The sequence below is a fragment of the Phodopus roborovskii genome, unplaced genomic scaffold, assembly GCF_943737965.1.
Source record: "Phodopus roborovskii unplaced genomic scaffold, PHOROB, whole genome shotgun sequence".
NCBI lineage: Eukaryota > Metazoa > Chordata > Mammalia > Rodentia > Cricetidae > Phodopus > Phodopus roborovskii.
The window spans coordinates 18,346,673-18,623,850 of record NW_026126409.1 but is presented as its reverse complement, the minus strand read 5'-3'; the positions used below and the strand labels follow the sequence as shown (position 1 = coordinate 18,623,850).

At 42.3% G+C, this 277,178-nt stretch overlaps 6 protein-coding genes across 10 annotated transcripts; 4 read left to right on the top strand and 2 right to left on the bottom strand.

Annotated features, from left to right (window-relative positions):
• The first annotated feature begins 35,070 nt into the window (after window positions 1-35,070).
• On the top strand, window positions 35,071-83,698 carry Ikbkb (inhibitor of nuclear factor kappa B kinase subunit beta). 2 transcript variants are annotated; one of them, XM_051182090.1, is made up of 22 exons: window positions 35,071-35,193; window positions 35,464-35,586; window positions 45,462-45,556; window positions 46,766-46,883; window positions 49,594-49,663; window positions 57,875-57,963; window positions 58,859-58,948; window positions 62,070-62,194; window positions 65,568-65,675; window positions 68,360-68,489; window positions 68,942-69,136; window positions 69,749-69,863; window positions 71,257-71,380; window positions 71,950-72,101; window positions 72,237-72,298; window positions 73,635-73,744; window positions 75,003-75,052; window positions 75,150-75,249; window positions 75,436-75,583; window positions 79,192-79,319; window positions 81,356-81,446; window positions 82,415-83,698. In XM_051182090.1, exons 2-22 carry the CDS (start codon window positions 35,482-35,484, stop codon window positions 82,481-82,483), a joined length of 2,274 nt encoding a protein of 757 aa, XP_051038047.1. In that variant the 5' UTR covers window positions 35,071-35,193; window positions 35,464-35,481; the 3' UTR covers window positions 82,484-83,698. The 2 variants fall into 2 exon arrangements, with proteins under 2 accessions (XP_051038047.1, XP_051038048.1); XM_051182091.1 differs by lacking the exon at window positions 82,415-83,698 and adding an exon at window positions 82,213-82,403.
• Window positions 83,699-90,449: 6,751 nt separating this feature from the next.
• Window positions 90,450-115,178, top strand: Polb (DNA polymerase beta). Its single transcript, XM_051182102.1, has 14 exons — window positions 90,450-90,576; window positions 90,759-90,816; window positions 93,990-94,056; window positions 96,829-96,903; window positions 98,005-98,063; window positions 100,142-100,191; window positions 102,678-102,729; window positions 104,129-104,183; window positions 104,265-104,337; window positions 104,738-104,808; window positions 107,056-107,142; window positions 112,247-112,311; window positions 113,226-113,365; window positions 114,851-115,178. Exons 1-14 carry the CDS (start codon window positions 90,516-90,518, stop codon window positions 114,943-114,945), a joined length of 1,008 nt encoding a protein of 335 aa, XP_051038059.1. The 5' UTR covers window positions 90,450-90,515; the 3' UTR covers window positions 114,946-115,178.
• Window positions 115,179-115,779: 601 nt separating this feature from the next.
• On the bottom strand, window positions 115,780-119,334 carry Dkk4 (dickkopf WNT signaling pathway inhibitor 4). The gene is made up of 4 exons (XM_051182106.1): window positions 119,152-119,334; window positions 118,081-118,231; window positions 117,504-117,659; window positions 115,780-116,514 (listed from the first exon to the last, which is right to left on the bottom strand). Exons 1-4 carry the CDS (start codon window positions 119,260-119,262, stop codon window positions 116,264-116,266), a joined length of 669 nt encoding a protein of 222 aa, XP_051038063.1. The 5' UTR covers window positions 119,263-119,334; the 3' UTR covers window positions 115,780-116,263.
• Window positions 119,335-132,765: 13,431 nt separating this feature from the next.
• Vdac3 (voltage dependent anion channel 3) lies at window positions 132,766-148,668 on the top strand. Of its 2 annotated transcripts, XM_051182104.1 has the most exons (9): window positions 132,766-132,931; window positions 137,386-137,454; window positions 138,569-138,618; window positions 141,918-142,070; window positions 143,649-143,701; window positions 145,073-145,300; window positions 146,527-146,677; window positions 147,472-147,529; window positions 148,156-148,668. In XM_051182104.1, the coding sequence occupies exons 2-9, from the start codon at window positions 137,388-137,390 to the stop codon at window positions 148,245-148,247; spliced, it is 852 nt and encodes a 283-aa protein (XP_051038061.1). In that variant the 5' UTR covers window positions 132,766-132,931; window positions 137,386-137,387; the 3' UTR covers window positions 148,248-148,668. The 2 variants fall into 2 exon arrangements, with proteins under 2 accessions (XP_051038061.1, XP_051038062.1); XM_051182105.1 differs by lacking the exons at window positions 132,766-132,931; window positions 137,386-137,454; window positions 138,569-138,618 and adding an exon at window positions 139,927-139,953.
• A 15,667-nt stretch (window positions 148,669-164,335) lies between these two features.
• Slc20a2 (solute carrier family 20 member 2) lies at window positions 164,336-257,531 on the bottom strand. Of its 2 annotated transcripts, none has more exons than XM_051182093.1 (11): window positions 257,321-257,531; window positions 192,033-192,580; window positions 188,353-188,493; window positions 186,872-186,957; window positions 182,077-182,173; window positions 174,960-175,076; window positions 172,534-172,734; window positions 171,726-172,317; window positions 169,226-169,411; window positions 167,469-167,553; window positions 164,336-165,188 (listed from the first exon to the last, which is right to left on the bottom strand). In XM_051182093.1, exons 2-11 carry the CDS (start codon window positions 192,319-192,321, stop codon window positions 165,030-165,032), a joined length of 1,953 nt encoding a protein of 650 aa, XP_051038050.1. In that variant the 5' UTR covers window positions 192,322-192,580; window positions 257,321-257,531; the 3' UTR covers window positions 164,336-165,029. The 2 variants fall into 2 exon arrangements, with proteins under 2 accessions (XP_051038050.1, XP_051038051.1); XM_051182094.1 differs by lacking the exon at window positions 257,321-257,531 and adding an exon at window positions 214,075-214,158.
• Window positions 257,532-257,652: 121 nt separating this feature from the next.
• Smim19 (small integral membrane protein 19) lies at window positions 257,653-269,423 on the top strand. Of its 2 annotated transcripts, none has more exons than XM_051182108.1 (4): window positions 257,653-257,702; window positions 260,576-260,714; window positions 263,206-263,330; window positions 268,630-269,423. In XM_051182108.1, the coding sequence occupies exons 2-4, from the start codon at window positions 260,581-260,583 to the stop codon at window positions 268,692-268,694; spliced, it is 324 nt and encodes a 107-aa protein (XP_051038065.1). In that variant the 5' UTR covers window positions 257,653-257,702; window positions 260,576-260,580; the 3' UTR covers window positions 268,695-269,423. The 2 variants fall into 2 exon arrangements, with proteins under 2 accessions (XP_051038065.1, XP_051038064.1); XM_051182107.1 differs by lacking the exon at window positions 257,653-257,702 and adding an exon at window positions 258,551-258,611.
• Window positions 269,424-277,178: the final 7,755 nt, after the last annotated feature.

Sequence of the window (277,178 nt, the reverse complement as noted above, 5' to 3'; positions counted from 1 at the left end):
TGGCAACAGAGACCTGCAATACTCCCCATCCTCCAACAGCACAAATTTGTACATTCCCCAGAAAGAACCTTCTGGGAGCCCTGGACCTACATCCCTGTTTCTCTAGGTGTCAGGTCCACCGGGTGTGGCTGATTTCTCAGAAGTGACTGCACAATTAGTTCTGCGATGCTGTGGGGCTCCTTTTTGAAGTATTGTGAAGGAGTTGGACTTGATTGATATGCTGGAGATGGAAGGTGCAGCATCCCCTATAGCAGAAGCATTGGCCCCAAGTAAACAGTGACCGCCTGCCTGAAGCAGACATTCGTTCTCTGCATGAGCTCCTCTCTCAGTCAGAGGGTGCTGACACTATTAACTTCAGGCTCAAATTTTACAGGCTGAGACTATTGACACATCCTCAGGATCTGCCTAGCCTGGGCTATGTGTCTACCACTATGGTTTGGTGAGCAGCATCTCTTACAACAAAATATCTGAAAGTCTCAACAAGCAAAGAGAAAAAGGTCATTTTGATTCAGTTTGCAAGTCCAGGAAAGGAGGAGCAAAAACTCCAAGGTCCTGAGCTGAGTAGCGAAGAAGATGATGAAGGGAGTGGGTACCACCTCATGGAGTGCTCAAACTACCTGGGAACCTCCCACTGGAACTCACCTGCCACAGGCCCACTGTCTCCCAATAGGTCTGCCTTAGGTACCAAGCTTTTAGCACATAAGCCCTTGGGGGTATTTCAGACTGAAGCTATAGCAAAGGGATCCAGGACCACAAATAACATGCACAGAATACTGCCTCGTGAAAACACTGCCCTTCCTCTCTGCTCCAAGATTCTCTGTCCTCAGGAATAGGAAGGCAATTCTGTATTCTCAAAGCAAATATGAAGCAAACCAGGTTTTCAAATTCACAGAACTGAAGAAAGGAAATCAAAAGTGTAACTGAGGCAAGATTCTCCAGTTCTCTTCCTAGCACTTTGTGAGATAAACATTATGGCTTAGTAAATCAAATCTGATGAAGTTGAACATCTTCACAAAGGCTTAAATACTGTGTGCTGAAGAAGGCTTAGCTGCTGACCCTCCACAAGGCAGGTATGAGACGCCGATGCCAGACAGTGCTGCTATCATTTCATAGCAAACTGACTGGTGTCTGCAAACCCTGCCAATGGACTGCTCCTCGGACAGAGGTCTGTTTCCTCAGCGCTTGTCAGCTTTCTGCTCCCACTGCCCAACCGTGTGCTTGTCCGGGGCATCATGGGCTCTCTCGGGAGCATTTTGTGAGCAGGTGAATCTCCTGGAAATAGTTGGGCGTTTCACGACCCTGATGAGCTCTACTTTGCCTTGTATGCTGATGCCCTTATTAGGAGAGGGATACCCTTGTCTGTATCAAGCAGCGTCTGTGCCTCAAGGCACGGTGGTCCCTCTCTCTGGTCACGGAGACAGCAGCTGGGTTTTCTGTGGAGTCCTTCCACCTTACTTGCTGAGAGAGAACTCGTGGGGTCCCGCAGCGAGTCAAACCCACTCCTGATGCTCGGTAGCCAGCTGTCTGCTGAGGGCAAAGGTGTGTGCATCGGAGCAGGTGGCCAACAAATTTCTGGCAAGGAGCTAGATGGTAAGCATCTCAGACACAGAGGCTGCGCAATCGCTGTCCTCGTTCTGCCTCTGCTATCTCGCATGGTGTGTATCTGGAATGTTCCCCTGCAGAGGCCTGAGTGCTAAAGGCCTGGTCCCTAGCCACTGGCACTATTGGATAGGGTGGAACTCTTCAGAGGAGGGTCTGTTCTTGAAGGATATATTGGGACCCTGACATCTCTCCTTTCCTCTATTTCTCTTTCTTGTCCTCCTTTTCCCTTCCTTCCTTATCTTCCCTCCTCTCCTCCCCTCTCCCCTTCCTCTCCTCTCTTCTCCTCTCCTTTTTTCCCCTACAATTCCTCTCTTCTTTGCCTTCCCCTCTTACTTCTCTCCTCTCCTCTTCCCTCTTATCCCCCTCCTTTCTATTCTCCTGTCTTCCTCCTTCTTTCCCCTACCCCCTCCTCTCCTCCTACCCTCCCTTCCCTTCTTTTTCTGGTTATGCTGCTTTGGGGCAAGTTGTTTCCATTGACACGTGATCCTACCATGACGTTCTGTGCTGCCACAGGCCCAAAGAACCTTGGTCAAGCAATGATAGGCTGAAACCATGAGCCCTAGTAAACCTGTCCTTGTGATAAATTGTGTATCTTAGGTATTCTTCGCTGAGAGAAAGCTGCTGATATGCCATTCTGGTAGGAAAGCAGCCTTCAACAAAAATGTAATCCAATGAGTGCTGCTGTGTTCAGATAAAAATTTAGTTTGGAAAATCAGGTGGTAAGCTGGGCATAGTGACACATACCTTTAATCCCAGTACTCGGGAGGCAGAGGCAGATGGATCTCTGTGAGTCTGAGGCCAGCCTGGTTTACATAGTGGCTTCCAGGACAGCCAGGGCTGCATAGTGAGACCTTGTCTCAAGCAAACAAAACTAACAAAACTCAGGGGGTGATTGGACTTGACCTTAGTGCCACACTAGGTGTTCAGGAGAGAAGTGAGTACAGAGTGACTCCAAGGAGGACAGGGCACCGCCCCTGAGGAGGGAGTTAGGATGAAGTGACTTTAAAATAAGTGTGGATTTACCAAGTGGGCTAAGCCAAAGGAGGAGCAGCACTGCCGGGCAGAGGCCGGGCAGAAACCAAGAAGGCAGAATGCACAGCGTGGGAGCTTAGGCAGCCACCTTGGACCAGGTAACTGGCAGTGGGGGAGAGTGGGAGCCTGATTGAGGTAGAGGAAAACAGGCATCTCAGGATGGAGCCCTGAGCTCTTTTGGGGACCACTGGACCTTCTTCTAAGGGTACAGCAAGGGAAAGAAGACATAAGGATACACCGCCATCTATCAGACAGTTATGTAAATAATCACACTTGGTTCTTACACTATAATGTTGTTGATGACACTTGCTTCAGTTTCCACAACGATCAGATCATGATCCACACTGTTGACCCCTGCTGGTCCCATGCCCAGGAGAGGGTTCTGGCCCACCAGCTGCAGGGGTTAGAGAAGACATAATGTCCAAGGGCTGGATTGGATATGGCTTCACTGGCCGAGAGAAAGGAAGCTGAATTCTGGGCAGTGTGTGAGATCTCTGTGTGTGGGGAGGGAGAATCCTGCTGATCTTCAGTCACCACTCACCAATCCATGTTAGGCAGAGGCTCTTTGGGCCCTTTACTATTACTAGGGAAAGCCAGAGTGCCCTTTCTCTTTTCCTGCAGACCAGGCCTGAGATCAGGCATGCAAAGAATTCCAGAATGTCTGCTGAGGGCTCAAGCCCAGCTCACCTCCTCCAGCAAACTTCTCCTCACCAAGACAACTCATCCCCCACCCTCAGCACCTTCCTACCCAACACACACACACACACACACACCATTTACTTGATTGCTCACTTGGAGACCACTCTAGTTCTCTTGTCTTTTACTCATGTGTTTGAGATGTCATCTTTATGCATATTGTTGTGCCACATGTATGTCTGGTACCCACAAAGGCCAGAGAGAGCATTGGATCCCCTGGGACTGGAGTTGATGAGCATCAAGTGGGTGCTGGGAATCGAACCAGGGTCTTTTGAAAGAGTAGCCAGTGCTTTTAACTGCTGAGTCATCTCTCTGACCCTAACACTTTAGTTCTTTAATTACAATATTCAAAAATTGGTGAGACCTGCAGGAGCAGGTTTCTGTTTCCTCTGCCATATCTGCCAGGCATGGGTAGGTCCTTAATAAACATTTGTTGAGTTTAACACTGGATGCTGGAGGACACCACCTGCACAGGTATTTCTCACTCCTTCACACTTGTTCCACACTGAGACCTGCCACAACTTTACAGAAATCCGGCATCTGCCGTACATAGCAGGACTTATAACAATACTTGTTCAAAAGAATTGCACTCTGGGCTGGTGTACGGCTCAGTGGCAGAGCCATGCTTGTGGGTCTGAGGCCTGGAATCCATTTCTCAGCACAAAGAAAGCAATGCTGAACCCCAGGCTCCTTCCAGAATGCAAACCTTGATCATGATCAGATCCCAGAGAAATCCATAGACACGTACGTTGAGGAACACTGGAGACTTGGTTTTACACTTACATGCAAGAAAAAAATCTAGAGTACCTTCTTTTTGGGTGTGGGGAGGGAACTTAGCCCAGGCTCTTCTCAAACTCACTGAATGATCTTGCAACCATTTCCTGAGAGCTGAGTTTCCTGGTCTATGTCACCATGTCTGGTGTATATGGTACTGGGGACTGAACCCAGGGCCTTGTGCATTCTGGGTAAGCACTCCCATCAACTGGGCCGCATTACCAGGCCTGCTCTCAGATATATGTGAAGTGTTATGATTTGTATATCTTAATCCAGCTCTATTCTAAGTCCAGAAAACATTGCCGCACCTCCCAATCACACTCCTATGAAAGTGTCTCTAGACCATCCTGTCCCTTCCTGGGGCTAACAGCAAGCCATTTGGACAGGTCCCCAGCAGTCGTAATGGTTGGGTTGGGTAGGTTAGAAGGAAGTGCAAATGGAAAAATGGTTAATGACACATGTGAGGTGCGAGCCAAGCAGCTTGCCTGTGGAATTCCCGTCTTACACGGCTATGCCCATTCTGAGCCCTGTTTCGTAAGTCCTTTGCCAAACCTTTTGAGGTTGAGAATAAGGTAAGGAGAACTTCCTGGGCCACGTAGTAAGTAAAATGACAAGCAATTGTGAGGAAATAGAAATACGTGAACCCAGGGATCTCTCCCTTGTGCCCCAGGAAGGAGTGCAGTCCCCACCACCAAGTCTCCCCCCCACCCCACCTCCAGTAGGCAGGGACTCTATACTTCCAGCCATGGTAGGCCAGCTTCAGAGGCAAACCCTTCTGCTCAGGTCTGCAGCTACAAGGCAGGGTGGTTGGTGCCAGGGCGGCCTGCAGTGAGACGCATGCTGTGGAACAGGTTTCCTGTTAGTGAAATAGTATCCACATGCACTTTGCAGAATGGCTTTGAGGACTATAGGAGGAATATGTATTAAGCCTGCTTCCAGTCTGCCATGCACATACAGGGGGCTCAAAGGTCAGTTGTTATCAAGCAGGATGTGATGGTACACACCAGTAGTCCTGGCACCTGAGAGGGTGAGACAGGAAGAGTTCAAGGCCGATGGGGCTACCCGGTGATGCTCTGTGTGTGTGCGTGTGCAAATGTGCACATATATTTAAATAGCTTCATTCCTCAGAGAGTTGCTCAGGGTTGGGGTGTCTTAGAGCACTTATATAACATGTTCTGGGCCCTGGAATTTGAGGTGTCAATTCCCTTTGTTGTCTGGTGTCTTGAGAGTGTTGGGATTGTAGATGTGCATTGCCACACATATGGCCAAGGCCCTGGGTTTGATGATAACTCTCAACAAGAAGGGAGGGAAGAGGAGAGAAGGAAGAGAAAGAAGAGAAATGAAGAGAGGGGAGAAGGAAGTGGGGAGGAGAGGAGGGAGAAGGGAGACAAAGAAGGGAGCTGTCTCCAATCTCGCCTTTCTCACTTTGCTCCTTGACTTCAAAGCCTTGTGACTCTCAGCTCCCCAGCACAGAATGGGCAAACTGGTTAGAACTCAATTCCTATCACCCTCTGAATTCTCTTCTGGTTTTCCTCCTCCTTTTTCTGATCTTTCTGGTGTGAGGATGGAACCCCAGGGCCTTATACTTGCTTGGCAAACACTACCTCCAGATCTCCAATTCTCTTCTGGATATTTTGAGAAATTCTAAGGATTTTACTTTTTTATTTTTAATTTACATTAGTATTATTCTACAAACATATAAGTAAGTCTGTGTCTTTAGAGTATTAGTTAATTGTAAGTTAAGATGCTTAACTTTTGTATTTTAGTCATTGACAAAGAATATTTCATGTATTATAAAAGCTAGTTTTGCCTTTTATTAAAGTAACCTCAAGGAGGCTCAGTGGTAGGTATATACTTAGCACACACAAGGTTCTGGGCTCAAACCCCAAAACACTATAAACTAACCTATAAACTAACATCCTGATGTATCTTAGTTAAGGTTTCCATTGATGTGATTAAACACCATGATGGGAAAGCAAGTTGGAGAGGAGAGGGTTATTTGGCTTATGCCTCTATATTATATTAATCATCAAAGGAAGTCAGGACAGGTTTTTAAACAGGGCAGAAACCTAGAGGCAGGAGCTAATGCAGAGGCCATGAAGGGTACTCCTTACTGGCTTGCCCCTCATGACTTGTTCTGTCTGTTTTCTTAGAGAACCCAGGACCACCAGCCCAGGGGCAGCACCACCCATAGTGGGCTGGACCCTCCCCTATCAATCACCACTAAGAAAACGCACCTCCAAGCTTGCCCACAGCTTAGTTTTATGGAGGCATCTTTTCAATAGAGGTTTCCTCCTCTCAGATGGCTTTAGCTTGTATCAAGTTGCCAAAAAAAAAAAAAAAAACTAGCCAGGATGAGGTACCACTGGTACAGGTTGTTGCTTCTGTGGTTTAACTGAAATCCCATTTACACCAGCATCCCCAGGCAAAGGCCACTTCTTCCTTTCTAACAAATCCTCTTGCAATTTTGCAACATAGATGACTTTATCCCATTAATTGCTCATGAACTATTCATTGATTCCTGGGATTACAAACTAATAAGACATTAGATAGTTCTAGTTAACTTTTTATGTAAGATATGTATTTTTTATTTTTAGTAACATCTATGACTATTTTGATTATCATTTATTGATATTGATTTTGCTGCCTTCCCAATGTCTTCACACTGATGGTTAAATATAAACATTTTGAGAAATGCTAAACAGCTTAATCAAACGGGGGCTCTGCCTCAGCTGTCACAATCATGCATGAATTACAACTCTTCTCTGACGTGGGTGAGAGAACACTGTTTTAGTCAGATCTTCCTTCACTACTTTGACCTCAGGTACCCTCATAGCCAGTGTACTTGGGTTTCACTCTAAATCCTGTGCCTGTTCATTCGTTGTCCTGGTGTTTGCTCTTCAGGTTAAGCTCAGTGTGTAAATACTCCATGCTTTATAGGACAATATTGATTATAAAACAGACACTCAGGATTATCAGCAGAAGCATTATTGCTTATAACCCATCACTAGCAATTATTTTCTATTAAGATGTATGAATATGCAAATTAATGAAAGTCATTATATTTCTATATATGAACATGACACATATTAACCAAATCCCACATCCTGGCTAAGAGTGATGGTATACACTTAAAATCCCAATGTTCAGGAGAGCGAGTAAAAGATCACTCCAATTGGAAGTCCAGCCTGGGCTACATGAGCCCTTGTCTCAGCAAACAAATAATAAAAACAATCAAAACACCATCAACAGATCCAACCTCTCCTTTTACACTTGTCTTTCTGTGGCTGGTTTAGTTCACTTATTGCATTCCTAGTTACATCTGTTTTACCTTAAATGTTAGAATTCCATCCTTATTTATGACTGAATAATATTCCATTGTGCATAAACCCATATTTTTTCATTTAGCTGCTGATGGTAACCATTAATAACAAATCTGTGACAAGAAAGATGTTTTGTGTTCAGATTAAACACGAAAATGACTTAGTTCTTTTCAGAGTTTAAATTTATGAGTTTTCTTTTTAAAATTTATTTATTTTCATGTGCATTGGTGTTTTGCTTGCATGTATTGTGAGAGGGTATTGGATCCCCTGGAACTGGATTTATAGACAGTTGTGAACCATCATGGAGATACTAGGAATTGAACCCTGAGCCTCTTAAAGAGCAGCTGGTGTTCTTAACTGCTGTGCCATCTCTCCAGTCCCACTATGACATTAAAGTCATATTCTCAAAGTCAGCAGTTTACAATCCTCAAATGTGATGATTAATTCATCAAGGATGATCTATAGATGCTATAGACAGTAAATGAGAGGTATAGGAAACAGAATCTTTATGGTACCAAAGAATCATCTGTAGATTGTAAATTATAAAGAGAAAACTTACCTTAATGGAGTGATCTGATGGTCACTACTTTGGTCAAGTGATCAAAATAAACCTCATGAGTGGGAGACACCACATTATGTCTTCCTCATGAGACACATAAAGTGCTCTTTGTCTAGAATATATAGCCAGAGACTACTCAAGGCTATAAACTTACCTTCCGGTTTCTTAGGTGTGTTAGTCATGGTTCTCTAGAGTAAAAGAACTTATAGAATGAATTTATCTTTATATGTAGAAAGTGAATTACAGACTGTGGTCCAGGTAATCCAACAATGGCTGACTTTGAATGGAAAGTCCAAGAATCCAGTAGTTGCTCAATCCACAAAGCTGATGTCTTCGCTGGTTTTCAGTATATGTTGGAATCCCAAAAAAGTAGGCTGTAAAGGCAGTGAAGAAATGAACTTGCTAGTGAGATGAGAGCAAGTATGCAAAGAGCAAAAGCTTCCTTCCTCTGTGTTCTTATATAGGCTTCCAGCAGAAGGATGTGGCCCAGATTAGAAGTGGGTTTCCCAGATTAGAGGTGGGTTTTCAAAAGGTCTGGATTAAAATTGTGTCTCCCTACCTCAAAGATCTGGATTAGACGTAGATCTTTCAAATTAAGCAAAAATCCCTCACAGGGATTTAGTTAATTCCAGATGTAGTCAAGTTGACAACCAAGAATAGGCATCACAATAGGAGTTCTGAGGTGAGACAAAAGTTAAGTGGTGTCAAGAGACCACAAATCTAAGCAGTCTGAACTGTAGATCACTCCCCAAGACTGTCAAGGTCACCGAGAGAAGAAAGGCAGGGCAAAGTACTGCTAGACTGCATGCGCTGAAGAGCACTGAACAGTTTCAGGCAGTGAAGACAGTGAAAGGGGCACCTGAGGGAGTTTGTGGGTTTTGGACATGGACTGAGCACCGTTGGTCAACTTCACATCAGTGTCACTAACACCTGTGATTATCAATGAAGGCAGGAAAGGTATATGACCACCATGATTTAGAAGTTTAGTGCAGCTTCCTTGGGACAGAGAAGGGGGCATGCAGATTGCAAAGCTGCTTTCCTCATGACCAGAACACCAGAGAAGAGAGGAAGAGGCCAAGGTCCCACAATTCCTTTCAAGGGACCTGAAGACCTCCCACTAGGCCCACCTCTGAAAGGTTTCCATCACATCCCAGTGGTGCCACACAAGGTTTAACCAGTGCATGTGTTTTTCAGGGACTTTCTGGAACGAAAGGGAAAGTCACTATGGGATTGTGACTCGACCTTCTAAGTCTGGGAATACCACCAATAGTGTATAGAAGAGTGTTCCTGTTCTTATAAAACTCACATGCCTCTGTCATGTGAATCACATAGCAAAATATAGGAGTATCTACTATCTATCTATCTATCTGTCATCTATCTATCATCTATCTATCTATCCATCCATCCATCATCCATATGAGAGAAAGCCAAAGGAAGAAAGGATGTAGACATGGGAAATGCCAGGAAGCACCCCTTATCTGGGAAAAAAAATTTCAGCTTCACTGTATGTTTGAAATGACCTTCATTCATTACCAGAAAGAGTAGCTAACATACTTCTTGTTTTTTATTTTTTTGTTTCAGTTGGAGTTAGCCAGTTGAAATTTTCCATTTTTTAAAATTAATTGAATATTTTTTTTTTACCCACTTTACTTTTTAAGTCTTACATATACTTGATGGTGGGAGTAAGTTTAGGTTAATTACATGAGCTTAGTTCCCAGGGTGAAATTTGCCATTCTGAGGACAGCATATACAAACCTCCATTTACACCTGTAAGCCCAGTACAGACTGAGGCAGGAGAGTGGTCTGAAGCCAGCCTGCACTGCACAGTGAGATCCTCCCTCAAAGAAAAATTAAACAAAATGAACAACAAGAAGAGTAATGGCAGCAAAAATCCACTTGTATGACTTTTAAAGATCATTGCTGATCCCATGAGAGCATGGTGAGATAAGACTTACTGAGTTGCCTTCTGTTGCTGTCTTAGTCATTGTTATTGCTGTAACCAAGGTGACTCTTACAAAGGAAAGGATTTAGTTTGCAGTTTCAGAGGGTTAGACTATGGTCATCATGGTGGGAAGCAGACAGGCATGGTGCTGGGGCAATAGTGAGAGGTTTACCTCCTGATCTGAAGGCAGAAGTTAGAGACACCAAGCCTGGCTTGATCTTTTGAAACCCCAAAGGCCCAGTGACACGCTTCCTCCAACAAGGCCAACTCTCTTCCTAGTCCTTCTCAACTATTTCCACTAACTGAGGAACGATCATTCAAACATGAGTCCATGTGGGCCACTCTCTTTTAAACCTCACAGGTGGGCTTGGGTTACTGCCACTCAGTTCTCTATGGCCCAAAGGGCGTCCTCAACAGAGAATGGAGGCCACACACATAACTTGAAGACAGTAACAGCAGAGCCAGGCCCACTCTCTAGGTTCCTGGTTCTATAATAGCCCAACTTGGATATAACCCAAGTTAAATCAGGAAGTTTTATATGCTGTATGTTTATTAAAGTATAAAACAATATAATTTATATACATTTAAATACAAGCTTAAGCTTTTATAGCATACTTTCTGACTTTAGTGTTGTTTAGTGATTAGCCTTTGAATAGAGGATAGCTGGTTGCTATTGTAGATACTGTAGAAATTGAAGAAGATAATAGAAAGAATGGAGCCACATTTTTTATTTAAAGTGTTGGGAGAGATTTACTAAACTAATGGAATTGGTTTTATTTCACATTTATTTATAGTTTATACCTAACACATGCATATCCTGTGCATATTGTAATGGGTAATCTTGGTTGTCAACTTGACTAGACCTTAGAATTAAGAGACAAGCCTTACTATAAAAGGTTAGCTCTTGGAAGGATTAACTGTGGGGGGGCATCCCCATTAGGTTTGTTGTTGTTGTTTGTCAATTTGATACAGGCTAGGGTCATCTGGGAAGAGGGAAACACAACTGAGAAATTTTTCTTGATTAATGATTGGTATGGAAGGGCCCAGATCACAGTAGTTAATATGACCCCCCCCAAGGCAAGTGATCCTCAGTTGTATAATAAATCAAGCTGTGCCAGCCAATGTGGAGTGAGCCAGTAAGCAATGTTCCTCCGTGGACTCAGCTTCAATTTCTCACCTCAGGTTCCTGGCTTTAGTTCTTTTCTGAATTCCCTCAGGGTGACCTGGTGTTATAGCATAAAATAAAGCCTTTTCTCCCTGAGATGCTCTTTCAGGGTGGGTGGACCTAGATATAAGGAGGCAAGAAAGAAAAGCTTGGGCCTTGTCTAGTTTTCAGATACTAAAATAGCTATACCTGCTCGTTTCTTGTTTCCATTAGCTTGAAATAGCTTTTCCTTTTGTTTTCCTCTTTCTCTAAAGTGCTCTCTCTCTCTCTTTGAGGATAAGGTATGTTTCTTTTTCAGATGCAGCAGAAAGGTAGATAGATTCTGTTGTCTAACATTATCTGTTAGCCTTATGTCATGGCTGGGGGATTGGTGTCATTAATATTGACAGTGATCAGTGTTATTAATTCCTGTTATTTTGTTGTGGTAGTTATGAACATAGAAAAATTTTCAATATAATACTTGCAAACCAAATTCAAGAACAAATGGAGGGGCTGGGGAGATGCTGGTCAGGTAGAGTGTGCTCTGGAGCTGGGGAGATGCTGGTCAGGTAGAGTGTGCTCTGGGGCTGGGGAGATGCTGGTCAGGTAGAGTGTGCTCTGGAGCTGGGGAGATGCTGGTCAGGTAGAGTGTGCTCTGGGGCTGGGGAGATGCTGGTCAGGTAGAGTGTGCTCTGGGGCTGGGGAGATGCTGGTCAGGTAGAGTGTGTTCTGGGGCTGGGGAGATGCTGGCCAGGTAGAGTGTGTTCTGGGGCTGGGGAGATGCTGGTCAGGTAGAGTGTGCTCTGGGGCTGGGGAGATGCTGGTCAGGTAGAGTGTGCTCTGGGGCTGGGGAGATGCTGGTCAGGTAGAGTGTGTTCTCAGGCTGGGGAGATGCTAGTCAGGTAGAGTGTGCTCTGGGGCTGGGGAGATGCTCATCTGTTAAGAGTGTGCTCTGCTCTTCCAGAGGATCCAGGTTCTATTTCAGCATGTATGATGGATCACTGCCACCTGTTACTCAGTACCAGGGGATCTGTTGCTGTCTTCTGGTCCCTGTGGTCATCAGTCATGCATAAGGTGTGTCTTGGTCAGGGTTACTATGTGCTGTGATGAAACACCATGACCAAAAGCAACTCAGGAGGGAGGGGTTTATTTGGCTTATACTTCCACATCACTGTTCATCATCAGAGGAAGTCAGGATAGCAACTCAAAGGGCATGAACTTGGAGGCAGGAGCTGATGCAGAGGGCATGGAGGAGTGCTGCTAACTGGCTTGCTTATCATGGCTTCTTATAGAACCCATGGACCACTTATAGAACCTGCATTCTTATAGAACCCAGGACCACTAGCCCAGGAATGGCCCCACCCACAAGGGGCTGGCCCTCCTCCATAAGTCACTAATTTAAAAAATGTCTTATAGGCTTTCATATAGTCCCATCTTACAGAGGCATTTTCTCACTTGAGGTTCTCTCCTCCCAGAGGACTTTCGTTTGTGTCAAGTGAACAAAACTATCCAGCACATGGTGCATAGACATACATTCAGGCAAAATAATACCATATACAGAAATAATAAAACAATTTTGAAAGAAGAGATAAAAATATTATCAACTAAAGATGCAGGAATGTCTCAACATACATAAATCAATAAATGTAATCTACTACTACTACTAAAAGACAAATACCACTTGATTATCTCATCGGATATAGAAAAAGCCTTTGACAAAATCCAACATTTCTTCATGATAAAAAGTCCTGGAAAGACTATGGATACAGGGGACATACTTCAACATAATAAAGGTAATTTACAGCAAACTACCAGCAACATCGCCTTAAACAGAAACACAAAGGAAATTCCACTAAAATCAAGAAGAGGGAGCCCACTCTCAATATAACTACTTAATAGAGTACTTGAAATATTAGGTTGCATAACAAGACAACTGAAGGAGAGCAGGGGGGTACAAATAGGAAAGGAAAAAGTCAAATTATCCATATTTGCAGATGATATGATTTTATACAGAAAAGACCCTAAAGACACTACCAGGAAACTTCAACTACTAATAGATATTTTCATAAAAATTGCTGCATATAAAATTAAGACAAAGAATAAGTAGCCTTCCTATGTACAAATGCCAAACATACTGAGAAAGAAATCAGGAAAACATTATTTTTTATAGTAGCCTCAAAAAATATCTCTGAATAACTCTAACCAAGCCAGTGAAAGGCTGGTATAATAAAAAGTTTAAGACATTGAAGAAGACATCAGAAGATGAAAGTAGGATTAATATTATGAAACTGGCCATTTGTCAAAAACAATCTACAGGTTCAATGCAATTCCCATCTAAATCCCTACACACTTCTTTTTTGTTGTTGTTATTAGTGATTGTTATTCTACTTTTTTCATTGAAAATAAAGGTTTTTCTCATACAATATATTCTGATCATGGTTTCTTCTCCCTTATTTCCTCTTGGATCCTTACCAACTTCCCACCCTTCCAAGTCCATGTCTTCTTTCTCTCTCTCCTAAGAGAAACACACAGCCTACTAAAAAAGACCAGAGAGAGAGAGAATAAAACAAAAGGAACAAATAAACAAAGAAAGAGCAAACAAAATGTATACACACACAGCATAAAAATACAAAATTGGAAACCATAATATAGAAGCAAAAGGCCAGTAAACCACAACAACAACAACAACAAAAAGCTCAGACAAAGCACTATGAGATAAAACAAAATAAAAGTACCTTTGAGTTTGTGTTGACCATTCATAGCTGGGCACAGAACCTGCCTTAAGTGTTATTTGTATACCCAGTGAGACTCCATTGAAGAAATTAATTTTCCTCATATATGTTGAGAGTTGCTTTGTGTAAAAGTGTATGATCAATTTTCAAGAAAGTTCCAGGAGCTGCTGAGAAGAAGGTATATTCTTTTGCATTTGGGTAGAAGTTCTGTAAATACCTGCTAGGTCCTTTTGATTTATGACATCATTTAACTCCAGTGTCTCTGTTTACTTTTTGTCTGGATACCTTGTCAATTTGGGGGAGTGAGGTACTGAAGTCACTCACTATCATTGTGTTAGGGCCAACATGAGATTTTAGCTGTAGTGTTTCTTTTATGAACTTGTGTTTCATGCATAAATGTTTAAAGTTGCAATATCCTATTGGTGGGGTTTTCTTTGACAAGCATGTAGCATCCTTTCCTATCTCTTCTGATTAGTTTTGTTTTTAAGTCTGTTTTGTCAGATATTAAAACTGCAACACGTGTTTGCTTCTTAGGCCCTTTTGCCTGAAATATCTTTTCCCATTCTTTTAAACCTTTTGAGGTGATACCTATCCTTGATGATGAGATGTGTTGAAAGATGGATCTTGCTTTCTAATCCAATCTGTTAGTCTATGTCTTTTTATTGGTGATTTGGGCCATTAATATTGAGAGTTATCAATGAGCAGTGTTTATTGATTCCTGTTTTTTATTGTTATAAAAGGAGGGCTCTCCCCCATCTTTTGATTTGCTGGTCTGGAGTTATTTATTTCTTGGGTGTGGTTATTCTCTTCAGAATGAACTTTTCCTTCTACTGCCTTTAGAACTGGATAGGTAGATAGATACTGCCTAAATTTGGTTTTATTGTAGAATAGTTTTTTTTCCTCTACGTGATTGATAGTTTTTATGGGTATAATAGTCTGGGCTGACATATGTGGTTTCTGAGATGGCATAACATCTGTCCAGGTCCTTCTGGCTTTTAGTCTCCATTGAGAAGTTGGGTGCTATTACAATTGGTCTGCCATAGGTTGCTTTGGTATTTCTCCCTTATGGCTTTTAATATTCTTTCTTTGTTCTGTATATTTAATGTTCTGATTAGTATATTGGGGAGATTTATTTTCTGGTTCTGTTCATTTAGTATTCTATATGCTTGTTGTACTTTGATAAGTTCTTTCTGTAGGTTAGGAAATTTTTCTTCTATGATTTTGTTGAAAATATTTTCTGTGCCTTTGACCTGGGTTTCTCCTCCTAACTTTAGATATCTTTATAGTGTGGTCTCCTTATAATGTCCCAGATTTCCTGAGAATTCTGTTTTGGGTTTTGTTTTGCTTCTTTTAGATTTGGTATTTTCTTTGACTGGGTGATACATTCTATCCTCTTTGTCTTCAAGACCTGATACCATCTTTCCCACTTCATCCAGTCTATTGGTGAGGCTTTATTATGAATTTTAGTTTAAATTCCTAAATTTTTCACTTCAAGTTTTATTTGACTTTGGGCTTTCTTTAGAGAATTTTTTTATTGAATTCTATTTTTTTGTATTTTTAATTGTTTTCATCATTCCATTCAACTGTGTTTTCTCCATCACTATGTTATCTATTCATATCCTCCTTGAGTTCCTTATGCTTGTTTATTGTTGCTATTTTGAATTAATCATCATGCCTGAGTTATTTTTCTTGGGGATATTATTATGGGAGGACTAGTTTTGGGTAGAGGCTTATTGCTTTGGTTATTCATGTTCGTATGTTTGTGATGGGATCTAGATATCTAGAGTTAAGTTTTTGGTAGTGTTTCTTTGTACAGAAATATTGTCTCTGATGTGCTGAGTAGGTATTTGAGATGCTGTTTCCTGTTATACTATGTTACCAGGTGCTTGGCCTCTCTTAGAGTTCATCAGTCTTTGAACAATTAGGTTTTGATGTTTAAACGGGGCATCAGAAGTAGTCCTGGCTCATCTTGAGCTAAGTGAGGCTTCTGAGCCCAGGAGTAGCCCTTCTGTAAAGCTAGAAGATTCTTACAGCCAATCTTGGGCACTGGATGTTTGTGGAGTTGGTGACATGAGTCTAGGATACCTACCAGAAGAGGAATGTAGACAGTGATTCCCAGAAGTCAGGGATAGGATATGTGGTCCCCAAGCATGTTGTAGAGGTGGATGGAATGGGTCTAGTGTGTATCCCAGGAGAAGAGAAATCCTAGATGACTATGGTTAGAGTTGACAGAACAAGTCTAGTGTTTCTCAAGTGCACATGAGGGATGTGTGGAATTAGGGGGGGGATGGATATAGTTAGTAGTAGGAATCTAGGCTCCTTGCCTAAAGATGGGAGACAACGCCTCACAACATGGATGGATGGGGCTAACTGGGGCTGCTGGAGTCAGCAGCAAGAGTTTGGGAGCACTAACTAAAGGAATAATCTAGAAAAGGTATAGGAAGGGAGGTGTGGTGGGACTGCATCCAGATTTTTATGTGGGTTCTGGGGATCAAAGTCAGCATGTCAGTCTTTCACAGTGAACATGAGCACTTCTATCATGCCCTACTACCCTCTCCTTCCTTCCTTCCTTCCTTCCTTCCTTCCTTCCTTCCTTCTTTCCTTCCTTCCTTCCTTTTATCCTTTCTTTCTTGAAGACAGGATCTCTTTTGTAGTCCTGGAACTTGCTATGTTAACCAGGCTGGTCTAGAACTTGCAGAGGTCTGCCTGCCTGTGACTCCTCCCTCTCTTGGCATAATATGTTATTTATTCTTTGACATTTCATGCATATAAGCATTGTGTTTTTTTTATCATATTCACCACTAACTACAAACTCCAACTCCCTCAGGCACCCCCATGTTCCCCACCCACTTTCATGCCCTCTCTTTTTAAGGGGTCACTGAGTGCAATTAGTGCTGCTTGTGAGGATGTTGATTGATCATGTTGGCTTAGTCTTGTACACAGGTATCCATAGCTAATATCCTGGATGCAACGGCCTTTCCATATCCAGAAGACAACATTTCACAATACTCTCCCCATTCTGTGGGTTTTATATTCTTTCTTTCCCCGTTTTCGTGACAGTATTCCTGGGAAGACATTAACAATGTCTTAGATATGGAACTACTGAGAAATCAAAGTTAGGGTACCACCAAACTCCAACTTGGTCCATCAATGTGTTTTATTAGTATTACTAACTTAAGTAAGGGTGAGAGGTCACTTACAAGAGTAGGAGTGACTCAAAGCCCACCCAGCATGGGTAATGACTCACAAAAGTTGGAAATTTCAAGTGCACCATACATCATGCAGCTCAGCAAGTTGGAGACTGTGTCTTCCAGGCAGCACAGTTGGTCTGGGCCATTCCAGGAAGCTCTGCCTGTCTCCACTCTGAGACCATCTCTCAGTGTCTCTTATAGCTTGTATATGTTTAAGGTGGAGAAAACTAATGAATCTTCTCAACTTTAGGAACTTCTTGAAGTTGCTAAGTTGTATGTATACTTCTCACATCTTAACAAGTTTGCGTACACAATGAGATGTTTCTTTTCTTTTCTTTTCTTTTTTTTTTTTTTACACATTCTGTATCTTAATGCGTTTCCTCCAAGAGTAAAAGTTTTATTTCAGATGAAATTACTACAGAATGCCTCTTTTTATGCACTGTTCCTTGAACCTTAGGTATGTGTGTATTATTTGTTTATATATATATATATATATATACATATGTAATATACATATATATGTTGAGATACACATACATACATATGTGTATATATATGTCCCATTTAGGGCTGAATTCTCAGCACTTTCACCAGTTATAAGTCTCTGAATTAACTGATGACCACTTCAGAGAAAAACTTCTGCAGCCAAGGGTGAGGGCTATATGTATAATTACAAATATTCAAAATGTTTTAAAGATTTATTTTTAATTGTGTGTCTGTATCGATGTTTGCATGTGAGTGTGGGAGGGAGCAGAGGACAGAAGAAGGTGTGATTTCCTCTGGAGCTGTAGTTAAAGGTGTGAGCTACCTGACAGATTCTCAGAACCTCCAGTCATATGTAAAAGCAGCCAAAGTTATTAATCATTAAGACATGTTTTCAGATCTCATATTATTTAGAAGGCAGCTTGACAATACTTCCACTTAATGGGGCAACACTAGTATGTTCTCCCCCCATTGGGCCTATGACCTTCTTAGCCATGAAATTTTGGTTAGGTTTACAGGACTAGGCATGAGCTATTTTCTGTGGATCAGGTCTCAAATCCAATCCCCAAACAAGTGGTTACTCCCATAACCACAGTGGTAATAGTGAGCACATCTTGCCTGGCAAGTCAGGATCATAGTATAAAGGACTTACCACTGGGTAATGCCATTGACAGACTTTTCTCCTCCGGTGGTCTGAAGAGCAACTTCTGCCATTATGAAATCAAACCAGTAGGGGAGGAGGTTTTAGGTCAGCTCCAGTTTGATTTCTCTACGTTCTGAAACCAAAGTGTTGTGTCTTTAGCAATAGGGTCTTACCATCTAGTTCTAGTCGGAAAGCAAGAACAATGGCGATACTCCGTGTTGTTTGGGAAGCCCTAAGACCTTCCGGACCAGTAACTTATAGGGAAGTATCCAACATTGCACACTGAGATTAATAACTCCACGTCTTGGGCTGGAAAGACAGCTCAGCAGTTAAGAGCACTGGCTGCACTTCCAGAGGTCTTGAGTTCAATTCCCAGCAACCACATGGTGGCTCACCATTGTCTCTAATGGGATCTGATGCCCTCTTCTGGCAAGCAAGAGAGGGAGGAAAAGGGAGAAAGAGGGAGGAAGGGTAGGAGGGAGAGGGAGGGAGAGGTAGGTAGAGAGAGGGGGGGGAGGATGGGAGGTGGGGCAGGGTCCTTTAAAAGGGAACACAGTGAATGTGCACAGGTGGTGCTCTTAGTGGCTGCAGCTGAGGGCGTATCCTGTCAGAACCCCCAAGTTCAGGCCAGCACAGATGCCTGAATGCTAACATGGGTCACCTCACTTAGTGTAATATTTTCCAGTCCCATCAATGTTCCTGAAATTTTCACAATTTTATTTTTCTTCCATAGGCTGCTGAGAAAAAAAAAATGTGTGCTCTTTAGTGTTTGGATGGAATAGTTTATAGATATCTGTTAAGTCTGTTTGATCTATGGTGTAATTTAATTCAGGTATTTCTTGTCTATCTTTGTCAGGATGGCCTGTCAGTGATAACCAGGTCTAATTTCTGGGATTAATCTGTTGCTTTGACTGTAGCTGCACTTGTCTTATGGAATTGGATGTGACTGCATTTGGGCATATATGTTTGTCACAGTAAAGTCCTCTTAGTGGATTGCTTGTTAGTCAGTATGAAATGACCACCTGTTTCTTGTCTCACTAGTTTTGGTTTGAAGCCAACTTCAACAGATATACCTGCTTGTTTTCTAGGTTCATTTTCTTAGAATTCCAACCCTTTTCTTCCTTTCACTCTTAGGTAACATTTATCTTTTCCAGAGAGGGCATTTCATGAGGGCAACAAGTATGTGGTTGTTGCTTTTTGTTTCCATCTACTAAAATGTGTCTTTCAATTGGGTCATTGAGACCATTAATATTCAAGTTATTATTAAGTTTTATATTGGTTACTGACATTGTTGATTTTGTGGTGTTTGAGGGTATTTTTTTTCCTTCTTCTTTTGCTTAACTATTACTCTAAGCAAGGTTTATTATTTCCTGTGGGTAGATTTGTTTTTCTCCTCAGGCTGGAAGATTCCTTTAGTATTTTCTGTAGAGCTGGCTTAGAGGTCATAAATTCCTTTAGTTTATTTTTATCATGGAAAGTTTTTGTTTTTCCTTCAATTATGACACATGGTTTTGCTGGGTATAGTAGCTGAGGTTGGCAGCTGTCTCTTAGAACTTGAAATACATCATTCCAAATGCTTCTGGACTTACCGTTTCAGTTGAATGAAAAATACAGTGTTATTCCAATGGGCCTGCCTTGGTATGTGAAGAAGTGTTTTGCCTTTGCTGCTTTCAACATATTTTATTCTATATATCTTAGCATTTTAATTGTGAGATGGTGAGGTCTTGTCTGTTTCATGTCTTCTGCATGCAGATTGGTGCCTTTTCCTAGCTCTTGGAAATTTTCTGTTGTTAATTTTTTTTTGAAAATGTTTATGTCTTTAGAACAAGATTCTTCTTCTATTCCTATAACACAGTGGCATGTACATATTGGATTCACCGCCACCCCACACACACACAATTGCTTATTGTTTTGTCTTTGTCTTGTTTTATTTCTACATGTTTTCAGGCTCAAATATTCTATCTTCTTGAGACTTCCCACAGGACTTTTTATTTCACTTGCTATATTTTTATTTCCAACATTTTGGGTTAGTTTTTCTTCAGTATTTCTCTTTGTTGAGTTCTTCTTTCATATTACCCATTTCTTTACTTTGTTCAGCTGTTCCTTTGTGCATTTGACCATACGATGATTTTGAATACTTTCTCTAGGGTTTCATCTGACACACCCACAGTACATGCCATTGCTGTAGGGTTAATAACTTTTGGAGGAGTTATGTTGATTTGCTTTATTTTTTTAATGTTACTGTATGGGGATCTATGTGTCTGGTATTATTTTTTCTTGGTTTACTTTTTAATCACTTATGTTCTTTCATTTGAAGTGTTTGTTCAGGGTTTGGATATAGTAGAGTTGAATGTGTAGTTCAGAAAACATCTCAGTCCAGGAGCTCAGTTGCCTGATAAAAACTCTATGTATTCCTACAGTAGGTTATTAACTGGGAGAGCAACAACAGTTGTTAGATTCTGTCACTATTCAATTGTTGTTCTTGACGATTAATAATAGTGGCTTCTATAACTTCAACAACTGTAAGAGGATAAGCAACCAAACAGTTTACTCAGACTTTATAGTAAGATTAAGAGTGGTATTAGTAGGGTGGATATAGAAAAGGATTAAATATTAGATCAACTGTGAAAAGAAAAAAATTAAAGTGGGTTAATTAAAGGAGCCATGACCCACAGCTTGAGAACCATTGCTTTAAGAGTTTCCACACTGTGCTGTGTGGTGGAGGGGAGCGTGGGAGCCATCTGTCAGATGGTTTCTTCAGCCTTGGCCTTCTTGGGATTCTGCCATGTAAGTCCTTCTCTAGCAGTTCCCTGATGTTGCTACCTACCCTCCTTTTCCTGACCCTGAAGTTCTGCTGTATGAGAGCCACACAGCTTTCCTAGCCAGTTCTCACTTTCTGACGATCTTTCTCTATCAATTCTTTCTACTTTTATGAATAAAGAATTTCTGTGTCTGCCACCTCATGTTCTGTATAATACTTTGTTCAGGGACACAAGAACTTGAAAACTAGCAGGTGTTCTTTGGACTCAGATTCAAGTCTGTAATTCTGGAGTTCTAACAATACCTTTCCTGAATCTCCTTTCGTAGATGCAGTTGCAAGGTGATTCATGAGGCGCAGTGTTTGAGTGTATGGAGGGGAAGGAGTGAAAATGTGCCTAAGCTCAAAGGTCACAAAGTGCCTGGCTCTAACTAAGCACAGCTCGTTGTTTTAATAACTTTTGGAAAACGAGTATTGATCCTGTAGCCAATTTTAATTCCATCACTTGCATTAAGTGTCTGGCTATCAGGCACCAGGATGAGGGGTTTTCTTTGGTTTCTTTGTCTTCCCAGGTCCTTAGTTTTCTGTCTGTCCATGCTGCCTCATTCTGGCAGTTTCAAGCCCTTTAGCAAAAGATCCCCTGATTATCTATAGACTGGAAATGCCTTTAAGCCAAGTCCAAGACCAATTTTTGTAACATGTCCCCAGACCTTAGCACAACTGACTCCATGATAGAAATATCATTCAGACCATGAAACTCAGCATGTAGGCAGTATCACCAGCCTAAATAAAAACAAAGGCCTGATCCATCAAAGTCCATACTTCTGGGGAAGTCTAAATGTAGTAACTTGATTTTTGGCTTCTGTAATTCCACTTCTGGCCAATTGTTCTTGCTAACTAATATGTCAACCTAGGATGTGGTTTCTATGATTATGTCACCCTGAGATAGGCTTGGTACTACACTGGGACCCTGAACACACAGTGTAGTCACTGCCTGGCTTATAAAGACTTTCTATTGACTTAAACTAGTGTTTACGTAGTCTTTTCTGATGGTTACCCCACAAATTTCTGAGAGATTTTCTTCACTTCATAAAGTCAAAATGATTTCCTTAAGACTGTCTGGTTGGGCCAGGCAGGGGTGGCACATGCTTTTAATCCAGCACTCGGGAGACAGAGGCAGGAGGATCTCTGTGAGTTTGAGGTCAGCCTGAACTACAGAGCTAGTTTCAAGACTGCTAGATCTGTTATACAGAGAAACTTTGTCTCAAAAAACCAAACCAAACCAAACCAACCAAACAAACAAACAAAAAACCCATCTGGTTAATGTATACCAGTCTCACAGCGACTATCTGTCTGCCTGCCTGCCTTAGTAACACAATGTTTCCAGTTATTTCCATTTACAATGAACCCATTGAACCCATGCATGTAACTACATTGCCACCAAATATGACTTAAGAAATCCCTGAGTTTCAAAAGAGGTTGAGTGCAAAATGTAGACTGTTTTCCAATTCCATTTATAAAGGTATACTTTACTAGTGTTGCCAGAAAAATAGGGGTTCCCTCTTTTGGGGTTTTAGTCACATTCATAAAACAATGTAGAAATGGACTCCGAAGGAAGACTGAGAGGAGGGAGATGGAGAAGGAAAGCCATGCGTTTTGCAGTGGAGAACAGCAACAAGGTGCGTGGCAGAAGTGAGTGGGAAACTTCAGTGAAGGAGTGAGAAGTCCCACGCGCCTACAAATGTTTTGGTTAGTGTCAGAAAGAAAGAGATAGAAGGAAGGAAAAGGGAAGTTACAGAAAAGAGGGGAGATCACATGGCAGAGGTTCATGAATAGCCTCTGGGAGGATAAATACATTTTCTCAATAAGGGGATAATTATTGTTCCCATCTTCTTAGCTTGTCGTTAGTTAAATTAGCCTCCCTAAGGGGTGATTCCCTGACCAGGTAGCACTTGGGAGAATGGACCCTGCACCTTGTCTGGTCAGCATAGTAGAATTGACTCTGGAGGCAGAGTGTGTGAGGGGCAAACCTGGCACCGCCTCCCTGTATGTGATGTGGTCGGGGGAGATGCCCTCCCCCTGGCCCTTACTACCTACATCTGGTGAGAGAGATGACCCTTCTCCTTACCAGCTCCAACACTTGGGAAAGCGGGCCCTGAACCTCATCTGGACAGCACAGCAGAGCTGACCCTGTTGAAGGGCGTAGGTGAGCCAAAAGTGAGTGTAGCAGCATGAGCCACAGGAGAGATGTCCTCCTGCTCCAGTGCCTGACTCAGGTGGGAGAACTGGCCTTGAAGTCACAAGAGCAGGAGAGCTGTCTCTGCCCCTCACCAGCTGCACTCAGAAGGGCAGGTCCTGCACCTCACCTGGGCAGCACGAGAGACAGGCAAGCCAGCCCCAAAGCTGTGAGTGTGAGAGAGCTGCCTGCACTACTCATCTCTCATTTGGCTGTGTAGGTGGGGGAGAGATGTCCTCCTTACTCCTTGCCCCTCACCACCTTTGACAAATGAGGGAGCTGACCCTCCCCCTTTTGAGCTGTAGCACTTGGAAGAGTGGCCCCAATACTTCACCTGGGCAACACTGTAGAATGTTGTGGAATATTAGTTTAAGGTATGTTACATTTGTTTATGCTGTGGAATATTTGTTTAATGATGCAAAGATGTGTCACATTCTTTTATGTTGTGTTTGTTTAACTCTGTGGAGCTGTGTTACTTTGCCTGCCTAAAACACCTGATTGGTCTAATGAAGAGCTGAATGGCCATTAGCTAGGCAGGATAGAGAAATAGGTGGGACTGGTGGTCAGAGAATAAATAGGAGGAGCAAACCTAAGGAGAAGAGTGAGGAAGAGAGAAAAGGAGAGGAGGGTGCCAGGGGCGGCCACCCATCCACACAGCCAGCCACAGGAAAGAGGGAAAGGGAGATATATAAAAGAAAGGTAAAACATAGTTAAAGAAAAACTGGATGATTTAAGAAAAGCTGGCTCAAAACAAGCTAAGCGAAGGCCGGTCATTCATAAGAAAGAAGAAATTTCTGTGTATTTATTTGGGACTGGGTGGTGTGCCCCAGGAATAACAAACAAACAAACTGGCTCTGAAAGTGTAGGTGTGGGAGAGCCCACCCTGAGGATGTGAAAGCAGGCGAACTGGCCCCACCCTCTTGCTCACTACTGCAAAGGATGAACTAGCTGGGGCAATGCTGGAGAGCTCACCCTGGTGGTGAAGACAGGGAAGGACAGCTGGTGGGCTGACAAACTACCCAGGCCAAGAACTAGGGTTCATGAAGTTGGCCCATCCCAACATCACCTTATCTATGATGCTAATGCACATGAAGGGGCCAGTCCAGCAAACCCAAAGCTGCAGGATCTCCATGACACAGGGCAACAAGATGTTCAAAGGAACCCCAGTATTGATAGAAACCAGAGGCTTTGAAACAGACCAATGACTCTGCAGTGAACACTTGCAAGTTAAGATACAAAAGGGTTTACTGGGTGATTCACTATGTCATACTACAGCTTTCATTATGAAATTTTCATGTCTTTCTTCTTCTTTCTTTCCTTCTTTCTTTCATGTTCTTAAATATTGTTTTATTTTGGGGGGAGGTTGCAAGGACAGAGGGTGGATACGAAGGGATGAGAAATGAATGGGATTGAGATGCATGATGTGAAAAACACAGAGAATAAAAAGAGAGTTTAAACGATTTAATGAGGCATTTATATAAATGATCTTTGTCCTACTAGTTTTATCAGAGAAGAGGGAGCTCAATTAGCACCTTTATAAGATAGGCTGTAGGTAAGTCTGTGAGGCATTTCCTCGGTTAGTGATTAATGGGGAGAACCCATTGGGTGGTGCTATACATGGGCTGGTAATCTTGAGTTCTATAGGAAAGCAGGCTGAGCAAGCCATGAGGAACGAGACAGTAAGCAGCATTCCTTCATGACCTCTGCATCAGCTCCTGCCTCTGGGTTCCTGCCTTGCTTGGGTTCCTATCCTGACTTCCTTCAGTGATGAACTACAATGTGGAAGCTTATGTTAAATAAACCCCTTTCCTCCTCAAGTTGCTTTGTCCATAGTATTCTTGACATAGCAGTGGTAACCCTAACAAAGACAACATTGTTATAATTAAAGATTATTTTTTCCTAAGGTCAGATATCATTATGTGCTTATGTTATCAGCCATCCCACTCCAGGCATTAAGAGAAAACTCCAAAAGAAGATAATAAGACCCACAGACTCAGTTAACTCATAAATCTGCTTTTGTTGTCAACAACATGGATCAAGACAGTCCAGAAGGCACAAGGGGAAATATTTATAGACACAGGAACAAACCCAATTAACAGTGTTGACCCTGAGAATAATATTTTCTGGGCAGATAATAACCTCAGAGAACACTACAAGGCTGACTCCACATACAAACTTAAAAAGAGGCTAAAAGACACAAAAATTCAGCTGGGTGTGGTGATTAAGTTTAAGGTTAGTGCTCAGGAGTTAGAGGCAGTTCGATCGCTGGGTTCAAGGCCAGCCTCATCTACAGAGTGAGTTCCAGGACAGTCAGCAAAAACTATGTACAGGTAAGGAAAGAGAATGTTAATAACTTCTTAAATTCAAAAATAAGCTTCATGTATAAATCTACCAGTAATTTTAGTCTTCTTCATGTATTAGTTTTCTTCATTAAATTTTCATTTCTTTATTTTTTATTTTTCAGTGTGGGTATGTGTGTGTATGCATGCATAAGTGCATTCTTCACCATTTTTCTTTTGGTACTGTTGGTACTCAGTGTTTTTAATCTCATAATATCTCCATTTTAATATGCTTCACAATTGTACCCATTCTTCATTTTTTGTATTTAACCTTGGGTATTATTATCATTAATCATTATTAATATTAGCATTAATATAGGGATCACATCATCAGAAGCAAGCTATACAAGGATGGATTCCTGGGACTAGCACAAACTAGTTTGTCCTGGCTCTCGACATTTCTGAGACAACTGATTGATATTTTTAATGTTGTGAAATTAGTGTGTCCTGGGGTATAGAAGAGTCTCAAACTACATCCCTATGATACAGGGACTCCAATCAACTTCCACTTCAGTGAGTCCAATTTCCTCCCTCTAAAGATGGATGAATTAGAGAGCCTGACTCATTTTGGACAAGGATTTCACCTCTTGTCAGTGTGAAAAAAGGTACAGAAAAATGGTCATCATCCTTCATCTCCCCAGGAAGACTTCTGGGACCACAGCTCTCAGGAGAGTCAGGTGTGGAAAAGATTATCAAGTTTAACATATGAAATAAACCAATGTCAGAGGGAGACTGGAACTTGTAACTACCCAACAGGCAGCAAAATAGAGCGGGTCCAAAAATGCCTGCACTCCCCAGACACCAGAAAAAAACAGGTGCTGTGTGAATGACCTGAGGTCATGATACAAGAGCTTTCAGTGTCGGACCAGTTCCAGCTCTCTAGCTCTTCTCATTGATGCGTTCTTCCTCCTCTTCCAAAAACTGTCTCTACTATTACTCTACTAGTGTCCTTACATTCCTGGTCCAATTCTAAAAAAACAAAACAAAAAAAAACAAAAACAAAAAAACAAAAACAAAATCAAAAAACACATTGTTTTATGCATATGATGCTTTGCCTGTTTGCATGCGCACCATGTGTGTGCAGAGCTCAGAGTCCAGAAGAGGGCATCAGATGCTCTGAAACTGGATTTACATGGTTGTTAGCAGCCAGGTAGTTGCTGGGAAGCAAACTAATTCCTCAGGAAGAGCAGCGGGTGCTCTTAATTGCCGAGAGGTGGGGCCACCTTACCCCATGCCCAGCCCAGTTCTGGGAACTGCTGCTTTGGGGTCTCTGCCCTACCTGGCCCACTTCTCCCCTGTTGTCATCATTTGAAGTTCTAATTAGTTAAACAGACTTGCAGAAAGTTCAATAGGAGGTGCTGTTATGCCCAGGGATTTTTTTTTTTTTAATCATCATCATTCCTTGGATGCCTGCTTATTTCTAAGGAGAGGCAGAAGGATATGGATCTGGATGGGAGGGGAGATGAGGAGAGGATGAGGTTGGGAGAGAAAGAGGAGGTAGAGAGAGAGAGAGGAGACCGCAATCTCGGTATGTTGTATAAAAACCTATTTTTAAAAAAAGTATTTTCAGTAAGAGAAAACAAAGACCAGAACACAAAAACAAATTGCAGAAGTGGGTAGTTAGACTCAAGGGCAAATACAAGCCATCCCAACTACCTCATACCACATAAGCCATCTTCTGTTGCACCAAGCCCCTGGATGGAAGAAGGGTAAGTAAGACCTTGATGACTTTGAATTTTCAAAAAGGATGGGGTTTTCAATGGATGGATGCTGAGACTCTAATCACAAAAATACAGGCCCAACCATGAGAATGGTTTTGTTTGTTTTGCCTAATTTTTATGTGTGTAGGTGTTTCACCTGCATGTTTGTCTGTATACCATATGAGTGCCTTGTGCCTGAGGAGGCTACAAGAGAGCATTAGATCCCTGCAGCTGGAGTTACAGTTGATTGTGATCCACCATGTGCAGGCTGGTATGAGGACTAAAGTTGTGTTTTATGTTTAAAAGAGATCCATAAAACAAAATGCCTCTAACCTGTAAGCCCCACTTGCCCAAGGACAGGTAATAAGATAACAAGCCACCTGTTTTCACTTCCATAACCGAGCTTGATTGCCCCAACTGCACAGGATGCACTTGATCACATGTAACAGCACGTATGTCAGGATGTGTATACTTACCCCTGATTGCACAAAGGTGGGAGGTACATACCCTTATGGGATTTGCCTTTATAAGCCTCTGACTAATGTAATTTGGCGCCTTACTCCAGGAGTCCCAGGTATGGACCTTGCCAGTAACCATTGCCCTGGCCAGTATTTAATAAAGCTTGCCTCAAATTTCACTCAAAAATTGTTGTAGTGATCTTATTCTCTCCCAGTGTGGTTGACACTGGGAATTTAACCCAGGTCATCTGAAAGAGAAGCCAGTGCTCTTAACTGCTAAGTCATCTCCAGCCTGCCAGTAAAATTTTTATTGAGCACTGGTGGTGTACCAAAGATGTTTCAGTAAGTAAGCAAAGTCTTGGATCCTACAGGGTAAAAACAGGCACTCGGAGGTCAGCCAGGAATGCATCCTTCATATGCAGTGTTTCTGCCACCACAGCCCACAGACAGGTCTTTTGTGACTTCTTCCATTTGAAGCATAGGTGGGTACAGTCAAGAGTGCTTACTGAATTTCCTTCTATGACACTGTTTTTCAGAGATGGGAGCTCACTAGGGACTTCAGCTTCAGTACTTCCCCTGAAAGCCTGTGCCCTGTGTGGTCTGACTCCTTGGGAACGTAGCCATTTCTCAAGTATACTCATAGAATCTGGCCAATTCCCTCCCCGCTGCCCATTCTGTAGACCGCTGGCTGGCTACTGGGTCACAACATCCTGGCCAAGGCTCATTCATCCTTTCCATCAGTTCACTCCCTTCTACCAAGGAAAGACAGATTTCTTCATGTGCTCAACTCAATGAGTTTTCCCCCTTCTTGTCTGGCAGAGGGCTATTTGTTGACAGGGAAAGACCTGGCTTACATGGCCCTCTCTCTAAAGGCTGGCCTTAAACAAATGTTGACAGATAAGGAAGGAGTAGCTGAATCCCTGAGCCTGCACTGCCTCTGCATCCTAAGAGCTCCATTTTGTTGCTTTCTTATCTTTGAGACCAGCTTCTCCTGATGGTGCAAACATGTGTTTTTCTCACTCAGAAGAGTTTAAGGTTGCTTCGCCTACTGTTATCAGTTTAATAAGCAGGGTTTAGTTTGTTGTGGCAAAAAACGACCAAGAATAGTTATCTGTGACTTTTCTCTGAGAACATTATTTTTATATTAAAATCAACAGATATTGGGATTCAAGCTTCAAGTTGAAGACCAGAAAAAAAAAGAAAAGAAAAGAAAAAAGCAGGTGGCCACTAGTTCTCACTGTACATCAGACTGAAAGGCAATTCTGGCTCCACCAAATCTCAGACTGCTGTCTCTCCTCAGTATGACTGGAGAATACTGAGATCTCAGTGTCTTCCTATCCTCAATGTGGCTGGAGAATGAATGCCTGATACTGATTACTGAAGACCTTGCTTCCATCTTTTATACCTCTTTAATGCTGGGATTAAAGGCATGTGATCCCAAGTGCTGAGATCATCTTTGTGTGAACTGTTTCTGTTTATGACTGGATCAATCTTGTGTAAATCTGGGTGGCCTTGGACTCAGAGATCCATCTACCTCTTAATCCTGAGTCCTAGGATTAAAGGTGTGTACCACTATCTCCTAGCTTCTGGCTGCTGGGATTAAAGGTGTGTATCACCACTCTGTAGCTTGAAGCTGACTTTGCTTTCTGAATCTCCAGGCAAGATTTAATAAATCATAAATAATATATCACCATAGTCCACTGGTCCACAACCTATTAGATTAGGGTAGAAGACAACATATACTTATGTCATCAAACATGGAGAAGCTGAATTGATGCTCAACTAGATGCTTCATAGCTACTAATTAACACTGATACCGCACACTACCAGAGAAGAAAGGTGATCATCACTATCACCCAGCTATAAGCTGCAACCCACAACAAGGATCTTCCTGGCACAATGTGGCACAAAATCTATGGAAGTAACCAATCAACCATCTTTCCATTTGGAATTAATGCTCACTTCTATTGATGTGTGGTTAGAGATTATAATAACATAGGTTATTATAATTTTATCTGGAGAGAAGTCACACAAGAAAGCAGATGACTGCCACAAGTTCCCACTCCAGGGATCCACACAGGCTGCTCTCTGCAACCCGACCAGAAGCAAGAGAGATAGCTGTGGTGGGAGACCCCAGACCTAGTCCTATCCTCCCTCAGGTCTGCATCTGTGACCACACCCATGCAGGGGGTGTGTGGATATCTCACTAGAGATGGAACTCATACCCAACACTGTTAATGAGGCAAAGAACCTGAGGCTAAATAGGTCATGGGCCTGGGGGGGGGGGAAACCTACTATAATTATTCTGATAAATTAGTATAACAATACAAGGTCTCCTAGTGCCATTTTAATATATCCATATGTCAGTTCATGGCTGCATCCTCACAGAGAGGCCTCTTCTTGCAGTGTATGGGAATTAACACAGAGATTCACAACTGGACAAGATACAGAGGGTGAAAGACATTGAAGCACTCATCTCTGAGTGGGGATGTCTGTATTACACTCCTCCTCAGGGATCTATGTGGAAGAGGAGAAAGAAAGATTGTCAGAGCCAGAGGTGATGGATGACTCCAAGGAAACAGCATTTTCTAGATACAGCAGGACCAGTGCACATATGAACTCACAGAGACTGTGTATGGTCGCATGAACGAGGCCTACAGAAGTTCAAGCCAGGCAGAAATCCCAGCATGGAGAAGGGACGTGTGCATGATCCTACTCCTAGCCGAGAAGCTATGGAATGCTCAGGAATAGTGAGTCAACATAAACTAGACTTGATATTTGTTTGTCTTTCATTTGGTTTGTGTGTGTGCACACATGTGCCTCTGTTTATTAATGAGAGAGGAAGAATATAATGTAGAGTAAATGGAAAGAGGGGGTCTAGGAAGAGTTGGTAAAAGGAAAAGAATATGACAAAAATATATTGTATGAAAACTTTTAAGAATAAATAAAGAAGAAAAAAATTAAACTTCATTTATTTGGTACGTGTGTGCATGCGTGTCTCAAAGCATACTTGTGGAGGTCAGAGGACATATTGGAGTTGGTTCTGTCCTTCTACTATATGGGGTCTTGGGATCTAACCCAGGTTGTCAGTTTTGGGGGGCAAGTACCTTTGTCTACTGGAGCCCTCCTGCTGGTTCCTGAACATATTTTAAAGATATTTTTCATCAATTCTTTGACACTTTCACAGAGTATATCTTGATCATATACATTTCCAAGTCACCCCTCTCTCTAGCCTCAAGTTCTCTTCCCTTCAAAAATGTTTTTGTAAACTACTAAGTCCAATTAGTGCTGCCTGTTGAGATGTTGACTGATTTTGTTGGCTTGACCTGTGTCAGTGACCACAGCTGCATGGATTTTATGAGCAAGACAATTTTGACATACCTAGAAATCAGACCGTTGAAGCATTGCTTCCCATTTTCTTACTCTTACATTCTTTCTGCTCCCTCTTCCATGATGTTCTCTGCGCCTTGTGGTTGAGGAGATGCTGTATATATGTCCCATTAAGGGCTGACACTCAAGAGTCATTTACTGAATAGCGTTCTTAAACTGCTAGGACATCATCCACAGGACAAATGGTATTAAAGTCCAAGAACAACTCTTCTGTCACCCTTAGTTGTTTAAACTTTACCATACAGGTCCAATTAACTTAACATCTGCTTCTCTGCTCCCCTCCCCCACCACAGGATCAGCTCTGATGGGGGCATCTCATTCCAGTCATGAGGTACAGTGGAGACCAAACCACCAGATGGTTAATCAGTGGTGCCTTCAGGGAATATCCTTCAGAGGCAAGGGAAGGAGTTTTCAGAATCAAAAGGCAACTCCTCAGGAGTGGTAGCCTCTGTGTAATTCCAGCTCTTGCGAGGCTGAAACGAAGCAGGAGGATTCCAAGTTTCAGACCAAACTGGGCTGCACAGCTAGGCTCTGCCTCATTGCCAAAGGCAGAATGGAGTTGCTTGTGCCACACCTTTCAAAAATAATTCAAGCCAAGAGGTTATGGAGAGATGGTTCTTGTGCATGGATGCCTGTCACACCACCTCTTGGACATCCACTCATTACTCACTCCTGTGTCAGAACTAACACTCTGTGACTAATAGATTAAAAAAAAAAAAACTTTTGAAATCTATTCACTGGTATCTTCCACCAGCCCAAAAAGCTAAGAATGTTGTCAAATAACATCTGATGATTCGTAGAAAATCTTCCTCCATCTTGCTGTAATCACCCCTCTGATGTGTGCACTGATGCATTTCAAACTTGCCTTGGTTAATTACTTTCTTGGTTCTATAAAACTATAAAACTTCTTACAATTGCCTCCATGCGGGACATGACATTTGGGGAGACCTAAATGTATATTCCTGAGCCTTGATCACTCATACTTGCTTCAGAATAAACCATGCTTTTTATTCCCTTGGGGTAAGAGCTGTTTCTTTTGATGACATAGACCACCCTTGATTTGTACTTCTGTTTATATTTGTCTTGGACACGGAAATCTTTTTGTTTTTTATTTTTTATGTTACATGTCCATCCCAGTTCCCTCTCCTTCCCTCCCTCCCTCCCTTTTACCCTCTTGCCCCCTCACACGCATTCTGAACTCCCTCCCCTCCCATCCCCCCACCCAATTCCATGTGTAGGGCAATGCCATCCAGGTGGGGTCTTGTAGATCTGTCAGGTCATTTGAAGTAGGGACTAGGACTTCTCTCCTGCCTCTAGATTAAGGCAGTATCCCTCCATGGGGGGTGTGTTCGCAAGGTCCTTTTGTGCACCAGGGATACATCCTGGTTCCATTGTCGGAGGTCCCTTAGACTGCCCAGTCCTTCTGGCTGAGACCCATATTCTATCGTAAATATTCAACCATAAATGCCCTTCCTAGATAGTGAGATCAACAATTAACTTATCCATGGAGCCCTCATATAGTACCTGTTGGAAACAGAAGCAAACACCCATACCTAAACACTGAGTCGAACTAGAATCCAAATGCAGACAGAGAGGACAAGATCAGGTTGCAGAAACACATAGAGACAGCTGACCTGAACAAGGAGGAGCTAATGGGCCCCCAGACTGATAGCTGGGAATCCATCATGGGACTGACTCAGGCCCCCGTGGACACAGGAATCTTTTATCTCAAGACGGAAGTGAAGAAGAGAGAGAGAGAGAGAGAGAGAGAGAGAGAGAGAGAGAGAGAGAGAGAGAGAGAGAGAGGGAAAGCAGTTGTCCTGGCAGGAATGAAGATATTCTAATAAGACACGTGAAGCCCTCTTTTTGGCTCTTAAACTATAGAAATAACAGGCCCCCAAGAAATTGGAATTGCCCCAGGAATGTCATGCCCTGTGGGAGCCTGTGTAAGAAAGCTGTGGTCTCACTTTATGGTATAGACCGGGCAGAGTATAGAAGGTTCTTGCCACAAGGTGGCCTTCTAGAAAGAATTGCATAAATTATGATAAGTGGATGCACTGTGTTGTAGAATACTATTTTAAGGTGTGTTGCTTTTGTTTGTGCTCTGGAACATTTGTTTAATGATGCAAAGATGTGTTTGATTAAATAAAATTCACCTGTGGTCCAGAGGCTGGGTCAGCAACTAGCTGACAGGAAGTTGTAGGGAGGAACCAGGTGGAGAAGGGCTTACAAGAAGGGGAAATCATGAGAACTTCTTGGGAGATGAGAAGAGGTGAGTTAGATGAGTTGCTTGTTACTCAGCCTCTCTGGGAAGCAGAGTTCTACCTTAGCCTTTGAATCTTGAGTTCTTCAGTGGGACAGATTTAAGTAAGTTTCCTTAGCAGCTTTGAAAGAGTCCATACCTGAGGGAACAAGATTTCCTCAGGCTTAGGCTCTTGGGGTGTAACCTCTGTTGGTATCAGAGGATGGCAGTTGCTGAATGGGATAGCCCTAGCTTAAAAGGCAGCATCTATTAAGTAGAAAAACAACACCATGGACATGAAGGGAATGCCCTGGAATGACCATATTGTCTTTGTTGGGAAAGGCAAAGGCCTGGGTGGAACATTCTTGTATCTCTTCATATGACCAAAGATAAGACATATTACCAAATGTATTCCCCTGTACTGGGATTTTTTAATTTATTTTATTTTTACGTTTCATTTTACATTCCCACCTCAGTTCTCCCTCCCACCCCTCCTCCCACTCACTGTCACCTTCCTCCTTGCTCTCCCAGCTACTCCTCCCTAGTAAGGGCTCCCATGAGGAGTCAACACATTAAGTCTGGCACATTAAGTTGGGGCAGGACCAAGCCCCACTCTCATGCATTAAGGCTAGACATGGCATCCCACCTTAGGGAATGGCTCCAACAAGCTAGCTCATGTACCAGGTATGTATCCTGGTGCCAGGGGCCCCCTCTGATAGTTCAGGCTTCACAACTGTCCCACAAACAGGGGGCCTAGTTTGGTCCCCTGGAGTCTCTACAGATGTGGGTCTAGAACTCATTGGTTTCCACTAGCTTGTTTCAGCTGTCTCTGGATTTCTCCATGATCTTGGCCTCCCTTGCTCATGCATTCCCTCCTCCCTCTCTTTGACTGGGTTCTGGAAGCTTGGCCTGGTGCTTTGTTGTGTATCTCTGCACTTGTATTTGCTTAAGCTCACTGCTTTGCTTGCTTTAATAATAAAAGAGTGAGAAGTACTTTATTTGCATTACTCTTGAGTTCAAATGCTTGGAGTCCCCTGGATATCCAAGACCTTTGACATATCCTTCAATCCACTGAGTGCTGGTCTCTGTCCATGCTAGTATAAAGGGCTAGTAAGTCAGAAGCCTGGTGCCAGACAGACATCAGAGAACTTGTCTGACAACGATGGTAGACCAGAACACACCTTGAGCAGGAATGCTTAGTTGTGCATGTCTCTTGCCTTCCATTTAAACCCAAACCTCATGTTAGGGCCCTAATACTGAACCTGGGTTGGCAGAGGTATGGATGGGAGTGATTGGGCCTCTTTCTGTCTTTTCCCTATATAGCCACATCGAATAAGCCTCCCTTTCTGCTTTTCATGGTTAGTTGTATCACGAAATAGGCCATGGAGGAACCTGACCTGTTGGGGGTTGGGGGAGGCAGGTAGGGAACAGTGTCCAGATTCTTGACCCAATACTGCAAATACTGCAACTCCAGCTTAGATATTGCTTTGTTTTTATACTCTTTCCCCTCTTTTTGGGAGTGGGGGCGGTGGGGTGGCGTGGGATAGTGGTGTGTTACTTTCTGACGAGGTCAATGTCGTTCATCATTCTTAGCACTGAACCAGGAGCATTCAGACTCGAGTGGTGGTGGGAGATCAGGAAGGCAACTCTTATTACAGCCCTAGTGGGAGCTCAGCATGTTCTCTCGATCATTGTTAACCGCCTAGCTTGTCCACAAACTCAGCCCGAAGAGCGCGGGAGTAAAACAGTCTCCAAGTCCATAACCCACCTGCAGGCTGTTGCTCGATCTCAGCCAGTGGAGCTCGCACGTCTCCTTTAAGAGCCTCCAAATTCCCGTGACGTCAGGGCAGGAAGTGTTTGAGGAAGTGGCTCTGGGCTGGCTGCGTGGGGACCCTAAGTTTTCATGCTCTCTGTGGGTGTCGCTGGCGGCCCCGCGGCCCCTGGGGCAGGTGAGTCCCACGCGAGGGCGGCTCGTGGCGCGTGGAAGGCTCGCGTGGACGCGTGCCCCGCCTCTTCCCGGGGTCTGCTGCTGTGGCTGCGAGCCCTGAGGACCGAGACCTGCCAACCGGCCGGCCTAGCCGCAGCAACTTTTATTTATGAACTAAACCCGAGTCTGCTTCCCTCACCTTGAAGGGCAGCAGCCACTGCTGCCTTCCCCTGCTTCTCGAGCTCCATCGTTTCGTTCCTCTGAACTTGTCTTCTCTTCCTCTTGCTTCTAGAGTTAGCAGGGCATCGATATGAGCTGGTCACCGTCACTCCCAACCCAGACATGTGGGGCCTGGGAAATGAAAGAACGACTCGGGACCGGGGGATTTGGAAATGTCATCCGATGGCACAACCAGGTAGGGCTCTGGCCCCGGGGGCGAGTAGGTGGGCTTTCTAAGTGCTGCTTCTGTCCTAGTCTTGGCATGGTCTAATGGGACAGTAAGAAAGGGACTGCAAAGGGGGTGTGTGAATGCTGCTAAACTGTCTCTTAAGTGAAAGAAAGAAAGCTGTCATTGTAAGTGTTAGACTACGATTAGACTAGCATGTGATGCATTGCATACCGGTGAATACAGACAGTGTTAAAAGATGAGAGCAATAAAAATATTTTAAATAACTTTAAAAATAGTTTTAAGTAGTTGATAATTCCGTGGTCCTTTGTAATACTGTGCTGCACAAAAAGTTAAGGATAATGAATTAGAAAAAAAAAGTGCAGCGCATAGCGTGCTGAGTGATTTGGATTGATTTCTTTTTTGATCTGATATTCTCATTATTTTGGTCCTCATGTGTCTGACTCGAGTTTCTCCTGTTAAAAGGTTTTGTTTTTCCAGATGTTTTGGTTTGGGCTGGTGGCTTAAGAACACCGAATTCTTTTTGGGACTCCCTTAAGTACCGTTTACTGTGTGAGAGTTATTTTACGCAATTTGGATAATTAGTTCATAGTAATGCCTAGAATGTTCGTGTCACCTGTGATATTTCTGTAGCTCCATCCCATCCACCTGCTGTAGATCACTTACTTATCTTAGGGTTCCTGAGTACCAGATATGATGTACAACTGTCTAACTGGGGTCACAGCCTCAACCCAAAGCCAGGTGCTCCCACCTATCCTCAATAAGCCAATTAAAGAGTAAATTTAATAGTGGAGAACAGGAGATTGGGTCAAAGTAGTCACATTGGGAGGAGGGGCCGAGAGACCCAGCAAACCTCCCAAGCCAATCTTCAGGATCCTAAATTGGATTAGGGTTTAAATAGAAGGCTATGGATATGTGCATCAAAGCAGTCCAGTGGTCCAGCCTACCACTGACCCATTTTTGTCACCCTATAAGCTTTTCTGAGAATTTGTTAACAAATCTTTCTCCAGAAGACAAATTCCCCTTCTGGGTGGTGGCTTCTCCTTTCCCACCATGAAATTCCTGGGAAATCCCCATCTTTGGGGTGCAATGTTTAAAAGTATCTCTTTCATTTGTATCTTCATTTCTGCTTGGCCAGTTAGAGGACCTTCTGATAGACCTGGGAGGCACATTCTTACTTTATTTTATTTTTTAGAATTCCAGTATTGGGTATCACTTGAGAAACATAACCAAAATTGGAAACCACCCTTCTAGAGAATCAATCCTTCCTAAATAGCTGTAATTAGGGTCTTGAGTGGTTCAGGTGAGAGACTAGCCTGGCTGTCAGTGGTGATGATAGGGAGAAGTGGGCAGATTTAAGAGCTGTTTAGGAGTAAAATGAATAGGACTTGGATGGAATAGAGAGAACACGGGTTGGAGTTGGGGAGGAGTCTGGCTGAAGTGCTGACTGAAGAACCTGTCTGCTGCTTAGTCTGAAGTCCTCTGTGCTTTTCATGGGCTGATCCTTGGGGAAAGCCAGGGGGCTGCTCTGGATGTGCAGACACAATCTTTAATACCTGTTTGAGACCAGAAGGTGCAGCGTGTTTTTCCAGTGGATATGCCTCTGTCCCAGGCAAGCCTCTCGGAGAATGAAGCTGGATGTGATAGTAGTACGTGGGTCAGGCATCTTCTTGCTGCTTCCTGTACTTTCTCCTGTCTATAAGCAAGAGAATGTATGTAGCTATCACAGAAGAGCTGCCTAAGAACCAGGGTCATTGCTGCAAACCTATTGCACACCAGCATCAGGCTTAGATGTCTCCTCTGTGGGTTTTGTTTTGCATTACCCTGAGCTGTGTACCACCTTTATCTTACATGCATTACTTCTGGGGTTGACAACTATTAATTTCTGTTTTGTAGCCCAAGAAACAAGCAACGAGGAGTTAGGTAATGTTCAGAAAGAGGTTATACTGTCAACATGTACATCTGTTTAGATCCAGACTATATACTCCATGGTGACTTCTCCAGGTTGGAGTTTAGAACACGCCTAGCACATTTCCAGTTATTTCAGAGCTACAATTTGGTTCTTTACGGTCAACCCAAGCCATTTTCAGGCACTAAGGAGAAATGAAGGGATACCCAAATCTCTATTCCCTGGAGAAAAAGCAGTGTAGCAGTAACCCTGCTCCAATTCCCTTGGCACCCCTAAATCTCCAGCTCAGGGCCCATCACAAACTATTTGTGGTTCAGGTAGGCTAAAGTTTTCATGTAAGAGAGAGAGGGGTGGGGGAAAAGATCCAACTTGAGGAACCTCAGCCTGCAGCTCCTCTTGAGGGTAGGCAGAGGAAGGAGTTATATATTCTCACACAACTTGGGTTAGGATTCTGACTGTCACCTGTTACATTCTTAGATATGTGCATTATGCATCCTCACCCTGGCTGAAAAGACACGGGGCAGATGCCCTATGGAAATGTCTCTGGATCCTTTGCAAATATTGCATTGTCAATATGCTCTAAGTTGGGGGGAGAAGAGGCTATATATAGCAAGCCTGGGGGGACCCATGTGAGGATGACAGGAAGTAGTGACTATGATGTCTGTTAGAAGGCTAGGTGTTAACCAGATTTCCTACAAAGCAGTGCTAACCTCTACTGATAAGGCTAAGATCACTTCTGTTTGCCTGTGTGTTTTAATGTGTGGTCTTGGAACTCAGACCCATAAGGACCTAATGCAAATAAAGAGAAGACACTGTCCTTAATTTGTCTTTACTTACATTGAATGAATTCTTAGAAATATGAATAAGTCTAGATTTAAGTGTTCACGTGTGAAAATAATGATCCCTGCTTATCAAGAATAATGTAAATGGGGAGTGATGGTTCACACCTTTAGTCCTAGCACTCTGGAGGCAGAGGCAGGAGGTTCTCTGAGTTCAAGACCAGCCTGGTCTACAAAGCTACATAGAGAAACTCTGTCTTGAAAAACAAAACAAAAAATAGTCATGTGTCAGCCAGGCATCGTGGCACACACCTTTAGCCCCACTTGAAATGCAAGAGGCAGAGGTGGGTGGATCTTTGTGAGTTTCAGACCGGCCTGACTTACATAGTTCAGGACAGCCAGAGAGCTACAGAGACGGTGTCTCACAACAAAAATAGAAATAAAACAAGTCACGCTAGATTTGCCAGTTGCTCTGTCCATATTCTCTTGCTTGCTCAGTACCAAGGGAAGACTTTGAGGAAATGGAACTCCATCAGGTTCTTGAGAGGAAGTGGACATTAGGTGGCCTGTCAGGAAAAGAGACCATTACATGGGTAGAGCATCATCTAAGGAAATGAGAATTTCATATGCTGCCCAAGGCTCCCCGTGGGTCAGAACCCGCCTTTCATTTATTTGGCATCACTGGAAGAGTCAAGTTTTTTCTCCATCTGTAGGATAAAAAAGCCAGAGATCTAATGGACTCAGTGCTGCATATTTAGTTGCTCAAGGAGGCAGCAACACATTTGTCCCTTGAGTCTGTCCTGTCTGTGGGAGAGAGTGGAGGCCACTGTGTTTTGTGTCTGCATTGCAGGAAGACTGAAGGAGTTGCAGCTTTTTGCCATAGGGAAAGGTTGTCTACACCACTAGTTATGTCAGGGATAAAGATGCATCTAGACCTTTTTTTAAAAGAAATTATTTTATTTTTAGAGATTATAATATAATTACATGATCTCCCCCTTTCCCTTTCCTTTCTCCTTCCAAACCCTCCCATATACCCCTCTTGTTCTCTTTCAAATTCATAGCCTCCTTTTTCATTATTGTTACATTCCTATATGTATATTGATATACTTATATGTTCATAAATACAACCTGATCAGTCTGTATAATGTTATTTATATATGTTTTCAGGGATGACCATTGGTATTGGATTAACCAACTAGTGTGCTTTTCCCTGGGGAAGACTATTTTTCCTACTGAGCATTCCTTAGTTGCTTGTGGTTGTGTAGGTTTGAGGCCTCCTAGGCTTCCCCTTACCTCCCTTATCATGCCTATTGTCTTGGCTCTTGATCAGCTCATGTGTAGGCAGTCTTGTTGGTAAGACTTGATCAGTGTAACTTGCGACATTCCTAGGAGATATAATCTCATAGCAAAGCCCCCTGTCCCTCTGCCTCTTCCAATCTTTCATTCTTCTGCATTGTTTCCTTAGCTTAAGCTGCAGGAGTTGTATGTAGTTGTATGTAAGTACCCCAGGCCTTTACTTTTAAGTTCTTTCTTGAGAATTTGGCACAAGGTATTTTGATCATAATTCAAATCCTCTCTCCCCACTCCTCCCATCTCCCTTCCCACATCCCTTCCCATCCAGCTTTACATCTGGTTTTTTTTTTTTTTAATTAAACCTTCTAGTCTAATTTGTGCTCCCCCCCTCCCCCAAGGTGTGGTTGACTCCACCACAGAACATACCCTTAGAGAGAAATGATTCTCCCTCTCCCAGAGTCTGTAAACTGCCAATAGCTGCCTAGCTAGGGACGGAACTTCCTGCCTACCTCCCTCTCCATGCTTGGATTTTCCCTGGCTTGAGCCTGTGCGTGCTGTCATAAGTTCTGTGAGTTCATATATGAAAAACTACCCTTCCTGGTTCAGAAAACACTGGTCTGTCGTCGTAGCCCACAACCTCTGGCTCTTAGAGTCTTTCCAGGATGATCCCCAAGGTTAGGGAGAAAGGGTGTGATACAGATGTCTAATTTGGGGCTGAGCATTCCAGTCCCTTTACTTTGACCAGCTGTGGACTGCACATAGACACTTCTCTAAGGGTTGAACAGTGCACCACCTTGGGTCTCCAGGACAAGTGCCTCCTTACCTTTTGACTTCCCAGCCTGGATCCTATCCATTCACTGTTTCTGGGCCCAGTTTCACACTCCCCCCCCACCCCTAAAACATTGTTCTTGTGGGACAGGGTCTGAGAAAGGGCTTGATAGCTTGCTGTCTGCCTATCACACTGTTGCTGCTTGGATGGTTGTGATTTTGGGCTCTCTGGAATGAAGTTCTAAGGGGTGTTCTGAGCATTTTGTGTGTTTCCCCTGGATTCTTAGGAGTCTAGCTACAGGGTGACCCTCCTGTTTTCTTTATAGACGAGCCTTCTAGAACCCTTTGTGCAGTCGCCTTTTGGGGGCTGCCAGAATTTTGAACATGTCTCTCATGCCCACCTTTTTTAGGCTTTGTGATACAGACTTACACAAGGTTTGTGTTCTTGTATAAAAGACAAAGAACTGCAAACTCTAAGGACCTCAAAAAATCAGCTGTATTCAATATATACAATACAATTGTACCTTTCCCTTTTATTGAGAATATAGACCATTTTTAAATTCTACTTACTAGCAAGTTGGAGGTATCCCTGGTTTGATTTCTGTTGCTGTGATAGCCACTATGACCAAAACTAACTTGGGGAGAAAAGGGTTTATTTTGCTTACAGGTCCTTCATGAAACGAAGCCAAAGCAGGAATCTGGAGGCAGGAAATAAAGCAGAGACAATGGAAAAACACTGCTTACTGTCTTGCTTTCTGTAGCTTGCTCAACCTTACTTGTGAAGTCCAGGACCACCTGTCCAGGGACAGCACCATCCACAGTAGGCTGGGCCCTCCCACATCAATCATTAGTCAAGAAAATGTCTTGACAGGCTTCCCCGTAGGCCATTAGATGAGGACAGTTCTTTGGTTAAGGTTCCCAAATGACTCTACCGTATGTCAAATTGACAAAAAAAAAAAAAAAAAAAAATTTAATCAGCGTAGAAATAGAATTCAGGCCAGGTTTGGCTTTTTGAACTAGGAGTTTTGATCTATTTTTTTGAGGTATTTTTCCTGCCAAAGAGCAAATTCCCAATGCTCATAGTTTCAGAACAAAAATAATAGACAACTGTGTAAGGGAAGGTTTGTTTCTATCTTAGACATTCCTAGGCCTCAGAAGTTAGGATTCCCCTGCAACCCTAGGGCTGACCTGAGCTGACACAAGCAGTTCTGGTCTCCATTAGTTAACTGTTTTCATTAAGTTTGGAGATTAAAGGCCATCCTCACATCTTTTTTCTTCAGTATCAGTCTTCATTATGTAAGTTATCTTGGCTTTTGGGTTGAGCTAGCTGACAACTGTGTGTTACTGCCAGTGTTTGCATTGGGCAAGAGATTACAGTCACCCGGTGAGTAACCAGACAAGCTTACTGCATCACAGTGAATCCGATCATTTGTCATGTTGTTTGTACAGAGTGTCCTCCTCCCCCAAAGGTATCCATACCTTAGTCTCCTGAATCTTTGAGATTGCATGATGAGAGAGAATCCAGGTTGTTAATCAGCTGGCCTAAGATTGGCAGATTGTCCTAGTTTATGTGGGTGGGCCCAGTATCATCACAAGGGCCCTGAAAATTGGAAAAGGAGAGGTTGTGTCAGACTGGATCTAGGTGAGCAAGATGAAATTGGCTGTTAGTGGGTTTGAGGATGGGGTATATGCCCAAGGTTGGGCTGCAAGATCACGAATTGACCTCTTGTTGCCAGTAGAAGAGGACACAGCTGTGTTGACATCTTGATTATTGACTAGGAAAACTCGCTGTAGGCTTGTGATATACAGCGCAGATTGTGAGGTTTTTTGTTTTTGTTTTTTTTAAATGTATGGTTTTGTTATTTTTGAGACCAGTTTTTCTGTAGCTTTGGAGCCTGTCCTGGGACTTGATTTGTAGACCAGGCTGGCCTTGAACTCACAGAGATCCGCCTGCCTCTGCCTTCCAGGTACTGGAATTAAAGGCATGAACCACCACCCCATGTTGTTTTAAGCAACTAGGTTTATGATTAATTCATGTCAATAACCAAAGGAAAAAAAACACACTGCTCTATGTGTTAAAGCTAGATGGGTGCACACTTTTTGGTCTCCAAACCTAGACTCTCATCCTCAGGTGGCATACTATGGGTTATAGCATCTTCATATGATATATATATATATATATCATATATATATGTATATATATGCTATATATGCTCTCTCTCTCTCTCTCACTTGAATCTAAACACTAATGGGAAGTGAAACTGAAAACTAAGTTCCAGTAAGTTTGAGAAGAGGCACACAAACTCATGACCTTGAAGTACAGCATTGTCCAAGTATCGACTAAAGAGATGCTTTTCTAATATGGCCTCACTCTTGAAGAGCATAGATGACTTCTTCCTGGGTCCGATTGTAGCCATGGTGATTTGTTCAGCATCAGTAGGAGCTATAATATTAAAAGGAAGTCAGCTCTTCAGAGAGAGCCTTGGAATCCCTGCTAAAAATAAGAATTCTAACAGACAAAGAAAAGGGCAATGTATGGATAGAACCCATTCCACAAAAGTAGACGCATAGCAACAACATGAATGACCTATGGAAGTATGTCTAAGTGAGGTGGTCTGTTTAGATTACACATGTGTGACTCCATTTACACGAAATGTCCAAATCATGAAATCCATACAGGCAGGACGTAGATGGGTGTTGCCTAGGGGCTGGAGGTTCTCTAGGCAAGATAGAGCATGGGGTTTGTGGGTGGGGACCCTGCTCCAGTGCTAGTTGTGATTTTGGTTGTATACTTAAAACATACCAGAAAACTAGGCATGGAGATTGCTGCATTTTGGATAACTTAAGCATTAGTTTGGGATTAAAAACAGATCTGAGAATATTTTAGAGGTTTTGTAATACTTGTGCTCTGGCCTTTAGAGTGGTAATAGTCACTCCCATTTCTGAAGTTTTCCATCTTAACCACAGTTTTAGGGTTGATTTATTGGTCGGTGATCACATTAGATAACTGTCCTCTGTGTCTAGAGGTTTCCATTTTCCTTGTCTTACCATCTGGTCCCAAGCCCTTGCAGGAGTTTTGGCCATTTGGGTAGTATGATGCTAGTTGGAGCCTAAGGACAGCCACCTGCACACTGGGAAGTCTTGCCAGAGTCCTCTGCATGCCATTCATTCCTGGGTGATTTGCACACTTGCAAGATACAGGATCCTTTTCAAAAAGTGTACACGTGATGAGTAGATTGGCCTTTGGGGCCTCTAGGTCATCCTTCACAGGGACCAGAAGTATCATCTGTGTTGACCATGGTTGATTTTGAAGGTCTCTAGCAGTTTCAGTCCTTTGCCTTTTATATATGGAAGTACTGATGGGAGATGTCATTCTGTAAATATGTTTCTCATACTGGTTAATAATAAAGCACTGTTGGCCAATAGGAAAGGAAGATAGGAGGGACTAGGAGACAAGGAGGAAAGAGGAAGGAGTAAGGAGGAGCCAGCATGGAAAGAAGGGAGAAAACAGAACCACCAGTATGGAAAATAACACCGTCAGTTTTGAGTGAATGAGGTTGTTTTTTTTTTTTTGTTTTGTTTTGTTTTGTTTTTGTTTTTTTTTTTAAGTATGTAGTAAGCAAAAATGAAAGAACAAAAAGAGATAACATACCGGTAGACAGCAGAGCATCATCAGATTCTGGATGCTTAGAACATTCAGAGAGAACATTCTGGAGTAGTCCAGTTGGCAGAACATACTAAATTATCATCAGGTAGGTGCTTATATCATCCCACAGAAATCCTCTGGGGAAGCCCCTGCTTGAAACGGTCATGCTAGAGTTCCCAGATGAGAGATTTCCAGGCAGAATAGAACATTCTTTCCATGGAAAAACTTATACTTTCCTGTCCCCACTACAGGCATTTTTAGTAATCTCTGTCGGAAAGGATTTCTCTTTCTAGCTGTTCTCAGTGAACTGGCTGGTGTCACTGGACAGGGATACTGATAAGTACTGTCCTTCGGCCTTCCTCGAGGCTGCCACAATTGACTCTAGAATACCTCACACCAGGGCTTCTCTCTGCTGCTGCTGCTGCCAAAACCACAGGCTCAGAACCCTCCCATCCTTCATGTTCCCTTGGGCTCCTTTGTGTACCAGCAAAGAGATATCTGTTAACCTCAGGAACTAGTCACCCAGCTCATTAGTCACAAAATATTGATTTTTCCATTACAGGAACCACAGTAGGGTTGATGTAGTTCAGTTGGTAGTGTGCTTGCTCGGTATTCACAGAGCCCAGATTTGATCCCCAGCACCATATAAACTGGGCACAGTGGTTCATGCACACCCATAATCCTAGCATTTGGGAGGAGAAATCAGGATCAGAAGTTCAGTGTCATCCTTGTAGCCATAGTGACTATCAGTCCAGCCTTGGATTCATCAAAGCATTCTAAAGTAAAAATGTATGTAAATTAATAATGAAGCCAAGCTTCCGAAGAGTATATGCATCATGCTTAGGACTACCCTCTTGGAAAGCTGTCAGATACCCACTATGGTCTATCTACCTATGCCATATTGCTGCGTCCTCATCTTCATTTAGGCCTTCAACAGAGGCAGGTCAGTGTTCCTGTTTCATAAACAAAGACACAGTCTCTACGTGGGTTTTACTGAAGGTTACATAGCTGGTGAAAGAAAGTGGAGTTTGAGCTGTTCTGTGTCTCATTGTCTACCCTGTACTTGTCTTATCTCTGAGGAGAAAAAGCCCTTACCTGAAACAGCAGAGACACCCACTGTGCCCATGTTAAGTTGGGTTGCATGCAAGTGTCATTTTTATGTGTGAAACTGGCCAATCACCAACAATATCTTATGGTTTAACGTAATATGGCAATGGTTGGAATGTGGAGAGAGAAGTCCCTGGACAGGACAGGAATTTGCTACAGAGGTTTTGTGGAGGACAACGGGGACAGAGAAAGGCTTTTGAAGGATTTATGTTCCCTTAGAAGAGTAGAGGAAGCAGGAAATGAGCAAGCTGTGATGTGGGGATGGTGAAGAGAGCAGCCAGACTGTTCAGATGTTCTTTAGGATACCTGCGTGGCCAGCAGAGCTCTGTGGTATGTGTTTAGTGGTTTAGTTGCTCTGATGACTAGTGTGCCCTCTTTGTAGGCGACAGGTGAACAGATTGCCATCAAGCAGTGCCGACAGGAGCTCAGCCCGAAGAACAGAGATCGCTGGTGCCTAGAGATTCAGATCATGAGAAGGTGAGGATCTATGTTGAGTTTGTGGTCAGTTCTGTTACATTAAATTTAAAATAACCATCATAGCTAGGCATGGTGGTATGCTACCTGGGAGGCTTGAGACAGGAGGAATAGTTGAGCCCAGGAATTTGAGACCAGCATAGGCAGCAGAAGACCCTGTCAAAAATTACTTAATTAAAATAGTCATGATAAGTTTTTATTTTTCAGCAAAAATGTTTCTAATTCTGGAGTGGCACGTGACCCTCTGTTGCTATTTGCCTTCTGTGGATATTCACACAGTGTGGGAATAGGATGTTTTCTGTCCTGGGTAGATGCTCTCTCCTAGCTGCTGAGACCTGTAGATGAGCACTGTAAGAGTTAGCTTGAAATAATCGAGCAGATGTTTCCTCTGCTCACTTCTTTCGTTTATTTAAAATGATTTAACTTTTACATGTACCAGTTTTGCCTGCATCTGAGTCTGCTTGGTGCCTGAGGAGGCTGGAGGGAGAGTTGGATCTGCTGGGCCTGGTTTTCCAGGACAGTTATTTGTACTCCAGAATGCAGGTGCTGGGACTCTGGGACTCAAACCCAGGTCCTCTAGAAGAGTCCAGTGGTACTAAGTGCTGAGTCGTCTCTCCAGTCCTCTGCTCACTCACTCACTTTTTTTTTTTTTTTTTTTTTTTTTTTTTTTGGTTTTTCAAGACTGGGTTTCTCTGTGTAACTTTGGAGCCTATCCTGGCACTCACTCTGTAGCACAGGCTGGCCTTGAACTCACAGCGATCTGCCTGCCTCTGCCTCCCTATTGCTGGGACTAAAGGTGTGTACCACCAATGCCCAGCCCTCTGCTCACTTAAAAAGTGGAGAGAACAATTGTCTCCTTCATTGAATGTCCACATGCATGCTTTGAATCATCCCTCCCCTCCCCCCTTAAGTAGCAAAAGGTCTCTGTTGTCACCTATTGGAAGCAGTCTTGCAGTACAATGAAAACTTTGATCAGACATTTCAAGAACAATTAAATTATACATGATATGCTTGTAGGGTGTTTGAGACCCAAGGGCTGAGGAAGGCTGAGTAAATACATGTTAACTTACTAGAGTACCAGGTAAGTCTCCCATTCCTGGACCTCCACTGAGGGGACTGGTTATTCTTGCAAGGTGAGAGCAGCTGAGATATGGAACAAGGGGGTAGATTTTAGTTGAATCTTGAATGCTTATTGGTTTATCCTCTTTCTAGGCTGAACCATCCCAATGTGGTGGCTGCCCGAGATGTCCCCGAGGGGATGCAGAACTTGGCACCCAATGATTTGCCTCTTCTGGCCATGGAGTACTGCCAAGGAGGAGATCTCCGAAGAGTGAGTCTTCCAGGGTTGTGGGGTGTGGGTTCATCTAGGTTGGGATGCTGGGAGGGGAGAAATGAAGACTGTTCACCATCATCCAGCAAGCTCACGGTGTCAGTGAACTAACTTCACCTGCACAAAATCCTTCTTTACACCTTCTTTGGGATGGTTTCTGTAAGTGTAAATCAGAAGACTGAGTCAGAAGTGCCTGCAAGAAAGCCGAAGATGGGTTATATCACATGATCACTAAGGGGCCTAGGAAAGTCACTGTCAGGCCTGGACCACAGGGAAGAAACAGGATGAGTCTCAACACAAACTCTTCTCCCTTTGGCATGTTAGGGCCTCTGCAAGCTTTTGGGGTCAGCATTCCTGGTGTCCAATGGGGAGACCCAGCTTAGTCATCAGAACAGGGCTGCAGCTCCAGATCCTCCTGACTCACCTGTGGACTGCCTTTCCCTCTCTCTGTCCTACCTTCTCTGCTCCAAACCCACACTGGACAGAGGGCGACAGCAATTCTCCCTCATCTTGGGGACAGTTCTGTGTGCCACCCAGAGATACTCTTTATGCTTTTATAGGGTACCTGGTTTATGGTTTCAGCATATTGGTACCCAGATAGAACTGCAAGTAGATGTCATGGCCCAGAGGCATTAATTAGATGAATCACTAGCTACTAGCTGCATACAGCAGCTGTAGTGGAGCTTGGATCACAGACCATCCCAGGGGTAGGCATCTCCCATCTGTGAACCTGGGCCATGTCATTTAGCGTTTGGGAAAATAAAAGCTCCAAGTGAGTTGTTTTTTAATCCACTCCTACTATAGCTCCGTTCAGCTCTTTAAAGGAGTCACAGTGTGGGGCCTGAGCGCTATTCAAGTCTCTTTACAAAGCAGTTTCCCAGACTTACACGTCATGTGCTGTGCTCTTTGTTCTTCAGGGCCTTTCCCCCTATTTTATAAAAGGAAAGTTTCCGTGAGTGATTCTCACTGTGTAGGGGTAGGAAGTCCTGATAGTGGTGCCACTTGGGAACAGGATGTGACTGGTAGCGTTAAGTCAGATGATGACAGAAGCGAAATGGAAGCTTGACAACATGCTGTGATTTCTCCTATTTTCTGAACTTTGACAATTGTCCAGTTGTTAACTGAGGTTAGGTGGGCATGCAGCCATGCTGCTGTAAGCTGTTAGAATCAAGTGGCAAGTTGGTCAGGCTGGAGTGATAAGTGGGTGGGTGTGACAAGGTGACAGGGTACTCAGAAAAGCAGTGGAGAAACACATTTGCCCTTTTAGGTGGCGAAGAACCCGTAAGCCAAGGGAAAAGATGACGGGAATTTGAGCCTGACTCTTGGCATGGGCTTCTGGGTATGATTGCATAAAAGGACCTCTGTCCTTGCTGTCACTTGAAGTGACACTGGGGAGAGGGTCCTACTGCCCAGAGCTCTTAAGATCTTGTTCTCATTTTTTCCTAAATAAGGTAGCCTATCTTTTCCTTTGCTTCAAAGTTCAAGATCTATATTAATGGCCAAAATCTATTATCCTCTCTTAGAGCAGTGGTTCTCAAGCTTCCTAACCCTGTGACCTTTAATACAGTTCCTCATGTTGTGGCAACCCCCAACCATAACATTATTTTTGTTGCTACTTTATAACTGTAATTTTTCTACAGTTGTGAATCATAATACACATATCTGTTTTCTGATAGTCTTAGGTGACCCCCATAAAAAGGGTGGTTTGACACCCTACAAAGGGGTCATGATCCACATGTTGAGAACCACTGTCTTAGATAAACTTGACCAACAGATAGTAAATTTCAGAATCAGAGTTAATTTCAACACTTAAGTCTACCATGCTTTGTTTGTACCTGTAGTCCAGTTATGGGGGAAGTTAAGATGGGAGACTTTTTCAAGAGTTTAAGATAAACTTAGAAAGTATGGTGAGACTCTGTCCAAAAAAAAAAAAAAAAAAAAATACATACACACACTCAAACAAGCCTAACCATGAAAAACTTGAAATGTATGGTGCAAAGGGAAACAAACCTTGGTTTGTTCATGAATTTGAATGTTAATGACCACAAACTGACTTGAGCAGCATGTCCAGCCCCTTGATAAACTGGAGAGCCAGAAACCAAAGGATTCAAATTCCAGCTTCAGGGAGTATAGCTTTGCTTTACAGCTCTGCCCCTTGGCTGTGTGTACCGGCTGATATTAGACTCCCAGTCTGTTTAACTCTGACCATCAGCTCCTCCTTCAGAGGGTTCTGTGGGACTCGGGGCAGTGATGCTGCCTGGAGCAGGTAGAGGGCCGAATTCATCCCTGCCCAACTGGGCAAAGCAGCAAGTGCACATTCCCCACATTAAATTGTCCCAGGAAGACCCTGTTAGAGTGTCCAGAGGGTGGCTTTTGGCGAGTCCTTCATTACCACCCCTTTCTGCAGGATCTTGAGCACACTCAGTTGCTCTTGACATTAGACCCTGGCCACTCTCTTCAGACTTAGAGAAGTAGTGATGCTGACTCAACTACTTCCTGCCAGGGCCAGGGAGGTGAATACATGGATACCTACAGACTGCTGCCTCACTGTGACCCTGGAGCAAGTTCTACTGCCCCAGCTGCCTCCAGCCAGCTCCCCTGAACCCTGGTATATACCAGCACTCAGCTGTCTGATGGGCAGAACACTCTGGTGGGCTTTTCAGGGGTATGTGACCACCTACACTGACCCTGACTTTCATGTTCTCTGTAGTACTTGAACCAGTTTGAAAACTGCTGTGGCCTGCGGGAAGGAGCCATCCTTACCCTGCTGAGTGACATTGGTAAGTTCCACCCTAGAAACAATGCCAGGCCCTGCAGGGTAGATGGGAATCCAGTCAAGCACCCAGGGGATTGTCTACAGAAGGTGTGGTGAGAACCTAGTGTGGAGTAAGAAGTTCTGCCAGGGCTTAACTAGAGTTCCTTCATCCCTAAGTCATGGTGCGAATGATTGGGTTCACAGGAAAAATTTCCCTTCCCACTAAAGAGCCGCACTCCCTAATTTCCTGGAACAGGTCATCTGAACAGCTTCATCCTATGATAGTGAAACTTTCTACTCTCAGAACAGCAGTTATTTGCCCACTCTTTGATACACTGGTACTGGGTGTGTCCTTAGATGCAGGTGCTTATGGTACTCTGAGAAGGCTGGCATCAGGGAGCAGAGTCTCAAGGGCCTGCAGAGCCATTCGGTGTCTCTTACATCCTGGGGCTCCAATGGGAAACAAAAGTGGGTCTTTGATGGTTAGCTCTGCCTCTCACCTGGAGAAGCAGATACAAGAAGTGTCACAGAGCTTGCTTGGGGCTTTAAAGATGGTGGTGGTGGTGGTGATGTAATCATCCAAGGTCAGTGCAAACTGATAGTTTGGGTTCTAGAGTTACCTAGAATTTACCCTTGAATATATGTCCCATTTGGGAGAATAACTCCATTTCATCCCTCCCATCCTTCATCCTTTGAACCTATACATATGTTCCTAGAATTTAGTTTTTCCAGTTGTCACACAGAAGGTTTGAAGTAATGTGATGAAGTCACACATCTTTCCTTAGGTTCTCCAGGCATTAACATTTACCCCATTTATGCAGCTGTGTTCTCTAACCTCAAAGTCCAAGGACCTCTTATCTTTCAGAAATTTTGCCAGCATGGGTCTGTTGCTTCTTGCTCTGCTTCTTAGGGTAGGGGGAGGAAGAGGGGTGCTGGAGGGGAGTGGGGGGGGATCAAGCTTCCATGAACTTAAGGCTGAGATCCAAGCAGTCTGACATATACACCTCCACCTTCCTGTGCATCCTGCTGTTTCCTTTTGAATGGAGCCCTATGGAGGGCTAGGTGATGTTACTACAGTCTTCCTCATGGGTAAGGGCAGCCACCTCTTGAGCTCTCATTTTCCCATGTGTCTGTGGGAAGGGTCCTGTCTGAATACCTGCAGGATCTAGCCCAGAGGTCTAGAATTCACTTGTTTTCATGATACCATGCTTCACCCACCCATGTTTTGCTTATATGTTTACCTGATTCTGTCTTTTTAAACCAGCAGCCAAATTACTGATTTGCTCAAGTTGGATTGAGTTGAAGGCAGGTTGCTAGGGAGGGGTGGGGATGAGGTTCTTTTTTGTATGACATTTTATTTCCTTGGGTGTGGTAAATTATGAACCGTGGCCTTGAACATGTTCAGAGAGCACTCTATCACTTAGCTTTATCCAATTCTTGAACCAAACTTCTTAAAATCAGAACCTTTGGTCACTGCCTTTGTCTTTAGCATCTAGAAAAGTGGTAGCTGGTATATACTGCCTCATCTGTAGATATTTATAAGATCAAATATTCCAAAAGGAATTAAAAACACATAAGTACTCGCTTTTTAAAAATCTAGACTTCCCTGTATTAGTACCCAGGTATCACCTACTAGCCATGTGACCTGAAGCATGTTACTTCATTTTTCAGAATGTTGTTTCATTAGCTGTGAGAGCATTGCTTACCTTGTTATAATTGTTGAACATAAAATGAGATGCTATACATAAGCTTTTGGCACAGTGCTATTCTAGAAAGATATATGGTAGGTCAGTATGATCCCCTTTCCCCTTCTGTCCCTGCTGGATCCTGAAAACCCCCAGTCCCTACTGTGGATTATTACTGAGGTTGGAGCCAACAAATGCAATAGGCGGAGTCTCACGAGATATGCTTCCCGGAGATGCCTGATCTTTTCTAACCATTTCTAACACAGCCATTGCGGGGATGTGTTCCTATCCTTTGACTCCAGTTGAAGTTGCTGATAGATTTACATTTTACTTGTATACCCAGCCCCCATTTCTGATTTGTATATGAGAGACCATCGATTTGGTCTAACTACTAAGCCAGTTCAAAAGCTCTACTTAGAGTGGCTCAGCTGACATAACCATTTTGCATTCTGAAACACTCCTGAGCATATTTGGTTCCAAGTGCCAACCCCACATTCTCTTTGCTGGAGTCACCACTGCTGTTCCCTGCCTGGTTGATTTCAGTTAGTTAGCCAAGCTACCCACCTGGTTGCAGGGTCCATTTGGGTTAAATTTATTTTCCCCTAACATCTGGGCCCTAAATTTGTGGGGCACCCACACAGACAGGATTCTTCCAGTGAATTTTAAGTTACCAAGTACAACTCCAGCAACTTGTAAGTAGAGTATGCATGAAAAAGCAGGTAGATGTCTGGCAAACCCAGATGAACCCTGCCTCCAATCATTGACTTATACTGGCAAGAGATCCTGGGATAGACATGTGGAGGCAGTTTGGCCCCCGAAATAGCTCACAGTAGTCAGTTACACTAAATGATCATTGTCCTTTCGAAAATATCAGTATTTTTCCTTGCTGCTAATGAAGCAGCAAATTCCCAAGCAGTCAAAACTAAGGGGCAGGTGGCAGCCCTTTGTCCCATCACAGGGCCTTGGTCAGTGACCCCAGGCTGTCACAACTCATGGTCCTCTTGCCTTGGCTTCATGAATATTAGAATTGCAGGATAGCGCACATGCCCAGACCATACCTCATCGTCCACATTGCCTTCTCCTTCTCTTCATTCTTCCCTCATCCTTTTTACTTTCCTCTATACCTGGATCAGCTGCACTCTTCTTCACTGTATTGCTGGTTGCCTTCCTGGTGTCTTGTATCTCTGCCAACTGTCTGTGTCTGTAGAACCCTAGACTTCTTTTTACTTGATTCCTCTGTGATACTTTTTTCTCTGCACCTGTCTTCCTGCCTACCCAGACATGAGTGTCAAGTTTAAATCTCATCTTTTAGGTTAGTAATTAACAGTGCTGCTACTCTTTCAAGGGACCCAGAATTGGCCCCCAGTCCCCATATAGTGGCTCACAATCCAAGAGATCTAAAAACCTCTTCTGGCCTCCATGGGCACCAGGCATGCACATAGTACACATGCATGCAGACAAAACACTCATACACATAAAATAAAAAGAAACAAATCTTTAAATCTCCCCTACAACAATCTTCCCCTGGTTGCTGCTTTCTTACGATGCCTGGCTGAAAGGGACACTAAAGGACATAAAAACACTCTCCAAATTGAGCTGGGGTGCAGCTCAGTTGATGGAATGCTTGCCTAGCATGCATGATGCCCAGTGATTCATAAAGTAGACCTGGTGGCACATGTTTCAGGGGTGAGGGTCGGGGTAGTAGGAGCAGCGGGATCTGGAATTTAAAATCATTTTTAACTACATAGTAAGTTTGATGCCAGCCTGGGCTAGAAACCAAAGGCCATACCTCAGAGCAGGCAAACAAAAAGAATAAGAATACAAAGTCACTAAATCCAGTATGTCTTTCCTATTATATCCTGTTCTCTGACTATTCCCACTGCCTCCAGTAAGACATTCTCATAGCAAGTCCTTGTCATGACTTCATACTGGCCACCTCATTGGGCTCCCCCACCCCCACCCCAGAAGGGTGCTTTCTCTAGTATTTTTTGAGACAGATCTATGTACCTCAGGCTTGCCCTGAGTCCACTGTATAGCCCAGACTGGCCTCAAACTCACAGCAGCGCTCATGCTGTCCCCTCAGCTTCTGAGTCCTGAAGTTGCAGCTGTGCATCGCCATGTCTGACTGAAATGATGCTTTATCACTGTCTGCTCCAGACCTCCTCACCTGTCTTTCTTTCCAACTTGGGTAGCTAGCCTACTGTGCACAGGATCCCAGTGGCCTACTTCCTGTGCCCCTGCTCGCTGCGCACTTGCTTCCCCTTGGGGTGCTATTCCTGTACCTCACCAGGGACCCTTCAGTCTTCCCATTTCTTCATGGACTTTGCTGGTCACTCTTGATTTCCCTCCCAGGATTCTTCCACTCTACGTGGTCACTGAGCAAGCGAAAACCTGATTCTGCTTTCATCTTAACATTCGCTCTGCCACCTTCTGCTTATTAGTCAGTCACAGAGCCTGTTTCAGCCAGACTGTTTTGCCTGGAAAGTCCAGCAACAAACTGGGCAGCTCATGGTAAGCTCAGCATTTTAATTAAGAACACAGACATCCTCTTTTATTACTCAGTGGCAACTTGGGCCACTCATTGGTTGCCCCCATCCCTCCCTCTCTTCTTCCTGTGCCCCTTACCCCGCACAGTCTACCACCAAGATACACCCCAGCCCCTACCTCTTGCTTTTCACCTTTTCTTTTCCTTCTGATTTCTAGCCTCCCCTCTCCCCCCAAACCAGAATCTTCTGATCTATTTGTCTTCCCATTTCTTACCAGCCAGTGGAACATGTCTCAAGCATCCTGGAAAAAGCTTACCAGACTCTTAGACGTGTATAAAAATCAGGATGTCACAGGCACACCCCTTCCAAACCACTTTTCTGCCTGAAAGCCTGGCTGCTCTTGTCTGTTTTCTAACTAGTAGTCTATCATCTGAACACTATGGCTTGGAATTCTGGTCCTATTCTTCCTGTGTAAGCCCAAGGAGGTCCTGGGTGTAGATGTGGATCCCACCTTGACAGGATTCACAGTGATGTTCTCTGCCTGCTACCAATGCTGCACCTAGAACCCTGTCTAAAGGGCCACCACTTTAGTCTGTGGTCAGCTACTGGGGAGTGAGTATAATGTGCTATGTGGACTTGAGCAAGTACATGTAACTAAACCAAAACAAGGACCCTGCGGTTGGAAGTATAGCGTCTTAGGGAAAACATGCATGAGCTGGCATGAGTCTCAAGAACCCCATCAAGGAGGAAGCACATATGGATGGCAGAGAACATAGCCACTTTTAGGCTGCCCTGACTAAGGCTGTCACCAGGCCTGTGGAGAGGAGGGACAGCGGGCGGTAATCAACCTTCTTATCATGTATTAACAGCTACTGATTTTGACACGTAAGCAATGATGCTAACAAACTCAAAGCTCCATTCTGTGCAGTTATCTATTCTCAAGTATTTTCCCTGACTTAACAATGTCTAGAACTAAGAAACCAGACATGTAGAATTGCAGGTGCTTTCTTGGAATAAGTAGACCCTAGATAGTGAAAACAGCAAGCATTCTGACAAGCACAGGCTTCTAAATGGCCTCTCTTACAAATCAGGTCCTGAGGAATGGTGTTGGAAAGCTGACTAAAATGATCTCAATCCCAGAGAACCTAAACTGGCTTAAACTGGATGAAACATGCAATGTAGAAACTAAGAGAAGTAATGCAGTGTCTACACCCTTGGATGCAGTGATAGACTATACCCCTAAAAAACTAAAAACTACAACACACAAATATTTAATCTCTCATGTTTCAATTAGAGAAATGAGCTGTTAATGCATACTCCTTTTTAGAGTATGGCTTAGCAAGCATAAGTACCTGGGTTCATTCCCAGCACTGAAACTATCAGTTCTCTGGACACATCTTGGCCTGTTGTATGGATTCTGTAGAAGGATCTAGGGTTGAATGGAGAAATATAATCAGTGTGGGTAGAGTGTGACTTAATGTTCTGAGTGTGACCTGTCTTCGCTCAGTGGTGTTAGTGTGACTTAATGTTCTGAGTGTGAGCTCTGTTCGCTATTTGACTACCACATACAGTTTTAGGAAACACCATCTGAAAGTCTTCAGTCAACCTGCTGGCTTGATGTTTGTAGAGGGCTTGTCCTCTGCTCTCTGTTGGTGGGGACCCCTCACCCCCTGCTTGCTGGGATGAGCACCCCTTCAGTTTGCCAGAGATTCCAAATGACTCAGTCCATCCTTAATAGGCGGTATCTCAGTGTCATATGTTTATGTGTAGGTATAGGTTAGTATGTATGTAGATGTGCATGTGTGTACATTTGTGATGTCACAGGGTTTGGTATTAAATCTCAGTGTTAATTGGCTTTATCCCTTGCCCCCTTTGAGACAGGGTCTCTATGTAGATAAGGTTGGCTTTGAACTCAATATTTAGATTAGGGTAACCTCTACCTCATGATAATCTTCATGTTAAAATTTTAGGCATGTGCCAACTTTTACTTAAAAAAAAAGTTGTGGGGGTCTGCTACTATCTCCTTGGCAGTACATCAACATCCTTTTAAGTCAAAAGCTGAACACCTAAATTGTTTTAGAGAAGTTGCCTATTATAGTAACTAGAGTACTGTCTGTGTGTCTTAGGCTTCTATCACTATGATCAAAAGCAATGGGGAGGAAAGTGTTTGCTTCATCTTACACTTTGATATCACAGCCCGTCATCCAGGGAGTCAGGATAGGAACCTGGAAGCAGGAACTGAAACAGAGGACATGCTGCATTACTGGTTTGCTTCTCATGGCTTGCTGAACCTGCTTTCTTAAAGCACTCAGGGCCACCAGCCAAGGGACGGCACCACTTGAGTCAACCATCAATCAAGAAAATATCTTACAGGTTTGCCCACAGGCCAGTCTGCTAGGGGCATTTTCTCAGTTGAAGTCCCCTCTTACACAATTCTAGCTTGCTTCAAGGTGATGTAAAACTAACCAGCACACTGCAAGAGAAAAGTGTTAAGTGTGCACCTGTAATCCCATCCCCGGGAGGCAAAAGTAGGATTGTGGGGCTGCTGGGGAACCAGTCTAGATGAATTGCCCAGCTCCCAGATTCAGAAACCCCTGGGGGTGGGGGGAAACAAGATCAAAAATGCTGAGTCTTAGGCTATCACATGCATGTGCATCACATAGTCAACACATGAAATACACATGGGCAATACACATGGGGAGCACACACATGCTCAGAGAATTGCGTAGAATAATGTGGTAGTCCTGGATTATTAACCAAACTTCAGCTTATTTCTAGCTGTCATTCTATTATGCAGTGCCCTTTTTGGGGAGAAGGATCTTTGGAGTCAGATTCCTCATATATAACCCCGTGCTTACCCTGAGCTCTGTAGTTACAGCTCCACCGTGTCCAGATATTTCCTTCCCTCTCCTTCCTTTCCTCCTTTCAAAATGCTGGGGGTCACACCCAGGTCCTCGTGCATGGCAGGCAAGCACTCTGCCCCTGAGTTGCGGTCCTAACTCCCAGTCCCTTTGTGAGGTGAGGAAGGATTGAACTCGGCTCTGTACCCACTAAGCAGTGATGTTTACAGTTTTATAAGCTAGTTTTCCAGAGGTGGAAACTGTAGTTCAAGCCAGATATATAATGTCTATACTTTGTATATTTCTAAGAATATGTATCTTCCAGAAATACTACTTTGCCATGTTACTTTCCAAAAATAAGTATTTGTATTCTTTCCTGCAATGTGGTAGAGCTCCCCTTACTCTGAGATTTTTGATACAAGTACAAGTAACTGTTCACTAACTTATTTGCCATTTATATTTCTTTTATAAATCACTACTTTCTTTGCCTTTGTTTTTTGTTTCCTGTTGGTTCTTCCCCCATTACTGGGTATTGAACCTAAGCCTTCAGTCTTATTAGGCAAGTGCTCTAACACTAAGCTACATCCCAAGCCCTTTACTTTATTTTTATTTCACCTAGTTGCCCAGGCTCCCTGTGATTTTTGCCACCCTGGATCCTGAGTGGCTGGGATAATAGGCCTGCTATACCTGGCTCTTGCTTTTGCTGATTTTAAAGGCTGTACGTGGGACACGTATTGCAAACACTCTTTGTGGTCCCTGGCTTGAGCTTTGTTTATGATGTCTTTGATCATGAGTTTTTGAAAAAAAAAATTTTTTTTTGGTCCTACTTCCCTTGTTAATGAGGGCCTTCTGTAGGCTACCCTTGATACTCCTGGAGGATGACCTCAAACTGCTGATCTTACCTCCACTTCCCAAGGACTCCCATACACCACCATGGCTTGTCTTTTTATGCAGTACTTCAAGGATGCTGGACAAACACTGTACTGACTGAGCTACACCATCAGTGGATAAGCCAAATTCTCATAGTTAAAATTCTGCTCTCTTGACCTGGTCCCCTTCACCAGGCCTGAGGAGTATCAGCTCCCAGCTGCTTCTGTCCACTGGGAGTTTGTGCAACAAAGTCAATGTGTCAAGACATCATTCCGTCTTACAGGAGAGTCAATTCTGAAGGAGGAAAGCATTTTCTAGACTTAATAAGATCTCATTCCTCATTGCACTCCCTTAGCTTCAGCACTTAGATACCTTCATGAGAACAGGATCATCCATCGGGATCTGAAGCCAGAGAACATCGTTCTGCAGCAAGGAGAGCAGCGAGTGAGTGACCTTCCTGGGGCTTCTAGGGGGCAGAACCGCGGGGGAGGGCCCTGCTTTGTAAGTTGTTTCTGTATTTCCTGGAGTCACACTCTGGTTCTCTTGGGAATTTCTTTCCGTTTTTGAAACAACAGTATGAACTGTTCTTGCTGGCACATCGTTTTGTTCTTTGTCCTCCAGCTCTGCATGTATCACATTGTTAATTGCCCAAGTCGAGGAATCTGATAATGAAAATCTTATTATTCCACTTCTGCCCTCAACCTCTAGGAGACAGACTTTATCTTTTTCACTTGTTTTGCTTGCAAGCCTTGTCTTTTGGTGTTAAAACGAGCCAAAGTTGTTTGTGGATGCGGTAGAGAAAAGACAGGCAGAGCTGGCATCAGGCCATCATGGCCGTGGTCCAGTTTGCCGTCACACACGAGCTATTTGTGGCCCTTCTCAATGGCTGCTCTGCTTAGAGTGTGGCTTCAATACTGTAGTCTTTCCAGCTTTATTCTTCAACCAGGGGTCATCCATCCCTTGCAATACCACTTCCTCACAATGACAGGCTCACCCAACACTCATTGTCCCAGAAAGTCTGGGTATTTCCCGAGCAGGGTCTGGCCTGGCCTCTCACATTACAGATCCAGGCTTAGTGATCCTGAGGTCCGCTATGTAGCTCTTCATTGATTGGTGGCAAACCAAGAAAAACATCTGCCCAACATTTTTATAGTGCCCCAAATGTCACCTGTTGAGGGCATTCTTCTGTGAATTTAGTGGCTCTAAGATATTTAGGAACCAACATTCTTTGGGAATTCAGAAATGTCTTTGTTCTAATGGCAAACCGACTAGTGTTGTGAAAGGAGACTGACTGTCTTCTTACAGCCTTCAGATTTCTTCTCCCCTCCCTTTTTTTCAGTTAATACACAAAATTATTGATCTAGGATACGCCAAGGAACTCGATCAGGGCAGCCTGTGTACTTCCTTTGTGGGGACCCTGCAATACCTGGTAAGAAATGGGCCCAAGTGTTTGCTTCCCAATCTCTCTGATGTTTGTGTTTGTGGGTCTGTCTGTCTGTCCTTCCTATCTACATCTCGGGCTTGCTGGCTCCGTGGACATTTAGAATTGTTTTGTGTGAGTCCAGCATTGTTAATTCACTCATGTGAGTATTTTTATGCCCTCTGGAAAGATTTAGTCTCTGCTCTGATGTGAAGAAGGGCTGTGCTGTGTGCCTTGACCCAAATCCTGGAACTTCTCTGTGCCACGGTGTTCTGTCTGGTTGTCTGTAGAGGCAGACTTGCAGGGGCAGTGATGGAGAGGTGGGGCTGTGAGTCCTCTTGTGTGTGTTGTGGTCTCAATACTGGAGTATTATCTGGTCAACTCATTCTTCAGCAATGTTGTATGCCAGACATTGTGCTCAGAGCTGGCAGTATGATAAAAGAGATAAGCTTTTTTTTTTTTTTCTTTCTGCTCATTGAAAGCTTAACATTCAAGAAGAAAGCAGGCATTAGTCACCATAATATACAGATAACTCAGAAGCCACCATTGTTGTGAATGCCACTGAGAAAAGCATAGAGTTAATGTCTGTATGTGAGGAGGGCCTCGCAAAGTCCGGACCAGAGTGGGAGAAGGCAGTGGAAGAATGGGGAAGAGGAAATACTGGCAAAAGCATAGCACATCAGAAGATACAGTAGTGTGACTCAGGCTTTAGAGATTAAAAGGGAGGAGGTCTGAAGTTAAAACTGGGAAGAAAAAGGAAGAAAGGAAGAAATTACCCCTTTTTACTGGCTTTAAAGGTTTTAAACCATATCATAAAATCTCTGGAGCAGCATTGAAGGGCATCACACGGAAGGAGCTGTCTTTGAATGGTGTTGAAGAGTGAGTTGTACCAGGCAAGGGTGATGGATTGTAACATGGATGCTGGAATGGACACAAGGAAAGGGGAGGCACAGAATGATCAAATTCAGTACCTGCTTATTAGGCTGGGACATTCTTTTTGCATACCTGTAATCTCAGCACTTGCCTATGATCTAAGTACTTGGATGGTGGAGTCCAAAAAAAAAAAAAAAGCATGAGTTTGGGCCAGCCTGGACTACATAGTGAGAGCCTATCTTAAATGAAGTTGGGGGTAGGATAGGTAAGACACTAAGGAGGACTGGTAATAACAGCCATCAGTGATTGAATAATGGAATCTGAGTTCAATAAACAAAAGGTTGAAGGTCTCAGGGCTAAAAGAGCTTAAGTATCCTATTAAGAAAGAAATCATATCATGTTTTTCTGAAGTCATTAATGTTTTCTATATAGTATACAAATCAGAGTCATAGGATCCCTCTGTTTCACTTTTGCTGTATGGAATACACCTTTCCCTGCGGTGACAGTAGGACATAATTCAGGCAGTGTATCCATATGATATTGTAATTATATACATCCTGCTGAGTACCCTCTGGAGTCCTCAATAGCTCAGCAACAATTAAGTGAAGTGAACCCATGCTCTGACCATGATTGGCAAATCCTTGTATGGCTCCAGGAACTTGACCTGCCTAGAGGTAGCAAGGGACTGGAGCAAATGGCTGACAGACAGAAATGGCTGCAACTGGGTGGACTGAGCACATTGTGTTATAACAGAGACAAGGTTGGGAGCCCATTCCACATAGAGGAAAACTCCCTCAGCCTAGACACATGGGGGAGGGCCTAGGCCCTGCTCTAAATGGTACAACAGACTTGAAGACTCTCCGTGGAAGGCCTCATCCTCCTTGGGGAGCAGAAAGAGGATGGGATGAGGGTTGGTGGGGGAAACGGGAGGAACTGGGATTGATACGTAAAACAAGCTTGTTTCAAATTTAAATGAAAAAAAAAGTTATAGTTGAATATGGAGGGTGGGGTCAAGGAGGTGGGTTTGGGTAAGAACAATCTTCAAGCTGTGAATGTTATTGGGGGTGGGGTTGGGAGAGCTATGGTAGACATTTTCTGCACACACTGTCATCATTCATACGTGGACCCCCCCCCTAGGAAATCTTTGCATTGCCATCTCTCTGAGCCTCACCCCAGCAGAGAAGGCTTTGCTGTTTTCCCCTGGGTCTGAGGCCATGGTCTTTGCCATATCAACAGCACACATTTACTTGGGTCTGTCTACTCAGGGTTCCCTTCACTTCCCACTCAAGATGCTAACAAGTGAATTAGTGTCCATCCATAGCCACATCTGGAGACTGAGCTAATCATGAAATCTTAGCTCAGATTTCTCCTGGTGTCAACTCCCTGGCTCTTCTATGACTCTCATGTATCCACATAGATTATGTATGGTCCTGACTTTGAGCCTCTGCTGGTGGTAGTCCTTCCTGGGATGTTTCTCTGTGTTTCCTTCAAGCCTTCTGAGCCTGTGTAGGCTCCCTCGCCCTCCTGGGCCTCTAGCTCTCTTAGCTTGGGCAGCAGTCATGCATCTTGGCTCTTTCCTGCTTGGTTGTAAATATCCCATCTCATTATATGGCTGTATGTTACATGGTTCAGGGTTACTTGGTTTAATATATGCTCTTGGCATTTGGTGTCTACAAGCTGATGTCTTTTTGTTTGTTGGGCATATATTTTCTTTCCATCTCCTATGGACTGGGTCTTGCATGTAACTAAACTTCCTGGCATACTACAACTCTCACTTTTAAATTGGGAAAAATGAAATAACTGTGAAATGCAAAATACATTTACTCTGGTCTACCTAGAAGTGATTCCTCAGGATTCTGACTCCTTAGCTCCCCCTGTCAACACTTCTCCTTAACACTGTCTGGTTAAGTATTTAAACTACAGAGCTGGGCGCTGGTGGCACACTCCTTTAATCCCAGCACTCGGGAGGCAAAGGCAGGCTGATTTCTGAGTTAGGAGGCCAGCCTGTTCTACAGAGTGAGTTCTAGGACAGCCAGGGCTACATACACAAAGAAACCCTATATTGAAAGACAAAAAGAAAGAGAAAAAACAAAACCTTCGGTTCTGTACCCACAACTGGGCCTGTTCTGTTCGGGTGCTATCTTCTTACTCTTTGAGTGGACATACTCTCCCCTGGTTCTATGAGCTGGTTCTATGAGCTGGCAGCTCTTCCAGCCAGAAAGAGGGCAGCACAGGCAACCCCACCTGTGTGTTTCAGGCTCCGGAGCTGTTGGAGCAGCAGAAGTACACTGTGACTGTAGACTACTGGAGCTTTGGCACCCTGGCCTTTGAGTGCATCACTGGCTTCCGGCCCTTTCTTCCTAACTGGCAGCCTGTGCAGTGGTGAGTTAACCTGGTACTGGTGGGAGGGCTGTCTTGAGGGGAGAATGAGCCCCTGGCTCCATGTCTTGTCTCCTGGTCCTTTTCTGGCCTCCAAATGGTCTGTTCTCCCTTAGGAACCAGCAGTGGCAGTTCATGCTTCTTAACCTTTAACAGAAGAACAGTAGCTAGCAACATCTGTAAATAGAGCACTGGCCCTAACAAGGTCAGGCTCAGTGAGATGGTCCACCCCAGACCATTGCATCACTGTGCGTTGACCCCGAAATGTTAGCAAATTATTAGTAAAGAGAACAGGTGGGCACCCATGACGGGTAATGCATGTAGTAAAATTTGACCACAGTAAGTCTTTATGTAGGAAGTCTTTACTTAAAGTGGTTTTTGTAGTAATAAGTTTACATATTTTAAACTCAAAAAGTACAGTATAAAAGATTGTCTCATGGACATTTCCGTACCACCTAGTCTCCCTCCCAAAGGCATAAGAGCCACTAGTTTTGGTGTAGTTTCTGCTCCTGCCCTTCCTGCCATCCTCTTTGTACTCCAGTGGTATCATGATTGAGCTCTGTTCTGTGTGTGCCTTGAAAGCATTTTACACCGCAACTTCTTAAGGGCCATTTACTTAACGCACGCACACACAAATCCTCTTTTGGAGCCTTAAAGAGCTGTACAGTTTGCCTCACAGATTAATTTTGTACTTTTGGAAGATATAGAAATAATTAAAAGTCCTAACTTTGGTAGCACATATACTAAAATTAGAAATGTTTAACTTTGGGAAAGAATCAGCTATAAGCCGATGACCTGGAAACAGCCACTAACCATTTATCTGTCTTAAAAGAGAATAGCTCCTTATACACCCTTTGCTAGACACTGCTTTCTTACTCATGCTGAGCATGCTGTATGTCTTCCTGGGTTCTGGCAAGTCTCTTTGGTGTTAGACAATGGAGTGGTTTATAATTTATGCTTCTTAAAATAATACCACAAATAAGATCCTTGTAGGTAAGCTGTTGCTCACACACAGCTACTTATCTGGCTATTTATACATTACTATGAATAGAATTAACAGATTTAAATAAGAGCACACACATTTTAAAGGCTTTGAGGTGTCTTATGCCACCTGCCAGAAAAGGCTGTACAAGAACACACTCCTGCAGGGGTACACCAATCTCAACTTTTCCCTGTGCGCTCTTAACACTGAGGTCTTCATTTTCCTAAGTACCTTGTTAGATTAGTAAAAACCCTAACTTGTCAAAGGGCAACTATTTGCACCAAGAAAAACTACATAGCAGTAGTAGAATGCTGGAATTATAGGCATGTGCTACCACACTGCTTTATTCAGTGCTGGGGATGGAACCCAGGGTTTTCTTGCCTGCTAAGGCAAACACTTGACCAACTCAGCCATATCTCCATGAAAATATTTCCTGATTTAAAAAAAAAAAATAAACCATGGCCTTTGAAGTCAGTTCTAGAAGAAAGGTTTGAGTGGTGGTATCAGAAATCGATTCTACAGTTAGAGCCACATGCTGGTACAGAGGCAGAAAACACGTCCTAGAAAGCCCACTGTCCTATGACGGCCATGGGATCTGGATATGGGAGAATTAGGGACTTAGTTCATAGTCACACAATGTTGAAACCATAAAGTAAAATAGCTTTAAATTATTTGTACTATATTGGTTTTTGTTAACCAAGGATTAGTTGTTTTATTTTCTATTCATATGTTAACTTTTCTTTGCTTATAGCAAGATAAGTTAGACCCTATAGAACTGAAAGAAAAATACAATTTGGAAACACCCTTAATGGCTCAGCATCTTTGCAGTATGGCTGTTGTCTACAAAATCTTTTCCCTAGACCCACCCTTATTGTTGGTGTCTTAGAAGTCAATTTCATGGAAACTCCATTTTGTGAGACCTTGCTGCCTGTGCTTTTAGTATCATCTACTCTCAAATGACAAGACGTGCAACCCAAACAGCACATGCTTTACTTATGCTTGTTTGTAGTTTCTTAACTAGAAGATTCTACTTCCTGTTTGCGTTTGCGTTAGAAGTCCCAGAGCCCTGACTTTACCTACCAGTTTCTGCTAGAGCCGTACACTAGCAGCCTTTGCCATGCATATTCTACCTTTCCATACTTTCCATTTGGCCTAGATGGGCCAACTTACTGTTTGCCAATGATAACTGTTTAAGGCTGAAGTGTTTTCTTTTAATTTGAATCACCCTATTTAAGGGAAAGATGTATTTGGACTTTTATACACTAGAAATTATACCAGCGTTTGAGCCCTTTGTCCTTCTCTAGTCGTCTGATATTGAACACTACCTACTCATTTCCTTACCACTAAGTGGCAGACTAAAAATAATGTCACCACATGGGGTTAGCGCTGAAACCAAAGGAACTCTGGCAGAACATTTGATTGTTTACAAAGCATTATTCCAATTTAAGTTGTCCTTGTTACCAAGAAGGTTGGAAGGCACTTGGATTTAATTTTTCTCTTTCCAATACTCCCTCAAATACCTTTGGAAATTCTCTATGTTGGGAAATAAAAAAGCTCATTTATTCTAGAAAAAAAATGCTTAGCCATATACTTGTAAAGGAAAGTATGGACTTCCCTTACCTTACTTGGTAGCTAAGTGGTAGCACATGTCACCCACCAAGCTTGACAACCTGAATTCTGTCTCTGGAGCCCGAGTGGCAGGAGGAGGGAACCAATTCCCTGAAGTTGTCCTCTGACACCCCATGCATTCATGCAGTGAAGAGCAGTGTATGCATGCATGTGCATGAGCACGCATACATGCCCACAAATAAACAGATGAATTTTAAAATTTATCAGTGTACATATGTGTACATTTCACATTTCAAATAAATGGGATGTGTACACAATGACTGTGGTTCAGAAACCTGGTTTTATCCTTTACTAAAACATGAGAGGTGGGCTGCAGAGATGGCTCAGCGGTTAAGAGCACTGGCTGCTCTTCCAGAACGACCTGGGTTTGATTATCAGCACCCACATCAGGAAGCTCACAAAAGTCACATGTCCACACACGTATGTATAGTTGAAAAATCTTTAAAAATGAGGGCTCGTGTTTGGTAAATGAAGGGTAGATGAAACTTAAAGCAATAATCAAGGTGAGACAGGGGTCAACAGTGCTGCCTGTAGAACTCAGGGCCTCTATTTAGGCAGCACTAGCCACAAATTGTGTTTTATTTCATGCTAAAGGATAGGACTTATTGCCACTGAGCTGAACCCCTAATCACAATACAGACCGTTCATAAACCTGTCAGCATTCCCACCATTATTTCAACAAGTATGCAGTTGTAAATTGAGGTTACAAATGTAAACTGGGTATCTGACACTGACATAAAAGACATCTTAAAATGTCATTTATAGGCATTCCAAAGTCCGGCAGAAGAGCGAAGTGGACATTGTTGTCAGTGAAGATTTGAATGGGACAGTGAAATTCTCCAGCTCTTTACCCTTCCCCAATAATCTTAACAGGTATGGCCATTGGTATTTCTCTTCTCTTTAGAAATCAGGTTTGAGGTGACATCTGATACATATGTTTGTTTTAATTGTATATGCTTGAGTGACTGGTACCTGTGGAAGCCAGAAGAGAGATTGGATCCCCTGAAACTGGAGTTGCAGACTATTATGAGCTGCCATGTGGATCAAACCTAGGTCTAGGCAAGAGCAGCCAGTACTCTTAATTAATCACTGAGTCATCTCCAGCCCCTTTGATAACTTTTGAATGGAAAACAGAATACCATCCTATGACTGAGAACTTGACTAATCCCACTCAACGTTAGACATAGGATGAATTCTTGTATCTGGTCTCCCTAGAATCTTTTTGTTGCTGTTGTTATTAATTGATTGGTTGGTTTTCACCATAGAGATGAGACCTATGTCTTTGTGCAATGCAAGCGCTCTACCAGTGAGCTATATTCCCAAACCATCTCTTTGCTAAATTCACATAACAATTTACTAGTGTATCTTATTTTCAAAGGAAGCTAAGACAAGAACTTAAAGCAGGAACCTAGAGTAGAAATTTAAACAGCCATGGAAGATGCTGCTATTCTCTTGTTCCCTCTGGCTTGCTCAGCATTCTCTCTCTCTCTCTCTCTCTCTCTCTCTCTCTCTCTCTCTCTCTCTCTCTCTCTCTCTCTCCCCCTCTCTCTCCCCCTCCCTCCCTCTCGGGTTTCTCTCTCTCTCTCTCTCTCTCTCTCTCCCTCCCCCTCCCTCCCTCTCAGGTTTCTGTGTGTAGCCCTAGCTGTCCTGGAACTCAACTTTGTAGACCAGGCTGCCCTTAAACTCAAAGATCCACCTGCCTCTGCCTCCTGAGTGCTTGAATTAAAGGTGTGTGCCACCACCACCCAGCTTGGCCTGATTTCTTATACAGCCCAGGTCCCGTGCCTAGGGAATGGCACTGCCCACAGTAGGCTAGGCACACCCCCCCATATCAATTAACAAGTAAGAAAATGCCTCATAGACATGGCCACCAGCCAGCCTTTTCAAGGTAATTCATTTGAGGTTCCCTTTTCCCAGGTGACTCTGGGTTTGACATTGACAGCTGAAGCTCTGACGTATCTCTATTTGGAGTTTAGCATAAGGTTTGTCTTACTCCACAGAAAGTCATTTAAGGGTAGGGATTATACCTTATTCTTCTTTGTGTTCCTTGTCTGGCCCAAACAAACCTTTGAAGTTTGACTGGGCCTGTGGTCTAGTCTTAGAGCTAGAATATAAGCAGTTAATTAGTGAATCAGAATTGGGTCATAATACCAAAAAAAAAAAAAAAAAAAAAAAGCTCCAGGTTGTCCAGGTTGATGAATACTCACATATTTGGGAACAGGGGAAGAAGTCACATGGATTGGATTACAGCAGTGTGGAGTAATATTGGGTATGTTATAGTTGTGGGAGGGGTGGGGAGTTAGAGAAGACATGGACAGGTGAAGAAAAGAGAGGAAGTTATAGAGGCACATGGGATTTGCCCTAAGGGGGCAGTGTGGGGGCAACAGGGAGCCTAAGGGGACAGTGTGGGACAGCAGGAATACTTTGAACAGTGACATGTACATCCATTAGGTGCTCTCAAATCAGCAGCTCAGGGTCTAGACCAGGACTACTTAAAACTTAAACTCGGAGCCAAGCGTGGTGGCACACACCTTTAACCCCAGCACTGGGGAGGCAGAGACAGGTAGATCTCTGAGCTACAGGCCAGCCTAGTCAACATAGTGAGTATTCAGGACAGCCAGTATCCAGAACTATATAGTAAGACCTTGTCTCAAAAAACACAAACAAAATCTTCCATTTGGGATCCCTTTGTGCCCAAGAAACTTTCACCAGATATGTAAATTTAGAGTTATAAAGTATATAAACATATAAAAGTATGTAAAGTATATATAAGCATAAAGTACATAAATAAAACATCTGATTATAAAAATGTATTCATTCTTAGTTTCTTTGGAGTATATAGTTTTACCATTTATTAAAGACAAATATTAAGTACATAGATATTAAATTTTATACTAATATGATTAATGAAATATGTGTGCTTCTATCTTTACAGAGTTAAATCTTGGCAAAATAATTTTTTATATTCTCTTTTTGTGTGTGTGTTTACACATGTGTATAAACACGGAGACATACTGCTTATCTTGAATCTACGGAGCCAGTCAAGCATGTTACCACTGAGCTACAACCCAGCTCTAGAATGCATTATCAAAGCTTTGAGGTCACCCCTAAGGCTTAGGGGATAGGAGAAGGATAGGAGAAGCACCCAAGTTGTTATGCTATTGGGAAGTGTTTGTGTGTTCTGTCAGGTCACTCAGTTTCAGTTTTGATAGTCATTTGGTTGCCAACATTGTTTTGAAACATGCTCAAGGCTGTGCTTTTTTTTTTTTTTTTTTTTTTAAAAATGTGTTTATGTATGTGTTTGTGTGTGTCTGTGCTCTGGAGGCTAGAAGACAACTTTGAGTTTCAGCCTGACCTCCTTTTGGCTGGAATTCAACAGAAAAGAGGCTAAGCTGGCTCACTTTCCAAGGATCTGCTTGTCTGATAGATGCAGTTTTTTTTATATGGGATCTGGGATCAAATGCCTCACTCGGTCTGAGCTGTCAGTCAAAGCTGCGCCTTGGAATCTGCACACCCAGGCAGCTGGCTCAGGCCCCTCTCACCTTTGCTCCCTGTAGTGTCCTGGCTGAACGTCTAGAGAAGTGGCTGCAACTGATGCTCATGTGGCATCCTCGACAAAGGGGCACAGATCCTCAGTATGGCCCCAATGGCTGTTTTCGAGCCCTGGATGACATCCTGAACTTGAAGGTGAGAGCAGGGTCCAGGCAGCAGCTGTGGCTCCCAGTGGGACACAGAAGTTGTTATGAGGAAGGGGACAACATGGGACATTGGCTTTGGGGGAGGTGGGATTCAGGCTCCTATGAGTCTTGAGGCTAAAATAAGAGTACAGGAAGCCTGAGATGTGTGACACTGCTACCAGCTCGCTGTTGAGGAAAGTGGAAGATAGCAGAGAATCTTGACAAACACATAGCCTTTTGGTAAAGAAATCTGCTTTCTGGGTTAGTGAGATGGCTATCAGGTAAAGATGTTTGCAGACAAGCCTGGCAAACCCAAGTCCAACCCCTGCAACCTATATAACGGAGAGGAGAACAATGTGTGGCACGCACGTGTGCTCCCCTCCCCAGTGTACCCACAAACACAGAAGGCAAATAAGTGCTAAGAGAATTTTTTTTGCCAGTAACATCTGGGTTGTGTTGCAGCTGGTTCATATCTTGAACATGGTCACAGGCACCGTTCACACATACCCTGTAACAGAGGATGAGAGTCTGCAGAGCTTAAAAACCAGAATCCGGGAAGATACGGGAATCCCGGAGAACGACCAGGAGCTGCTGCAAGAGGCAGGGCTGGTGCTGCTCCCGGACAAGCCTGCTACTCAGTGCATCTCAGACAGCAAGGCGAGTCCCTTCACCCTGCCCTGTTTCCCTCCGACTTGGTCACCTAGGGAGACCATCAGCATAACAAGCAGTTAATGACACGGTGTACAAGTGTACAACTTGTGTGGTGGGTCAGAAATCCCATGTGGCTTGCTAAAAAGACCTATCATTCCATATTCAGCTTGTCACTTCTAGACCTCTAATGCTCTTTTTTGTGCCTCTATTGCCAAAATCGTGTTCTGTCCTTCTGGTCAACCAAAGCTATTTGTGACCACACAACTGTGCTGGGCACCTGTGCTAACCTCATCAATGTGTGACACCGTGCCTGCCCCAAAGTGCTAATGCAATAACAAATGGGAAGTCATGTTAACACATGAGAAAGTCTTCATGGGGAAGTGTGTGTACAGGAGACTTCAGCACAGGAGAAGCAGTCAGAATAAATAGAACCTGATGTAAGTGAGGGGCAGGGGCAGGTTCAAATAGAAAGATCAGGAAGGAGAGCAGGCCGAGTCACATGTGCTTCATATGCTGAGGTGACACCCTCCGTCAGTGGTTGGTCTTCTAACTGATCTTGTGTAGCTGGGAATGAAGGATGGAATCCACAGGACTCACTCTGTTCTTGTCCCTTTGCAGCCAAATGAGGGCCTCACATTGGACATGGATCTTGTTTTTCTCTTTGACAATAGTAAAATCACCTACGAGACTCAGATCACCCCCCGACCCCAACCTGAAAGCGTCAGCTGTATCCGTGAGTACATCGTTTATTAAAACTGACCAGTCGAGATATCTGGGGCAAAGTTGGAGGGGGGATACATAAAGGAAACGTCTTTCTGGTTCTGGGGTGCAGAACCCTTCTTTATCTGAGATGTACAGAGAATAATCCAGACACTTACCAGAGTACTACACGGACGATAAGAAATGCCACCTACTTCTGTGTTCATTTTTTGAAGTTGCACTGATATTTTAATAACAAATATGTGTAAGAATTGGAGGGTAAAAGCAAGAGGATTGGGAGTTTAGCTTTAGGGCAAGTTCAAGACATCCTTGGTTAAATGCGACTGTTTTCCCCCCACCCAAAATTAATGTATGTACATGATACAAAAACAGAACACAAAACCTCAAAAGATACCTCTAAAAAGGATATACAATGAAAAGAAAGCAGTTTGGCTCTAGTCTCTAGCCAGTAAGTTCCCCTTCTAGCAAAACTACTGTTATTAAATGCTTAGGTATGCCCCTCAAAGGAAAAAAAAAAAAAGAATAACATTAATATGTACTGTTCGTATCTCCCTTTTCACTTAGTATGTTCATCTCCCTCGTATTGGAACATGCAGAACCATTTTGTTTTGAATGGCTGCTGTATAATACTCCATTGCATGATTATTTGGACATTGTGAGAATCCACCTACTCCCATTTTTGAGGCCTCTGTCTCACAGATACATACTTAGAGTAAAAAGATCAATGATCTAATGTCTCAAAGATCTCCTAGGCTTATTAGTTATTTAAACATTTTTAGTACATCTGGCTAATGCTACGTTTATTTCTTTATTATTGGGGGGTGCATATGTGCCACAGCACACGTGTAGAGATTAGACAACTTTGTGGAATCAGTCCTCTCCTTTACCTTTATTTGGGTCCTAAAGACAGCACTTGGGTCACTAGGCTTGTGTGACAAGAGCAGTTACCCACTGATCCATTCCATCCGATGGTGTATTTTCATGTTTCATGAAAATATCACACAGCCTTAAATGTGGTAACAATAAGAGCATCTATTGAAAATACACAGGCATGAATACTTGTAACTATGTCTCCAAGTGGTTCATAGCACAGGCTGACCTTAGACTAACTCTGTAACCTAAGCCTGTCTCAGACTCCCAGCAGAGGCCCTGCCTCGGCCACCTAAGTACTGGGATTGCAGGTGTGTATCACCGTGCTTGACTCCTTGGATTTCTTCAAATCAAATTGGTAGTAGTATTTTGCTGTCTGTGTGTACTATTAATGGAACACTGACATGTGTAAACTATAGCGAACTATAATACCTGCAAAATTATGTAACCAAACAGTGATGATATAACTCTAAAAATACTAGTGATGCTGTGGGGCAGGATGTGGCTCCCTGGATCTGACAACTATTTGTTTCCAGTTCAGGAGCCCAAACGGAACCTCCCCTTCTTCCAGCTGAGGAAAGTGTGGGGCCAAGTCTGGCACAGCATCCAAACGCTAAAGGAAGACTGCAACCGACTACAGCAAGGACAACGAGCTGCCATGTACGGCGCTGGTTTAACTTGATGCATTTAAAATTGCTTGTTGGCTTTGGCTCTAGAGAGGCAGCTTAGGCAGGGATCCAGAAACAACTCTTAGGAGGGACAAGAGGAGACGCTGGTTTGGATGAAAGGGAGAGTGGTTGGGTGTGCTGGCTGGAGGGAGGCCCTTGGGCTTGCTAAGGTCAGCGGGATTGGCACATGGGGCAAGAGTGTAGAACCTGGGCCTGGGCAGCTCATCTGTGTGGAATCTGGAGCTTGGAGGAGTGTGGTGAGCCTTGGATGAAGGGCACTGCCCTAACTGGTGTATGGAGGACTTGCCGATGGATCCTCCAATTAGAATGAATGTATTGGGCTGAGTGTAGTATTTTACCTAATTTCAACTTTGATGTAGACCTTGATGTGTTGGTGCAGCTAGGAAAGTTGTCCTTATGATTCTAAGAAGCTGTTTTGGTAAGTGGTGACTGTGAGGGATTACAGCTGAGCCTCTCTTGGCAGAGGTCTCTGTTGCTATACAGCAAGTGTGCTTAGATGCCAAGTGTGTCCCAAGGTTCTGTTTCTTACCATCGCTGCAGGATGAATCTCCTTCGTAACAACAGCTGCCTTTCCAAGATGAAGAACGCCATGGCCTCCATGGCGCAACAGCTCAAGGCCAAGCTGGATTTCTTTAAAACCAGCATCCAGATTGACCTAGAGAAGTACAGAGAACAGACTGAGTTTGGGATCAGTGAGTATGCTCTGCAGTGAGCTCCAAACACTTCTCCCTGCTCCTTTCTTCTTCCTGAAGTTTCTTTGCCTCTTATAATTCAGTTTTTAACTTCTGGTTTGGTTTTATGTTTTTGTTTTTCATTTTTTTTTCCAGCATCAGAAAAGCTGCTGCTGGCCTGGAAGGAGATGGAGCAGGCTGTGGAGCAGTGTGGGCGGGTAGGAGACCCATCCAGCCCTGTTCTGTGGTGTGCCTGGAGCTTTGTCCTACCATTTTCCACTTTCTTATCCAACACTGGTTTGAGCTGCTTCATCAAAACTGCAGGTTTCCTAGCCACATCCTTTGGCCTTAAGCAGACTTGCTGGGAGGGGGCAGGGAGCTCAGCTGTGACCAGACTTGAGAGCTGGGCAGAGTTTGTCTGGATTTAGGGAAAAAGGCAAAATGTCGGATGCCCTTGGGAAAACCAAGGCCACCTGCTATTAAAATGGGCTTTGGATGGGGAGAGCAACACTCCTTCTTCACAACATGAAATCTGTAAGGAAGAAAGGGTTTAAGTAGAAAATCTCAGGAGAGTATACATTAGATGCCATTGAAAACCCCTCTTCACGGGGTCAGAGAAGTAAGTGTAGCTTGGTGCATCATGGCACAGATCCAAGTCTGTGCGTGCCAAGCTTTTCTCATCTTCATTCTCTGTGTACCGGATGGGGACTTTGCCTCTGAGACTTTAGTGTCTAACTTTATAAGTGAGACCTAATAGGTTAATACGTACTTAAGGTATATGGGCATGAAGCCAGCATAGTGGCTCAGTGGGTATAGGTGCCTACTGACTTGAGTTGGATGTTCAGAACCCACTTTTTTTAAAGCTTGTTATAATGATGATGATGATGATAATAATAATAATAATAATAGTAATAAAAAACCACTGGTACTAGCACACATCTCTAATCTCTGTGCTCCCACAGCAAACTGAGAGGCAGAGACCAGAGAACTGCCTGGAGGCTTACAGACCAACAGTTGTTAGCCTGAGTACACAAAATGTGTCAGAACCAACAAGAACATAGAATGAGAGAATCCACTCCTGAAAGTGTCCTCTAACCCCTACACATAGGCACCATGGTACACACATGCCAACGTGCGCACACACAGAAACCAATAAATCCCTTGTCTGATCCTGAAGTGTGTATATTCCTCACTGATTTGATATTCAACCCTGTCACCTATTTTTGGGTAGACAAAGTAACAGCATTGGGCATCTTCTCTGCCGGATACTGCACTTGCTCTTGTTTTTAGCCGTGCAGTTGAACTGTATTGGAGGTTGTTTTATGGAAGGAAACTGACTTCACAGTTAAGTGACTACTGAGGGTCTCTCAGCTGGAAAGTGGTAGACACGAGATCCAACTTGAGACCATCTTACTCCTAAAGCCACATTCCTTCTAGCCAATCAACTGAAAGTCTCCTGTAAGTTAGGAGGGTCTCCCCGGCTGGCCCCAGCAAATCTCTCCTCTCAGGATGCCCTTTTTACATCAGTTGGCATGAGCACAGCTTTTCCATCAGGAGGACGACGTGAAGCGTCTAGTGGAGCGGATGATGGCCCTACAGACTGATATTGTGGACTTACAGAGGAGCCCGATGGGTCGGAAGCAGGGAGGCACTCTGGATGACCTGTGAGTACAACCCAGGAAAGGACCGCACTGTGCCTCTGAACACACTGTAGAGTTTCTGATATATAAGGATTGCCTCAGGAGGTTCCTTCAGTGGGATGTGTCTCCTGGTGTATCAACTTGGCACATTCCCTGGAATCAGCCAAGACAAATGGCTGTCACTCTACGCCTTGCCATTCAGACTGTCAAATGACAACTCTGTCAAATGACAGAGTGTAAGGAGACATTCAAACTACATGTTTCAGAAACAACCAATAACCTTTAAAGGCTGTGAACCATACATGAATGCGCGCACACACGTACAGACATCCCTGCTCATCCAGCGCCCCTTGTCTAGAGGGAGGAGCCTGATTAGTCCAGGAGTTGGGCATTGTGTCTAAGAGGGGTCAAGGTGTTCTCACTGATCCATGCTACCTGGAGAACCTAGCATGCAGCCCTGTGTGCTGACATAAGAGTCCAGGCAGGTGGGAGGGGGGTCAGCCTGTCAAGCGCTCTGTCACTGGAGTGATCAGTATCCCCTGATGCTCTTACTAGAATTCTTAGGGTGAGAAATCTGAAAACAATTATTTATTCTCCATTGTATTATTTTTTAACCCTTCAATCTCTTTAAGTTTCCAAGTAAGAATGCATATGTTTCAAAACAGGGTATCACTACATAGTATTCGCTGTTCTGGTACTTGCTAGATAGCCAAGACTTGCCTCAAATTCACCGAAATCCTGTTTCAGCTTCCTGAGTGCTAGGATTGTGTCTGTGCAGCCAGAGTCCGTTGGTCTTGAGGCAATGGGAGTTTATATCTAGCCTTGGACTTAGAGGGTTTGGTTTTGTTTGTTTTGGTTTGAGTTTTCGAAACAGGGTTTCTCTGTGTAACAGCGCTAGCTATCCTGGAACTCACTCTGTGGACAAGGCCAGCCTCAAACTCAGAGATCCACCTGCTTCTGCCTCCCGAGTGCTGGGATTAAAGGTGTGAGCCACCACTGCCTGACTGGACTCATGTTCTCGGAGGGCAAGTACTTTCTTAGTCAGATCTAGAAATGGCACCTTGAATCTCTCTTGTAGCCAAGCAGAAAAGAGTATAACCCTTAAGTTGGCTCTTGTTTGGGGCATTTTTGTTTTATAAATAGTACCAAAACTGGCAGGTTTTTTTCATATTGAGAATGTGTGTCCAGTTTGTCTAAAAAATAGCGATTCAGCTGACAAGAATTAGACTAGTGTTTTAAATGTCATCAGTGGGCCTTGAGTCTAGCCTTTTCTGTCTTCCAGAGAAGAACAAGCAAGAGAGCTATATAGAAGACTAAGGGAGAAGCCGAGAGGTAGGTGACTTTGGCCCTGGCCCTTTTTTATCTTGTCTTTGAGACACTGGTCTCCCCAGGAGGCCAGGAGGAAGAACTGTGCCACTCTCCTCTGCAGACCAGAGGACAGACGGGGACAGTCAGGAAATGGTCCGGCTGCTACTTCAGGCAATTCAATGCTTTGAGAAGAAAGTGCGAGTGATTTATACACAGCTCAGGTAAGTGCTCCTGCTCTAGGACAGGGTGAGGAATTACAGCAAAGCCCATCCAGGGTCAGATGGGTGCTCTTGCTCTGACTTGCCTACACAGTGAAGAAACAATATGCTGATAGGATCCAGAACAGGCGAAAGCAACGCTGTGCCAGCCTGGAGCTCACAGGAGTGTGGCTCATTTGTCCTTTTCAGTAAAACTGTGGTCTGTAAGCAGAAGGCACTAGAGTTGCTACCCAAGGTAGAAGAGGTGGTGAGCCTTATGAATGAGGATGAGAAGACTGTGGCCCGCCTTCAGGAGAAGCGGCAGAAGGAGCTCTGGAACCTCCTGAAGATTGCCTGTGTGAGTGACCTTTGTTCCAGCCTCTCGGGTCCCTGGGTTGGTGTCACGTATGTTGCGTGTTGTCCCTTCCATTCATCCCCCTTCCCTGACCCATGCTCCTCAGCTCTGCTAGACTGGCACTTATTTGTAATGTGGAGTGGGCGGGGAGATTCCTGAAGGGAATCTCACCATGAGTGTGAGGTGTTATTATATACCCATGTGGGTGAGGTGTTGTTATATACCCATGTGTGTGAGGTGTTATAATCCCATGTGTGTGAGGTTATATACCCATGTGTGTGAGGTGTTATAATCCCGTGTGTGTGAGGTGTAGTTATATACCCATGTGTGTGAGGTGTTATAATCCCGTGTGTGAGAGGTGTTGTTACATACCCATGAGTGTGAGGTGTTATTATATACCCATGTGGGTGAGGTGTTATAATCCCGTGTGTGTGAGGTGTTGTTATATACCCATGTGTGTGAGGTGGTGGTGTTATATTCCCATGTGGCTACTGTAATTGCCGCAAGTGGCGGGCTCCAAACAGCAGACATTGTTCTGTTAGAGCTTCAGAGGCTAGAAGTTAAGAATCCAGCTGGCTCCAGACAGTGGTGGCACCTGCCTAAATCCCAGCACTCGGGAGGCAGAGGCAGGAAGATCTCTGAGTTCAAGGACAGCCAGGACTACACAGAGAAACTTTGTCTCAAAAAAAAAAAAAAAGCTGAGACCCCTCCCCCAGCATTGGTGGCTCAATCCTTGTCATCTACATCTGTGTCTTCAGGTGGCATGTTTCTCATCCGAAGTTCTCTTGCAAGAACTTTTAGAGTTAGGGCTGAAGCTCAGCATGAAGCCATGTTTATCTCATGCATAAGGCCCCTGGTTCAGACCCTAACAACGTGCACACAAATGCACATACACAGACGCATGCATGCACACACCCACACACAAAGGAATGCACACATACATGGAGATCTAAGGGCCAGTCTTATTTTTTGCATTCAAAACCCTGGTTCTCCCACCACCATTTGTTGGAGAGACTGCCTTTCCTCCCCTGACTATTTTTGGCGTCTTTGTCAAAACTGCGATGTCTGTCTGTACATGGGTGGGTTCTGCCTGGGTGCTCTGTCTGTCTGGTCTGCGGGCCTGCTTTGGTGCCGAGCCCCTCTTCTTACTATGCTGTTTCTCCTGTATGACGTGAGATGAAGGTGGTGGTAATTCCAGCATTGGTTGTTTTGCTTGGGATTTTTCCTGCTGATTGAGAGTTCTTTGTTTCTGTATGCAGTTTGAGATTTTTTAGTTTGTTTCTCTTTTTGGAAGTTTGAGGGATTGCATTTAATATGTAGTTGATTTGGGTAATATAGCTATTTTCAAAATTGTCTTCCAAACAAGGAGGGGTCTTTACCATTTCCTTAAGTTCAATTTATTTAAAATTTTTCACTGCCTGGGTTAGGTTTATTCCAAAATGAAAACTTGCTTGTTCTCTCTCTCCCTCTCCCTCTCCCTCTCCCTCTCCCTCTCTCTCTCTCTCTCTCTCTCTCTCTCTGTCTCTGTCTCTCTTTCTCAAAATCACACCTACCTGTGAACATGTACACTGTTGTAACACAGCTTTAGTGTACTACTCAGGGAGAAAAAGTAAAACAAAGCAAAATCTAGCAAAAGGGGAGGAGCCAAGTAATAGCATGCCTTAGAATACAGGTACCTGTTGTTGAAAAGATGCCAAGAAGGAAGAGAAGGCGGCAGAAGAAACGTTGTCATTAGTAGCTTCAAGAGCAAAGAGAGAACCTAGTGTAGAGGCACACACCTGGGAGTGTGGAGTAGGAAGTTCAAGGCTAGTTTGGACAACATAGTAAGAACCTGCCTCAGATAACAAAACAACCCAAAAGGGCAAAGAAGAGGAGGTGGCTTATTTTTAAAGCAAGATATAAAATGGTGCTTTATAAAGGTTAATTTTTATTTTATGTTCATTAGTGCTTTATGTGCATGTATGTCTGCATGAGGGTGTCAGAAGCCCTGTAACTGGACTTTGACAGTTGTGAGCAGCCATGCGGATGCTGAGAGTTGAATCCAGGGCCTTTGGAAGAGCAGCTGCTGAGCTATCTCTCCAGCCCCCTTATAAAAGTTCTTGACTCCAGTGTCTCTCTAGGCCAAGGAAGGAGATAGTGTCCTGGGAGATCACAGAGGCAGGACATGTTCATGGTCACTCCTGACAACTGAGGGAGTCAGAATGAGGAGTGTCACTGGCTGATTTGCCTGGGGATGGGAGCTGGGGGACATAGCCTCCTGTAAGAAAGGAGGGAAAGGGGGAAATCTGAGATAATACATGCTTCCCTGATCTGCCACCTGCATTCATGGAGTTTCCAGCGTAGTGTAAAAGGGGAGGTACATGGGGAACTGAGGGTGGCGTCCACTGTAATCTGGTGAGGGTTGCAGATGAGGGTTGCAGATGAGGGTTGAAAGAGAACACTAGACTGACTGAAGAAGTGTAAAACCCTGAACTACGCAAGATAGTCATGTGAATTCAGGGCAGGAACCCCCAGCTCTCTTGGAAGTGATGGAGAGCAACCAGAAAAGGCTCCTTGGAGAGAATGTGTGGTGAGTACATTTCAGAAGAGTGTGTGCTGTTGGGATGGTAAAAGTGGCTTAGAGTAGTGGCTGTAGGGTTCCATCAAGGGTAAGACTGCACAGGGCTAAAACTGGTTTATGTGGGACACCCCTTATTCTGAGAGCATAAGAGAAAACACTAGAGGGTTCATTCTTCCCCTTCCTAAAGAAGACATTTCAGGAGAAATCACTCAAGTGGTAGCTAGTGACAGAATGCAGCACTCTTTCAAATCTGAGCTCTAAGAGACCAAGGTATTTTGCAGATGAGTTGAGTTCCCGTGGGGGAGTAGGTTACCCCAGCTGTGGGAGCCGGTCAGCATAGAGTCATCCTCCATGATTGCATGCCTAGGGTAGAAATGGAGGAAGAGGTGTCCCTGTCCCCATAGGTGTTGCAGCAGATGGGTGAAGAGCAGTACAAAGCTGCTTATGTAAAAGTCTTTTTGAAAGTGAACCTCGGTGGTTAGCCAGAGGGGAGGGTCTGGAGCCAGAAGGAACCCCAGCCTGTAGGCTGAAGATAGATAGGGTCGGGGCCATTCAGCTTCTGTCAACAGTGAAGGAAAGAGCAGGGTCAACAGAGTATATGAGGCAACCCAGCCAAGGAGAGGCCAGATGCTTAACTGGAACTCACTCTGTAGACCAGGCTGGCCTCGAACCTGCCTGTGCCTCCCAAATGCTGGGATTAAAGGTATGCGCCACCACTTCCCGGCTCCTTCCTCTTCTTTTTGAGATATTTTATTTTTAATTGTGTGCATGTGTGTGTGTGCGTGCCTGTGTGCATGTGTGTACACGTGTGTGTCTGCACGTGGATGTGGGTGTGTGTGGAGGGGAGGTATATGCATCTGAGTGCAGATGCCTGAGGATCCAGAGGCACTGATTTCCCTGGGACTGGAGTCAGAGGCATTTGTGAGCTACCCAATGTGAGTGCTAGGAAGCAAACTCAGGTTTTCTACAAGGGACTGAGCCACCCCTGAACCCTCTCCCCAGCCCACTGACTATATAAATCTGTTGACTATCTTTTTGTATTGTCATTCAGAGCAAAGTCAGAGGTCCAGTCAGTGGAAGCCCAGATAGCATGAATGTGTCTCGGCTCAGTCACCCTGGTCAGCTAATGTCCCAGCCATCCAGTGCCTGTGACAGCTTACCTGACTCAGCCAAGAAAAGGTAAGATATGCTTGACAGTGCCAAGTGTAATGTTCAAGGGGACGTGGAGACTGGGAGTGGATGAGTGTGCTTTTTCGTGTATACCAGATCCTGCGGGCACAGGCATTGTTTCCCTGTCCAAGAGTTGGATTACAATCGTTTAATGAGAATATTGAAATTGTTAGTCATGCTGTCCACCAATGTTAATTATTCTTTAAAACCCAATTCAGGTCACAGCTGGATCCCTGGCCTTTCTCCCAGGCACATCCATCTAGAGTGACTGGGTTGCTGTTCCCACCCAGTGCCTCCCTTCGCCCTCCCCTCAGCCCTTCTTTTTCTTTTTCTTTTCTTTTTTTTTTTATTATTAAAGTACTAAACTTTATTGACAAACTGCTGCAGACATTTTGATTTCTTTCCTTTTTTAAAAAATATTTTTTATTTCTGTGTGTGGGAGGTTATGCCCTCTGCCAGGGTCAGAGGGCAATTTGTGCAAGCAGCCTCTCTTCTTCCCCCATGTGAACCCTGGGGATTGAACTCAAGTCGCCAGGCTTGGCCACAAGTGCCTTTGCCTGCTGAGCCATCTCACAGACCTCTTCTCTTTCCCGGCAGACACTATAGATAGCCCATCCCTGGCAAGGATTTTGGCTTCTGTTTTGCTTCCTACCGCTTGTAGCCAAGCCTTCTGTTTACCTGGAATGACATTTGTTTGGTCAGTAACCATCAGTGGGTTTCTTCTCCATTCTAGATCATGTTTAAACTATTTAAAACTCTTGTGACCACCTCAAGTGCTGTTCTCTGGTTAGTCTATTGTCTCTTACAAATGGCTCACATTAGTCTAGTGCAGTGCTGAAGTCATGGGGTTATTACACTGAAAGGCAAACTTTATAACATAAATTACATAACAAAGATGTTTTGAAAACTCCTATTCTTGATCCTAGGGAGTGTATCGTCATTGGTATTTACTTATATGTTACTCTGGAGTCTTAGTTACCTTTCCCATCTCTTGTCAGCTTCTGGAGGTCAGGCACTGGGTCACGGACTCTCAGTGGTCTCTGGAGCTGGCATGAACCTTTAGCCTAGCTAGGAGCCCTGTGGGTGCACTCTTGTTTCTTTCCCACACAGAATGTCACATTGAAGAAGGGTAGTCTGGGGCTCTGCGTCTCTTGGTTCTTTTCCTCCAGTCATATCCCATGCTCAGAAAGGTTAGCCCTGAGTGTGAGCAGGGGTGGGGGTGACTGTCTTATGTCTCTTGTTACAAGGCCGTGGTTGGCAAAGGACAGACACATAGTTGTTTGGCTTGCCCCCATGTCATGAAGACAATCCATGATAGAAAATCAGTTATTCAGTCTAGATGTAGTATCTTCTCAGAACTTTGCACTGAAGAAACTCATTACCCATTTCAAAAACTGTGAGTTGGGGCTGTAGCTCAGTGATTTGACCCTAGTATGTCAATTCCTAGCACTGCCCTCTCCTCTCCCCTCAAAAGAAAAAAACCTTCAGAACACAAGTAATGGGAAATAGTTTTAGATTTTGGTACTTTGGGGAGAAATTCTCAGTTATGTGTAAATCAAGAAATCTTGGGCCAGCATGACAGTTAAGAGTATTGGCTGCTGTTGGAGAGGACCTGAGTTCAGTTCCCAGCAGTCACATGGCAGCTCACAACCATTTGTAACCCCAGTTCCAGGGGGCCCAATGGCCTCTTTTGGCCTCCATGGGCACTGCATTTACATTGTGCAAAACCACACATGCAGGCAAACACCTATGCACATAAAATATATCCTCTTAAAAAAGTCTTTTGCTTTTTTGTTATTTAGGATCTGTTTACTGTTGCATATTTTCAGCCATATTATGTCTCATGGGATTTAAGTGTCTGTAACGTGTTTAACTATACACATGAAATCACCCTGCAGTCAATGACAAGGTGCATTAAGACACTCAAAATTCCTATATCATTTTTTAGAACAGGATAAAAGTTCTTTAGCATATTTTTAAAGCAGGAAATTAGCTCTGGTAACACCCTGATGACCTTGTTCTGGTGACATGTTTCTTATCTTCAGTGAAGAATTGGTGGCTGAAGCTCACGCCCTCTGCACCCGGCTAGAAAGTATGCTGCAGGACACCGTGAAGGAGCAAGACCACAGCTTCACGGTAACAGCTCCCGGGGACCCCTGCTTGTCCGCTCCCTCCCTTTCTGCAACAAAAGAGGAAACCTGGTGTCAGCCTTGGCTCAGCAGAGACTCACGACTATTCACACATTTTAAGTCTTTTGTAATTATTTCATGCTGAGAAATGTCGTGTGCATCTATTATGTTAGCCCTTATGAGACTTAATCTCCATAAGGTGGCATCGCAGAAGCCCCTTCCCTACCTTTGGAACTGTTACAGAACATCTGTACGTGTTGTGCACTGAGCTGGACTGCAGGATGAAAGGGGAACGTGTCATATAGCCTTGTGGCTCAGGGACCCATGCTTTAGCCACAGGCAGTATTAGAGTTAGGGGAACTGACCTGAAGAAAATCTAGCCCCACAGTTGAGGTGTTTTCAGACAAAGTATAAATGATGGTGGGTATCTAAATGGCCCTATTCCACTAGTGGAATCGTCTACTAACTGTTTTCACGTCTCACTTTCGGGGGAATGGGAAGAAATCCTGCCAGGTGCCATCATCTCTGCATCTCTAATCTGCTCACGTGGCTTTCAGTGGTGAACATCCCTAACTCCTGCTGTTTTCCGCCTCCTGGTACTACTCTCTTCCATCTCACTGCTTGCTTGCACTTTAAGCAGAGAAAAGGGAAGGTTCATCCAGTTGGCATGGAAACAGATAGCTGAGATGAATGCCACCCACCTGCAGTGAGTGTGTAAGTGAGCTCTCTACGCTATGGGCCACACACACTGAAATGACCTCCGTGTCCTACAGGCACAGAGTTCCAGGAACTTCAGCTAGTCCAAAGGCAGTCTGCTGCACCTTTGGATGTATAGCTCATTTTCTCAGAGGTGCTGTGGAGTACCAGGACTGATGCTGATGAAGTCTAAACGTACTTCTAGATTGGGTTGCTTGCCTCCTGAAGAGGAAAGATGGCCATGGCCACTGAGTATTTAATGTGCCTCTTATCTTTCAGACTCTAGACTGGAGCTGGTTACAAATGGAGGATGAAGAAAAGGGTAGCCTGCAGCAGGCCTGTGACTGAGGTTTCCAGGGATTGGCCCCATGGCTCTGGATGTGATGATGGTCTGGTGTCTGCAGCACCCACTTGGATATCTCACTCTCCCAGCAGTTGTGATGTTTGCCTCAGCAGCCTGCCGCTGGCCCCATCTACACACTGGACATCCCTACCACAGAAGCACAAGAAGTACCAGTTATGGGCATTCACAGCAACAGCTCTTCCTAGCTGCTTCCTCTGCCATAAGAAGAAAGCACTGAGTAGTTTGCCACACAGAGAATATGGCAAATGTCTACCTTGAGTGTTTCGAGACAGCAGCCAGCTGTCCCCCTTTGGACCACTGCGGGGAGGGAGACCTGCCCTGCCCATCCTTTCTCATCTTACAGCTCGGGCATCACTGGATCCAGCCTCTCTTGGATTTCTAATCATAAGTTTGATGGTCCTGACTTTCTTCCTCTTTTCACTTCACTTCTGGTAAATATTTTTGCTTCCTGTGCTGGTCATTGTGGCAAATGACCTTTAAGTAAGCCAAGCTCCCTGCTGTCTCAGGTCCTTTAAGCTACTTCCAGAGCTGGGCAGAATGGAAATGCAGCCTACCTTCTCTTCAGTCCCAGAGGTTACCTGGAATCAGTTGTCTTGGAGAAGAAAGAAAGACAAAGGCCTTGTGCCATCTCCTACCCTACAGAACACTCTTACCATGCCTCTGTACCTGTCAGGTGTGTGTGCATGAGTGTGTGTGCTTGTGTGTAGGATGGGATGTTTCTGCCTCTTACCTTAGCTAAAAGCATTTTAAACTTTTTTTAAATACATAGTTTCTATATTTTGTAATATTACTCAGATATATATTCTAGTCTCAAATGTATATTTCTTCAATATAGCATCACTAGTTCTCTTGAACTCAAAATTCAACACCACAGAATTTTGTAAAATTAGAGTATGTCTAGATTTGTGAGCCATTTCAACAAAACTGTGTTTGTTTCTGTGTGTGTGTTGTGTGTGTGTACACATGTGTATAAAAGCAAAACAGGCTCAGGTTATCATAAACAGGTATATTTGGTTAGAGAATAAACAAAGTTGAAACAGATATCAAAGTGGCCAACACAGAGACGGTATGAAGCATGAATGGCCAAGTGTTCAGAAAAGGCTTTGTGCTTTATTACTTCTTAGAGAGTCAAACTATACACTGGTAAACTATTTTTAAACTCATAATAAAGATGCTGGCTTAAGCTTAATGTAAACTCATCCATGAGTAATGTCATGTGGCTATTGAGCCTTGCCCCTCTGTGTGCTCAGTGTTTACTAACATCCAGAAGTACTGGAGTCAAAGCATGATTTTAGGAATCTGGAAAGGGCATAGTGGGAATAAGACCAGAAAGGATGAGACCAGATTGGGAAGGGAATGAATGTTGGGCTAAGAGTTGTGGTTTTAATAAGCAGATAGGAGTCTCCAGAAAACATGCAAGAAAATGACATTAACCCAAAGAACTAATTTGGAAAGTTTGTCACTAGGCCATGGTAATTTATGACAAAGTGAAATTCAAGGGCTATTTTTGTTTCCCCACAAGATGAATGTCTTAGTTTGTATTTCTACTGCTATGATGAAACACCATGACCAAAAAGCAAGTTGGGGAGGAGGGAGTTAATTTGGCTTATACTTCTTCATTGCAGTTCATTTATCAAAGGAAGTCTTGACAGGAGGCCATAATAGGGTGCTGCTTACTGGGCTGCTCCTCGAGGCTTGAGCAGCCTGCTTTCTTATAGAACTCAGGACAACCTGCCCAAGGGTGCCACCACCCGTAAAGGGCTGGTTCCTCTCTCATCAGTCACTAAGAGAATGTTCTACAGCCTGATGTTATGGAGGTGTTTTCTCAATTGAGGTTCCCTGTGTTCAGATAACTAGCTTGAGTTAAGATGACATAAAACTAGCCAGCACAATAAAATACATTTTATTTTCCTTTGAGTACAGGTAAAACCCTGAAACATTGTGTAGAAATCAAAGAAAAACTATGCAGGTATCTGAGGCTTTGACAGTTGATGAATTCCCTGGGGGCCTGTTCTAAGCCAACTAGAGGACTCTCTCTCTCTCTCTCTCTCTCTCTCTCTCACACACACACACACACACACACACACACACACACACACACACAAAAACCACTAAGAAAATAATTTTCTCTATAACAAATGGCACAGCTAAAAAGACATTTATTAACATGTAAGGCAAGAGATTGAAATCTAGATATCAGCAAGACTGTACTTCCCCTAAAGATTTGAGAAGGGAGTCTTTGCTGGCCTCATTCCATTTCAGTAGCTCCAGATAATCTTCAGCTTGGATAGCATCTCTTCTCAAGGGTCAATGGATCACTTTTCTTGTAGCTAAAGGTATGTACTGTCATAACAAAGGACTGGCCTCTGACTGAGGCAAAGAGAGGTGAGGGCAGGAAGTGAAGATGACCTCTGACCCTCAAAGCCCTTTCCTATGGCCCTAACCTGGGCACCCTGCCCCAAATTTTCCACTACCTCCCCATATTCAAATAGGAGCTGTGGAAGACCATTTCACACTCAACCCATAATAATCGTTCCTGAAGTCTCCCCATCTCAGCCATTAGAACACTGGCTAGTCCAGCACCCACATGGCAGCTCAGAACCATCTGTGACTCCAGTTCTGAAGGATCAGATGCCCACTTGTGGCCTCTGCCTCTGCTGGCATCAGGCACGCATGTGATACAGACATACATGCAGGCAAAACACTCATACACAAAATAAATGCAAGTACTTAAAAAAAAAAAAAAAGATTTCCTGTCTTTGGACTAGAACACAAATCACCTGATCAAGACACTATGATAAAGGCATGTGATGGATGTTTCCTTTCCAAAGTTCCAATAGGTGTCAAGTTCTGTACATAATTACCTGGCTTGGGGCTCCTGTCTACTATACCCATGGCTATCCATTGGACTTTTGCATCAGCTCTAAGCAAACCATGGTCCTCTGCCTATACTAGCTGCTTAGGCTATGACTCCATTCATAGGCATGAGGCAGAGATGCATAAAAGATAGCTTGGTTACCCCAATTTGGTTTGTGGGTTATACATACTCTTCTAATAATGTAATTGTCCATAGCTATGTATAGAGATCCCATCTTAAAAAAGTAGTACACTTTGCAGCCTAGTCTTCACCTGCATGTGCTTTGTGAACCCCTCTCCTAAGAGTACACCTAGCTTCAAAACCCCTACTTCCCAGCATCAGGCTGTGTTCTCCCTTCTCTGAAAAATAGTATGAGTTTCTCTGCCCCAGTAACAAATATACATGTTATGATAAGCATACTATTCAAGTATGTTCCCAGTGTGTCCAGAACATGTATGAAGAATAGAAGGTCAATCCAGGCTGACCTAGTTTTGAGTGCCTGTGCAGTTAAGGTAAAACTTTGCCTTCCAGTAACCTTTTAGGGAGAATCTTGCATTTACTATCTGTTATTTTTCAATTGCTTTGATAAAACAATAACAGTAACTTCAATGTTTAATATGCTCCAGAGGGCTAAAGTCCATAATGGCAGGGAGGCATGGCCTGCTGGCAAGAGCAGGAGGCTGGGTGATTGCATTTTCCTTCCACAGACAGGAAGCATAGTCAAGGAGATCCAGAAGGAAATGGGCAAGAGTGTAAACCTTCAAACGTCACCTCTGTGGCAAGGCTGCACCTCCTAAAGGTTATACACATGTGCATACACACCCAGCTGCACCACCAACTGGGACCAAGTGTTGAAATAGATAGGTCTGTGGGGAACATATCTCATTCAAACCACCATATTCAGGTTCCTCACCCTCAAAGTTCATGGCCAACTCATGGTGCAGTTAGCCCAACTTCAAAATTTCCCATAGTCTTTAAAAGTCTCAACACTTCAAAATTCTAATCTCTTTGGTGGAACACAAAGCAATCTGTTAATTGTGACCCCCTGCCTCATAACATAAAACAGCAAATTACATACTTGAAAAACATAGCGGCACAGAATATACATTTCTATTACAGAAGGCAAAGAATAGGGGTGTAATGTGGTTCAAAGGTTGGTTCAAAACAAGACTGAACCCCAGTAGGGCAAATGTCAGATCCTTGTGGCTCCATGCCTGTTAATTTGGGACTTGGATTTCTAAGGGCTTAGATGGTTCAGCCCCTCCAACTTTGCTTTCCGTAAGAGACATTTCTCACATGGGTTGGTTTCACTCCATGTATGTATTCAGTTCCTCTTGGCAAGTATCTCATGGCTTTGGAATTTCTTAACATTTTGGGGTCTCCAACACACCCTAGACTTCTTTACAACTCCATGCAATGCCCCTGCAGACACTGACCCTGCTGCACATTGCCTGGCCTCAGTGGCTTTCTGAAACCATGGAGAAACAATCTGATACCCTCAATCTTGCATCTTTGTCTCCAGAACTATCAACACATGGATAACACCTCCAGATTTGGCTGCCAGTTTGGGATAAACTCTTGCCTCCTTGGACCATAATAGTAGCAGTTTTTGGATGTCCTTGCCTCCCAAGTGCCGGGATTAAAATTATGTGCCACCATGCCTGGCCTGAGGTTTTTGTGGGTTTTTGGTTTGGTTTTTTGTTTTTAAGAGTTTCTCTGTGAAGCTTTGTAGACCAGGCTGACCTCCAACTCACAGATCTGCCAGCCTCTGCCTCCCCAGTGCTGGGATTAAAGGTGTGTGCCACCACCACCTGGGTCAAGTTTTGTTTCTTTTTCAGAGACATTCAGTTGGAAAATGAGAAACTGTTGTACTCGAAGGAGAATGAAATCAGACTCTCATCTCTGATCTTGTACAGAAAAGAATTCAAGATGGATTAAAGATGTCAATTTAAACCTGAAATATTGGAACTACTGGGTGAAAAAAAAAACATAGGGAACACTCTTTAAGATACTGGGGTGGGCAAGAACTTTCTGAACAGAGCTTTAATTGCATAGGAACTAGACCCAGGTGTCAACAGATGGGACTACATGAAAACAAACTATTTTGGCACTGCAAGAGAAACTATCAGCAAAACCAACAGCTTACAAAAGAGAAAATCTTTACCAGTTATACTTCAGAAGAGGGGCTAATATACAAAATTTACAAAGAAACAAGGAAATTGGTATTCAACAAATGGTCTAGTAAACTGAATAAACAGTTTTTTTTTAACAAGTATAACCTTCCCCGCCCCCCCTTTTTTTGTTGGATTTTAGAGACAGGCTTTGTGTAACAGCTCTGGCTGTCCTGGAACTCAGTCTGTAGACAAATACACAGAGATAATCCCAGCCCTCTCTGTAAGCCTGGTCTACAGAGTGAGCAACAAGACAACCAAAGCTATGCAGAGAAACTGTCTTGAAAAACAAACAAAAAAGCCAATAAATATTAAAAGTGTTCAATGTCCCTATTCAGGAAAATGCAAACTAAAACTACTTTAAGATACCACCTCACCCCAGTCAGAATGGTTATCATCAAGAAATCTTATAACAAATGTTGGAGAGGATACAGTGAAAGAGGAAGCCCTATTCATGGCTAATAGAGGTGCAAACTAATACAGCCATTATGGAAATCAGAGGTTCCTCAGAAATTAAAAATAGAACTACTATATGATACAGCATTTCACTCCTGGGCTTATACTCAAAGACTTTCACACCCTACCCTAGAGATACTCACATACCCATTTTTGTTAACATACCTAGGTGTCTAACCAACAGATGAATGCATTAATAAAAATCTGGTACATATATAAAGTAGAGTATTATTCATCTCTAAAGTAAAATGAAATCACAAGCTTCAAGAAAATGGATGGACTTAGAATGTGTAAGTGAAGATACACAACCTTAAAAAGAAAATAGGCTGCATGTTGTGTATTCTGGCCTATAATGCATCAGTGTATACAAATATACACACAAGTATAGTGCAGCATTTAGAAAGGAGAACAAGAAAGATACTAAGCTGTAAGGAGTAAGGTTTTTCCGACCGTCGGCTGGTCTTGTCCCGCCACCGCTCCAGCCCCAAATAACACAGAGACTCTGTAATTGATAAAATGCTGTTGGCCAGGTACTAGTTTCTTATAGGCTAGCTCTGTCTTAATTATTAACCCATTTCTGTTAATCTAAGTATTTCCACGTGGTCTCATCTTACCGGAGAGCCGGCTGGCGTCCTGCTCTCTCCAGACTCTCCATGTTGACTCCTCTTTACTACTTCCTCTTTCCTCCTTGTCTCCTATTCCCTCCTATCTTCCTTTCCTATTGGCCAACAGTGCTTTATTCATTAGCCAGTATGAGAAACATATTTACAGAATGACATCTCCCATCACTAAGCAATGAGGATGTAATGCAGGAAAAGGATGAGTAAGTTAGTAGAGAGGATTTTAAAGCTACTTGTTCTAGCTTGAACACCCACCCTGTCTTCCCTGCTAGATTCTCAAATTTCTGTTCAGATGAACTTGTTGCAATTTGTGCAGAACTTTGTAGTTGAAGCTTTGGAGATGGGCTTTGCTGCTTCTACAGAGACCACTCCAATTGTTATCCTCATGCCCCCTTCATCTTCATTATGTCTACATGGGGACCTTTATGAGAGAGGTGTTTTTATAAGCATTCTCTCTATAGCAGTGATTCTCAACCTTCTGAAGGCTGAGAACCTTTAATATAGTCTCTCATGTTATGGTGATCCTCCAACCATAAAATTATTTTCGTTGCTACTTCATAATAATTTTGCTACTGTTATGAGTTACAATGTAAATGTCAGTGTTTTCTGGTTGTCTTAGTTGACCCTTGTGAAAGGGTTGTTTGACCCCCAAAGGAGTCAAGACCCACAGGTTGAGAACCACTGCTCTAACTAGCCTCTTTCTCACTTCCCAAGGGTTGTCCTATTCTCTTGCTTTGTTTGTTTATTCTGACTGTGTTGTGGGTGTACTGTATTGAGATCCTTGTTTCTGATAAGTATGCACTCTCACAGTGAAACATACTCATATTCTTGACCTGTCTTTAGGTCACTTTATCACTACCTGTCATGGAAATGTGCACAAGACTTGACTTGTCATTACTGCATATCCCACACTCAAAGTAAGTCATTTATCTAAAGCATTTCTTTATTATTAAAATAATAACAATGCATTGATGGGCCTGGTGGTGCATACTTATACCAGCACTCAGGAGATTGAGGCAGGAGGACTTCTCTGAGTTTGAGGCCAGATACATAGTTCTAGGACAATATGGACTACATAGAAACATTCCATCTCAGAACATAAACAAAAATTAAAAACAAGCAACAACAACAATAATGGAAAAATTAAAAGATAGGAATAGAAAAATGTATGTTCCAAAATATTAAATGGCTAAGTTGCATGGCAAAACTATCATTGATTTTAATTTTTCTTTCTTTTTTTTCATACTTTCAGATTTACCTACAATAGTATATATCATAATAACAGTTTAACTTTCTGCTGAATCAGATGCTGCAGTTGCAGTTAATATGAACTCCATGAGGTACACTTATAAACAGGTGCTACAAATGGCCTGAATTGAAATATTCAAGCAAATCGTAAGGTTCTCACATATAAACCATATGGTATGAGGGCTCCATCGCCGATCAGCTAGGTCAAACACTCCTTTCATGTGGTCTTTTCATAACTTTAGTTTCTCCCACAAAAGGCATGGGTATTTAAAAGAACAAAACACATCGTTAGCTGTTGGTTGACAGGTGTGATTAAGTTTTGGTTGGCATATTTCATTCCCGGTTTTACTCTTGCATCCTGACAACTAGCCGACCTGGCTCTGGCAGGCCATGCGTTCCACAGCCATTGCCCACAGCGGCCAACGTCCACCGCCTGCTAAATCTCAGGGTCTAAATCAGACTCTCTCTGACCAGACGAGCAGATGCAACCTCAGGTTAACCCACTCTGATTAATCTCACGCCCGCATGCGGATTCCCTGCTACTGGCCGGGCGCCTAAGCCCCGCCCCGCCCCGCCCGGCGCCTAGCTGTGACGTCACCGCGCTGCGCGCTGTCAGGGCCGCCATTGTCCCGCCGGTAGCTTCCAGCTGCGGGTCCCCGGCGCCATGAGCAAACGCAAGGCGCCGCAGGAGACGCTCAACGGCGGCATCACCGACATGCTCATGGGTGAGTCCCGGGCCGCCCTCCGGTGCCTTTCCTCAGCCGGGCCTCGCTGCTGGCTCCCTGGTGGCAGCCGCAGCATCCGTGCCGACCGCGTCCATCCCGGCAGGAACCCACCCATACCCCTTCCCGGGACCGCAGTTCCCCGCTGCGAGCTTGTTCACTAGAGCTCTTTGTTGTCCTTTCAGAACTCGCCAACTTTGAGAAGAACGTGAGCCAGGCAATCCACAAGTACAACGCGTACAGGTACGTTGTTGGCTCGCATTCCAGGACATCCTGGTTTGATGTAGTCATTTAGCAGGGACTGAGTGTGTGGGTGGAGCGTGGGGGGGGGGCGGGTGTTCAGACGATCTGAAAGAGGTTTTAAACAAGCGAAAAACCGAGTGGCACTTTATTTAACATATACAGATTTTTGGCTGAGACTTACAATTAATTCAAGAGTGTTTACAGTTCTGACTGAAAATAGATGTAGTCGATACACACCTTCCCACCATTATCTTGCATGACTGGAGATACAACATAATGAACATCAGTAGGTGAGATCTGTACGATGAAACAGATGTGGCCAGCACTCAGGAGGCAGAGGCAGGTGATCTCTCAGTTAGAGGCCATCTTGGTCTACAGAGAGAGGCCCAGGACAGCCAGGGCTACACAGAGAAGCACTCATTTCAAAACAAACAAAAAAAGAATAGATGTGGTTCTGTTTTGACTGTAGCTGATCCTGTCACCTTCCTGAAAACCCATTGGCCATCACCACAAACCTCAGCAGGCACCTTCTCCTAGCCATTATTCCCACGATCACCTGCTTCAGGTACTTAGCTTATAAACATGCCCAAAGCCCTCAGCTTTAAAAATAAGAGCAAACTGTCCTCATTTTCCCAAGCTAGCTCTTTCCTCCTTACAATAATTGCTCTTTGGTAGCCTGTTCCATGCCAGAATTTCCTCAACTGGAGTCATTATCATCATCATTATTTTTGAGATTATAATTACATCATTAACCTTTTTTCCCTCCAAATCCTTCCATATATTCCCTCATTGATCTCTTTCAAATTCATGGCCTCCTTTATTATTAATTGTTATATACATATTTGTATATGCATATATATTTTGAATATATAAATATAATCTGTTCAGTCTTTATAAGGTTACTTGTATGTATGTTTTCAGGGCTGATAATTTTGTATTGGCTAACCAATTAGTGTGCTCTTCTCTGGGGAAGACTATTTCTGTGCTTTCAGTATTCCTTAGCTTCCTGTGGGGTTGAGGTCTTCTGCCTTTCACAATCTTTCCATTTCCTCTCCCACAATGTTCCCTGAGCCTTAGGTTTAGGACATATTATGTAGAAGAATCCATTAGTACTGGGCTCCCCAATTATGCATTTTGATTGGTTGTGTTATAGGGTTTTTAAGGAAGATCGTTAATAATAGGATTCCTTCTGACACTTTCAGACATCCATACTGTTAATGCACCCTTCTTCCCATCACCACTTGCACCTCACTATTCCTCTCTCCACTGCTCCCCAAAGCCCCTCTCCCACTCGGTTTCTGCAGTTACTCTAAGGTAGGTACTCATGTCCAAAGCTGTGGAGCTAGGAGCCTCCAATGAGAAAAGACACCCGCCATTTCTCTTTCTGGACCTGGGTTACTTGATATGACCTTTTCTAGTTACATCCATTTATCTGCAGTTAGGGATTTCATTTTTATTTTGTTGTAGTTGTTGTTTTGTTGTTTTAGGCAGGGTCTCTCTATGTACCTCCGACTGTTGGAACTCATTATATAAACTATGCTGGCCTTGAACTCACAGAGATCCTCCTGCATCTGCCTCCCAAGTGCTGGGATTAAAGGTGTGGGCCATTATAGCCAGCATATATATATCTGAATAGTATCTACATTTTTATTATTCATTTGTTGACTGAAGGACAGTTAGCTTGTTTCCATTTCCTTGCTATTGTAAATAGAGCAGCAATGAACATGGCTGAGCATGTGTCTGTGGAGTAGGGTATCAGTCCTTCGGGCATATGCCAAAGAGTGGTATAGCTGGGTCATATGGTAAATTTCTTCTTAGCCTTTTGAGAAATTTCCAGACTAATTCCCTGAGTGGCTGCACCAGTTTGCAATTCCATCAACAGTGAATGAGGGTCCCCTTCTCTCCACACTCCCTCTAGCGTTTGTTGTTGGTTGTTTTGTTAACCTCTGCCATTCTGACTGGGTTAAAATGAAATTTCAAAGTTTTGATTTGCGTTTTCCTAATTGCTAGAGATGAAGAACATTTTTGAGATATTTCTTAACCATTTTTATCTTTTAAGCTCTTTAAATCTCTGGCCCATTTTTTGTTTGTTTAAATAACTCATTGGTTTGGTTTTGTTATTGTTCATTAGGTTGAGCTATATCATCATTATTATTTGCTTTTTGAGTTCTTCATGTAATCCTCAGATGTGCAGCTGGCAAAGATTCTCTCCCATTCTGTGGGCTTCCTCATCACCTGGTTGATTGTTTCTTTAGCTATGCAGAAGCTTTATAGTTTTATGAAGTCTTGCTTATCAGTTGTTGGCCTCATTTCTTGGTTTAGATTTAGATTGGTTTTAGGTTTAGATTTCAGGTTTCGGTCCTTGTTCCATTTGGAGTTGGTTTTTATTCTACTGCTTGTGGACATCTAGTTTTCCAGCAGCACTTGTTAAAGATGCTTTCTGAAACTGTACCATATGTTGGATGCCAATTCAAAGCATCTACCACCTTGTAGAGAACCTTGCCTCAGCCCTCCAGGCTGCTGCCATCTAACTGGTCCTGTCTTCCAAAGGCCATTGTATCTTTCTCTCAGGCCAACTGCTTCAGATCTATAGGGAACATGGTAAGACCAGTGAATTCCTTGTCAGAAGCAGTACTGTGTGGAATACTGTGATGATGGATAAGGCATTCTGTAAGCCCACGGATTGTGGTTTTAGCAGAAGCATTATACACAGGAAAGGCACATCGATAAACAATAAGTATCTACTTCAGTTTTCCTTTCCATGGAAGAAGTGGTTCAAGGTAGTCAACCTGCCACCAGTTCTCTGGCAGATCACAACAGGAAATGGTGCCACATCTGAGGCTCAGTGTTGGTCTCTGCTGTTGGCAGATTTGGCAGTCAGGAGCAGCTGTAGCCAGGTCAGTCTTGGTGAGTGTCAGTCCATGTTGTTGAGCCCATGAATAACCTCCAACTTCTTTCCCAGATCTCTTTTTCTCCAGTTTCCAGTCATACTCTTTCCAAGTCTCTGAACATCCAGTGATCAAGTTTTAAGTTTTTACATAGTAGAAACCCAGCTCTATATTTGTAAACAAGAATCAGTATGGGTATTTATATGTGTATTTCAGCTAAGATAGTGTTTGCTGGATTTTCATTTGCTTTTCTTTTTTTCTCCCTCTTCTCCCTTTTTTATATAGAAAAGCAGCATCTGTTATAGCAAAGTACCCACACAAAATCAAGAGTGGAGAAGAAGCTAAGAAACTGGTAAGCTTAATGAGCATGAAGTTGAAGAGTTCATAGTATAAACATTTGATATGTTTCCATAAAATGAACTCAGCTCCCTGAAGCACCTTTGACACCCAACAGACCAATTTCACTGCTCCTTAGAATCATATTAATACTTTCCAAGCTCAAATACTTTTATTTGGAAGAGAGAAATTATACAGTTTCCTTTCTGTACTTTGCTATATGTCCATGCACTCATTCTCAAACTGAAGCTGATATTGAATGTGAGTCCCTTAGAAGATCATAGTCACAGGGATGCTGTCAGTCTATTTAGAGTGGTCCCACAGCCTCCCTGTGATCGCCAGGTATAGGGATTCTCCAGAGAGCTCTTCCCAGCCAGTCAGCACATTATATTATAGTAGCACTGTTTCTGTGAAGCCCTCTGCCTGAAGTATCATGGTTTCTAGAGGGTCAAGTCTCTGTGATTTGTGAGCTCAGAGAGTTTCCTGGGCACCTGCCTATGGATGTTCTTTCTCATCCAAACTTCACTAAGTGAGCTGAATGAAGTTCCTCTCATTTAAGGACCATATCTGGCCTCTCTTTTGTTGAAGAGGCCAAGCTGACATGACCTTTAATTAGGTCCAAATACCAAGAGTGTTGTTTCTTCCCATCATTCCTATTTGTGTTTCACAAAAGTCCTCTAAACTTTAAATACCACTATTTGGCTGTCCTGACTTTCTCACAAGCAGAGCCTTGAGACTATGAACCATATCTTTCTTTATATTTCCATTGTTTAAAGTGGTAACATTACTATAAATCTGGTACTCACTCTTCCACAACTGAATGAGAAACTTAACATTATCACGTGTCACATCTTAACCTTGGGTTTGTTACTCAATAAAAATGCCCCAGTGTTTGGTTTTTAAATTCTGTGTGCTGTAAGCTGTGTTCAGTGTCAATAGATCTTTCCTAAATATGTAAGCCACCAAGTTATAAGTGAACTGGACTTTAATTCTTGTTCTAAATCTAAAAAGTCACATTTCTGTTTTGTCCTTTTATCACCACTGACAGCCTTTTTAGGTCATTGTTGCAAATAGCCCACTGATTTTTTTTTTTTTTAATGTCTTAAAAACTTGATATAGGTCATCCCAATCTGAATATGGCCTCCAAAGCAATAAAAAGAATCTAGAACTTTCATGACTGAACTTAACATTAAAAATATTATTCTTTTTTATGATTACTTAGGAATCTCAGACCTATCTGCTGTCTGGCTCCTTTGAATTCTTCTGAATAACTATAGAAATCTGAAATTTCCAAAGTGAGCTGTTTGCCTTTTATTGTTATCTTGGGTGTAGAAATAACCAGGGTCTGAATTGCTTGTGGCCAGCATGTTACTGAGTAAAACTATTGCATCATTGCCTATAAACATTTACCTTTTTATTGCCCAATCTAGAAAATGAGAAACCTAGGTAATTTCTTATATCTAATCTTCCTAAATCTTTTGTACATATTACTGTGCATATTGAAGGTTTAAACAGGGCAGGCCAGACAGGTCAGTAGTTAAAGGCACTTGCTGCCAAGCCTACTGAGCCTGAATTCAGTCCTGGGACTACACAGTAAAAGGAAAGAAATGAATAGGAGTTTGTCCTCTGACCTCCATGTGCACACTGTGGCGTGTATGCTTATACTCTCACAAATAAGAAAGAGGACCAATAAACATGAAGCTTCGTTAATAAAGTTAGATTGAGACAAGATGCTATGTAGTACCTGTCATTATCAAGTATAATAGACAGAAATGTGTACTGCTTTAAAATGTAAAAATATATTCATTGGTGTAGTCTGTTTGATGCATCATTTGACAGACCGTGTCTATCTTTTTTCCCCCTTTTTGAGACATAATCTCATTTTGTATCCTTGGCTGGCCTGGAACTCACAAAAATCCCCTGCTTCAGCCTTGAGACAGCTGGAATTAAATGTAGTTCTATGAAATGTGTGTATTTTGAACCAGGAGTTTCACTTCAAAGATTTTTCCCTAAGAGCAAATAGAGCAAATAAGTAACAAAAATTCATTAGTTGGTAACCTTGAGCAAGTGCATGCCTAAGTTCTGGGGAAAATGCAGTAAAAAGACAGGTACGGTTTACATTTGAGATGAATGCTATCTAGTGTGGCAACCATGAGCCTCTTCTAGCTATTGAATTCTTGAAATGTGGTACTGTAGCTGAAGAACATAAAATTTAATTACAATTAAATTGTCATGTGACTAGTATAATAATAATAGCAAGACCTTATTGGATGTGCCTGTCTGGTAGTAGTTTTCCCTGTGAGGTGTTTAGTTAGTAGCATCAGTACTATATGGCAATGTAGAAATGCAGGTTGTTATTCTTTCTACTTACCTGTGACATAGCAAATTAGAAACTCTAAGGTGAGACTTGGTGTTCTATGTTTTAATAGTGTATTTGCTTTTTTGTTGGTGGTAATGGTTTTTCAAGATAGGGTTTCTCTGTAGCCGTGGCTGTCTTCAAACACTCTCTGTAAACCAGTCTGGCTACAAACCCAGAGATTGGCTTGCCTCTGGCCTCGGAAGTTAATTTTATGTAAACAAGAGTCATTTAAAGTTACTTTCTAGTTTTCCCCTTTCATCTTTTAAGCATTTTATTCTGGGAAGTTTCTTCCCAGGGTTCAGTTTGTTGTACCTTTTGCTTCAAAACTTGTCCAATAACCCCTTGTTTATTACTACTCAGTGTTTATCTTTTAGTGATTTGGTAAGCATTATACTTATATGACTTCTTTATTTTTAATTTTCTGTATAGCCAGGAGTCGGAACAAAAATTGCTGAGAAGATTGATGAATTTTTGGCAACTGGAAAATTACGTAAACTTGAAAAGGTAACATTTTAACTTGATTCCTTGTTTGAGTATAGTACCCTCCCTTATGGCACAGAGCAGAATTGATGAGACCCAGAAGCAAACATGATGATTACATGGTGGCTGGACGGGCGGAGCACGCCTGTGGCCCCAACTGTGCTGGGCAGGCTGAAGCAAGGAATGTCTCTTGATGTGATGAGTTTGAGCTCAGCCTGGGCTCAAAAGAAAACCTGTTCTCCCACTTACTATGTGTGACCTTGAGAGACTATGAGTGCCTGGCAGGGTTGCCTCTCTTTGTTCAAAGTGATGTGTATTGATGGGGAGGAGAAAAAGCATTCTCTTTCATTCATTCATTCAGTCTGAACTATCCTGAGCATCTTTTATTTTGGTTTTTATTGTTGTTGTTGTTTTTGTTTTTTAAAGATTTATTTATGTATATGTATACAGTATCCCTGCAGGCCAGAAGAGGGCACCAGATCTCATTACAGATGGCTGTGAGCCACCATGAGGTTGCTAGGAATTAAACTCAGGACCTCTGGAAGAACAGCCAGTGCTCTTGACCTCTGAGACATCTCTCCAGCCCCAGTTTGTTTGTTTTTATAATATCATTTCTGGTGTTTTGTGAGCAGACCTTTTTTGTTTGTTTCTCTGTGTAGCTTTGGAGCCTGTCCTGGAGCTTGCTCTGTAGACCAGACTGGCTCAAACTCCCATAGATCTACCAGCCTCTGCCTCCCGAGTGCTGGCTGGGGTAAGCGACGTGCGCCACCATCACCCAGCTTGAACAGATCTTTGAAAAGCATTAGAAAATTGAAAGGACAGTAGGCATTAAATGTTCATAATACAAAAGCAACTACATGAGGTGATGGCATTTTTAATTAGCTAGATCTTATTCTACAACATATGTATAAAAACAAAACCAAAATATCCCATATATTGCAGAAAACACATGTGACCTATATAATTAGTGGGCAATAAGAGAATAGCTAACTACTCAGGTCACAAGTGTTTCCTGCAAATGCAGATAATTTCTTGCTTTGTTTTTATCATATTGATGTATTTCCAATAAGGTAACAGTTTACGAAGCATTCCTAAGTCGTTAATAGATTTTATTTTTCCTTAAAGATTCGTCAGGACGATACGAGTTCATCCATCAATTTCCTGACTCGAGTTACTGGCATTGGGTGAGAACTCTTTCCTAAGCAGTCAGTGCTGTAGATTAGTTTTATTATCATGTCAACCAAACTAAATACATGCTGTTTCCTTTCCAAATTTGTACTTCTCTCTCCGCCTACCTTCATTCCTTTGGTGCCTTCAGTTCATCTTGCATAAGCAAAGTATTCTACAGCTGGTCCTTTAGCTGCTGCTCTGGTAGCCCATCCCAGGCAGGCAGTGTTAACTCCTACCTGAACCTGCTTGATTCCCAGACAGTGCTTTCTTCCCCCTCTGAACTTCAGCATGCTTTTACATCTTTTCATTGTAGACTGTGTCTACCATGTTTGTCTTAAGTATTTCTTTACAGCACCTTGTGTACTTGGAACAAGAAGTCAGCCATTTTGAAAATGAGGGCTAACAAACTTTTTATCTTAATATTTGGAGTAGCAACAAAGGGAACTCTTTGAACACTAGACACATTGAAATGTTAGGTCTATGGTACTTTATTCTTCAACTTTATGGGTCAAGACATTCCTTTAGATGTATGATAATGGTGCAGTAAATGACTTTTTATTAAAGTTCTAAACATGGAAAATCAGCCTGACTCCTCAGAGATCTGAGATACTTTAAAAATGTCTATCTGAAGGTGATTTAGGGAACTTTTGGTATATTACCTTCTTTTTCAGGAAAGAAAGCCAAAACATACGTAGAAAGTAAGCAGCTGTTGCATAGCCTGGGTTGAAAGCCACGCCTTCCATTTCTTCTTTGCCACCGTGCCTGCTAATGTCAGTGTCAGTTTCTGCACCACATATAATGAGATGTTTGTGCAGTCTCCAGACCACTGTGCTCTGTGTGTGTATGTGTGTGTATCCCTCCTGTTCTCTGATCTTACTTTATAATACTGAAAGTTGACACAGTTTAAGAGTTGGGAAATATAGGTGTTGTTCCTATTGCTGCTATGAGCTAAATTGTTTACCATAACATATCACTTTATTGTTGAACCCAGTAATCGTGGTGATAATCTATAAACCTAAAGCACATCCTCATTTCTTTTTTCTTTCTTTTTTTTTTTTCAAATACCTATCTACGGAAGGAATATTATCTCCATGTTACATCATTCACATCTGGAGTTGTTTTTCTTTATTTTAAAGATTTATTAATTCATTATGAATACAATATCCTGCCTCTGTGATTGTCTGCGTGCTAGAACAGGGTACCAGTTCTCATTATGGATGGTTGTGAGCCACCATGAGGTTGCTGAAAATTTAACTCAGGACCTCTGGAAAAGCAGCCAGTGCTCTTAACCACTGAGCCATCTCTCCAGCTCCTTTTCCTCATTTCTAATAGCCATTCATTGTGCTCAGAGGAAGACCCAAACTTACCACCACGGTTTATAGAGTGCTCTAGCATGTGACTCTTGTGTACCGCTTGGTGGTATTTCATACCACCTTGTGTCATTCGGCTATACTAATTTTCCTCTTGAACAAGCCAAGCTCATGCTTACCTGGGGCTCATGAATTGTTTCTCTACCTGAGATGTTTTTTCCCTTTGGTCTCCCAAACAGCTGACTTTTCATCATTCATATGTCATCTCAGCATCTCAGGAGTCTGTACTTGCTATCCAGTCTATAGTGAGATATAGCTGCTCTGTCGTGTCACATTATATTTATCTACCTAACCTGACATTTTCTTGTTTATATTCATATCTACTGTCTTTCTCTGCTTACTGGCGTATAAGTAGGTAAATGCCAGGGCTGCTATTTGTCTTATTTGTATAGTGTTCCCAGCAGGGTGTTTGGCACATAATAGCCTTCAGTAAACTCAGTTGAGTTAATGAGTGTTCAAGTTCACACATATCTGTGCATGAGCATTGTGACAGCTAGCTGCTTAGGTATCTTTTTATGTTCAAATTCATAGTTGACCACCAGTTGACTCAAGACCCAAAAATTCTTTGTGTAAAATGGACATTAGCAAAGTAACCATACAGCTAAATAAATAAGTCTTGTCAGTTTAATAATAAGCTCTGCACCTGACAATAAAAGACATAGTTGATTATCACAAAGACCTTGAGTTTCACCTGATATTGAGACGATGTTTTGTTGTTGTAGTCCATCTGCTGCAAGGAAGTTTGTAGATGAAGGAATTAAGACATTAGAAGGTAAGTACCACACGAGCCACCAAATCCAAGGAAAATCTCCAACAAGATAGATCATCTTGAAAATCTCATTCTCAATAAGTCACTGCACAGTAGAGAGCAGATGTAGGGTGAGATCTACCTTCCTATCTTAAATATTGCTAGATTTTTCAACAAGCAGGAAGTTGCTTTGTCCTGTATGAGCTAGAGAATGAGCTATAAAGCCATATTTGTGTTTTGGATCAGCATATGTAATAGCAAGTCAAATAAAACAGTAAATAGTAGATCGATAACAAAATGTCATCCAAGCCAGCACTCAGCACATGTAGCCCAAATCAACTGGGGAAGCCTCTTTAAGGCAGCCAGGTGCCATCCCCAGTGGAGAGAGTCCTGAGGAGAGCAGTGTCCCCTCTGGGGGTCTTCTGAGTAAAGGATCAAATGTGGCAAGAGGATGACATCATCAAATTAGATGCTCACAATATCCATGGAATCTGACTGGAGAAATTGAAGCCTCCGATGGAATTCCTGGGTGAGCGTTTTTCTGCATGAATGAGCCTCCCAGAGCTGAATCTCCAGTTCTCTCTCCCACTGCAGGCACTTTTATATCAAGGATAAACAGTGACCTCTGTTAGCACTGCTCTGCCTTCAGGGCAGTGTTCTTATTCTCAGACTGTTTTGCCCCTTATCGCAAGAAGGTCTTGAAGGACACTTTGAGGTGCATATGCTTGAGTCTGAAATGGGGGAGTTGGGGTGGGATGGATAACCCCACTTTGAAAGTTAGCTTCTTGGTAAGCCCAAACAGTGCATGACAGACTTCTCAGCTTAAAGACAACTAAGTAGAGTTTATTTGAAAATTTTAGCAAAAGAAAAATTGCTTTTGTTTCTTCAATGCTTAGACAGTGAAGTCTTAGACTAAAAGCTGGATTGTATATGTTGAGAAGGTTTTTCTTAGAGATGTACAATGCTGTTAGAGGAATGCTTGCTTCCAAACAATGGGGGGGGGGGTAATTAGAGCCTAAACCAAACAATTTAGCACATCATCCTTAGGCTAAGGTAAGCATCCTTAAATGTAACTTATCTCCTCATATTTTCCAAAGAGCACTTGCCTGTGGGATGTTTACTCTGCCACCCCTAGCATAGGATGAAATATTTGTGGGTTTGGCTACTTCTAAGCTACCCAGATAGGTTAGGTGGACAGGTTTTGGAAAATGATCAAGATTTGAATGCCACTTCCAATACATCACAGTAGTGTGTTAGCATAGTTCTTCAGTTTCTGGGCCACATGATATGTATTTTTGACTGGTGGAATTTGATGTCATAATGCATGTAAAGCACTTAGGGTTTGATGAGTAGTAAGCACTTGAAGATGGTAACTGATACTTGTGGGGTACTTTATGTCAGTAGTATTACTGGTGAGCCAGATCGCTAGGAAATAAACTGCCTATATATCTCAGGAAACATACAATTTAGCAATCAGTGAGATGATTGGTCAGAAGGGTCTAGAACTTGTGTGAGTTTGACAAAGTCACTCACCAAGCAATGTCTAGAATCTCCTTGTTTTTATATTTCATAATTCAGGTATGTAGTATAAGGGTGACTGTTAACAGACTTATAATCTTTTCCATTTCATTTCAGGTAGCTTATTTCTGGCTATCTGACTCACCAGTGTTTTCTTTGGGAGGTAGTATATGTGCATGCCTCATAAATATACATATTCTCCATTTCTTCAGAGGGAACTTACGTATCTATCAGTATACTGGTGATTAAACAAATTATACTTGAAGCTTAATTGTCTTGCTTTTTCTTTAACAAGAAAATTACTACTGCATTCATGCCTACAAAGACACATTAATATATATTACAACTTTAATAGATTAACAGATAAAGATAATACCTTTCCATTAGGAGTTTTAGCACAGTGCCTTCACAAATTCATCTCAATACTAACTGAACAAGAGAGCTAACACATTTAAGAAGATTGAGTGTAGACTGAAGGTGGGTATACACTTTTAAACCTAGCTCTTGGAAAGGCAGAGAGGCAGGCTGATCTCTGAGTTCAAGGCCAGCCAGGACTACATAGTGAAACTCGGTCTTAAAAAATAATAATAATAATAATAATTATATATATAGTCAGTTATAAAACCTTAAGAAGCTGTGGTTACTATTGCTGCTATAAACCGTATAGTAAGCAATGTTAGATATGTTTACAGTGTTTTAACTATAGCCAGTAAGGTTGCCTGTAATTCCTGGTTTGTTTTGTATACTCTTTCATGAACTTCTAATCAAAATTACATGAAAATGATCTTAAAATAAGCTGTTTGCAACATTGATTTGAAGGTTGTTTTTACTAGTTCTCAGTATCTGTGGGCTCTTTTCATCATGTTTTGAGAATCATTTCAATATCTTTTTCTTCAGAGTAGTTCTTTGTATAAAAATAAAAAAGTAATTAGGCTTAATATCTTTTCTAAACTGCATTCAAATTAAACGCCTCAACTTTATCTTCTATTCAGATCTCAGGAAAAATGAAGATAAATTGAACCATCATCAACGAATTGGGCTGAAGTAAGACAGTTTTGATACTTGAGATGTAAAAGCTTTCAGAAAGTCTTTTTTACTTTTTTAAAAAATAATTTATTTATTTTTATTTTATTTGCATTAGTGTTTTGCCTGCATGTTTGTCTGTGTGAGGTAGTCAGATCTTGGGGTCACAGACAGTTGTGAGCTGCCATGTGGATGCTGGGACTTGAACCCAGGTCCTCTAGAAGAGCAATCAGTGCTCTTAACCACTGAGCAGTCTCTCTAGCCCCTCTTTTTTACTTTTTGAAATTATAATATATTAACATCATTTCTCCCTTTTCTTTCCCCCTCCTTCACACATACCTCTCTTTACTCTCTCTCAAATTCATGGACTCTGTTTTAAACAGTTGTTACATATTTGTGTATAGACATACTTTCATAGACCATAATCTTTAGACTTAGCTAAATACAACCATTTTCCTATTCAGAAATGCTAAATTTTTTTTACATTCTTGTAAAGTTTATGCTTGTGTTCATATATTTTATTATTGCTTTATAGGTTTTTTTTCCCCACTTTCTTTGGGCATTCCTTTCATTCTCTTAACTTTAATCAGGGAACTTCCCTTTAAAATATGGGGACCTGAGATTTGATACATAAAAAGTAAATTGCACATATTTATGGGGTTAAAAACAAAAATTGCAGATGTATACATTGTATAACATTTTGTTACAACATGTTTTGTTACATATATACATTGCATAATGTTTTAAATCAGGGTAAACATATCCTCAACATTTTCAGGTTGTAAACATTCAAAATTACTTCTAGCTTTTTGATGCTATGTGTTATTGTTATTTAGAAAGGAAATAAAATAAAACTACTCATAGATTCTTTACCATCTAGGGTGTAGCATGTCAGAGCCTCGTTTCTGTTTTTGCAGTTTTTCGGGCTTTGACCTTTAAATCTTTAACCTTTCAAAGCAGAGAGCTCTCTACTTTGAAAACATGCACCAATAATTTATATATACTTACTGTGGTTTGAGTTATTTGTTTGGACTGAATCTCGTGTATCCTGAACTGGCCTTGAACTTACTTATAGCTAGAGAAGGATGACCGCCTCCTCGGTGCTATAATTGCAGGCATGAGCCACCATGCCTTGTTTATGCAGACCTGGAACCTACTTTGTGCACGCTAGGCAAAAAGTCTGCTCACTATGTAGCACTCTGAGCCTCAGTGCTTTCCTGTTATGTGAATGTGACATCTGAAATTTACAAAGGATGCAGTTCAGGACTTGAAACTCCACAGCTGCCCTGACTTTCTTGTCTTCTCCATGAATTCTAGTCTTGGCTTCTGAGTGTGATCTGCTTCTATGCTTGATATGGTAGGCAGTTTTCAGAGAGATTAAAATGACACAGAACTCTCTCCACTTGGTCTGTCTTTTTAGATATTTTGAGGACTTTGAGAAAAGAATTCCTCGTGAAGAGATGCTGCAGATGCAGGTGAGGGTCCTTCAGTGGCTCTTCATCAGCACGAGAAGACTGGTCACTTTTGGAATATTCACTTAACTGTTCTTCCATTAGGATATCGTACTTAGTGAAGTCAAAAAAGTGGATTCTGAATACATCGCTACAGTCTGTGGCAGCTTCAGACGAGGTAACACACTCCATAATCTTGAGTTACTCATGGCTTGATGGTAAAGTGTATGTGACAAATATGGGTTAAAAAGATAAAATTCTATGGGTGGTGGTGGCACATGCCTTTAATCCCAGCACTCAGGAGGCAGAAGTAGCCAGATCTCTGTGTGTGTACATAGTGAGTACCAGGACAGCCAGGGCTGTTACCTGTCTCTTTAAAAAAAAAAAAAAAAAAAAAAAAGATGTCATTTGTCTCACTTCATAGACTTAGTAAGATAGTATTAGTCAAGTCTACTTGTTCATGAATGGGACTATGTGTAGTCCAAAGTTACCCTGCTGGAAGTAAGGCCCTGTATGTATGTCTTCTGTTTCTTTCTGGCTTGGCCTGATTAATTGCTATATGTTCTTTGTTATTGTAGGTGCAGAGTCCAGCGGAGACATGGATGTTCTTCTAACCCACCCAAACTTCACATCAGAGTCAAACAAGCAGGTACTTCACAGTGTATAATCAGATGTGATCCATCTTTCAAAGAAGGATGTATCATTTCTTAACAGATAGTGGATGTTTTCACCATGTTTATTTATGGTGCCGGGGATTGAACCTGGGGCCTTGTTCCTGCTAAGCAAGGGCTCTACCACTAAGCTATAACCCTAACCCTTAAGTTTATTGTAATTTTTTATGAAGTATTTTATATGTATTTACATATATATGCAAACTATTATTGCAGATTAAACATAAATGAGTTAACAAATGAATGAATGAAGCATTGGGATTAGAATCTGCTAGTGCTATCCATACCATGTAAAGTGAAGAAGTATGAAAAACTAATATAAAAGGGCTTCTAAATGACGAGTAGGCACAGGGCCGAGGTCCCACTCTTGAGATGTGAACACCTGTGAGCTCCTGGTCCTATAGTGCAAAATCTGTACCCATCTCTGATGTTACATGAGCCAGGACACAGACGCTTGGCAGGTTTCTGCCTGGGCTAAGACCAGAGCATTTTCCTGCAGCGGGAGGAACCCCGAGCTTCTCAGTAGATACATGGTGTCCACTAATAGTCACCTGATTGTCTCTTATACTGACTGAGTTCTGTGAGAGGCAAAATGAGGTATAAAGAAAGAGTCATAGTTTCTTGAGCCTATGCTTATATTTGAAAGAGATACAATTAAGATATTTTCAGAATTATTTACTATTGATTTCGGAAATACTTAGCATAAAATACATTTTTCATTAAGAGAATTTTTTTCCTGTTACAGTAGGGCCAGAAGTATGGCTCAGCCAGTAAAGAGGCTTGCCTCCAAGCCTGACTACTTGAATTCAATCCCTGGGACCCACATGGTTGGGGGAAAGAAAACCAATTCTCCCAAGTTGTTCTCTGACCACCACATGGTACAGTGGCACATGCATGTACACACACACACACACACACACACACAAATAAATGCAAATAAATTATTGTGAAACTTTACTTATTAGGAAATGTATAAAGTCAAATATTTTAAATTTTAGAATATTATGCTTTTTAACAATAGAACTAGTTCTTTGATTTTGTGAAACCAAATTATGTTGTTTATTATCATTGAAAGCATAAATGGTTTCTAAGAAAAAAATCCATTTCATTTGATGGTCAGGCATGGTGACTTGTGCTTATAATTCCAGCATTTGGAGGTAGAGGCAAGAGGTTCATCATGAGTTCATTGTTAGCCTGCTCTACAAAGTGAGTTCCTGGCCCATCAGGGTTATGTAGCAAGATCTTGTCTCCAAAAGAAAGAAGGAAAAGAAAAAAGAAAAACAGTTCAATTTGGTGAGTTTTCAACTAGAAGGACAATATACTGGACATATGAAACAGGTGCCTGGGATAATGGCTTAGTCTGACAGCCTAAGTTGAATGGGTGAAGCCCACTTTAAAAGCCAGATGTGGTGGCTGGCATGCATCTGTAATCCCTGTATTCCATGACCATGTAAGAAGTAGAGACAGAACCATCAGTGGAAGATGGCAGGCCAGCTTTCCTGAAAAATGCTGAGTGGAACCAAGGGATCCCCACAGAATGAAAGTGCTGTTCCATGCACACGTTATGTGCACAGGTGCCCTCAGAGACCAGAGGTGTTGGATTCCCTAGAGCTGCAGTTACAGACAGTTGTGAGCCACCTGATATGAATGCTAGAAATTGAACTGGGGTCCTCTGGAGGAACAGCAAGTGTTCTTAACCACTGAGCCATCTTTCCAACTTCAAATACTATCTTTCCTTCTTGAAAGAAACAATAATTCAGAAGGTAGAGTGTTTGAATTTGTAGCATTTAAAAGGGTCTGAATCCCTAGCAGCGCATAAAACAGGGCATGATGGTACAGCAACAGGTTATCCTGGTCTACATATTTCTGTCTTTTTTTTTTTTTTTTTTTTTTTTTAGACAAGGTTTCTCTGTGTTTCTCTGGCTGTCCTGGAACTCACTCTGTAGATCAGGCTGGGCTTGAACTCACAGAGATCCACCTGCCTCTGCCTCCCAGGTGCTGGAATTAAAGGTGTGTGCACCACCATCCCCCAGCTGGTCTACATATTTCTAACACAGCCTTGACAGGCTTTCTCAAACAAAAGAAAAGGAGAAAAAGAAACAGATTAGAAGGTTAGGGGACATAGCTCAGTGGCAGAGACCAAGGCCCTGGCTTCACTCTCCAATACCAAATGAAGTTTTCTTGTAACAGTGTTCTTTTTTTATTTCTTGATTGTGATTATGCAGCCAAAGTTGTTACATCGTGTTGTGGAGCAGTTACAGAAAGTCCATTTCATTACAGACACTCTATCAAAGGGCGAGACAAAGTTCATGGTAAGTGTTCAAACTCAACTGTGACTTGTAGCTTTCTCTCACCATCACAGATAGCTGCAGGGCTTGGTGGTGCACACCTTTAATTCCAGCACTCAGGAGGCAGAGGCAGGAAGATCTCTGAGTTTGAGGCCAGCCTGGTCTACACAGCAAGCTGCACAACAGCTAGGGCTCCCTACAGAGGAAAGACCCTGCCTCAAGACAATACAAATAAATAGCATAACTCTGAGAGCTTGGTAAAAGTAATTATCAGGATTTTTCTTGTAAACTCTTTGTGAATAATTTGAATATTCAAAATAGATATCATGCAGAATTTGCTCTTTAAAAATATTTGTGATTGGCACACAGTACTTTCTTAAAATAGTAAATGGTTTCATATTCTCTCACGTGATCACAAGTTTGAGTGAGGCTAGAATTGCCTGATTAGTAATCTGTTACAGCAGTGGAGGGAGAAAGGGAATCCAGTTTTATCATAGAACACACTGGAGCAGATAGAAGGGACACTTGTAGAGGTATTTCTAAGATCCACTATGCTGAACTATCAGAATTCTGTGTACTTCTTATTGAGATGTTAACCTAGCACTTAGGTTAAGGCAGGGAGATTGCTATGAGTTCAAGTCCTGCTTAGGCTACATAGTGAATTCCAGGCCACAGCAGGCTTACAAAATCCCAGCACAGAAGTGGACAAAGTCCTTCCCCTAGTGGAGAATCTGTGTGCTGGCAAAGGGAAGTCAATTTTCCCCAGTGGGAGCCATTGGACATAGGGACCACACTGCAGGACGGACCCCAGTCTCAGGAATAGTTGGCCAACACCATGGTTTTGGTTGTTTTTGGTGTGTGTGTGTGTGTGTGTGTGTATGTGCTTTGTTTTGGAATTTTAGTCTTACTGATATTTTTTTTTCTTTTTGGTCTGTTTTGATTTTCATTTGTTTATTTGTTTTTGTTCCCACCCCCTTGGGAGATAATGAAATTGGTAGGGAAGTGTGGAGAATCTGGAAGGAGCTAGAGGAGGGAAGGAGAGGACAGAATATGATCAAATACATTATATGGGAAACAGTTTCTTTTTGAAAAAGAAGCATCCAGTCCTAAGAACATGTGTTGATTAGAAGTCATAAACTGTCATTGTAGGCCAGGGTGTTTTCTGGTGTTTCTATGGCCTTTGTCTCTTCCTCTATGAATTTCTGTGTCAGATAACTAGGTACAGCAGTGTTCAGAGTTAGTGAACAGAGGTTAGGGTGTATGGGTTTATATGTTTTCGGGGGTGAGGGGATGGGTATAGCGGTCAAAGGTCACTGTTGGGTGTCCTCCTCAATTGACTTCAGCTTACTTTCTGAGACAGGACCTCTTGCTGACTCTGGACTCAGGCTGGTATAGACTGGCTGCTAGATGAACAAATCCATGGGTCCTCTTTCCTCTGCCTCCCTAGTGCTGAGGTGATAGGGGTGCACTTCCCCTGCCATGGTAGTAGGATCAAACCCAGGTTCTAGTGCTTGTATCACAGTCATTTTGTCACTGTGCTGTCTCAAAGATCCCATAGCTTTTTTCTTTCTTTAGCATATATTAACCACAACAGTGAGTTTCATTATAACATTTTTATGCATGTGTGTAAGACATTATGATGTTTTCATGTATGTGTGTAATATATTTTGATCACATCATTCCATGAGAGTTGGTAAGTCCTGGCTACAGGAACTGAGGCAGCTTCATGTTACAGCTGCACTCAGGAAATAGAACAATGAACACTTATGCTCAGCTCACTCACCATTTTCTATGGTTCAGAACCTAGGCCCAGGGAATGGTGCTACCCATAGTGAACAGGTCTTCCCACCTAAACAAGACACTCTTTCATGGTCATGCCCAGAGCCCTGTCTTCCCAAGTGATTTGAGATGTCATCAAGTTGACTATTGAGAGTATTTACCACAGTGGCTCATGCCTATAATCCCAGCAGTAGAAAAACTAAAGCAGGAGAATTGCCAGTTTGAGGCCAGCCTAGGTTGGTTTTTGTCAACTTGCCATTCATCTGAGAAGAAGTATGGGGTTGGGGATGGGTAGACGGGTCTCTAGTCCTGGCTATGTAGACCTTGAACTCACAGGGAAAACAGAATCTTAATTGAGAAAACACTTCCGTAAGACTGGTCTGTAGGCAAGACTCTGGGCATTTTCTTGGTTAATGATTGATGTGGGAGGGCCTTGCTCACTGTGGATAATGCCACTCCCAGGGTTGGTGAACTTGAGTTAAATAAGAAAGCAGGGTGAGAAAGCTACAAAGAGCAAGGCAGTAAACATTGGTTCTCTGTAGGCTCTGCCTCAGCTCTTGTCTTGACTTTCCTCAGCAACAGAGTATGAGCTGAGAGCTGTAAGAAGAAACCCTTTCTTCCTAAGTTGCTTTTGGTTTGGTGTTTCCTTACAGCCGTAGAAACGCTAACTAGCACAAGCCAATCTGGGCTATACTATGAGACCTTGTCTCAATAGAAAATAAAGACCTCAGTTGTCTAAGGTAGTAGTAATCAAATCCTATGCAAGGCAGCCTATTCTAGATTACTTCTTTTATTCAAGAGTTTAATTTTTTTTTTTAATGTGTGTTAGTGCTTTGCTTGCATATATGCTTTGCACCGCATGTGTGCCTGTGCTTGTGGAGGTCAGAAGAGGGTTTCAGGCTCCTGGAACTGGAACTACAGACAGTGGGTGCTGGGGACAAAAGCTAGATGCTCCTGGAAGAGCGGCAAATGCTCTCAACTGCTGAGCCATGAATCTCTCCAGTCTCATAGGTTATTTTACAAAACCACAGTCTTTACATTGTTGAGCTATTGTTTATAGAAATGTAATACTTGGAAACAACAATCATTTCCTCTGTATTTAGATGTCTCTTAACTTTATAGAAGGTTGCTTCCATTCAAGTGACAGTACAAGATATCTTGATTGCTCTGAGGACTTGAAAGGGTTTATTTTAGACATTTGACATGAAACAAAAATCTACACAATCTAAGAGTTTTACAGTAACACAGAGGAACTTTTAACATCAGCACATCAAAAAATAAAACTAGCCTTGAGGAAAAGAACAAAGCAGTTGGAACCCAGCTTCTGATGACAAATGGCAAACCTGTGAGTCCAGGCATCCTTGGCTGTGATTGAGCACCTCTTGATAATTCCAGCTGGAAACCACTATGACTGGTCCACTTGAAGTCTAGTTGAGACAGAACTTGTAGGTGCTAGGGAAGGTACGTTTCATATTGTGTAGATGAGCATGTTTCAATTGAACTTCCAGCTAGAAGAACAGCTAAAGAAAATACCCTTTTTAGATAACTTCTCTGTTTTGCTGAGTGAGATAGCATGGTTTTTAGTGACACATGAGCTTGTACATTAGGTCTATGTATTGTTCTTAGAATATGACAGTAGGCACTTGTAATTGGAAATATGGTGGTTTGGGGCTGGAGAGATGGCTCAGCACTTAAGAACATGCACTGTTCTTCCAGAGGATCCGAGTTCAATTCCTAGGACCTGTGTCAGGTGGCTCACAACTTACCTATAACTCCAGCTCCAGGTGATCCAGCGCCTCTGGCCTCTCTGGACACCTGCACTCAATTATACATATACGCCCACATTTACAGAGATTGTAAAAAGGCATAGGCTACTTCACATTTTACTTGATATAATAAGAGGGTTGTTAATAATCAAATAAATCCCCATTTTACTGGTTTGTTCTGTCCCAATGACTCTGCATTACCTTTGCCAAGTCTATAGCTCTAGCTCAAAACTACCATCTGCAAGTAATCACCAGACCTGAGGCCCTTCCCATATGTGCATAGTTACCAACAGAAATAAATTGTTAAAAAACAAAACAAAACAAAAAACACTGTAAAAGTATAATGAAAACCCAAGTGCAAAGAAGAAATCCAACAATCTTCTTTTAACTTTTATTATCTTTGTTTTGTGTCTTTCTAAGATTTCTCTGAACTCTTCTTCTGCATCATATTTGAACTTTTCTTAAATGTTCTTCCATCTGTACTATTCTGCCTGCTTCATGGATCAGGTATTTCCTGTTGTCCGTGAATATTACAGACAGATTTCTCAATTTGTTTGCTTTGTGCATAATCATTATTTTATCTCAGTTGCTTTTTCCTGTTTGTTTTGGTCTCTGTCTTTCATGCTTGGTGCTTTCCTTGACTAATCTCTAGTTCAAAATGTGCAAAGGCCAAATCCTTGTTTGCTCTCCGGGTGGTTCATTAGTTATGGTTAGTAAAGGTCGTACACCCTGTCGTGGGCACACTCTATCAGAATCCTGTCTTTCTATACAATGTTGTAATTCACTGGATGATTACAGTAATGTTTACAAACTACATAGAGGCTTCTCATGGGCTGTGGTTTACCACAAAGTTCCCGTTCCCCAGCTGGTTAAATAAATTGTTAACAAAGTGGGCTGGAGAGTTGCTGGAAGCATACAGAACTGAGTAGTCATGAGGTCAGGCCAAGCTGCACAAGTACCAGAACCCCCAAGGCAAAGTCCAGAACAAGGTCTGGAGGGATGGGCAGGTGAACACATGGAAGAGTTAGGATGCCTACCCATCCTTTGACACACACATGTCCAGTAGTGATTCAACAAGTCATTGGGTCCCTGAACTTCACAGTGTTGAGTGACCCTTTTAAAATAGGGCTTCAGGTTGATTTAAGTTTAAGGCTGGTTCCTGGCATAGTTTTAAAATTCCAGTGCCCAGATGTTTCCAATCTTCTTTAATAAGTTTACACATACTACTTTTCACCTGGAGGAATAAGATTGGTCTGTCCCTCCTGGGTGGTGCTGGGCCAGTGAGTGGTCTCTTAGTGCACACAGCAGTACAATTGTGCTGCCTCTGCATTTGTGCTCAGAATGGAGCCAAATGCTGCTTTTGGCATGGAGTCACCCAGGGCATCTGAAAGCCACTGTCTCACAGAGCTGAGAACAGCTCAGTCACTGCATAGGACGCAGCCTGGTCTCCTGACAGAGCTTAGAGATTCCACTATGATAAAAGTGCTCATAGTTCTGGGACTGTTCTGTCCCTCTTTTAACATTTGATGAAAAAGAAGCCTTAAGTTTAAGCTGTCTAAACAGTCTTTAAAATATCCATGTAGGGTGTTTGCCAGCTTCCCAGTAAAAATGATGACAAGGAATATCCACACAGAAGAATTGATATCAGGTATGATTCAGATTGTGTTTGTTGAACCCTTTTCACTCCTCTGCTTAAGGTTACATACATATGTAGAGCCGCCTTTTAGTGAGGGATGGTAAATTCCTGTAAAATACAGTGTTGGCTGAACTGTGTACAGAATGGGAATGTCCCCAGGACTTCATTTTCTCCAGATTTACCCCTCAGCAGAGCACTGGCCGTGACTGAAATGGTCTCCCACATTGTAATAAGTAAATGCTACTTTTCATTTATGCACACCTTTCTTACTGGGTGTGTAGCTGGATTTTGGAGGTAAAAGCCCGGGCTCTGGCAGCCTGGACTCACTGCCTGTCATCATTTGTCACTAGGAAGGACAGATAGATGCAAGTTGCTGACATCCCTGGCTCTATTTTGTGGGCCCTGGCTTGAGCTGTAGGTCTAAATGGGGGAGAATTAGAGCAGAGACTAGGGGAGGGGAGGTATGTGCACAGTAAGCAGTTCTGGAAAGGGTGTGGCTCTAGATCCAGCACTGTCCATGTAGTTCTTGAGGGACAGTCATTTCTGCTTTTGAGTACAGCCTCAGCCTCAAGAGTAATTGCACTTGTCAGAAGGATGACATATGCTATTTGAGGTTCCCCCATTCTGGAACCCCGGTGAGTCAGGAGGTTAGAGGAAGGTTAAGAACAATGGTGAGAGCAAAGCAAAAAGCACAAGGAGAAGGAAGGCAGTCCTGCTTTATGAGCAGTCAGTGTTTTAGCAAAAGCACCTAGTAGCAGCATAGTGACCAGTTGCAAGCCTAGGTGATGGTCATTGAACATCAACCTAACAACCTGTTTTTCTTAGGTTGTAAGACCACGAAGACTTACTTTAGGTATTCTGATTTTTACTGATATTACAAAACCTTTTCTAAACTTGAAATATGTGGTTAAAACTTTTTCCCTAAGGTTGATCCCCAAAGATCAGTATTACTGTGGTGTTCTCTACTTCACTGGGAGCGACATCTTTAATAAGAACATGAGAGCTCATGCCCTAGAAAAGGGCTTCACAATCAATGAATATACCATCCGCCCCTTGGGGGTCACTGGTGAGTATCTGTGAAGATCTTAGCAGTCATCTTCTGTCCAGAGAAAGTGCTTTCCACAGGTGTTTCCCTGGTGTTGTGCCTGGAATCCCAGCCTTGGAAGATCTGGAGGTAGAATAAGCCTTGGCTACATGAGCCCCCTCTCAAAAACAAGGTATTTTAAGATAACAAAAAGTTTTCTAAGACTTTGGTGATCCTGCCATTTAATTGTAGCTCTTTTATGTTTTTAATTCTACAGATAATAAAAGATATTTTTAAGGCTTCAGTGGATGGTGAATAAGACCAAAGTGATTTCCATCTCTGTTAGAGTAGACTTGGCTTAGCTGGTACAGTGCTTGCCTTGCATGTAGAAGGCCCTGGCTTTGAGTCCTGGCTAAGCAGGATGAAAAGAATTACATCCTTCCTAGCTACTTATGATGCTTATTAAAAGATCTTAGTGATCTAAAAGGTTTGTTTGGATGGATCTACGACGTGTGAAGAACTTGGGTATCATTTCTTTTCATGTCACTGAAAGCAATGCCTGAGACTGTAGCAGTAATAAAGTATGTTCTTAGCATGTACCAGGTGCCACCCCACCACCTCCACCCTCACAGGGGAGAATCAAACAAAAAATTACTAAATAATTCCTGGTAATTATTTCACCTCATGCCTTAAGACTTAAAGAGTAAGTAAGGTGAGATGGCCAGGAGGTCAGGACTCTTCCTGCAGCTTGGATTTGATTCCTGGGACCCACGTGGCGGAAGAAAAGCTGATTCCTGAAATCCTTCACCTTCCACATGTACGCCTGTGGCATGCACATACCCACATGCATGTACATGCATACTTACTCCACACACACAAAATTAATAAATGAATATAACGGTTTAAAAATCAGGGTTGACTGATCTCTATAACATTTCACAATCTATTGTATGGGTTACTAATAGTGTCATCTGGGAGAATGAAGTTTTACCATTTTGTCTAAATGTTACATGAAGGAGGAATTCTATCTCAGGTAGATAGGAACATTGCTTTTCAAATTTAAACAGGCTGACCTAGTCATGTACCACCACACCTTACTCAGGAGTTCATAATTCTGGTAAACTTCTAAGTGATGCTGTTACTGCTAGCTTAAGAACCACAGTCTGAGTTGCAAAATAAATAAATACATACATACATACATACATACATACATACATACATAAAACCTCAAAGAAAATCATGACATGAGCTAGGGTGGCTTTCCTGGCCACAGTTGAGGTACCTAGGTTCTATAACACTGTTAACATGTGACAAAACACGCATGCAGGCTCGTGTCAGAAAGTGGAGGCAGGCGGGTAGGAACTTCTAAGTGACTCAGTTACTTTCCCCTGTATTGGAAATGGAACCTTGTTTATGCTAAGTCAGCCCTGCACCACTGATAGTCATGCAGGCCTGGTTGGCTCACAGTCTGCAGTAATAACTTCTCAAACTAGTTCTTTTTGTTTGTTTTGTGTTCTCTACTTGCAGGAGTTGCTGGGGAACCCCTTCCAGTGGACAGCGAGCAGGACATTTTTGATTACATCCAGTGGAGCTACCGGGAGCCCAAGGATAGAAGTGAATGATCTCTCTCTCTCACTCTCTTACTTTCTCTCTCTCTCTCTCTCTCTCTCTCTCTCTCTCTCACACACACACACACACACACACATACACACACACATAGACACACCAGCATATCCCACTAGGAGTCCTAATTTATTTCTTAACCTTTGCTATGTAAGGGTTTTGGTGTTTTTAAGTGATTGCTTCTTTTCTGTGCTTATCATGTACTGTAGTCAATAAACCTCTTGAGCTATTATTGAATACTTATTTTCTTAGCAAATGTGCTTAAATTTAATGTGTTTATGAGCACAGTTTTCCATTAGGTTTAGTTGAGCCAGGGTGCTAGAAAATGTTTAATGGGCATTTTTATTTCTGCCTTGCAGTTCTCCTCTACTACCTTCTGTTTGCTCTTTATGTGTAAGTCACTTGGCTGTCCCAGGGGCTGGTTCAGTATTCTCTAGAAACTAGGGGCTGCCAGACATGACAGCACACACCCTTAATCCCAGCGCTGGGGAGACAAAGACAGGCAGATTTCTGAGTTCAAAACCAGCCTGGTCTACAGAGTGAATTCCAGAACACCAGAGCACCAGAGCTACATAGTGAGACCCTGTCTAGAGAGAGACAGAGAGAAAAGAAAAAGAAACTAAGAGACTTCCTCAATGTAACTTTTTTCTTTGACCTGTTTTCTGTTCACAATACATCCTAATAACTAGAAGAATAGGTGTGTGCTTTATCTCAGAAGTAACAGCCCCTCACCTGAAATGACTGGTGATTTCTGGACAGGCACATCCATTAATCTGTCGGGAAGACAGTTCACGGTGTATCAAAAGATCCCGTTTGTACACCCACGTCCAACCTCAGTTTTCAAAAAAGATTTATTTGAGCAGAATGAGTGACTATATCAGAGTTGTTTTATTGTAGAATCTTGTAAATATTCTAGACTGGAGACAAAAAAAAACCAAAAGTAATTCCCAGTGCAGCATCTCATAGTACATAGGTTGCTGTGTATTTCAGTTGCTAGATTTGGCTATTTATATATACTGGGTATAGTGATGCTTGTCTGTAATCCCAAGCCTGGAGTGTAAAAGGATCATAAGTTTTAGGCCAGCCTGGACTCCGACCCTGTCTGAGAAGTCCTCCCTCTACCCCAAAAAGTACTCAAAAGGCAGAGGCAGGCAGATCTCTGAGTTCAAAGCCAGCCAGGTCGTCAGCAAGTTCCAGCCTAGCCAGGGCTACACAGTGAAGCCCTGTCTCAAAAAACAAAATAACAATAATAATAATAAAATTAGTGCCTGGCTGTGTGAACACAATGAGTCCCATATTTACAATTGTGCTTACAACTCATATTCTTTGGCATACTCTTAGCCTTGTCTGTTGGCGGCTACCTGTCATCTGACTTCGACACAACAGTCCAGGACCACAGTCACAGCGCTGGAAGATTTCTGGGGCTTGGGCAGTGTCTTTCTGCCCTCTCCTGGAGCAGACTTGTCCCTCTAGTAGAACTGGCTTGCAAATTTTTGTCCAAAAATGTCGAGCACAGCAAAGTCCAGGGCCGCAGTCAGAAGTTCTCAGACAGCTTTCTCCCTCCTGTCCTGTAACAAGTTAGACACAGGCTTTAGGGGCAGATGGGCAGCACTGCTCATGGCAACAGAAGGTTTAAGGATATATGTTCTAATGGCGTGAGTTTGGGAATCTAGGTATGAAGGCTACAACCTAAAAGTAGCAACAGCTAACAGAACCATTGGGTCTCACATGAGGAGAAATTCTAGCCCTTCCTAATAAGTTTATTGTTTCTTATTAAAGTCAAAACATCTCTGGGCAGAGGTGATGTATATACCTTTAATTGCAGCACTCAGGAGGCAGAGGCGGCAGATCTCTGAGTTGAGACCAGCCTGGTCTATAGAGTAAGTTCCAGGACAGGCCCCAAAGCTACAAAAAAACCCTGCCTCCAAAAAACAAAAAACCCTAGTAACAAGTGATTAGTGATTAGAAAGAAAAACTTGCAGTGTCCAATTACACAATTACACACACACACACACACACACACACACACACACTATGCTGTCGATATAACAAGTGTCATTTTCCCTTCCTATAGCCTTAGCATACACAGCAGATGAAAGTAAACCTTGTACAAAATACAAAATGGATTTTGTTTTGAAACAGGTTCTGTGTAGGGTAACTCTGGCTGGACTGGAATTCACTATGTAGCCTGGAACTCAGAGATCCAACAGTCTCTGCTGGGATTAAAGGAGTTTGCTACCACACTGGTAATTTAAAAAACAAAACAAAAAATTAACAAAATTGGGGTCTCAAATTATAGTCTTTGAGATAACGTACGTGTGTGTGTGTGTGTGTGTGTGTGTGTGTGTGTGTGTGTGTGTGTAAGTAATTGAACACCTGAAGGTTTTCTTCTATGCACTTATTATTAGGGTCTTGCCCTGTCCTGGCCAGCAGGCTCTCTTGAGTTGTTCCAAGATCTCACAGACATGGGGTAGAGAAGAAAGTTAGTTTCAGCCTGTGGAGCTGAGAGGGAGAAAATTGTTTTCAAAATAAAATATGTTCAGAATGGTGTTCTTACCCTTACTGCTTTGTGATTTCTTGACAATGCTGGGCTTCCCCTGAGCTCTGTTTTCCTCCGTGGGCCATTTGGTGGTTCCTTCTGCATAGGGGCCATCTTGGCCATCAGTGTTTCTGTCCATTGCTGGTCTTGTGTCTTCCACGGCAGTGCAAACATCTGAGGGACAACCAGCTTTAGTTAGTTACTAACTGAGGGACAGAAGTGCAGATGTGTGGTTACTGTATTGCTAAATAATTTGGGAGCTCTTCTACCTTCCATTTAATGATATTTTATGGTTCTAACACATACACTGTATGTCTCACACATACACACACACACAGAGCAAATAAATATTTGATTAATAAAATCCAAATGAAAATAGAAAGATTCAAACCAGTCTACCTCGAAATGTCCTTTAAAATCATTTTATCTATGTCAGTTGTAAAAGGTGTCAACAGGTAATAAATTAATTTGTTTCATCAAAAAGGACAGCTGCACAAATTGACTTTATCCAGATCCAAGAACACCCTAGAGCCTGCCTCCCATAGAATGTCCTAGCCTGTGTGACTCCAATGATGCCTTCAGATGCATCACTCACCATTCACACAGACCGTCCCTGGGCAGCACATGGCACTCCTCTGGCACCTCCTTCGAACTCTGCGGCACGTGGCACAATATGACTTGTCATCATGCAGCATGAAGCAGAATTTTCCTACATTACAGTCCTTGTCTGATGCACACTGTGAGCCCTGTGAAGGAAAACTTGTCACAGGCTGGGAAATTCAATGAGCCCAAAGAGACCTTTATCCCACGAATGGGTTGGGGGGTGAAAGAGTTGTGTTGAGCTTTGGGCACCCTCTTCATTTTTTGGTGTAATTGGTACCCCCCCCCCAAAAAAAAGTACATCAAACTACCTGTGAGAAGATCTTGGTTGCTACAGAGCCTGTGTTTGAAAGTTGGTCTTTAATTATGAATTAACCATGCCCCAACTCCTGTTTTACTTCAAAACTTAGAATTTACTACTCTTATGCTCTTTATGAAAAATCAAAGTTTTTCCTGTGTGTCTTACAGATGACACATGTGTCCTATTGTCACTGCACCCACTTCTCCCCAACTGTCCTACATCATGTATGCAGTGTACCTACCACATAGAATATAGTGTAATGTATAGTATACATAAGTGATAATGACCCCTGAGACAACTCTTCAAAGTAGGTTATTACAATAATGTCCTAATGAGTTTAAGTCCCAATTCCTACACACATGCTGTGTAGCCTTGGTCCAAATTCCTGTCTTCTTCATTGGTAGAGAGCTATGCCTATCTCAAGTTGTGAGAAAGACAGTTGATCATAAAGGCCTAGCACATGGTACCACTTTCATTATACACTGATTTGTAGACAAATTCAGAACCCTGGCTGGAAAAATGCTTTATTTCCTTTAGCTTTTCCTGGCTTTTTGTTTCATCTGCAGTACAGGTTGGCCTCTGACTCACTGTCAGCTCCTTATTCTCCTCCTCTACCTCCTGAGTGATGGGATTACAGGTTTGTGCTAATAGAACAATTTATGTGCAACCTCAGCCCTGCATCAGTTCACTTAGAGATGACAGTGGCCTGCCTGACAGCGTTAGTTGCCATTGGTCTAGGTGCTGCCCTGCTCCAGCTATGCTTACCTTCCCAGCACCTTGCACATCCGCAGAGCTCTTGATGTTGTTGAAATCCAGGACCAGAGCTCCCAGGGGTGAACACAACCAGCTGAGTCCAAGCAAGGCCACCAGCACCATCCTTCAGTCACTCGGGTCTCCTGGACTTCCCAGTACCCTTGAGTCTTCTGACACTGCGAATGAAGCTGAGTGGTCTTTGTGCAATTTGCCAGTCCCCCGGAGCGGCCTTTTCTGAAAGAGAAGTGAATCTGCCCAAGGATTGTGCGTTAAAGGAGGCAGGCCAGGTCTGACCAGCATGCTTTTCTGAAGCTATTTATAGCCAGGTGTGGCCCCTCTTCTCCCTTCCAGCCCACTCGTTTCCTTCCTCTTTACCCCACACAGGCTACAACAGATCCCTTCACATCTTTGATCAATAGTTCAAAACAAGGACTCGGTGGAAGGAGACCAGAGGCAGGGCCACAGCGGCTGCTCCTCCAGGCGGGAATCCCTCTTAATTATCGCATATCAAAGTCAGTTCAAAGGGCTCCCAGGAGAGAAGGATGTTGGTATCAAAGGCAGTCCTGATAGTCACCTGCATTTCCGACCCTCAAACCTTTGGGAGGAGGGGCAGACTAAGATGTGTTTTCACAGTTAGTTGTACTCAAAGAGAATGACTCACATCAGCCAATATGCTGTAGATGTTTAAAAGGAATAAAATAAGAATAGCGAATTACTGAATCTACCCTGAAGTCTAAAGTAGCAAAGGGTACCTTTTCCTTAACCCTGATGTCTACACTATCAAATGTCCCAATGGCTTTGGAACTGTGACAATGGCATCACCTGCTCCGTTCAGATGAGTGTCACTTGAGAAATCGCTCTTCTTGCAGTGGAAATTGAGCTGTTTGAAGACTAATGGAGTACATGAATATCTGATTTTATTTTCAAATGTCTTAATTTCTTTTTAAACTGATACAAAAAAAAAAAAAAAAAAGAGAAAAAGTAAATTGACACCTATACTTCCAGCACTTGGGAAGTGGAGGCAGCAGGCTCAAGAATTCAAAATCAGTCTTTCTTGGCTGCATACCAAGATGGACCCCGAACCAAAAACAGTATGATTTTTTAAAAAAAGATTTTAGTTTTAATTATGCACACATGAGTGGGGAGGGGTTGTGCATGTGCGTGCAGTGCCTGAGGAGGCCAGAAGAGGGCACGATAGCGCCAAGCCGTGGAGTTACAGGTGGTAAGCTGCCTAAAGTGGATGCTCTTCATTACTGAGGCATCTCTCCCTTCCCTAAATTGGATTATTTTTTTGTTTTTTGTTTTTTGACACAGGGTTTCTCTGTGTAGCCCAGGCTGTCCTGGCACTAACTCTGTAGACCAAGCTGGACTCAAACTCACAAAGCTCCTCCTGCCTCCACCTTCTTGAATGTTGGGATTAAAAGCATACAACACTACCACTGTCTGGCTTCCAAAATGGAATTTTCATTTATTTTTTATTTTACTCATTTATGTGTTTATTTTTGGTTTTTCAAGACAGGGTTTCTCTGTGTCTTTGGAGCCTGTCCTGGCACTAACTCTGTAGACCAGGCTGGTCTTGAACTCACAGAGATCCACCTGTCTCTGCCTTCCAAGCACTGGGATTAAAGGTGTGTACCAGTACTGCCTGACTCTGAAATTGAATTTTTTTTAGAACATCTGCTTTCACTCTTTCTCATATATAAACATTTTATTTTTGAAATGGAGCCTTGCTGTGTTGCCCAAGTTGCCCTCAAACTCCTGTGCTTAAACACAAGGCCTTAATTGGTTGTGCTGTTCTGGAAAGTTGTGGAACCTTTAGGAGGCAGAGCCTTGCTGGAGGTGGACTTTTAGGTTTGGTAGCATGGCCATGCTACCTTGCTAGCCACCTTGCTCTATCATTGTGCCTTCCCCCACTGTGATGGACTCATACAAGGTAAACAAACCCTCCCTCACTCTTTTAAGTTGCCACTTGCCCTGTCAAAATTTATCATGGTGATAAGAGAAGCCTCAGCTATCCATTTCCAGGCCCGGGCTTTACACCACCAGGTAAACTCCAGCAGCTAGCAATCACATTGCTTTGCATGCTTAATGTGGTTCAGCAGAGAAAAATCTCTCCCAACCTCAGGCTTCTTATTACAGCAAGGCTACAGTTTCTGGCTCTGAAAAGCCAGGGTAATCTTAAGGAAAGTGGAACTAGAAGGGCAGAATGATTTGGAAAATGACTGGTATATCTTCGAATCTGCCGAGGGCACTTGTACCTTGGTAACCACGGTGTTCCTCACCTTAGAGACCATCTCAGCTTAAGTACAGAGATAATGGTCCAGTGGGGGGATGAGGAGGAGGAAGAGCAAAGCAAGCTTTAAAAGGTGTCTGCTCTGTTACAGTTTAGACCTAAAATATCTCCACAGGCTCGTGGAGTTGGACACTGGACCAACAGATGGTGATGATGGCGCGGCTGTGGGGCCTCTGGAGGGGGACACTGTCACAAATCATCACAAGCCAAGGGCTCCACGCCATGCCAATTGCTGCATAAGGGGTTCTCCACCCAGGCCAAACCAAGACTCAAGGCTACAGCAAAGAAACAGATCCCAGGTGGGAGATCCGTTGGGTCTGTTTTTTAGTTGTTTTTATGGTCTCTTTATGTAACAGTCCTGACTGTCCTGGAACTCTCTATGTAGACTGGCCTCAAAGTCACAGAGATCCATCTGCCTCTGCCTCCCAAGTGCTGGAATTAAAGGTTTACACCAACATTTTTTGGCTTTTCAAAAAAAATGTAAGTTACACTTATGCATGTGTGTGTGTGTGTGATGTGTGTTGGGTGTGTGTGTGATGTGTGTGTGATGGGGGAGGGCATATGGTGTCATACACCAATATTTTCATACAGAGGTCAGAGGACAACTTTCAGTGGGTGGGTTTTCTTCTCCCAGGATGTGGCTCCCAGGGATTGAACTTGGATCTCAGGCTTAACAGCAAGCCCCTTTCCCATTGAGCCAACTCAGTGGCCCAGAGGTTGAGTTCCTTTACAGTGGGTGTTTCTGGCCCCCATGGTTGTAGGGCCCTGCATGGACCCCTGAGGCACCTGAGCAAGCCTGAAGCTGTTGGCTGGAACATCTTGCAGCAGAGTAGTTCTTGGTACTCTTCTTGATTTGCTAACACACATCTGCTGGGGAGGAACTGAGCCAGAGAACGTGCACGCTTGACCCTTGATTGTTTCCCACTGTGCTGTAAGTCAGTATAAAAGCCCACTCCATCCCCTCAGTAAACAGCATTGGGCATTTAGGATTCCAGCTGCACAAATGACCTGCTGCCTTGTCTTTTATTTCAGTCTCTAGGCTTCGCCTGCGCTACACCAGCTTACATCTCTACTGGTTTTTGAGGGGCACTCCTGCCCTTTGTTTTCTGACATTTGCCCATGGAGGATAATTTGTAGCAATGTTAAAAGTTAAAGAGTTTTTCTGAGTAAACAAAATTGTAAGGTGGATTTAGGAAGAGCACTGTGTTTTAGGGAAAAGACTTCACTCCTAAAAACTCAAACTTATATTTCACTTCGGCCATAACTAAGTACAATCTAGTTACTGTCCTTGACAGTCTAGGCTGGGGTGTCTTTGAGATGAATCTTCAGCAAGCTGTCTTTGGAAAATGCATTGTCTCTGTGGGCCATTAGGCTCTTTTACACATAGAGAGAGACTTACTTACATTTAGTTATTTACACGGGGAGAGGACATGCATGTGTCGGGGAGGTTAGAAGATGACTTGTGACTATCAGTTTTCCTTCCACCAGGAATTGTGTGTTCCAGGTTCAGCAAGAGCCTGTGCCGGCAAGCCATCTCATCAGCTCATTCTTAGGCAGTGAGAACTTCCAACATCACAAACCATGGAGCATCTCCTGAAGCTTCGAGAAAGTAAGTACTCCCCTTAAGTGTTGTTTTTTGTTTGTTTTTTGTTTTTTGGTGTTTTTGTTTTTTGCCCAGGCGTTTTGTTGCAAGAAAAAGAAAAAATAACTAATAGATGTTCAAAGGAGCCTTCCTGTCCTTGGTCAGTCCACTGAAGTTCACATAAGGCCTACAGCAGCCAAATCCTTGCAGAGCCCAGCTGGGCCCCTTGAACAGCAAGCACCTCCTTAACTTAGCTGTCTTTTGAAGAGTCACTACACAGTATCCACTAGCTGCAGAACAAAGCAAGCCTCTCATGCAGCTGGGCTGAGATGCTGTCATTGTCATGCCCCAAGGCAAGGATTATGGTTTAGTTGAAAAGATCAAGCTATCCCTCTTATTTTGTAGTAAACACCTGGGCCCAAGGAACTCCACTGTTAAATGCTGTTGAATCAGCTGAGGTAAAGTGAAAATTCCCCAAAGAAATTTCCCAAGGTTCCTATTTCAGGTCTGATTACTCCTGACCCAGGTGAGAATTGCAAATTTATGCCAACACCTGTATTCTCCCAAATTCAAGCCTAGGAAGTTCAGACCCACGGCAGTGTGTAGACCAATGATTGATGTTTAGTTATGACTGAATATTTTTGTTGTGGTTCCTGTGTCAAAGCCATTTTTACTTCCATAAATTTTATTTTTCTTAAAAGAAAATCAAAGGAACTGAAGTGGGCAAGTCTCTGGCAGAATCTCACAGGAAATGCTCAGTAAAATCAGATGAGAAAAGGCCCATTGCGGAGGAACAAGCAAGATTGATGGTAGTTCAAAACATGAGGGGTTCGAGTGTCCCCGGTCCGCTGGCTGATGAGAAAGGAAAGCCTGGCTCCAGAGCATGCTGAGGGAGGAGCTGGGTGAGCAGCGTGGGAGTGTGGGTGCAGCAGTCAGACAGTGTGACCACCGGGGAAGCGCAGAATCCAAGTCAAGTGGTAATATGGAAGTCTTGCTACCTCTCAACCTATCTTCTCTTTGAGCGCCAGGCTTCTCACACCCATCTTCTGTGGTATTATTGTCTGTTTGCCCTGGCTCTCCAGTGGCCAGCTCTGGCAGTCACTGTTCAGTCAACATTCTTCGCAAACAATGACTTTGGACTTACAAAGCAATAAGGTGCTGATAAGGGCCCCTCCTCTTCCAGAAGATAGTGCTAAGCTGACCATATAGCAACAATTCACTTCTGGTTGGTGAAGGGCCAGACTTGAGATAGAGATATTTTTCATTTGAGTGGGTTGTTTCCTGACTTTCACTAGTGTCCTGTTATCATTGTCACTGTGTATTCCAGGAAAAAAAATATTATTTTGAGGCAGGACCTCATTGTCTGGCCTTGAAGTCCAGGATATTTCTGAGTTTGCATGTCCCTGTCTCTGCCTTCCTAGTACTAGGGTTATAGGCCTGTGCCCTGTGTTGTCTCACACTTGATTCCCCAAGGATCTCTCCATCTTTTGAGATCATCGTATGAGACATTTTTCATGGTGTTTCCATGGGTTTGTTAGGTGTAGGCCAGGGGCCCATCAGACCTCACCAACCTGCAGGAGCCCCCTATACCTCCAGCCTCACTGGCAAGTCACTGAAAGCCTGTTTGTGAATCTGTCCTCCTCTAACAGGCTTTCCAAATACTGGGAGTTCAGTAGAGCAATGCTAAACCCCAGGCAGCTGCCTTGGCTACACCCACTCGGTACCCCCTCTGTCCTCATAGCTGAGCAGAGACCCCTGTTGTTTTCAAAGAGAGAAAGATACTATGAAGTGCCTGTTTAAGAGGATATAACTCTCTGACAGACTCTCCAGGTGCCTGGAGTCTGGGAGAGTGACCTAATTCCATTATAAAGGGCCTTGGCAGACCTTAGATCACCAGACCCACAGACATTAGAGGGCTAGAGTTCACCTCTCACCCATATAATGAGTCACTTTAAGTGGATGTGCCCCTCCTTCACAGCTCCCCCATATCCTCTAAGTCACACATGAACATGGTTCCCTTCTGTCTTCCTCATGCTGAAAGATGCCTCCTTCCCTTCCCCAAAGCTTCACAGTAGATGTCTTTGCTCACTTTGGACAATACGAAATCTTTTCAGATGTTCTTTCTGGTGTTAAGTAAAGCTGTGGCCTCAGTGTGCCCCAGTGTCCTCTGTAGCACTGGGGACCTTATACCCTTTACCTCCTGTATGTTAAGAGGAAACACCATGTAGGAAGGAGAGGGGACTGGATGGACAGAAGCTACACAACTAAGAGTTCCTGCCCGTTCTCAATCATCATCTGTGCTCGTAACTTCATCCTCCATACTCTTTTCCATTCTTTGGGTCTTTTCTCTTTTATCGTATTTCTCTTTATTCTCTTCTTTTTTCTTCTTATATCTTCTTGTAATACATATGTATTAAATTTATTTTGAGACAAGGTCTTACTATGTAGCCCTGGCTAGCCTGTAACTTACTGTATAGATCAGGCTGGCCTCAAACTCGCAGGTCTGCTTGCCTCTGCCTTCTGAGTGCTGGGATTTAAGGTGTGCTCCATCATTCTCAGTTTGCTCTCTAAAACTTGATGGTATTCCTGCTAAGGACAAAGAGACAGCAGTTTGGGGAAAAAAGCTAACTAGGAGTTAGCCATTATCAGATGAGCTTTGTTAGGAGAAAGTGGGTTTCACAATCAAGATAGCCATGATTGGAGTAGCCACCAGGTTGTGCCCTACCCTAAGTTACTTTATGCTGTATCAAACACTAGTTTTTCAAACTGTCCCTTGCCCTAAGAGACTGTTTTACAAGTAGCGTTTGACCCCATTTTGAGGGAGGAGACAGCTCTTGAGTGGACTCATGAACTACATCATCTGCCTAGTACCCATCCAGTTTGTCCAGTGTAGACTGGTAAATGATTTATTCCTGGAGTAGGGAGGGAGCCACCATATAGGTATATTGTATACAGAGACAGTAGGAGCACATGGGTATGTTAGAATCATGCCAGGGGGATCAGGCCTAAGAACCTACTGGTGTGAGCAAGAACCTGAAAACAAGCTGTGTCTACAAAGGCTAATTCAAACTTCAATGACTGCAGAATTTGGGATGTTCAGTAGGCCTGGAGCCTGAATACAATTCTCTTGGGCTATCTTTGGCTCTGCAAAGGGCCATATGCCAGCTCTAACATCTTGATATACAGATAAAAAACCTTTAGAGTGTAATAACAACAAAATCTTGTCTTTTACCAATTGGAAGGGCAAAAAATACTGAGGTGACATCTGAGGCCTATAGTTGAGATTCCCACCCCCTCAGTACCCACCACTCTGATGTTTCCACCAATGTATTTAAGAATGCCTTGATTGCTTTCTTTGATTTGTTACCATAGAAACTCTACTAAACTGCTTCCATGTTAGAACATTGTCCTTGGGTGAGACCTAAATCTATGTTTTGGGGCCATGGTCACTCCATTTTTTGGCTCCAGAATAAACTATTTATTTCCTTTGAGTTAGTAGCTATGTTTTTGCATTGACACACTGGACCAAGGAAAGCCTTGTAGGTCCCCTGTATGGACCCCATAAAGTGATGGAGTCCCGACATTGACAAGGCACGGCCTCACACCAATCTACCATCTGACACCTGGTTGGTATGAGAAGCAGTGGACACCCGCAGCCTAATTGGCTGCCTGCTCATCCATCTGTTCACTCATAGACCTTGATCTGTTGTTTCCTGTTCTGAGCTTCAGTTCAGCCCTTTACGTCATAGCTGGACTCCACAGCTTTGCTCTCAAAGCCTGACTCCAGCAGCTCTCTCCAAGCACTGGTCTGGTTCGTTATTTTATCAGTGGAGGTTCTTTCAACCCCCACTTCTGAAACCTTCTGAACTCTGCTGCAGCCTCTTTAACTTGTTTCCATTCTGAAAACCATACATATAGATATATGTAGATATTTACCGTGATATAAAAGTTTATTAATAATTGAAATTAGCTGGGCATGGTGCTGCTCGCCTTTAATCCCAACACTCAGGGAGGCAAAGGCAAGCAGATCCCTGTGAGTTTGAGGCCAGCGTGGTCTACAAGTGAGTTCCAGGACAGCCATGGCTATACAGAGAAACTGTCTCAAAACAAAACAAACAAAAAACCCAGGCAGAAAAAAACTGAGATTGAACAGCTGGTGTGATGGCTAACCACTCCTAAGTTAACCTAACCCTAAGCCTGGTGATGGCCTAAACTCACTTTGTAGACCAGGGTCTCCCTGACACTCCTAATCGAGAGGACAGGTAACTCTCCAGACCTTTTAGATAAACCTATAGTATAGCAGGTAGTCTCTTTTCGATTGCTGTGACAAAAAAAAAAAAAAAAAAAAAAAAAAAAAAAATTGATCAAAGGCAACTTGTAAAGGGAAGCAGCATTTACTTGGGCTTCTGGGTTCAGAGTTAAGAGTTCATGGTGATGGAGCAAAGGCATTCACACAGTGACTGGCAATCAGAGCAGAGAGGGCACAGTAGTAATGACATTAGGTGGTGGTGTTGGTTTCTTTGATTTGACACTTCTCACTTTTTCCTCTAAGCTTTACTTATACTGTGAATTAAATGGCATCTGGGTCAAGTTGGGAATTTTAATGAATAAGACCATTTACTTATAATTCCCTGTGTAAGCAATACAAAAGCAACTCCATGTAAATAATGTGTATGCACATAGTCATATACAAAGATAGATTTAAAAAATAAAAATATTGTGTACTGTTGGTTAGATCACATTTTAATAGCTTAGAAATACTTAACCAGAAAGTCTGTATTTTTATAGATGTGGTTTTTAATACAAAGTAGAAGACCTTTGATCTTCTGCACCAGGGTTCAGCCTTTTTCAAACTCCTCCATTATGATATTGCTGGGGAAATTCCAAATTTCTGGGTCCCCCTTATATCAGTAGTTTGATAGGGAAAGGGAAGGACACAAGTCTCTCTCTCTCTTAAAAAAATGTTATTTATTTTATATTTATGGACGTTTGCATGTAAATTATCTGTAGACTGTATACATGTAGTGCTGGTGGAGGCCAGAATGGAACATCAGATCTTTTGGAAATGAAGTTACAGATGGTTGCCAGTCAGCTTGAGGGTGTTGGGACCTGAATCTAAGTCCTTTGCAAGAGCAGATCATCCTTCTAAGCACAGGGGTTTAGAGAAAAGTGTGCTTGGAAAGAAAGGAAGACTCATCCCAGAGCATGAGTGCATCAAAGGGGTGCAGTTTGTTGCAATTATCTACATTCCATGTTGGTGGGTTTTGAAGCCATTATCAAAGGGTTACAAAGATACCATACTTGACAGCATTACAAGTGAGAAGTAAGATGCTAGATCACTGAGATGAAAGACAGAAAATCTCCACTGTAAAAATAATAATCTGGTTTGTGAGATTACCAGAAAAAGTATCTGAGAGCAGTGGGACCCTACTGAACGTCACCATATACAGACATACAGACAGGCCTTCAGCCTGGTTCATTGCTGTCCTAGCATGAGAGACTTGGATGTATATTAGCAGTTTGCTGGAACTCTTGTTCTCAGCTGCAGAGAGGTTTCATCTGGGTGACGAGTGCCTCCCCCTGCCCACGTTCCATAACTTCTCCTGTCTCTAATGGTTAGTCTGATCTGATCCCCCACACATAGGGTAAGGTGTTATATGGCAGGCACCATGGAGTTAATGCCAATACAACCCCTTAGAGCCAGTTTAAAGCAACTAAGAGACATACAGGCAGAGGCACTCAGGCTAGATGTACCCAGGATCCTTTCTGAATCTTCTCTGTTCTGGGGGTTATGTCCTAGCATCTCAAAAATTTGTTCAGATTTATTGCTGTTGTTGGTTGTGGTGGTGGTAGTGTGTGTGTGTGTGTGTGTGTGTGTGTGTGTGTGTGTGTGTGTGTATGCATGTTATCTGTGTAGGGGCACATGTGTGGGATATTTGATCACACTGTGTGAAGCTGTTTCTGTTTTACCTCATCTGCCTAAGGCACCTTCTGATTGGTTTAATAAAGAGCTGAATGGCCAATAACTAGGCAGGGGAGAATTGCCAGGACTTCTTGGGGGGGAGAGGAACTCTGGGAAAGAATCTGAGGTGCAAGAGATTTCACCAGTCAAACTTGGGGGAAGTGGGATGTAGAGTGTGGAGAAGAGGTAGTAAGCTATGTGTCAGAATGTAGACCAACGTAAAATAGTTAATTTAAGCTATAAAAAGCTAGTTGGGAATAAGCCTAAGCTTAGGTCAAGCTTTCATACATAAAAAGTCTCCCTGTCATTATTTGGGAGCTGGTGGTCCCAATGAAAGCCCAGTTATAGAGAGACACACATGCTACCACATGTATGTAGAGATGAGAGGACAATTTTGTGAAGTTAACCCTCACCTTCCACCTTTATGGGCACTCTAGTTTGATTTCTGTTGATGTGATAAAACACTGACCAACTTGGGAAGGAAGACATCACAGTCCGTCACTGAAGAAAGTCCTGGAAGGAACTTAAGTGGGAACCTGGAGGCAGGAGCTGAAGCAGGGTCATGGAGGGGCACTGCTTACTGCTTACAGCTCACTCGGTTGTCTTTCTTATAATTCCCAGGATCACCTGTCCAGGAGTGGCGCCATTGCAGTGGCCTCGGACCACTTACATCAGTCAATAATCAAGAAAATAACACACAGGCAATCCCTCAGTTAGTTTCTTCCTCCCTTGTGACTCTAATTTGTGTCAAGGTGGCACAAACTAACCAGCACGTGGTGATCTAGGACAGATGGCTAAATGTGTTCAGCAAGTGTTACCCACTTTCCATCTCACCCACATTTTAAAAAAATTTAGAGCAAAATACTCAGGGAAAGAAAAAGCCCATACCCGAGAGCAGGGGTGTGGCCCCCTACAGTTGTAGCTCAGTGTCTCAACATTAGCCATGTATACCATTTTGGTGGCTCTTAAATCTAAATTACGTTCTCTTGGTAAATGAGATTATAAATTGACTCTGGAGTGGTTTGGGGTGTGATTGTAGGATTGCACAAGGGGGTTGGAACATGACATTTTACTCTAAAGGGAGTTTCTGTGAAAACTGCAAGTTTGTAGCTGGCAGGGAGAAAAACGTAAGCAGGCGCTATTATGTTCAATTCTTCATTATCTTCTGGCAGGTGTTGTAGGAATCTTTCTGGAATAAGCAGTCTTACACTGACTACAGTGGAAGAGAGCTGATGTCATTGGTAGGTCAAAGCCAGGATAGTTCCAGAAAGGCCTCAGTACCAGGTCCAGGTTCCATTTGCGTTTTATATACAAAAATCAATGTGGAATGATCTTGGAAGGCTAAGGACATATTACCTGAATTGCCAGGTATATACATACATACACAACACTGTCCTTTGAAAACGGCACATGGTACTGCTGCTGGTACACCAAGGCTCATCAGGACTTGTGAGGTCATTGTCTTCATCATCTTAGTTTAAGCATGAGAACCCACACATAAGAAATGCCTACTGATAGGAACACAGATGTATGATGGCAAAACACAACAGCTGGAATGAATTAAAAGAAAAATAGTGAGTATTATACCAAAAATGTCTGCCTGAAAGAAACAAACAAAACAAACATTTACAACTTTAAGAAGACATCATTTTTTAATCTGTTTGAGGAAGACTTTTAACTCTCTCTCTCAAGCCAGTCACAGGTTTCAACAACTTTATCTTCAAGACATTTTTTAGGATGTTGTCTTCAGGATGTTTTTCGGGATGTTAAGATTCAGAAAGGAGGGGCTTTGTTTTCATAAACAGCTTCTTGAGTTCTAGTCTGGTGGGATGGGCCTTTTTCAGGCTGGAGATGACAGTATACAGCAGAAAGTATTTCCATCTTCACCTGGGATGGAGCTGAGTAACATCTAATTACTAGTCTTTTTCTTGGAATTCGACTGCCTGTGTAGTAGGTTTGGGAAAGTCGGTGTGATGCTGATGCCTGGTCCAAGGCTTGTGCCCAGGATATGCTAGTCCAAGCCTCCCCAAGACTCAAGCCAAAGAAAGCTGTCCATGGCTGAAGTCTCTCTTGGAAGCTGGCTTATTTGAGCAGGAGTTTACTTCTGGGCATCTTCATTTCAGGGAATGAAAGCAATGAGGCAGGGGAGGTCAAGTCATTTACCCAAGATCAAAGCTTGTCAACTAAGATTTGAACATTAGTTTTCAAAGTTTATTCTTTCCTCTACACCACACTATACTGCGAACTAAGTTCATCCCTAGTCTTACTAAGTTGCTTGAAAACCACAGGGACCAGTTTCAGTTTACTCCAGCTGGAGAATATGTCACTTTGTTCCACTTAAACTGTCCTTTGTGTAAATGGAATTATAGTACCTTATTATCAAGTGGTTTAAGATGAAGCTTATATGTTGTGTCAGTCAGGTGCTACATTGAAAACTGTTTTTGCCATGAAATTACCACATAGGGCTGTGTAGATGGTTCAGCAGTTAAGAGCACCAACTGTTTTTCTAGAGGACTCAAGTTTGACTCCCAGCAGGACAGGTGGCTAACAACTGCCTGCAACTCTGGCTGCAATGGGATCCAAATCTGGCTTCCCTACACTTGCTTTTATGTGTGTGTGTGTGGGGGGGGGGCGGGAAAACCATGATCAGGATATATTGTGTAAAAAATATTTTCAATAAAAACGTTAGTGTTAGATACATGTCAACAAATATCTTCAAAAAGGTCACTTCTACATAACCGAGGCACATGACCCTGAGAAGATTTTATGTTGCTGCAGTGCTAGGTAGTCTATACTCAGTTCTCCCCAGTTGCTTTGGTAGTGTTCCTCAACAACTATTTCATTTTATTCACAGTCCAATTTAGAATCACAAAAACGTTTAGCATTAAATCTTTCTTTTTTCTTTTTTTCTTATATCTGATGACTGACTGTTCAGTGTCTTTCATGACACTGACCTTTTCGAAAAGACTGAATATTTGATTTGCAGGATGTCTGTCCTCCAATTCTGGATTTCTTCCTCTTTAATAGAGACAAATACATGCTTTGTCAAGAACACTGTCTTGTGTCCCTTTCTGTGCACCACAGGGCACAATAAGTCAATCTATCACTCAGTGATATTAGCTTTAATCACTCGGTTAAGGCGATTTTTCCAGCTGCGAAGGCCTCTTCCATTTCAGTAAGTAATCCGTGGAGTGACTCTTAGAAACCATTTCCTAAGGAATCAATTGTTATTAAGGCGGCTCCAAAGTGGTGGTTTTCTGCTTGCATAATTTCTCTTTCATTGATTTCTCGGGTTCTCTTCTGAAGATGACCTCTCTGTCCTCCACTTCCTCTCCCTCTAAATTACACTGCATGCTCTCGATTCTCCGGGTCGCTTATCCCCCGGGGCCTATGTTTTCTCACCCTGACAACTGAGAAGACAGTCGACCTGCGTCGCCGTCCCCATAAAGACCTGCAAGTCATCCTCCAGAGGACGGAGGGGCCTAGGAGTGGCTCGGTGACATCCTAGCTGGTGGCACGCGCCTGCAGGCGCCACCTCCGGTCCTCTGCTCGTGCACTGCCCGCGCCCCTTCAAGGCAACAGTAGCCATGGCTACGGCACATCTCGCGAGAGCCTCCGCCTCCGGGCGGACATAAGGCCCTCTAAGGTTTTTTGTCCCTTTCCTCAACCCCCGCGGGTCACCCGCCCGCTGGTGGGGGGGTGGGGAGGGAGAGGCACCTCCTGCGACGCGCGCGCACATGCGCACGCGCAGCCGGACAGTTGGCGGCCGCGTCCCCCGCAGTCCCTTGCGCGCCGGGCCTGAGTCGCGGCACCGCGCGCGCGCACTCGCGCTCTGGGGCCGGCGGGCGCGCAGGCGCGGCGGGCAGCGAGGTCGCGCAGGCGCGGACGGCGTTGGTGCGAGAAGACCTTCAGCGTTGCCTTGGTGGAGCGGGCCGGGCCCACCCTCGGGTTGTAGGTGAGGCGGCCGCGGCCATGGGCCGGGTGGGCGGAGGGCCGGCGGGCCTGACGAGCCGAGGCCGCCGGGGGGAAGCTGAGGGGCGCCGGCCTAGGGCGAGGCGGGGCGGGGAGACTCCGGCTGCCCGAAGCTTGCTGGCCGCCTGAGGGCGGGAGTCGCCTCCCTGGGCCGCGACCTTCCGCCGCGCCCGGCGTGCGCACTGGCGTTCTGCCCGGGGCCAGGGCTGGAAGAAGGGCGGTTTCTAGAGAGTACGAGTTCTGGAACCCCAAACCTACCTACACCCCACCTTGCCCTCACCTCCCTCTCGGACGTGTCCAGCATCTGTCAGACGTGGCTTGCACTCTTGACGAAGTGAGGATACTCTACATGCATCGTAAAAAGCAGAGACAAGGAACAAAAGAGAAGCTGTAGTATCCAGTTAGTGCCTTTTGTTTTCCTCTCCGGGTCCAATGCAGTCCTGGGGCATGGTGCAGAGCTGGTCAGTAGAGCTGATAGAAATGTGAGGTTGTATCTTTACTCTGGAGTAATATGGAGTCTCTGTGTTTTCTCCAGTTTTTGCTTGTTCATACCAGCAGTGCATTTCCCTTCAGAATCGTGGGCCTGAATAAAGGACAGTTTGGGCATAAACCAGTCTTGACTTTTGCAAAGTGATGATTTTGAGAAACAGTCAATCAAAACGCTAAAAGCTTATAATTTTGACCCACGTTGGTGTAGTTTCTCCGAGTCAGTATGAAAACCTAAAACTTTAAACATTCTGTCTGAACGTGTAGGACCTGCATTTCTGTATCTCCTTCCCAGAATTATGACAATTTACATCACTACCGGAATTGTAAAATTACCCTGTTAGTTGACTCTAAACCCTGTAGCATAGAGTACAGTTTTATTATAGATTGATGCACAACATCAACACTACTCACTTACCTTGACATTCTAACTTTTCCTTTTGGTTGGTGCCTCTGATAGAAACCCTGGCTTTATCTGTGTAAGACAAGTGTTTTAGCTATATGCCACACCCTTTTCTCCTTATAATTTTTCTTTAGGGTATGTGTAGGCTTGTTTATGTGGTGTATGTACATGTTGTGTGCACACATGTGCATGTGGAGTCCAGTGGTTAATGTTGGGTACCCTCCTTAATTGCTCTTTTATTTTTTTGAGAAAGGGTCTTTTCCCTGAATCGAGAGTTCATCTATTTTGCTAGGCTGGATAACCAGTGAGCTCCAGGGCTCCTCTTGTCTTTGCTTTGTCTCTAATCCAATGCTGTATGGGTCCTGGGGACTCATACTCAGTTCCTCATGCTTGTGTGACACACAATTTGCCAACTGAGCCATCTCGCCTGCCCTGACTTTATATATGATATTTTGGTGTGTTCTTTCCTCTTAACTTTATGTCATAGTGTGAATATTTGACAGGTACAGTTTTTAAATGAATTCCCAGTTAGGAAATGAGTCATGCTGAATATAGTGGCACACAACTTGTAATCCCAGCCCAGGCTATAAATAAACGAAGGCCCTGTTCAGTTATAATAAAAGCCTGCAGGAATTCAGATTAAGAGTTGGGCTTAGTATAAATACATAGATTATTTAGTTAAAGGATTTGTGAAGTGTTCATAGTTCAGGTGTAGTAATTGTAATTTGCAGATGGGTTCAACCTGTTGACATTGTGGCACAAAATTCATGCTCAACAACTTTGTCATCTATAAAGGTCATGCTCAAGAATCATGCAGTCAACTTACAAACAAATCAAAACCAAACAACAACAACAACAAAAAGCTTTTATGGATACAGGGTCTCACTGTGTAGCACCCCAGCCTTGCTTCAGACTTAAGAGATTGTGTTTGCCTCTGCCTTCTGAGTACTGGAGTTGAAGTTGTGTCCAGCCTATTTATTTTATCCATCTATCCATCCATCTATCCATGTATCCATCCATCCATGTATCCATCCGTGTATGTGTGTGTATGTGTGTGTGCACATGAGCACTCTTCTGTATGCTTTTGCTTCTGTCCATGTGTGACTTGGGGGTGTTGTCTCTATCTACCATGTGTGTTCTGGTATTTGAATCAGGTTGTTAGGCTTGGTGGCAAATAACTTTACTTGTTGAGCCATCTTACCAGCCCCAAGTTAGAGAACTAGTGTATTTGTATATGTGTAGATAGTGCACACCACTGCCTGATTGTGGAGGTCAGAAAACAGCTTGTGGGAGTTGGTTCTCTCTTCCCACCCTGTGGGTGTGAGGGACAGAACCCAGGTCATGAGTCTTGGCTTTTAGTGCCTTAACTCCATCTCACCAGCCCCAAATCTCATGTTTTAATGTTTACTTTATTGTAGGTAGTGGGCCACATTTCTAGCCTTGCCTGCATGTGGCCCCCAGGTAGAACATGCCTGGAAACTGACTGATATTCTGGAATTTTCTGGTATCATAAAGTCCTGCTAATAGCATTGTTTGAGGTGGTTCCATGATTGCTTAGATTTGACTTCTAATGACAAATTGCTTCAGGGATGTGCTATGCAGAGGTCTGAGGGAGGGTATGTGTACTGAGATTTCAATATGAGGGTCTTACTGGGCTTTTTACAAAAGCTGGGTGAATAATGAGTAGGCTAGATAGAAAGTCAAAGCTCTTTGGATTTTCAAAGGTTTTAATTTCAAAGTTCATACCTATTTTTGGTAAACAGGTTACCACAGATAGACTCCATTCTATTTCTAGTTAGTGGTTAAAAAGCTTTGGAAAACACTATATTCTGGAAGAGTCTATTTAATTTAGTAGGTTTAAAAATATTTTTATTTATAGTGTGTGTTTGTATGTGTATGTCAAGTGTGTGCAGATGCTTGCAAGAAGCCAGGAGAGGGTGTAGGATCCCCTAGAGCTGGAGTTGTGGGTGGTTACAGGCTGCTTGACAGGTGCTTTTTACTGCTGAACCACCACTCTGCCTTAGTAGTGTTTTTTGTTTGTTTGGTTGGTTTGTTGGTTTTGAGATAGGATCTTATAACCCAGACTGACTTTGGATTTGAAGTCCTCCTGTTCTAGTCTGTTGAGATGGTTCAGTCTCTTGAAGCCTTTTTATTTTATTTTTAAATTTTGTTCTGAGACAGTGTTTCACTATTTTGCTCTTATTGGACTGGGACCCTTTATGTAGACAAGGCTGGCCTCTAACTCACTGCTTTCCTCTACCCCCTGAGAGCTGAGATTAAAGGCATGTACCACCACACCCAGCTTCAAAGCATTTAAGAAATTACTTTTACTTTTTTAGGATTTTATGTATATGGATATTTTGCCTACACTCATGTCTGTGTACCACATGTGTGCAGTGCCTGTAGAAGCCAGAAAAGGGCACCATCTCTCCTGGAACTGAAATTAAACATGGTGTGAGATGCCATGTGAATGCTCTGAATTGAGCCTGTGGTCTTTGGAAGAGCAGCTAGTGTTAACTGTTGAGTTATCTCTCTGGTTCCAATGAAGCCTTTTTGGTGTGGCTGTAGTAACCAGGATTGAACCTGGCTGCCTCTGTGCTAGGCAAATGATCTATATTACTGATGTTTCCAGTTCTCTTTTTAATTTTATTCTTGCTTTGAGTAAGAGACTCACTAAGTTGCCCAGGCCAGCCTTGAACTCATTCTGTGGTCCCCAAAGGACCTAAACCTGTGATCTTTCTGCTTCAGCCAACTAAGCAGCTGGTTTGCAGGCTTGAGCCATCAGGTCTTTGGGAACAAAATTTTAGAGTAGCAAACTATTAAAACCTTGAAGGTTTCTAATCCCCACCCCCTTTTTTGGACACAGAGTTTCCATAAGTTTCTTAAACTGTCCTTGAGCTTGTACCATTCTGCTTCAATAGTTGGGCTGAGATTACAGGCATGTACTGGTATACTTTTTTTCTGTGGGTGTGTAATTGGGATTGAACCTAGGCCCTTACACTTCAACCCTGAGGACTCCTTAAAACTTTTCCTTTGTGGTCTGGGGACTAGCTACATAATCATGAGGATCTGAGTTTGATTTCCAAAACCCATTTGTAAAGGCCAAGCATAGTGATATGTACTTGTAATCCAGCCTTGGGGAGGTAGAGACAGGCTAGAGAGGACCTTGGGGTTTTGTCTAGCTAGCTCAGTTAAGACCAGTGATAGACCCTCCCCCCCAAAAATAGTCACAAATGGCACCTGAAGAACAGACACATGCACATAGGCCTGCACAAATGCATACCTACCACACAAATACACACACAAAAGATAAAACAGTTTAACAAAACCTGTGAGAACTTTTTCTTTGAAATACAATTACAGAGAAATTAGATCTCATGAGGAAACTCTTATTTTCTAGTTTGAGGAACAGAATATCTTCTTTGAGTTTTGGGGACATTAGAGTATAGTGTTAGTGATGCAAAGGAAGGAAAGGCTTCTCAGGATGAAGAAAGGAAGAGCTAGAAGAGAACATACTAAATGGTTTATCTTTTGTCTTTATCTTCAAGATATGTGTAACACACCAACTTATTGTGACCTAGGAAAGGCTGCCAAGGATGTCTTTAACAAAGGGTATGGTAAGTATGCAATGGTAAATTTTTATGTTGGGTCAGGGTTAGTGATGAATTCTGAGGATTTAGTAGCATTTTTTTAATTGTTATTATTTTTTCTTATTTTACATATTGATCCCAGTTCCCTAGTAGCATGTTTTTCCAGATCCTTAAAATTTTGCTTTGTAGGCTGGGGAATAGCTTAGTTGGTAAAGTATAAGATACTCTGTTAGTAAAATAAGAGTAAGTGACTATTAATCTACATCACAAATTTTAAGAGCTATTAATAGCCTGTTATTTTATTCTTTAGGTTACTTTACAAACATTAAGAATAGTTACTATACATATATAAACATATCTAATACCTACAATATGAAGTAGCATCTGCCTATAATATGTATGCCTCATTTCACTAGTTCTGTGTATGATTGAATTGCTTATTGCTTCTCTGTATAATTTTTTTTGTTGTTTTTCCTTTTCTTTTTCTTGAGACAGAGTCTCACTACATAGCCATGGCTAGCTTGGAACTTGCTGTGTAGACCAGGCTGGCCTGGAATACACAGAGATCCACATGGCTTTGCCTCCTTAATGCTGGGATTAAAGGTGACTACCATTCCTGGCCTGTTTAGTGCTTTTTCATATAGCAATTTTTTATGAAAATGCAAATGTCATGGTTTTATTACTTTGGTAACAATATATTGTCTTTTCTACAAGTAGAAAATGTTTTAGGTTTTAAAATTTTAAGTTTTTAATTTTTCTGTGCTGTATACATTGATTTTTTTTCTTACTAATGTTCATGATATTTTTACCTTGCAGACATAAACTACACAGATATAAAAATACATGTGCACATACATATACACATACAACAGCATAGATTTTTGAGTAATTTTAGTTTTTAAAATAGTGCCTTTTTAAAAAAGGTATGAGTTTATTCATTTTTATACATTTATACATATACATTTTAAAGATATGAGTTTATTCATTTTAGGGCCTTTAGAATTACACTTTCATTATCTGATGAGAATACCATGTATTTTCCATATAGGATGTATAATATATTGCCTTCATATTTTTTAAGTTGAAAAACTGGAACAAAAGTTAAATTTTGTATGTTATTTTGTTTTTTAATGTTTTCTAGGGTTTGGCATGGTCAAAATAGATCTGAGAACCAAGTCTTGTAGTGGAGTGGTGAGTACCTAATATATTTTTAATAGGTAAACAATGTTAATTTAAGGGAACTGATTTTAAAATAATCATTTACTATTGTGTAAAGGAGCATCCTCTCAACAGAGTTGTCTGCCCTACAGCTTTGCCCTTCTCTGATTTCATAGAGTCTATGAAGCCTATAGACAATTAGGTTGAATTTGGCCAGGGATTCTTTGTGTGTCTTCATAAGAGTATCAGGCATTCTTTAGATGAAACAGTGTGTATTTTTTTTTTTTTTTTTTTACTTCTGTCATATTTATACTTTCATGAATACATATGAGAACTGACACCAATGGGTCATATAAGTTTTATTGCTTTTTTTATAAAATATATTAAGTTTAAGCTGTCTTTTCATTATTGATTCATGCAAAAATATAGAATATAATTTGTTTTTATATGTGTGCATATACAAGATTATTTTATGTTTTATGTGTGTGGGCATTTTGACTGCATATATGTCTGTGCACCACACGTGTACAGTGTCTGAAGAAGCCAGAAAAGTATGTCAGAGCCTTTGGAGCTGGAGTTATAGACAGTTGTGAGTCACCTTGTGGTCGCTGGGAACCAAACTTTAGTCTGTTGAAAGAACAGCCAATGCTTTTAGCCACTGAGCCATCTCTCTAGCCCCTATTTTATGATTTTTTAACTGATTCTCTTCAAGAAAGTGCTCTACTGGTGAATTACATCCCTAGACCCTGTACCCCTATCTTTACTTTTTATTTTGAGCAGGGTCTTACTAAGTTGCTAGTGTTGGCCTTGAACTTTCAATCCTCCTTTCTCAGCCTTCTGGGTAACAGCAGATGGTAAGCCTGTGCCACTGGGCCTAGTGGGTTAACTGTTTTTTCTTCCTCCCTTTTTTTTTTTTTTTTGGTGCTGGGTACCCAGGGCCTTGTGCATGCTAGACAAGCTCTAGAACATTGACTATCACCCAGGTGAACTTTTAATTCACCTTATTCTCTGATTTATTTTTACAGGCTACATCTTTAACTGGTGCTTACTTACTCAAACCCATGCAAGTTTTATTTATGAATATAATTGTTTAATTAGAAGGATGAAAGGTGTGTGCAATTCGTATGATATTTTGCATTGTACTCTGCACAGCTGTGGTTTGTCCTGTCACTCTTTCCCTGGGTTTCTCAATCATGAATAAATATATGTATGACTTGCCTTGCTAAGGAGGCTATTGTGCATATGATTCTGTTGAAATAGAGGAACTGCACATATTTTAGAAGTTTTAGAAGTTATGTTTGTGTTGTTAAAGTCAACTGTGCCTTTCTCTTCCTTTCATGCTGCTCTGGTGGCGATATGCATCAGATGGTGAGGAGAAAACCTTGTGTGCTTGTCCTGCAGCTGCTTTTCTCTCATTTAGGGTCAGGTTCATCCTCCGTTGTGCATTCCCCAGGTCCTGTTTTACAGTGACCTTTCTCTGTGTTGCTTACTAGCATTAAATATATAGCTAAAGATGCCTTTTTCATGTTGTAAATGGGTCTTACACTCTTTTGACTGAACTGTCAAATTAGACTCAAATCTAGACTTCGGCTTAGAACAGTCATAGCCTTCCCTTTGAATTTGTGTTTCTGGTACTTTACGTTCTCAATAGAGCTTCAGACTAAGGAGTGGTTGGAAGACATGTGAGATAACACCAAAGTATTTGCATTTGCTGTATTTTGAAAAGTAAATGTAAAAATTAAAATATAAGATAGACTTAATATATTAAAAGCAATAGTTTTCACATTAAGGAATTAATCTGAGCTGACTTATGCTATATTGTTTTTAAGGTCTTGCCCTAAGTGGACAGCATAGTTTTCATTTTGGAAACTTTCTATGTAGTGTTAATAAACATAGCTTCCCAGTGTCTAGGTCTCAGGTTAGGGCTAAAGGAAGGATTCATGTTGCAGATGGTGAAATAGAAGGAAGGGTAGCCTTTTTTGTTGCTACTGGCTAGATTTCAGAAATGCACCATGAAAACAGGGTCAGGCAGAAAGTTTCTTACTTGAAAGTCATAGAGCTATTGACCATTTTCCTAATTGCTTACTAACATGATAGAAAAGACACAGGTTGGGTGGAGGATGTACGTATAGCGTTCATAGAGATTATTTTGTACTTTAGAGGGTAGGCCAGGTGGAGGAGGAAAGAGGGGCATTTTAAATTCTGTTTTACTGTGAAAATGGGTAGATAATATTGATATTTGAATGAGTTTATGATGAAAGTTTTACAGACATAGTTTTGTGGCTGAAGCATTCATGTTTCACAACATTGTAAACATTCTTTAATGCTATGTCAGTATATAGTTGAAAATGATCAACTTATTGAACTTATTGAAAATGATCAAGTTTATTTTAAATGTATTTTTTCTTTTGCAGTGCTGGAATGGAACCCAGGGCCTTGAGCACACTAGGCAAGCACTTTACCATTAAGCTACTTCACAAGACCATAAAAATACATTTTTAATAAACACTAATTGGGGCTGGAGAGATGGCTCAGCAGTTAAAAGTAGTTGCTTTCCTTTCAGGGGACCCAGGTTTGGTTCCTAGTACCCACATGTAGCTCATAGCTGCCTGTAACTCCAGTTACAGTGAATTCAATTCCCTTTCTGGTCTTGATGAGCATCAGGCATACACATAGTTCACATACATATATGTAGGCACTCACGTGTACACATAAAATAAAAATAAATCATAAATAAAGCAATAGGTTGAGGGTATAGTTCAGTGATAGAGATGTGGGTAGAGCCTTGGGTTCCATTCCCAGCACCCCTTCCCACCCCCACCTCTACACTCCCACACTCCCACCCTCACCCCCTACCTCCACACCCGCTCCGTACCTCCATCTCCCAGTCACAGTGTACTAAACGTTGACTATAAAAAGAGAGTGTGGGAGGTAGTGTTTACAGATTTTTAAGCACCCTAAATTTACTGTTTGACAAGTATCACGGAGAATCTTTGGCCATGAAAGTGAAATTCTTCAAAATTCAGTGTTTTTGCCTTTTTAATAAAGGCATTTACTTCCAGCAGAGATTTTTTTCTTTTAAAGTTAAGAATTTAATATAGCCATTAAAAAAGGACGTATGGACTAATGAATATCAGTAAGAAGGAAGGAATAATAGAAAGTTCTAAACCTGGTTAGAAACAAAGGAGAGGAGGAGGTACATTGTTGAAGGGTAGGGTTGTGGTAAAAAGTAAATTGTATTGGTTTCTGGTGCATTGAACACTGTTTTATGAAATGAATGGTTTCTATTTGATGAGGTCATCTTAAAATAATTACGTTCTCTTCTTTACCAGGAATTTTCTACTTCAGGTCATGCTTATACTGATACAGGGAAAGCATCAGGCAACCTAGAGACCAAGTATAAGGTCTGTGACTATGGACTCACCTTTACCCAAAAGTGGAACACAGACAATACTCTTGGGACAGAAATCTCTTGGGAGAATAAGGTAAGAAAAAGCAGTTGACAATATTTGTAGGTTTAATATCTCTTTCACATCAAATAAGGAGCTTAACTGGGGCTAGAGAGATGGCTTAGCTGTTAAGAGCACCTACTGCTCTTACAGAGGACGTGAGTTCAGTTCCCAGAGCCTTGTCAGGTGGCTCACAACTTACCTATAACTCCAGCTCCAGGGGATCTAATACCTCTGGCCCCACAAGCACCTGTGCCTGTGTGTATGTACTCCTACACAAGCACACATTAATATACATGGTTAAAAATAAATAAATCTTTAAAAAGTTGGACAAACTCCAAATACAATCTGAGTGGAATTTTTACAATGTCATCTACCATATTTTCTCTTTATTTTCTTGGCTTGTCTTAACATTTCTGGAAATCTGCACTGTGTCTGTGTTCTGATTAGTTAATTGTGTCACACAGTCAATCCTCTCCTGAGTAGTACAGATCCTCTTTGTAGTCTTTGCAAAATTAGCTGCACAGAAATGTTTCTAGTTTTTAAATGTTTTTAAGGAGAAAACAAGTAGTTGATTTTTGTTAGATACCCATTTGTACAGGGCACTACATTTTCTTTTGGAGAATGAATATTATGTAGTCTAGGCCACCTCAGACTTTCTTTGTAGCTGAAGTTGACCTTGAACTCCTGATTTTCCTACCTGTGCAGGAATTATATTAGTGTGCTACCACGCCCACCTGAGCTTTCAAGGTACACCTATGTATATTGGCACATATGGTTCAGCTGATAAAGTTGGTGTTTTTTGTTTGTTTGTTTGTTTGTTTGTTAATGTCAGGTTATCTTACAATTATTTCAAGAGAATTAGCAAGATTAATTTGTTACATTGGAGTAAATACTTTTTGACAATTTTTTAATGTATTAGGATTTGTCCTATACTTTTAACCTTTTAAAATTTTTGTTTTTGTTTGTTGTTGTTTTGAGACAGAGTTTCTCTGTGTAGTCCTGGCAGTCCTGGAACTCACTCTATAGACCAGGGGGCCTCAAACTCACAGAGATCCACCTGCCTCTGCCTCCCAAGTGCTGGGATTAAAGGTGTTTGCCACCACATCTGGCACCTTTTTAAAGTTTTTGAGATGGGGTCCTTATTATGTCACTCAGGCTGATTGTAAATTTTTGTGCTTAAGGTTTTCTACCTTGGCCTCCTGAGTAGCTTGGATTACAGGGACATAGCCAGCTTAATTTATGTTTTGATAAGAGAGCCAAGAGGAAGGGAGTGTTTGAGGAGGGTGTTAGGGGGATGAAGAAAGATGGGAGAGTTGGTAACGCATGCCTTTAATCCCAGCACTGAGTGGTGAGAAGCAAGTGGATCTCTTGAGTTCAAGGCTAACCTGGTCTCTATAGAAGGAGTTCCAGGACAGCCAGGGCTACACAGAGAAAGTCTGTCTTGGAAAAAAAAAAGAAAAGATGGAGGAAGTTATTTATTATATAATTTACTCTCTGGCTTTCTTTAATGACTTCATTATTAAAGAGAAAGTGGGAAGACACTTTAGAATTGGCTTTTTTGACTTAAAGAATAGAAAATTAATTATTAATTGACAACTTTTTGTTTTACAGTTGGCGGAAGGGTTGAAACTGACTCTTGATACCATATTTGTACCAAACACAGGGTAATTATCCAAACCCATTTTTATTTGATTTCTTTTTGGAGGCCTAGAGCTTTAACTTGGAAATGTAAAATGGAAACTGTAGGGGCAGGAAGAACCTGGGAACTTGTTTTAGCAATGCTAAAATACTTGTATATCTTTAAAGACAGAGCTCCTCAGGCAGCATCACATTGCCAGTATAAAAATGTGAACAGGCACATCTAGCTTAGGAGTTAGAAGGGCTCAGACCATAGTTTATTTATTCTGAAGACTAATGGGCATTGCAAGAGTATAATCTACTGATTGTAAGGGACCAGGGTGAGTGGTTGTGCTTCTATTTTCTAATTTCTAATTTCTAAGCCCTGAAAGTCCTCTAGGCTTAGTCTGTTTTCCCATTGTGTCATTTATCTGCCCAACCTAGTTTCTGCTATCTGAAGGCAGAGATGCTAGATAAATGCAAAGAGGAATTTGTTCTTAGACACAACAATGGGACTGTCTTTCTTGTCTCATGCTTTAATTATTTTAGAACACATATTCTCTTAAAAGCCATGTGAGGATTATTTGGAACTAATAAACAAAGGTTATTCAGAACTAATTCTGAATAGTCAGCATTGCTATTCAAAGTATATTTCTGCTGGATGTGTTGGTACACACTTTTAATCCCAGCATTCTGGAGACAGGCAGGTGGCTCTCCACAAGTTCCAGGCTAACAAAAGCTACTTATTGAGACCTTGTCTAAAACAAACAACAAAAAGTGTATTCTCCTAATAGTTTAGTAATGTGTTTTGATGTTACTTTTGTAGCACTTGAAAATATTTAAAGATATTTCTGTGTATATTTATATATCTTAAGGTTCTTAGTTTGGCAGTGCAATATCTTACTAATGAACGTTACATGACAAAATGTATATATCTGTGGAGTAATATGTAGTGTTTGAATATGTATACACATTATATAATCATATAGGGTAAGTGTATCTATCTAATCAAACATTTATCATTTTTCAAAACAATTTCTGTTAACAGGTGATTTATTCATGCCTTTATGAGATTAATCATAAAATACTTAGTTCAACTAATGGTGAAGAATATAATGACATATACTTTTTTTATACATATATGTATACATATACATACATACACACATATATACATTCATACATACATTCTTTGTGTAGCCTTGGCTGTCATGGAACTCAGAGAGGTCCACCTGCCTCTATCTCCCAGGCGCCAGTATTAAAGGTGTGTACGACCATAACTGTTGACATATAGTTTAATCTTAACAGAGTCATATTTGTAGAGCTAAGTCATTGGAATACTTTTGGAGGGGGTCTTAACTTTACAGATCACTGGAAATAGCAGACTCACATTGTTTTCATTGTATTGTTTTTTACAGAAAGAAGAGCGGGAAATTAAAGGCCTCATTTAGACGGGATTGCTTTAGTCTCGGCAGTAACGTTGATATAGATTTTTCTGGACCGACCATCTATGGCTGGGCTGTGTTGGCCTTTGAAGGTTGGCTTGCTGGCTATCAGATGAGTTTTGACACAGCCAAATCCAAACTGTCTCAGAATAATTTTGCTCTTGGTTACAAGGCTGCAGACTTCCAACTACATACTCATGTGTGAGTGTTTATAACTGACTTTTGTGTTAGTGCTGTTCCTCTGAGAGGTGGTAGTTGTTACATGGTAAGACGGTGAAAAGTGACTGGATGTTACTATTGCTTGGTGGATACCAGTCCTGCCATACATTTTCATAGTTAGCGGTGCAGTCACTGTGAGGAAGTTCACAGCTGAGTCTATCGTGCTGTGCTGCTCTTAGTTGCTGCTGTCAGCTCTTACCCCAAACTTCAGGATGTTTTAGAATCTGTAAAAGAACCACTGAATGGAGGCAGCTCAGAGCATGTGTACACTGTTACTTTTGACTTATTTTGACTGCGTCTGGAAGCAGATATTTGGAACACTTAAGAATAACCACCAAATAATTTGAGTGTCCTTGAATTTCTTTGGTAATTCTGTATGGAGATTTTCATGTGTCTTTGGTCAGAACCTGTTATTCTCTCTATTACATTCAGAAATAATAGGGATATCAAAGTAATCCTGGATTTAGATTTTTGGTGTTGTAAGACAGATCTCATGTAAATCAGCCTAGCCTTGAACTCACTGTGTAGCCTTGGCTGATCTTCAACTCCTTATCTCCTACTGTGTTTACCTTCCAGTGCTGGGATTATAGGCATGACTGAGCTGTGTGTTTCTGAGGTATTGATCTTCTTGGGATACTCTTATATAGACAATGGTGTTGAAACACTGTTGTTAGGAAGCCATGGTATGCTTCAAAGAGCCATGGGTTTATATCTGAAAGAGTGCTCCTAGTATTGTGTGGAATGTGTTTTCTCACTCTGGGTGTATAGTAAGTAAAAGCTAGTATTGTATTTGTTCCAAAGTCTTTGTGGACCTAAAGTCTATAAAAGAGAGACTATAGGTTATAGCTCCTAAACTCTATGAAAGATAACTATAGATTATGTACTTACCTAAGGTGTCTGCTTTTGAACATAGGTGAATTGTGTCTTAGGAAATTTATATTATGTAGAAGAGTCAAGTAGATGAATGAGGTGCTACTGGGCTTTAATTAGGTTCATGGCCATTTTGTAGGTTGTATTTGTTTCTTGTTTAATAGTCATTTGTATTAGAATTTTGCTAGACTCCAAAGTTGCATAGTTGAATCTCTGTTTAGATAGTTGTAAATTTGTTTCCATGTCTTAACAGTAAATGTTTTAAACTTTATGACATTTTACTTTTCTTTTTCTTTTTTTTTTTTTTTTTTTTTTTTTGTATTTACAATGTGAAACAGGAATGACGGTACTGAATTTGGAGGCTCAATCTATCAGAAAGTTAATGAGAAGATTGAAACATCAATAAACCTGGCGTGGACAGCTGGCAGCAACAACACTCGTTTTGGCATCGCTGCTAAATATAAGCTGGATTGTAGAACTTCTCTATCTGTAAGGATTGTGGTGGGACTGGCTCCCAGCTGTAAACAAGTGCTGTAGTGTCGTTACAGTTTGCATGTTCTTTATTTACTTCATGGCCTCACTCATGTACTGAAAAGATCATTACATCTAAAGCAAGAGATGTGGATTCTGGTTTAATTTCTCCCCTATTTGCTGTTGTTGGACCTGTGGCCTTGGTATTCTTTCTTGAGTGCTGCTCCTAAGACTCTTGTAGTATCCCATGTAATTCTTCTAACTCTTCTGTGTGTGAAGAGAGATAGCCTCATCCCTGTTTTACAGATGACCTAGAAACTAGATCAGTAAACAGCAGTGTCAAAATATGAATTTAGATCTGGTTTTATGACAGCTGAGTTCATGTTGTAATCACTGGCATAGGTTGGAAATTGGCATCTTGAAGAGTTCAGTACAGGCTAGTCATGATGCTGCACGCCTTTAATCCCAGCACTTGGGAGGCAGAGGCTGGCAGATATCTGTGATTTCAAAGACAGCCTGGTCTTTGTACTGAGTTCCAAGATAGTCAGGGCTATGTAGTATGTAGTGAGACTATCAAAACAAGAGATGATTGGTACCAACATATAGTGTGCTTGAAAATCTGTTTAAGAATTTTAAAGCATACATTTTCATATCGCCCAATTTCTGTTTTTTTTTTTTTTTCAGTTTTAATAATTCTAGAATAAGCTGCAGTGTGCATTTGCCTTTAGAAACCTTGTGCATGAAGCAGTTTTTGCATTGGAAAGATGTGAAGTTGTTTTCTAATGGCTTCTGTTTTCCTCTCTTAATTGTAGGCCAAAGTAAACAATGCCAGTTTAATTGGACTGGGTTATACGCAGTCCCTGCGACCAGGTATGTAAAAAGAATGAAATCAATGGAGGGTCAGAGTAGAAAGTTACAAGAAGAAAATGAATACAAAAAGAGAAAAGATGAGTCTCTGGGAGGGTTGACTCAGGCCTTCTGTGACAGCTAGTCAGTCATGCAGACCCAGGACAGTGGAGCAAGTGCTTCTGTTTTACATTTCTTATTACGCTTTAGTCATTGGCCTTTACATGTGGCTTATCCCTTACTAGTCTCTTATTTATTTATTTGTTTGTTTGTTTGTTTATATTGGTGCTTTGTCTGTATGTATGTCTTTGTGAGACTGTTGAATCCTGTAGTTAGACAATTAGGAGCTGCCATGTGGGTGCTGGGAATCAAACCTGGGTCCTCTGTAAGAGCAGTCAGTGTTTTAAACCACTGAGCTATCTCTCTAGTCCCCGTCACATACCTACATTATTCTTACTCTTGAATTCCTAATAGTTTTTCTTCCTTATGCTCTGTTCAGCACAGGTCAACAGAGTAGACAACCCGTGCAAGTGTAACATAGCTTGGGCCTACCTACACTCCATGCCATTGACTCAGATCCATTATTTCTAGAAAATTTAGGTCTAAGTACCATAGTGACTGCAAGTAATGTGGTGTTTTCTTCTTTCTAGGAGTCAAATTGACCCTGTCAGCTTTAATAGATGGAAAGAACTTCAGTGCAGGAGGTCACAAGGTTGGATTGGGATTTGAACTGGAAGCTTAGTGTGGTTTTAAGTAGAACATCATTTGTCCCTGGAAGTGAAGAGAAATGAACCCACTATGTTTTGGCCTTAAAATTCTGTGAAATTTCAAAAGTGTGAACTTTTTATTCTTCCAAAGAATTGTAATCCTTCCCACACTGAAATCTAGAGATTACAAATCCATCCTAGGAGAGGTCCTTGAAGGCATGCCTGGAGATTGTCATGTTTGTGCCACATTTCAGTTGAGTTCTGCAGTGTTAATTTAAATATGTTCCTCAGCAACAACGTAGTGTCCTGTTAAAATGATCTGACACCCCAGTTTGTACATCACGTCCTGCATGTCCCACTCCACTTTTCCATGACTTTTGTTGTATCAGCCTCTGCTGTAGTGAAGTCTTTGGTTTTGCATCAGAGTGAAATAAACCCATCACATTTGGAACATAATTGCTCATCTGATTTATTAGTAGTGGTTGGTTTGTTTTTGAAAATGGAGTTAAGTATAAAGTGCTGTGTCTAAAACATACGTGTTTTCACCTCTTCCTTTGACTTCCAGTTCCCTCCACCCACAAAAGAGCAAGCAGTGTGTTTTTTTCTGCTGTGGAGAAGCACAGCTGTCAAGGAGCTAGCTTCCTGTCCTACCATGTCCTGAAGCTGCGAGGACATAGTGGGGGAAGAGAATGAATAGGGGCGACTGCAGTGGGACAGGGCTACCTGACTCCCCCAGGACTTAAGAAAAAAGAAAAAAATTATAATAATGGGTTTTTGAGTACTAGGTCTGATAACACAGCTGCAGAAGGAGCAGTTTTGGAAGGGTACAGGTAGACTTAATACTCAAGGGCTTACAGACATCTGTGAGCAGAACCCCTTTCTTCTAATACAAAAGTAATATATGCTAACTACTTGCAACAACTGCAGATTGCCTAGAGTTCTATTGAAAGTAGAAGTTCCCATTCCTCACAACCCTGCCTTTCAGGGCTGCTAGCAGTTTCATACACATTCCTGCAGATGTTAGCATTTTAAGAGATCTCGTAGGTGTCCATTTATAAGTTAATAAATTACCTCCTTTTAGAGTATACTAGTTTTTTTTCTTTTTAAAAATTAAAATGTATTTACTGTCCTAGTCTGTTGCTGTGACAAAACACCTTGACCGAGGCGACTTCTAAAAGAAAGCTTATATCTCAGAGGGTCAGAGTCCATAATGGTGGAGCAAAGCATGGTGGCGGGAACAGCCTTGAGCACATCTTGCAAGTGGGAAGCAGAGAGAGACATAGTGGGGATTTGAAATCTCAAAGCCCACTCCCAGTGATAGCCAATCCTTCCCAAACACTTCCACAAGCTGGAGATCAAGCATTCAAACACAAGCCCACGGAGGCCATTCTCATTCTAACCACCACACCCACTTTGTGTGTGAATGCATGTGTTTATAAGTGTGCCACAGTGTATGGTGAAGGACAACTTGTGAGAGTTGGTTTTCTTTCTACCAAGTGGGTCTTGGAGCTTAAACTCTGGTCATCAGGCTTGGTGTCAGGCACCTTTACTCCCTGAACCTTCTCACTGGCCTTGGAGTATACATCTAGACTTAACATGTGATTCCTCTTTCTGTTTATTTATATTTCTGCTGATGTTTGAATGTCCATTTCCCAACATGCTCAGTAACACTGCATATTGCAGTATTCATCTAATTTTTTTTATGTTCATGAATTACTATGAATATGACATACTTAAACTCTGTTTTGAGTTGTATTAGTTTTTGCATTATGACCAGTGAAACACTGAATGCCATTCATTTTTTTCTGGATATTTCCAAAGTAGTATTGCCACGCAGAACCTTCCATAATGATAAATATGGTTTATTTGTATATTACATATGGCTATTAAGTACTTTTCATACAAGGACAACTAAATAGCTGAATTTGAAATTTAACTTTAATTTGTTTAAATGGTTACATGTAGTGTTTCTTGAGTTGAACAGCATAGTTCTATTAGATTTCTAGAAGTGACATTATGAGTTATAGGGCCTAGGCATTTAATAAGTAGCACAGCCAGGCAGTGGTGGTGCATATCCTTAATCCCAGCACTCAGGAAGCAGAGGCAGGTGGTTCTCTGAGTTTGAGGCCAGGCTGGTCTACAGAGTGAGTTACAGGACAAGCAGGAATATCTGTCTCAAAAAAAAAAAACCCAAAAAATAGATAAATATGTGTTAGAATATTATTTTAAGGTGTGTGACTTTTGTTATACTGTATTTGCTTAACTCTGTGAAGCTGTGATTCCTTGCCTGATGGGCTAATAAGGAGCTGAACAGCCAGCCAATAGTGAGGCGGGAGCAAGGATAGGTGGAGCTGGCAGGCAGGCAGAGAATATAAAGAGAAACAAGAAAGGGCGGAGCATGAAAAGAACAAGAAGAGGCCATCAGGTCAGCCTCCTGGTCAGACATGGAGTGAGAAGGAAAGAGATACAGAAGAAAAGGAAAAAGCCCAGAAGCAAAAGCAAAAGGTAGACCAGTTAATTTAAGAAAAGCTAGGAAGAAACATGCCAAGGTAAGGTTGTTGCCTCCAGGTGTGATTGGTTTGAGAGCTGGGTGGTGGGCCCACCAAAAAGCCAAAAGAGTAAAACCTTGCACATCATGAATAAAAATGGTAGCACAAATTTACCCTTCAAATATTTGGTATCAATTTATATTTGTATCACTGGTGCTTGCATAAATACTAACACTGTTAAGTTTGTATCTTTTTTTTTTTTAACCTCAGCAGTGACCAATGAGAAGGGCTGTTTACTAGTCATTTCTATTCAAATGTATGTTAAGATTCCTTGCTGTTTCTTACTGAGTTGTCTTAAAATAACTAGACATTTATTTGTTTCTTGAAAAAGTCCACTGAAGCTGCTATACTTCACCCAAGTTATGTATGGGTAATGAGTTCCACAGAAAATACCAACAGTAGCAATCACATGATAAAATATTATTTTCTTGAAAATTATCTTTGTGGATTGAATCATTACAGGAGATAAAACAGTGAAGGAGGCAAACCATAGACAGTAGATGCCGGTGTATCTAATCCTGTATTGGAAAGTCCATATGCAGCATATGTGGTAAGAATGGTCAGGGTGCTTGGGCCCGCTGTGTCATGATGTGGGCAGAGTAAGAAGTGGTCCACATCAGAAGTTATCACTGTGTGTCTCAGGACTTTGCAAGGCAATTTTTCAGTCTAGTATGAAAAAGGGTGTAAGGGAGCCGAAATGACAGGCCTGGAGTAGCATTGAGCTTTGTGTGGAAGAGCTAATCAGCTACACCTGGTTATTTCTTAGATTGTATTCAAGTTGGTCGCACTCGTGCCCTCAATTTAAGTATAGAAGGCAATCTATACATTTTTGTATTTTTCCCTTGTTTCTTTTAAGTTACTGATAGTGCAGAACCAAGGAGCCAATTGTAGATATTGACTAGGTAATCCGAACACGGATGTGGGAAGTTTACATTCAGCCTTCATTCAGTGATTTTTGTGGTACTGTGGTTGTCTGGGCTGTATGCTGAGTAGTAGTACTCTCATCACAAAGTTGTGTAGATAAGAAGCACATGGGCTCACATACTAGTACCTTGCTGGCCATTTGATATGAAGTGGTAACTGTGACGTCTTGGAGTCCTGTATCCAGAAGAGCCAGGAGAGGCACCCCAGGTAGAGCACTTGGCATGGCTTCTCACAGTCTCTCCTGCTCTGGTGCAGGCTCTTGGGTACTTCAGTGCCACGTGATGCCTTCTCTCCACGCCTTCACAGCACAGCTGGGCAAGTCCCAGGGCCACTGTTTGACTTGTGTCTACAGGGATTCAGGACATGGCCAGGGTTGGCAGTCTTTTGTGTCTCACTCTCAGGATGACTTACTCTAGATTTCACCACAGCCTGTGAGCCTGGCTCCTGGGAGCAGAAAGCCACTACCCCCACCCCACCCCTTTAGCCTGTATGTATTATCTCAAGTGGCTCTTTGATTCAGGGTTTCTGCTTGAGGGAACATCAGGGATGCACAAGCTTGCATGTGAAGTTTCTCACTGGTGTTACCATTTTAAAACTATTTTATGTTTATGGGTGTTCTGCCTGCACGTGTCTACACTACATGCCTGCCTGGTGCCCATAAAGGTTGGAAGAGTGTGGTGGAATATTGTTTTCAGGTGTGTGACTTTTGTTTATGCTGCATTTGTTTAACTCTGTGAAGCTGTGATTTTTTTTTTTTTTTTTTTTTTTTTTTTTTTTGCCTAAAACACCTGACGGTCCCAATAAAGAGCTGAACATTCAGTCCGAGGCAGAGGCAAGGATAGGCAGGGCTGGCATGCAGAGAGGGTAAAGAGAAAGAAAACAGGAAGGAGAGAGCAGCAAGAGAACAAGGTCAGGGTCAGCCACACAACAATCTACAGATTAAGAGTAAGATTTACAGAAGGAAGAGAACAGGAAAAGCCCAGAGGCAAAAGGCAGACGGGATAATTTAAGAAGAGCTGCTAAAGTCGGGCATTAATAACTAAGAATAAGCCTCTGTGTCTGATTCATTTGGGAGCCATATGGTGGGCCCTTCAAATGAGAAAGCACCATACTGGACTGGCAGATGTTTGTGCAATGGTTGCTTGTCTTTACCTAAGAATGCCATTGAACTCCTAGGCTTTTGTTTCAAAATGCCTGGCAGAACTCTCTCCTTAGATATTGAGCAGACTGTGATACTACCGTTTCCCAAACTGAATCCTTGCCATTTGCATCCATGTAATGCTTGGAGTTTGGGTCACATTTCTACTCTTTCCAAACTTCTCTGACCTCACCCTGCCACTGGTCAGCTTTTCCTAGAGCGCGTCTGCTCAGATGAAATAGCCTTGCATGTTCTTTCCAAAGCCTCCTGGTCTCTAGAGGGCTTTGTCTTTCTATCTGCAGTGGCCAAGTCATTGACTTGACACTTGATAGTCCTGGAAGTTAGCTTAAAGATAAACTAAAGCCGTTATTCACTTTGTCTTCCCAGTAAAGAGGGTTTCTAAAAGCAACCATAGTCCTCTGTAATCATCAAAGACACAAAGATAATTCCTGGCATCACTTGCAACTCTGAACTATGACAGAATTAGCATTTTATCAAGTGATTTCTCTAATGCTACTTATAGGGTCTGAAAAGATGTTATAATTACAATTAAAATTGAGCTCACTAGGTGTCGCTGTGGTACCAACCAAACATAAATAACCTGGCTTCCTGGTCCTTGCTGCTTGGTCATTCCATCCCTTCTCGTGGACCTCCTCACACCTTCCAATAGGTAACTCCTTGTAGTTTGAAGTTTCTGAGTTCAGGGTTTAGTTAAAGCAAGACAATTTGGGAAAGACTAGGGAGTTCGCCATCCTACCCTAGGCAAATTTCTTTTTGCTTGTTTAAGTAGGTTTCAGTCCCCATCAAGGACTCTTGGTCTCAGACTTTGTGTCTGAAACACAGGCTTCTGGTGTAAGGGATTACAGAATCAAGCACTCTTTTCTTCTTAGACTTCATTTCTAAGTTCTTAAACACCTGTGGCTTTTTCTTTTTTTTTCCTCTCTCTTTTTAAAATTATATTTTACATTCTAATCCCAGTTGGCCCTCCCACCTTCCTTCCCATTCCTCCACTCCCCACTCCTCCTATCTGTTCCACAGAGAGGGTAAGGCCTCCCCTAGGAAGTCGTCTAAGTCTGTCCCATCATCTCGTTGGGGCAGGACCAAAGCACCTCTCCACCCCCCACACCCCTGTGTCGAGGCTGGACAAGGTATGTCTCCATATAGAATGGGCTCCACTAAGTCAGTTTGTGCATTAGAGTTAGATCTTGGATGGTGATATCTATGGGAGTTCATTTATTGTTGAGGATTGTTTTAGCTATCCTGAATGTTTTGGTTTTTCATATAAAGTTGAGTATTGTTCTTTCAAGGTCTGTAAAGAATTGGGATGGGATTTTGATGGACATTGCATTGAATCTTTAAACTGCTTTTGGTAAGATTGATATTTTTATTATGTTAATCCTACTGATGCTTGAGCAAGGTCGATCTTTCCATCTTGTGATATCTTCTTCAGTTTCTTTCTTCAAAGACTTAAAGTTCTTGATGTACAGGTCTTTTGCTTGGTTAGAGTTACCCCAATGTATTTATATTTTTGCTGCTATTGTGAAGGGTGTTGCTTCTCTGATCTCTTAGTCTGTTTGTCATTTGTATATAGGAGGGCTACTGATTTTTTCTTAGTTAATCTGGTATCCACTTACTTCACTGAATGTGTTTATCACCTGTAAAATTTCCTTGGTTGAACTTCTTGGGGTCACTTATGTATATTTTCATATCAACTGCAAATAATAATATGTTGACTTCTTCCTTCCCAACTTGTATCCCCTTGATCTCCTTTAGTTGTTTTATTGCTCCATCTAGAATGTCAAGTACTATATAGAATAAATACGGAAAGAGTGTACAGCCTTGTGTTGTTCCTGATTTTAATGGAATTATTTTGTGTTTCTTCCCATTTAATTTGCTGTTGGCTGTAGGCTTGCTGTAAATTGCGTTTATTATGTTTAGGTGTTTCCCTTGTATCCCTGATCTTTCCAAGAGTTTTATCATTAAGGGTTGTTGGTTGTTGTCTTAGGCTTTTCAGTGTCTAATGTGATAATGTGATTGCCATGACTTTTTTCTTTGAGTTTGTTTATACGGTGGATTTAATTGACAGATTTTAGTATGTTTAGCATCCCTGAATCTCTTCCATAAAGCCTACTTGATCATGGTGGATGATCTTCTTTGATGTATTTAGTTTGATTATTTTATTTTATTTTATTTTTGCATCTGTGTTCATAAGGGGAATTGGCCTATAATTCTCTTTCTTCGTTAAATCTTTGTGTGGTTTGGGTATCAGGGTGACTGTGGCCTCATAAAATGAATCTAACAATGCTCTTTCTTTTTCTGTTTTGTGGAATAAATAGAGCAGTATAGGCATCAGTGCCTGTACTATCATGTTGGTTTGTCTATCTTGTTGATTTTTTTCAAAGAACTAACTCTTGGTCTTTTGATTCCTTGTATTGTTCTCTTGGTTTCTATTTTATTGATTTCAGCCTTCGGTTTATTTCCTGCTGTCTGCTCTTCTTGGGTATGCTTGCTTGCTTCTTTTTGTTTTAGAGCTTTCAGATATGCGTTTCAGTTGCTAGTATGAGATCTCTCCAATTTCTTTATGAAGGCACTTGGCACTCTGAACTTTCTTCTTAGCATCGCTTCCATTGTTTCCCATAAGTTTGAGTATGTTGTGCACTTATTTTCATTAAATTTTAGGAAGTTTTAAATTTCTTTATTTCTTCCCTAATCCAGTGCTCATTCCGTAGAGGGTTGTTCAGTTTCCATGCTTAGTGTTTGTATGCTTCCTGTTTTTATTGTTGTTGTTGAAATCCAGCTTTAAAATTTTGTTGTTTTGTTCTTGGCTTTCTTTAAGGGGTTCATTAATTTCCTCAAATTTTCTGTTTGTCTTTTTCTGTATATATCTTCTTTTCTATTTGTTTCTTTTTGTGCTTTTCAAGACAGGGTTTCTCTGTGTAGTATTGGATGTCCTAAAACTCACTCTTTAAGACCACCCTTGTCTTGAACTCAGAAATCCGCTTGCTTCTGCCTCCTGATTGCTGGGATTAAAGGTGTGAGCCACCACTGCCTGGCGTTTTTCTTGATTGCTTTAAGGGATTTATTCACCTCTTTGAAGACTTCTATCATCTTCCTAAAGTTGGTTTTGTGGTTTCATTTTTGTTTTGTTTTTGCTTCAGCTGTGTTGAAATATTCAGGGCTTGCTGTGGTATGATGGTTGAGCTCTGGTGGTGATACTATTGCCCCTGATGTTGTTTATTGTGTTCTTATGCTTTTGTCTAGGCATCTGGTGTTGGGGTGATTATGTTTCTAGGTGCCAATTTCAGGATTTTTCTTTGTTGGGGGTGTGTTTTGTTGCTTGGTTGTTTTCTTCTCTGGTTTTCTGGCCACTGTGGCCTGTTGTTGAGAGGTTTTCCACCCAGCTTGGGGACTGATATGTTGGACAGAAGTGGTGGTGGTAGTGGTGATTGGGGATGGGTGGCGTCCACCAATAGAGTTGGGGAGGTCCTGCTGTTGAACTTCCTCCCTTGACTTTTGGAGGCTAGTGTGACTTTTTATAGAGCAGGTGTTCTCTGCTGAGTTGGGAATCTGAGACAGAGTGACAAGGAGGGGAAGGATTTGGGATAGCCTGAGGGGTCACACCAAGAGAGTGGGAGGTCCATGGATGGGCAGCCTACCTGGACTTCAGGAGTCCAGCATGGCCTCTTTCAAGCAGGTTGTCTCTACCCCTTGGCATGGGCTTTTGAAACCTGAAATCCTTCCCCCACCAGTGACACAGTTCCTCCAACAAGACCACACCTAATGCTCACAATTCTATCAAAGAGTTCCACTCATTGCCTGATGACTGAGCACTCAAATATATGATGGGGCCCATTCTTATTCAAACCATCACACTATTAATACAGAGAGAATATTATTGCCAAAATGAAAATATGAGAAATGTAAACTTCTATTTCTAACAAAAGAATTCAGCATATCAGTAAGAACCCTCCTTCTGGAATGGTGCTTACCAGTGAAAGGTGTATTATTTTCCCCTGAACCAGGGGTTTTTATTTCCAGGGTTACATCTTTAATACTATTTCATTTTTAACTGCATGTATTTGAGTGTCACGGGTGTTTATATACATGAGTGCAGATGCCCACAGAGGTAGCTAGATTCCCTGGAGCTGGAGTAGATGTGGTTATGTACTTCCCAGTGTGTGTGTGTGTGTGTGTGTGTGTGTGTGTGTGTGTGTGTGTGAGAGAGAGAGAGAGAGAGAGAGTTTGGAACTCAAATCCAAGTCGAGAGAGAGAGTGAGTGTTAGGAATCAAATCCAAGTCCTCTGGAAGAGTAGTGTATGCTCTTAACTGCTAAGCCATCTCTGCAGCTCCTTCATGACTTTTAATATTTAACAGGACACTTCAGCCAGTATAATGAGTGGAAATATGAGGATAATTCAAAGTAAGTAGAATGCTGTAGGTAGAGTGAAAGGGAATGCTAGCATAGGGAAGGTCAGATGAGCGGCGCTCCGTATTCAGAGTGGATCGTCTTACCTTAATTAGGCCAAAGTAGAATCTACTTTGCACACATCCCCAGGTGTTCATCTCCTTGTAATTCTAGTTTTGTTTGAGCTGTCTTCACACACACCTTGACCAAGTGATTGTAAACTTCCCTTTCTCCAGTGAGCATTAGGTGTGATGAAGACAGTTTAGTGAGGTAAGCCCTCACTTGCTAAATTCCCAGGAACTTGAACTGCTTACACTATTCCTCAGGCCATGGCTAGTCTCCTGCTTAGCTTTTACAATTTATCAAGGAGTTTACTTGGCTTTTTAGCTCTCAGTCTTTTCACTTTATTTTTTGTATTGTGTCTGCTGTTCTCTTTCAAACCAGTATACGTTTGGCTGCTTCAAAGACAGAGACAAGCTCTTTGGCCTTTTCTTTGACCTCCACTATTCTAACACCAAGGAATAGTTCTCTGTGTACTTTCCTGAAAGTGGAGTGCAATTGGCCATAGAAACAATTCAGGCACACTCCCTATGCACAGCCATATACAACCTGTGCTGGCTTCCCAGCAACCATCTCCATGGAAACCATAAAGGCTCTGCATTTTGAGAAGTTTAAGGTCAAGTCCCTGTGGCCTATATTTTTTCCACACTGAATGACAGGGGTGAAATGAGTCAGAAAAGTGATACAGTCTGAGTCCTGGATGGGAATACTTCTCCCCAGCCAACAATCAAATGTGGTCCTGAGGTTTCTCAACTTGCCATGCTATTACCAAATGACAAAGCTGTCTAAACTTTCTTTGCCTTGTTGCCTGTTTCAGTCTGTTTTGTGCTGATATAATAGAATGCCATAGACTGGGTAATGTTTGACGAATAGAAATTTATTTCTTATATTTCTGGAGGCTGGAAAGTTCAAGTTAAGGGCAGCATCTTTTTTATGACAATATTTTTAATTTAAATTTGAAACAAGCTTGTTTTCTGTCAATCCCAGTTCCCTCACCCTCCTATCCTCCCCTGTTTCCCCAAACCCCATCCCATCCCCTTTCTGCTTCCCAGGGAGGGCAAGGCCTTCTATGGGGGATCTTCAAAGTCTGTCATATCATTTGCAGCAGGGCCTAGGCCCTCCCCCCATGTGTCACGCTGAGAGAATGTCCCTCTATGTGGAATTGGCTCCCAAAGTCCATTAGTATAATAGGAGTAAATACTGATTGACTACCAGAGGCCCCATAGACTGCCTAGTCCTTCTAATTGACACCCACATTCAGGGCTTCTGGGTAGGTCCTATGCTTGTTTCCCAGCTATCAGTCTGGGGTGCATGAGCTCCCCCTTCTTCAAGTCAGCTGTTTCTGTGGGTTTCTCCAGCCTGGTCTTGACCCCTTTGCTCATCACTCCTCCATCTCTGCAACTGGATTCCAGGAGTTTGGCTCAGTGTTTAGCTTTGGCTGTCTGCTTCCATCAGCTCCTGGATGAGGGCTCTAGGATGGCATGTAATATACTCATCAATCTCATTATAGGGCAAGGGCATTTAGGGTAGCCTCTCCACTATTGCTCAGATTGTTAGTTGGGGTCATCCTTGTAAATCTCTGGACATTTCCCTAGTGCCAGATTTCTCTTTAAACTTATAATGATTCCCTCTATTATGGTATCTCTTTTCTTGTTCTCCTCTATTCTTACTCCAACTCAGTCTTCCTGTTCCCTCATGTCCTCTTCCCTCTTCTCGCCTTCTCTTTCTCCTACCTCTCCCCCGCCCCTGCTCCCAATTTGCTCAGATCTTGTCTTGTTCTTTTCCCCTTCTGTGGGGGACCATGTATATCTCTCTTAGGGTGGTCCTCTGATGTGAAATGTAGGCTGGTGATCCTTTGCTCTGTCTAAAATCCATATATGAGTGAGTACATACCATGTCTGTCTTTGTGACTAGGTTACCTCACTCAGAGTGGTTTCTTCTAGTTCCATCTATTCACCTGCAAATTTCAAGATTCCATTGTTTTTTTCCGCTGAATAGTATTCCATTGTGTAAATGTAGCACATTTTCTTTATCCATTCTTCAGTTGAGGGACATCAAGGTTGCTTCCAGGTTTTGGCTATTACAAATAATGCTGCTATGAACATAGTTGAACAGATGTCCTTTGTTGTATGAATGTGCATCTTTTGGGTATATGCCTAAGAGTAGAATTGCTGAATCTTGAGGTAGACTGATTCCCATTTTCCTGAGGAACTGCCATACTGATTTCCAAAGTGGCTGTACAAGTTTGCACATCCACCAGCAGTGTAGAAGTGTTCCTCTTTCTTCACATCCTCTCCAGCATAAACTCCTTGGTGTTTTTGATTTTAGCCATTCTGACAGGAGTAAGATGGTATCTCAGAGTTGTTTTGATTTTCATTTCCCTGATTGCTAAGGATGTTGAGCACTTTAAGTGTCTTTTAGCCATTTTTAGATTCCTCTATTGAGAATTCTTTGTTTAGTTCTGTATTCGCTTTCTAAGTGGATTATTTGGTGTTTTGATGACTAGCTTCTTGAATTCTTTGGATATTTTGGAGATCAGTCCTCTTTCAGATGAGGGGTTGATGAAGATCTTTTCCCATTCTGTGGGCTGCCATTTTGTCTTGTTGACTGTGTCCTTTGCCTTATAGAAGCTTCTCAGTTTCAGGAGGCTCCATTTTTTAATTGTTCATCTCAGTGTCTGTGCCCCTGGAGTTATGTTCAGGATGCGGTCTCCTGTACCAATTTGTTCAAGGATACCTCCTACTTTCTCTTCTAAGAGTTTCATTGTGGCTGGATTTATGTTGAGGTCTTTGATCCATTTGGACTTGAGTTTTGTGCATGGAGATGGATAAGGATCTATCTGCAGTCTTCTACACGCCAGCATCCAGTTATGCCAGCACCATTTGTTGAAGATGCTTTTTGCCCCATTGTATAATTTTAGCTGCTTTGTCAAAAATCAGGTGTGTGGGTTAATTTCAGGGTTTCAGGGTTTTCAATTCGATTCCATTGGTCTACCTGTCTACTTTTGTGTTTTCAGGACTATAGTCCTATAATAAAGTTTGAAATCAGGGATGGTGATGTCCCCAGAAGTTCCTTAATTGTACAGGGTTGTTTTGGCTGTCCTGGGTCTTTTGTTTTTTCATATAAAGTTAAGTATTGTCCTTTCAAGGTCTGTGAAGAATTGTGCTGTGATTTTGGTGAGTATTGCATTGAATCTGTAGATTGCTTTTGGCAAGATTGCCATTTTTACTATGTTGATCCTGCCTATCCAAGAGAGGTATTTCCATTTTCTGGAATCTTCTTTAATTTCTTTCTTGAAAGACTCCAAGTTCTTATTATATAGGTCTTTCACTTGTTTGGTTAGTATTACCCCAAGATATTTTAGAGGGTGATGTTTCTCCTTTCTCCACCCATTCTCTTGTCTGTATATGGTAGGGCTACTGAGTTTTTTGAGTTAATCTTGTATCCTGCTAGTTTGCTGAAGGTGTTTATCAGCTATAGGAGTTCCCTGGTGGAGCCTTTTGGGTCATTTATTTAAATTATATCATCTGTAAATAGTGAAAATTTGATTTCTTCCTTTCCAATTTGTATCCCCTTGATCTCCTTTTGTTGTCTTATTGCTCGAGCAATAATTCAAATACAATATTGAAGAGATATGGAGACATGTACAGCCTTGTCTTATTCCTGATTTTGGAGGAATCACGTTGAGTTTCTCTTCATTTTAGTTTAATGTTGGCTGTTGGTTTACTGTATATCGCTTTTATTATGTTTAGGTATGTTCCTGTTATTCCCTGATCTCTCCAAGACCTTTATCATGAAGGGGTGTTGGATTTTTGTCAAAGGCTTTTTCAGCATCTAGTGAGATGACCATGTGGGTTTTCCTTTTTAGTTTTTATATTTAGTATATTACATTGATAGAGTTTTGTATGTTGAACCATCCCTGCATCCCTAGGATGAAGCCTACTTGGTCATATTGAGTATTTTTGCATCAATGTTCATGAGGAATATTGTCTATAGTTCTTAGGTTGGGTTTCTGTTGCTTTATGTCTGGTATCCACTTATGAGTGAGTACCTACTAAGTGAGTACATACTATATTTTTCTTGGTCTGGGCTACCTCAATCAGAATTTTTTTCCTAGTTCTATCCATTTGCCTGCAAATTTATGATGTCATTGTTTCTTACCAATGAGTAGTGCTCCATTGTGCAAATATACATTTTCTTTATCCATTCTTCACTTGAGGGCCAGCTAGATTGTCTCCAGGATCTGGCTATTATGAATAATGTTGCTATGAACATAGTTGAGTAAATGTCCTTGTGTTGTGAATGTGTTTCTTTTGGGTATATGCCCAACAGTGGTATTGCAGGGTTTTGAGATAGGTTGATCCCTAATTTGAGGGTTTTTTGTTTTGTTTTGTTATGTTTTTGGTGTATGTGTATATAAGCTAGAAGGGTGCTGGATCCCTTGGATTTTGGATTATAGGTATTTATCTGCCTAATGCAGATCCTGGGATATAAATCCTGGTCCTCTGATAGAGCAGTAAAGACTCTTAGCAGCTGAGCCATTTCTCTAGCTCCTGATGTATTTGTTTGGTAGTTTATGTTTACAACAACACTGCAAAAAGTAATTCCTATATTCTTGTTGTCTTAGTTCCTTCTAATGTCTGTTATACTAATTACAGTAATGTTACCAGTGAAATTGGGCTTCTCTTTTATGGGTTCTTAGACTCCTGGTAAAATAACTTTTAAAATAGACTCAGAAGGAAGCTTGTAAACCATTTTATTAGGCCTTTAGCTGGCACCAGAAAAGGATGCCTTGAGTTAGAACCCAGAAAACTGGGCAGGCTTGGCAAAAATCCACAAGTGACTACATTAGGAGAGGGATTTCTGAGAAGCATGTTATCTTTCGAAAGGGATACTTATCCCTCCCATCTCCTTAGGAAGTCTTCAGGAAAGTCAGTGTTCCTTTTGGGAGATGAGTGGTCCTTGGCTAGGTGATTGACAGGCCCGGCTTGATTCACTCGTGTAGGAGAAAACAACAACTTGTGGTATTTGGGGGCAGATTAGAGATGGACCTCAATTCTATCCTTGTTGACCTAGTGGTTTTTCCTAAGAGGTCTCAACAAAGCACGGATGCATGCCTATTTCATAGCATACTTTAAATTCTAAGGAAGAGCCGTTGTGATCCTTCACCTGGCCTCTTGCTATGTAGAGTGTGCTGGCCTTGGAGCTTACAGAGAGCTACCTGCCTCTACCTCCTGAGTGTTGGAATGAAAATGTGCGTAACCACACCCAGACTATGGGATGGATTTTACTATGTTTTCTGTTGCCTGAGAATCCTGTAACTTAAGATCCAGAGGGGAGGAGGACTTACTTAAAACCACCTGTTGAAAATGAAAGCAAATGTGTTTAGATACAAGTTCAGGCTCTTGGGAAAAGTAAGACAAGAAGTGTGAGGTTTGAGGTCCTCCTCTGAGAATAGCTTTCTTGTTCCCCAGCCAGCTGTCCTCTGCATGGGAAGTTTGTCTCAACACACAAAAAGATCTCAGGGACTTACGAGTTCTCTTTGTCTAGAAAACTCAGCATTCCTTCCCTTGGGGACGTAGCAACACCAGGAACAGAGCGCTTCACAATCTGTGTGGCCTAACTGTCCACCTCATGACATGCAGGAACCTCCTGGACTATGGCTGTAAGGCTGAGTCTGCTGGAGTGGCCTTTTGCTCCTCTCCTGGGATGACATATAAGGTAGCCATCTCTGTGTCAGATAACAGACTTGGGGGGGGGGAGAGTTCCTGGGCAAGGCTTCTTTCACATGCTGGGGAGGCATGACACCCCTCCGTCCCTCCCCACCCTCCCCTGCTTCCTCTCCTGGGATTCGGCTTTGCCATTTGCCTGCTAAGGCTTCGTGGTGTTCAGGTGGTCCTTCTAGGGCAGGGACCAGCAGGCTGTTTGGCCTGCATAGTGCTTGCTTACACCTGTGCTGTGATTTTCTTACCAATAAACTCGACAGGAGACTGAGTTTCCTGAGACTATCAAAAGCAGGGAACAAGGTGCCATGTTAAAAGGGGAGGATTTCAGGTCTGCTAGTGCAGATGAGACTCTCACCCTGGGATGGTAGTGCTCAGCTTCTCAGCTTGAGAAGAGACCACCTTCCCTGTGGGAGCCTGCAGAAAGGAAGAGCCAGGCAGATGGGCTCTACACAGGGACATGGGCTCTCCTACACCACTGTTCTCATCAGGCACATCTCTGGCAGACAGTTTCATCGTGGTGGGTGAATATGTTGACAGGTGTGGGGTCATCCATTCCCTTTCTCATTTTGTGTATCCGTTCTGTACAGACACAGAAGCCTAATAAGATGTAGAGGAAAGTTCAAGTATTTGAAAACCACAAGTGACCAGACTGTATACTTTTGATTTTTGTGGGAACTCTGGGAAAAAAAAGACTTCAGAAGTAAACTTTTGAGGGGCACTTTTTTATTATAAATTTAATATGGCTGATTAATGAAAAAATTACAATGAAGTACCGTGAAAATGTATGTCAATATAAAAATATTAGCAGCATTTCCATGGTTTCAGGCTCTTAACATTTTAGTCATACTGTGTCTCTCATCATCAGAAGACAATAGTGGCTCTACAGGAGGACCTCACATGCTTACATAAAGAAAGGCCTCAAAGATCCCCATGTCCAGTGTCCCTCTAATATTCCCCGCTCAGCCCTGAGTTTTACAGCATCCAGGCGCATCAAAGCCTTGCTGGCTTCAATGTCTGCGATGAGAATTCCGCCTTTCAGGCTACAGGGTAGGAGGCGGAGGGACACTGGGATTGGACTTGATATGTGTTTAGTGTTTAGTTATACACCTCCATTGCTGTATGCTGTCCACGCTGGTGACAATCAAAGGCCACTGAACAAGCCTCCCAGGACCTGGTACGGCAATGGTGTGGCTGCTGCTGATGGGTGGCTGGTGCTTCCAGCCACACACACTGCTCTGGCTGAGTAAAGAGCTTGCCTGGCTGCAGGGCCAGGGTCACTGCAGTGGCCAGTGGGAAGGGAAACAAACATGAGATAGAATACTGGCAATTCATCCCCTATTTCTTTGGTACTTTCCAAAACTCTCCAATCAGTAAAGTATAAGGGAAGCATACCATTAACATTACAGTTTAAGTATTTACAAAAGCAATAGTGATATGACACATTACACAGTAACTCATACACGGCTTAGCAACACAATCTCCGGAGAAAGCACTTGTGGACACCTGTCCCAGAACTATGCAATCACACGGGGCCTGAAAACTTTCCCAAGTTTGTATTAAGTATACTGTATCTCACTTATATTACAGTATATTTTTTAGAAAGGATTTTATAACCTACACTTCTAAAAGTTTTTAACATTTGCCACGCTGAAATCATTATATACAGTTAATAGAATATTGCATTCCAGCTGGCACTCTCCGCTTTCATTCTGAGCTTGTTTGAAGTAAATGCTACCTATTCTAGGTACACAATATATATTTAATATAAGTAACTGCACCACATTCTGTCATCACAATATCAGTTTGATATGTAGTACTATGTACAGTAGTTAGGTTAATTGTGGAAGATGAACTTCTGTGGCTTGGGTAAGCAGTGTGTGGCATGAAACCATCTGGGAAGGTATGTGGGAGGGGTGTGCGTGTGTCAAACAGTAAGGGTGGAGAGGTGTGAATATGCATACCCATGTTAGACTATCCCTATAGCCATTTACCGCCCAGAAGAAACAAAATCACACCTATGATAGGATTCCATACATGAAGATAGCCATGATAGCAGCACTGAATAATCCGGCCACGGGGACAGTCACGAACCAGGCCACAAATATGTTCCGGAAGAGATGCCAGTCCACAGCCTTCCGCGAGCGTATCCAGCCCACAGCTACCACTGAGCCCACCTGTGGAGGCAGAAACACCGTATTCAAAGGGTTGCACATAGGAGAGCCCTTCACTCATCTTATTCAAAGGGGAGCACGTAGGAGAGCCCTTCACTCATCTTATTCAAAGGGGGGCACGTAGGAGAGCCCTTCACTCATCTTATTCAAAGGGGAGCACGCAGGAGAGCCCTTCACCAACACGGGCCTTTTGTTTATCAGCATCACGGCCCCTGAACTCTCATTAGTTCTCTCTGGAGGCCACTTTATGTTTTCATGACTTATGCTATCAATCTAGTCCCATTCTGTGAAGTCCCATGAATATTTCTATGGGGCAGCATTTGAGGGACATTACTATTTACCGTCACACAGCATGCCCTATCTTCCTTTCAGCATACACTTGGGTCATCTCCATGTACATTCCTTACATTTCCTTAAACTTACATTTATATTTATTTATATTGCATTTATGTGGGTGTGCACATGCAATGCATGTGTGTGGGGATCAGAGGCCTACACTGGGGACCCATTTCTCCTCTTCTGCCATGTGGGTCTTAGCGCTAGCGCTCAGGCTGTCAGGCTTGGTGACAAGCACCTTTCTGAACGGAGCCATCTCAACAATCCTGCTTCTCACGAGAATTAGAATAAAAACATTTTGCTCCCCCATTTGTTATACTTTCTAACTGGCTATTGTTGTAATCGACCTCTAGAGGTTTGTATTTTCATCCTGGAAGTGGGCAGTCTTTCTGTACATCTGTACATCCCACTGTGGTCCCATGTGAAGGGCCTACTCATGTCAACAATTCACACGCATGCTACTTATTGTTCCAAGGAAACAATCAAAACTGATTGTGTGACTAGATACTTTGATAATAGTAATATACATATTTCTTTAAGTCCTTGTGCAAACTAGATATAAATCTCTTATTAATTGTATAAATACTGGACAGATTATGCTTCAAGATGAAAATGAAAGTTTAATTTTATTTTAATTATTAAATTTTTTTGAGATGGGGTCTCTTTATGTGCCCTGGCTGGATTCACACTCAAGAGATTCTGCTCACCCCTGCTTCCTGAGCACCGGGACTAAAGGTATGCACTACCACACCTGACCTAGAGTTTAGCTTTAAAATCAGTGTACATGGATATGCGCACACAATGGGTTTCACTGTGAACTTCTCATACGCACATACACAAGACACCTTGATGTTCACGTCTCCATTACTCTCACTGTCCTCCACATTCCTAATCAAGCCCCTTTTAGAGAGCTTAGAATTTGTAGTTAGTAGTTTTTCTCTATAGCCGGGAGTTATATTCTAGAGTTTCGTGTTATTAACAGAATCATACTGTTTGATGTATCACTGTGTTGGTGTGGAGGAGACAGTTAATAGGTGCATCACCATATCTAGAAAGGTCAAGCAGGTGTGACTATGTATGCCTACGAAACAGAGAAAAGTGGGCAGTTGGGATAGCTCAGGGGGTAAAGGTGCTTGCTTCTAAGGCTGACAGACCGCGTTCAATCCCTGGGATCTACATGATGGAGGGAGAGAACAGACTCCTGAAGTTGTCCTTTGATCTCCATGTGATGTTGGATACACACTCTACATAAATACATAAATGAATAAATGTAATAGAAAAGTAAAAAAGCTAAATGCCTTTTCCTTGAGAGATTATTTTTAGGGTGCTTCTGTGCTTCCTCAATTGTAGTCCCAGATAACACAGAGCTAAAATGGGGCAATGAATGGGGAGATGGCTACTTTTATAGTCTACAGTTTTGTGTTATTTGAAGTATTTCAGAGAACCCATGTGTCTTTGATAATTTTTATTTTACATTATTATTATTTTGCCGTACTATGGATCGAATCCAAGGCCTCTGTTGTACCAGGTACACTCTGTCTTGCTTCACAAGTCCCTTTCATCTTATAATTGCTGTTCTGTCCCACTGCTCTGTAGTGGCAGGGACTTAATGGTACATCCCTGGTGTACCTACAGACATGCTTGATGCACACATGACTCCGGAAGGAAATCTAGGTGGGAACAGTGAGGGGCACGGGGCAAACAGATGCTCTCCCACTGGTGCGGAGAAAGCAAACCCTCAGCAACAGGTGCCATGCTGGGGATCAGGACGGATTAGGGGAAGGGGCATTCCAGGGAGACAACCACCCCTGCTTCCCCCTCCTCACTATCCAGCAATGTCCCGGCAGTCCCACAGCAACCACGTCTAGCAGCTTGTTTCAGATCCACTGGTATCGCTGGGCTGATCTGGCCCCCTGGAAGGGCAGTCTAGGGCTGGCACAGACCTACCTTGCAGTGTGTGGTGCTGACGGGAAGTCCAATGTTGGAGGCAATCACCACAGTGAAGGCAGAGGCCAGCTCAATAGTGAAGCCACTGTGGGGGCAACAGGAAGACAATGTCACAGGAGCTCTTTGTGTGGCCTTGCCGACACCCCGTGGCTGCAGAAGGCTTGCCAGAACATTCTGTAAGCTGGTTATGGACTGCTGCCTGAGCCAGATGACCATTAGAACAAGACACTGGTGCTCACAGTAGGGCATTGGGCTGTGCAGCTGACATCCAATGACCTTGTTTTCCTAGCATGTTTTCAACCTGAAGTGTGGAACTAGGTCAGAAATTCCTGCTGTGCGGGAAGACGATAAATTGCTCGCTCCTAAAAGGGGAATGGGAAAAAACTAGGTTCTCATCTTGAAAGTGTGAACTTATTATAAAAGAGGAATCTTCAGATGACCAATTTTTTCAATTCACTCTCCTAAAACAATCTTTTGCTAAAATGGATTTTAAGAATGGGGACCTGAAAATTAAAAACAAAAGGAAACAGAACCCCTAAATATGTTTTAAAAAGAAACAGAGGGGAAAATTTTTCCTAAACCAATAGTTCTAAATTTCAGTTGTACTCTGTAAGCTGAGATTTGTTATTTAACCTTCAACACATCCAAAGGCTACAGAGCAGAATGACTAAGTGTGATGTTTCAGACCCCATGAGGACAGCAGAGGTACATGCCCCCAAATCCCAGAGGATGACAGAGAGATCTCAGGGCTTGAAAATTTGGGGAACAGGCAGATGCCATGTTTTGGGATTTGTTTCCCAAAGGCTTGGTCCCTAGTGGTGCTATTGAGAGGTGATATTAGGGGGTGTCTGGCTCACTAGGGCATACCCTTGAGGGGTGTAGGACCTGGCTTTTCTGATGCTTGCTTTTGCCTTCGGCTATGAGGTGAGCTGCTGCTGTTGTTGCCGTCTTCCTTTGTGACACAGGCTCCCACCAGGATGTGCACTTTCCTATCCACCTGTATTAAGTGTGAGTCGCAGTGAACCTTTTCTGTTTACACGCTGCTTATCTCGGGTGTTTTCTATTGGCAACAGAAAGCCAAGTATCACAGAAGGGACTGGGTCCTAGAGTAGAAGAGTGGGTGTGGTTAGAGAGTTCTGGAGAAAGCCAGGCCTCAGGCTCCAGTTTGAACCTGTGTTTTGCACTTGCTCTCCAGACCCCACACTGCATTTGAACAACTGGGTGGATCGGGAACTATAGCGGTCTCCTTGTTTTCCCCGTAGCTGGCAGAGTGGGGTATGGTGAGGAAGGGCTGACTGGTGGGGAGTGAGGTAGTAGGGAATCCCTCTGCCCTTTCTCACTGTGACTTCAAGAAACATGGTAGGGAATGGCACTATAGGAGGTGTGGCTTTCTTAGAATAGGTGTGGCCTTGTTAGAGGAAGTGTGTCACTGTGAAGGTGGGCTTTGAGGTCTCCTGTGCTCAAGCTACTTCCAGTGTCACAGTCCACTTCCTGTTGCCTTTTCATCAAGATATAGCCAGTACCATGTCTGCCTGTATGCCACCATGTTCTGCACCATGATGATAATGGATTAAACCTCTGAAACTGTTAACCGCCACCCCAATTAAATGTTTTCCTTTATAAGAGTGGCCGTGGCCATGGTGTCTCTTCACAGCAGTAGAGATGGCTAAGACAGGAAAGCCCTGATATGTTGACTGAACTTCTTCAGTGAGCCCCATCTGGAAGTCTTGTCTCTGTGGACCCATGCTATGCCTCACCTGGATGGTGTGATTGGAGTGAGGTCCTTCCCCATGGTCTGGATCACTCTTCTCCCCCAAACCCAGAGACCGGTGCAGATTCCAACTCCTCCGTAAAACAGCAGCCAGACTGGGGTGGCAGCTTCTTGCATAACTCCACCTTGTTCATATATCAGCCACAAAGCCACAAGGGGACCAATTGCATTGCTAGTTAAAAAAAAAGTTGTGGGGGAGGTTAATTGTACAAAGGCATGCTATTACACACACCAAATAGTGATGTCCTAGTTTTGAAAATTAGCTAAATCTTATTGAATTTGTAGCTTACTCATAGAATCTAGGGTGATAAAATGACATTTATTGATATAAACAGCATACCAGAAAATGTGTTGTGTTAACCATTTTAGGTAGAGTTAAGCAGAGTAAGTATAATTACATGGTTGTGGAAAGGCACTGAAAAAAATCCTGTGACATAAATGCAGCAACCAAGTTTCTTTTTTTAAATTATTATTATTTTGGCTTTTTGAGATAGGGTTTCTTTGTGTAGCCTTAGCTGTCCTGAACCAGGCTGGCCATGAGCTCATAGAGCCACCTGCCTCTACCTCCTGAGTTCTGGGATTAAAGGCATGTGCCACCATTGCCTGCTGTCAACCCAATTCCTTTTCTCTTTCCTTTTCCTCAAATGCACTCTCATCAATGTCACAAAATGCTTTGTTGTTGTTGCATTAATATGGTATTGCTAGCATTTCTGGGACAGTGACAGTGACAAGTAATGGGTGGGGACCACATGCCCCTGGGCCATATGATCTCTAATGGAGGCACTGTCTTGCCTATCTCATAGGAGATGAAAGCAAAGCAACAGGTTTGTTACTGTAACTGCAGAATGTTATATAGAATGGATCCCCACATTACGGGTGCAAGGTTCACTGAACTTCAGCCATATCCCAAAGAGGTTATGTATACAACATCTCTCGGCAATATGCCAATCCTGTTACTCAAACTTGCACATAGGTGGGAGGTATACAATAGCAGGTACTCAATCTTTCATTTTGAAAGCATCTTTAAAACAGAAAAGATTTAAGAGGATGGATGCAATCCAGTGACTGCTAAATATCCATGAAGAGCCAGCTTCTGCTAAGTTCTCACTGCCTGGCTTGACATGCCTTCCTGCTGTCTTCCATCTCTCTGTGTGAAACTACAGGACTCTGGGTATCCACACAACTTCTTTCCCTCCCTCCCTCTCTCCCTCCCTTCCTCCCTCCCTCCCTTCCCAGAATTTCTACCCAGCTCCCCTGCCTCTGGGGCACAGGCCCTCCTCTGTACCCAGCCTGACCTTTCCTGAACTCAGACATACTCAGCTGGCTGCTCACTTGGCTGTCACTTGGATGTTACAGGTATCTTCAGGTTTATGTTTAATCTGAACTCTAACTGCTTCGCCACAAACCAACCCTTTCTGGGTCGTACTTCCCATCATGGCAACTCGTTCTCAGGTTTGTTAGAGCCAAAACTGTTGGACTAGGCCTCCTTCCTTCTTGCCTATGTGTAATTTAGCAATTCTCAAGCTGTGGGACTCTTACATGCCTAAGACCACTGCATATCTCATATTTGCATTATGATTCGTATCAGTAGCAAAATTAGTGTTATGAAGTAACAATGAAAAATTTATGTTTGGGGGGGGTCACCACAACATGAGGAACTATATTAAAGGGTTGTAGCATTATCAATTCTATTGGTCCCACATTCAAAATAACATGTGCAGACCAGACTGTACCATCTCTCTGCTCCACGCCCTGCTGTTTCTTCTCGGATCATTGGTAGTAATACCCTAACTACTTTCTCATCCCCTCACCACAGTCACAGGCTAAGCCACAGGGACCCTGTTTGCATAATACGTTAGCCTGTCAGCTCTTCTAGTGGCTTCCTTCTTCCAAAAATGTATTTCCTTAAAAATCTTAAAGAATTTAAGTGTATTTTTTTTCTTGATATGCATCCCTGTGCACCCTGTGCATATAATGCCCATGTAAACCAGGAGAGGGCACTGGATCCCCTGCAACTGGAATTAAGGATAGCTGTGAGCCACCATGTGGGCAGTGAGAATTGAATGCAGGTCCTCTGCAGGAGCCACAATCGCTCCTGGCTGCTTTGTCCAGGCTAGTCCTGAATTCCTGGGGTCAAGCGACCATCCTACAGCCTGCAGTCTGATCAGCTGCCACTAGCCTGCCTAGCAGAACGTAATTCCTTTACATTCCTACATGACCATACAATGATTTGATTCACAGCCTCCACTTTCCCCTGCCCAAGGTCTCCTGCTCTAGGCAAGCTCCACTTCATGCTTTGCGTCTCCTGTTTGCTCTTCCTGCAAAGGTCAAGTGGCCCCGTTCCCTCTCCTGGTTTTAGACCCTGCTCAGTGAGCCTCCCCATGCAGCTAGCCGATTTACCACTGCGGCCCCCTTTGCCCCAGTGCTTTTGTATCTCAGCACGCAGTAGACCCTTACTGTGTATTTGTTGAATGAAGGATACTCACCTCACATCATTGCCACCATGAGCAAAGGACCCAAAGCAGGCTGTGAGGACTTGCAGAAAGTGGAAGAGCAGGTGGACCTCTGCCGTGTCCTTCTCCTCCTTCTCTTCCTCCGTGGGGTCGTCGTGAGGCTGGTCGGGATCCACTAGTTCGGAGGCCAGCCTCATTTCTACGCCCCCCTCTTCAGCCTCGATTTCTGCCTCGGCAACAGCATTGCAGTAGCTGGAGTAGCTGTCGTAGCGAAGCCTTTTCTTGGAATAGGACACGGTGTCACCCACCAGCTTCTCGCTGTCCTCGGGGGCGGAGGAGGCGTCTGTGGCTCTGAAGGAGGTATGCACTGGCATGCCACAGATGGCCGCAGTGTAGCACGTGTAGCTGTTGTTCCGCCGAAGCAGCCTGTAGTTGTTTTCCTGAGAGGGCTTCTCCTCGGAGCCTTTGTCTACGTGGATTTTGTGCAGTAAGTCTTTGTAGAGCCCCGAGTCTTTGTGTACAGTATGGTAAACATGCCCGTCATTCCTCATGTGACCTTCAAAGCCGAAGGTGCCGTTTGAGATGGGTGACTTTGCAGAGCCATGAGTCATGGAAAGTGCCCGTCCTAAAAATAATTTAGGAGATGCTTATTTAGGGTGGGTGGGGGTATGGCAGAGTGGAAAACCACATGCTTAGCATGCACAAGGCTCCGGGTTGGATCCCTGACCATCAAAACAGTACAACATGAAATTTGGGGACACTTTTGTCCCCATGCTTAGCCTGGCTGGTTACCTCCAAGAGTCTTCCCTTATTGTACCCAAGCTTTCCCAGTTAGCCTTACCATAGGCTGTCCGGGGATGGTTCCCTGTGGATGTGCCTTCTGAGGGCCCCACAGCCTCTCCAGCCGGGCTGGTGAGGGGCACAGCGCTGTCATCGCTGGCTTTGGCACCAGGGAGCTCCTTGAAGGGGGACTCCACCTCCTGGGCCTTGTTGAGGCTTTCGTCAGAGGTTCGTGACAGAGCACTCTCCTTTTCTAATTTGCCTAGAAAAAGAAGTGAATACAGATTTTGGAAATGCATTTTTTCTTTTAAAAAATATTAAAAACTAATAAAATTAATATGAACTTATCTCTTTACACTTCAGTATTTACCCCGAAACAAAAATGAAATATAAAATAGAAACTTACATCAATGATCTTAGAATCTACACACAGTAAGCTGCCTTTGTGGGTGTGTAGTCTTAGAAATCACACACAGTAAACTGCCTTTGCGTATGTGCATGATTCTTCTGCTTTTCCAAAGAAGCTGCCACTACATGGGATGTTAAGTCCCCATTCACTCCTCCACCCGGCTCTACCTGAGACAACCACTTGTCTTATCTTCCACCCTGCAGGTTTACATTTTTCAGAAAGTCTTCTAGATGAACTCACAAGTAACTATGATTGAAGGCTTTTACTCAGCACACTGCCTTTGCCCCAGGAGTGACTGGCAGGCATTTCCTGGTGGGTAGTCTGTGTGGGGAGGGTTTCCCTTCTGGGCAGCAGTGATAAACACCCATGAGCAGAGTTTTGTGTGATTTTAGCTTTTGATTTCTCTGGGGAAATAATGCGTAGGAGTGGTTCAAAGAATGTTGATGGCCGTGTAATCTAAGAACTGCCCAGCTGTCTCTTGTGCCACTTTGTATTGCCAACTAAGGTTCCAGCTGGTGCGTTTTATTTTATTTTATTTTTTCCTTCTCCCAGTCGGCATGGCCATGTGTTAAAAAGTCGTTCAGTGGCGTGAAGTGATATCTCATTTTGTGTCCCTTGGTTGTTAGTGATCCTGAACCTTGCATGGGTTCATTTACCAGTTGCATCTCTATTCTGGTGAAGTGTGTTCAAATATTTTGCTCTATCTGTAGAGATGGCTCAGAGGTTAAAAGTGAGTACTGCTCTTGCAAAGTCCTAACACCTCCTCTGGGTGGCTCACAAACAGCCTCTAACTTGAGCTACAGGGGTATCTGACACCAGGGCCTTTATGGGCTTCTGAGCTCACAAGCTCACACTCCCACACAGAGATGTACATACATACAATTTTGAAAATAATGTAAATAAAATAAATTAAAAATATATTGCTCATGTTTTGGCTGACATATTTCAATGACACAAAGTTTCCCTTAATGGTGCTTTCAGAGAGCAAGAGTTTTCAAGTTTCATGAGTTTTCAAGTTTCATGTTGTACAATTTGTAAATTTCTTCTACAAATCATGTTTGGTGTCACAGACAAAGCTCTTACCCCCAAAAGTCTTTATTATTTTTACATTTAAATTAGTGTACATTTTGAGTTAACTTTAAAATGAGGCATAACATTTATAGTAAGAGTCGGCTTTTGCTTTGGTGCAGGGACATTCAATTATTGCCAAGTGGTGGTGGCTCACACCTTTAATCCCAGCACTCAAGGGGCGGAGGTAGGCAGATCTCTGAGGTCAAGGCCAGCCTGGTGTATCTCGAGAAAACCAAAATCAAACAAAAGGATGTTTTCTCCACTGAACCACCAGTTTTGAAATATAGTAGCCATAATTTGTGTGGTCTATTTTTGTCTGCTCAGTTAATTGGCATGTCTGTTCTTACAACACCTTGCTGCCTTGAAGTATTACAAGAAAACTTGAAGCAGGAAGTCTCAATCTTCCAACTTCAAAACTGTTTTGGCTATTTTAGTTTCTTTAGGTTTCTGTATAGATTTATGAACAGTTGAAGTCTAGACCTATATTATGCTGTTTTTTTTATTAAGTTTGTTATAGTATACAAATTACCCAACACTGGCTGCACCAAGTCTCCCAGTTCACAAGCGTTTCTCAGTGCTCTTTTAAAGCAGATTTCCACACTGAGACATGATTATAAGACCCGCTCTGGAGCCAATCCCCCATGAATCTATAAGAATTCGAGTGATTTTACTTGGGCTCATCGGTCTTTTAGTCAAGCTTGCCACAAGGTGCTATCTTTTATGGTAACTGTTCGCATTTTCCCAAAGACAAAATCTTTTTTACCAAACTGACAGAACCTGGCTGTATTTGTTCACTTAGAGTGATGCTTAGAAACAAATAATGATGAGCATGTGGGTCACAAATTATCAAGGAACTATGTGAGCTGGAAACAGGAGTGGAGAGCCAGAGGCCCAAGTGTACATCCCAGCACAGTTCTGGGAATGGCCACCTCCAAGTCCTTTATTTTTAAGGGAGTCTCAGGAATCAAGGGCAGGTTTGTAATTGGGAAGAATAGAAAAATGCTTACCTGCTATTTTCCTCCTCATCCACGGACACACGAATAGCCACACAAAGAAGGCGAACAGCAGAGCAACGCCAAAGGAAATGAGTGCTATGGCCCATATGGGAAGCGACAGACCCAGCACTGGGGAACAAAGGGAACGCAGCGTTAGTACATGTAATTTATCTTCTCTTCCTCTGCCCGGATTTTGCTCTAAGGAAATGAAATCAAACTAAACACATTGCACATCTTGGGGGCAGACAGCAGGACTGTTTAAGACATATTATGGCCTTGAGCATTTGTGCTTGTTTGGAAATGATTAAAATGCTACTGCTTGGGCTGGAGAGATGGCTCAGAGGTTAAGAGCACTGGCTGCCCTTCCATAGGTCCTGAGTTCAATTCCCAGCAACCATATATGATGGCTCACAACCATCCATAATGAGATCTGGTGCCCTCTTCTGGCCTGTAAGGATACATGCAGACAGAATACTATATACATAATAAATAAATAAATCTTTAAAAAGCTACCACTTTGGCATGGTCTGCTTGCCCTGCTTGAGTTCCTGTCCTGACTTTCTCCAATGATGAGCAATATAGTGGAATATAGTGGAAGTGTAAGCCAAATAAACCCCTTCCTCCCCAGTTTGCTTTTTGGTCACAGTGTTTCATTACAGCAATAGAAACCCTGAGACAGGAAGGTTGTAAGACAACTGATGTGGGTGCAGGGAATTGAACTCAGGTCCTCTGGAAGAGCAGCACAGTTCTTAACCTCTGAGCCCTCTCTCTACCCCCTTCCCGAGCACTATTTATTTCCAATGGTAAGGATTTTTAGAGCAACCAATGCATGCATTGTTATGGAGATGTAGTAAACTAGTCACAGCAGACAGGCACAGGGGACAGCCATACAGGGTTAGAACAAGTTCTAGAGAGATAATAGCCAATGTTTTTCCCCCAAGCTGGCTGCATTGTTCGCTTACTTATGCTCAGAAAAGCAGTTGTGTTGTTCACCTGGTCACAAGCTTCCAAGAAAGTGTGTGAACCAGAAGTAGTAGTGGCAAGCCAGAGGCCTGGGCATGTATTCCAGCAGGGTTCCATTTCATTTATATATATGTATAATACAGAGTATAATTATATATGTTACTGGCCTTAATATAATAAAACGCATATATATAAAATAACTTAAAATATATCATTATGAATGTTATTTGTGTAAATCGGAAAGCACTCTGATAAGTTTTACTGATGTTGCCCTGTTTATACAAACAAATGAGCACAAAGTTAGTCAAAAGTATTGTGTTTTTATAACGGTGAGAGGTTACAGAATGAGTAACCTGCACAGGAGGTCAGGATGAATGTTCATAAATATTAAAAACAAAATACAGACCACCCTGGCTTGCTTATGGTTAGCAGGTGGCTGCTGGGGTTTAGACATTTAGATGGATCCACTTGCAAGGTCCAGGGACAAACCCTCCTCAGGCTGTGTTGTGATAACTAGCAGCCCAGCCTAGGTCCTCGATCCCAGAGCAGCTCAATAAACCATGCAAGGTAAGTCTGTCACTGGGCTATGAGTACACACGAGACCCTGTCTCAAGAAAAGGAAAAACACAAAAAACAAGGATCACACTTGAACCAATGTAAACACAAAGCAAAGTATTTCTTCTAAATTCAACACTTTGGGCTGCTTCACATAGGACAAACTTTCTGAGAAAATACTTTGCATTGAACTGTCTTCCTGGTGAGGCTCTCAGATCGTTTCAAATAATTACAACTTCAGGGGGCAACCAGGCGCCACGGCTGTTTCCCACTGTGGATGGATAAAGTAGGGCACAGCTTGAATGGCTTGTGCTCACTCAGCCAAAAGTGGCTGCCAGGAACCAGCAACGCGAGCCTGGGGCTTGTTTTCAGCTCACACCACTAAATGGTTTTTCATCTCACACTCCTTTCATTTTCTAAACAACAAAGATATGATAAACGGTGGTTTAGTGCTAACCTCAAACGTTTTGGTTCTATTCCAAACCCCCCAAAGAAATGACTGTTTAATAATTTCCTTGTCATTATTTTGTTTTGCATCTCATTTTTTACATATGATAATCATTACCAGAATCTACAAAATAGATTAAAAAGACTTGTAAGGCTTTAGCCCAGACCAGTCTACTTCTACCCCTGCTTATTCCCCCCACAAGCTTCCTTGTCACTGACTCAATGCAGGTTCCACATTTGGTTTTAATTTTGCACGTGATATGTGCTTTTAAAAATAATATTATCATGACCACATTGAACTGTATGATGTACCAATATGCAATGTTATCACCCTTTCCACTGAGCACACTTTCTGGGGAAAGGGGTGGATTATTTGTTGTATACCATTCTAGGTGTTTTCTAGGTATGTGTAGAGTGTCACTAAGAGTTGGAAGGAGGAGGTAAGGGAGAGAATACAGGGAGGGACAACTAACACAAGGGCCTTTGGAGGGGCCATGTGGGAACCTACTACAGTAGAGGCTTCTTCAAACATATACATGTGTGAAAGAAGTCCAAACGGAGTCACCAAGTAATGGAGAAGACAAAGACCCAACTGGACATCTCTCTTTCATGTAAAACCCCAAGTGCCAAGAATGGGTTACATCTAATTGAGCTGTTGGCTAAAGGGGCCTCATCGAAACATCCCAGAACTCAGGCTGTTGCCAAGGCTATTAGTTACACAAACTAATGGTGAGGCCCTGTTGCTGAAAACAACACCTACATATCCCATTGAACGCAAAGAAGGCGAGCTGGTGTCTAACTAATGCACATGGTACTGGAGAGTGCTCAGCACACCTACCAGAGCAGAAATATAAACACCAACCCAGATACTTGCGATCTACAATGATGCAGTTGTGGCACAGAAGTTATGTGGGTAACCAACTACTCTCTGATTGGATTTAAAGCCTCATAAGATGCGTACCATGCAAGATACTGCTCAGGTATCCAAGAACCTGAGACTAGATAGCCCAAAGAGAAAATCGAATACTATTGTTTTTGCTAAAGGAACACAGCAATAAAGCGATTTCAAATGATGTTCTGCTATACCCACAGGTCAATGCCTCCCTCAGCCACCATTAGAGAAGTTTTCTCCTACATTAGATGGGAACTAATACAGAAACCCACAACTGGACAATGTGCACAGACAGAGAGACCTTGGAGCACTCAATCCTAAATGGTACCTCTCCATTAAACTTCTCATTGGATGGATGACACCATGGGACCTAGCATCCTCCAGACACAACAGGACAGCCACATCTATACACTCACAGAGACAGTGCATGCACAGAGCCTGCACAGGTTCAAGCCAGATGGGGCTCCAGCACTGAGAGTGGGAAGTGGACATGAACTCCCATCCCTGAGAAGCCCTCTGCAATTGACAGCTGCTGGCAAGAGAAAAATTAGTTTTCTTCAATGTGGTCTCACTGGGTACACAAATCACATTTAAGGCAGGCTCCATACCCAGCAGTAGATGTCCAACTCAAAATAAACGCGATGTTTTTTTGTAATTTTGGGAGCTCAATTTTTTTTTTTTTTAATTTTGGGGGTCTCCCTGCTTTATTTGGGCATTTCTGTCTTGCTGGTATTTTGCTTGTATAATATGATTTCCTATTTTGTGTGTGTATATCTGTTTCTAGTGCTTTTTTTTTTTTTTTGTTTTATTGTGGTTTGTTTGTTTGCCGAGAGAGAGAGAGAGAGAGAGAGAGAGAGAGAGAGAGAGAGAGAGAGCGAGCTTGGAGTTGGGTGGAGAAGTGGGGAAGATTCGGGAACAGACGAGGGAAGGGAAATGATTATCAGAATCTACTGTCTACAAACAATTTTCAATTTAGAAAAAAAAAATAGTTCATTCTAGCTGGAAGTAGAGACCACATCTTTAATTCTAGCATTCAAGAGGCAGAGGCAGATGGATCTCTGTGCATTGGAGGCCAACCTGGTATACACAGTGAGATCCAGGCCAGCCTATACTTAAGAGCCTGTCTCAGAAAAAAAAAAAAAAAAGGTGTTCATTTAACAGAACCATAATTATACTACATATTCCACTCTGTGCTTTCACCTGTCATTTAACAATGTACTGTGGACACTGTAACACGGTAATACACATGTGTACACACACATGCTCACACAGGTTTACCTGTTCTTTGTTATTCTTCCTCAAATGGTAAACGAACGCTATTAGGTTTTGTTTTATTTTAGACCAACATTTTAAAGCATTAGAAGAACCATGTATGTAAAAAGAATGCTGGGAAACTCAGGAAAATGAGTCATGCTTTTGAAATAAATATGGTACTTCTTAAATATGCTCTATAGTTAGAATTTTAAAAATATAGCAGCAGCTTTCTCAGACCAGGCTGCATCTGTAAATATATAAAGAACTTTGTTTTGAATCTAGCCCTCGATGGGGACTGGTGATGTCTCACCTCGGGGCTAGCTGGTCACTGCAGTTTCTGCTTCTCCATAGCTTGGATGCTGCAGACAGCCCTGGAACCCAGAGGTGTTGGAAGAGGACACTACCTCCTTACAAAGGCTGTGGGGGTCTGACCGTTTCCAGTGAGCTTGAATAAGAAGCAGCTAAAACTGGGAAGAGATGGAGAAAAAGGGGGAGGAGAAAAGGCAGAGAAGGAAAAGGAAATGCAGAGGGAGAAGAGAGAGGATGGGGAGGAGAACGAAACAAAGATGAAGGAGGACGTGGGGGGAGAGAAAAGGATGCTGAGTAGGAGGTTGCTGTGGCAGCCATGCCTCAAGAACAGGTTTTCCCTAGAAGAGCCAGGAACCAGGCTGGGTTGGGTCTGAGGATTCATTCACTGCTAGAAAAGAGACAGCAGGACCAGGGACATGGCTCAGGGGTGGGGATGTGCATGCAGCCTGAGACCCATATTGGAACCCACACCAAATAAATAAAAGCAGGATACAGTGACAGGCATCTGTAATCCCTTCGTGCTATGGCAGAGAGGGGGTGCAGACAGGACAACTTCCAGAAGCTCCCAGGCCAGCTGGCCTGCCCAGCAACAGCAGAAACAAGAGAGGCCTTGGAAGGCAACGCCTGAAAACCATCCTCTGATCTCCACATGTATGCGGTGCCTTGTGTATCCCTTGCACATGCACTTTCCACAAAGGGAGTGGAGATTGCTAGCCAGAACTTGAGCACTCATCACGTGAGAACCATGATAAAGTAGTACGGGTTATGGCAAAAGGGGTTGTTAGTCAGGTGTGACTCACACCTGTGGTCCCAGCTACCCAGGAGGATAATTTAATCTCAGAAATTCTGTAACAGCCTGGGTCACACAGAAAGACCCTGTCTCAAAGATAAGCAGAAAAGTACCTGGCGTTACGGACCCTGAACTGTCATGTGAGGCATCTGTGGGAACACAGGCTACAGAGCACTAGGCCCAGAGGTAGATCAGACGATCACAGACTTGATGCTACCACACGGGATGCAGATGCAGCTGGCCTTTGTCTCTTACTCTGACTTGGAAATGGTTCATCACTGTGCTACATTCTTCTTCTGCTGTCTAGTCTTGCTAAGTTTTAGTTTTTCCAAATGTCAGGAGACAACTGTGATTTTACCATAAAGCTTTGATTTTTCTTACATTGCCTGTCTTTTTGGCATCGTTTCTTGTTCTTTTATTTATCTTTTTACTGTGTATTTATTGCATATTTGCTAAGGGAACCATCTTCCTGGTAGACTGGATTACTCTGGGGAGATGAAGATACATGGTGATGAGACACTGAGGGAGATATGAATGTTTCACTGGTTTGTTGTAAGAAATAATGACTTAAGTCCATGGAGCTAATCTTTAGATTGATCTACCATAACCAATGCTACTTTGACGATGGGAAATAAACCCTCAGTATGAGTTAATGTGACCAGCAAATCTAAGCACCAGGGTTTACACCAGGTACCTAGTCCAACATCCCAGTGTCTCAGTTATGTCACTACTGATATGTAAGACAGCTTAAGCAACCTGGCACATAGGGAATATAACAAATTCTTTCTCTAAATTCTCTTTAAAAAATCTTCCAATATTTTTGATAGCTGATCTCTATACTTACTATATACTTTTGTCATTAGGAATATTTAACGATCTATACAAGGATGATGTGGGTTATTATTCATTCAACAGTCCCAGTGCCAGTATCTGGGCAGGCAACTGTTTAGGAAAGAATATATCCAAAGGTCAGGTGTAGTGGCACACACCTTTAATCCAAGCACTCAGGAGGCAGGCAGATCTCTGTGAGTTTGAGGCCTTCCTAGTATACAGAATGAGTGCCAGGACAGCCAGGACTATGTACAGAGACCCTGACTCAAAAAAACAGAAACAAAGCATCCATAGATAAGTAAGAACAATCACATTCTATTTCCTAAAAGACACACAGTGGAGGATGGACACTTCCCATAGTACCTGGCACATGATAAACTCAGTATGTGTCAGGGGCTGGATTACCAACAGTCACTATTAGCCTTGTTTTTTATAGCTACAATGTGTATGAAAATATTCTCACTTCAGGTTTCTGTAGGACTCACATAGAAGAGATAGAAGAGTTGCCATGACTCGGAAGGACCAACCACACACAGAGACTCTCTCTCTCCTCTTCCTCCCCTCTTTCCTGTCTTTTATTTTTATTATTATTGCCAGGCTCTCCTGAAATTGGTTAACCCAGGCTACCTTTTGGCCTTGACTACCAGAGTGCTAGGATGACGGGTCCATGCCACTATGATTCCCACCCCAACCCTGAATCAGAATAGGAGGAAAAGAAGGAATTCTGAAAAGAAAACCATGAGGTCCAGGGCTAACGTTGGTAATGCCCTGGGAATTTCTGTATTCACAGCTGTAGACCACTTCTGACCAATCTTTCCCAACCTTGACAACATGCTGTGAGGCCCTTCTCTGGGCCCCATGGCTGGGGTAACACATCCAGGTAAAGGCAGAAAGGGACTTCACTGTTTAACCTGAAAGCCTGTTGTTCTTGTATCTTCCTGGTGTTTAAAACAAACAGACTTACTATTGTTTTGGCTACTCCACAAGGACTGTGAACAATGCTGTTTACGATTGGCCAACACCAATGCTAGCTACAAAGCAAGTGAATGATACTACATTACTGAGATTCCGTGGTGGGGGGGTCTTACCTGGTGCTCCGGTGTACATGATGGAAAAGACATTTATTGCTATAGTGGCGGCATAGAACAGAGGAAGCGCCTGGAGACCATTGGGAACAGGGTCCTCCTGCGTGACAATGAGTAAAGTGGGATGTCAGGACTGAGAACATCTGGCAGCAACATAAACAAAAAGACAGTCCTGATTACAGGAGAGGGACATGGTGTGCTGCTGCTTGCTCTGAGCTGCTGCCTCGGCTGAGGCCATCTCTTCTACTCAGACGCAGTTCAGCAGGCCGCATCTGCCAGGGCCAGCACACATTACAGTGCCACACGAGCTGGTGCCAGACGTAGAGAACGGGAAAGGGCAGTCCACACCTGAGCTCTACCCAGACCAGGCAGAGGAGGTGTGAGAGGGACACACACACAAAAACAAATGACTGAGCCCCAGGACCGGGTGGCATGCAAAGCTAGCTCGACACCTGAAATGTGCCACACCAAGAGCCCTGACTGAACTGAAAATGAGACCACACAGCTGCCTGCTGCCACTGGCTTCTAAAACATTTTCCTGGGAACCATGTCTGTGTGAGGGCTCCCACCCAATAACTTCTCAGGTGAACAGTCATAAAGGTCTGCTTGAGACCTTTCTTCTCCTGCCCCCCAGCTGTTTCTATTTCTCTTCCTCCTTCCTATCCATCCATTTGTTATCCATCACTCATCAAAAAAAAAAAAAAATCCAGCATATCCCACCCCCCTTCTGAGATTTTTGTTCTTAAAACTGACATAGAGCATCTACATAAGTGAACAGGAAGGCTGGACAGGAATGGGATGTTTCCAACACTGCGGTGAGCAAGGCAAGGGAATGGTGATAATGGTTGGCTCAGTTGTTTTCTGAAAAACTGAGCACTTTGCATTAAGTTGAACACTGGGTCAGTTTTGGTGGGGGATGGGATCTGGGGTGATAGGAGGCAGAGTTGGCTCGGGTGGAGTGTACTATGGTTGGTAGGGTGGGTGCTGGGTAGGGCACAGTGGGCTGGGCCAGGGTGAGCTTGTTTGGGATGGGGTGTGCTTGGGTGGCGTGGTGTGGTCTGGGGTGGTAGGCGGGTGGTATGCTCTGGGACGGTCTGGGGTGGGGTGGGGTGGGGTGGGGTGTCTCGTGAACAGGGAAGTGTTGACATCATGGTTCTTTTGCAGGCATTATCTATGGAAATCCTAAAAAGCTCAAGAATGAGATGATCATTATAAAAATAATCTTTTAAGAAAGAATTGATTTGAATCTTATCTCTCTTCAGAAATGGGCATTTTCCTGTTTTTTTCTTTCCCTATCTTTATATATGCACTGTTCAGGGCCAAGAGATCTCTTTCTGGGTTCTTCAAATGAACCCTCTTAATAGTCTGCATTACAGAGAGAATGGGAGAGAGGGGAAGAGAAAGAGGGGCAAGGAGGTAGGGAGGGAGAGAGAACCATGGGAGATTATGAGTTTAGAACTTGCCTCTCACCCAGCTGAGACCCTGCTAGTCTCCTGTGGGACAAGAGTCTGGTTCCTCCAGAGATGCTCAGTGGCATCATTTACTCCTAACAAGTGACTTTAACACTGGTAAGCACATGAGGAGGCACTGGAATGCAAAGTGACCAAGACACTCATTGTTTCTACCCCCACAGATCATATAGTCACAGGGCAAGCAGGCAGGACACAAGAAATAACACACACACACACTATCACGTACAACCCTGAAAGTGCAGAGTGTCCAGAGCAGGAAGGGGGAATTTCCAACTCTGGGATAGGAGAGGTGCCCTGGGAAATGACATCAGGCAGCTCATAGGAATGCTCAGGTTGAGGATAGAGTCTAGGCAGAGGAGACTGGACAGGTGAAGGCCAGTAGCCAAGATGTAAACTAACCTTGATGTAGCCAGTCCTAGCCCAGAGAAAGAATGCTGAGACAAAGTTTGTGCTTATTCAAGAGAATAAATCCTTCAATGGCTGACAGTCAATACTAAGAAAACAGAATTATGTTTTCAAGCAACACACAGAGGAAAGAAGGTATATCCTGAATGAACACAAGCAGCTTTGTCTGATCATCGTGGAAGGCAACCCAAGGCTTCCAGGAGATGCCTAAAATCCAAACCCAACCCTATTATATACGATAATTTACCTACATCTACATATACCACAACCCAGATTTATGGTGAGGCACAGGAAGACAGTAATAGGGACACAGTTACAGAGCAATTAGAATTATGTATGTGTATAGTTATATGAATATCTTAGTTCTCTCTCAAAATATCTTATTTACCAATCTTCCCCTTGTTCCTCTAATGATGAAGTGAGATGATACAGTCCCTGTGTGATGAGATGAAAGGATGCAGCATTGGGCTTCCACATCAAATTCCTTCAACACCAATATTATTGCAACGGGGATGGCTAATAGGAGCTCAACCGTGGGTAATAGATACAACGTGGCTATGCTGGATAAAGGGAAAGGTCACAGCCTGTGCTGGGTGGCATTGGACTGGATGAGATTTCACCACACATTATTCATGTGGCATGCAATGTAAGACTTAATCATTTTTTTTATTTGTGGAATTTTCCATTTAATATTTTCAGACCATATCTGGTCATGTGTCTAACTGAAAACAGCAAAAAGCAGAACAGTGAATAGGGAAAACAGATATGGAACACAACTATTGAATGTAGGCTTTAAGAGCTGGTGAGCTGGCTGGTGCAACTGCTTTGTGTGCAATATGCCTGACAAACGAGTTCAAATCCTGGAAACCACATAAAAGGAGAGAGAACCAACTTCACAAAGTTGTGCCCCCCAAATCTCTCTCTCCCTCCCTCTCACACTCACAATTATTATGTATGTATACATAATAAATAAAGTTAAAAATGGTAGGCTTATAGCTTATCATGTATTTTAATAAGTCAATTGAGTGTCCAAGGATGAATTAAAGAGCTAAAAAATGTGACACATACTATAAAGATGGAATATTATTCATCCGTAAAAGGATGCCATCCTGTCACTTGCTGGGAACATGGATAGAACTACATGACAACATATAACATGAAACAAGCTAGGCATAGAAAGAAAAGTACTGAATGTGTTTACTTCAGAATAAAAGATGATCCCGTACACGGACAGAAGAGAAGGCTACTACAGGTAGAAAGTGGGCCAAGAAAGGAAGAATAAAGAAAGCATAGGCAATGGTTACAAAAATATAGCTAGATAGGGATGTAGTATGCTGTAACGTGGATCCTGTATGTCCCCTAAAGGCACTAAGAGAAGGCTGAAGAAGTTTTCAGAGATAGAATACAGTGGGAGGAAGTTAGGCTGTGGGAGAAGACCCCTGACAGGTTACCACTGGGTCAGAGCAAGAGAGACAAAGAACCATGAGCTGAAACCTTTGATATTCCGAGCCCAAAAAAAACCCTACTTCCTCATCAGTTATTTTAGGTATTTTCTCAGTGATGGGAAGCCACAGTGTCACTTCTAAAGTTACACTTACAACCATACAACAGGGTAACTGCAGTCTGTGACAAACCATTATATGTTTCAAAGTAACGAGAGTTAAAAGTTTGAGTGTTCCTTCTCCATAGTAGAAATCGGAATCTCAGAGCTGATGGAAATGCCCCTTTGATCATTATATATTGTGTACAAGCACCAAATATAATTATTGTATGTCACAAAGTACAAATGTTATTTAAAATTAAAGAATAAAATATGGTTATAAAAGAAAGATACCGCAAAAGCCCTTTGATAGTCAAATAAGGGACAATTGTTTTGTTTTGCCAAAATAATAAATTCTGCTATTTTAAAATTTCATTTTACTTTTTTACACAGGATCTCACCTTGCATTTTTGGCTGGCCTAGAACTCACTATGTAGATCAGGCTGGCCTTGAACTCATAGAAACCTGCTTGCCTCTTGCCTCTACTTTTCCATGTCCTGGGATTAAAGGCTACCATGCTCAGCAAATTCTAATTTCAATCTTTTGGGGTTTTCTTGTTTTGACAAAATGGATCTCTATGATTACTTTTTTTTTATCCTCTTAAATTAAGCAGAGTTTCTCCATTTAAAAAAAAAAAAAGCACCTGTACTGGCTAGTTTTACATTAACTTGACACAAGCTATAGTCATCTCAGAGGAGGGAACCTCAGTAGAGAAACTGTCTTTATAAGATCGGGATGAAGGCAGGCTTGTAGGGCATTTTCTTAATTAGTGATTGATGGAGGGGCACGCCCATTGTGGGTGGGGCTAACCCTGAGGAGGTGGTCCTGGGTTATGTAAGAAAGCAGGCTGAATAAGCCACATGGAGCAAGCCAGTAAGCAGCACCCTCCATGGCCCCTGCATCAGCTCCTGCCTTCAGGTTCCTGAACTGCTTGAGTTCCTGTCCTGACTTCTCAGTGACAGAACTGTGAAATTCTAAGTGTAACACACCCTTCCTCCCCATCAACGTCCATCACAGTCACCAGACTAGGACAGCACTTTGATACTGAGTAAGGAGATTATTCAGCTGTTTTAATCCATGATTTAACTTCAAAATCTTAACACTTTTATTATATTCTGTTTAACAACCAGGAAATAATCACCTTTCTGGGAGTGTCAGCCTAATAAACTAAATTGTACAGACATGAAGCATCACCATTTGTGCAACAGGCTCTGCCAGGGCTTAGTCCTTCGCTGAGGCTTCCAACTACTTATGCTAACCCTGGCAATGACAAAACAATATTCCCCCCCCCCCATCTACTGTTACTAGTTTCCATTGAGCAGTACTGAAACTTGTTCTAAAGTTTAGTAAAAAGTAAAATACGAAAAGCAGCCTCACTTACCTTTGTTAAGATGAACATTCTGATTAGCACAAACAGCACTCCAGACATGAAGCCAGAAAGCAGTGGTGATATAAACCAGGAAGCAACTGAATGAGTAAAAAGGGTGTCCAGACAGTTAAGATTTACACACACGTCTATTTTAAACAGTTCAACAAGAAGCAATATACTGCCTCTATTCATGCACACTACCGGAACTGTTTGCCAGTGCCCGAGGTCAGGAAGCCCTCCCTCTCTCATGTGCATACCTCTCTCTCCTCAGGCCCAAACATAGTCACATACAGCTGGTTATAATGGTAGGTTCCCAAGCTCTAGCTTCAGTTTACAAATTATTTCCCTCTGAGCCAGGGTTCTCAACCCGTGGGTCAAGACCCCTTGGGATGGCAGATAGCTTCAATTGTGGTTCGTAACAGCAGCAAAATTACAGTTATGAAGTAGCTATGAAATAATTTTATGGTTGGGGGATAGCACACATGAGGAACTGTGTTAAAGGAAGGCTGAGAACCACGGCTCTAAAGCCACTTACTGCTTTTTATCAATACACGTGGGGTCTGTTGTCCCAGCATCCAGGGTTACATATAGGTGGGTCCCGTTCTATTTCCTTTAACCACATCCAGCTTGGTGCTAGCATCTCTCAAATCTCATGACTAGAAATCTGGTGTTGCCCTCTAATGGGTGCTTCTAAGTTCTGGCTACACCCAGAAACCACCTGGGAGTTTTTAAATACCAGTGATACTCTGGCCCCACCCCCAGACTTCTGGAGCTGCAGAGTAAGATCAGGGTGTGGATACTTAATTGCTAGAGTTGAGAGCTGTTTTATTCCAGAAGCTTTGGGGCATAAGGTGATTTTCATGGTGGCCCATGCCCCTTGACTGGCAGGCCAGCAATCATTATGACTTAAGGCTAGGATGGTTCTAGGATACAATGAACAAATTGCAGGACAGAGATGTACCTTCCATCCTGAGTGGACTGTTACTGATGGGCCCAGAGAGGATTCCTCACTAGCTAAGTGTAGCTGGACCAGCAGGGGAGGAACCCCACAGTGCTTCCTCCAGGGGGCAGACAGGGCGGCTTGTGAGTCAGCAAAGAAGGCTTCATTCAGAGACTTTCCCCATGATGGTAAACATTGACTCTTGGATTTAAAAGTTTTTTCCTCACTTGGGCCCAGCCCTAGTCTTCCTCAGACTGCTATACTGATTTCAGTGAAATAAATGTTTTCTTCTGCTTGGCAAGGACAAATAAGATACTGATTTCAAAAGCTAGGTGATGCTGTGACATTTTAAACATGGAGTTAAAACTGACATGTCACAGTGAACTCTCTGCAGTAACGGAACTGTAAAGGAAAATGCGTTACCTACCCATACAATACAGGTCTTCTCAACCTTAACATATGAAGGGAAGCTACCGTAAAAGTAACTTTTAATAGAACTTACTCTAGAGAAGGCAAACTTTACTTGCTAAAGGTAAAAGAAGACGCTAATTACCAATCTTGACGAGCTCCATCCACTGTACTCCTTTTGTACCGATCGCCACAAGTGAGAATCCTATAGTAGAGCCGACTATGCAGTGCGTTCCCGAGATCGGAAGTCTTAGGAAGGATGCGATCAACTGCCAAACGGCTGAGCCTACATAGATGGAAAGATGCGTTAAAAGCCCAGACACCTGGCAGGGGGAGGATACTGATAACATTATGTAGTTGGCCCCCATGAGTTCATAGGGCAAGGCACTACTAGGACGTATGACTTTGTTGGAGGAGGTGTGGCTTTGTTGGAGAAGTGTGTCACTGTGGGGGTGGACTTTGAGGTCTCATAAGCTCAAGCCATGCCCAGTGTCTGAGTCCACTTCCTGTTGCCTGTGCGAGGTGCAGAACTCTCAGCTACCTCTCCACGTCCCTGCTATGATGATAATGGACTAACCCTCTCAAACTGTAAGCAAGCCCTAATGTTTTCCTTTATGAGAGTTGCTGTGGCCATGGTGTCTCTTCAGAGCAATAGAAACCCTGACTAAGACACCCTGGGTTTAATTTTCTATGTTTTCTTACAAAGCACTGACATTCTGACAAAAGCCACTGAGTGATTACCAGCTATCATATGAGGGCGAAGGGGTCAATGATGAGTCATTTTGCTGTGAAGTCTGGCTATGATAAGACATTACACACATAACATTTTTAAAAAGGCAATATATTGGGAGACAGTTTTGTTCTGTTTTGTAAATCCATAAGGAGACAAACTAATATGCCACATCAGTTCATGGGAGAGAGTAACATGCTGCCTTGCCCTTTGACCTTTGCCACACATGTGAAAAAATAGCTGAGATAGGTAACCTGAAATTAGGTATAGCCTGAAGTTGGGCATCTGCTCTCAGATCTTGCCTGAAGTATCAGGAGCTCTGAGTTTGGCCTTGTGTTCTAGGCTTGATGTTTTTCTAGGCTATAGGTCACTAAAGACATTTTCATAAGCAGGTCCTGTATGGCAGGGAGTTCTGAGAGCATCAGCTGGGAGATATCCCTTTCAGCAGCAGTTGCTAAGAAGGGCAAACAGAACAGAGGACAACAAAAGGGCTAGGGTTAGGCTGATAAAGTGGACTGTTACCAAGTCCAAGTTCACTCTGAAAATCAGCAGCAGTGGCCTTAAGCACCCCCGGCCTTTCCTTCAAAGATAGCTGAGTGGCGAAGGTTCATCCAAGGCCACATAGGTCCTAGTGCATGAGGCAAAGTGGACAGCTGCTCCAGCGAAGGCCAGGCACGCTGACCTTTGAGACGAGGCTGGGTGTGGTGCCATATACATCTCTGAAGTGTGTGCTGAGTGGAGAAGGAATCAGCCATGTGCTAACACAAGGTGTCAAGTCTCCAGGGTAGCACCTGCCTTTTTCTGGACAGTTCTCTAGGTCCCACTTCTGTGACCTTGACCTGTAGCAACTGGTTGCCTCACACATAAAACCAGAGTTAGGATCATGTTTCCTCGCCCAGGACTGTAATGTAAAAGTATATACTTTATGGTTTTATAATATTCTTATAAAGTTAGCCATTTTTCTTGCTGACTTTATGAGTTACAGTGGGAGCTGGGGAGCATGGGAAGACTGAGGGGACAGCAGATGAAGCATGTTTGTATGGGGTCATCCAGTGGACAGGAGCTACCTCAGCCTCGGGAACTGCTGAAGGGATATAGAGTCATACACATGTCAAGAATAAAACTGAAGAAAGATAACGCTAATGTAAGACAATGGCATTTCAAAAATGGATGAACTACGGAACAAAGATCCCAAGAGAAACTCGGGGGAAACGGGATGCAGGCTCCTTTGAGGTCCTGGGTGGGGTCTGGAAGCTCAAGTACAAGGCAAACAAAGGGGCAGGGTCACATGAGGGCAAGGGACGGAAGAGTAAGGGTAGGCTGCTGAGTGGGAACAGGAAGTGAAGGGTGAGGAGGCTTGACAGCTCTTAGTGCACTCCTTGTGATGGCTTGAAGAAATGCTTGTCCTATTAGTGTGAGGAGATGCCCAGATTTGAATTCTCAGGTGTTTGGAAGCACTGCTGACCTCATAGGGACTTAGTGGGCTGATTTTCTATAGGGCTAGGCAAAGGTTCTCAAAATGTAACTTGTTTGGGGACTCTAGGTGGTACCAGCAGTAGCTTCTACTCGACCCACTTAACTCTGACATAGGCTTTTAGAAGTCAGAACGGGACAGAGTGGAATGGATTGAGTAGAATGAAGGTGGAGGAGAGAGAAGAATGAAAAGACAAAGCAAGAGAAGAAGAAGAAGAGAAAATGGAAGCAGAGTGAAGGCCGTGAGGACTCGGGATTCTCAACAGCCTGAGCTTTGGTCTGGGTCCGGTAATGGTAACGCTGTCATATCAAAGTCACATAGCTCCCACTCGTAAGGAATTCAGCTTTTAAAACTGAGGCAAGTCACACAAATTCCCAACCCAATGAGCTTGAAATTCATCTAACCACAAACCAAAAAGGAAACAGCAGAAGAGCCACCATCCCCGAACAAACCCAGAGAAGGGAGAAACCGAAGCAATAGTGTTATTCAGACAAACCCTCAAATTGCCTTGGTAAACCCAAATTCTAGTTGAGGGAAGAGATCTTTTACCTTTGAATAAGGAGCCAAAGGCCGCGGATGGGAAAGGTGGGACCTGGACAAGCTACACTGCCTGTGAATCCAGCAGCAGGGACAGATGCTCAGCTCCTCCACAGGGAGTGCTCAGCGCGCAGGCGCAGACCTGGAGTGGCTTCTGAGGAGTGGCTGCACCTAAGACTGAGCCTGTCACAGTGTTTCTCTATTCCTTCCATAGTTTCAAGAGCTCTTTCTCACGATCCCTTAGTGCAGTAGTCCTCAACCCTCCTAACACTGCGACCCTTTAATACAGTTCCTCATGGGTGACCCCCCACCAACTATAAAATTATTTTCATTGCTACTTCATAACTAATAATGTAAACCCCTGTATTTCCTGATAGTCTTAGGCTGACCCGTGAAACGGTCATTTAACCGGCAAAGGGTCATGACCCACAGGTTGGGAAACACTGGCTTAATAATTAAAATTCTCAATTTTAATTGTCTGTAATTGTAAATTAAAACCACAAGAGTTAAGTTAATCAATCCTTTTTCCCTTGGTACTGGAGACTGCTGGGGCCTTGTGCATGCTAAGGACAGATGCTGCCACTGAGCCATATCACTGGTCCCCAAATACATTACTGTTATCTTTTGTAGTACTAGGGATTTCTCTCAGGGCTTCATGCATGTTGGACCAGTCCACCGCACACTCAACTCCCTAAATATTGTTTTATAATATCTACTTTTTGAGACATTCCATCATATACAATGAAAAATCATTAGAAAAAATATAAACCAACTCACTTATTTTATGTGTGTATGTGTTCATTTGTAACTTTAAGGTAACCCTAAAACAAAGCAATATTCTACAAGTGGTACCTTGAGGTTTAAGTGTATTTTAAAATGGCTAAAACTTTAAGAAAAATGGATGCTTGTTTGTAAAAACCATAGAGTACAGGCAATGAAAATTGTATCCTATACACCAACCATTAAATGAGCTTCCAAATAGTTAAAACATAGACAGCTCCCTTGCTCATGGAAACGGGCTGTGGGATCAGGGCAGATGAGTGGACGCACACTTCCCACTGGTGCAGGGCTTAAGGCTACTCACCAACCATTGCACTCACTTCCCCAGCCATGAGGGTCTTCACAGTATTATTGTAGAGGTTCACATCGATGATGCCCTTCCGGATAGTCTCTCCTACTTTCGCTCCCAATAGCACAGAGCCAGTGGTTTCAAATATCGAAGCCAGAATGCATGCCTGTCTCAAGGTCACCACGCCCGAGCCCACCGCGGTTCCAAAAGAGTTGGCAACGTCATTTGCACCGACTGAAAATGCCAGGATGAAAGCAATGATAAAACCCAAAATGACCATCCACAGATACCCATCCATAGCCATTTTGGAGAATGGGCTCTGGGGTGCTTTTCTTTTGCAGAAATATTTTAAACAAACAGAATTTGAGGTTGCTAACTTTGGGAGGCCAAGAGTCCTTGTAAACAGTGAGTCTGGTCCGGAAAGTGCTGGGCAATGTCTGAAGAAACTGTTAACTGCTGGTTTCTGAACTATGGTCAGTACAGTTCATTTGGTTGTGTTCAGTCAGGGGTACAACACATTCCATAGTTTTTCTCCCAGCCTGGGAAAGTTGTGATCTTTCTTCCTATAGAAGAAAAACAGAAATCAATCACCATTGAGTACCTGTAACAGCCAATTGTTTCAGATGTTAAGTATTTAAAGCCTGCTAATGAGCTCCCTTTGGCAGGTGACAGGATCTGACCACAAAGCAAATCAAGGAAGATTCTAATTAGTCTCCCTTCCAACCCAACCAAAAATAAAAAGATAAAACACAAAGCTGGCTCCTAGATTGTTTAATACCTACAGATGGACAGGATGCCATAATAGGTGAAGTGTTGATGCAGTTTGTAAAATATATTTGATCATTGTTTTCAGAGAGTAATTTCCTCAAATGAATAACAGATAAGGAAATAAGACATCAAAGTTCTATCATTTTTTTAAAAAAATGCTTGGAAACAGTGTTTACGTAATCAGACTACATGGCAAAGTTCATTTACATTTATGTGTGGGAATGATGTGTCTTCAAACCCTGAACAAGGTTACTCCTCCTGGGGACAGACAAAATAGAGAAGGCAGCAGGCAGGGACAGGCTGGTCACTATCCAGTCTCTCATCTTTCCCAGGAAAGACCAGAGACCTCACTTGGCTATAAGGTCACCAGCCAGCCCTCACTCTAGCTCTTGGCTACTTGAAATCACAAAGATTAGTCTAACTCCAGGTCTCTGTGGGGGTAGGAATGAGAATGGCCCCTACCGGCTCATGTTTGAATACTTGGTCCCCAGTTGGTACATCTGTTTGGGAAGGACAAGGAAGTGTATTGCGGTCTTGTTGGGGGAGATGTGCCATTGGGGTGGCTTTTAGATTTCCAAAGACTGCACCATTCTGAGCTTGGTTTGCTGTCTTCTACTTTTAGATCAAGATGTGAATTCTCAGCTGTTCCTGCTGCCATGCCTTCACACTGCTATCATGGACGATAACCCTCCAATAAGCCCAATCAAATGCAATCGGGGTGTTTTATCACAGCAAACTGGACAGCACCCAATACAGGACCTGATGGTTCTACCCACCTCCCAGCCCCGCCAGGAGCAAACCCTCTCCCCCAGAGCCCCACAGCTCTCTCCTCACTCCCTTTAGGGACCCGCTCCACTCTTCCCACTCAGGATGCTGCCCTGACCCTGGAGCATAGCAATCCTTCCTCTGACCTCATTCATCCGTCTTGCTCCTAAAAATATTCAACTTATCATCTAGTTCATTCATTCATCCCTCCATCGTCCATTCATCCTTCTAAGAGGTGTGGCCTGTGCTCTCTCACTAGAAGACAGAGACCTTCATTCATTGCTGCAACTCCAGGATGCAGTAAACAATCAAGTTAGTAAATGAACAAAGAAAATAGTGAGGAAGTAGAGAGGAGACGCTACAAGAAAACCTGGGCAGTGCTGGGGGCTTTGTAACTGCTGTTCTGTTAAAATACTGTCAAGGAACCAGTGTGAGGCACAAATGCGGAGCCCGACAGTGTGTTCCTCCATGTTTATTGCACTGAGCAGAATTTAACCCTAGGTTAAATTCCTAGCACTGGAGGGAGGGAGGATAAAAGGGAACAAACACTAATTGAGGTTGACAGTATAATCTATGAACGCATGTATACAAACACACGTGTGTGTTTACATATGTATTTATTTGTGAGTGTAAGTACACACACCAGGGAGGGTTATAAGGAGATCACAGGACAACTAGTCAGAGTCTCTGCTATGCAGACACTAGGGATTACACCTAGACCGCCAGGCTTGGAGACAAGTCACTTTACTTGCTGAGCCATCTTGCCAGCCCAAACACGGGATTTTTTTTTTTTTAAAGACTATCTGGCTGTGGTGTGGGGAACAAGCTACTCAGGAGACAAGTGTGAATGCGGGCAGACTAATTATATGCTACTGTGTGCTGAAGCACACACACCACGAGGCTTCTGGATTAGAGTGGTGGCAGGTACAGGGAAAGAAAGAGGCCCCATTTCACAGTTGTGGGCTAAGAGGGGCAGGACTGAAAAATAATAAGTGGCTTTTTCTTCTCCCTTGTTGGGCTGTTTGTTTCCAGTGACAGTCAGGAGAGGGGTTGCTGACAGGTGTTCTTGGATATACTGCACTTAGGAGTCAGTCACCAGGACATTAGAGAGAGCAGCTGGTGACGTGACAAACTGTTGTGTCCTTTGCTTTGTATGGGTGGAAAATTAGTCATTTTTTATGTCACCCGTGACACCAGTTCCAGCCCAGAGATGTCCTTTCCTACTGAGGTTCCTTGTGCCCACTGCTGTCAAGACCTCTAACGTGACAATTGACCTGTGTTCATGCTCTAACCATGTACCCATGGCCAGGAAGTGCTGGGCTGAGGAGAAGGCACTGTCAACTCTTCTGGAATCTAAACAACTTCTACCTTCAAAGCACTTTATATCCATAGGGACAAACAAACAAAACAAAACACTCTGGATTTTTCCCTTTCCCATTATTTATTTTTATCAAGCTCAAGTGAAACAAAACAAAATGTACAGATAAACCCACAACAGCCTGGAGAGATTGCTCAGTGGTTAAGAGTCTACATTGCTCTTGTGGAGTTCATAGGTTTGGTACAAAACACTTAAGTCAGGCAGCTGACAACTGTGAGGAGCTCTACTCTAGAGGATCTGATGCCCTCTTCTGGACTCCTGAGGTACTACACTCAAGTACATAAACCTACACACAGATACACACATAATTAAAAATAGAGCTTAAAAGAAATAACTCCATAATCTGAAGCACAGAAGATGGTGTGATGTCTCTTTAACTGAGACCTTGACAAGCCAGATGATGCCATGCAGAGCCAAATGTTAGCTTTCCAAGAATTACAGGTGTCCATGGTCAGAGCAGTGGAGATCTGATGAGGGTATTGATGATTTGAAAGCAGAATTTTTGAGATGAATAAACACTGACCCACTCAATAAATGGCATGGACACAACTCAACACTTGCTCTCTGGAAGGGAAAACAGCTAAACAGCTAGACTCTAGGGCAGGATAAGAGCATTGATCGCTTTTCCAGAAAACTCAGGGTTCAACCCTCACATCCACATCCTGCCTCACAATTGTAACTCCAGTCCCAGGGGATCTGGTGCCTCTTTTTTTTTTTTTTTTGGCCTTCAAGGGCACTGCATAAATGTCATGCACAGATATACACGCTGGTAAACACCTACACAGAAGAAAAGTCTTTAAAAAAGGAGCTAGATTCCTTACCTCGCACCAAAATGAGTTTTAAAAGTAAAAACTGAACCCTAAAGAGAATTTTTTTAAAAGACACAAATAAATACTTATTTAATATGGGGAGGCTTAGATATGATGCAAAGACAATTAAAAAGAACCAACAGGGCATTTATAAAAATGGAGGAAGAGATACCTTTTTAAAATGATTTTTTTTATGCCTGCATGTATGTAAGTGAAAACAAACATTCTCAGGCTATTTTTGGACAGACTTACAACTATTTTAAATCAGGAATGTGGAGGAATTGTGGCCCCAAACACATTTATGGAAAATGAAGTTTGGGTAAGAAGGCCCCTGCAGTGGAGTCCTCCTAGAGGGCTTTGTAATGTGTGTGTGTGTGTGTGTGTGTGTGTGTGTGTGTGTATATATATATATATATATATATATATATATATATATATATATATAATGTCATATATATATATGCATATATATTATATGCATTTATTTATTTTTTTATTTCTGAGGCAGGATTTCACTATATAGCCCTGGTTGGCCCAGAACTCACTTTGTAACCAGATTGGTCTTAAATATTGGGATTAAGAAGTGAGCCACCCTAAGTAGCTTTTATTTATTAATTATTATTATTACTATTGTTTATCAAGATAGGGTTTCTCTGTGAAGCCCCTGGAACTCACTCTGTAGACCAGGCTAGCCCTGAATTCACAGAGTTCTGCCTGCTTCTGCCTCCTGAGTGCTGGGATTAATGGCGTGTGCTACCACCACCCAGCCAGCTTTTAATTTTTTAATACACACACACACACACACACTTTAGACAGTTCTTTGAGTTATGGTCTTATATCTTCAAAGTTGGCCTCAAACTCACTACATAGCCAAAGATGACCTTGAACTTCTGGTCCTACTGCTTCCACCTCCCAAGTCCTGGGGTCACAGGCATGCAGCACCATGTGGCATTTGTAGTTCTAAAGGACTGGCCCACTACCACCTACTTTCCATCAAGTTTACTATGGCCTCTGACCACTTCTATATGAAAGGTCATGGGCTTCATTCAGTTAAAGCTTTCTTAAGTTCCCCTTAGAAGACCCTTACCTGATTTCCCAATTTCCTTTCCATAAAACCCCAAATGCATCATATCTACCCCCTGAAAGTGTAAGAGCTACTTTCCCTGAATGCTGAAACCGAGTCTTGCATTTTGACACTTCAGATGAAGGGAGGTTCTTACCTCTTCAGTGGTGTGATATATTGTTTAGTAACTGTCACAAAAGGTGAGTCAGACTCTGCAAATACAAAAATCACAAGCTTTTCCTAACAAATGAGATAATTTGTGTTTGGCACCTTATTCTTCATAGGACAGCAGAAAGTGCTGCTTTTTAGCGTTTCACACAAGATCTTGTCATAAGGAGATCCTAGTTGTATCTCTCTTGAATGGCACATGCCAGCATTCACAGTACACTTTAGAATGTTTGACAATGATAGGCGGGGAGAGGTGGCACATGTAACCCAGCACCTGGGAGGCTGAGGTAGGAGGATAATGAATGAATTAGAGACCGTATTGGGCTACTTAGTAAATTCAAGACTTGTGTAGGCTACATAGCCCAGCTGCCTTGAAAAGTCAAACCCAGGGGCTGCGGAGATGCTATGGTTAAGAGCACCTTGTGTGGTTCAATTCCAAGCATCCACATGGTGGCTTGCAACCATCCGTAACTCAGTTTCGGGGGATCTGAGGACCTCTTTTGACTTTCATGAGCACCAGGCACATACCACATGATGCATATACATACATGCGGGTAAGATACTCCTACACATACAACAAATAAATCTAAAATAAATATTAAAAAAGTCAAAACCAAACCAAAATGCCCTGAAAATGTAATGATATAACTGTAAAATATTTTTATATGTTCATGCTTATGATAAGAATGGATGTTACTAGAACAGCTCCAGGATGGCTTTGGGATTGGTGTGTGTGTGTGTATGTGTGTGTGTATTTAAAAAACCCTTTAATTATTTTACATATATGAGTGTTTTGATTGTGCACTATGTTTTTGGGTGTATGCCTGGTACCCAGAGACACTGGATACACCGGGACTGGAGTCACAGATGGTTGTGAGCTACTACGTGGTGTTGGGAATCAAGCCCAGCTCCTCTGGAAGTCCATGCTATTAACCACAGAGCCATCTCTCCAGCCCCTTACCATTTATGTTGTTGTTGTTGTTGTTTTGCTGGCAAGCCCTTGGCATCCTTCTTTCTCAGCCTCCACACCTACTGAGTGTTTGCATTACAGAAGCACACCTCCCAGCTTTTCATCTGACTGGATTTTCACATTTGTGCAGCTATGCTTTACAAACTCCATCTCCTCCCACCAGACCACCTTTCAGACAGCATATTTACAAACATGCAAAGCAGTCTGGGGAACAAAGGAGCCTGAAGGTAGACAGCAAGAATGGAAGGCAGCGAGGAGAAGGAAGGGAGAAAAGGCAGGGTGATCAAGCCAAATGCAAGACCAGACTCGGGACCCAGGGAACACAGAGGCAAAAGGACACAGCAGAAACAGAAAGATGGAATGTTTCCCCAGTGGGAGCCAAGAATATGAATAGCCCGAGGATGAAGATGAAAGATGGCACCTGGCACTGAAGGTTGCGATCTGGGAAGGGGTGGGTGGGAGGGACAGTTTGCTGACATCTTGCCACTTCTTTTCTCTCCCAGGCTGTAAAAGGGAACATTTGTCTCCCTTCTGTGCATGGGAAAGAGCACAGGTTCTGCTGGCAGGACTCCTATCCCATCCCTGTCTAGTTAGCTACTGGTTACACCACTCTGGCAAGTCTCCTCCATGGCTAGCTGGGAAAGCGGGAAGACTGATTACACCCAAAGCAGAAGCCACAGCTTGGCGACTGTGAGCGTCCTTAGCAAGTATGGGAACTTAGGCCCAATCCTACTTCCATTCATAATGACAGTGGTCCTTGACTGACTCACACACATATTCTCAGCCAGAGTTTGGTCTTCCATACTGTGGATGACGACAATATTCATGTCACTTACAAAATCAGGGTGAAGCTAAACCTAACAATATATTTTCTAATTGTGACATGCTTCAAGTAATTTGAAGGAACAGCCTTCGATAAAGACAAGGGGGGAAGTATAAGGATACAAACCCTTCTAGCAAGATCTTTCTCATTCAATGCCTCTCCATGCCATGCCCAAGCCCTGTGGGAGTCACGTGGTTATATGAAGATTCCAAAGCCTTCTAGAAAAACCCTCCTCCTACAGTTCCAAATCATGGCCTCTTCTTGGCTAAAGAGTAACACACACACTGTAAGGGACAGACATTTCCTGGGGTTGAGGTAGAGTGAAAGGAAATAAAGAGAGATATTAAAAAACACTGAAAAGCTAAAGGGTCCTAAGGGGAAAACAATTACTCAAAATGGTAAAGCCACAGCTGGGGCATGGTTCCAGGCCAGCCAGCCAAGCATACGTATTGAGACCCTGTCTCAGAAACGGGGGGGGGGGGGGAGAGTAAAGTCACATAGGTACACAGTCTGGCAGTTCCTCACAGAGCAAAACATGTACTAACCAAACAACCAGTCGACTCATCTTAAGGGGTATTTATCCAAGGGGCAAGATGACACTTGTCTACCCGGGAAACATTTGGTTTAAATTTTAAGTCTGGTAGCAGTTACACACTGCATTTTTCAGAACTCAAAGTATACATTTGAAATTGGTGAGATTTGTTTTATATAAATTAAAACTAATCCAATATAATCCATGTCACACAAAGTAGAATTCGTTTTTGATAGCTTTTGTTTCCTATACTGTAGGTATTGCCCACTCTCAAGTCTTTTATGTAAAACAAAAACAGAACAGTTCTTCCTACATAATGAGAAGGAGCTACCTCCTTAGAGGCAGCTGGCCAGTTAGGGATGGGGAGGGCACGAGGGCCTGCATTTTCGTTCCCAGCACCTGCGTAAAAAGTTGGGCCTGATGGCTCATGCTCATAACCCCAGCACTGGGGGGGGGGGGGGGACGGAGATAGGGGTCTTCCAGAGTATGCCAGCTCAAGTCACTTAGGAGTTTGAGATGAGTGCGTTGTAATAAACATGTCACTCTGATGGGCAACTCCAATGTCAACTCTGTAATCAGTTCTGAAGTTCCCTATTGTGCATCTGTGTGTATAACACAAAGTTCTGTAATGGTTGTCACCTGGAATCCCAGTCAGAAATGGTTCAGAAAGTTCAAAGAAACAGCAAGAGCTATTTGGGGGTGGAGGGTGGGGGTAATCAGACCAAGAGCTTTAAAAATATTGCATTTTTATTAATCTTTTAAAGAAATTCACATACAAGGTATTTTGTTTATTTATATTCACCCTCTGCTCCTTCCTATAGCTCTTCTCAGATTTAACACCACCCATTCCTTTTCAAATTTGTCCGTTCTTATAACCCACTGAGTTCTATCTGTGCTGCCCATCCCATATGGATGTTTGGCCGCCCCCAAACCTCTGGTTCTTCCTGTTTTTTCTGTCCCCTCTTCTCCATATCCCCTAAGCCCTGAGGGGAAGCAATGTGAAACAGATGGCCCATTTATGGGTAAGCACTCCATAGATACTTATTCACTGCATTCTGACTGGCTGCAAAGTTTTGTGTTCACTACCATCTGGCATACAAAGGAATTTTTCTGATTAAGAAAGACATACTAACTAGTCTATGGTATAGAGATACAGATTTAGAGGGCTGTGTGATACTAGGTCCACGTAGCAAAAGGTATAAAACACACCTTAGATTCCTTCATGCACGTGTATTTGACTTTTAAGGGTATCTGTCATTCAGGTAGCTGAGGACTTAGTGGAAGCCCCCCACCGCCTCCCCCAGTCCTGGGAGTCTTTTCCTAGGCGCCACTTAAAAGAATTTATCTATGCTCAGTTACATGGGAGCCTCCTCTCAAGTCCTTCCTTTTCCTTCCTTGTGCTTCTTTTGAGGCTTGGCTATCCAGGCTGGACTGAATAAAAAACGCTGTCGCAGGGCCAAGTACTCTGCAGGTGTTCCTCACTGAAGTATGTGAGTTAGTGTTTACACGGAATAGCTTGTAACCACTCGTTTATTCCTATCTAGGCTCCTAGAGCTGGAGACTCTCAGGACACTAGAGCCAGAGAGGACTTCAGAAGGCACCCAGTCCAGCATTTGTCATTGTGAAGACATGGCTGATAAGAGGAGTGATTTTAAAAAAGAGTCCCTAAACACACTACCTAGTGCCGAGGCAGCATTATAGCAGGAGAAACTCAAATGAAATAATACAGAGAACCTATGAAGCAGAGCCTGGCTGACACTTCTCAGGCCTTCTTGGTGAAGGCAATCCCATCTGGGGCACTGATGGTCCCTGGAGTCCTAGAGATGGTTAGAGCTGGGATGAGGCCAGAACACGGAAGAATATGAACTACACAGAATGCTGCCAAGGCTTTGTCCTTGGAAGTTATCAAGGTTACTTGATCTCTCCAAGCCATGTTCAACTCTATAATTCTACATCAACCAGAGACCACAGGATTGGAAAGAGGCAGTTTGGCCTAGAACTGGGAACCACAAGACTGTTTTGTGGGATGAGGTGGGTGGAAATTTCTGACCCTTTCCCAGGCACGGCAAGGCTGGGCAATGGCTCTGAATTTACAGAACATGAACCAACTTACTTTTGCTTCATCTTAAGTTTCCACTTAAGAGACTGGGGCTCTGGCTTTCTCCACCCATCCCCCAGGCCACATTCTGGCCCCTCCCCACCCCAGTATTCTCTACGGACATTTTAATTTCTTTCCAGATCATAATTTTTGCTGCTGTTATTGAGATGTTTCCTCTCTGGGAAAACAATATATAAATCTAATCTAATCTCTCTCTGTGAATATATACATCTCTCTCTATATATATATTTGTATTTTGACACAGGGTCTCACGATGTAGACCAGAGTGGTTCTGAACTCAGGGACCCAACAGTGATCTCTGCCCTCCTTGGTGCTGGGATTAAAGGCATGTGCCATCATGCCTAGCCAAGTAGTTTTTAAAGGATTAAAAAATAAATAAATAAATAAATAAATAGCAAAGATAATTAAATGGGATAAAATTCAAGGAGTTAAGGTGAGATGCCTGAAGAAGAATTTAGCAGGTACTATGCAGGTCCCATGTAGACTATTTTTAAAACTGTAAAAGAGTAGCAGGCATTTTTTAAAAATAGATATCTGATAGGAATCAGGTTATTATGAATAAGCTTTAATTTTGTTTTTTCACTTTGAACTTATAACTCAGTGAATCTATATAAAAGTAAAGATATATATCATCAATTCAAATCTGAGAAAACTAACATAAGGAAGCAGCAATCTTTGATCTAAGAGCGACTACAGCTGGGCAGGTGGTAAAAATTCTGACTGAATGGATGCGGCATACCCTGACATCAATCAGCTCCTACAGAAAATGTGGAATTATCTGTAGTGGCAGCGTATTTTAGGTACAAGGCTGTTTGAAAGCGAAGGGCAAGAATGAATGGTAAAGTCTTATGTATTCATTCCTATTTTAAGACAGAGAAAGGTCCTCACATTTCCCCCATTTTGCGCTTTCTGTATGCCCCAGAGATGGAACCCCCAGGGCCTGGGTTGTTTTATATAAAAAATATTTTCATGAGCAAATGAATCACTTATCACATGAAACTTTTATCAAGTGGCAGGCCTGGGATGGCTCGTTCTAATTCTGTGCCTGAAGTGTTGGACTACTGGCCAGGGTCCAAGAACTATATTAAGGAAGTACTATCCTCCCAGCTAGTTTAAAATGGAACCTTTATATAAATAGACATCTTGGCTCTTACATATTTGTTTGCTAATTTTGTTCTGATTGGTTGGGGGCTCAATAAAAATACTGACGGTACTTACATAGTTTTGATGCTGGGGTTGTTGATAGTAAGAATCAGTGGTTAAGAGTTCTTATTGCTTTATCAGAAAACTGTAGTTGGATCCCAGCACCCATGCTGGGGAACGCATGGATGCTGGGATTTCAGCTTCTGCTTCTAGCTTCTGTGTGTATGCTCACACACACACACACACACACACAGATTCACAGACACATACACACAGATATACACACACAGACTCACAGACAAATACACATGCATATACACAGACACACACACACATACACACACAGACAGACACTTTTGATTCTTGAGACCACATATTTTTTCTATTAATTTAATATAGTGTAAATAGAGTTGACAAATGATTATCTCTATTTCAATTCATATCTCCCTGTTTCTTGCTCTCACTTCTGAGATTTTTTTCTCTTTATAAATGGTTTATTCTTTATTTTATTATATGTATGGGCATACATCTACATGTATGTCTGTGTACCATGTTCATCCAGTGCCTGTAGAGGTCAGAAAAGGGTGTTGGATCTGGAGTTACAGAAGGTTGTGAGCCATAATCTGGGTGCTGGGAATTGAACCCCGGTCCTCTAGAAGAGAAGCCAGTGTTTTTAATCACTGAGCTATCTCTCTAGTGCATTCCTGAGATTCTTGAGCACAATTTGCTAGGCAGCAGGACAAGTAAGGGAGGACACACAGCTATGATATGGATTCAGGCAGTGTCTTCCTCTTCAGACTGGAAGAGTCTGGCCAAGTTTCAGAAGCACTTCATTAGAAGTCTGAAATTTTCATCAAATGTTACTAATATTGTGCCAAATTAGCAGTGCAAACAGCCTAAGCAAGACAATAATTTTGTAATATCATTCATTTGATTGAGGAGTAGGGTGGAAATTTAGTGAAGCTTCATTTCTTCTAGAGAGAACACCCAAACGTAAACTTGTTTGATGGTACCTTCAAAGAAACACAGACCTAACACAACAGCTGAAAACATAAAAGGGATCAGGTGATTTATAAGATTTCTTTAAAGACCATTTCTTTACTTTGCAAGGATGCTGGCACTTGACACATGACCAGGAACTACTAGCTCTCTGGCTTCGTCCTCCCTTTGACTGACTGGGACCAAGGGAGGATACTTTGACAAGAATATAAGCAACATTTTCATGACATCTTATGTAAGTTCAGAAAGGAAAGAAAAAAAATATGTAATTATTTGTGTTTTATCGTTGCCTATATCAGAGCATTTGTGCAAGCATGAGCAGGGACATCAGTGTCTAGGGTCACTTTCTCAGCCTGAAGTACTTCATTGTTTCTTGTAAGGCAAACCTGCCAACAATGTGTTCTCAATTTGTATTGCTTGACACCTTATTTTTGCCATTACCCATTTTGAAGGACAGTTTTGCTGGCTATGGACCCTTTCTGTCACCTTGCTGTCCGCCTTTTGCCCCAGTGTTTTTGAAAACATGACCAGTTAGCCTTACTGCAGTTCTAATGTATTCAACGGTTGCCTTTCTCTCGATCCTTTTAAGATTTTCTCTCTTGTCTTTCAGGTTTTTTGTCTGTCACATGTCTGGATGTAGATCTCTTTGTGTTATCCAAATCGGAGTTTGTCAAGCTTCTTGGATGTATCGTCAGTATTTTTCATCAAATGTAAAAAGTTAAACTATTTAAATGATCATTAATTATTTTTGGAAATTTTAAGTTTTCTGCCTCTCTACTTTGTGTCTATATGTAGGTTTGCATGTGCTGTGCATGTGTGGGTCAGAGAAAAATGTCAAGTGCTGCTTCCAGGTACTGATCACATTGGGTTTGAGACTCTCTCTCTGTCTCTCATATTGCTCCAGAATTCTGCCAGGGAGGCTATGTTAGCTGCCAGGGGTTGGCCCGTGTGCCTCTCCCATTGTGCTATCACTGGAAGTTCAAGCACATGCCACCACACCTGGCTTTTTATGTGAACTCTGAATTAGGAATGACATGTTTGCAAGACATGTCTTTAATAATAAATGGTCCCCTTCTACTTTTGATGTTACTATTGCTGTATTTTATGGTGGCTCATATTTCTCAATGGCTCCATTAATTTCTCTTCATTCTTTCTCTTTATTCTGCGTAAGTTCTAGTGCTCTATTGTCAAATTCACTGACTATTCTGCCAACTTAAGCTCACCATGGAAACCCTCAAATTAAAATGTCTACTTGATAACTTACTTTTCAATGCCTGAATTATGGCTGATTGCATATAACATTGAACCTACTGACTTAATAATGCTTAAATGTACAGTTCAACGGTATGTGCAGCCACCATCACCACTCACGTAAGTCTTAACTGTAAAACTAAAATCCTATACCCATTCAACAACTCTCAGCCCTCCTCTACCCTCAGTCCCTCATGATCAACACTTCACAAGCTGCTTCTAAGAATCTCACCACCTAAGTGTTTCACATGAGTAGTCATGGAGTGTGCATTTGCCCTTTTGTGGCTGGCTCCTGAGCAAAGCCAACACTTATCACTATGTTATTTTACTCACCATAGTGTCTTCAGAGCTCATCCACATTGTAGCACATGGCAGACTGAATAGACAAGTTTTATTTATCTACTCACCTACCAAGAAACATGTGGATTGCTTTGCCTTTGGGCTACTATGAATACTACTGTTATTAAAATGGGCAGACAAATAGTTCTTTGACACCAGGCTTTCTCATACATAGGAGTGAACTGTTGGGTTATCTAACAGTTCTATTTTTTAATTTTTGAGACGCTACCATACTATTATCTAGCAGCCTCATATTTCAATATTCCCATCAACCATAACAATTTCTCTAGATCCATGCCAGTATTTCTTAGTTTTCTATCAGTTATTTTACACACACACACACACACACACACACACACAGCCATCCTAATAGGGTGAGGAAATACACTACCATGGTTTTAATTTTCACTTTTCCCAATGCACAGTGATATTGAATAGTTTTCCACATTTGTTGACCATTGGGTTACTTGGAGAATGTCTATTCAAGGCCTCTGACCATCTTAAAATCAAGTCATTTGCTATTTTTTTTAAATTGTTTAATTGTATTTTTAAAATGACATTTTCTGATACTAACCCCATTATCAGATACATGACTGGCAATATTCTCTTTCATTCTGTAGGGTGTCTTTCTACTCTACTGTGTCCTTTGAAGTATAGAAGTTTTAATTTTCATGTAGTCTAATAATAATGTTGCCTGTGCCTTTGGTCTCAGATCTCAGATGTATGTGTGAGTTTCAATGAGAACGCCCCTCCCCCCAATAGATGTTTGAAGCCAGGTGTTGGTGGTGCATGCCTTTAATCCCAGCACTTGGGAGACAGAGGTAGGCGGATCTCTTCGAGTTCGAGGCCAGCCTGGTTTACAGAGCTAATTCCAGGATGGGCTCCAAAGCAATACACAGAAACTCTGTCTCAAAAAACCAAAAAACAAACAAACAAAAACAATAACAACAAAAAGAATACATGCTTGAAGACTTGGTCCCCAATTGGTGGCACTATTTGGGTAAGTTTAGGAGGTTTGGCCTTGCTAGAAAAGTATGATTAGGGTTGGTTTCAAAGCCAAATGTCATTCTTAGTCTAGTCTCTCTGCTCCCTGCCATGGTTTAAGATGTAAGCCCTCAGCTCCCAGCTCCAGCCATCATGTTTTGGCTCTGCCATCATGGACTCTTATTGTTCTGGAGTTGTAAACCCAAATAAAAATCTTTCCTCTATCAGTTGCTTTTTGTCATGGTCATGGTGTTTTATCATAATAGAAAACTAACTAACCAATACAGAAGTATTTCCTATGTGTGCACGTGCACACAAGGCAAGTCACTGTCACCCTATCTTTAAGAAAACTCCTTATACATACTTTTAGTTTTTGTTTTGTTTTGTTTTTTGAGACAGGGTTTCTCTGTAGCTTTGGAGGCTGTCCTGGAACTAGCTCTTGTAGACCAGGTTGGTCTCAAACTGTCCAGCCTTTGCCTCCTGAGTGCTGGGATTAAAGGCATGTGCCACCACCACCCAGCTTATTTAGTTCTTAAAAATGTACTTATAGTGGTTAATTTTAAAGCCTTGTTCAGTTTTGGAGATCCCTCAAAAACAGTTGAAAACTGGCTCTTTCAGATAATATACATCTTAATTCTGGGTACTAAGGCCCTCATTGCACATTAGCCTATTATTATTTGGGGGGATTTTTGTGGATTTAGTTGAGTTATTTGATATCTGTGTTCAGTTTGTTATTTATCTATCAATTTATTTATTTATGTAATCACTTGTAGGGCGTCAGAGTGTACTTATTGTTCAAAAATTTCCACAGATCTATGGCAGAGCTGTTTCCTCTGAGATTCAAACATTCCACCTTACAGGGAAGCTTCTTAAGCAGGAAGGCAAACAACTCAAAATAGCTTCAGGAAGTCCCTGAAACTGACCAGATTCACAAGGGTCCTCCCTCCCTCCCTCCCTCCCTCCCTCCCTCCCTCCCTCCCTCCCTCCCTCCCTCTCTCCCTCCCAGAATAAGCAGTAAAGACGCCTGGGGGTCATGCACCAAAGAAGTCTCTTGAGGCCAGACTAATTGCTTAGAGCAGGGTTATACCAATCCAGTTCCTTGGAAAGGGCACCTTCTAACATGCTGAGCTGCCTGCAGACCTGTGTACAGTGTGTTCCAGGTTCCCTGCTCTGTGAGTTGTCAACTGTGCTGGGGTGTGTTCTGCTCATGCAGCTGTCTTTGAGTCACTTCTGCTCCTATAAATAACCCCTCATCTGTATTCTTGTAAGTAACTCCAATAAAATTCATTGGCTCACCAAGATGGACTTTGATGGACTCTATACTTTGGTCTGGTGTGGGATCCATATCTGGGGTGAGGTGAAGAGGTGTGCGTGTAGTGTCTTCCCAGGAAAAGTCCTGTCACACAACACTACCCTGTTAACCATGGTGTATGTGACTTCCAAGTGGCCCTCAAGGCTTAGCTCAGGGAATCCAGGGTACAGGAGAGATGTGACTACAAAGGGCAGCATAGAGCTGGAGAGTTGGCTCAGTGGTTAAGAGCACCATTGTTGTTTCAGAGGACTCAAGTTTGGTTCTCAGTACCCACATGGCAGCTAACCACCATCTATAACTCCAGTCTGGCCTCTGTGGGCACCAGGCATGCATGTGGTGCACAGAAACACATGGAGGCAGAACACTGATATACATAAATAAATCTAAAAGAAATTTTAAGGGCAGCACAATGGTGTCCTTTGGTGTGTGTGTGTGTGTGTGTGTGTGTGTGGTAACTGTAGTCCATCTATGGTAGTGGCCCTAAAAATCTGCATGTATAAAAATATATATATATATATATGTATATATACATATATATATATATATATATCAGAAAGGAGGAATTTTCTATATGCAAATTAAAAAGAAAAAATGGTCAGTATTTGTACGGAAAAAAGACTTCTGAGCTTGTGTTGATCATAAGAGTTGGACTCGGTTCCTTACTGATTCCCAGAATTTGACTAGTTAATATTCCCTGGGGAAGAAGACAGTAACATCTTTCTTGTTATTATACCATTGCCTTCTCAGAATACAGTCAAAGTTAACTAAAATATTATTCTAATGCTTAGTAGCGAATACAGTAAGGTCAAACTCTCACAGTTGATTGTAGGTTAGGCTCTGGGTCATTTTTCTTTAAGTAAAATTCCAGGATTATGTGCTACTTGCAAGTCTAGCACATTACTATGACTTTAAGGAACAGGGAAAACCCAAAGCACAGTAATTAACTGAGGAGATGGCCGAAACAGGCCTGGCAGAAAGGTGTTTGGCTGGGTGCCCTTCCTGCTCAGATCCCAGCTCTGCCCAGCAGGAGGGAGCACAAAGCAAGGCAGCATTCAAGTGACTCTCCCTGTTCCAGCCCCACTTTAATTTCAGGTCAGGTCTACAGTAAAAACCTTTGTACTGGATGAGCTCAGCAGGAACTCTGAGCTCTGTGTGTGTGTGTGTGTGTGTGTGTGTGTGTGTGTGTGTGTGTGTATCACATCGATGGCTCTTACTTCTGCTTTTAGAGTAAGGCAAAAGCAGATAAAACTCAAATGAATAGATAAACAAGGAAAAAAAAAAAAAAAAAAGAACTTAAACTAAGATCCAGTCTCCTCCTCCATCTCCTCCAAAACTATCCTTTTCCACTTGACAGCTCCCAGACATGTCTGGCTGCTCCATCCATTGTGAAGAGGAAAAACGGTTTTGTTTTCTTCCCTTCCTTCCCACTTGTATTTATTTTGCTTTAAGCGACTGAACTTGGAAATAATCCACTTATCGAATTTTAAACACTTCTGCATTGCATCTTAATGTGTCGTTCATTTAGCTGTGTTTATGGCTATAGGAGAGCTTTGGCATTCGTGGCTGGGAGTGCCTGGTAGGACACCCCTGTCCTAGGAATCGCCTGTGGCGATGCTCCTAGCAGCATATGGCAGACATCATTTGGGGGAGGTAGTGCTCTCTGAGCACCATTCCTGTTGGCGAGAACATGGGGGTCGGGAGGGGGGGGATACACTGATGCACAGATCAGCACTTTGGAAATAGCGGCTAGGAGATCCGAGTCTACTCTTATACCCTTTAGCATTGCCACTCGGCACATTTCCTGAGGTCCACTGCACGTGGTTCTGCCACTTCTGACTTTAATCCTCACCCTGAACTATGGTTCTCTGCCAAATTTAAATGGATAACCTAATAACAGAACTACTATTTCAACTGGGTTAAAAATATTCTGGGTCCCACCTTCTTGCTTTTGCTCTCCACATGTCACGGAATGTGACACCCTGGTCCATGTGAGATGGGACTGGAGCTCAAGTCACAGCCACAGCAGCAGTGAGTTTAGACTCTTGCTAATTGCCTCTCACATTGCAGAAGTAGCAGGACCACACTTGATCAGACCCTGCCACATACCCATTAGTGTGGGATGGGCCTCTTCCCCAGGGTCAACATCTCAAGTGTCTGCCTTAAAAAGTAGATTGAGAATTTGAAGGAGAGTGAAGAGGGGTATATAGGAAGGATTTGGAGAAAGGGAAGGAAGAAAGACTGTTAATTAAATTATAGCCTCAAATATAAAATTTTTAAGTAGGTCAAAATTTCCAATATGAAAATACACATATTTATAGAAAAGAAAACAACAAAAAATGTTTCCAGCCATCACTAAAGTTTTGCTCTGTATACTAGCCTTGTCAGCTAGGTGAGGTGCTACTTATATAAGGCCTTACGAGGCCACTGCCAAATCAAATTGAACAGTCAGAAGTTGTCTAGACATGCTACAATCTGTATAACCATACAAGTTAGGTATAGGGTAAGGAACTATGGGGAAGTGGATTACCAAGGAAGGACAAACAGAATATATAGTTAAGGAGAGACTGGGAGGAAGCTGAAGCAGGGGAATTAAGCAGGGAAGAGGGCTGTTAAAGAGGGCATACAGGGAGGGACAGTTAGCACTGATCCATTGTGGGGTCACATGGAAAGCTACTCCAGTTGAAGCTTCTTAAAATACATACATATATGAAGGGAATCTACATGGAGTCACCAACTAACAGGGAGACAAAGCTGCAACTAGCTATCTCTCTCCCGCAAGTGAAGCCTCCAGTACCAGGAAATTGTTGGCCAAAGACACACCATGGAAGCCCCCCAAACAACTCAGGTTATTGCCAAGGTTACTGATTGCTCCCCACAAATTGATGGTGAGGCCCTACTGCTGAAGACAACACTTACATATCTCGCCGAAAACAGAGAGGTTAAGCTGGTGCCTAATCTGAGACTTCAGGAGCTGCACTCCCACTACTGACTAATGTTCCAGTAAGCCAGAAAGTACTCTACACACCACCAATGGTGACCTGCCTGCATGACAGGCTGATGCAACAGTGATACAAATGTTTCTTTCCGTGTAACCAACCACTCTCTGCTTGGATTTAAGGCCCACCTCATGAGATGGAACCCATGCCTGACACTGCTCAGGTGGCCAAAAATCTGAGACTAGACAGGCCATGGACCTAGTGGAAAACCAAATACTACTAAAGATACACAGCAATAAAATGATTGCTAATGACATTCTGCTGTACTCATACATCAGAGTCTCATTCAGCCATCACCAGAGAAGCTTCTCACAGCAGTAGGTGGGAACAAACACTGAGCTCCACCACTGGAGAGAGTGCAGAGAGTGAGAAACCTTGGAACATGCAGTCCTGAATGGGATATCTCACTGGGTATATAAACCGCAGGTAAGGGCAGGCCCTATGCCCTGATGTAAAAAAAAAAAAACAAAACAAACAAACAAAAAATAATACAAAAATGTCACAGATAATCTCTGAAGTTTGTGTTTTCAACCCAGGATGTAAGAAGCAAGGCAAAGGCATCACTAAATTAAGATGCATTTACATGACCTACAAAATAAAAAATTAAGGGGGTCAGTTAGGAGTCACCTTTATAGAAACAGGGTCATAGTTATAAATACACAGTATTTTGTAACTTGCTAGTTTTATTCACTCTACACAAAACATCATTATTTCATATGCTATGCAGTTTCACACTATTGGGTATTATTATAGATTAACCTTTACATTATTGTTTTGTAGTATTTTATTTAATTAATATAGGTAACCCTTATACTTTCTAATGATAAGTAAAAAGCTTTCTCTCACTGGGCATGGTGGCACACACCTTTAATCCCAGCACTCAAGAGCAGAGGCAGGTGGATCTCTGCGTTCAAGGTCAGACTGGTTTACACATCAAATTCTAGGTCAATCAGGGCTATACAGAGAAAGCTGTGTAGTCCAGAAAGCTTTTCCCCAAGCCTCTCCCTTCAAGTTTAAGTACTTTAGTGAACAACATGAAGGAGATGAGGTTTATTCAAGCCATACAGCTACTTTTATTTTTAATGGCACATATGCAAACTGGCTTTAAACCAGTTTTTAAAGCAGTTTAATTTTTCCAAGAAATACTAAAGAAGAGAAGACTATTCAGTAACTTCTCTTTATACAGAAATGACAATAGCCTTGTTTTGAGGGAGACAGGCATGATTGGACCAGACCTGGAGACACACTTGGTAATCATACACTGTACCCTTAGCTGCACCTTAGTTCCAATGACAGCCTTGACTTCTGTCATTAAGAGCATAATGACATATTGGATTTTTTTTTTTTTTTTTTTTTTTACTTATTGGTTATGCAGTTACTGAAACTTTGTGCATTTTAAGGAGACTATTAGGACTCACCCAGGATACTAGAAACAAGTTCTTTCTGACTTATGGATTGGTAAGATACTTCTTAGTGTGTAGTTTCCAGGGTGTCATACATTCTGAAACTGACACAGATATACCAAAACAGACAAAACAAAACAACTTTTGCAGCTTGATGTCTGAGGCTTTTCCAACTATAACACAAGCCCAAAGCAGAGTAATTCTATCAATATTACACACTCTTGCCTCTGTACCGCTATGCCCCCTCACAGGGAGTAGAGTTTCGTTAAAACGGTCTTAACCGATCCTTTTCACTTTAAGGACATTATAATGTTCTGAAAATATGTGATTAATTTTACCTATGAAAGCCAAAGATTCCACCTAGCCTCTTTGAAGTGTTAAAATACTAAGACCACAGTCCCTGGCTAAGGGAGGGGATGTTCTTTTGGCTATAGCAGTGTTGCTCATCTGATACTTTTAAAACAGAACTGAAAAATCACACCCTCACAAAGCCCTTTCTTCATCTTAATCACAAAAAGCTTTGTATTAAAGGCTAGACACGGAGTAATGACAATCTCAAAAGTCTGTTTTCAACCAAAGACAATTCCCTCAAGCAAAAACCACAAAGGAGAATGTAAGAAAGAGCAAAGGAATCACTAAGACACATTTATTTACAACACACACACACACACACACACACACACACACACACACACACACACACACACCAGGGACAGTTAGGAAACAATAACTGACTTGGGTAGGGTATAAACTGCCACTTGCTCAAGTCTACAGAACTCATGAATTTCAAGAGGGGAGAGCCTAGGTGGCTTTGGACATGTCAACTGGACAATTCAACTCTAGTGGCTCCTAAGCATACCACTGGGTTATCTGCCACACCAGGGAGCCTCGACCTGAAACAAGTCCCTAAGCTGCTCCAATGGAGCCGGGTGCTTCCTGCTGTGCCTGCGACCTTTCAAGTCTTTGTAGGGCCCTCTGCTTCTGCTGATGGAATTCCCCATAGCCTTACCCCTGGCTTTTCCCTTCCCATGGAGGTGAACTGAGCTGGAAAACTAGTTCAAGTCACACTTTGCCTACAGCCACCTCTCTTCTGATAGGTTTCACCAGGGCTAGCATTCAGGTGGCTGTTAAGAAGCCAACTGGGAGGGGAGTGGGGAAATCTACTTAGCAACACTGCTAAACCCCACAGCAATACATCCAACAGCACATACCCACCTCTCTCATTTCTTCGTATCCTCATTAAAAACTGGTGCCGATGGACCTGTAGAGATGGCTCGGCAGCTACACTTGCGGCTCTTTTAGAGGACCTGGGTTCGATTCCCAATACCCACATAGCAGCTCACAACTGCCCTAACTAGATCTGACACTCTCATGCAGACATACATGCAGGCAAAGCACCAATGTACATAAATAAAACCCGACAACCTGGCACTATCTTGGTGAGGACAATAGTTGAGTGGCAGAGCACTTGCTTTTTGCATGGTGTGAGGCCCTGGGTTCCATTTCTAGTACAAAAACCAAGACCCCAAACAATCAAAAACAAAGGTAGGCACTGACTTAATTACTGAATTCAGAAAAGTCAACACGGTATTTTCCAGGTTAAATATTAATGACCCAAAGCAATCCAGAGCCAAGTCAGGCTTAGAAGGGACTTTGAGAGGTATTTATCTCCTGACTTCAGAGATAATATTTAAAAACTGCAAATAAATATAAACCCAGGTTTATTTGACTCCAGGGAGAAAAGTTTAGATTTCTCAGCATCCCTGTTCCCCTTTCTGTGATACTTTTCTTCCTAATGCCTCATGCAGTAAACATCAGAATTACTTTAGAGAATTGTTAAAATAGAGCCCCGAGGGCTGGAGAGATGGCTCAGCCATTAAAGGCTAGGCTCACAACCAAAAAACCAGATCCCTGAAATACAGACTCTCCACTTCCCAATCCACAGGTCTGGGTGGGCCTGAGAGCCTGTATCCCCACCACTTCCCAATCCATAGGTCTGGGTGGGTCTGAGAACCTGTATTCCCCACACATTCCCAGGCAGAACTGAAGTTGACAGTTTGCAGCCACACTGTGGCCATCACTGTACCTGACCCTTTCTTTACATTCCAAAAGGCAGCAGATACCAGATGTTCCTCATTACCCTTTGGATCAATGCACATATGAATTTGAACAAAAATGCAAGAGTCCCTCAGGCGGTTTTCTCCGTTCCAGGCTAAATAATAGAAATACTCTAACCTGTTATCATTTCCAACCCTTGATTCCTTTTTCTTTTCTCTTGAGGGTCTTTTTTGAAAGTCTCCTCCTTTCTTTCAGATGTAGAGACATGAACAAGACTGCCAAGAACCCAAGTCAGAGACCTGCTAGGCCTGGTGTCAGGAAGCGAATGACTCAGACCCGATCCTATGCACACAGTCATCGGTCTTTTGTATCCGAGGCTGCCCTGTTAGTGCTCCTTTGTCATGCGCTTCTGACTCTCTGTTTCACAGACCTTCAGAACACTATCTACTGAGAAACCAGAGAGACGACCCAGCGTTCTGAGACAGAACTGGGCCAGGTGTCATGGAGGAGAGAAAATATAACCTGGAACTCAAGGTCAGATTTCCAAGTCTAAACAGTTTAACAGAGGAGACTGCCTTTTACTGTCAGACTAGATCTGAAGCCACCACCCAACAATAGCTTCAGGTGAAGTGAAACTGCAATGCCTCCTTCGGTGGCAGTGATAAGGTCTGGGAGTGGACAATTGGGCTCTGGGCTGCCTCACTTACCCCCATCTGCTGTCCAGAGCAAAGCTGTACCAGGACACAAAGCCCATCCCAATCCTATGCTGCAAATGCCCAGATAAACTGAACGCTGCTGTGCCCTCAATATACCCCATGCTCTCATTTCCCACCTCTCCCTTTCATACTGTCTTTTTGCCAATTTGTTTACTGCATGTCGGGGCCCCGATTCTGGCACTGCTGACACTGAGCACGTGAACTCTTTGCACCATGCTCTCTTTGTGTATTGTGTGTGCTGCGGAGGTGCTTGGCACATGACAGCAGTCCCAGTATTTCCCAGAAACATCAGCATTCTTCTCTGCACACAGCTATCGACTGCAGTCAACACAGGCCAACTAACTGAAGGCTTCACTCTGCTCCCTCTTCCTTCATTTTAGATAACACATTTGAAACTCGGTACACCACAACATCTTTTTCTGCCAAATTGCCTTTTCAAAGAGAATATTCCAGGGCAAAAGCAACCCCGTCACAGGATGCAGTCATCTAGATCACTCGGACAATCCTCCACTTGATTGAAGCCCCGGATGTGGAGTCTGGAGAAGTAACTCAGGGAAGTGCCTGTGAGCATCTGAGGTCCTGGATTCTGTTCACATCCCCACATGAACCAACCAACCAGCTAAACAAACAGAGAGCAGGTGAATGGAGGGGACAGACAAGAGGCTGCCTGCTAAGCTGCTCAGAGCTCTGGAGCAGGAGGCTGTATATTCTGTAATTAAAGCAACTGCAGAGTAAACCTACAGCGTTCCAGCAAAGCCTCTGCACAGACAGATTTTAAAGCAAGGAGGAAGGTAGGAGGGCAGGTGGCCAGTGAGAGCAGCTCCCACGGGACCTGCAGGCAGACCTGGAGGGGGGCAGGGGGGAGGCAGCAAGGCATGCAGGTTCAAGTCGGGCTCAGCCTGCAGTATGGCTACAGCCTGTGTTTCTTGGCATGCAATCTTCCATTTGTGGCCACAGAGTAGAGCTCATTGTGATCTGTTACGTTCAACACAGCTAAGTCCACTCATGAGGGACCTCTGCCAAGTACCCCCCTTCATGGGATACCGAGGATACACCAAGTACTGAAAAGAGCCATGGAACTGGCCACCACCCGAGACCCAGTACTGCCACTTGTATAGTCCCACGATGAAGAACCTAGATCACTCTCACCACACAGAAATCACTAATGCATGTTCTGGAAGTGTCTATGAGCATTCTAGCAACTTGATGCAGAACTCATGCTTCCCATGAACAGATAAACCTCTTTCTGTTGCATTAAAAATAGGTAGATGCTAATCAGCTTTTCTTTGGGGCAGGACAAAAAATGACAATGATGAAATTAATTTTAGCTTGAAAACTAGCATGACTCGAGTACATCATTATAAACAGTTTTTTTTTTTGGGGGGGGGGTTCCAGTGGCTTCTTCAGAAGGGCAGAGGGGAGGTCAAGAGCCGCAGCATTCTTGGGATGACGTGCATCCCAAAGCACCTGCCGGAACAGAGCCCCTTCTGCTCAGATGACATTAGTGACTCTTCTGTTACAATTACAGATTTTTCTTTTGCTCAGAAAGCTAAGCTTCAAAAAATGTCTGTCTAAAAATAGCCCAGGAATTCAGTGCTATTTTCAATTCTTACATTCTTTTCCTTCAAAATGCACCACTGAAACATTTCCTTTCATTGTTGACACTCTATGTCATTTGTATTTAAAATCAGACAACATACAACAACAAAGAAACCTTTAAGTAAAGTCTTGCAAAATGGCATTCACAATTAATCCTGGGTTTGTCTCCCTCTTTGTTTATACACGGAGACATGGGAGCGTAACTGTTTCATTAGAAAAAACCCATATTCCAAAAGCAGGTGTAATTTACATGTTAACCGATAGAGAAATTTCTCCCGGGTTCTGTGATACAAACAAGTTGCTTGACTTGAAGCCATTCTACTTTAAGTGTAAACATAGTACAAAGTAGGCAAGGTGACTTGTGTTTAACTTAAAGTAACACTGGAATCTTCCCTTTGCATCAATCTAGACTTCAGAAAAGCAGTTAAGAGATTTAGATACTATTGATAACTAAGTCAACTAGAACATGCTTAAAATCGCCCACTAAAACAGTGGTTCCCAACCTGTGGGTCTCTATCCCTTTGACAAATCTCTATTTCCAAAAATATTTACATTAAGACTCATAAAAGTAGCAAAATTACAGTTATGAAGAAGCAACAAAAGTAATTTTATGGCTGGGGGCCACCACTGTATGAGGGACTGTATGAAAGGGTCCCGGCATTAGAAGGTTGAGAGGCTCCGCTCTAACCTTCCCTCAATGGGTTTTATAAAATTATTCTCCTTATGAGTGGAAAGGTCTATTTTTAGGCATAAACTTCCTTTAAAGAGATGCTTTCCATCTACACAGGTCTTGGCAACACTTGATGCTCCCTTGTTTCTGTAGCATATCCACTTGAGAGGGTGTAACAAGAATTAACTGTCAACATGTTTCCCCCAACACTTACTACCAGAGAAAAGAAAGCTGGAGACTCACTGTAACATTTCTGTGTATAGTAACCATTTCTACCAACCTAACATTTTAACACTCCAAGTAAGGGCTAGTCTACAACTGAAAAAAGAAAAAGAAGTGAGAATCAAATACTTTCTCCAGGAAAAGCTGATGAAGTCAAGGTGTCCACAGCATACACGTAAAGAAAATACTGTGCCACTGTTTCGACAAGGACCAGTTGCAGCATCTACACTAGTTTCCCCAAGGCATGTAAAATCACCATGGCAGTCACTTTAGGAAGATTTAAGGTACGAAGAGAGGTGTTAAAAGTGCCCACAGTACTCACAAGTTTGGAAGGAAATGTGAAGCACAGTTCTTCAGAAGTCTTCTCTCTGGACAATAAACAATCTGCAGTCTAAAGCAGACACCTATCGCATGAGGCTCAGAAGTCACATTTCAGCTAACTTCCACTTGGGTACACAGCTTTACAACTCATAGAACAAACGCTGGCTAAAATTAACTGCAGCCGAGCAGCAGGCAGGAACACGCTGGTTTACATCATGTGGGCCGGGATTTATTCACTAGGACAACACTGGTGTCCTCTTCAATGGGACTCTGGCCAAGGGGTGTGCCCTGCCGAACAATGCACAGCATCATGATTACGCTAATTACTGAACTCAGCTGGACACTACTAACTCACTTTAAGTGGGTTCTTCAAGTGCCCACAGAGGAAAAGAAAGGAGGTCTTTACCATAACAGGCAAGTACTGGATGTTTATGCACACTCGGATCAGACAACTTTGGCAACAAGGTGGCAGCACTGTCTGCTCCTGGCGGGACATCTGGTGAGATTACCCACTTGCTTTCTGCTTTTCTTCTGTACTTTCCAAGGAGGTGCTATGAGGACACATGGTCACTTAAAAAACAAAACCCACAACTGAGAGCAAACATCTCCAATTCACCAAATGCACTTTTAAAGTGCATTTCGCTGTGGCTGGTTGGCTATAACTAGAAACAAGTGATCATTCTCTAAGGTATACTGAAACCCAAGCAAACGGTTCAAGACTCCCAAGAACACAGCCAATATTTAAAAGATACTTAGAAGCCAATGCATTGTTTAAAAAACACAAAAGTTCTCACCAACTACAACTCGGAACAAAGTCATAGACTGTGTAGTGTCTACCATGGGTGGTTCAGACTGGCTAGCTTCAGGCATTTTAGTCCCAATGGCAGACTTTGCTCTGAATGAACACTTCATCAATCAAGAGCTACCTCCTCTTCCAACAGATACAAAGTAACTCTGCCTGGAAGGCAACTGGACTACACCACCTTCCTCCAAAACCCTGTAAGACGGGGACTCCATATTAACAACATGCCCCAAATCCCACATGCCTTTTCAGAACTATTTGCTTTCCTAATTTAAAAAAAAAAAAAGAGAGAGAGAGAGAGAGAGAGTCATGTTATCTTAGACTTCAGGGGGCTTCATTGTACTCAAACCTCCAAACCCAGGTCTAAGTTCAGGGGCTCTAGTATCTCTCTCTATAGCAGTGGTTCTCAACCTTCCTAATGCTACGACCCTCATGAGGTGACCCCCAACCGTAAAATTATTTAGTTGCTACTTCATAACTTTAATGTTGATACTGTTATGAATTGTAATGTAAGTATCTGATACACAGGATAGCTGCTATGTGACCCCCAAAAGGGTCTTGACCCACAGGTTGAGAACCATTGCTCCATAGCAGTATTTCTACAGCATGGGTTGTTAAAACACAAGACTCTTAAAAGATCACAGCCCATCTGTGACAAGAATGCCAAAAGTTGCCAATGGTTAACTTTCATTGGCATAAACTAATAAAAATCTTCCTCATATAAAAATTGCTCTCTGCGTACCTGACATTCTGTCCCCATGCCCACACTATGCTGCTGCAGACTGGACATACTACCCCTCCGTAACAGCAGCTGATATGTGTCCTATGTTATTTCAACCAAAGCTCCTGGAGGTGGATATTGCCATTCTGTGATGAAAGAAAGTTCTACTGACCAGAAACTTACTCTAGAATTTTTAATGCCAAAAGAGGATACTGTGAGCCTAATTTTGACAAAATTATTGTTATCCAAAAATGCCTGTGTTTAGTAACAAGGTCACTCACAAATTTTTCTGCTCTAATCTAGTTTAAAAAAAAAAAAAAAAAGCTGAATTGACCTACACATCAGATTCTGCACTGTAGAAGATCCAGACTATTGTAAAGTCTATTATGAAGCAAGAAATACTAAGCAATTTTCTAGTTCCTTTTATGTCAAATACACTAAGCATGAGTCTGTTGTTTCCCTTAACAGCAGCCTCACCTGTTTGAAAACCCAAGAATCTGCTGGATGCTGGTGGTGCACACCTTTAATCCTAGCACTTGGGAGGCAGAGGCAGGTGGATCTCTGTGAGTTCAAGGTCTACAGAAACCCTGTCTTGAAAACCAGAAAACAAACAAAAACCCCAACCAACACCTCTGAAGAAACAGTGCATCCTCACCCTCTAACTCACTTCAGATATTTGAATGATTCCTCTTAATTAGTGGAGAAAAAAAAAAAAGGAGAGAGAAAAAAACTTTTTCTTCTAGGTCTAGAATAGGTGTAGCGAACCCTTGACACGACAATATAACATTGTTATGCACAAAGTTCATGCTGGACAAGGTGCAAAAAGCTACATTTTTTTTTCATACCAATCCCCTACTTTACATAAGTTTGTAGTTTTGTATGGGGCCACATTCATTGTCTTCATATACACAGAGCTTCCTGGGCTGTATCTGTCCTCAAGAATTCAAAGACTAAAAGTTTTGAATTATGAACCTCTAAAATAAATAAAATGTCCTGTGTTCACTGTGTACTTTTCTGGAGTGTTAACTTTTTTCTTCATAATTTTATGAAGAAGGGGTCTGTAACCCCAAAGAGTACAGAGCACTGAGGCTGGCCTGGTAGTACTGAGGAAGACAAAGAAAGCTAAGGAAAACCAAGGAAACGATAGGCAGAGACAGAGAGAGACCATTAAGAAAGGGTTGAAAAATAAATAAAACAAAAGGAGGGTCTCCTTCCTAAGTATGGTATTCAGTCACGATATTGTGGAGCAATATAGGTGGGCGCTGGCTCTGGTGCTAAGTGAGGGGACAGGGATAGAAGACAAAATCTAAACAATCAAGGAGACACTTTTTAGTATTGTATGATGTTGCAGGGAGCCAGGAACACACAAAGGACACAGCTCAGTTCTTAGATGAAGATTATTTTTCTGACAAAATTTAAAATTTAAGATCCAGAGTAAATATGCATGCTGTATTGTATTTCAGAGCCCTCAAAGAGTTATGGGATTGTGTGAAAAGTTGAAATATTTCAAAATATCTAAAAAAAAAAAAAAAAAAATAGATCTAGACAAAGCAACAACATGTAGGTTCTGAACTCTTTAGATTTGGTCCAGATATTGAAAATGGTAGAACAGGGGACATTTCCAGGGTTCCCAGGTTGTCAGAGATTATACACATCTTTCAAAGCCTTAACAAAAGTACCAACCCATTAGGGAAGAAATTCACAGGATGGGAGCTCTGGGGTTAAAATGTAAGGGACCCCCCTGGGCTGTGTGACCATAGAGACTCTGCTTCCCCATATTTAAATGGTGACAATAATGCTGACATCAAAGGACAGCTGAGCTCCACGAGATGACTTACAACACTGGGGCACAGGTGCTTTCAATAAATGGTAGTGTTGGCACTATGGTACATCAATGGAGTAGCTGGTGAAGATCAATTGGGTACTTAATGAGTGAAGATCAAACACTCCACTTTTAAAGCTCCAAGCTTCAAAATACGCAAAGTTGAAAGGAATTTCAAATGATTGCTAAGCATTCTGAAGGAAACCTGGGGTGTGCAAATGCCCTTGAAACCCTGTTACTACAATAACCTCTTTAATTTTCTTCTATTATATCACCCAATGTGCCTAGCTGGGATACTGGCTAAACAATGCACAGGGTCACCAAGCTGCAGACTGTTGTCAAAGTGTCTCTATTCACTCCAGCCTCACCATTGGGCAGTCCTTTCCCATGCTGACTCTGGCTTGGACATCAGGATACTAACAAACACTACCCAGAGCCTTGTTTTTTGAGATGGTCTACCACTCTTTAGTGCAGTCTGGCCTTGAACTCACAATCCTGGTGTTATAGCCTCCTGAGATGTGGTACCACCAGTACTTGCCACCAGCACCAGTGTATTAGGTGTCTCATCTCACATCAAAACTCATTAATATATATTCTATACTAGCCTCCCTCCCAAATGACATCAGTATTATCCACAGAACATTTTAGCAGTGAATTAAGAGTATCATTTATACACACACAGAACTATAAAAGACTCAACAGCCTATCTTCAACATTTGTTTTCTGTCATTAAAAAAAAAAAAAAAAAAGGCTGTAAATGACTAGGGAATTCAAGAGTTTAAAAACACAGCCTCTGATAAATAGCGATTTTGTCATAATGCTATGACGTAATTTCATCAGTCTTGGATCCTGAGGCGGCACTGTAACTGTTGGTACTTGAACACTTATTTCATCAGTCGTTATGAAAACTTTGCATAGCAAGTGATGAAAAGTTTTATTTCAATCTCTCTTTTCCCTACAAAAATACATTTTATATTTTTCATATCTTAAAATTTTTGTCTTCTTCCTTGAGGATTTCACATATGTATACAATGAAATATGCTCATAAACAGGTTAATTTTTAGAAAGTATACTAGAATTCAGTTGGGACATTTACACTACAAATAGTCAGGCACTTAACATTTTTAAAGCATTGATTCTTGCTACTTTGAAACTTCCCAGAATTTTCAAGAAACATATGAACAGCAAGAAGCCTGTGACAATTTTTGCCTTTAAGAATGTTGTAATCTGCCACGTGGTGGTGGCCTACACCTTTAGTCCCAGCAGAGACAGACTGATCTCTGAGTTCAAAGCCAGCCTGGTCTGTAGAGTAAGTTTCAGGACAGCCAGGGCTACACAGAGAAAACCTGTGTGTGTGTGTGTGTGTGTGTGTGTGTGTGTGTGTGTGTGTGTGTGTGTGTGTGTGTGTATCATATAATCTAAGTCAGGGCAGTGTATGTAAACTTTTACCATATAAAGGAGTAAGCATCCCAAAAGGTAAGAATTCACTCCTATAGGAATGTAAGAAAAGAAGCTTCTAAGTATGTTAATTAGAAAAGACATTTTGGAGGAAATGACATTTGAATTGAGGCTTCTGCAGCAAAACAGTAAGGAACATTGTACAGAAGCTAGAAGCAGAGAGACAACAAAGGGGGAGAAATGACAGCCTGGATCAGATTTCACTCTGGTAAGTTACGAGTTCTCCAAGTCTGTGCCATGAAGTAGCCAGGGAGATGGGGTCTATGGCAAGTGCCTCAGCCTTATTGTCTCCAAATGAGGGTAATAATTAGAGACGCCCAGAGTGTGATTATAAAGGTAAAATGAGCTGTCTCTGTAAAGCATGCATGGGAGAGCCTGGCATAAGCATTTTGCTAAATACATGCTTACACATGCACAATGAGAAAGAGGTAATAGATGAACGAACAGACTATAGACAGATGGATTCTGTGTGTGTACATGTGTCTGTGTGTTTAGTATCTAGAAGGGAACCCAGGGCTTTGTACATTCTGGGCAAAGGTTCTACCACTGAGTTACATCTCCACTCTTAAATAGGTAAGAGATAGATATGGATTTAGTTGTGTAGACATAATTTTAAAACAATGTTTATGTGTCTGTGTATATGTGTGTGGCTAAGGGCATGTATGTGCACCATACATGTGCAGGAGTCCACAGAGCCATTAGATCCCCTGGAACTGGAATCACAGGCCTTTCTGAACCTCCATATATAATGGTGCCAGGATAAAGCAGCAAGAATCTTAACCACAGAGCCATCTCTCCAGACTCATGCTGATACAGTCTTATCAGAACACCACCTTGGAGTAGAATGTGCTAAACAGATTTTAATGTTCCCTTCTCCTTTTTCTTGTACTCATGGATTATTTATATTTGAGTACAAGACTCAAATGTTTTCCTATTTCCCAACACCAGTTTCAGTTAAGAGAAATAAGGCTGTGTCTGCTCTATTCGCAGACAGGCGGCTTCCTCCTTTCTCTTCAGGGCAATAATTCTGTACTTGATAGTACAACTTGCTGTGCTTGACACTGCTACACAGACACAGCATGACCACCAGCTTCAAAGAAGGGGCATTAAGGAATGGAAAAATAAACACAGGCTTATTAAGTGCAATCTTTTTCTATGATTTATTGTTGTTTATGCTAATGTAAAACAAGAAATATTAAATGCACTATGACCTAAGATCCAGAAGCAGAATTAGACATTAGATTTAAAGTCACAGTAATTCAAAAAGTAGATTAACAAAGGTTTATTAGTTTCAGACTAATTTTACTTGAAGCAGTTATAGCTTCTAATGAACTTTCTCTTTCCCTCTCGTGTGTGTGTGTGTGTGTGTGTGTGTGTGTGTGTGTGTGTGTGTGTAAGTTGAACCCAGAACACCATGAATGCTAGCGAAGTGCCCTATCACAACACTACATCCCTAGCTCTGAAAATACTTTTACTCTCCTACCCTGAAAATAATTTTGAATGCAGTATCATTATCTGAATCAGTCTTTTTTTGTGAAGATGAATATACTAAAGGTGGTTAACAAGATCTACTTTTAAAAAAATCTGCTAAAAGTACTTGAAACTATGGCTATCCCACTGTGCCGAAACAAATACTATTTTCTTGCAATCATATTTTTAATCATTTATTTTCTTAGAAGCTTTTTTTCACAAACATTGCAAAAGTAAACTTTGCTGATCACAAATAAAACTTTATTGCTTATTTCCTGTTGGAGATCCGCCTGCCTCTGCCTCCTGAGTGCTGGGATTAAAGGCGTGTGCCACTATGGCTAGCTAAGCATTTAATTTCTATTTTTTTTTTTCCTTTCTTCTTTCTGTGACCAGAGAGGATTTTTTTTCCAACCAAATAACCTGAGAAACGTAGGGAAGGCAGTTTAAAATCAACTTGAAATGATGGTGATAGGACACTCTAGTTATAATCCAACTGATGGCTAATGTCAGAAATGTACATGAGTGTACCCTTAGAGACAAAGTTCTTCACAAGTATTCCCATGACTGCTCTTTTCTTAAAGCAAGAACAAGAAACAAAAACAAAACAATAAAAACCCAGAATCAGGAGGGTAAGCAACTTAGCTCTAGGAACTGTAATAACTTGGTGATTATAATAATCCAGGGGCTGTTCTCATAAACACAGAAGTGGGTTCTCCCAGAGGCACTGGTTCTCAAGGAAAGCGGACAGAGTCCTGGGGCATGCTTGGTTGCTGCATACTACAAAGTAACAGGCAATTGTCTATCTTAGACCTGAGTGCTTTCATTGTAACAGCTGGTTTTCTATTTTTCTTTGACATCATAGTCCTCAAATTGCCAGGGGAAGACACATTTCCCAGCTCTTTGATTCTATTGTCAGAAAGTACTTTTACAATGACTGAAAATTTTCCCTTTTGATTTCCTCAATTGAGAATTTTGTGTATAAACTGCACTGAAAACAACACAAAAGCAGCTCTTTAGAAAAACAGATTTCCTTTAGACCTAAAAAAAAAAAAAAAAAAAACTTTTTAAATGATAGATGGAAACATAAGTGTAACATTCACAAATCCCAGCCATTACTTTGATTTTTAAAAAGAAAAAATGCTGTTTCTCTTATTCATGATTATTACAGAAGCACACAGCTACTTCCATGGCAGGCTCTACTTGTTGGTGAGGGCCACCGGGGCTGTGGGTGTGGATGTCACATCAGACAAGAACTCACAGATGTGCCAGTTCAGGACTGCATTCACCACTCAAGTGCTTGTGGTGGTTAGTGTTCAATGACAAAGAAGTAAGACAAACGGCAAATGACAACTTCACACATCCCATGCCAGTATTCAAGAGTCTTCCTGAGATGATTTACAAAATAAGGCAGTTTCTTTCAAAATCAACTTAAACTAATCTTGGGTAGTGTGGGGGGGGGGAGAACAAAATTACATTTACTAGTCTTTAGGATATATAGAAGAAAGGTCTTTAAAATAGCTGAGAGAAAGGTTAGTCAGCAGCTACAACACAAAGGCCAAGATGTGATCAAGACTAGGAACAGACATCTACAGGAGTGTCTGTATTTGAGTATTTCAGGAACTAAGCTGCAACACTTGGCTGAGCCAGAGAAACAGCTGGCACTACCCTCACGGTGACTTGGGATCACAGAATCATCTGGAGAGTTTCAGGGAGTATGACTCTGCTTTTGGATTCTCGAATACACAATGCTCAGGACACTGCAAGACCTAGTCTTAACTTCTTTAGTCCCAGATGATAAAATTCGTATACTTTGATTCTTTGTAATAAAAACAATTTTATTATTTATTTGTGAATGTAGTGGTGTGTGTGTGGGGGGGGATATGTGCTCAGTGGACAACCAGGAGCTCGTTCTGGAAGTGACCCTCAGGACTTCAGGCTGGCACAGGCCCTTAGCACTCTCACCTGCTGAACCATCCTATGGACAATGGTGTTGCCTTTTCACAGAGGTATGAGAAACAACGTAAGACTAGGCTGCTACGCTCCCTAGCCAACTCGGGAGTCTTACTCCCATTCCCCACCCTAATACATGTTCTCCCCCACTACTGGCAGAATGCTGCTTGTCTGTTCTTATTTATATATCCACCAGGGGAATAAAATCAACAGGGTTGTATCTTCTAGGACCTCAGGGTATTCTGGGAAAGAGATCTATAAATAATTATTAATGCAGAGCCAAAGTCAGGGATGCAGGTCTCTCTGTAGTGTAGGGAGGGTTCTGAATCAGAAATGCCCACTCGAGGAAAAAAAGTCAGTTATTATAGAAGAAGTATCAGTATAGGCAAAGCCTGAGGAGGAAATAGCATGTTCTGGGAACAGGAGATGGACTAGGAATGAGGGAAGGGGTACCTTAGGGTCACCATGCAAGATTGCTGTGGTGGACACATACCCGGCTAACAAGCCAGTCCATTATCATGGGGCTCTGAGGCTCTCCACTCTGGATACACACTAAAATCTCCTGGGAAATCTTAAAGCAGAACACTGATACTTATTATGTGTTAGTATTGACGAACTGTTCTAGGCTGGGTCTTGAGTATCAATACTTAAAACAAAAAAAAAAAATTTCCATATAATTCTAGTATGTGTCAGGAGTGAAACCCAGAAGCAGCTAGAATCAACGCAACTATATACACAGGACAGTGATATTAAAAACTTGTTTTAAAGTTGACCCGGTAACAGTGCATAAGTAGACTGAAGGCAGAGGAATGTGGGATGGCATGTTTTAGCACACAGGCTCCTGAACACAGGCAAAGGAAGAGGAATGGTTAGCCACACTACTAACTTATTATAGGAGTCTAGAAGGTTAAGGACTGGGAGACACAGGCACATGTCCAAAATAAGCATGTGGTTTCAGGGGACTCTAAAGTTTTTAAAATAGTGGACACAGTTTAAGAAAGACCCTGGAGAAATCAGTGTGGAGAGACTCCCGAGGAAGAATCAGAGGTGCTGTGATTCTGGGAGACACCACCACTCCTGGCTCTGGAGTGGCCAACAGCAAACATGTACAGCATCAGCAGTCACACTAAGCACAAAGTATGTGAGAGAGAGCTCATTGGTTTCCCTGATGTTGAGAGATGGATTGCTCTCACATCCATTTCATAGCTGAAGAAATTGAAATTTCAAGATGGTAGTTAAACTTGTCCAAAGCCATTTGGAGATAAACAGGAGATAAGGAACTTAATCTCAGAGCATCCAAACTCCTGTGTGTGTGGTGTAACCTCTTTCTCTACTCATCCTTTGACAGATGTACCGTTAATTAAACACAAGAGAAGGAGAGGGCTGAGGATGAAAGGTAGGGGGACAGGTTTCAAAGAGTTTGTTTTAGACATGATGTGTTCAAGACATTAAAAGACAGACAGACAGACAGACAGACAGACAGCAGAGACAATTAAATTGGAAAGAGTCAGACAAGAGGCCCAGAGCTAAGAGGAGGAAGGCACAGTTCCAAGGCATGCCAATACAGGGAATGATTTAGTAGTCAGGGACTTTGCATGCTTTAGGGACACTCCTCCCAACTTCTATAATGCTCTTGGCAGCCTAGAACCCTTGCCACATGTGCTGTGCACACATCCTTTCTCTGAACAATTCAGTATCTTGAATAAAAAGCCCAAAACTTGGAAACAGTTGATCCCAACCTCAACCACCAGTGACACTACATCTGACTTACCTCAAAGACAGCCTGAATGCTGTCATATTTCCTTTACATCAAGGACCAGACAAGGAAGACTGGGCCACACAGTCTACTGACTAAACCAATGGTTCGTATCCTTCCTAATGCTGCAGACCTTTAACATAGTTCTTCATAGTGTGGTGACCCCCAACCATAAAGTAATTTCATTGCTACTTTTCGTTGCTACTTCATAACTATAATTTTGCTGCTGTTACGAATCATAATGTAAAGATCTGATATGCAGCATATCTGATGCTGTTCCCCTAGGTTGAGAACCACTGGACTAAACCATATTCTCTGTAATTGTCAGTGTGCTTTTTGAGACATAGTCTCACTATTTAGGCCCGGTTGGTCGCAAACTCCTGATCCTGGCTCAGCTATCAATTTGACAAGCTCTACAATCACCTCTGGGCATGTTGAGGAAGGATTAGTTAAATTAGGTTTAAAAATTGGGGTGGGAGGAAAAGCCTCAGCTGTGGGTTGTAGCATGCTGTGGGGTGGGACCCTACATCACATAAATGGAGCCAGCTGCACACCACATTCATCACACTGTATCTTACCTGGATGCGACATCAGCCTTATGCTTACCACCCTAACTTCCTGCCTTGAGAGGCTGAATCTTTGAAGTCTGAGCCCAAAATCAAAACAAAATAAAAACACCCATTCTCTATTGTTGCTATTGTCAGGTATTTTATCAACAATGAGAAGACACTATTATAGTACCAGAGAGAAAGAATATAAAATGCAAGTTTAAGAGTCTACAGTTACTCCTGTAGTATAGCATTTCACTCAGAATGGAAACTGTCCAGAGTCCCTTCTCTTGTAATATGATGCTAGGTTTGAAGTACTCAACATAGGGGAAATTATTACCTCCCAGACCAAGCCTTCATGTGGTTGGAACACTCTCACACTGTGATGGTCTGTCTTAGACTAAAAATCTTTTGCCTTGTAATTTCCACTTGTACAAACACTGACTGAGCACTGAGGTGTCTAGGAGATTACTTACATCACTGCCTGGTCTTCCTTCTCCACAGCCTGCAGGGGAGGCCACAACTCTTCTTTATAACCTGTTGTTCAGGTCCAAGGGTCAAACTCCTTGAGCATTAGTCTATCACTATTTGTCTTTCTTCTTTGTCAATATCTTATCTAAAATGTGGTCAACAGACCTAAATACAACTCATCAAATATGAGCTAAACACCCAAACAAGAAAGCAGACAATGTGAGTCAACATGTACTAAGAAGCTCAACAAATCCACTGGGATTTTTCATGACAAATGTTTGAGATTATGTCTCCACTAAGCGTTTCTCAACCTTTGCAGATGGTTTGACGTGTGTGTGTGTGTGTGTGTGTGTGTGTGTGTGTGTGTGTGTTTCCTCACGGGCTGGAGAGATGGTTCAACAGTTAAGAACTCTTACTCTTTTTTCCTTGTTTCTGGTTCTCAAGACAGGGTTCTACTGTGTAGACCAGGCTGTCCTCAAACTCAGAGACCCACCTGCCTCTGCCTCCTGAGTGCTGGGACTAATGGTGTGCACTACCACCACCTGGCAAGGGGACTTATTGTTGCAGAGTTTCTATTCTCAGGACCCACACAGCAGTCCACAACTGTCTGTAACTCCAGTTTCAGATGCACACACATACATGCAGGCAAAAAATGCATACATATAAAATAAAAATAAAGACATTCATGAAGGCACCACATGTTGCAAGATCTCCCATGCTCACAGATCCGTAGGATTAATATGTGAAAACAGCTGCTCCACCCAGAGCCAAGGCAAACTCCATCAAAATTCCGACATTGTTCTTCATAGAAAGTTAAAAAGAACACCAAGTCTTCAGCTTCACATGGAAACACAAAAAACACAGGATGGCTAAAATAATCCCAGATTTCAAGTTGTACTACAGAGTTATAGTAATAAAAGCAGCATGGTATGTAGGGCCCTGCATGGATCCCTGAGGCACCTTGAGCAAGCCTGAAGCTGTTGGCTGGAACTCCTTGCCCCAAACCTGTGGTTGGTACTCTTCCATTTTGGTAACACACACATCGTGGGGAGGAGCTAAGCCTAAAATCCTGTCATTTTCCACTGTGCTGTAAGTCAGTATTTAAGCCCATTCCATCCCCTCAATAAACGGCATTTGGCATTTGGCTTTTGGCATTCGGCATTCCAACATTGACACTGAATGAATGACCTGCTGTCTTGTCTCTTCATTTCAATATGTAGGCCTTTGCCCGATTCGTGGAACAGATCATAGCGTGGGCACTACAAGTAGAAGTCCCAGCGAGAATGGGAAAGAATCACCTAAGAGATCGCCCTCGGAGGCCGGCCAGCAAAGTGAATGAGGATGTATTGAAGGATGGGTGCCAGTAACTGTAAGGAAATGCTCAGTGGGCAATTAGTGGCTCCATTGAAAAGACAGGGCACCAGGATTAAAACAAGACAGCTAAAGAATTCATTGCCATAAAAAAATATGGCAGAGATGAATAGGACTTTTGAGGAAGTACAAGATTTAGAATCTGAGCAATCAATCAGGGGAACAAGAGGGATCCCAACTAGGAGATGATGATAGTCCTACTGTAACTGATGAAGAAGATACTTTGGATCAGAAACTGAAGCTGATGAGCGCATATGCCATCCACCATGGCACAACCCCTTTTGTGATCCCTTTAGTAGGGTCTCTGCACCTCGTTAGAGGAAGAGGTCAAAGATTTAATAACCACGGTAGAAGTATTAGAAAAGGAAAGACAAGTGTTTCCATTGATTGAGATAGTGGATCCTCAGAATAACAGGGTTAGGGCAGCACAGCCCATTAAATTTTAAGGATATAAAATAGCTTAAAGAGGCTGTCACTGCTTATGGGCCCCATGCTCCTTTTACTCAGACAATTTTTGAGTCTTTTGCAGCGTTAAATTGCACCTCTAGTGAGTGGATGCAGCTCTGTAGAGCCACACTGAGTGAGGGTGACTATTTGCTCTGGAGAGGCAAATTTCAAGAATTTTGCAAGGAAACCACCCAATGCAATGCTGCTGCCGGATTTCCTGCTAGGAATTTAGATATGCTCACGGGCACTGGGCAATATGCTACCCTTGCAGCTCAAATTCTTTTTGACCCAGCGGTCTATGCACAAACTGCTGTTGCTGCTACTAGAGCTTGGAAAGCCCTGCCTAATAAGGCTGCAGGGGATCAACTATCTAAGGTATTGCAGGAACAGTCTGAACCCTATTCAGAATTTGCAGACTGCCTTTTACAGCTCGTTGGTCGCATTTTTGGTGATGTTGAAAATGCCATGCCCTTAGTTAAACAATTGGCATTCGAAAATGCAAACAAGTATTGTAAAGAGGTTCCATATCCCCATAAGGCCAAAAGTCTTAATGACTATATATGCATATGTTGGGTCATAGATGGTCATCACATTATGGACCAGGTTATAGCTTCAGTTATGAAAGGAGGTGGGAACAATGAAGGAGCCAGACCAAAGACTTGCTTTGGATGTGGACAACCAGGACATTTCAAAAGGAACTGCCCCCCAGAGTGTGATAATGCACACTCTGGGCAGGTCTTTGTCCCCGTTGCAGTAAGGGTCACCATTGGAGCAAGGAATATAGGTCAAAAACAGATGCCCTTGGTAATCCTTTATTGGCTCCAGGAAATGGGAAGTGGGGCTAGCCTCAGGCCCCTCAAGCCCAGGTGTACGGGGCAATGGATGCACTGTAACCCACCCAATACAGATGATCCCTTAGAGAAACCCCTTATGTCCAGGACCTTATCAGAGGAACCCCAGGAAGCGCAGGATTGGACCTCTGTCCTGCCACCTGAGCAATATTAACACAACAAATGGGCACTCAAGCCTTAAGCACAGGAGTCTTTGGGCCTCTTCCCCCGGGAGGGGGTGGGGATAGGGCTATTGTTGGGACTCAGTAGTGTCCTGTTGAAAGGAATTAGAGTTATTCTGGGAGTAAAAGATTCAGACTTTCAAGGAGAAATAAAAATCATGGCTAGGGCAGAAATGGGGGTATTAATGGTACCAAGGGCGCGCGGATAGCACAGTTGGTTCTTCTCCCAGTGTTCAAAACTAACAATTCCTTTTTAAAGGACACCAGGAGATCTGCTGGTTTTGGGTCCACAGGCTCCATGGGTGCCTTTGGAATTTCAAGACTTGAACAGCGCCCCATGCTCACCCTTACCATACAAGGTAGACAATTTTCTGGAATTGAGGACACCAGAGCTGACCCCTCAGTAATAGCAAAAAAAAAAAAAAAAAAAAAAAACCCCGCATGGCCTCTTCAGCCGGCCTCCACTTATTTACAAGGAGTGGGAACTGCTGTGACTCCAGAATGTAGAACTCAGTTTCTTAAAACGGTCAGATGATGATGAAGGACATACAGGACTTTTTCAACCTTTTGTGTTAAGTCATATCCCTGTTAATCTTTGGGGAAGAGTTGTGCATCAGGCCATGGGAGCCGTCCTTACTACTGAGCCTGTTAAAAATATGCTGGCTGACCAAGGTTATGTACAAGGAAGAGGCCTGGGTAAATTCGTCCAAGATGACCCTAAATCTGTTGCATCCAAAAATTTAATTATCAAAAGAGCCAGAGATCACTCTGGGTTGGGAATTTTTCCTTAGGGGCTATTGCTGTGCAGCCTGTTCCCATTCCTATTATCTGGAAAACTGATAACCTAGTATGGGTGGATCAATGGCCCTTATCTATTGAGAAATTCCAGGCTGCACATCAACTTGTACAGGAACAATTAGAGGCAGGACATATTGTTCCTTCCACTTCCCCATGGAATATTCCAATCTTTGTTATAAAGAAAAAAATATGGAAAATTGACTCTCTTACAAGATCTCCGAGCTGTTAATGAAAATGATGGGAACCACACAACCTGGCTTACCTTCCCCTGTAGGTATTCTTCAAGGCTATCATTTATTAGTTATAGACCTAAAAGATTTTTTTTTTTAGCATTCCTTTGCATCCTCAGGATAGTGAGTAATTTGCATTTAGCATTCCTTCTGTTAATTTTAAAGAGCCCTATAAGAGATATCAATGGGTGGTGTTGCTTCAAGGAATGGCCAATAGTCCCACTATTTGTCAAATTTATGTATATTTGGCCATTGTTCCCATTAGAAATTTCAATTCCTGCATATTATATATTATATGGATGATATTCTTTTAGCTGGCCCGGATTTTAAGGAAGTGATTGAGGCTTTCAGGGAATTGCAACAAAATCTTCAACTAGCTGGCTTAAGAATAGCCCCAGAAAAGGTGCAACAAGAATTTCCTAATCAATACCGGGGTCATCAATTGTTATATTCTAGTATCCATCTGCAAAAGATTACTTTAATGCTAGATAGACTAACCACCCTAAATGATTTTCAAAAATTATTGGGAGATATAAATTGGGTTCGATCTAGTTTGTCCCTAACCACTGGGAAGCTTAGACCCTCATTTGATATTTTACAAGGAGATTCTGATCCCACTTCTCCACACACCTTAACAGCTGCTGTGAGAATGTATACAACTTGTGCAAAAAACGCCTCCAATCTGCACATTTAAATTATATTGACTATTCTCAAAACTTGATGCTATTAGTTTTTGCTTCAGCGTATTCCCCAGTTGTGGTATTTTGGCAAACCTATATTATGGGTGCATGAACATGCATCCCCAGGAAAGACAGTTAGATCTTATCCCCAGGCAATGCTTTGTATTATTCAAAAGGCATAAAAAATGAGTCTTCAAGTTTCTGGCAAGATCCCGGATGTATATGTTGCTCCCTATACTCAACAGATACAATGGCTTCAACAGTTTGATGAGGACTGAGCACATTTCTTGTGTTCCACACCCTGCCACTTTGATAGTCATTTTCTTCCGATATAAATTAGCTCATTTAAAAAAAAAATCACCCTGTGTGTTTCTCCAAGATTATTTCCCAAAATCCTTTGAAGGGGCCCGCAATGTATTTACAGACAGCTCCTTAAATGGTTGTGCAGTAGTTGTTTCCTTTCCCATTATTAAATGTTCTACACTTAAAGTGAAATCTGCACAACTTGCTGAACTAGCTGCAGTACAATTAGCCCTTCAACATTTTTCTGGTAAGCCATTTAACTTATACACGGACAGTAAATATGTGTATCATATATTGGCTCCCTTAGAAACTGCTGCTTATGTAGCTCTGGTCTCTCTTGTACAGGAACATTTACTAGTCATAGAAAGCCTACTATGGAGGCGCTCTCATCAGATTTTTGTAGGACATCTCTGAGCGCATTCTGATTTGCCCGATCCTTTGAGTGAAGGAAATGCCATTGCTGATTTTAATACTAAAACAGATAACACCATTATGATGATGAAAGAGTCTTGTTATGAAGCAGCCTGCAAAGCTCATACAACCTTCCACCTTAATGCAGGTTCTCTTAAATTCCATTTTAAAATTACTAGAGACCAAGCTAGTAATATAGTTAAGAATTGTCCCCTATGTGCAGAGTTCTTACCTTGAGTTCCACACCTTGGAGTTAACCCCTGAGGTGTCATGCTTAATGACATCTGGCAGATGGATGTTACCAATGTTCCTTCCTTTGGCTGACTACAATTTGTTCATGTATCTGTGGATACTCATTCTCATCTCATATTTGCCTCTGCCCATATTGGAGAAAGGCTTAAGGATGTTAAGAACCATTGTTTACAAGCCTTTGATTATATGGGAATGCCAAGACAATTAAAAACTGATAATGCCCTGCTTATACTAGTCAGGGTTTCAACTCCTTTTGCAAAAAAAATCTTTTATCTCACATAAGATGGGTATCCCTTACAATCCTCAGGGTCAGGCCATGGTGGAGCGTGCACATTGCACAATTAAAGCCTATCTTCATAAAACAAAAAAGGGAGAATTTATAGGGTCTCCTCATAATCACCTTTCTCTTGTCCTTTATATTTTAAATTTTTTAAACTATTAATGGTGCTGTTTGATCTGTGACTGAGAGGCATTGGTGCCATTGGCCATCTGACTATGGCTCAGTTATGTGGAAAAATGTCATTACTAGACCCAGTTCTAGTATGGGTCCAAGGGTCAGTTTGTGTCTTTCCACAAGATGCAGATAACCCTGTTTGAGTGCCTGAGCGTCTGATTCGCCATATGGGGAGGGATTGTAGCAGCCAGAATGAAGGTCCAATGGGCCTTCATCAAGAATCTACCCATTCTGATTGATGCCTGTGGGTCTGAGTAGCCATATGTGGCCCTTTTTCTTGACCGCTAATTATAGTTTGGGTCGAGCGGCTCTAAACTTATACTTTGATCCAAAGGACAAGAATTTCACCTTCATCTCAGGCACTTGTATTCTGGTTCCCTTCTTTTTGTTGTAACTAATGCTACTAATTTTGGAGGAAGTTTCAATTGTTCTCAGCAGGTCTGCTGACTGGTTAGCTTCTGGACATATGAAGTAACAGCTGTCATGGGCCACGTACCCCAGGTGCACAGCAGAGAGGAAAGGAGATTTCGGGATCACAGCTGCCAGTGGCAGTTCCGCCACTGAAGCAACAGTTTCTAGGATAGCCCTCTCCCAATCTGTAAATACTGCAAGCACAGTGGATCAACTATCCAGTGAATTGGCTGAAGCCTTAGCCACCCAAAACACACTTGATTATCTAGTAAAAATTGGCATTTTTAAACTAAATCTACAAACTAGCCTCCTATATGAACAGTTGAAATTTTTTTGGGAGAGGCTCATATGGCTTCTTGTTCTCTGTCTTTCACACATGTCTGTGTTAATGCATCATTTTTCTCCAGGAATCCTGGAGTGATCAGTTTTTAAATTATACACATGTTTTAGCCATGCAGACTATTAACATCAATGAAACCTGAGTACCACCTGCCAGGGCAGAAGACCTTTTACAAGGACTTCAACTTGCGGGCAGATTACTGGGGTTAGTAGTACTTGCACTTGGTGTTACTTCGCCACAGTATAAAACAGGCCCAGGCCAACTTTCAAACAAGACAGATTCTACTGTCTTTGGCTCAAGAGAAAATGCCTCTGCCCACATGAGACTGACAAACTATTCACCAGAGACGGGTAAGGCAGAAGGGGGCAAATATCCAACCCAAGACAGGGGGGTTACGGGCCTGGGTAAGGAATTATGCTGATGTCCTCTGCCATCTAAGGCAGGTGTTAGTTTATATTAAAAGAAAGGGGGGAACTGTAGGGCCCTGCATGGACCCACAAGGCACTTTGAGCAAGCCTTGCCCCAAACCTGTTGTTGGTACTCTTCCATTTTGGTAACACACACCTCGTGACAACACACACCTCGTGGGGAGGAGCTAAGCCTAAAAATCCTGTAATTTTCCCACTGTGCTGTAAGTCAGTATTTAAGACCACTCCATCCCCTCAATAAACAGCATTTGGCATTTGGCATTCAGCATTCCAACATTGCCATTGAACGAATGACCCGCTGTCTTGTCTCTTCATTTCAATCTCTAGGCCTTTGCCCGGTTCGTGGAACAGATCATGGTGCAGGCGCTACAATGGTATTGGCATAAAAACAGGCATGGTTGATCAGTGGAATAGAATTGAAGACCCAGGCATAAGTCCACAGACCTACAGACACTTGATTTTTGGCAAAGAAGCCAAAATACACACTGCAGAAAAGACAGCATCATCAACAAATGGCACTGGTCAATGTGGATGGCTACATGTAGAAAAGTGAAAATAGATCTATATCTATCAGCTTGTATAAAACTCAACTCCAAATGGATCAAGGACCTTAACATAAGATGACCAGATACCCTAAAAAAGTGGGGAGTAGGCTTGAACTCATTGGCACACAAAAGGTCTTTTTGTGCCACAGGCACTAAGACTAAAAATAAATGTTACTTCACAAAGCCAAAAAGCTTCTGTGTGGCAAAGGACACCATTATTCAGGCTACAGCAGGCTACAGAGTGTGAAGAGATCTTTACTAATTACATATCTGATATGTGTTTGAATCTAGAAGAACTAAAGAAAAAAATCAAGAAAATATATAACCCAGTTAAAAAATAACCAACCAAAACACATTTTAAAAGATGAAACACCAATTAAAGAAATGTTCAACACCAGGGAATTGTAAATTACACTACTTTGAGATTTCATCTCACCCCAGCCAGAATGGCCAAGATCAATGAGAGGAATGGCAGGAGGTACTGGGAGGATGCACTGAAGGGGACACTTATTCATCACTGGTGGGAGTGCGAACTGGTACAATCACTATGGAAATCAGTGTGGAGATTAATCAAAAGGCTGAGAATTGATCTATCTCCAAGATCTAGCTATACCACTCTTGGGGGTTGTGGTAGTTTAAATAAGAATGGACCCCACAGGCTCAAATATATATTCATACACACACACACACACACACACACACACACACACACACACACACGAATGGTTGGTGACCAGGGAGTGGAACTATTTTAAAGGATTAGGAAGGAGTAAGAGATGTGACGCTGGGTGTTGGTGGCACACGCCTTTAATCTCAGCATTTGGGAGGCAGAGGCAGGAAGATCTCCGGGAGTTCCAGACCAATCTGGTCTACAAAAGCTAGTTCCAGGACAGCCTCCAAAGTTTCAGAGAATCCCTGTCTCAAAAAAGCAAAACAAAACAAGAAAACCAGAGGTGTGACTTCATTGGAGTGGGTGTGACTTTATTGGAGGAAGAGTCACTGGGGTGAGCTTTGAGGTTTCAAAAGCTCAACTCACATCATGCCTAAGCTGGATCTCTTTCTCCTCTCCCCCCGCCTCCACCTGTGGATCAGGATATAAAGATCTCAGATACTACTCCAACACCTATCTTTGTGCCACCACATTCTCTGTCATAATGATAATGGACCAAGCCTCTCAAACTGTAAGCAAGCAATTAAATGTTTCCTTTTATAAGAGTTGCCTTGATCATGGTGTCTCTTCACAGTGACAGGGATATATCTAAAGAACTCTACATCCTACTACAGAAATACTTTTTCATCCATATTCATTGCTAGTGTAATCATAATAGTCAGAAACTGGAAACAGCCGTGATGTCCATCAACTGATGAACAGATAATGAAGATGGTGTACACCTACACCATGGAATATTATTCAGCTGTTAAGAAAAATAAAATTACCAAGTTTGTAGGTAAATAGGTGGAACTAGAAACAATCATCCTGAGTGAGGTAGCACAGATCCAATAAGATAAATATATTTTTTTTCTCTCATACATGGATGTTAGCTTTAAGGCTTTCAATTGTGCTACAATCCAACTAGCCACAGAGGCTGGGTACCTAGTAAAAGGGCTGGAGTGGGAGGATCTACCGAGGAAGAGAAAATAGAATACGCTGTTATGGATAAATAAAGTGGGAACTAGGATAGGAGGATTCAGTAGAGAGTGGGATAGAAGAGAAGGGAATATGGTGAGGGGCTAAAGGTGTTTAGCAAAACACATGGACACTTACTGGTGAAATAGTCTGGCCTCACTTCATCTTGTACATTCTAAGTCTATTCGTTTTACTGCAAATGTTTAAACTTTTATGTTCTCTTAGAGCTGAGAAGTACACACCAGCATTTTCAAATCGGTTCATTCCGATTCTTGGCTACAGTGACTACAGCAGGAACACAGATGTCCCAATACCTCCAAGGCAGAGTATGGAGATCTTGGGGTACATGCCCAGGATGGAAATAGCTGGGTCATATGGTAGTTCTACTTAGAATTTTTGAGGAATCTCCAAACTGATGTTCACGATAGCTGAATTAATTTGCACCCCCACCAACAGAGAGTAAGGTTCCTTTCTCTTCCTATCTTCTCTAATACTGATGGCAGATTTCTTGATGACAGTCATTCAGTCTGGGGTAAGGCAGGGTAAGGAAGGGATAAGGTGGGTAGGGTGAAGTAGGGGTGAGGTAGTATCTCAAAGTAGTTTTAATTTTGCATTTCCCTGATGACTAGGGATAGAGAACACTTTCAAAAACAGTTATTATGGGGCTGGGGAGACGGTGCAGAGTTTAAGAGCACTGGATGTTCCTCCAGAGGTTCTCAGTTCAATTCCCAGCAACCACATGGCGACTCACAACCATCTGTAATGAGATCTGGTGCCCTCTGCTGGCATGCAGGGATATATGCAGACAGAACACCATATACATAATAAATTAAAAAGTTAAAAGTTATTAACCATTTTTATTTTATATATACATTTTTGAAAGCTGCTTATTTTAGTACAATTGTCCATTTGTTGACTAGTGTTTTATTCCCTTGGTATTTAATTCCTGCAATTTTTTTGTAAATTTCAGATATTAGTCTCTTGTCTGAAATGATACCTTTTGAGTTGAATTAGTATCAAAATTAGAATCAATGTCTCTAAAACAATTCTATTAAACAGAAAGGGAAGAATGCTACCAACTCCTTTTATGAAGCTAATATTACCCCAATACTCAAGCCATAAAAAGAACAATAACAAAAAGAAAAGAAAATTATAGGCCAATCTCTCTGATGAAATAGATCACACACACACACACACACACACACACACACACACACACACACACACCACTGACAACAATGACAAAAAAAAAAAAAGAAAGAAAGAAAAAAAGGAAGAAAGAAAAAGAAACCCTCAATAAAATGCTTTCCAACTTCACCACCATCAAGTTGGCTTTATTCTAGAGATGCAGGGATAGTTCAATATACACAAACGAGTAAATGAGTAAATGTAACAATATATCAGATAAATGGACTCAAGAACATAAATCACACGATCTTCTTAATAGATGTGGCTAGGCTTTTGACAAAAACTGAGAAGCCACTGGAAATAGGAAGAACATATCTCAGCATAATACAGGTTACACATCACCAACCTATAGCCACTATCACGCTAAAGAGAGGAAAACTCAAAGCTGAGAGTTGTAGCTGGAGCAGGAAGACACAGGAAGCAAATGGGATACAACTAGGAAAAGGAGTCAAACATCCTTCTTTGCAGATGGTATGGTTGTACAGAAAAGAGACCATGAAGATTGAACCAGAAAACTCTGAGTCTAACAATACCTTCACCAAAAAAAGGCCAGGGTACACAGTTAACACAAACACCAGTGCAGTCCTCAGTGGATGGAGAGACCGGGTGCTAGGCTCTCATTCAGTCTGGCTCCAACAGCGTCAGCATTTCGCACTCGGTGCTCCCACAGGGCACCTGAAAGCAGGGATACTGATCACAGCCCCCAACCAGTTCTCAGACTTCAGTGGTCTGGGATTCTCCAGCTCCTGACTGAGCAGATTCACATAACTCAAACTGTGACCAGGGCTTTGCTCCATCTGTTTATTTTCATGCTCAGTGTGCTGCCCCGCCCTTGGTACTAGCCACAGGGGACCATGTGATACTATTCTTGGTTGTCAACTTGACTATATCTGGAATTAAATAAAACCCAAGCTGCTGGGTACACCTGTGAGGGTATTCTTAATTAAATCATTTGAAGTGGGGAGACCAACTTTTAATATGGATTTTCTGGATTTTTCTGAGGTGGTAAGATATACTTTTAATCCAGATCCTTTAAGCCTATAAGCCATTCTAATAAATAAAGATACCATATGGGACTTATAATAATACATAATATGATATATACTCATTATGTAGTATACACATTCATTCTCCAAGCTCTGCTCCTCTAGAGAAGCCTGACTAATACGGATTTTTGATATTAGAAGTGGTCCTAGAGCAACACAAGTGTAAGGATAGTTCTACCCTCCAGTCTTTTGTCAGAACTTAGTTCAAAGGGATCTTGATCATCTGTTTCTCCCACAAAATATCACACTGGTTCATTATACTGATGACATTATGCTGAATGGACCAAGTGCACAGGAGGTGGCAGGCACTTTGGACTTGTTGGCAACCCCTATGTGCACCAGAGGGTGGGAAAGAAATCCAACCAAAATTCAAGCCACCTTAGTAAAATTCTTAGGAGTCCCACCAGGGTGAGACATGCAGAGATTTTCCTTCTAAGGTAAAGGATACGTTATTGCACCTGACCCCTCCCACCACCAGGAAAGCAGCACAATGTTTAGTGGCCTATTTAGATTGTGGAGACAGCAGTCTTCACTTGAGTGTGTTACTCCAGCCCATACACCAAGTGACTCGAAAGCTGTTAGCTTTGAGTGAGGCCTGGAACAGGAGAAGGCGGCTCTTTAACAGGTCCAGGCTGCTCTACCACTTGGACCAATGATCTGGACTCGATGGTCTTTTAGGTGTCTGGGGCCTTTGGCAGGCCTCTATGGGTGAATCACAGAAGAGGCCTTTGGGTTTTTGGAGCAAGGCTCTGCCATCATCTGCAGACAACTCTTCTCCCTTTGAGACACAGCTCTTGACCTCGGTGGGAACTGAATGTTTGATAATAGGCCACCAACTCACCATGTGGCCTGAGCTGCCCACCATGAGCTGAGTGTCCGTGACTGACAGAGTCATCAAGTAGAACATGCACAGGAGCAATCCATTATCAAATGCAAGTGGTATATATGTGACTGGGCCCAAGCAGGTCCTGAAGGCACAGGCAAGTTTACACGCAGAAGTAGCCCTAATGCCTATGGTTTCCACTCCTGTTACAATGCTGTCTGCTGCCAAGGGTGCACCTGGATCCTCATGGGGTGTTCCCTGTGATCAGTTGACTGAGGAAGAGCAGACCAGGGCCTGGTTTACTGATGGTTCTGCACATTATACAGGCACCACCCACAAGTGGACAGCTGCACTGTTAGTTATATTCCCTTTCTGGGACAACCCTGAAAGATACCAGCAAAGGGAAATGTTCACAGTAGGCAGAACTTCAGGCAGTACACATGAACATGTGTTTTTGTTCGGAAAAATGTGCAACTATTCACTGGTTTATGGGCTGTAGCCAATGGATTGCCGGATGGTCAGAGCATGGAATGAACATGAATGGAAAATTGGTGAGAAAGACATTTGGGGAAGAAGTAGAAAGATCTCTCAAAATGGCAAAAGATATGAAGATGCTTGTGTCCCGTGTAAATGCTCATCAAAAGGTGACTTAAGCAGGAGGAATTCAATAAGTAGATGGATGGCTGGTCCTGTGGACAATCAGTCTCTTCTCCAGTCATCCCTGTCATTGCCTAATGGCCCATGAACAAAGTAGCCATGGTGTCAGAGATGGGGTTATGTATGGGCTTGACAACATGGACTGCCAGGCACCAAGGCTAGCCTGGCTACAGCTGCTGCTGAGTAACGGGTCTGCCCAAAGCAGAGACCCACACTAAGCCCCATAGGACACCATTCTCTGGGTTGACCAGCCAATAAACCTGGTGGCAGGTTGACTACATTGGATGGTCCCAGCTACAGAAAGTACAACGCTTTGCCCTTACTAGAGTGGTTGCTTTTCTGATTATAGATTTGCCTTTCTTGAACATAATGCTTCTACTAAACCATCATCTGTGGACTTATAAAATGCCATATCCACTGTCATGGCATTCCACAACACAGCACTGCTTCTGACCAAGGAACTCACGTCACAGCAGAGAAGTGTGACAGTGGGCCCACAATCATGGAATCCGCTGGTCTTACAATGTTCCCTACCATCCCAAAGCAGTAAGCCTGATTCAAAAATGAGTGGAATGGTTTTTTAGAGACACAATTATAGTGCCAGTTAGGTGACAGCAGCTCGGAGGGCTGGGGCAGAGTTCTCCAGAAGGCAGTATATAATTTGAATCAGTGTCCTATATATGGTATAGTTTCCCCCCCATAGACAGGATCCACAAGTACAGGAATCAAGGAGAGGAAAAGGGAATAGTTCCACTTACTATTAACCCTAATGAACTACTAGGAAAATTTTTGTTTCTTATTCCTGTCATCTTAAGTTTTGCTGGCCTAAAAGTTTTGGTTCCAGAGGGGAGCCAGGAGACACAACAAACAACACACTTTTCCCTAGCCACTTTGGACTTCTGATGCCCTTAAGCCATGGGTTAAGATAGGAATAAGTTTTAGAAGGGTTTATTAATCCAGATTACCATGGGGATAATGGATTTCTTCTCCACAATGGAGGCTAAGAGAGATTGTCTGGAGTGCAGGACATCCTCTATAGACCTTTGGTGCTACCATGCCCTGTGAATAAAGTCAATAGGAAGCTATAATAACCTAATCCAGGCAGGGTGACAAAGGGCATAGACCCTTTAAGAATGAAGGTGTGTCACTCATCCAGGAAAAGAATCAAGGCCTGTTGAGGTGCTGGCTGAGGATAGAGGAAATACAGAGGTAGTAGAAGGCATTATAAATAACTGCTAAGGTCACGTGACCCAGAATGGCTAGCAGAGGAAGGTAGTTATAAATACCAGCTAAAGACACATGACCAATTACAGAAATGAGGGTTACAGTTGAAACGAGTGTTTCTTTCATATTTTGGTAAGAATATGTTTGTACAGACATTTGTGTTTTCTTTCTTTGATTTCCTTATCATGCAAAGTGATATTAAGAGAGTATCAGTGGTTATATTTGAGTATGAGATACTAAAAAAATGTCCCTTGAGTGGCACTGACACCCATTCTAAAATTTGTGGTTGTATGAGGTTTCTATCATGTTAGGTGTAATTATGACCTGGTTATTGTTTTCATTTGGAAATTAAGCATGACATGAGGAGATAAGATTGTGTGTCAAGGCAATAAGGGGGCCTTGAAATGACTATTCTTGATCGTTAACTTCAATATACCCAGAATTAACTAAATAACCACAACAAGTAGGTACACCTATGAGGGATTTTTTATTTTTTTTTTTCCTTTTTTCTTTTTTTGTGTGGGAGGATTGAGATAGGGTTTCTCTATGTAGTCTTGGCTGTCCTGGAACTCCCTTTGTAGATTAGGCTGGCCTCCAACTCAGAGATCTATGTACCTCTACTTCCCAAGTGCTGGGATTAAGGGCATGTGACCCCACCACCTGATGAGTTTTTTCTTAATTAAATCATTTGAAGTGAGAAGACCCACCTTAATGCTTTTTTTTTTTTTTTTTGAGAAGAGCCACCTTTAATGTATATTTTTTGAGTCAGGAAGAGCCACCTTTAATCTGGGTCCTACCTTCTGGTGGCAGACTACATAAAGGACATGGACAAAGAAAGATCTTGCTCTCGCTGGCAAGTCCACTCTTTCACTGGCATTAGCGTCTCCTCCTTCGATATTCTGGCATATGCTGAAGACCAGATGAGACATTCAGTGTCATGGACTAAACAATTACTAGATTCTTGAACCTTCTGCTATAGGCAGCCAATGTTCGACTAGTTGAACCACAACCTGTAAGATACTCTAATAAATCCCCCGTGTGTGTATATGTGTATATATTCATTCTTTCAGTTCTGTCCCTCTAGAGAACCCTGACTAATACAGATCACCTCAACAATTCTACTCTACAACCAACACCAATTTTCATGAATCCCCAAAACTAAACACAGACACCCCTCTAGAAAGATTTAGAAAACAAGACATCCAAGTAGAATTAAAAGGGGAACTCAAAACTGAAAGACAAGTTCATTAATCTCAAAGAGTATGACATACCTATCCACTATGACCCATATTCAACTGATAACTCCCCTACAATGGAATCCAAAATCACAGAACTGAAATGCTTGAGAAAGAATTCAGTCTCAGTTTTTAAAAGAATTAATCATCAGGGTTCTAGAGATGGCTCTGTGATTAAGAACACCGACTGTTCTTCAAGAGAATCCAGGCTCAATTCAAAACTGAAAGACAAGTCCGCTCCTACAGAAAATTGGAAGTCAGTTCTGAATTCCCACACGGCAGCTCATAACCATTTATAACTCCAGATCGAGGGCATCCAATGCTCTCTTCTAGCCTTCACGACACTAGGGATGCACATTGTGCACATATACACATGTAGGCAAAATATACTTAAATCTAAAAAAAAAATTAAATAAAAAGAAATTAATGGTCATATAAAAGATTCAAACAAACAGACATATAAATTAAAGAAATCTATATAAGATCTTGACAAGACAGGCAAAGTTCAAAGTATGGAGGCAAAATTCAGCCAGGAGACTGAAACACTGAAAAGGAACCAAGCAAAAATACTTGAAATACTTGAATTTTGGTTGAAAATACAACCAAATAGAACTGACATCAGAAAGCATCATCAACAGATAAAAACACACAGAGGAACACATTTTAGATCAAAGACAAAATGGAACCAATAACATACACAGGCATATAAAAGGAAAAAGAAATTAGGTATCAGGAATGATGCTTTCTAGAAGTCTGGGCTACATAAAAAAAAAACAAAAAAAAAAAAAACAAAAAAACAAAAAAACAAAAAAAAAAAAAAACCAAACCTGAGAATGATATAGAAGGAACAGAGGTTAAATCAAATAGAATTATTTAACAAAATTATACCTGAAAATGTCCTAACCCAGAGACTGAAGCAAACATCCAGACACCAGATGCATAGAGAACTCCAAACTGGTCATGACCAGAGAAGAAACTTCACAGTCAAGATGTTAAAAATACAAAGTAAAACCAATACTAGAAGGGGCATGAGAAAATGTCAACTCACATACAAAGTCAGAAATATCAGAATAACCACAGACCTTCATCAGCAACCAGAAAAGCCAGAAAAGCATGGAATGAAATACTTTAAACTCTGAAAGTAAATAACCATAAACCAAGAATACTATACTTACCAAAGTTATCTTTCAAAATGGAAGAAGTCAGTCCTACAATAAGGGACTGATTGTAGCCTGAGATTATAATCTAAATGAACTCTTATTTCCCCTACCGAGTAAAAAGATATACTGGTTTATGCCTTTAAACTTTTTGCACATGGGGGGACAGGGTAAGATCTCTTGTGAGCTCAAGGCTAACTTGTCTTAAAAATAAAAACCAAAGGCATATAGGAATTTCATATAATAAAGTTTAATCTACATAAACACTACTAGATATTACCATTTCATAAAGAAACCAAGGTTAAATGTCTTATTAACTTACCCAGTTCAAACAGGTAGACATTAGACAAATTACCACAGTTAGAATTTACATACATACTGAACATAAGTATCATGTATAGGTCTAACCTTGTAAGGCTTAGTCTCTTTAAGAGCTGAAAGGTAGTTTCAATGAAAATGGCTCCAAAGTCTCACATATTTGAACACAATCCTCAATTAGTGGAAGTATTTGGGAAGGATTAGGAGGTGTGGCCTTGTTGGAGGAACTGTGCTGCTGGGGGTGGACTTTTGAGGTTTCTTTCAAGAGCGCATGATCTCTCTGCCTCATGCTTGTATTTTGGCATTTGCCAATGTACTGGAATCCTTTACTAATACACCCTATTCAGTTATGATGTAGCACATTTATGTAAATTACTTTTGTATCATTCCAATTATAGCTTTGAGACCACCTTTACTAGTGGCTATTAAAGCTCCTTCAGCTCTAAGACACCCAGTAACCACTACTATAGTCAGTGAGGGCTCAGGCAGAAATATATTCAGTGAGATAAATCCAACTTTGTAGGGTTGCTCTTCATATCTCAACACCACTGTATATGATACATGGGTTTTTTTCATACATTCTATACATGTATACAATAAAACCTTCTATAATAACAACAAAGCATATACACAAGAAAAAACAGAAGTAAATCTACAAATACTATAAGACAAACTCTTTTTTTCTTTGTTTCATTTTTTAACTTTTGTTTCTAGCTAGCCTGGAATTCACTATGTAGACTAGGTTGGCCTGGAAGTCACAGACATCTGCCTGCCTCTGTCTCCTGAATGCTGGGATTAAACAGGTGTGCTACCATGCCTGGCATGTAAGATAAAGTCTTGTTGTAAGTCCTGTTTTTGTTATAATATAGCTGGAGTCTGGAGGTACAGACTACACAAGTTGTAACTTTTCTTGTGTCAGAAACCAATGAATCAATTGGTAAAAGCATTTGCAGAATGTTACAATGTAATTACAAAATAACAGGTTAATTTTAAGGAGACATGGAGTCAGTTTTTTTTTTTTTTTTTTTTTTTTTTTTTTTAAACATAGCTTTAGGACTTAAAAAGCAATGCAAAAATACACGCAATGCACTAGTAAAACCAGTTACTAGAGTCATGGATACTTTTGTGTAGGGAACCTTTTATCTAATAAATTTTAAAGCTGCTATGTTCACTTTTTCACTGATTATTAATGAAAATTCTTTCCTAGTAGTATTTACGTTCTCTTCCTGTTGTAAAACATGTTGTACCTTGCTCTAATTTACTCCATACAGTGTGAAACAGTGAAATTTTCAGACGGGGTAAGTGACAACTGGGAAAAGAGACATTAGGAGCAACCCAAAAGAAGCCATCTGCAGAGGAAGCCTAGAAGCCCTTCCCTCCCCAGGATCATCTGATGAACAGAACCCACAAGGCTAAACATGAATTTCAACCAGAGCAAAGACAAGTGCTGGGGGGTGGCGGGTATGACACCATGTAGCGAGGAGCTTTCCCTCAGCTCACTATTCCACTTGCATTTTTAAAAGACAAGCTTTATTCTTCTCCCATTCTTGGGAATGTTTTCTCCTTCCTCAAGGAGCTGCCTCAGTTTAGGTTCCACGAAGAGGAATGGCTTTTCCTCCATCTCTCCTCCCCATGGCTACTAAATATTCACTAGCTTGTACCACACTTTTCAGCTTTAATAAAACTTCTCAAAACACTTTCTGCTTCTACTTTTTTATAATTATTAATGAGACTAAGAGCCCCAAAAGGAGAATCCAGTCTCCCTGGAAATACCTGGTTGTCTCCACAAATATCACAATGGGTACAGCACCACTCAAGTTGCCCAGACTAATGAAATGAGGTATTCCTGAAAAAAAGGATGCCCCCCCCCATAAATCTGAGTGAGCTGAGACTATATAGGCAAATGGGTGTATTAAAATCCTACCAGGTCCAAGAACTTTCTGTACACACCAGACTGAGGAAACAGTCTAGCTCCTTCACCTGGACTGTGTAAGTGATCAGCTTGCACAATTATGATGGCCATGGCCTCTGCCCATCACCAGACATCTGACATATGCATCGACACTGACAGGACTGTCCCTAGGCCTGTTACTTAGCTCAGTCCTTCCTGTTCAAACAGTTCTTTGCCTGGACTCAAGTCTGCAGTCTTCTCTAGAACCCGTGTGCCTGACTACAGCAGCAGCAGCTTCTCCCGGCTGCCGCTTTGGGTCCACAGTCTCAATGCACAACCATGTGCACTTCTAAGGGCTTCTTTTTGAAACCATTAGGAACTCTGCCGCAGCCTAGTCTTTTGTATTTACTGTGTGATACATTAGAACACAGACCCCTCTACCTGCCCCTCTTTGTCTTCCAGACTATCAGACCACACCTTTTGTGCCCTAGTGCCTGCCAAAAGAGCTGGCATGGCCCCGATATGGCTCAGAGTCCTGCCTCCTTGCTACTGTTAATGGTCCTATCTAGTGTTTGGTTCCCAGCCAAGAACATAAGCTATACAGTCAGGTGGTGAGTAACCCCACCACCACCACCACCAAAAAGCTTATCACAAACTTTGTTTTGAAGCTGCAGAGGGGGTTTGAGCTTTCCTTCATACTATATATGGCAGCCACCGCTCCTATTGGACTCCTTTCCAGACCTGAAGGCTTGCACTATCCCTTCAGGTCCCTCTTCCCCTCCCTCCCTCCTAATAAACTCATTCTTAAGAATGATTTCATGCCAGTTCCTTTCTCAACCATGCATTTTTTGTTCTAACAGTGATCTGCAATAACAAGTAAATATTAGTAAAGACTGGACTCAGAGGTTAGACGCATTTACTGCTCTTGAAGAGGGTACACCCACCCTGAAAGGGTGGGTGTACTAGAACTCCAGATATTTTGACTAGTCACCGTATCACTAAGAATATAAGGGATCAAGCAGAATGGTAGTGGTACACGCCTTTAGTTCCAGCACTCAGGAGGCAGAGGCAGTGGATCTCTGTGAGTTAGAGGCCAGTCTGATCTACAAATCAAGTTCCAGGAAAGACTCCAAAGCTACACAGAGAAACCCTGTCTCGAAAAAAACAAACAAAAGATAAATAAAAAAAGAATATAAAGGATCAGATGCCCACCTCTGCTTCTAAAGGCACCTACATACATAATACACATGAATGCTCAAAAAAAAAAAAAAAAAAAAAAACAAAAAAAACAAAACACCAGAAGAACCTATGTTCATCTTAGCCAGATAACCAAGGAAAGTGGGATTATCTGGGAAATTGCCACCACTGAAATGGTAGTACCTTGGAAATTTATTTATTCAATACATTCTGCCACTGTGGAAAGACAAAGGCATGTTTGTCTATGATTCTGATACAATGTGCTTGTGACAAAATCTGTAAGACAAAGGAGTAATGTCAATTACTCTTAAAGAGTCAGAATGACAGTGCCATAAGACTATCTTGACTAGTTCTGAAGTAGCTTCTGTTGTCTAGAGTGCCAACTTTAATTCCTAGAATCAGAAAACACAAGAACGCCACTGCTCCAAGGATAAGTTGCTAACAACTGATTTATCTTAGATACTCAGAAGCCACATAAAAAGGAACTGTGGGTTGTGCAAGGACTGATACCAAATCCATCAATAATGCCTGTCCCTAAGAAAGAGGGACACAACAACCTGTGCAGCAAATGTACCGAGATCACAGCGATAGTTTATACCTAAAAAACAGACAAACACCAAATACCAGAGACTGGACCACGATTCACTGACAAAGACACACTAGACATGAAGCTAGCTGGAGGCAGCTGACCAGGAGGAAGGCACAGCCATGTGAAGACAGAGCAGAAAGAAGGTGCTGGAGAGACACTACAACAGTTAAGTGCATACACCGCTCTGGCAGAGAACCTGTTTGCATCCCACAATTACCTGTGATGCAGCTCCAGGAGATCTGATGCCCTCTTCTGGCCCCTGAGGGCATTGTACTCACATGCACATAAACACAGATGCATTTACACACATAAAGATAAACATAAAAATTAAAAACAAATTCTTAAGAAAAGAACATATAGATTTAAGACAGAAGGTTGACCCATGGAGGCAAAACACAAAGAAATTAAATTCCTGCAGATTGTTAAAAAAAAAAAAAAAACATAACTGAGAACAAGTGATAGAAGTGGGTTAGGCAGACAGGGAGAGAGAGAGAGAACGGAGCAGGTCTCCTACAGGAGAAAATGTTAAAATCAACCACATGCTTTATGGGACTTTTCGTCACTAGATTAAAAAAAAAAAAAAAAACAAAAAAAAACCTGTTCTTTTTCTTGTATTTGTCGTTGTTGAACAAAACATGAATTGTAAGAAGGAAAACTTTCAGGCTGGAAGATGGGTCAGAGGTTAGGAGCACTGGCTGCTCATCCAGAGGTCCTGGTTTCAATTCCTAGCAACCACATGGTGGCTCACAACCATCTATCATGAGATCTGGTGTCCTCTTCTGGCCTGCACGCAGATATGTAGACAAAATAGTGTATAAGTAATAAAAATGAGTAAAGAAGGAAAACATTCCTTAAATTACAGAAATGTAGTGAAGTCAACTCATCCTCAATTAGGCTAACGCCATAATAGGAGGAGTTAAAACAGTTTACAATGTCACGTATCTTAAGTCTAATCAACAAACCAATTTCTCTCTGAATGCATACAGGCATCAGACCTTAAGGACTGCCTTTTGGTTTTTTTTTTTTTTTTTTTTTTTTTTTTTTTGTTGATGCTGTTTGTTTCATTTGGTTTGGATTTTTGAGACAGTTTCTCTGTATAACCCTGACTGTTCTAGAACCCTCTCTGTAGACCAGGCTGGCCTCAAACTCAGAGATCGCCTGCCTCTGCCTCCAGAGTGTTGGGATTAAAGGTGCGCACCACCTCCTCCTGGCTTTGACTTCATTTGTTAACTACACAAATGCATTTTTTCTTTGGCACTGACTCCCTCAACATACTAAATGGGAAGGGTAAGAAGGTAACATCACACCAACAAACTAAAAACCAGTCTGAAACTTAACATAAACTTTAGAAGATCAGAACGTTCTACTACTCATGAAGGGGAACAGAGACAACACCAACAAATGAGAGCGACGACCAACTACTGCACAAGAAGAAAGAAAGCCATGCTGGAAAGAGCGGGAGTCATTCTTTTTCCCTTCTTAATTTGATGGGGCAGGGACTTATTTAGTCTAGACTGGCTTCCAGTTAACTACAAAGCTGAAGATGACTTTAAATTCCTGATTCTCCTGCTAAGATTACTGGCATGTGTTACCACATCTAGCTTTAGAAATTGTTGATGACTCTGGGAAATATAAGGTAGAATAGCAAGTATATTAAAGTTCTATTTACAAAGATACAATATGTTTTTTTTCCTTCGAGACATGGTTTCCCTGTATAGCTCTGGCTGTCCTGGCATCACTCTGTAGACCAGGCTGACCTTGAACTCAGAGATCCAACTGCCTCTGCCTCCCAAGAGCTGGTACTAAAGGAGTGCAACACCACAAATGGCTCAATTTTTATTTTAACACCCCAAATATGATTATCAAATCTTCAGTGCTAAAATCCTGTTCAAAAGAATGCCTTGAGTAGATAAAAATCAGAACTTCCAATGAAAGAGTGCATCATTATAAAGAAACAATTCACACTCTTTAGTGATTATTCAATTAAAGTCAATTTCTGCAGGGCTGGGGGCATCAATATCCCAATGAATGGTTCCTGTTTCTCCTCCTATTCATGTGATTTCTGTACCCACATGTAAATTTGATCAGAAGTAGATAATCAACTACTACAGTCATGGAAAACAACTCAAATATCATACACCAAGTGGATGGATTAACAAAGATAATGAATATCTAGAAACAAATGTAGAAACAACTTATTCCTACAACTGTCTTCTTTTAAGCTGTGCAAAGCCATAAGTGGGCTGGAGTTGCTTTCTCAAACCGGCCTTTCTTCAGAGGTTTACCATCTTTCAAGTATTTCTACAAGTCAATGAGCAATCCAGTTCATGTGTAGACATCCAATACACTACTTCCAGTGTTGAGAGACTTCCTGAAAGAATAACCCTGGTATGTTGGTCTCTATGAGGAATATCACTCATATTCAAAGATGATATGGAAGCCAATCATGCTGTTTTCAAGGTAAGATCCCTTAAAAAAAGAAAAATTAAAAAAAAAAAATCAACCATATTAAAAACCCCAAATTGTCAACACAGTACAAATTCTCACACAAAATGGCATTTTAGCTAAAACTGAAAAATAAGTAGTCTCATTAAGAAATTTTAATTTTTCACTTCAACTTTAAAATACACCCTTTTAAAAAGGTATCATAAGACATATAATAACAGTATTGCAAATAATAATTCTTGACATTAATAAAAAGTGCTAGCTAAAGCTACATGGACATTCTAATGACTGACTTTTCCATTTTTGCCTCTACTGTGTTCACTAAATGACTCAGTGCCTCAGAATCTTTCACCAAAAACCATTCAGGGAGGAGCCTTACATCAAGTCTCACATATAAATTGGATAAACATTTCTTTTTCTATTGTATGAGTTTGCCGGTGTGCCATAGTTGTGCCTGGCACCCGTGGAGATCGGCATACGGCATTGTGCATCAGATCTACTAGAAATGGGGTTGACAGCTGTGAGCTGGGAATTGAACCCGCATTCTCTTAACATCTGTGCCACCTCGCCAGCCCCTTGATAAGCATTTCAATATAGATATCAACTCAAACTTTCCAAGTTAGCTTCTAAAACATTTAACTAGGACACGAGCTGGGAGGCAGAATGTACTGTCACTTCTACAGAGGACATCCCAAAATAAGTGAATTAAAATAGTAGGAGCTCATGCCACCTCTTTACTGGTATACTACAAAGCAATCCTTAGATGAATGGTAAGACGTATGTCACCGTGAAAATGATTTCTATCACAGAATACTATACCTTCGTAGGGTATGTCCAGACTGGCTGCTAACTGGGCTGGTAGCCCATGCTTCATTTAAAGGGATGTCTTCTTGGTTCTTGGACAGCAGTCAGGCAATGTACAATCCCCTATCCGTGCAGTGACTAACATTCAAAAGCTGTTGATCAATTGCTGACAAGGGTACGCATCTAGGTTTGAGGAGACTACAGTTTTCCTTTACTGTGCTGGATTTTGTTTGCTAGGCTCTCATTTAATCCCATATGTCTGATTTTATTCCAGGTTTATACCAAATCAACTTAAAATTTTACAACTTGTTCCACCATTTAAAAAGAGAAAGAGGGAAAGAACTTGGTCAGAAGAGGACTCCTGACCTTTTCTAATTGAGTGTTGACTATTGCTCAATACAAGCTGAAAAATGGGATCAGAATTCCATCAGAGGGTAGCTAACCCGAGGACAATTTCAGTAACACCCACACCACCACAGATTACCACAATGATTTCCATGTAATAAGTGCTTAGGAAGAGAAGTCAGTAAACTGTGATGTGTCACTCAGTATTACTTTATTTGGCAGAAGTTTTCTAACACTAAAGAAGGACGTACAAGTCAATTGTCCTGGTAAATCATTATCCTAGAACCAAACAGCTACCAAGATCATCAACTTTACTCAGCCATGAGTCAAAACTTGAGTTTCTTCACTTGACCCTCATCTTTAGTCCTGCAATGCAATGTCTTTGAGCATCTCTTTATCATCCTCTTCTACCCGGAAAACTCAGAAACACTTCTGTAGTGTAGTCATTCCAATTTAATTTTTTCTACCCTGAACTTTTTTTAAGGAAAACAAAACAAAACAAAAACAAAAACATTTTGTGTTCATGTATAGGTCAGAAGATAATTTTGGGGAGTTGGTACTCTCCTTCCACAATGAGTCCCAGGAATCAAATTCAGGTCAATAGGCTTGTTCATAAACACTTTTTTATCTGTTGAGCCATCTTTGAAACTTTTAAAACATCTTTAGGGTTGGAATGGAGATGTGACACACCAGTCCTTTGCCATGCATGAGGCTCTGATCACTAGCACCACAATTAGTTAATTTAGAGGAACATCTATTTATTTATTTACTGTACATGGTTGTTTACATGCATGTGTGTATGTGTGTGCACCACATGCATACATGGAGAAGACATTGCTCTTCTGGAGCTGGAGTTACTATGGATGGTTATAAGCTATCAAGTGGGGGCTGAGAACCAAATTCAGGCCAGAGCAGCAAGTGCTTTTAATCACTAAGCCATTTCTCCCATCATCCCTGACCCTATCTTATAACTGCAAAAAATAATGTGAATTTTTAGATTGTTTAAATTATAAGGTAAAACTCCTAGGCTGGAGAGACGAGGCTCGGTGTTACACAACCATGAATGAGTTCAGGTCCCCCCACACCAACATAAAAATCCTGGTTATGTGGGATCACTGGCACTTGCTAGTCAACAACCCAGTGAGCGAGCCTGTCTCCATGGAACAAGGCAGGCAGAGATGGAGTGTCTTCCTTTGGCCTCTGTGCACTGGCAAACTGATCCCACTTCCACAATGCACATAAGCAAACTCGGCAGAGAAGCCTGGCTGACCCGGGAGCCAGACTACCGATTCTATTTATTATGCACATCATAATCTTGGGTAAGAAAGCTTTGCTGTGCACCCATCTCCTCCTTTGAAAAACCGGACAACAACTACCTTCAGCAAAAGGTTATTGAGACATCAATAAATGAACATGTCAAGGGGATAGGGACAATGGCTGGCACATTTTAAGACCTGCACAAATATTACTTTTTTTTTTTTTATTGGCACTAAGTTTTTACATTGTTTCCTAAGTGTACATAAAGTTAGCCCAAATAATATATTACCTATGGTTCAGGATATAATATTTTCCCATGATAACTTGTATTTACTCAATAGGTACATACAAGTCAACTCTGTATAGATGCTAAAGCAATTCTTAAATTAGTGCTGTATAAATGGGACAACCTTAAAAAAACAAAAAACAAAAACATTGAATTTCAAGTAAAGAAACAAACTACATGAAACACTAATGTAGCAACATAAGGCCATTAAAATTAAACACCAAATGGTACTATGTAAACACTTGACCTACAAAGAGTAGTGGGGTTCAATTATAGAGGTAATGGGGAAGGACCTAAAGGAAAGAGAACAGATACATTTGTTGCAATGTTTATTCTACAAATTCTTTTCCTGGCCAGGCTCTGTTCTAGGCCCTACAACTAATTCACAGCAGAAACTGGCTTGTTTGTGGGCTAAAGGGCCCCATACCAGAGACGTTTTCCATTGATTTTTTTGGCAATGGTGGGGATAGAACATAGGCAAATTTTTACACTGAGCTGTGTCCCCAGCTGAGGAGCCAAGGGGGTTTGTTTGTTGCTTTTTGAGACAGGGTTTCTCTGTATTGCCTTGGAGTCTGTCCTGGAACTCTCTCTGTAGACCAGGCTGGCCTCAAACTCACAGAGATCTGCCTGCCTCTGCCTCCCGAGTAATAGGATTAAAGGCATGTGTAACAAGCACCCGGCAGAGTCAAATTCTGAAGTGAGGAATGAGACAGGCCTAGCTTCCTGTTATGTCTCGGATGACTTAGAGACAGGAGCTGAGAGACTGTGCCATAGTCACTACAACTTCACAACTATGACGAAAGTATACAAATGGCTGACATGAATAATTTAGTAATTTTTCATGTATTGCATTGTATTATAAATCTATTCAATTGTGTAAACAGTCTCCATATTTTTTTATACAAATGATGACAGATTTACAAATTCATTATCACTATTACTGGGGTAGGTTTTTGTTCATATTTCCAGTTTTGCCCAAAGCCAAGTAAGGCCTTGCCTGTGTAGCTGTTTGGGGGATTCCTTACCACTATGTCTCCCCTGTTTGTTTCTTTCATCTGTCAATGACTGGACCCCAAATTCCAAAGCTTGCAAAGTGCTTGAATAGGCAACTATGTGGTAGTAAGAATTATTCACACAGAGAAGTATTCCCTCTAAAACACAACCTGCATCCTTCTCTCCTCTATGTACCTCCCTCCCCCAAAGATGACATCCTCAAGTAAAGAAACCCTTTGGTAAATACCAACTAACAATGCTTTCCCAACTTTTATTTCTTCCCAATGGAATTTTCTGATAAGTTAGTTCCAATATGCTAATTTACTCTCAAGCACAAGCTCTCAACCACTTCCCTCAGTCCATCCAATGGTCCCAGCCACTGGTCCAAGACTCTACTACAGCCCTCACATATCAGTTTCTTGAACTGTTATGGCTACATAAATCATTAAATTGTATCTTTACAAAATATCCCAATCTTATACTGGCCACAATACTGAATATGTATTTTAAGATATTTAATCCCAAATTAAAAAGTTGGGCATATAAAACTTTTCATCATGGAACTTACTCTGTAGACCAGGCTGGCCTTAAACTCAGAGATCCACCTGTGTCTGCCTCCCCATTGCTGGGATTAAGGGTATGCACCATCACCACTTTGCTAAGCACATAAAACTTTTACAGCTACACACAATACAGAAAAATCTAGCACTCTTAATATTTAAATGCTCAGTGAAAGCCTGCCACTCTTAGCCAAGTGTAGTAGTATATACTTCTGATCCCAGCACTCAGGAGGCAGAGGCAAGCCATGTCTCTTGACTTCAGGGCTATCTTGGTCTATATAGTGAGACCTTGTCTAAAATGAAAAAACAGAGACACTTCCGCAAAATCTAACAGCCATAGTTTGTTGTTGGGAAAAAAAAAAAATCTTGTCATACATTTGCCCTTAGTTAGGAACTGTAATACAAAGAACGACCCTTCGAGTAAGGGTCACTATGGCTCTCAGTACCTTTACCTGATGCACACCCTAGCTTGTTCATTTTCTGGCCATATTATGTAATGAGCACTTGGATAAGAACTACAAGGCTTTGTAAACTATTTAATACCCAATGGGATTAACTGCAATTCTATGAACTTTTAAAGCCACAGTAACTTGAATTACTTTACGTAATCAACACTTATTTTCGCAGAAGAAACAATTATTTAATGTAGACATTCTATACAGTAATGCATTCAAATCAGACTCATGTGTTGAAAATCTGAACAAGTACCCTTGAAAACGAATTGATATAAAACATCTATGAACATCTGGCACTGTCCTGGCAAAAACGCAGCACACTGTTTATGGTTTTCTAAAGTTAAACTCAAACTAAATGTCTAAAAATTATATACATGGTTGTTTGTACATGTAAGTGTATATACTGATATTACAAAAAAACGCTGGTATGTTACAGTATTTAGGGGGAGGTGAGTTTCTAACAGGCAAGACAACTTGCTGAAAGTTACAGTATTAACTATTAGATCTTATCTGTATATCCCAATTCAACAGAACCGCTACAGTGCGAGCACCAATTATAACCAGAAGTCAGTTGATCCTGGAGAACTTGCCCAGCTGGAATAGTTAAGCCCTTAAGCACGTGGACAATGCGCCGCTTTATTTGCATGGCCAGGACTAACCAACCTGGGGCTGATCGGTTTAATGGCGAAGCTGCAATCACACATACACCCATCACCTGCCTCACGCTGGAAAACGTTATCATTCGAGTGGCTACTTGGAGTTCTTTTTTCTTTCTTTCTTCCTCCCTTTTAAGAATACCCTAGCCATTCAAGCAAAGAGCGAGCGGGCACCCGGGCCACTCCAATCGCCTTGGCCTCGCGGCGGGGAAGATGGGGAGACCGAGCAGCCAGCCTGGAGGCAGCTTCGTCCCTGGAGCACGCGCAGACACCCCGAGACCGCCCCACCGCCGAGCGGGGAGCCGGGACGCCCTGGGGCCCCGGGCCCGCCGCTGCCCGCCCGCGCCGACGACACACGCCCCGCTCCGCTCTCGCCAGAGGCGGCACCGGGGCCGGCGCCTCCGCGGCGTCGGGCTCGCATTCCGAGAGAGGGAGGGAAGGGAGAAAAACCAATAACAGAACCTGGCTTCTCGTTCCCTCCGGAAACCGCGGGCCGGCAGGAAGTGACGAAGGGAGGTCGTCCGGTCCGCTGGGTCTCGGCCCGCGCTCCCCGCTCGACTCCCGGAACAGCCCGAGAGGAGCGGAGCGGAGCCGAGCGGAGCCGAGCGGCACGCGGCCTCCGCACCTCCGGAGCCGCTGAGCGCCCGCCCGCCCGCCTGCCCGCGCGCGCGGCCGCGTCACCGCCCCGCCCCGCCCGCCCGGCCCCGCCCCGCCCCGTCCCGTCCCGTCCCGTCCCGTCCCGGCTGAGGGTCAGACCCGAGGGGACGGCTGCTGCTGCGCGGGTGCCGGCGCCCGCCAAGTCGCCGGCGGGAACGTGGACGACCTGTCGGGAGAGGACCGTCCTGTATGTCACCAGGAGCGGCGGGGGAGGCCAGGTTTGGGCGTCGATCTGGGTGCCGCCTCTGCCCCTCCGATCCCGGGCAGCTGTGGCCTTGGGATTACAGAACCACCACTGTCACCTGTTACAGAGCTGCAGCGCTTCAGTGCAGGGCGGTTGCAGAAATATTATTCGAATGTGAACTGTCCAGTCCACGGTCTCTGATGTCCTTCCTCTAGGAAAGGGTGAAGAGGCCTGTGAGACTTGTTACCTTCTGCGTTAGGACCTCAAACCCCTTGGTGCTAGAGAAATCAGGAGAAAGAATCCTAACCCTCAGTGCTGGGATTGTGTTGTTAGAAATGGGGTTTAAGCTGCATTTCTGTGAGAAATAACAAAGTTCCAGATAACATTCTAGGCATGATGGCAAGTAAAGCGCACTTCTGGAACGGTGTAGACGGATTTAAAAAGTTAAGATAATGTGTCATGATTAACAGAAAAGGGTTTTTCACCTAAGTCAGCCTTAAACTAAACCCTAATGGGTGCATTTTAATAGCATCATCTCTGAATGTTCATAGTGACTTTTGACTTCACTCACTCATTCATCTTCCTACTGCAATAATAGTTCAAGCATTATATCACAGCACAACCGACGAGTCAGTATTCCCAAAAGAACCCTGATTATCGCTCCCAGCATATATCTTACTGAACTATTTAACTTGCCAGACATTTTACTTAGACAGAAGATGAAGGGTACATATGCACACACTTGCTTAGACTACACCAAGTGTGTGGGAGGGCTGGTCAAAGTATCTTGTCTATCCCGTGACTCTGAGCTCTCCATCCCTGGTTGTCTCACAAGGCATTTTTCTTGATCGTGTCAGGACTGGCAGGAGAGGCCCAGCTTCAGTACCAATCCTTCACAGCTGCAGGTCTAAGGTGTTACCGCATACTACTGATGTTTTATATTATGTGTCCTGTATCACAGGTTGACATTCTGCCACTCTCAGTCAGCAGTAATCTGAAATCCTTTTTCTAAATACAATTATAGAGTGGTGTAGTAGGAAGAAATGCTCTGGATAGGAATACACCATTCACTCTGTGGCACATGGACAAAGTTTTGTCAAAAGTCATAGCAAAAAATGAATCTGGTTCAGGGCATTAGGAATCATCTTAACTTGTCAGAAAATAATGGTACTCACTCCATACCCTAGTGGCGCATTGCCTTATTATTCCTGTTGCCTCCCTAACTCATTAACTCCCAATTCTGAGTGCTGCTATCTTGCTGCACTGCTGTCTGTGTCTGAAGCACCTCTAGTCAGACCCTTCAAACTTACTTTCTTCCGAACATGACCACGGTTATTGCCATCTTAGCATTTGACAAGGGTCAAAATGCCAATTAAAGGTAACTGTAATATTTGGTCTTCAAGAAGTCTCTATCAAAATAGACTGACTACAACAACCAAAAATATCAGAGAAGCCCCTGAAATTGAATTTTAAAAACGTCAGAATTGAGCACATTGACTTTGTCACCTACTCTTGTTCTTTCCACTCAACCAAAGCCCATAGCTCCAGTCCTTAATATTTAGGAGTTAGGTCTACCCTCGTACTTACATCTTAAAGGTATACATTTTTTATAATGAAGTTCTGTTTATTGTTCCTTGACCAAAATATTTTAACAAGGTGGGTGTTTGTGTTCATCAAACACTAATACACGAGTTTGCTCTTGTCTTTAGTGTCAGGAGTTCAAATTAAAGGTCTGTTCATGATGTCCACTCTACTGTAAATGAGCACAGTCGGTCTCCAAACATCTGGCAAAGACTCCAGACACGAGTAAGACAAAAGCATGGCACCTGCCTTAGAGCAGCCTTTTCCTGGAATTTCATTCTGTATTTTATATGGACAAGTGGGAAGAAAGAAAATACATGCTAATTAAAACATGCCTTGTTGTTAAATACTATAGTACATCTTTATTACCTGACATTTCTTCATTCTCCTTTTTGTAGAATGTCTAAAACACTTCTGAATTGCTTTCATATTTTGTGTCATTTAACTGAGACTTTCCTTTTCTGCTCAACACAAGGGAGGAATTTTGTCCTTAAGGAAAAATTCAGTTCTCAAATACAAAGAAGAATCCTTTATTCTTTTACTTTTGATACACTTGTGGTTATCAGTCCAACTGTCTGTGGGAATGTCCAAAGAATGCACGATAGTGAATGAGTAGCAAAATAATTTTATCTCATAACTTCTTTTAGCCAGATTTGGCTAACAGGCAAATCCAGCTGCAAATGTGCAGACATGTTGGGAAGGACATGAAGAGCAGTTAGTGTGTTCATGTATTTTCTGGGCCACTGTCATGAAGGAAATTGGTCTAAGAATCCTACCTACTGTCTGGGTCTGCTTTGATGGATTCTGTTCTTTTTTTTTTTTTTTTTAATCTGAATTACTGCTACAATTTAGAAACTGCAGTAGCACTGCAGTAGCATTTCACATTCAGTTCTTTTAGTAATATTATTTTTTTATTCTACATTTTAACATTTATGTAAGAGTTGTAATATTTCAAAATTAAAAGCGGGGAAAATACATGTTTTGTACCTATATGACCTATATCTGGGGTCAGTATCTCTTTTCCTAAGAACCAAACTGAAAAGTACTTTTTAGACTCCTTAAATATTTAGGGGCCCATAGATATTTAGGATCGTAATGTACCTACTTAGGGTAGCTCAGTGTAGAAAACATGCTTAGCATATATGTGACCGGGGTTTGATCCCAGTACTCCCAAGACAAATGCAAACAATGAATGCCATGCATCTATTTCAACGTGTAAAATCATTCTTAGCTGTGGGGCCATCCAACAACAGTTGGTGGCCATATCTCAGCCACCCCTCCTTTTATCCTTACAGATCTCATGGCTGGAAGTTATGGCATGATGGGTGATGACGGTTCTATTGATTACACCGTCCACGAAGCCTGGAATGAAGCCACCAATGTGTACTTGATAGTGATCCTTGTTAGCTTTGCTCTCTTCATGTATGCCAAGAGGTAAATAAGGGCAGATAAGGTACCGAGCATTTATGAGGTTTAAAGGGTTATAATGTGGTTGGTGGTTGTTGCTGTTGTTTTAGCTGGAATAAATGTATAAATATAATTCTTTTTTTAAATTTTTTGAGACAGGGTTTCTTTGTGTAGCTTTGTAGACCAGGCTGGCTTCTAACTCCCAGAGTTCTGCCTGTCTCTGCTGGGATTAAAGGTGTGCACCACCACTACCCAGCTCATAAATATATTTCTTAAGAAACTGTGCACTCGGAAGGTGGATCTCTGTGAGTCTGAGGCCAGCTTGGTCTACACAATGAGTTTTAGGAGAGTCAGAACTGTCACAGAGAAACCCTGTCTCGAAAAACAACTCTCTCCCTCTTCCCCCACCAAAAAAAAGGAAAGGAAGAAATCATGTTCCTGGCCTGAAAGGTGCTGTCTATGCAGACAGTGACTGAGATTCGATCTGGAAATCCCATATTCAGTTCTGAGTAACAGGCCCCGATGCTCTAATGTTTGGTTGCTGTCATTTCTAAAGTAGTCCAACTTTATCACCAGCGTTATACATTGTTCTCTTGCAATAAGCACACTTTAAAGTATTTTGGGTCCAGGTGTATGAAATACAAAAACACCTGAGGCCTATGCAGTCAGCAAAGCTCTGTCCACCCGTGTTGCTGTGATAGACTAAGACCAAAAGCAACTTGCAGAGCAGAGCTTGTTTCAGCTCACAGGCCACAGTCCTTCTTGAGAGAAGCAAGCACAGGGACTCATGGTAGGAACCCAGAGGCAGAAACTGAAACAGAGACCATGGAGGAGCATCGCTATGGCTCGTTCTCCATGCTTTGCCCAGTTTGTTTTCTTATGCATCCTGAGACCACCCGCCCTCAGTTAGTATTCAGGCATCTGTCTGGCCTGTCCTTGGGGCTCTGATAGGATACTCCCTAAGCTGCAGCCACTGAGAGCACCACCTGTGCACTTTCACTGTGTTCCCCTTTAAAAGGGCTCTGCCCACCTCCCATCCCCCGCTCTCTCTTTATTTCCCTCCCTCTCCCTGTCCCTCTCTCTCTCTTCCCCTCTCTCCTTCCCTCCCTCTCATCTTCTCTCTCTCCCTCCCTCTCTATCTGTACTCTCCCCTGCTACTCCTGTCCTCAGAGACCCAACTCCCACCTCCCCTTTTCCTTTTTACAATTCTTTTTCCTTAATAATAAAAACAAACAAACAAAAACAAAACAATAAAAAACCTCTGCTTGAACTCTGTGGCATGGTGTCTTTTTCTTTTGAGCCTCTTTTTTAAAATTGCAACACCTGCAGTGAACGGAGCCCTCCCACAAGAGTTACGAATGGAGAAAATGCCCCACAGACTTACCTATAGGCCATTCTTCAAACAAGGTTCCATCCTCCCAGGTGACTCCAGCTAGATCAAGCTGGCAAGAAATCAGCACAGTACGTCTCTGTTCTTTATTAAAAAAAAAAAAAAAAAAAAAAGTCAATTCCTGAAGAACAAGGAACTTGTCTTTTATCTTTGTGTCACTAATATGTCACATGGTCCAAATTCTTAATAGTCACATTTCTTCCTTAATTTCCAGTGTAGCTTAATTTAAATGCCTAAAAAAAAAAAAAAGAAAGAAAGAAAGAAAGGAAAAAAAAACCCTTCCTGATAACTTTCACCCAAATCCAGCAAAAAAAAAAAAAAAAAAAACGGTAATAGAATTAAGGATGATGGTGGTGGTGATGATGATTATGGCTAGAGTGTATTTTAAAGAGGAAAAGCAGTATTCTGCAGTATTCTGTTTGTGGGAATATGCTTAAGTACATTCTCTATTGAGGTTTTAAAAGGTCATTAAGTGCTTTATAGTTAATTAATAGTCCAGAAATAACTTCTGTTTGGACTTGGATACACCTCACATACTTATATTTGTCCTTGTGTGCTATGTGGCTGGACTGCTGGGTATGGGTGTAAGAAGGTGCCACATGTCATCACTGATCCACTTGCATGTGACAACTTCTCTCTAAAAGGGCTGCCGCCTCCTTCCCACTTTCCTTTTAAAAGCAGAGATGCACTGCTCTTGTTTCTAAAAAGATATCCCACAGGAACTATGTCATTAAAGAACATTTTTATTCATGAATTTCCCAAACGAAGGTCTGCTTACATCGGTATATCCCCCACTCCAGTGATTTGTCTTTAGTTGGATATTGTGAAAGAGGAAAAATGACTTGCTTTCTTATTTATGTACTGTTGTTTTTAATATGCCATTTTTCCTAGAGTTAAGGGAATAGCAATGAAAGAGCCTTATCTTGACATATTGTTTGGTAATATAGTATTATGTATATTATGTGTTGAGCTTTTTTCCCCTTGTGATGCCATATAAGCTACATAGAGAGCTTATATGTTAATGAAAAAATATAGTACTTTACAAAAAGAATTTATGTCATACTTTGAATGGAGTGTGAGACAATTACATAAGTTTTGAAACGAATCTGCATTGGTTTTATGTTTTAGGAATAAAAGGAAAATTATGAGAATATTTAGCGTGCCACCTTCAGAAGAAACCTTGTCAGAGCCCAATTTTTATGACACAATGAGCAAAATTCGCTTAAGACAACAGTTGGAAATGCATTCCATTTGTAAGTATGTTCTTTGCAGAGCTGTATACATAACATGTTTAAAATAGATCTTCTATTGAGCTCAGTTATCAAAAGGTTACAAAACTTAAACCTTTTTCAGATGCAAAAAGGCAGATTTATCCCAAAGTTATTGCTGTTAGGTCTTTGGCCTTTCTGTTACCTGAGGCCTTCTATGACCTTGAGAGATGATCATATTCTTAGTAAGTTTTTCAGGTATTGAGATCACAATCACCATTTGATCCCTGCATTTCTTCTTCTTCCAATCTCTCCTTCTGTGTACTTCTCACTGAAATACATTGGGATGACCCTGAAATAGTAAAACAACACAGTTCCCAAGTAGTGTAAGAATGGCCTTCAGGACTTGCAAAATCAAGGTATAAGGCCACAAGTTATATTTGAACATCACTAATACATTCTATGGGACCAGTCACTGCAAGCATGGACACAGGAAAGAAGAAACAAAGTTTAAAATGTGTAGGTCCAGAACCAATTGTACATTGAAGCCTTTTGTGTCATTATTTAAAATATTAAGGTGTGGCTTCCATGGTATATTAAGTTGGATAAGCAAGACAGATGGTACTTATATTAGAATGCCAGGTTCATCTCAACTGTCAAGTTGATGGAATTTAGAACCACAAGGGAAACAAAGCTCTGGTGGGTCTTGGGGGCCGGGGATCCTAGAGTAGGTTCCTTGAGACAGGAAAATTTACTCTAAATGTGGCATGGCATCATAGCACCAGCCAGAGTCAAGGACAGTTAAAAAGGAGAAAGCTGGCTGGGTAGGAGCATCCATCTCTCTGTTTCAGACTGAGGATGCAGTGTGCCTGGATGCTTGCTGGTATTACTACCATATCCTCCCTGCCGGGATGGACTGTATCCTAAAACCATAAGCCAAAACATATCCTGCTTTTCATAAAGGACTTGTGTTAGGTACTTGCCATCAAGAAAGTAACACATTGTTGCAAAATCAAGCAAACAAAGCACTCCTTTTATTATCTGTCTATAAAGTAAGTTCTTACATAGGTGTGTAATGTAAGTACTCCATACGGTGAGACAGCATCCAGATGTGGGCCAGTTTATTGAGCTCATATGTTTGCTGCTGGCTGTTTGGAGTTTAAAGCAGAGAAGGGGGACAAAGGGACAGTTCCTTTTTTTTTTTTGTTTGTTTGTTTGTTTGTTTTCCTTTGAGATGGTATGTGTGTGGTTTTTACTCTGTTCTTTTTCATTTTAGCTTTTAAAAAATTACTTGAGAATTGTATTCATACTACATCTATAATGAACTGTGATCATATGAAAAACAGTAGCCCTCACTTCATTCTAAGCATGCTGGAGTCTCAAAGGAGTAAATGTGAGATTTGTTTTTGGTATTACAGATGCAGGGTATTAGGTCAAACAAAAGGCAGAATGTAGCTGGCACGCTGATTGGGCACGCTGATTGGGCTGATTTTTATGTCTCCAATTTCATTTTTCTGTCTGCTTTGGTCTTTATTAGGTGAATTCTTTAGGGATGTACAATCTTTTTAATGTCTAGTATTTCCCCCTCACCATATTTCCCATCCTGTTTGTTCAGGGTGTAGAGCAGCATCTACTTACTACTGGGGCTCAGGGTTCCCCGTCTTTTGATACATGGACTCAGTTTTGTAAGCGCCGGATATTTCAGCTCTTGTATGACTCTGGGGCTCCTAGACAAGCAGGCACCAGCTGCTAGATGGGGAGATGGGCCTTGGGCCTCTGCTTATCTGTTGTTCCCTGATGAGCTTTAAATGCTCCTACTGCTGAAAATGGACCATAATGATATACTTCCTAAATTCTAGTCTCCCTTTCATTTAAAGCTATCGGTCTTATTTTTAGATGTATTTTAACTTTTTTAATTGATCTAACATTTTTTTACTCTATCATAGAACTGATGGTCTGTCTGGTCTATATCTAAAAGCATTAGATTATGTGACTGTGTTTTGGGCATTTGCTTGTTAATTTTGTTTTAATGGGTTTTTGTTAAATCTGTTTTAGTGGGAATAATGTATCATTCTACTATAGTTAGTATCGTTGCTGCAATTACAAAGGGAAGTTGGGAATGAAGCCATCACCCCTCTCTATTGTTTAAAACCTTCTTTTAAACAGTCTGTAAGTGGGTCATCAATTTCTGACTTTTTGTTGATTCCTTGGCAAGGGTCTTTGGTTCAGTTGCTGCCTCCAGGTTCCTGCCTTGACTTCTCTCCATGATAGACTATAATCTATAAGCTGAACTACACCCTTTCTTTCCCAAGTTGCTTTTGGTCATGGTGTTTATCACAGCAAGAGAAGACACACACACACACACACACACACGCGCACGCACACGCACACACACACACACACACTCACCACTGCCTGCTGCTGCACTCAGGTCTTCATTTCGTAGGATATGAGGACATGAGGAGGTTGTAAACATGACAGACTATCCGGATCTTTCTTGTCACTTTTTTAGGGGAACATAGGAGTTAAGTCTCAGCCTCACTTCTGTTAAAAGTCCTCTTAGGTCTTGTTTGAAGTATTGGAGAGAGACTGAGGTTTGGCTGAGTAGGACACCCAAAGATGGGGCAGGATGCATCTCCTACACACAGAGACCAAGGGCTTCTCTTTCCAAATATAGCAATCCTGGAACATATCCATCTCCCAGATTATGAGAAACAGTCACCCTCACTTCATAATAAGAACAGTGGAGTCTCAGGATAGCAAAAGAAAGACGGATCTATTTTCAGTTGTGCAAAAACTATATAAAAGTTAGCCTATATAAAAGGAAAAATATGGCTGTTGCTCCTATTTGGCACAAAACAGTGCTTTTATATCCCTATCCCTAGTTGTGGCTTTGCCCCTTTTAATTCTCATGGATTGCGTTCTTTAGAGAGATGCAATCTTCCCAGTGCCTCAGCATTACTCCCTACCCCAATACCCCATCCTTTTGCTTCTAGACCCAGCTGTGTCTAGTGAATATCTTGGGGCATTTTTAGTCCCCTCCCCATTTTGTATATGGACTCAGTAAAATAGCAGACTGCCTATAACTTTTCACCCCAGACACGCAGGTGCCAGCTGCCAGCAAGGAAAGGCAGATGCTGGAGCCTCCTGCTTCTCCGGGATTTCTGGCAAGATCTGAACTCACCTCACCCTGAAAGTGGACCATAAGTAACTTCTTACAAAATTTTCCTCCCGTTCCCCTCAACTCCCACAGATCTCCCTCAACACTCACCCTACAACCTCAAGTTCTCTTCTAGAAACAAAACAAAACCCGAAGTTCAGTCCCTGCTGGCCACAGAACATGGGTATAGGGCTATCCACCAGAGCACAGGAACCCTTTCAATGGCCACACCCTCAAGAACAATGATTCTCCCTCCCTCAACAGCTCTTCAGTGAAGGGTGGGGCCTTGAGAGCTCCTCCCCCAGGGATGCTCATGTTTTAATTGGCTTGGTCATGTACACCTCTTAGGCAGGTACCATAGCCATATTATTTCCAGAAGACAGTATTGCACAGTACTTTTCCCTACCCTCTGTCTCTTATAGTCTTTCTGTCTTCTCTTCTGCCATGTTCTCTGAGCCTTGGCAGTGATGGGGAGTGTGTTATTCAATAAAGACGTCCCATTTATGGGCCAGAGAGACAACTCAGTGGTTACAATCACTGGCTGCTCTTTCCAGGGTTTGATCCCCAGTATCTGCATTGTAGGCTGGCCTCGAAGTCAGAGATCTGCGCCTCCCTACCCCCACCAGTGCCGGCTCCATTTCCTTTTTTTTTTTTTTTTGCCTTCTGCACTGCACACAAGTGCACACACAGACACACACACACACACAAACACACACACACACACACACACACACGGATAAAATGCCTGTACATATTAAATAAATAAATAAAATTTCAAGATGTCCTGTTTAAGCACTAGTTACTCACTCTTAGTACTATGAGCAGCTATGAGCAACTTCACTGACTGCTGCCGGCTGCCAAATGAAGAGTCTATAAGCAAGCTTGAGGGCATCCCATTCAAGCTGCAGAACACAGAGAAGTAAATCTCAAACTGACTGGAAAACTTCCTCCCTACCAGCTAGCTTTCATAGTGCTTAAAGATAGTAGGCGTGCTGCTGGGCATACAAGACATCAATGGGCTTACCCCATGTTGGATCCTGCATAGTACAATACTGACCTGCCAGACAAGATACATCCATTGGTGCAATTGTGGCACATTTACAACATTCCATTGTGTAAATTTACCACATTTTCACTATGAATCTGTTGATGGTCATGTGGGTTGGTTTTGTTTCATAACTACTGTGAATAGAATGGCAGTGAACATGGATGGGCAAGTGTGTCTGTAGTAGGCTATGGATTCCTTTGGGTTCATGCCCAGGAGTGCTATAGCTGGGTCATATGACAGTCCCAATTCATCTTCTGTAGACTTTCAAGTTAAATATAGTAAAAACGAAAAGGTGGCCATATCAAATTGCTGAAAATGAGTCCCAAGTGGGACATCTCTATCAACCTCCTCCCACAAGGCTCGGCAACCATCAAGGAAGGAAGAGGGGTGGAAAGATGGTAGGAGCCAGAGGTTAAGGAAGAACTGCAGAAATAATGTTTCCCACACGTGACAGGGTATTGCACACACCAACTCACGGTGACTGTAGTTGCCTGCACAAGATCAAGTCGATGAAATTTCCAGGACAGATAGGTGAAGGTGCAGGAAATCCCACTTCTGACAGAGGAGATACTGACAGTTATTGGTTGCTAAAGTAGAGTCAGGGTCTTGCAGGGACAGGGCCCTGAAGATTGTGTGTGGTTCCGTGCCATGCATATCCTGAAAGCACCAGTTGAATTTCATGGTTTAAAAAAAAAAACATGAGGACATGAAGTTGGAAAGGAAAGTACAGTGATGGAGGAGTCTTGGAGAAGCTGGAGTGGAGGAGCAAAGTTATGACCGAAATACATTGTATACATGTATATGCATGTATGAAATTCTCAAAATTTAAATAAAATATTTTTAAAAAGTAGTGATATAGAGTAAGGAAGAAGGAAATTTAAAACTTTACTAGGTTCCTCAATTTTCCTCTGTATTTTAAAATTCAGAATGATTCTGATATTTAAATACTTATGAAGATATCTGAAAATAGTGTCAAAATTAGAAGATCTTAGAATATAAATAACTTCCTCTAGAGGAAAAACAGTTGTTTAATTCTAAACTAATTTCTTACCAAGCATCTTAATTTAGTTGTGATTTAATGACATTAGCTAGTAATTATTTTATGTTTTATCTTTCTTGTCATTGTTTTTTCATAGCAAGAAAGTATGAGTACCAACAGCCGCAGAGCCAAGCTGACAGCGTGCAGCTCTCGTTGGAATGAAACTTTAAACTCAGCACCGGAAGCAACAGTGGAGCAGAATGTCAGCAAGCTCCCAATCCCTCACCTCAATCATGACTGGCATTTAGTAAACTTGTCAGATCAAGTCATCCCACCCAGCCCCCACCCCACCCAACCCGCCTCAGCTTTCTTTCAATGCTTCCTCTAGGGCTGCATAGGTACAAAAACACTTAGAAGGAAGATGCTGTGTGACTAGAGATGAGGGCTTCCCTTTTCAGGGTCTTCGATGTCTTAAGATAAAACAAAAAATACAAACATGCCTTTGGAAGCAAGAATCCTGGAGTTAGTGCCACTATGATTAGAATATTTTTGCAGAGTCAAAATATGAAGTTCTAGCTATTGACGTGGTTTGCTGTTAGGTTGTGGTCTGTGTGTTGTTTTCACTATTGTTACTGTCTCTGAGTTGGTGACCTTTGCTTCACAGCTTGTATGACACACCACTGAATTGGAACTCTCTTCTCTGTCATGAAGCATAGCCCATCTGCTAGTTGTGGGTGCGTTCTGTAACTGGGTTTGCCTCGCTTTGATTGTATTCCCAAAAACTTGTTATTTTGTTTCTGGAGCACTCCATAGGGCTCCTTGAGGCCATGCTGTTAGACAAAGAGACATTCTCTGTCTTGCTGTTGGCAACTTACTTCCCCATGTTTCTCTGTCACTGTTGAATGTTACTATCTGGTGTCTTCTGCCTTTTAAAGCTTTGTTGAAGACCCACCTGTCTGGTGTCATTCTGTTCTAGGCAGTGGAATGGGTTTTAGCCTAACTTTTCATGTCTAGTCACGTAAAAGCTGGTTGGAGGTAATGGTAGAAGCAAGGCAGAACTCAAACTGAAAGCTACAGTCCTGCTGCCTTGAATGCAGAGAAACCGGAACACAGACAGATAGCACAGAAGGAAGTGAAGCACACAAGGAGACAGGTCACAACCTGCTTGTAAATTACTGAGTTAATGGGTGATCCCTGAACTGAGTCTATAAGGCAGACTACCTGGAGCTCAGTAGAGAGCAAACAGCTAAAAGACAAGAACTACCTGAGCAGCCTTCAGCAGTGTCCCACCACACACATTACAGCATGGTTCCTGCCAAGTGGATTGCCTGATAGGACAAAAATCAATACATCAGCAGAAATTAATAGAGCCAAGGGACTCTACACCACATTGTGCTTCATGTCCAGTATAAAACAAGAGGCAAGAATGGGGAGAACAGGACATGAGACCCAGAGCCAAGAGGAAAAGTGGCCACGATCAGAAGAAAAAGTGACTCGTACAAATGGGATTTCAGAACGTCTCATATGTTAAATCAACAGACGAGGACTTGAAAGCAGCTATGGTCCCTTGCCTTGCATCCTCAGCCCCTGGTGGTGTGACTTCAGGGGTTCTCAACAAATTAGATCAGCCCCTAACCCTAAACATCAAGTGAAGGAAAAATGAATGGCAGGAAAGGAATTTAAGAAATATAGTGGTATTAGAATTAAAGGAAATTCAGTCATCCCATCTGATCTTCAGAGGTGCTAGCATGAACTTCAGGTTTAGATAAAGGAAGATTTGGGACAGGAGCAGTCTCAACCATGCACACACACACACACACACACACACACACACACACACACGTATATATACTATATGTGCTTCCACACATACACACACCCAAGCACATGATGAGAAAAACAGTTTTTTCTAAAACAAAAATATCTGAGTTATAGAAAAAAGACCTTGAGGGACCCAGAGGTCCATAGGTACATGGAAAATTCAGGAACATTAGTTCAGACCAGAAATAGGCTTGGGTTTAAACATCAGCCATCTCTTACCAGGTGTGCTTTGTACTTCATGGTTCACCTTGAAAAATTATACCAAGTATTAACTGCTCAGGGAGGGTGACAGGATGCAGTATCAACTGTTGTTTTTATACTTTAAGTTATGCCAAAAACAAACTACTACTTAGGAGAGAAATGTTTGTGTGGCAGTAAAGAACAGAAGCTCTTTACTTTCAATAACATAGAGCCGTAGAAGCATGTTTACAAATTGCAGCAAGCACTCCTCCCAACCATCTAAGCCTTCTTTCTAGCCTGTCTCCATTCCTTCTTGTCAGCCATGAATTCCAGGAACGCTCTCACCAGCGACTCCCAGTGGCAGACTGGGCAGGTACTCAGGTGCCATTCAGTATCCTTTAGGTCCTCCATCATGAGCCCTCCAGTCTCTCAGTCTTGTAAGCAGCCTGCTTGGTGAAGCTCCCCCTCCCCTGCTCCATTCACTGGGGAATCTTGATGCAGATTCAGGGCATCCCTATCCTTTCATGGCCATCTACCTAGATTCACCTTTGTCCTACTAAAGCCTGCTTGCAGGGGTCTGCCCTCCCACCACACTTCACTGCCTTGGGACTGTAATTCTTGGTGCAAACACAACCCCTCTAATGTGTTCCCACAGCCCCTCTCAGCCTTTCCTCCGTACCCATCTCCATTTCTTTCTGCCACCTACCAACCTGCAGAAGCTCTCTACCAAGGACCCCCTCAGTCACCACACTTGCCCGGGATCCAGAGAGGGCAACAGAAACCAAAGACCAGAACAGCTACCCAGCAAAGAAAATCAGATAGCAACGCCAAGAAACACCTCAACTATCATAACTTCAGATGCTTTGTCTCTGCAAAAACAAACATGAACAGCCAAGACAGTTCAGTCCCCTCAGAACCCAGTAATCTTATTACAGTAAGGGTTTCAAAAAAAACAATTATGAATAAGGTCAAGGACCTTAAAGAGGACAAGAATAATCCCTCAATGCAGACTATGACAACACAAAGAAGCAGTTGAATGAAATAATGGAAACAATTTAAGGCATGAGAGTAGAAATAGAACCAATGTCTTAGGGTTTCTACTAGTCTGTGATGAAACAACCATGACCAAAGCAGCTTGGGGAGGAAACAGTTTATTTGGCTTATATAGCACAGTCTGTTGAGGGAAGCCAAGTTAGGAACTCAAGCAGGGCAGAAACCTGGAGGCAGGAGCTGAAGCAGAGGCCATGGAGGGTGCTGTTTACTGGCTTGCTCCTCATGGCTTGCTCAGTCTGCTTTCTTATAGAACCCAGGACCACCAGCCCAGGGATGGCACCACCCACAGAGGGCTGGGAACTAATTAAGAAATCAGGCCAAAGTTATGGAGACATTTTCTCAACTGAGGCTCCCTCCTTCCCAATAACTCTGACTGTCAAGTTGTCAAGTTGACATAAAACTAGCCAGCACAATCGCTTAAAAAAAACTGACATAAAACTGGACATGAAAAACTTAGAATGTCAAAGAAAAACAGGTATGAACAGATTACAAAGCATGGAAGAGGGAATCAGTTATTGAAGAACTGATTAGCTTGGTCAAAGAGAATGTTAAATCTAAAATAATCCAGACACAAAACATATAGGAAATCTGGGACACTATGAAAAGACCAAATCCACAGATAATAGAAGTTAAGGATGGAGGGGGGGAAAAAAGCCAGGTCAAAGGCACAGATTATATTTTCAACAAAATCAAGAAAAATTTCCAACCCAAAAAGGTGCTATGAAGGAACAAGAAGTATAAAGATACACAGGACCAGAAGAGAAGTTTCCTATAGCACATAATTGAAACAATGTACAGAACAAGGAAAGAATACTAAAAGCTGTGATGAAAAAGGCCAGGTAACATATAAGGGTAGGCCCATTAGGATGTCACCTGACTTCTCAATAGAGCCTCTGAAAACCAGAAGGGTTTGGCCCAATACTCTCCAAACTGAAAGACCATAGATGCCAGAAAAACTATCAGTCACAATAGGTGAAGAAAGAAAAACATCCCACAATAAACCAAATTTAAGCAGTAGCTATACCAGTCAAGCTCTACAGAAGGCAAACTTCAGCCTGAAGAGGTTAACCACACCCAAAAAAAGAAAACCTCAGATTAATAAATCATAAGGGAGAGACCCACACCATAACACAAGAATCAATAAACACTGTTTATTGATAATTTTCAACATTAATGATCTCAATTTCCTCAGTACCAAGACAGACTAGCATATTGGATTAGAAAGCAGGTTCTGTGTTTCTGCTGCATTCATGAAACACATACCAACATCAAGACATTACCTCAGGGCTGAAGAGAAGGCTCAATAGTTAAGAACACTCCAGAGGACCCAGGTTCAATTCCCAGCACCCACATGGCAGCTTACAAGTGTCTATAACTACAGTTCCAGGGGATCTATCTGACACTGTCATACCAATGCACATAAAATAAAGTTAAATAAATTGCTTTTTTAAAAAAAAAAAAAATAGCCATCACCTCATTGCAAAAGGGTAGAAAAGGGTACTCTAAGCAAATAGACTGGTCTTACTCACTTTTCTATTACTGTGAAGAGACACCATGGCCATGGCAATTTATGAAACAAAGTTAATTAGGACCTAGCTGACATCCCAGTGGGGAGCGTGGCAACAAGGAGGCATGGTGCTGGCACAGTAGCTGAGTGTTTACAGCTGACCCACATCTGGAAGCAGAAAGAGGGAGGGAGGGAGAGAGAGAGAGAGAGAGAGAGAGAGAGCTGGATCATGATTGGGCTTTGAAAGTGCAAAGCCCACCCCCAGTGACACACTTTTTCCAGCAATGTCACACCTCATAATCCTTCCTAAACATCCACCAGCTGCCACCCAAATATTCCATTCTGCTTCAAATACCATGTCCCACTCCCTGCAGTCCATAAGCCTGTAGCCACATCATACTGTCAAGTGCATCTAGTCTAACTTCAAAAGTCCCCATAGTCTTACAATCTCCACACTGTAAGAGTGAAGTCCAAAGGCTTCTCAGACTCAAGGCAACCCCTTACCTATAGCCCTTTGTAAAAACAAAAATTACATACTTCCAACGTACAAGGGCACAGAATAAACATTACCATTCCAAAAGGGAGGAAAGGGTGTGGCTCAACGGAATGTGTGTTTAACATATTCATTTCCCTGAATTCAAACTGCAGCACCCCTCAAAGTGTAGAATAATCTATACCAAGTTGAATGCATGAGACCTTGTCTGTGTAACTATTAAAAGCTGAAATGATGCTTTTGCTATAAGTATGCGTTGAACAAATTAGTTGTGTTTCCTATCATTACTCTTTATATAAAAAATACACAAATCAGTATCTTATAAGGAACAGGCTGGGCCCTCCCCCATCTACAGCTTGATCTAATGGAGGCATTTTCTCAGTCGAGGCTCCCTCTTCTCTGATGACTCTAGTTTGTGTCAAGTTGACATAAAACTAGCAGGGACAGATGCTCTGTTCGATTAGGAGGCAGCGTGACAAAACAGAACAATGGGATTTGAAGTAATGAGACCTACAGCTCAGTTACAACATTGGAAAACATGACCTGTACTATAACAACCATAGCACAGTTTTACTTGGAAAGCAGACCCCTTTTTCAGTGTTCTTGCACTTACTAAATTATAAGCTACTAGAAGAGTGTAAACTGTTACCATAATGATTTAGCTTTTTGTTTGCTTGTTTTGTTTGTTTTTTCAGGGCCAGGAACCAAGCCCAAAGCCTTGAACATACTAGGCAAGAGCCCCTATTACTGAGCTGCAGCTGAACCAGAACTTTTTAGAAAAGCAATTTTAAATGTTATTTTAATTTTATGTATATATGCGTGTGTGTGTGTGTGTGTGTGTGTGTGTGTGTGTGTGTGACGTGCGCGCACACTGTGCATGCATGCACATGCGCTATTAGGTCCTCACCAGAGTTTTTTGATGTTTGGACGGTCAGCCTCCAAAAGTGTGAGCTAAATAAACCTCCTTTCCTTTCCATTTTTAAAAAAATACTTATTTACTTACTATATATACAGTGTTCCACCTATGTGCATCCCTGCAGGCCAGAAGAGGGCACCAGATCTCATTACAGATGGTTGTGAGCCACCATGTGGTTGCTGGGAATTGAACTCAGGACCTCTGGATGAGCAGCCAGTGCTCCTAACCACTGAGCCATCTCTCCAGCCCAAGCCTCCTTTCCTTATAAAGTTAGCCTGACTCAGATATTCAATGGTAAGAATACAATATATACACATACACATACATACACACATACACATATACACACACATATACACATACATAGGTATATGAACAAAAGCTGGGAAAATAGATGAGTACTTGCTCTGCAAATGTGAGGTATGGAGTTTAGTCCCTTAACTAAATGTGGTGTTGCTTTCTATAACCCTACTGGTATGGGGTAGAGCAAGAGAATTGCTGTGGCTTGCTGGCTGCCAGCCTAGTTTCAGGTTCAGTATGAAACCTGGTCTCAAGGGAATAAAGTGGAGAGTGACAGACAAGCCACTTAAAATCTTTCTCTGGCCCTCCAGGCCTGTAAGTACACAGTTATGTATACCTGCACACTCTTGTGCACATACAACCATTCATACACACATACAGTGGATAAATACACTACGTTTCTACTATTTATAATAGGAAAAGATAGGAGAAAAAGAAGAGAGGAATGCATGAACACAGCTCTTCCCATCACTGTGGACAGTAGTGAGGCATCAGTGGAAACAGCCTTTGTTAAAATTCTTGCTTTAGAGCTGGAGAGATGAGTCAGAGGTTAAGAACATTGTTCTTCCAGAGGTCCTGAGTTCAAATCCCAGCAACCATATGTTGGCTCACAGCCATCCATAATGAGATCTGGTGCCCTCTTCTGGCCTGCAGGGATGCATGCAGCAGAACACTGTATACATAATAATAAATAAATCTTTAAAAAAGAAATCTTGCTTATACATTTCCTAGCTTGGAGGTTACTCTTATTTATTTATTTATTTATTTATTTATTTGTCTGTTTGTTACATTCCCAGTTCCCCCACCTACTCTCCTCACACTCTCCCCTCCTTGCCCCATCTCACCTCCCCTCTACTTCTCCAAGAGAGTATGACCTTGGAGATTACTCTTAACTTCACAGAATCTACTCCAGTTTGGATCTAAAGTGTCTCCTAAAGGTCCATATGTTAAACAAAGGCATTGTCCCAGCCTCCCGCTGTTAGAAGACGGTGGCTTGGAGGGAGGTCTTAGATCATACTGAGTGTGCCCATAAAATTCTTGTGGGACCCTTGTCTCTTTCTCATCTCGCTTGTGCACTAGGCAGAGAGCGAATGTTCTGCTCTACCCCATGCAGAATTACAAGGTCAAATGGTCAGGGCCCCAAACCTCCAAAATACGAGTTAAATAAGACTTACGGTTTTTAATTTCAGGTATTTTGCCATAGTATCAGAAAGTTGAAATAGTCTCCACTTAGTCATATATGTGATGGTAATAGTACCTAAATTTAAGGTGATTAGAATTAAAGTGATAGGCGCATCATCTACTGCGTATGATAAACTATCATCAATACGAAGTATGAGTAACAGTGCTTGTCTAGCACACACAAGACCATGTTCAAAGCTCAGCAATGAAAAAAGTTTAACTTCCAAAGTTGGGGTTGTGGGCGCATGGGACAAACATAACAAAACACCAAATACGCGTGAAATGGCTTAGTTCCTTCCCTAATTTAAGTTTGCTGAAAAACATTTATTTGTTCATTCAACTTAGAAATGTGATGAAAAGTCTACTAAATCAGATTATCTCTTCAGTCATGTAAGTAGGAAACCCCTAACACTGGCTAAAATAGCATTTATGCCTTCGGTGAAGTTCTCCAGGGACCAGTTCTGCCCTTGTTTCCTGGCATGTTGATACAGCACTCAGTGAGAACTATTATACCACAGTGTTCTCTTCCTGCCACTGGTGTAGATTGTACCTCAAACCACCGAGAGGCACCTTGTCCTTCTGGCAACTTAAAAGCTTTTCTCTTCTGATACCAGAGTGTTGAGCTCCTCAAATCTTTGGAACTTGAAATATATTGATTTCATCATGCAAAATGTATGTCACCAGTTGGAAGGAAGTGCCTTATTTTCCAAGTTGGTGAGTTTATTATAGAGGTTTTAACTTTGAAGCCTTTAAAATTGTTGTATTGGTGATGAAAAAATGTTTCTATTACAACACTCGAGGCATATTTGTGTACTAAATTTTCTTTCTTCCTTTCCTTCCTCCTGTCTTCCTTTCTTCCTTTTTCCCTTCCTTCCTTCCTTCCTCTTTCCCTCTGTCCCTCCCTCCTTTCCCTTGGTTTTTTGAGACAGGGTTTCTCTGTATAATAGCCCTGGCTGTCCTGGCACTGGCTCCGTAGACCAGGCTGGCCTCAAATTCACAGAGATCTTCGTGCCTCTGCCTCCTGGTTACTGGGATTAAAGCCAGTATCTTTCTTAAAGTCGAGTTGCTGCTCTTGTTTTCCTCAAGGATGATACAATGTCTGTAATTCACTGTGGGAATAAGTGTGACCCAAAATACTGATGCAGTTTAAGCTATTCAAAACCACTTTTTAAAAGAATGTGCTTTGAAAACCTCTTGTGGGCTAAAGGGACATCTCTGCAGGCAAGAGCTCAATCACTCTTGCAGAGGACCCTG

What these genes read in the sequence shown, in the direction of transcription:
- Vdac3 (XM_051182104.1), top strand. Translation starts at nt 137,388, where the DNA reads ATGTGTAACACACCAACTTATTGTGACCTAGGAAAGGCTGCCAAGGAT. An exon ending in TTCCAACTACATACTCATGT is followed by an intron (nt 145,301 to 146,526) that starts GTGAGTGTTTAT and finishes AATGTGAAACAG; the next exon opens with GAATGACGGTACTGAATTTG. An exon ending in ATTGTAGAACTTCTCTATCT is followed by an intron (nt 146,678 to 147,471) that starts GTAAGGATTGTG and finishes TCTTAATTGTAG; the next exon opens with GCCAAAGTAAACAATGCCAG.
- Dkk4 (XM_051182106.1), bottom strand. Translation starts at nt 119,262, where the DNA reads ATGGTGCTGGTGGCCTTGCTTGGACTCAGCTGGTTGTGTTCACCCCTG. An exon ending in ATGTGCAAGGTGCTGGGAAG is followed by an intron (nt 118,232 to 119,151) that starts GTAAGCATAGCT and finishes TTTCCTTCACAG; the next exon opens with GGCTCACAGTGTGCATCAGA. An exon ending in AGGGACGGTCTGTGTGAATG is followed by an intron (nt 117,660 to 118,080) that starts GTGAGTGATGCA and finishes GTTGTCCCTCAG; the next exon opens with ATGTTTGCACTGCCGTGGAA.
- Slc20a2 (XM_051182093.1), bottom strand. Translation starts at nt 192,321, where the DNA reads ATGGCTATGGATGGGTATCTGTGGATGGTCATTTTGGGTTTTATCATT. An exon ending in GAATGTTCATCTTAACAAAG is followed by an intron (nt 182,174 to 186,871) that starts GTAAGTGAGGCT and finishes ATTGTCACGCAG; the next exon opens with GAGGACCCTGTTCCCAATGG. An exon ending in CATGTACACCGGAGCACCAG is followed by an intron (nt 175,077 to 182,076) that starts GTAAGACCCCCC and finishes TTTGTTCCCCAG; the next exon opens with TGCTGGGTCTGTCGCTTCCC.
- Polb (XM_051182102.1), top strand. Translation starts at nt 90,516, where the DNA reads ATGAGCAAACGCAAGGCGCCGCAGGAGACGCTCAACGGCGGCATCACC. An exon ending in CATCACCGACATGCTCATGG is followed by an intron (nt 90,577 to 90,758) that starts GTGAGTCCCGGG and finishes TTGTCCTTTCAG; the next exon opens with AACTCGCCAACTTTGAGAAG. An exon ending in ACTCGAGTTACTGGCATTGG is followed by an intron (nt 98,064 to 100,141) that starts GTGAGAACTCTT and finishes TTGTTGTTGTAG; the next exon opens with TCCATCTGCTGCAAGGAAGT.
- Ikbkb (XM_051182090.1), top strand. Translation starts at nt 35,482, where the DNA reads ATGAGCTGGTCACCGTCACTCCCAACCCAGACATGTGGGGCCTGGGAA. An exon ending in TGAAAGCGTCAGCTGTATCC is followed by an intron (nt 69,864 to 71,256) that starts GTGAGTACATCG and finishes ATTTGTTTCCAG; the next exon opens with TTCAGGAGCCCAAACGGAAC. An exon ending in CTGTGGAGCAGTGTGGGCGG is followed by an intron (nt 72,299 to 73,634) that starts GTAGGAGACCCA and finishes CTTTTCCATCAG; the next exon opens with GAGGACGACGTGAAGCGTCT.
- Smim19 (XM_051182108.1), top strand. Translation starts at nt 260,581, where the DNA reads ATGGCTGGAAGTTATGGCATGATGGGTGATGACGGTTCTATTGATTAC. An exon ending in CTCTTCATGTATGCCAAGAG is followed by an intron (nt 260,715 to 263,205) that starts GTAAATAAGGGC and finishes TTTATGTTTTAG; the next exon opens with GAATAAAAGGAAAATTATGA. An exon ending in GTTGGAAATGCATTCCATTT is followed by an intron (nt 263,331 to 268,629) that starts GTAAGTATGTTC and finishes GTTTTTTCATAG; the next exon opens with CAAGAAAGTATGAGTACCAA.